A 249,082-nucleotide genomic window follows, 5' to 3' on the forward strand; every position below is an offset into this window, starting at 1 on the left:
GATCTTTGGGTCAAAGAGTATGGACATTTTAGTCACTTTTTTTTTTTAATTCCAATTTGTTTTCGAGAGTGCTTAGAGCAATCGCAGCTCCAAGCTGTGTTAATATACTGATGGTGTATTAACTCTCCTGTCTTTCCACAGTCCCTTGAACATTGACTATTTATACCTTCTGTCATCTTTTGCCAATTTGTTGGGTAAAACATCAGAGTTGTTTTGATTTACATTTTTCTTATTAGACTTGAAGAGCAAATCTTTTATATGGTTTGTTAATAGTTTGCATTTCTTTGAGAACTGTCTGTTCATATCCTTTGGTCACCTATCTATTAGGAAATTGTTCTTGGTCTTATAATTGTGATAATGCTGTACATATCTTGTATATCAGATCTTTATCAAAATATTTTTCATAATGGACAGTGCCCTTTCTTATCCTAGTTGCATTGATTTTGTTCATGCAAAATCTTTTTGGTTTCATGTTGATAAATTCTTCCCTATCATTTGTTTGAGGATTCCCCCCCCCTTACCATAGGTGTAAAAAACAAACAAAAAACCCTCTATTCATTTTTCTCCAATTTATTTTCTATACTGTGACTTTTTACATTTGAATTGAGTTATCCATTTGGTACTTATTATATGATATGTAGTATAAACCTTTCTTTTTGCCAACTACTTTCTAGTTTTTATACAAGTTTTGGTTGCAAAAAGTATCCTTTAAATAGTTTATGTTGTCAAGTTGTCTACATTGGTGTGGCCCAACCATAAGCAATGAATATCCTTGTTGTTATTTGTCTTTATTTCTTTAAAGAGTATTTTATAATTTTACTTATATAAATCATGGTTGTGTCTTGGTAAATAGACTCAGATATTTTATATATATTGTAGTTATTTTAAGGATATTTTACTACCATTTCCTCCTGGTTTTGTTCTTGGTATATAGATGTGCTGATAGTATTGTCAATTGGTTTATTTCTTGCTATTTTACTAAAGCTATTAGCTCAGTCTCTTAGCTGACTCTCTTGGGTTTTCTAACTATATCATTACATCACTTGAAATTAGTAATAATTTTGTATCCTCTTTGCTGGTTTTTATAACTTTCATGTGACCCTAAATTCTTAAAGGTTCTCAGAACAGAGGATAAGTTCTAGAAGGCTCTATCAAACTGGAATGATTTTGATTATTGGCTCAGTAAGGGACTGTGAATCTGTTGTCTGAGGATTAGCTTAACTAAATTTAGAAAGGTTCATTTATCATTCAAAGGTTAATTACCAGATGATTTTTTTCTTTATTTTTGACCACAAAATCGCATGAAGATCATTTACTTCCATTTACTAGGCATTGGGGGGGGGGGTGAAGCATGTCTAGACTCTGCATCAGTAGAGGGAGTGACCACAGATGAAATGATGAAATCATACATTTTATAAAGTATATATGTCATCTCCCCAACTAGACTATAAGCTCTCAGAGAGTTCATATCTTATTCTTCTTTGTATACCCCACAACACCTAGCCTTATCTTGCCCCACCCATGACAGCCATTTGGTAAATGTTGCTTAGATAACCAGATAACCAGAAACAGGTGTTGCTTCCAAGTCCTTTAAGCTCATTCAGATTCAACTAATCTGAAAGGAAGCATGAGAGGAAAAGAACACAATCAACTTTGGATCCTACATTTACTTGTACACATTAGAAAGGCTTCCCATGCTCCAGGAAGCTTTATTGCAAAGTATATCTCCTAGACCAAAGCTGCTTCTTCTTTTTTTTGTGGGGCAATGAGGGTTAAGTGACTTGCCCAGGGTCACACAGCTACTGTGTCAAGTGTCTGAGGTAGAATTCGAACTCGGGTCCTCCTGAACCCAGAGCCAGTACTTTATCCACTGTGCCACCTAGCTGCCCCTCAACCAAAGCTTCTTAAACTGTGGTTTGCGATTCCATATGGGGTCCTGTAATTAGATGTGGGGGGTCGTGAAAAATTTGGCAACAGTAAAGGGTTATGTATACCTATTTTATATACCTAATACTCAGAGTCATGTAAAAATTTCTCAGGCAAAAAGGGGTCACGAGTGGAAAAAGTTTAAGAAGCCCTGTCCTAGAAGAAGGAAGATGGCCCAATGCCAGGGTACACTTTCTACATTTGCTCACATCTAATCTTCTATTGAAGGCTCATAGCTCTGATTTGACTTCTGTGATCATTTTCACTTTAACTTCCACCTCTCCCTGTCCCCCTTTCCTTGTACTTCTTGGAAGTCTACATGTAGCCAAGTGTATCAGAGCTCTTCTGAAATTTTCTAACCAATACTCTAGAACCAAAAGGGCTTTTCATGAGTGATTATTAATATTATGACCAGATGGTTTAAAAGCATACTGGTTCATCTACCTAGGGAGTCTAGTTACTTGGGTGACTTTCTCTGTGTGTCTGTGTTTGTGTTTGCCAAGGTGATATTTATCCCTAGGGCAAGGTTCATGGATCCCACTTCACTTTAAACCACCTAAGGACTTAGGTACAGGAAACACCAAAAAGTAGGTGATGAGGATTCAGCAATGGCTGTGTCTATTTGACAGTACCTCCTGATACCTATTCTCTCAGGCATACCTGGGTCAGAGGTCATGAGACCACTTTGGGCCACTGGGGGCCTTATCTAAGGACAGGGAAGAAAATGTATATATTTACAAGCTTTGGGGGAAGAGAGATTCACTTCACAGTCCCAGTGACCAAGGGTGTTTGCAAACTGGGATTGGTAATTAGTCTAGAGGTATGTGGAAGAAATATGTGTCCTTGGAGTTCTGGTGTGAATGCAAAAGAAACCTTCTTACCTTTTGAGAAAGCCTTAATATAGTAGATGGTCCAACTACTGTGAGGAGTACTGTATTTATGATGCAATTATGAACTTTCTGGGTCAAGTGCCTGCAGATCGTGTGCATGTTTCTATTTTGGGTGCTCTCCTGCAATGCACACAGCTGTTCTCAGGCTTTTCCACGACAGTACGATCCTGTTAGGATTAGAAAAATCTAACTGGGACACAATGACCAAGAAGAGGCCAAGTCTCAGGACCTCCATTTTTGGTGATGATTTCCCCATCACCTGAGGTCTAGACATTGCCTCTTCCATGCCAAACTTCCTTAACATTGGTAGCAATTATCATGGAGTCACAGATTGAAATCTAGAAGGGCTCTCAGAGGTTATTTAGTCCCACTCCTTCATTTTACAGATGAAGAAATAGAGTCCCAGAGAGGGGAAGTGGCCTGCCTTGAGTCACATAGGGAGCAGAGTTAGGGTTTGAACCCAGTCCTCTGACTCCAAAGCTTGTGTTCTTTGTACTGCTTCATGATACTGATCTGTGGATTCTGAGGGTGGGCTCCTCAGGACCAGACTGTCTAATGATTTAAAGGCATCTCACTGCCAAGAAATTCTCAAAGTGGGAATCAAAATCTTGAAATCAAATGAAGAAATCAAAGAAAAGGCATCGCCTCATGACAGTGGCCACGAGCTTTCCCCAAGGACAGAGCAGCATGGTGTAGGTTAGGACAAAGAACACTGCATTTGGAGTCAGATGTGGGCTCTGCCTTTATATTCCATTGGTGACCTTGGACAAGTCTCTTCCCCGTGCTGGACCTCACTTTGCTCCTTCATAGAATGGGGGGGGGGGATAGACTAGATAGTTCTTAAGGGTCTTTCTGGCTTTAAATCCTATGATTGGTGTGCTAACTACCCCTGCCTTGTGCGTGTTTGATGATCCCAACAATTTTGTCCACTGTGAAAATGAGACTGCTGCTTCCCTAAGCCCAGGCTGATCAGCTGTATCCTGAGCCCTCTTGTGTTTAAGATTCTGAGCTGTAATGGTCATGAGTGCATCTCAATTCCTCCACAGACAGATTTTTTTTTGGCCACGTACTGCCTGGAGTGCTGAGTTTCTAGAACCAGAAGAAAGTGTTTGTTCTGAAAGTTTGTTCTTTGGAATTTCACTTCAGCAGTCTTACTAAGTGTGTGTGTGTGTGTGTGTGTGTGTGTGTGTGTGTGTGTGTATAGATCTATAGAGCCCCCAGCAGGTGTCTGGGTCATGATGTCCTAATTTTGTTCTCAGGCACTTCTGTAAACTCTGGCTGGTAACACAGCCCAGTACAGACAAACCATGCTCAACACCACGACCTTGGAGGAGTGCCTCAGGTAAAGAGCATTTGCCTCCTGAGGGCCACATTTAGCTTATAGCAGCCCAGCTCCTAGAACTCAGCACAGCCTAGGAATGCAAAGTTGCTTCTTGCCCAGTGATAGAAATAGGGAGGAGGTTGTTGTTGTTACTATTGTCGTTGTTGTTTGTCCTTCATTCTCAAAGAGGACCGAGACATTCAGGTGATGTCATTACTTGCTGTGAATTGGATTTAAGTGAAGGAGAGGTGTGCAAAGTCCTCAACCTCACTCTCTCCTCCAGAGCCATCTGGGTCCAGTGGCAAGATCTACATCAGGACGACTGGAGACGGCCCCGAATGTGTGAGGCAATTGGGGTTAAGTGACTTGCCCAGGGTCACACAGCTAGTAAGTGTCTGAGGTGGGATTCAAACTCAGGTCCTCCCAACTTCAGGGCCAGTGCTCTATCCACTGGGCCACCTAATTGCCCCAGGGAGGATGTAAGAATTGTTTGTAGAGGCAGTGTATTATTACTAGAGAGGGCCCTGGACTTTGGAGTTGGAATACTTGGGTTCCTTTGCTGACTCTGTCATTTACTTGGTCTGTAACCTTGGATAAATCCAGTCTTTAGTTTCTTCCCCCCACCCCAACCTCCGTGCTAAAAGGAGAGGATTAGATTCGATGGTCCCTAAGGTCCCTTCGACTTCCAGCATTTCTTGCTTGTGTGGCTGCTGGTATGTGGGATGGAGTAGACAGGACTCATGCTTTAGATGTGGGTTAGGCCTCCAAGGAAGCCTCCTCCTCTGGGAGTCTCTGAATCCCTCCCCCTCCCACCATCCTATGCAAATGACTTCACTTTCTGCAGCCAATAATTCCCATGTCTGTCATAGGTCACTAAGCCATCAGACAACATGTGCATTCCATAGTGTCGGCTGTTCTGCACCCAGCTGACCTGTTAAAGGGTGATGAGAACATGCTTTTCTAATGGTATTCAGCTGCTATTAGTGAAGCCCTTTACTCACAGCAACCCCAGAAGGTAAGGAGTGCAGGTCTCACTGGCCCCACTTCGTAAAAGGAGAAACAGTGGCTTTGGAGAGAAAGGAAGCAATTGCCCAGCATCCCCCAGCAGAGAGATGAATCCAGGTCTCTCCCAACTCCAGTGATTTATTCATTATGCCCCACAGTTTCTTGGCTTCCATCCCTGAGCTAGAGCAGTAGAGTAGTAAGCAGTGGGGTGAGGGGGTGGGGGGAAGGGGAGACAGCAGGCTTTGGGATGACCTAAGCAAGGTCTGAAAACTGGGCCCGGCCCACCACACAATAAACACACAACTTGCTTGTCACAGAAGAAATCCCCCTAGGCCACAGAGAGCAGTTATCCTGGCATGAAAATATGTGCATTTACAGGAAATCTGATTTGGAAGTATCCATCTTTACAACTCCCTACAATGGGGCAGCCCACCCACGGACTGAGCTCTGGAAGGAAGTATAGTCACCCCCATTTTCTAGGAGAAGGGGGTAGATTGGGGGAATGTGGGCACAGATGGTCAAATGACTGGTCCAAGGACTCTCAGCAGGGTTCCTGCAAAGGCAGGCTAAGGATGCTGCGTAAGCTTCTGAATCTCAGGCCAAGAGAGCTTTCGTTTGAGCCAGCTGCCTCTCAGACTGTACAAGTGAAAGCTACAGGGGCAAGGCAGAACTTTAAAAAAAACTAATTTAGAAAGTTATTTCCTTTTGTTTTCAAGGGAAAGCAGAATTTACACGGTTTCAGTTTTAAGTAGCAGCAACAGTAAGTGCTTTCATTCTGAGCTACAAATGGGGGTGGCTGCATTAGAATTCTATTGCTTTGGGCCTAGCTCCTGCTCCCCCACCCCCCCACCCCCCAAAAAAATTTTCTTGGAGAAGGGACCGTTTAGGCGAAATATTTGTCAGGATAGTCACAAATTCTCTCCAGTGGAGATGTGGTGACTCTGTCTACACACCTGACTCAGAAGAAAATGGCTCCATTCCATTGGATTAAGTAGGTCAGGCCGAATCCTTAGCCTGGTTTCTGGTCTGAGCTTGGCCACTAAGTTATATGGCTCTGTCTCCCCCCAGTGCCCCCCAGTGTCTCCATGTTCAAACTAGGGATCTTGTGGTTTCTCTTTGGCCTGTTTACTAGAGACATATTGGCAACTGGGAGTTGAGAGTTCGAGGTTCTAAACTCAGTTCTAACTTTACCCTGGGCAAGTCCCCTTTCTTCTCTGGCTAGCCTCAGTTTCCTTATTTTAAAAATGAGGAATTATAATTGTATAAGTAATGTGGCAGACCAAAGAACACTGGGCTTGGAGACTGGATCAGAGAGCAAATTTTAGCCCTGTCACTGACTACTTCTGAAGGAAGCCATTTAACTTTTCCTGGCCTCAGTTGTCTCATCTATAAAATGAGAAGCTTGGACTGGATCATCTCCAAGGCCCCTTCAAGTAGGAAATTTATGATTCTATGCTCACTAAAGTCGCTGAAATCCTGTGATTTAAAGAGATGCTGTGGATCCCGGGTGAGCCCTGTTTCATACTGCTTCCGGGATGGTAGCCATGATCATATTGTTTGCAAGTGCCCCAGGACCGCAGCATTTCCCCCTCTCTTTGTCATCCTGCAGGTGGGCTCTTGGGTTGGCTTTTACACAGCAAGGTTCCTTCCAAGTGGGAGTCTGAAGTCGTCCTCTCCTAGCGAGGTGAGCTCAGCTCTCTGTGATGGGGCAGAGTTCGGCCTAGAAACCCACCTACTTAGCTCCAAAGGCTATTTACTGTGGCCTTGGGGTGCCAGAGAAAACAGCAGAAATTATAGCCCCCTCCCTTTTTTTAGCATCCCTCGGGACCCCCAGAAAAAGAGTTGAAAATACTCTTGCTGCTATGTTCGCCCATCAAGTAAGCATGTGCGGTTTGTTCTGCATTTAGAACGATGACCTTGGACCAACCTGCATAAGCTACCTCCATGGAGCTATCTGCCAAACAACTGAACCGATTTCAGATGAAACCTCTCCAAACAGCAAAGTAGATAATTGGTATTTGTCCTTTAAGCCCCTTTAAGCTAAGTATCTTTAAAAATCATAGATTCTCAGCTGGAGGAGAACAATTGAGCTCATCTGCCCTTTGCAGGAACCCCTTCTACAGTAGATGGGCTGCTCAAACACTTCTGGTGTCAGGGACCTCACTACCTTGGGAACTGGCCTGCATCATTGTTAGCTAGTTTTGATTTTTAGAAAGTCTTTCATTATATGGAGTTCCAATCTGCTTCCCTAGAACTTCTTTCCTCTCTCAAAATGTCTACTGTCTTTCCCACATTCTAGCCCTTTAAATAACTAAAAACAGTTGGGAGTCTCCTAGGTCAGACATATCATTTCCTTCAGCCAATCCACATAGGATACCTCACCATACTGGTCACTTTCTTCTGGACGAAATCCAGGTAGTTGGTCAATGTCCTTCTGAGAATGTGGGCTCCAGAACCTAATGTCCCTAGATGTGGGCTAACCTGTTCCTTCCCTAATCTGGGATGTGCTACTTCTGTTCATTCAACCTAAGCCTGCATTCGCGTTTTCTTGCCTACCACATCGCACTGAGTCATCCTGAGCTTTAGTCCTCTCAAACTCTGAGTATAGAACATCACAGCTATCCCTGTTGAGTCTGGCATCCAACATATTACAAGAGGCAATGAATATGTCATAGTGGTTAGAAAGCCAGCCTCAAAGCCAGGGATATTTGGTTTCAGGCCCTACCTCTGACCCCAATCCTGGGCAGATCATTGAACCTCTCATGCTCTAGGCCAATGGTGTCAAACTCAAATAGAAATGAGGCCATTGAATGATACATGAGGATCCCATTGGGAATGGATTGACTTAGAAAACTACATATTAACATTATCTATGTTTTATTGCACTTTCATTTATTTTGTTAAATATTTCCCAATGAGATCCCTGCTCTAGGCAACTCTGTAAGTTGCAGAGAAGGTACCAACCTACACTGGTAGAGTTTCCTTACCCTATGCCAGTGAAATAAGGGATAGAGTCCCTATCCTAACATTGTTAGCTACCCCTCTGACCTTATGGCATCAGTAAATCTGATAGGCATACTGTCATGTATGTCTTCATTCAGGCCATTGACCAAAAATGTTGATTTGGCTAGGTCTGAGGACAGAGCCCTGTGGCATGCCACTAGAGATCTCACATTACTACTCAGTAATCAGTAGTCTTTTAGTCCATTCAGTCAGTCAACTAAAAATCCACCTATTTTATTATCTTCTCAGTTCACATTTCTCTTATCTTGCTCACAATAGTAATGTGAGAAACAGTATATTTAGATTTCAGCAAGATATTTGGCAATATCTTTTGGCATTTCCCTCTAATAATTCAATTTTTATAAAAAAAAGGATATGAGGCTATTTTGGCATTACTTCCTCAAATTCAATCAATCGAATTCCACATTTATTAAGCATCTATACAAAACAGAACATAGTTCTTGTTCTCTGGGAGAATCTAATGCATTTTTTTTCTGAGGGAAAATGTGCTGGCTTACATGTATCACTGCTTCCCTTTCAAAGTGCACATAGAGCATCAATTCAATAATTCATTCTAGAAAAGTCTGCTGATCTACTTCTCTGGTTTTCAGAATCTACCTTCCTCTCCAGCCCCACCCCTACCCCCATACTTTCTGTAAATTATATTTGTTAATCACCAGCTTTCTCCTGTTTTCAGTAATTCCTCAGAAATTACTGACACTGTTCAGCAGACAAATCCGCAGATTCTTCAGATGTAATTTCTCCAAGCCAGGAGAGGTGAACCCAGTTAAAGCAGCAAGAGTTCCCCTGTTATTACCTTATCTCAAGTTTCACAGAATCCCAGAGTTGCAAGGGCCCTCAGAAACCATATAGTCCAATCTGAACAGGAACCAACTACCACCTACGACATCCCCAACGAGTGGTCATATGACCTACTTGAAGACCTCCAAAGATAAGGAACTCACTGTCTCTCAAGTCACCCCAGTTCATTTTGGGACAACTCAGATTGTTAGGATCATGAATCAGAGGATGAAAGCTCACAAGTACCTAGTCCAATGTCCTCATTTAACAGGTGAGGAAACTGAGGCCCAGAGAGAATGATTTATCCAAGGGTACATAGGTAGGATGAGGCAGAACTGGGATTTTAAGCCACATCCTCTGACTCCAAATCAAGGATTCTTTCCACATACTGTGCTACCTCTCTATATGTTTTTCCTCACCTTGTGACAAATTCTGCCTTTGATCCCTCTTAATCATACCTGTTCTACTCTTTCCTAGTGGAAGATTATTTCTCTTGATAAGAGGAAAGAGAAGCAGAAATCACCATATAGTAGCTTTGCACCTTTCTAGAAGGAAAATTTTGCAGCAGATAAGTCTCTTTTGAATTGGCATCCTGTGAAAAAATAAATAAATAATTTTTAAAACAACAATAAAAACCAAACAAACAAATGAATTGGCATCATGTGAGCCAGTTGAAATGCTCTGTATGTTCCCTAGGAGTTCTGGATAATTGAGGCGGATTCGAAAAAGACTTCTGAATAGCTGCTGAGAGGAAGTGAGTTGAGGTTCCTGTTAGTAAGATATCCAAACTTCGGCCCTTTTTCTCTTACACAGACAAAGATTTTGGCAACGGTCATGTCGTAACTGTAAGGAAGTGCCATATAAGGCCTACCCCCAAAAGAGGAACTTCCTTCAGTTCACCGCGACCTTCCGTGATGTCATCCTAAACACTTTCCATGTGTCCATACAGAAGGAGAATTCTGAATACATGCAAAGCCTTTGTTCGTTTGTTTGTTTGTTTGATTGATTTTTGTTCTCCCCACGGAAAACCAAATTCCATTCTGGTTTCTTGGTTTTGCTTTTAATGAAGCAGCCCCATTTTCGTGACAGCCTCTTTGGCTGAAGACAGCAAAAATAAATAAATAAATAAGTAGATAAGATGAAGGTGGCTGCTAAGCTCCACAGACATATACATCTATTGTATAGTGTATGATACATCTTAGAGATGTCAGGGGGCTTTTGGAGTCCAAGCCTTTGTCCGTGACATAATGTCAGCAGGTTTTGTTTTAAGACAGGCTGCTATTCAGAACTGCAAACCTGGATAAATGCAAAGACCATGTAGTTTAGAATAGAATGAGCCCTGAATTTAGAGTCACAGGCCCTAGGGTGCTCATGAGCTCTGCTATTGACAAGCTGGATGACCTTGAACAATTCATTTCCTCTCTCTGGGCCTCAGTATCCTCCTCTGTAACATTGGGACTTTGGACTAAATAAGGGATTCTTAAGCCAGGGCCAGTGAACTTGTTTTGAAAATAGATTTGGATAACTGTATTTCAATAGAATTGGTTTGCTTTGTAATCCTGTGGATTTTATTTCATACATTTACCACCATTATTCAGAAAGGGGATCCATAGGCTTCCCCAGCCTGCCATGGGGAACCATGCCACACACAAAAAAAGTTAAGAACCTTTGCAATAGCAAGTCTCTAATGTATTTTATAGCTCAAAATCCTATAATCCTGTGATAAATTGGGGGGTCAGGGAAGAGAGATTATTCACATTACGAAGAATTTAGCATGTACCTTGTACTCTTGACACTGTTCTGTATGCATGTAATGTCATCCTTCCTTCTCTTTGTTCAATTCTGCTCGTCTTTTAAAGCCTAACTCAATCAATCATCAGCATCTTCATCTATATAGTGCTTGAAGATTTGCAAAGGACTTTACAAATATCATCTTATTTGATCCTCATAACGGCCCTGGGAGGTGGGTGCCATTATTATCCACCTTTCACAGATGAGGAAATTGAGGCAGAGGTGAAGTGTTTTGCCCAGGATCACACAAGCTAGTAAGTGTCTGCTGCTGGATTTGTACATGGATCCTTCTGACTTCAGATCCAGCACTCCATCCACTGCAGCGCCCCCTAGCTGCCTCCTCAATGAAGCCTTCTCTGATCTTTCTACCTTTCTTACCCAGGTCAGTAGCAGTGCCTTGGAATTTCACAAAGAACTTTGGTTTTTCTTTCTCTAATTCACATATTCTGTCACAATGTGCTTTATAGTTCTCTTCATTTGTGTCCTAGCACTCTCTTTAACTGTAAGCTTCACAAGAGCCCACATGTATGGTATAGTGCACACAGTAGACATTTAAAGAATCTGGGACGTTCCTACTGCCTTTGGACTGTAATTTAACTTAAAAAACCAGGATTCAAAATGTATAAAATATCTGACAATTTGCTTTTTACATACACTACTATCTCATTTACAGGCATTATCGCCATTATACAGATAAGGAAACTGAGGTGCAGAGATATCCAGTGATCTGCCCATGATCACGCAACTAAAAAGTGTCCATCAGTAAGCATTTATTAAGCACTTACTATGTGCCAGGCGCTGTGCTAAATGCTGGGAATAGAAAGAGAAGGAAAAATGGACCCTGTCTTTAAGTTGCTTACATTGAATGAGTGAGAAAACATGTCTAGAAATAAGTATATATACATGCTACATTCAGAATAGAGGAAAGGTTACCTTTGAAGGGAATGGGGAAGGGAAGGGAGGAGAAGGGAAGGTACTTGGAGCTGGGAGGACCAGAAAAGGTGTCTTGTAGAAAGTAGCAGGTGAGCTAGGTTATAAACCTGAGGTTCTGAGGGAATAGGGCCTGGGACAGGTCAGGCTTTCTTTGAGGGAAAAAGAGTTTTGAGGGCAGTTGGAAAAAGTCTGGAAGGGTACCACAGTGGGGGTGGAGGCTCCTCTGGACAAGCTAAGGACATTGAGTTCCCTGTGGGAGGCAAAGGGAGGAGAAGGTGCTGGAAGGGGACAAATTTTGGCTACTTCACAATTTTCCTGAGGGCATCCTGTCCTCTTGTTTCCATATATGGTAGTAAAATTAGCAACATGGTTGAAATATTCCATCCTTGAAAAAAAGAGCACCATGCTGTTGTCTCTTATGGAATATTATCCCAGCTGAGCATCTCTGGTCAGTGGCATGCTGGATAGCTGCAGAGTTGGAATGAATGGTCTGTGTATATTTAGTTGGCTGGCTCTTTCAGGCAAGAGACTAAACACAGAATATGTTTTTCAAAGAGAATCTACTGAAGAAATCATGTGAAGGGTTGACCATCTTGCCCCTTCCACCTCTCCGACTTGATGGGTTCTTGTTGTGTACATATGCCAAGGGCGTTGTGGTCCACTGTCAGTGTCTAGGGAGCTCCTGTTAATGGGACTCCATGGATGGGGGTAAACCCAGATCAGTTCTGCAGCAACGAAGTACTGTCTTGTGAAAGTCTGTTCAGCTCTTCCCTTGTCTTTTAATGCCTGAAACAATGATCCCCTTGGGAATGGGGAACTGATACCCCACTCCAGTTTTTCAAGAAATAAATATCAAGAGCTGGATATCATTCAGACCAGTTTGCAAGGGACTTAGTAACTATTTTGAGGGGGCCACTGAGAATTTTCATGGCTTGTGGTTATTGATTCCCTCTATGGGAGCATAGATTTTAAAGCTAGAAGGGACCTTAAAGGCTACTTAGTTGAGCCCCCCCCCATTTTCAGGTAAGGAAACTGAGGCTCAGAAGGTTTAAGTTACTTGCCCATGGTCACACAACTAGTGAGCATCAGAGGCAGAATCGGAGCCCAGATCTTCCTGACTCCAAGGCCAGTACCCTGTCCACTTTCCCACACTGCCCCTTGCCCAAAGCTACCATGCATGGCAGGTGTATGATGATGATAGCGCTCATTTCTGTAGAGTGTTATCTCATTTGATCCTCACATAGTAGGTAGCACAAGTATTATTATCCCCATACTACAGATGACGAAGCTGAGGTTTGGAAAGGTGAAATGACTTGCCATGGCATCATAACCAGTAAGCTATAGAACTGGGATTCTGCTCTGGGCCTCCTGGCCCCAGTTCTACTGCTTTTTCTACTACATTACACATATTTCAAGGGCATCATGGCAACTACACAAGCTGTATACCTTTTAGCCTCTTTAATCTCTTAAAATTCTATGTCTCCTTAAGGGAGCCCAGAAATCATGTAGTCCAACCTCCCCATCCAATGAAAGAATTCCCTATGTCACCCTTGGCCTCATGAGCACCATGTTCTAACCACTGAACAAAAGATAATAGGTGTATACCTTGTGTAGTTACCCTGATACCCTCAAAATATGAAAAGAACCAGAAGAAGGCCTCTAGTACTAAAGACCTAAAGAAGCATCACATGGGATCAGATGGCATGAAGGGGCTGTGATCAGCACCAGTGGAGTAGTTGCCCACACTGGTGAGGACACAGATCCACTGGTGTACAATTAACTAAGTACAGGGAGAAATAGAAAAGAAATGGAAGGGGCAGCTAGGTGGCGCAGTGGATAGAGCACCGGCCCTGGAGTCAGGAGGACCTGAGTTCAAATCCGGCCTCAGTCACTTAACACTTACTAGATGTGTGACCCTGGGCAAGTCACTTAACCCCAATTGCCTCACTAAAAAAAAAGAAAAAAGAAAGGAAATGGAAGAGAGGGTCCCTGCCTTCCAGAATTTTACAGTGTAGTAGAAGAACTAGAGTCCTTCCCTACCCCCCATGAAAATGACTAGAGGACTCCTTCCAAGAAGCATATAAAATGAAGTATAGAAAAGTATAGGCATATACTAGAGAAATGAAAAAAGTGAGCTTAGCTTTCAAAGGGCACCAAGGGATTTGGTATAGGTACCATACCTAGGGAGCTGCCAGCACCCATATTTGAATTTCCCAAGTGTGTATTTTGTTCTCGGATTTCCTGATCCTAGCAGTACAGGGGCAGTTGTTGTGGGGCGATGAGGCCTATTCATTGAACTCCTAAAAATTCTGTCCCCACTCTTATCTGCTTTGTCATCCTTCCTCCCCCCACCCCTCACCCCAAGATCCACAGTGGTGCCCACAGTGTATCTGAGTGTGCATTAAGGGCTTTTCTGAGAGATGAATGGGCTTATGAGGAATCAGCAGATTGTTGGCAGCTGGGGAGAAGTTAATGGCTACAGTGCAAACTGCTTTGGGATTTCCCTTCGCTGGGGTTGCTACTGGCCTGATCCACTGTGGCGCGTGTGATGCAAAAGCTTTTGGAGATAACCAAGAGGTTCCTGAGCACAAAGTGAGATGCCGCACAGGAGGCAGAGCGGTGAGCTCAGTGTGAGCAGCTTAACTGACCCACCCCTTCCCTGGTTTGTTTGCTCAGCTCCAGGCATTATCTTTGGATTAGGTAATGGAAGGGAAGCACGTTGATGCTGCTCGCCGACATTGGCATCCCTATATGCCAGCGGTCCCCTAGTTTCCTTGTAGCTTGGGCTGGTATCTAATGCAGAATGTTTGATGTCTAGGAGAACCCTGGCAATGCCATTTGATTAAAACTAAGTCCTTTGTTTCAAGGCCTCTGAAAGGCTAGAATCCATTCTGGGGCTGTGTTTATCCCCTTGGTCTATTGTAATGGCTGGTAGGTAATTCAAAAGCCTAGGAGAAATCATCCCTAGTTCCTAAAAGGCCTTGGAATTTTGCTAAAAGGAGAAGTATCTGGTACATGAAAAAAGAAGCAAAAGCCTTCCCTCCTTGAGCATGCACCGGAGCCTTCCATTCATGCTCCCATCTATCCTTTGTATGGCCCGCCATTCCTGACACTCTTCTGCCTTGCTCATGACTACAGGTCCACATTTGATGGGGAGGAGGTTGTTGACAGAGAGCATTGATTTCCCTTGTATATGGTAGGCACTTTCTTTTTTTTTTTGGGGGGGGGGTGAGGCAATTGGGGTTAAGTGACTTGCCCAGGGTCACACAGCTAGTAAGTGTCAAGTGTCTGAGGCCGGATTTGAACTCGGGTACTCCTGAATCCAGGGCTGGTGCTTTATCCACTGCACCATCTAGCTGCCCCTATGGTAGGCACTTTCATTGTTAGTTGTATGAAGGGGTTGTGATACTATTATAACAGGGATGGGGTAGGTATGAATGGAGCCAATCTGAGAAGCTCAGTAAGTTCATTGCTTTGTGAAGAACACAGTCAGAGACTTTAAAAGCAAAGGGACTTTTGGGTTTCGAGTTTGGGGAAGGTAGGGCCAGAAGGATTTTTGGTGCCTCTTGGGATATGAAATAGACCCTAGCTGAGGGACCACAAAAAGATGCTTGCATCCTGTTAAGATGACAGGTGCCCATAGAGAGCCTTTAGCCCAAACTCATCCTATAGAAGATGAAAAAGAGAGGCCTGGAGAGGAAAAGAGACTGGCTCAGATCCATCTAGTGAATCAGTAGCAAAGCCAGGAATCCAAGGAAGGTCTCATTTAGGGCCTTTCCCACTTTGAAAATACAGAGACTGACACTGATTCAGACTTGTTCCCTGCATATGGGTCATCTGTTGGTCCTTCCCCTCAGCTTCTGCCGTACGGATATTGGACACTTAGATGCAGACATTTGCAGAGGCCTCTGCTTCTCCACACTCAGTCTGGTGACAGGAGCACTCCTGGCCAAGTTGTTCCTTTTCCATAACTGGGGCTCTGAGGCAGAAAGGTCGAAGGGCAGGGAGCAGGGAGAGGTAGCTGGAAAGCCACAGTGCTGCTCTCAGGAAGTTCAGGGCATTTGTGTCTGCCAGAATAAAGTTTCAGCCTTCTTCCCAGCCGCCTTTAATTATGGAGGGGTCAGAAGAGGAAATAGACCATCTTAGAGGGGCTCAGAATGGAAGCAATATGCTTTATTCTGTAGTCTCTAAACTACCTCTTCTACTATGACAGGCTTTGGCAGTCTTGCTGCCAAGCCAATAACTGGGGTTGGTAGTTTTCCAGGCCAGAACTTGGCACTCGAGGCCAACACGTGTTCTCGTTACATAAGCGTGTGGCCATTAAAATAGTGCACGGGTTGGAGATGAATTGTTGTTTTTAAAGGAATTTTGCTTCAAAAGTCCATCTGGCGAATGATGATGGTGCATTAGATGAACAGTTTTGTTGGTGTGTCCTATTGGCAAAGGAAAATGTCCACTGCCAGTGTTGAATTGGAACCTTTGCATCATGCCTTCCCAAGGGGTCCTTTGATTTCTGGGATTTTGAAATTGAATGTCATTTTTTTTTAGTGAGGCAATTGGGGTTAAGTGACTTGCCCAGGGTCACATAGCTAGTAAGTGTTAAGTGTCTGAGGCTGGATTTGAACTCAGGTACTCCTGACTCCAGGGCCGGTGCTCTATCCACTGCGCCATCTAGCTGCCCCTTGAATGTCATTTAAACCAACCCTTCAACAGGTTCTTTGATATGGGAAAATCTCTGCTACCAGCCCAGACCCCTATTAGCCATTTTATCTGGTACATTAGGGCCCGTGGAAAGAACAGTTAGATGATGATGCAACAAGAGCTTCCATATTCAATCAATTCAATGCATGGGCAATCCCAGTGTAAGTCTTCTCAAGGCTGAAAGTACACTACCAGAACTCAGGTTGTTCAGCAATCTATCTCCAACCCACCTTCCCCTCCTTGTTTCCTAATACTCCCTTCCCCATACTTTGCATTTCAGGCAAGCTGGACTCCTAGCTGGTCCCCAAACTCATTAATTCACCTCCTGACTTTGTGCACAATTTTCCCCATGTCTGGCATGTCTTCTCATCTCTGCCTCCTGTAAAGCTACACTAAAGTGCTTCTCTGAATGTCCTTTCCTGATTTCCTCTCCCCTCCCCAAGTTGCTAGTTCTCTTTTCTTCCTCAAATTACCTGAGTGTTAGAATTATCGGTGTATGTTATATCCCCACAGTGGGATGTAATAAGTTTTATTCTTTTAGCCCTGCCTTCACTGAAGACACTTCCGTTAGCATACTTTGCCTTTCTTCCTTTCCAGTCTTAGAGAAAGTGATTTTCTCTCCTCTTGAAAATGGACACTTGACCTCTATACTGAACCCTATTTCTTCTCTACTTCTCTTGGAAGTTACTCCCATAATTAGGAAATTCGTTCTCTCCCTCACCAAGGGCTTCAACCCTTCTAAGGTCAACTTTGCCCAAGTCTTCCCTCTATTTCAAATAAAATAAGCACCACTATAGCCAAAACCAAACCCTACCAAAAACCAGTTTTGATTGACCTTGCCTACCCCTTCTAGCCATTCTCCTCTTTGCCTGCAAAATTTGGAATTAATACTGCGCCTGTTATGGTGAATGCAGCCCCACATGACTCCCTTTCCTGTTCCCTGGGTTTCTGCCTCCTTTCCACCTGTTCCCTTCCGAACCTTCAATGCAACTCAGCAGATACTTATTCAGCACCTATGGTGTGCAAGGCTCCATGCTAGGCCCTTATGAGACAGAACCAAAACAGACTCTGCACAATGAGGAGGTGGGGAAGGGGGAGAGGGAGGGGAGGTGGGATAGATGTTCATAAATAAGTAAATATAAAGCAAAACAGAGTGATTTCCAGAGAAGAAGAGGTCTTATAACACCTAGATTATGGTACAAGGCCTTGTGCTTTGAATGAAGCCATAGATTTTAAGGGGGGGTGGTAACCTCCTAAAGCCTGGCTCCAGTGACCTTTTCTCAGTCCTCATCTCCTTCGGCCTCTCTGCATAATTGGAACCTATGAAATGTCCATTCTTGATACTCTCTCCTCCCTTGGTTTCTGTGACATTGCCCATTTCAGAAGCTCCTCCTACCTCTCAGAACGGGGTCTCTATTTCTCTCCTCCTGCCTTCTAACTAGGGGTATCTCAGAAGCTTCTGTCCCTCACTCCTCTCTCCACCTTCATCCCCTTTGAGTAGAAAGGCAACGACCTGAAATAGCTGGAAATCGGTACCTTCGGCACCAGAAACAGAATCCATTACCCCCCAAAAAGAAAAGACCAGATTTGACCAAACTCTGGCCAGGTGCTCATTAGATGTTGAGTGGATGTCCCTTGACATTTCTAGTGCTTTTAACAAAAAACACTTTCCTTTTTCTTCCTTACCAAATTCGTACCCATAAAAGAACATTTCCACTGGATTTTATTTTTAACTTGGAACTATATTTTTACTGTCTGGTTATAATCCCCTCCTCATTAGGCAAACCACTTTACTGAACATAAAACCTCATTTGAATGAGTCAGTTTCTTACTGTGTCGGAAGCTTCTCTCTTTCTCCCATTTTCCCATGAGTCTGTGCTTTGATTCAGCTAACATTTATTCAGCACCTAACTACCTCAGGGCCAGACCTCCCACCCCCTGGCCTATGGCAAAGTTTGTACCTGTCCCACTGCTGTGAATATAGGATGACATGGTGGATGAGAGTTCCCTCTCCAGGTGCCTTTCAGAAAAAGTCAGTTGGCGTGTTTTGAGTTGCTCCATTTTCCAGATGGCCACAGCTCTGCTGCTACTTGAGGCCAATGGAACCAAGGAACAAATCCAGGCTTCCTACCAACTTTAGTGCCATGTCTCCTAAGCCACATCACCTTCTAGTTGATGAGGTCACTGGATTGAGTGAGCCTTTGTCATGGAAAGCTCCCTCTTGGTAACAAAAGGAAGGCCTGGAAAGGGGTATCTGACTTGATCCGAACCAGAAAGATTACAGTGGTGACCTGAAACCTGGAAGGTAGAGACCAGGCATGCAAGGATCACTCAAAGGATATTTAGCTATCTGAAACAAGAGGGATTCAAATTGTCCCTCCTGTCCCCAGAGGGCAAAATTGAGAGAAATGGGTAGAAGTCACTCAATTTTCCTAGGTCTCAGTTTGCTTGTCTGTAAAATGGTTGGGGCGGGGAGAGATTCCAGTTGTACTAAATGCCCTCTGGGCTCTGAGGTCTCTTCTACCTCTAGATCCATGATCATAATTTTTAAAAATTCGAAGGAAGAGATTAGACAGAATGCAAGGGAAAATATCCTAACAATCACTTCTCTTCAAAAGTGTCATTGATTACATGAGGAGATGGTTGGTTCCTCCCATTGGAGATCCTTGAGAAGAGGCTGTGACCACTCATTGAAGATACTGAACTGAGGCACAGAGAGGTTAAGTTATTTAACCAGGAAGAATTTGAACCTAGATCTTGACTCCAAGCCCAGAGTGTCCCAGGGTAGGTGAAAAAGACCTGGAACCAATGATCCCTATCCCACATTGCCTGCTAAAGGTGGAAAGGAAGATATTCTCTGTGGCACAGCCCCTAGTTTCTTAAACTGTGAGTCGCGATACCTTATGGAGTCTCATAACTGAATGTGGTGGTGACGGGGAGCTAAAAATCCGACAACAGTAAAAGGTTGTGCCTATTTTATATATCCAGGATCTCATAAAAAATTTCTCTGGTGAAAAGGGGTCTCAAGTGGAAAAAAGTTTAAGGAGCCCTGGCCTAGGTGAGCTCAGCCATTCCTTCCTAACCTGTCAATCTGTGGCTCCTCCTGTGTCACCCCCGGGACATTCCAGTTAACAAGGTGAGAGAGGAGTTGGGAGAAAGACAGGTAGATTAAAAACAAATCAAGGAAGCTTGGAGTCTTCTCTACTAATTACAAGCCCCATTGTCTTTATGAAGCACGAGGCTCATACTTTATTAAAAGGCTGGGGCTCAGTGAGTATATTCTAAGTGTTGCTTGTTCTGACAACAGCCATATGCTGGAGCTTTGCTATCACACAGCTGGCTGTAGCCTGGGAATTCAGTCTGATATGGGTCCAACTTGGCTCGCCTCCAAAAGGGTTTAGTTACCAGAAATACCAGCAGGACTTGATCCTAGCACAGTCTCACCTGGTCCTGTGGCCTAAAGCGCTGTGGTAGGTTTGTTACTGGGCCTCCCCTGGAAACATAGTAGTGACTAGGAGAAAAGAAATTAGCCTCCAAAGAAAGGATGTCTGCAAATTACTATCTCCCTACCTCTCTATTGCCCAAGAGAGAAGTGATGGTGTCTCCTGATTGGCTGTAGAAAAGGTTCCATGGGGTATTGAAATTAATGGACTATAAAAACCAACAAGCTCTTCCATAAATGTAAGCTATTATTATCATAAAATGATACTGAGGAGATAAAAGGCAGGGAAAGTGAGGCAATTGGAAAGCTGAGTTCTAAGCGGGAATGGAGGAACCTGAAGTCAGTTACTCACAGACCATACTTGATTCTCTCACTCAACTAAAAGGCCACAGACCTTCCATTTCTTTTGGAATTTGGTTAAATAATAACTCATCCTAATAATCCCTTTCTTCTCCCTGTATAGTGCTTACCGTTCATGATCTCATTTCATCTGATGAGGTAGGCATTCTCTCCATTTTACAGACATTGCAGACAGTTATCTGACTGAGGTTTTAAGAGGTTAGACGCCATTGTTAAGAGGTAGTTTGTCCAGAGGAAAGGGAGCAGCAGTTCGATGAAGAGACTCAAAACTGAGCCATGTGAGGGTGGACTTAAAGGAACTGGAAATACTTCACTTAAAGAAATGAAGAGTTAGGGATGGGGGTGGCTAATGGTACAGCCGTATTTCAATATTCAAATGCTCAGTTGTCATGAGCCTAAGGCTTAGCCTTGTTCTCCTTGGCCCTAGAGAGCACACCTTGGGGCAGTGGGGGAAAGCTGCAGAGATAGAGATTTTGGCTCAACCTCTGGAGTGATTCTCTAACAATTAAATCAGGCCAAAAATAAGATGGGTTTTTTTGCAAGGAAGTAGTGAATTCCCTGTCACTGGAGGTAGTAGGATGATGTAGAGGGGATTCATAGGTTGAACTGGATGACCTCTGAGTTACCCTTCCAGCACTGCCATTCTGGTATCTGTGACTCCCAAATCCATTGTTCTTTCTGCTAAGTCAGATTACTTCATTAAACTTGAGCTGTGACATAGCAGATCTCACCGTCATTCAGGATTTGCTCGACTGAAGTCATATGATTTTCCTGAACTATCCCAATTCCACACAATCCAGGTCAGGTGGGCCTGAGACCATGATGGGAAAGCTTGGCTTTTATTCTTATTAGGAAGTACATTTCAGGAACCGCAGCCAAATCAACGCACTTTATATTCTAGGTGGAAAATGTGATTGCTAGAAGTTTTCTGATGACTAATGGAGGCATACATCTGTAGAACAAAGTTCCAGCTGGTAGGAAGAGATGGAGGGGGAGGGGATAGTAGTAAATAGCATCCTACACACTCTCTCTCTCTCTCTCTCTCTCTCTCTCTCTCTCTCTCTCTCCCCCCTTGCTCCCCCTCCCTCCCTCCTAAATCCAGATGCAGTTGTGAAATCCAAACCCTGCTGGAAAACATGTCCCTTGGTTCCAAAACCCTGATTGACAGAGAGGGTGAGCTGTGGAGAAGTCAGTATGTGCCCTTGAGGGCCTCCCTGGACCTGGCCAAAGTTCATCCCATTCAGAAGTGGCATTCTGATGAGGAAGAGGCATTAGGCCACCAGACCCTAACCAATGCCCAAACAAATTGTCTCCCACTTTCCTTCCTGAAAGGCTATGGATTTGTACTCCCTTCAGGGGGGTGCCCATTTCCAGTGGTAGAGCTTAAGGCTTATACCACGGAAGGTTTTCTCCACATGAAGTTATGGGAGGAGAAATCTGAAGGAAGAGTCAGTAAGTGAGTCAATAAGCTTTTATTAAGTACCTACTATGTTGCCAGGCAGTGTGCAAAGTGCTTAGGATACAAAATGAGGCAAAAGAGAGTCCCTGCCCTCATGGAAGTCACAATCTAGGTTAGGGCTCTTTGGTTCATCTTATTTTGTCTAATGTTAATGTCATCTGAGTCTCACCAGCCCTGTGAACTAGGACTACAAGTTTTATTGTGTCCATTTTAAGGATGTCAAAAAGAAAAGTAAGAAAGGTCACTAGACCAGGTACAAAGTAAAGAGTCCTAGGTTTGGAAGAGTTGGGTTCAAATCCTTCCTTTGACACTTACTATGCTTATGAGGCTGGGTAAGTCAATCCACTGCCACAGGGTCTCAGTTTCCTGTGGGGTTTGGACTAGAAGGGTTATTAAACCATAAGGATGCCTGCAGGTGCCTATTGACTTAGAAAAACCACATATTAACATCCCCTGTGTTTAATTGCATTTTTATTGATTTTGTGAACTATTTCCCAATTACATTTTAATCTGGTTACAGCTGCACTCAGGAGTGTGGCCAACAGACATCTGAGCCATTGACACACCTGGACTAGATGAACTGAGGTCCCTTTTAGGTTTAAATCTATGACCCTATAGGAGGGGACTTACTCTCAAAGGGGCCAGCCTTTGGGAACTGCTGCAGCTTCCCTCAAATTAACTGTTGAATGCAGAGCCTTTTCTTTCCATCACCCGGCTGGATTAAAGGAAAGCCTGGCTTTTATTCTAGAGCTAGAATGTCTCTCTGTTAAATTGCCCACCCACCTCCTCAGGCCAATTTCTTCTGTCTTTTGGCCCCTGTTAGCAAAATCTCCTTCTCCTACTTCCTCACTCACCTGCCCTGCTTATTGTTTTGTTTATTCCTCCCAGCAGATGGTTAGGGGTTGCGAAAGAGAGCAGGTGGTATCCTCATGCTGGGTCCCACCCATAGGTCTTCATTCATCTAGTCTCTTGATTGGGGGGGTAGGGAAAGGTGTGGGGAGGGGGGCATTACATGAGGAAGGTTTTGTGCCCCTCAACTGTCTGCTCTTTTCCACTATTTTCAGATGGTTAAGCAGTCTGTGCTGTCAGGAGAGGTGAAAGGGAGGGTCAGTGGGACTTTCTGACTGAAAGTGTCTAACTCGGATTCGACTCTTTATTTCACATACCTAAACTCACTTCTTTAATTTAATAGCCTCTCTGTAGTTTGCTGACACAAACCTAGAATGGAACAGTATGTTGCAACGCTCAGGCCTGTTGAAACAGTTAATCGAGAGCAGGTTTGAGGTTGTTTTTTTTTTTTTGTACCAACTCTAGGCCCCTTTGATTGACATATGGGTAGACAAAAATTGATTGATTGGCAGGTTTTGAATTACGGCAGCTCTCAAATAACCAACTCGAAAAGTGTATCACTACTTCTCGTACTGCACCAGAGTTTGGGAGCTGAGAATTAGCTGCTTCATTGTTGGGAATGTCCTCTAGTACCTCAGTGTTAGAGGCTAATGTTTCATTCCATATAGCACTGGGGGATAGAGATAGCATTTGGTGACGATTTCCACTTGCCTTCCTTTCTTCAGCTAAGGCAGTAAGTCCTCTCCAGGGGACAGGACTAGCTCACCCTGAAATTTAACTGGGCAATAATCATACCTTGGAATAATGATATGGATTTGCTCTGTGTGTGTGCTCGCTCTGTGTTGTGGGGTGGGGCACAAGATTTAGGTCTCAGTAATAACCTCCATCATCATCAATTCTGCTATATTTAGGAGCTAGTGAGGTTTGCGAGAGTCAAACATCTTATCTGAGGATCAGGTTAGATCGTCAAACCCAGGGGGTATGTTCTTGTAGGAGAATAATAATTCTTGTAGCTAGCATTTATATATATACATATTAATATATATAAATACATATACATATATTAATATATTAATACATCTATAGTGCCTTAAGGATTAAGAGGTACTCTACACAGGATTGTCAGAAAAGCCCTGTGAGGTAGGTATGTATGTTATTATCACCATGTTAAAGATGAGAAGACAGACGTTAAAGAGAACAATGGAATCTATTTCTCCCTCTTGTAATCCTAAAGGAGTAAGGGAATCTCTTAGACTTATGGTTCTTTGAGTTGGAAGGAATCTTAGAAACTGTCTAACCTGCTACCTTCGCCCCTGACCCTTTATTTTATGGAGGAAGAAGGAAGTGAAGTCCGGAGAATGGATTATAGGCACTTAGATCATAGACTGTGAGATAGACTGGGCCTTAGAGATCAGGTATTACAATCCTGCTAGTTTGTGGGTGGAGTGGCTTGTCTTTGTTTTGTTTACTGGGGATATGTGTGCCCCCCATTTTGCAAAGTGAGGGGAAGAAGCTTTAGGGCCATAGCCAAGTAAGATGTAGAAGGGACTTTGGAAATCCTGAAGGCCACCAGCAAATTAAACCAGTGCTTCTTTATGGTCTTGGTGATATTGTCCGTCATCTTGGGAAGAATTAGGAGTAGCTTTTCTTTCTTTCACAGATCTCTCAGGTCTGTGAAACTCTGACCAAGAGAATGAACTGCCTTCTCCCCAATACTCGCTCTCCCTGCCCAGTCGAAATCACTCAGGCACAGGTCAGATGGAGAGGCTCCTCGTCAAACCCTTTCTTCTGATGCTTTGTAGAGAACCAGACATTGACTGAAGATAACTCATCCCCTCAGTACAGTGTCAGCTTTCTGTGAATTACAGAGGTCTCCTGACCCTATCCCAGGGAAGACACATCTTGTTTTTTTGGTATAACGAGTCTTCTTTCTCTCTCTGAGCCTGGACAGGCCCAGGGCACTGATCCAATATGGTAGAGCACAAAAAATACAGTATTCTGCCTAACACCTAGTGCCTTCCCTGGGATAGAATCATGAGTGGTCTTCATCTAGGTGATATGGTGGCTAGAGCTCTGGACCTGGAGTCAGGAAGACCCAAATTCAAATCTGGCTTTGGATACTCACGGGCTGTATGACTCTGAACAAGTCACTTTCCGTCTCTTAGCCTCTGTTTATTCATCTGTAAAATGAGAATAATAATAATAGCCCCTACCAGCCAGGGTTGTGGTGAGGATCAAATGAGTCGATAAAGTACTTTGCAAAGCTTAAAGCACTATGTAAATGCTATCATAGACATCATCCCTATTGAGGTCTAGAGAACCAGACAGGAAGCAGGAAGGGGCCTCAGAACGAAGTCAGTCTACACCTTGTCTGTGTGGAGTGGTCCTACAGCCACTGTACGGCATCCAGTTCCAATTTAGGAGTGCTCGAAATATTAGCTGAAATCAGACTCCCTCGAACTTCTGCCTACTTTTGCCCTCTGGAGACAAACAGAACCCATCTGACCTCCTCTTCCACAAGACAGCCCTTCAGATGCTCCAAGGCTGATGCCACACCCTCCTTAAGTCTCCTCTTCCCAGGCTCTTCAAGTAGATCCCATAGGGCCCTCTCCATTTGCTGCTCGTCTTCCTCTGGGCACTCTGTAGCCTAAAAGCTGAGACCCAGGCTTGTATACAAACACTCCAGATGTGGGCTGACCAGAACAAAGTACAGTGGAACCATGACCTTCCACGTTCTAGACACTCCACTTCTATTCAAATTGTTCTTCAGTGGCAAGGAACAGATGGAGGAAAGCTCCAGGAGCTTGGTCTGGCCAGGCCGCTGACAGTGGCAGGCAGGGTTGCTAGCTGTTCTCTTCCAAGGGACAGATGGGGGGAAGCCCTGGGCTCCTAAAGTTCCTAGAACTCCTTAAGTCGGAAATTCATGGTCCCTGAGCTCAGAGTTAAGGTCTTATGTGCCCAGCCCAAACCACCCTTCAGTACCTACAGCAGAGATGGCAAAAGATAGAAGGGTGTAGTGGAAATGAGCACTGGGCTATGAATTGGAGACCTGTGTTTCAGTTCTCGCTTTACTACTAACTCCTTGTGGTGGTGGTGGTGGTGTTCGGTTGTTTCAGTTGTGTCTGACTTTGTGACCCCATTTGGAATTTTCTTGGCAAAGACACTGGAGTGGTTTTGCCATTTCCTTCTCTACCTCATTTTACAGATGAGGGAAATGAGGTGATCGGGATGAAGTAACTTGCCCAAGGTCACACAGCTAGTCTGAGGCCAGATTTGAACTCAGGTCCTCCATGGCCAGTGCACTTTTAGGGCCACCCAGCTGCCCCTAACTTCCTGTGTAACCTCAAGCAAATGACTTCTCCTCTGAGGGCCACAAGTTCCTCCTCTGTAAAATGAAGCAGGTGGGCTAGATGCATTTTCTTGTCCCTCCCACCTCTAGAATGGTCTCCTTCTGTGGTTCTTCTTAGAAAGTCAGAAAGGATGTTATCATTAAACAGGCTGGATCTGGGAGTCCCGGGCCACTCTTGGCTGGGTCAATCCTCCCAACTGGTGTGGCTACAGAAAGGTTCAAAGCATTTCTGGAAATCTGTCGCTTGGAATGGAAAGTTGCCAGATTGGGGTTTGCTCCTTTCGTGACTGCTTTTGACGGTGCTGCTTGAAACCCTTGGGGCTGATGTGCAGATAGCTCTCCTCGAAGCTTGTCTAAGCCACAAACACTCAAGTATGGATGGCTGAGTGCAGCAAACACTTCGCCTCTGGCAAATGCTGACCACTTTGGGTTGACAGTGTGTGGTATTTTTAAAAACGAGGCAATCAAGAGCAGCAGTAAACCTTGGGTCAGTTTAGTTAAACCCTTGCTCCTTGCTTCCCTCCTCTTCCTTTTTGCAGTAAGAAGAGGAGCTCATGCCATCATAGTGCCTCAAGGTTCACAAAGCACTTTACCCACAACAACCCAGAGAGGGAGGTAATAATAATTAGTTGACGTTTTTATTGCTCCTTGAAGGTTTACATATATTATCTCATTGGAGTCTCAAAGCAACTACATAGATAGAGATATCTCTGTATAGAATAGTGACGCTGTCTGGGCCACACCTGCTATAATCATGGCAGGAAGAAAGGTGGGGGAGAGAAAGAGAAAAAGAGAGAGAGAGAGAGGGAGGAAGGGAGGGAGGAAGGAAGGAAAGAGAGAGAGAGAGAAAGCTTGGACAGACAGATTGGCCTGCAACTCGGGCTCAGAATTAAACAGGAGGAGGAAAGCAGGTTGAATTGTCTTAGGGATATTACAAAGCTCTCCCAGGCTTCTCCAGGAAACGAGTGCCTATCTTGATCCTACCAGCATTGTATGGCACCAGTCATAGAATACTACAGTCTCTGAAGATTTGGAATTGAGTGTTACACAGATGGCAACATAAAGGTACATGGTGGGTGGAAGCAGGCTGCACCATATAACCAATGAGAAACTTTCAAGAAGAATCAGAGTGAGAGATGTCATAAGGGAAATAATGTACTGGGACAGGGGAGGGGAAGACTAGTCACATGGCAAGATTGAAGGATAACCTGTGGATGGCCCTTCTGCTCCACCAGTACCTTTGCAATGACAATAAATACAGCCAGGAAACTACCCCCACCTCCATCCCCACCCCACCCCCACTCCCATTCAGTACATCACAGACTTAAGGGAAGAAATGGGCAAGAGTTGTGTGGGATACACACACACACACACACACACACACACACACACACGGTCAGATTGGGATCCGAATTATTGGCGGCAGCGTCAGTGGGCGCAGGTCAGTGAGACTATTTTAGCACAGCTGAATTTCCTAAGGAATAACCGAGAGGATGATCTTTAGGAGGGGGAGTCCAAATCGACCACTTGATGAGCTATGCTGTAGGATTGTTGACTCATTGGCACTCATAGGGCCTTCCTAGCAGGGTTAGAATCTTCCTTTCCTAGGACCCCGTTGCATAGGTTAGTCGGTGAGTCATGGCCCTTCTTACGAGTCAGTCAGCATCTAGGATTCTCTGCCATTCTCAACTCTCATTTCTTGAAATGTAGGGACATCCTGCTTCTGTGGCATAGAGGGGTTTTTCTTTGCGGTGCTGAACTCCACTGTGTAAATCATGTTTATAATCATGTATGTGTTTCTATGCTTACACAGACCACGGTTCTCATCCAAATGTGCCGCTAACTACAATATAGATGTTTTCTTGAAACCCATTTCTTCAATCTTTAATAATAATAATAAAATCAACATCAATTCGAATAGAATCCCTAGGATCTCCCTGCCCACCCCCTCAAGGGGACCCTAAGCTGCAGGATCTGGGAGGTCCTGCTGTTATTCAAGCCACATGACAGGGTAGCCCCCCCAAAAAAAAACCCCACCCTAAAGTGATCTGGCTTGCATGAAGAGAGGCAGAGTGTCCAGAACTCAAGAGGGGATGGTCCTGCTGTCCTCTGTTCTGCTCAGATCACAGCTGGTGCATTCCGTTCAGTTCTGGGAGCCACATTCTAGGAAGGCTATTGATAAACTGGAGTACATCCAAAGGACATCTAGCAGGTTGATAACTATCTCCAAATACTTGAAAGGCTGTCATGTGGAAGAGGGATTAGGCTCGTTCTGTTTGGCCCCAGAGTAGAGAACTAGGGGCAACGTGGGGGGAATCTAGAGAGAGGTACAGTTCGTACTAAATGGCCTTTGAGGTCCCATCCACTGTGCTTCTGTTGTCATCAGCAGCCCGCACTTAGTGTCCCCAGACTGCTGCCTGAGAATCCTTTGCGGGGAGGGATGATCCACCAAAGGGGAGAAGAAGAAAGAAGAGGACTGCCCCTCAGATTCTTACCCTCTGTAAATAATTACCAGCTAGCCTGAGGATGACTGACAGCTCAGTCAGTCAGTGCCATTGATGGAAACAGGGAAAGGGAAGGGTCTCCCTCTCCCTGTAATGTCATGTTGCCCAGGTTGAGTACAAAATCCCTACAACATGGCCCTGATCATGGCCCTTTATCATTTCTCCCCATCCCCCTCCTCTTGATTTGGACTATTTTCTAAGAAAACTCTTGCTTCCAAAGAATTTGGAAGAAGATATACTAGCTGATGAATATCAGGTGTTTACATACTTGGTAAATTGCGGAAGTGGGAAGGGAGAATCATTTTTCTTTTTGAAATTAATTTCATTGACATCTTCTGCTTTTCTATCTCCTTCCTTTATCAGTACATCCCTCCCCCTCTCCCACTCAGAAAGCCATCCCTTATAACAAAGAATAAAAAAGAAAGAGGAAAAAAGCAGTTCAGCAAAACTAATCCACACATCAATCAAGCAGGACAAGTATATGCAGTGTTCCATAGCCATAGTCATCCTCCCCCCCCCATACACACCCCCTGCAAAGAAGGGAAGGAAGTGCAGAGAATGATTTTCAATAGCCCCAAAATGAAGTGCTGACTTCACTGTTATTGGCCATTGTGAAGGAGGTTAAATTTGCCTAGCAAGCAAGCCAGGCCATGTTAGTGAGCCTGAGCCCCTAAGCATGCTGTGCTGGCCACTCGCAAAAGAGGTTACAGCGATAGAGATCTGAATTGAGGTTCTCTTTTACTACATGAGCTATTTCTTAAGGGGGAAATCGTGCTTAAGAAAATCCAATATACTAAAATATAAACTTGTCAACTAGATAAAATCGGCAATGGTTTCTCCACACAACAAAAAGATTCTTTGTTTTACGTAAGGCACTACCACAAGGTTCTGTGAACTGTGTTGGAGGTACTGTCTCTTTGTAGGGGTTTTCAGTGAAGGGTCCAAAGTAACATAAAGACATGGGTTCATGTGGTCTCATCTGAGGAAGAAATGAGGCCCAGAGAAGTCCATGTAAGTGGATTCTAAAGAGCACTAGATTTGGAGTGTGTTCTTTCCACTTAGGACCATGATGCCCTAGGAGTTCTACCCTCTAGTGGAGGCCTCTGAAATCCACCAGGAGAGGAGCTGTGATTGGCTCTGTGTAATGCCAAGTAAATATAGTACTGGCACTGGGAATTCATTCCCAGTGGGGCCTTTGAGCCATCCCTCTAAGTAGGGTTGCGTATGGGGTGTGGAGCCCTAAAGAAGGCTCCTCTTCCCTGATCCAAAAAAAAACCGCACAAAATCACAACAAAAAACCACCTCTCTACCTATTAGGCTGATTCTGACTTTCCATCATAAGCTTTGTGGTTTTTTTTTAATTAAAATACAAAAATTCCTGAAAGATATAGCTGAAACTGGGGGTGGGGAGGGGGTAGAACATAAAGAACAGGAACCGGAAGCCTGGGACAAAGCACTTCACAATTTGGATAGGTCTTGTCCTGCTTCTCAGTGCCTGAAGTAAAGTGCATCTGTTGTATAGAGCAGAGTGTTTCTTTAATTATTATTGCCTCTGTCATCCTATTCCTCACCCAGAAGAAAACACAGACAGCTTTTGCAAGGGTTTTGGGAGAGATTTTTTTTTTCAGTATACCTCAAAGCTTAGGAAGTTAAAAATGAAATGTTCATAATTTATGTCTGGTAGATTTCTTTGGAAAGAACAATGTAAACAATTGGGAATTTTTCCCTTCTTTGCCAGCATTGTGAACTGGGCCTGTGCATTAGTGATCCAGACCACCTCCAAGAAATCTTTGCCTTTTCTTTCATTCTATGACTAAAACAGCAAACGAGTTCCCATATTGTCATATTTTCAAAGTGGGATAGAAATAATGTTGAGTTCAAAGCTGAACTTGGCCCAGATCAAAAGGCCTGTCTTTGTTCCCTAATAATTTGAGGGGAGGGAGAACTATCACATGCTCCGCAATGAATTTTAATGATTGTTTATCAAGTCATATGAGATCACATTGGTAGCTTTGTCTACTCTGCTCTTGCTTTTGCGAATGAATTTGTACTTCTACAGTGCGTAGTCAATTGATGTTGATAGGAAGTCATTCATTTCCAAATAATACTAGTTGACATAATTGTCCCCCTTCTGTTCCCCCCCCCAAAAAAAAGCAGTATGTGTTAGAGTACTAGACTGGGAGTCAGGAAACTGGGTTTGAATTCTGGCTCTGCCATTTACTTTACCATGTAACCTTTGGTAGGTCACCACTCCTCTCTGGACCTTAGTTTCCATCTCTGTAATGTGAGGGAGTTGGACAATCATCAAACATCTGTTAAGTACTTACTATGTGCAGGCACTACACTGAGTGCTGGGGTTACAAAGAAAAAGCTCTTAGCTCACATTCTAATGGGGAAAACAGTATGTGTACATATAGGTGGATTCCAAATACAAATATGGGTGGTGTTTGTGCTGAGATACAGAGGGGAACGCATTCCATCACGGAGGTGGGAAATGTGGTGTCAGGTATGAGGAACAAGAAGTAGGGTGATATGTCTAGATTGTAGGATTTGAATCCAGGTCCTCTGACCCAAATTCAGGGTTCTTACCACTGAATCATCTTTGTTCCTATGCCACCTGGAGACAGCTCTAATTGCTAGGAAGTTTTTCCTTTACATTAAACCCAAATCTATCCATCTGTAATGTCTACCCATGGCCTGTGGACCACTTCTCAGGATGAAGTTTTTGTTTTCTGTTTTTTAAATCATTGAAGGAAATACTAAATTCCAGCTAGAGGTTAGTGAAAATAAAGATGTCTTTTTTCCCATCCAAATTCATTGCCCCCCCCTGAAATCTATCCACAGGCCCCCAAGAACCCCTGGCCTAGAAGTACCCAGGAATGGTTGATTAAGGACCTGCCAAAAACAACAGATGGAGTTTAGTTGACCCAGAATCCCATAGTGCTGATTTTGGAAGTCAAAGCAGAACAGTGAGGAGTTTGCAGCAGTTACAAACACATGGCCTAAAATGGCAAGTGTCTTTGTGAAATTCTCAGCCCCATTCTTGTCAGAACCACTCAAGGGCCATGTCAAGGTACCTGCTTTGGCCTTTGAGGACCTTCAAATGGGGCTGGGAAGACTGGAGAAAAGAACCTGACCAACCTCTGGAAAAGACAGCACAAGAACATCATGGATTATAAATGAGTCACAGATCATGTGACAGCAGAGAAGGAAACACTGAAGCAAACCATTTTTTTTAAATTAGGGAGAAAAAAATGTATCTGGATAATTGGTCTACTGGCTTATCCACTGCTTAGCTTGAAAGTCTGGAACTAAGAGAGTTGGGTTTTCTTTTCTTTTTCTTTTCCCCCTTCTCTCTTTCTTGGCTTTCTCCAGGATCCTCCTTTACTAAGTCTTGTTTAAAGCTGGTTGGCATTCGAACTGTACTGCTCTGTAGGCTCCATGTTTTATGACTGGCATTTGCAAACCTTCGCCATAAAATCGGAAATAACACATTCGCCTCTCACGGATTTGTAAGTACAGTCAAAGGAGCCTTCAAAAGCAAGCCTGAGAAAGGCTAAGCACCACACTATATCCTGGAACTTCAGCCGCTCTAGGGCCTCTGTTGAAGCCCCCAGGGACAGTCAGGTTACCCTAGATCCTTGGCTAGAACGCCCTCAAAAGAAATGAATCATCCTTTTTTTGCCCCAATATCTGGAGTATTCCAAGCCTCAGTGTTTGGAACCCACAGTTGAGAAGGATCTCATGTCAGAGAGTGTACCTGCTGAATTTCCTCCAGGCTGCTAGGAATGGAAACACCAGCCCTAAGACACTCTTGCTGAAGGCTACAAGGGCTCCTCTTCCTTGTCAACTGGGGACCCAAATGGCACCCAGAATTTGTATTAAAGGGAGCAAATGAGGAGTTGCTGCTGCAGACTGTCACTTTAGCTTCCTCCATCAAAGTCATGAGCCACCTGTTTGTTTATTTGAGGGTCCTCTCACTGTTAGAAAGGCCTGGGGCAGTTCTTCCTGGGTTCTAGGTTGGATTCTCTTGTTCCAGAGCAGGTTCCATGCCCTGGGGTGGAGAGTGAGAGAGAACTATAGATAGTAGTCATTTGCACCCCATAGGCCTGCTTCTTGCTCCCATTCCATTGCCCCTTCCCCAACTTAGCAGCGTCTATCTTCATGGTTCTGAGGCTCCAGAAGCATTTGCTTGTGAGACTGGCCTGGTCTTCTCTGCCTTCAGTGAAAGCTCTTTATTCTAGAACTCTGCACAGATCAGCCACCCTCTCTCCTCCTGCTAGTTGGCAGTACTTCCCACAGAGAACTTGGAGATGTTTCAGACCCCTTTGTCCTGGATTGGCAATCTCTTCTGTGAAAGCTTACTATCCTTTAGAGGTGTTGCAGGTTTAGGGAAAACCCTAAGGAGCCGTTTCTGGAATGAAACCAAATGCTGCCTCTCCTAGGGGTGTGAGTGTGTGTGTGTGTGTGTGTGTGTGTGTGTGTGTGTGTGTTTAAAATGGAGAAACATACTTCTCCTTGAAGCTGTGAGAAGAGCTGGAAATAAGGAGGCTAGAACTTCCTGACCTGAGATCTAGACACAGCTGCTTGTGAACTACTACGCCTGGGAACTCTCCATGTTTAAGTCAGTCAGTCAGTCAATAAACATTTATTAAGTGGACAGGTGATCATTTAGAACTCCAAGCCCAAATTAGACACACAAGGAGGACTGCTGCCTGCCTTCTCTATTGTTTGCAAGTGTACCGTATCCATGCTGCGAGCTCAGCTTTAAATATAAGCTAGTCAGAAAAGAAGAATGTCTAAGCATTGGGGATCATTGGGTCAACCTCACATTTCCTTGTAAGACTGCCAAAGTTATCTAAAGATATGTTAAAGAGGAAACATATCTATTCCAAGCCCTCCTAACCCCTGGGTATTCAGATCCATTTCAAATTCTCTCCCTTCCTTTCATCTCTTGATTAATTAAGACCCAGGTAGTAGACCCCCCCTCCCCTCCCCTCATTGTCCCTATGGCTGTAGTGTGAATCCCATTGATATACAGGGTGTGGTCATTAAAATGATAGCCACAGAAAATTGTATTTAAAAAGGTCTGGCCTGTCATGAGGAAAGAAGCCAGTGAAAGAACCATTGTTTCCAGGGAGCATTTTTCAAGAGGTCTGGATTAATAATTCTCTCATTCAGATGGACTGAGTTACTAATGTCTTCATTTTCTTTTAAAATCCAAGGGCTTTTATAGCATATTCATCTAGGCACCCCCCAGATTAAAGATTTTACCCGTCATTTGGTATTTGCCAAAGATTCACTTCAATGACAAGCATGTGTTGAGTACCTACTATATGTCAGGCATTGGCGATACAAAGAAAAGCTGATTAACCCTTGCTGTCAAGGGCTTTACATTCTAATGGTGTGTTGGGGGTTGGGGGGGGGGTAGGTGTCAGAATTACTGTATAGGGATAAGGAAATACAGGAGAATTTGAGGAGGGGAAACATGCTAGCAGTTGGAAGAGTTGGGGGTGAGAAGGGGAGCTCAGGAAAAGGAGATGTTCCCTGAGATGATAGATGATAAAAAGGAGGAGATGAGGCCTGAGCCGCTTCTTAAAGGAAGCCAAGAATTTTAAGAGGATGAGGTGAGTAGGAAGTACATGCCAGGCATGGAGGCCAGTCTGAGCAAAAGCACTGAGCTGAGGTAGGAGATGGAGTGTGATCAAGGAAGCATCTTTGAAGGAGACGGTTTGAAAGCTTAATGTCCGTATTGATATGTCACTTTAAAAAAAAAATTGGAAAATGTGTAGCTTGGAAGATCATTTCAGACATACTGGCTCTGAGGAATCAAAAAATATCTTAGATTTTTCCTACTTCGCTCTTAAATGTCTGGCTTTGGCAACAAATCATCCAATTGATGATTTCTGCCTCATTTCATTGCACTCTCCTATTAATTGGGCAAAGAAGACCTTTTGCATAACTATTTGGCATGCTTAATGTATAAGGAACTCAATGCCTGATTTGAAATGTAATAAAACTGTTTCAAAGAAGAAGAGACAAAGAAATTAGTTGAGAAAATATTAGCCAGCTTTGGCATCTGCTTGTTTTCATCGGAATAGGTCTGTTTTACCTTTAAGGTCTCATTTTGGCAGCTGGCTTCTGTTGGGAGAGCTCTGTTTCACTAATTTCCTTTGCTGTTCTGATGTGCCAAATACTTATTATCTTTTTCTTTCAGTCGCAGGGATCCATTAAGAGGAAACTGGAAGGAGATAACTTTCCCGACAGCAGTTCATTTGATGACCTTTACCCTCATGACATTAAGAGACCTTGCCTTGATGATGTTACTCTCTCTATGGGACAAAGTACCAACCCGAGTAGCTCATGTTCTGACATACAGATGTCGCCATTTCCTCTGGATCATAACTCCTCATCCATTGGTATGGCTGACCATTCAGTCTTACTTGAAAATAACCAGATGAATGACAATGACATTGGCTCTTCCTTCACCATGCCATCGAATACGGAAGTTGGACAGAAAGGGCCAATGGGTGCACCAGACAGCATGGTTCATTATGAAGAGAAAGGAAACAGTCTGCAGACTGTGGATCAGGAGCTTCAAGATCTCCTGGAAGAGCTAACCAAAATGCCAGATCCTTCTCCTAATGATCTGGACCTTGAAAATCTCTTGGGGAGCAAGGCAGAAGAGCCCCTTGGCATAGTTCATACACCGCCAGCCTTGAGGAGCACTCCTAAACCTTCTCCTCAGACACCTCACTTGGAGAACCATGTCACAAGCAAGGAGTTTTCTCCTAGCTGCAGTCAGACAGTGACAAGCGGGTCACCTCAGATGCGACCCTCCTCTGCGGGAGCAAGCTATCCAGTTCGTCCTCCCAACAAACCTACCACCTCCCCCGTTTCTTCGACAGCCCAGACAAAGTGCCAGCCCCGGAATATGCTAACTGGCTCCTTACCCACCTTGTCTGGTCCTCACTGGCATCATGCCCACCAACTGAAGGCCCTGGCAGCCAGCAAGCAAGTATCTTCGACAAAACAGCAAATGCCGGCATCCAGCTGGTCCACCATGGCTTCTCCACCATACCCACCAGGGTCATCACCACACCAACAACCGTACAGCCCTCAGAACATCATGGTGTCTGGCATATCATCCACCAGTTTGCCAGGGAGCAACCTCCAGACCTCTCCCACTGCCTTGCTTTCCAATTTGTCTGTGAGTGGCAACTCTACTGCGGGGACCTCTGGGCCTTTTGGTTCCGAGATGCTGTCTAGTCCCATTCTCGCTCAGCAACAGCAGCAGTTCAGTCCTCCCAATGTCATGCTTTCCAACCTAACCTCCACTGCCATCCCTACGACCAGTATCAAGAGTCCTTCGAGCAGCCTGGTTTCGAGCATGGCCACCACCAACCCATCCTCACCATATCGACCAGACAAGCTCTCCAGCCCGGCTCTGCATCAGCAGTCCTTCAGTCCACAGGGTGCTCTGATCTCAAATGTCAGTAACCCTGCAGGCCTGCAGCAGCAGCCACCACCTCCACCACCGCCGCAGCCACAGCCGCAGCCACCACAGCCGCCGCAGCCACAGAACCCACTCTATAAGACCATAACCAACAATCCATCGAAAAATCTCAATGTGATCCTGCAGCAAGCTTCTGGTAGCTTGCAATCTGGGCTCGTGAGTGAGGGCCCTGGAAGTCAGGAGCCGTTTTCCTTTGGAAACACCAAGCCCCTGTCCCACTTCACTTCTGAGGCGGGCCCCCCGAAGGTGGCATCCATGGCTGCAAGCTCAGGGCAGCCATCCCTGCTCCACTACCTGCAGCAGCCTCCACAGGCTCAGCAGGTGCAGGCCCAGCAGCCCAACAATACCCAGTTTTTGCTACAGCAGATGATGCAGCAACCGCAGAGGACCCAGCGACATATGTCACCTGCCTCTTTGCCTTCTCAGCCTAGACAGGTGAGAGCATCTTGGGTTGGCTTTTGTTGATTTGCTGCTGAGTTGGGAAAATGTTGGATTCTATTGTGGCCTAATTATGGAGGGCACATCTAGGCATCATGACCCCAAGATCAGGCTCGATATGGGGGAAAGTCTATTGGTGGCAGCCAATTATATGTGTATGACTAGTTTATGGTGTTAATGAGGTCAAGGTTACCGATTTGAGCCCCATTCATGTAAGGCGGGCAACTTCCCAAATGAGTGTAATTTGGTGTCTCCTCCCAGCCGTTGACTGTATCTCTAGCTAGCAGGTGCTTTTGGCCACAAGGGAACTAAGCGCAAGAACACCGTTGATTCAGCACAACCTAATAGCACCATAAGAAAAAAAAATTATCTCCTACTTATTATGCAAAGGATATGATTATTTACTTTATTTAAACTTTGCCTCTACTGCTGCTACTCCTAGGGTTCTCTTCAACCAGAAGTTGCTTAGTTATAAATTGGGTTCAATTCCTCAACAAGCTTTTATGAAGCTCCTACTATGTGCCAAGAACCATGCTAGGTGCTAGGGATGCAGAAACAACAATGAAATCATCCCTACCCTCAAGAAGCTTTCATTCTATAAGGGGAAACAACATTTTAGGAGATATGAAATATACACCAAGTAAATAATACAAGTTCATTTTTCCTCATACTGGTGGGGAACAAAACCCTAGTAGTTGGTAGGGGTAGGGGGGAATTAGGAAAGGCCTCCTGTAGGGGATGGGACTTGAGCTGAGCTTTAAAGGAAGCTGGAAATGTTAAGGGTCAGAGGTGAGGAGGGCATGTATTCCATGCATGAGGACTAGCTGGTGCAGAGGTATGGAGACAGGAAACAGAATGTCATATGTGGAGCCAGCAAGTCAATTTGGCTAGATTATAAGAGTGTGTGATGGAGAGGGATGTGTCCAGCTTAGAAAAACTCAGGAGGCCCAAAGATCCTAACAGGATCCCTGCTTTCGTTAGGGCTGGGTATTCCCTCCACCAACCCATATTGCAAGCCCTCTTGCCCTTTAATATGTGATCTTTCCGGATCATGGGGGCCCTGCATATGTATTACTCAGGGACAGCTAGGTGACACAGTGGATAAAGCACTGGCCCTGGAGTCAGGAGGATGTGAGTTCAAATCTAGCCTCAGACACTTGACACTTACTAGCTGTGTGACCCTGGGCAAGTCACTTACATTGCCCTGCAAAAAAAAAAGTATTGCTCAGTGTCCAACCAGATGGTGATGAGGGAGCCCCTGTACACTTAGCTGGGCCAGTTGTAGGACAACAGGCACATGATTGATTACCAACACTGTCTCAGAAGCCTCTCTGGCTCGGTAGGCCGGCAAGAACTTAGACTTCCCTGATGTAGCCTTCAGGAATTCTGGGTCCTCCTAACTTTGCCAAGGGGACTCCAGAAGAAAATGTTGCCAGAAACTCCCCCTGGCTCTTTCTCACTGCTTTGTCACTTTGGTGGACCACTCATTGTCACCTCTAACCAGAGATCTATTCAAGAGAGGACCTGTCAAGTGAAGCCCTGTGAAAGGAAGGTCAGTTGAGTCAGGTCTACCCTTGGATTTAATTTCTCCGTGGGGCCTTTCATTATATGTTGTGACTCTCTCAGTTCCTGCTTCCTTTTGCAGATGCCTCTTAGAGGGGGTGATCCATGGAGGCCTTGTTTGCATGGAAGCAGTTGCAGGTGTTCTTCTGCAGGGGGACTACTGTGTCCTTCTGTGATTCGATTTAAATGCATAAAATGCAATAAAGAGGATCACATTGAAATGCAGTTATCAAAAAAATTCAGGTTCACCCTCGACTCTAGATTAAGAGCCCTGGGCTAGTTCAAAGCCTTCATTTTGTAGAAGAGAAAACTGAGGCCCAGGAAGGTCACACACAGTGGCAGAGCCAAAGTTCTAGGCCAGGTCCTCTTACTTCCAAGTCCAGTCTCCTCCCCACTTTACTAGGATGCTCTCCTCCTCCCCGTGTCTTTATTTACTTCAGTAGAGCAAGGAGTATTGTTCTCCACCAAAACAGATAGATCCTGGCCTCTCTTATTTTTGGTGGGGCAACGAGGGTTAAGTGACTTGCCCAAGGTCACACAGCTAGTAAGCGTCAAGTGTCTGAGGGCAGATTTGAACTCAGATCCTCCTGAATCCAGGGCCAGTGCTTTATCCAGTGCGCCCCCTCCCCCAAATCCTAGCCTCTCTTTAATCTAGCAGCTAGTCATCATGGGTTTTTTGTGTCAACAGATTTATCATCCTGTGACCAAATTCTCCAAAAGTTAGCTAAGTTTGAAAGCCTGCCTGTGCATGAGAGGTGCCCTGAAGTAGAGGTGGCTGCATCCAGGGCCAGTGGGTTCTCACTCACTGACGGTCTTCAGGCCCAGGATGAATGATGACTTGTCAGGAATTCCTGCTTAGCTAGAGGTTGGAATAAATGACTTCTGAGGTCTCTTCCAGCTCTGAGGTTCCATGTGAATACAGGATTCTGTGAGGATGGGTTGGGAGTGTCCTCTTCATAACAGAAGGACTAGGTCCTCCCCTCTCCCTCCAAGGGTATGACTTGCCCACCTCCATCTCAGATCAAGGTAAGCCACCACATCCCGATTAGACCTCATTGCTCTTTTTTACATGGGGAGGACAGCGTGGGGGAGCAGATAATTGCTGTCTCTATTGTGTGTTGTATAGAGTTGTATGAGGTGGCCAATTCAGAACCCAACCCAAGGAGCATTTCTTTGGTGCTTTTTCTGTGCCACTAGTCTCCCCTACTGCAGGCCCTTGAGGCTCTTCCCATATTCCCTTATTTATCTCCTTAATAAATGCTTGTCGACTGACTGACTTATTACCTCCTTTTCCCTCCATTACTACCTCTCTACTGAGAATATTATCCTTCTAGTCAAAAAGTACCGGGGCAGTTAGATGGTACAGTGGATAGAGCACCAGCCCTGGAGTCAGGAGGTCCTGATTTCAAATCTGGCCTCAGACACTTAACACTTACTAGCTGTGTGACCCTAGGCAAGTCACTTAACCCCAGTTGCCTCACCAAAAAAAAAAAGTACGAAGAAAGATTCCTGCCACGGCATGTCAACACTTCCTGTTAACTGACCAGACTTCTACATTAGGCCATTTCCCCATGTAATTTCTGAGGCTTCAATACTTGGTCATGGCAGCTTTTCCAAAGGGAGGGGGGGGGAAGGGGGTAGGGGGAGAAGGGAGACAGAGAGAGGAGGAAACACAGAAACAGAGACAGAAAGACATAGAGAGAGACACACAGAGAGGAAGGGAGTGGGAGGGAGGGAGGGAGGGAGAGAGAGAGAGAGAGAGAGAGAGAGAGAGAGAGAGAGAGAGAGAGAGAGAGAGAAAGAGATACATAGAGACATAGATATATGGAGAGAGAGAGAGGGAGGGAGGGAGGGAGGGAGAGAGAGAGAGAGAGAGAGAGAGAGAGAGAGAGAGAGAACAAACTAGCACCAGCGAGAGCATATTTGAGGCAAATTGGGAGAAATGGTTAAGATAAGTGTAATTGAGGCATGATTATAGATGTTGCATGTTTCTCATTGTCAGTCAGATAAATCTCAGTGTTTCATTGATTTTACAAGCCCAAACTTACAGAACAGTCATTACACACTAAAGGGCCTTCCCTCTCAGGCTATTACAACTCCTTAAGCTACCTGTGAGTGGCAGGAGCTCTTGAAAAGTTGAACATTTGTTTAAAATCTGTACCATCATTTCTAAGAGCAAATTCTGAATGGAAAATAGAAAGCAAATCCCTAGGAAGGAACAGTTCAACAGAAATGAAAATTCCAGCTGTGTACAGTAGTCCATCTTTCTCTATAGAATGAGGACATCGGGTCTTAAGGGAATTTCACTTTCTCATCAGGTGACTGATTTAAATGAAGTCACTCCAAAAAATAAGTCAAAGCCATTCACGCCTGTGCTTAAGGGGGAAAGAAAAATAGGAGCTCTAGATTAGTGCTTTCCAACCTGTGAGGAGTTGTCAGATCATCCTTGTTTGTCTGACTCTTATGAAACCCACCCTCTGGCCCCCCTGGGTGCTGAAGTCATATATTCATTTTTTTTAAATCAAGCTGAAAAAAAATCGAACTGAAATTCGATTTGTTTTGAGGCTTTTATGACACCCCTTTCTCTACCACCTCAGCTCCCTGGAGGACTGGAGACACCCCAGGGTGTTGCAAAAGCAGGATTAAGAAACACCACCTTGAAAAAAAAAAAAGAAACCCCACCTTGGATTTTGCACATGGTAACCAGTGATTAAGAGCTACATTTGCTCAAAGAAAAAAACACAGAGGCCCAAAAGGAAATGAATGCTATCCTAAAGAATGTGTGTGTGTGTGTGTGTGTGTGTGTATATGCCTGCATTCATAAAAATGTGGATTTAAGTATGTTGTGGAATACCTCCATTCCTTTCTCCTCCAGAGTGAGAGAAAGGTGGGGTTTGTTATAAAGAAGAAATATGGGTAGTGGCCAGTTGCAAAAAGAACCCTAAAGGATGAAATCTGACCTTTAAAGACCAGAAGAAGAATATGGGTAGGGGTCTAGTTGCTTTGTAATGCACCCAAGGGTGGAGCATTTTGGTATTTTAAGTGGTGTGAAGACTAGGAGAAGCCAAGTAAAATCCTCTTAGAATGGTGACGTGGGGGTGATACAACTTTCTATCTTCGAGAACTAATTCATTGTATCCCTTTCAGTTAGTCAGTCACCCAAATCTTGTGTTGACCAGATAGCTGGTAATTCTGAAGACCCTCTGGTCTTCACCTTCCCCCAAACTCTTTCTTATAAAGGGAGCATTGGCAGCCATTCATGAGAGCACAGTCTGTATTGTGGGATATGGTCAAGGGTCTTAGTGTTAATATCACCTCCAGGAATGTACATTGTGAAGACAGATGTCAAAAGGGGATTATAGCTAATGATGATTTACCTGTACACTGTATTTTTTATTTGAGAGGAAGCAGGGAAGGCCAAGCAATAATTTAAAACCTGGAACTCTTTTTTTGGATTCCCTAAGCATTGGAAATAGTTTGGCGGGATACAGTAAAAATTCCTCCGGGCCACCTGTTATTTCAAAGCTTCCAGTAAACACCATTCTCCTGGCTGGGTGCACCCCCGCTGACACCTAACACGATTGGCAGTGCTCATGGTCAGGAAAAATAAGCATAGGAAGGAGAAATCCTGTCCCTCACTGCTTCTTTCAACTGAAAAGGAAGTTGGGCACAAGCAGTCACAAATTTGGCCCAGCTGGTTTTGCTTCTGCACCCATGGTGGGAATTCTGAAGGGGGAGGAGGTGAAAGTTCAAGAAGGGGTCTGTGTTTCAAATGTGAAAGATAATGAAGGTAGGCACTGTCCTTTTAGCTGCCGCTGTCTTCCTCACCAAAATTAACCTGGTGTCTATTTTTTAATATACCTGTATATGCCCGCATTGTCTTCCCTACCTAAATTATAAACTCTTCGAGTGTAGGAGGAGCTGCCCTTCTGCCCCAAAGTGTAATTGTTTGATAAACGTCCATTGATTAATCCAGATTGGCTGACGGCTGAAGAGGAGATTGCTAATAGGTAACAAGGAAAGAAAACCTTAGAAAAGTCATTTCCCCTCTCTGGGCCTCAGTTTCTCTGTTTGTAAAATTAAAAGATTGGACTAGAAGGCAGCTGTAGACTTTTTCTAACTTCAGTCGGATCTGAGATCCTTTCCTGACTCTGTGAAAGGGCTCCTTTTAAGTCAGAGGGGAAAGTTTTCCTAAGGCCATCTGTCAAATTGCCAGTCAGTTCAATAAATATAAAAAATAAAATCTAGGCAGCTAGGTGGCACAGTGGATAAAGCCCCGGCCCTGGATTCAGGAGGACCTGAGTTCAAATATGGCCTCAGACACTTGACACTTACTAGCTGTGTGACCCTGGGCGAGTCACTTAACCCTCATTGCCCCGCAAAAAAAAATAAATAAATAAAATAAAATCCAGTCACATTCATGTAGACCAAGTCACTGGTTGGTTGACTGAGGTTTAGTTAACTAATTGATTGATTGATTGATTGATTGATTGATTAGTTGATTACATAATGTTTAATTTTCAAATGATGGTTGGGGCATTCCTTAGACCCAGCCTAAGTTGGGAGAGCCAAATGGGTCTTTTGGAGTCTCCTAAAACTCATGAGATTTATTTTCTCCCTGAAGGGAATTATAAGGGAAACCCACGTTTCTTTTTGTTCCCATTGTCTTGGTTTGGGCTTCACTTGCTTAGCAGACTATCAGCTTGAATTAATGTCATCTTAATTAACATTACAAATTGACTTTTCTAACCCTCACACCATGACCTCCCACTGAAGAGAAAAATGATAAAAATAGCTTACTTAATATGAAGAGAATCCCCTTTTCTTAGTTCATTCTTGACTGGAAGAAGTCAATCTGTGCAGACCCCACACAGGCTTTTCTGTTCTCAAAAGTGCTGGATTTGAAAACTAGCAAAGTTAGCCCCCCATCGAGGCATCAGACCAGTTTGAGGAGACCCTGGGAATGCTCTCTCTGCCTCTCTGTGTTTCTCTGTGTCTTTGTGTGTGTTTATTTTTAATGGGAGTAAGAAAAAATGGAGTTTTTAAAAAATTTACCTTCTAATTCCCTAGAGAAAAAAAGCAGATTTGATTTCAAAGGCTAATGGTGATAATAGCGTAATGTCAGAGCTGAGACCTTTGAGGGAATGGAAGAGGAGTGTGCTTTTGAAGGCAGAGCAGCAAGCCCTTCAGCTAATTAAGTGCCTTTCTCCCAGAATAAAGGATGCTAGTGAGGGATCTGCCTTGGAAAAAAGCACTAAGGCTGAGCCTGGGTTTTGACCTCTACATAGCTTGCCTTACAGATGTGAAAACATCTTCCCCAGTGACTGCTTTTTTATATTTATATTTACACTAATTTTTTTCATCCTCCTCACTGTTTTACATTAGGTGATTTGGTAGGGATGGGGGAGGGATTACTCAATTAATAATGATGATGACAACTAGTATTTCTCTAGTGTTTACTATGTGCCTGGCACTGTGCTAAGCACTTTACAAATATCCCATTGGATCATTTGATGCTTTGGAAACTCAGAGGCAAGTGCTTCAGGGCTGAAAAAAATATGTTAGCTCTCCTGAATTGTCAGGAAATGTAGCTCTGCAGACTGTGGGACTTGGGAAATTCAGTCTTTGAAAAGACTAGTTTGACTAAGAATCTGATATCTTATTTTTTCATTTAGCATTTTTTTCTTTTTTTTGGCTATCAGACAGACATCAGTGATCCTGTACTTCAAAGCCATCGCACTTTTTCAAGTGAGAATTTAAAATGGGTCTGGAAGTCAAATGCTAACCTTTTAAACCTCAACCTTTTTGTCCAAAAAGAATAAGGTGAAGTGCTGAAATCTGAAGTCATTTCACATTGTATGTGTACACACTTTTGGAGTTGTCATCATCCCTTATGCTAAAGGTGAAAATGTGAATAGAAAAGCCAGCCTTACTCACAGTGGGAAAGTCAGAGAGCTAATGGGATAATCTAAGCAGAGACCTTGAGAAAAAGCCAGAAGCAACATGGTCATAGAACCCAAGTTTGCCTTGCAGCTCTGATGCTGTCTTAGCTCCCCAGGTCTCAGTTTCCCCATGGGTGAGATGTGGATAATAATACTTCACTATTAACTGTTATGAGGAAGGAGCTTAGTAAACCTTAAAGGTCTAAAGCTATGCGAGATTTTATTAAACACCTATTGGTGGAGAGTTTTTATTTCATTTTTTTTTTTTGATGAGCAAGTTTTAATGAACTTGGTAAAACATCAACTAAAATCCAACCATTTTCTGAAAACTCCTCTTAGCTTCTTTGGGTTTCTTGAAGACCAATAATAAAATTTATTTAAGTTGGGGGAAAGGGGGAAAGGAGGGGTGCAAAATTAGGCCTTTCATAATAATGTACATATTTCCATTTAAAAAAATAAACTGACTAAAAAGATTTTTAAAAGGGGGAAAAATCTGTTTTCAGATTGCAAGGATGGACAACAGAAGAATGGGAAATGGTCTAGCAGCTACAGAACTGACTTCAGAGTCAGGAAGGCTTGAGTTCAAATTCCCCCTCTGACACATATTAGCAGTGGGTCCCGAGCCAAGTACTCTCTCAGTACCTCCAGGAAACTCTAAGACTATTGGTTGTAGAAAAGGGGCCAGTAGTTTTTCCTTGTAAGGTCTGTCCCCCCCCATCCTCTACTCCATTCCAACTAGCATTTTCATATGAACATGTACATACATATATGGATATTCTTCCACATGCACCCCTATGTAAGTAATTTGTAGCACTTTACCAATGATGATGACTTCAGGAAGTGGCAACTGTGATTATTTATATTTATAGATATGTATAGGTATATATAATGTTATATATACAATATATACATACATTTTATACACACACACACACACACACACTGTAAAAGGAGGTGGGTCAGTCATGTCGTGGAGTGAGAGAGAGGAATAACAGATGGGCAGCTAGAATGCTGGGCTGGTCTCCATGAAATATTCAAAGAGCCAGAGGAAGCCCTCTAGCATGCTGGTTAGATCCATTATGGAGAATTTACAAAAGAACATAGACAAGAGTTGCGCAAGATGAAAAGGCATGGATGGTTTGCTCTCTGTACCCATGGAAGGAGTGTCCATGTCAATGAAATGCCAAAGCCATTGAAACTTGGAGCCCTGGTGTTCTCAGTGAATGAGTGGGGGAGGTGGAGGGAGGTTAATTTGTAACTGCAGCAAATTTAAAAGTTCAGTGCCAATAAGCAGGTCTTGTCGATGTCGATTTAGCAAAGCCTGAAATGTTTAGAGGATGGAGTGAGAGCCAGTGATAACACTACAGGCTCCTCTAACCTCAAGTGTCATTTAGGAACATTGGAAGTCACTCTCAGTCTGTGGCCACCCAGACTCTGATTGTGTTTCTGAAAGTCACAACCAAGATATGACAGACAAGAGAGTATGATCTCAAATTCAAGAATTCAGAAACAGAATTGGTAAAACAAAAGAAAGCAAGAATCCTTTCAGCTTTCTTCATTTCATGCCATTGAGCAATATATATTCATTTGGGGGCAGCTAGGTGGTGCAGTGGATAGAGCACCGGCCCTGGATTCAGGAGGATCCGAGTTCAAATCCGGCCTCAGACACTTTACACACTTACTAGCTGTGTGACCCTAGGCAAGTCACTTAACCCCAATTGCCTCACCAATATATATATATATATATTCATTTGAACCCTTCTTACACCTATTCAGGTTGTCGACCTATACCACCTCTCAGAGTGACAAGTTCCCTCAGCTGATTTCCCAATTGTGTCATGGAATAAATACTTTCATTTATCCTACTGTGAATTCTTTTCATTTTGAAGGGGGGAAGCAGAGAGTGAAATAGACTCCTCGAATTTTAGAACCAGAAAGGAGGCTAGAGATGATCAGATTAGTCAGTCAACAAGCATGTCTTAAATGCTTACTGTCTAGCAGTAAGCATTTATTAAGTGCATACCAGGCAGCAGTGCTGCAGCAGTGGATAGAGAGCTGGCCGTGGAGTCAGAAAGACATATCTTCCTGAGTTCAAATCTGGCCTCAGACCCTAGTTATGTGACCCTAAGTAAGTCATTTCAACCTGTTTGCCTCAGTTTCCTCCTCTGTAAAAAAAACACTCTAGTATCTTTGCCAAGAAAACCCCAGATGGGGTCATGAAGAGTCAGACATGACTGAAAAATGACTGAATAATAAGTAACTGCCACTATATTCTTGGCTCTGTGCTAAGTGCTGGAGCTACAAAGGAAAACAAAAACAGTCCCTGCCTAAAGGAGCTCACAGACTAAAAAGAAAGACAACATGTAAATAAATAAGGACATACAACCAAAAAAAAAATAAGGACATACAAGATAGATGGAAGATCATAGAGTTTAGAGCTGGAAAGGTCACCCAGTCTACCCTCTCCGCAATTTACAGATTAGAAAATTGAGGTCCAGATGGAGGAAAGGAATTTTTCCCAGGGTCACACAGCTAGTTTACAGCAGAGCCAAGACTAGAACCCAGATCTTCTGACTCCTAGGCCAGTGACCTTTCCACCATATCACTATGGCTTAGTGTTCAAATTTCTTTAATAGAAGACCTTCCTCTTTCTGATGCAAATTAGAAACAACATCCTATGTTTGCCTGGGTCTTTATTTTATTTTTTTTTTGTTTGCCCACAATGAGGTATGCTTTTTTTTTTTTTTTTGCACACCAAGAGGATAGATCATGTCATTTCCCCACATCAAAAGCTGTGAGATTTTTTTTTAAGCTGAAAGCAGTATAGAACCAACAAGGGACTTCCCCAGCCAGGGCTTTCTCTGTGGCTAGGCATGCTCACAGATGCCAGTATTTTCTGTATATTACTTGAAATGCGCCAAAAGAACACAACCCTTCTTCCCCTCTTAATTCAGTTCAATCCAACTACTAGAAGCAAGGCACGGAGGATAAAAAAGCCAAACAAAAACCCATCCTTGCCCTCAAGAAGCTTATCTTCTACTGGAAAGCCACTTTTCTGCTGCTATTTTGTGTATTATCTTCCCATTTTACCAAAGGCTTTCAGTGCAAATTTCCTTTTTGAGAACCATATAGAGGCTGAAAATACATTTTTTGAAAATGAAAGGAATTGAGGTACAGAATTTCAAACCTAAATTTAGTCTTGTCTACAATGGCAAAGTAAAGTAAAAAACTGAGAAAATTATCTCTAATACCCTGGAAACACCCTGGATTTAAATGCTAGCTCCGGGCAGTTAGGTGGCGCAGTGGATAAAGCACAGACCCTGGAGTCAGGAGGACCTGAGTTAAAATCCAGCCTCAGACACTTGACACTTACTGGCTGTGTGACCTTGGGAAAGTCATTGCCCAACCCAAAACCAGAACCAAAACCAAGCAAAAAAATAAATGCTAGCTCCAACATTTAATAGTTCTGTGACTATGGGCATGTCTCCATCTCTCTGAGCTTTTTATTTTCTTCATCTGTAAAATGGGGGTAATAATACTTATATGGGCAACCTTCTGCGATTGTTGTGAGAAAAATGTCTTATAAATGTAAGATGGTCATTCATCATCATCATTATTATTATCTGGATCAGTAAGGCTTAACCATTACTATTGAGGAGCTCAGAGCCTGAATCGTCCTGACTTTCATCTTAGCCCAAACTTCATCTATCCAACAAATGTTAGACTGACTTGCCCATTCTGCTTTTTTTTTTGGTGGAGACATAAATGGGAAATCCAATAGAAAGGTCTAGGTTATGTTTTCTCATCCCTAATATGCCACAGTTCTTTTTTCACCTATTCCTAAGTGGAGGGACCTAGTAGAAAGGAAGGGACACATACTCCATCATCTGCAACTCTTGGAGAGTTGAGTAAATATCATGAGTACAGGCAGTCAATTCCTTTAGTGAAACTGAGGGTACTACTGAGTTCACAAAACCAGCTAATTCAGAAGGCCAAGAGACAAAGCACTGCTCCTTGTTGATCATTTTGCTAATGATAATGACCAGGTAGCTAAACCGTAGCACCAGCTACTCCTGAATGGGAATAAGTGATTTACTCTAGGGCCCTTAACCATTCTTTAGCAACCCTTTCAAAGATAAACTGTGAAACATGGGAAAAGAAAGAGGGCTCAAACATAGCTTTCTAGTTTCTGTCCCTCACAAAAATTGTTTTAATCACTCCTTAATCTCTTTCTAATTAACAATATTTTGTTTTCATATATGAAAGTGAAGAAGAGACTTGCTACCTTGGATTTTTTTAAGTCAGAGACAAGGGTTATTAATACAGATAAAATTATTGTATTACGGGGACCCTTGGAGTTTTCTTTAATTTATCATTTTTAGGCTTCAGTGAAAATGCATGACATGGATTACTGTACATTTTTAATACCTAGAAATAACTTTCCTGGTAAAAAAAAATGAACTCAATTTCTTTTTCTTTCTGGTCATTTTGGAGAAATTTCTCTGTGTGGGTGGGGGAACAAAGCAGTGACTGTAAACAGGAACTGATATTGTCTCAGTGTCTGTTTCATAGTTCTCTAGTGCATGAGGATGATTCACAGTTTACTGATTCACACAAGAGCTGGCCAAACGGTGCTAGGGAGCTGGGGAAAGTGGGGCCTTGGGGAGCCAATGTGCTTGCAGCAACAATGACCAAGAGTAAAGGTAGAGAATTGCAGCCACAAATAAGGAATAATCCCCAGGGCCTTAGCTTTGAACATGAGAGAGTCGATGCCAGATTCTCTTCAGATAGCGATGGCTACCTTCCACCAACTGATTGTGCAGACTTTCCATTTCAGTACCTTAGGGGTTTTTATTTTAAGTGCCCTACCCTAATCATTGATAGAAATTCACATTCAGAATGCAGTCAGTCCTTGAATCTTAGAAGGAAATCATGTTCTCCTATGGACAATCAGAACTCTGATCATCTGTGAAAATCCAGGCTGGAAGGACAAAACACTTCCTGTCCAGTAGGTGTTGTGAGATGGCTTCCCTAGCCCAGCCTTTGGCTCCCCTCTTGTGATGGACAAAGTAGCCTTGGTTTCAGAGAAGGAACTAAAACTCTATTCATCACCTTTACTCAGCTCTCCTCTCATTCAACTTTATTCCTTCCTTCTACTCATCATTCTCTTTATGAAAGCAATAGGAATAGCAGGGCTCATAGCTGCCCCTCAAAAAGAAAACCAGGACCTCTGTCTGCCATTTATGAGTACAACAGTGATCCAAAGACCCTTTTGGAATTGCCAACCACACTTTGAGGACTTTTTTCCATTTCCAGAAAGATTAGTGTACGCTACCCTGGGATAACACGGAGCAAATCAGCAGCAACATGTCAATCCCCCAAGTTTGCTTTTAACTCTCATATTTCCTTCTGACTAGGCTGATGTCAAACTCCCAGGTTTTGAAGGCTAGATGGTAAGCATATGTCACTTCCCCATAAAGTGTAAAATATAACGGGAGAACATTTTACTGTAAATGTATTTTAATAAGCTAACAAGAACCGAGATGTTGGTTGAAAGCAACAATTCCCAAACTAACTACTGCAGAACCACACTTTTGGGCTTGAAAAGCTTTTGACAGAACCTAGAAATGTTAGTTGGGGGACCTGAAATTCTAGACTAGCTCTTAAGACGAAGGGTTGGGGAAATTTGGGTATAAAATAAAGAGAATTAAGCCCATTTTCTACCCCCTCCCAATTACTACCCAGTAAATATTTTGATAGATAATTTCCTGCTTAGTATTTTAGGGGGGCAAACATTGACATCACCAGGGTGTTCTTGGAGTCTTTTTGCATCACATGGAAGACAGTGTGAGAAACTGGTTCATGCCTGCTGGTGGGCACTGATTTTCACATATTTAGGGCTTTTCCTTGTAGGTGTTTGTTTTCTGCTTTGCTGGTAGCTGCTCCGTTAGAAGCTCCATTTAGGTTTTGCTATGGAAATGTGCCATTTGGCAGCATAAGTACCTCCCAACCCCCCAGAGATAGCCCATTGATTGCAATAAGGAGCAGAATGAGGTTGCAAAGTGCAGCTCTGGGCAGTGGCTTTGGCTCTGGGCTCAGTGCACGTTGGAATTAAGCCGTCTGGACTGTATTGTTCCTTCTGGCTGACTAGGCAGTTGGGCTCTCTCTACCCCTAGCATCACCTGTGGTAGTGCTCAAGGGAGAGCAGTAACTGAGCACTAGCTTGCGCTGAAGCCCCGAATGACAGACAGTGTGGCCTCCAGGACTCCAGAGCCTGAGTGGCATCAGGCTGTTCTGGCATTTGGACAATCCTCTGGGGACTTGTTAGAGCTAGATTGGCATTGGCATGTATGTGTTCTAGGAGAGCACTGGCCTGGGGACGCCAAACTGGATCTGTTAGCAGCTCAACCACAGGAAAAGAGTACCTGGAGTAAAATGACTCTCTTGGCCTTTGCACATTGGGTCCATCCATTGCCTTGCTCTCTTTGGAGGCAGTGCTAGATCAGGGCTGGCAAAGCAGAAAGAGATCTCTTCTATGTTTCTAGTCTTATCCTGTAATGGCTCTTAGAGACTTTTGCTTTCTGCTTATAATGATGACTTTCACAAATCAAATGTTGAGCTGCCCTTGGAGTTCTTGAGTGATGTTCACATTTAGGAATCGGATGCCATTAATTGCTTCTATGAGACTAGCTCTGCAACATCTTCTATATATGAATTCCATCTGGGGTTTGGGGGTTTTGTTTGTTTGGTTTTTGCTTCACCCCAAACCACAAAATACGTATTCGAGCCCATATAGCATCTTAACAGGCCAGAATAGATGATTTGTTGCTCAAATGTACATAGTATTCCATTAATGCACAACGGGTGACTTCAAGATGAGAGGGAACAGGGACATTAGGATTTTGTTATGTCTTGACTGAACACGTTTGCTGGTGTGTGGTAGAGGGACATGTTGAGCTTTGTTTTCTTTTTTTTTCTTTTTCTTTTTTCCTTTTTAATCTTTATTTACTTATTTATTTATTTGTTTTTAGATTCCTCTTCAAAGGAACTAGCCTGTCAGTAAGGAACACTGCAATACTGAAGCATGGGCAGAGCTTCAAAGTACAAATTCTTAAACATTATGATCTTTCTTAATGATCCCCTAACTCTCTGGGTAACTTGAAATGAATCCCTTGCCCTATCTGTACCTCAGTGTCCTAAAATGAGGGAGCTGGTTAGATGACATCAAAGGTCCTGGCCTTAAACACTAATATTCTATGAGCCTTACTGAAATCTGTTTCCATGTGACAGCCCTTCAAATACTTGGAGACATCTAATACACCCTACCTAAATCTTCTTTTCTCCAAACTAAACTTGCCCCATTTCTTCAATGGATCCTCATAGGTGGCATGATCCCAAAGCTTTTTTAGTTACTTTTACATACTTTTGAATTACTTTGAGTTACTTTTGGTTATTCTCTAGCTTATTGCTATCTTTCCTAAGATGTGGCAACAAGAAATCCTCCAGCTGTGGTCTGACCAAGGCAGGGGACAGTGAAACCAACACTTCCCTAGTCCTGGCTACTCAGCCTCTCTCAATGTGGCCTAAGTCTGAATTAGCTTCCTTGGTTCCCAGATCATACTGTTCACTCATATTGACCCTTAAACCTCCAAGTCTTTTTTCAGATGATCTGCTATCTAGCCAAGCCTTCCCCACCTCATACTTATGTGGTTGCCCTTTGGAACCCAAGTGTCAGATTTTACATTGATCCCTATTGGGTTTAATCATGTGATATTTGGCCTGATGTTTTAGGTTGTGAAGAAATCTTTTGATCTTGCTGTCCCAAGTTGTAGCTATCCTATGCTTATGTCATCTGAATATTTGATAAGCATGCTATCTACCTTATCTAAGTGATTGTTAACAATTTTAAACAGCACAGGGCCAAACATAGATACTTGGGGCATTCCAATGTAGACCTCATAAAACCCTAAATGCCTACTTTTAGGGGTCTGATCATTCACCCAGTTCCAAATACACCTAACTGGCCTTTCATGAGGCTCATATCTCTCCATCTTGTACATGAATAGCATGAGAGTTTGCGAAATGCTTTGCTAAACTCTAGATAAATAAGGGAAGGCTTATGGGCTGGGGTTGGGGAAGGGTTTTAATATCTGGAAATGAGTGTGATGTAAAACCAAAAGGCATCAACAAATTTTTTTTTAAATACATGAAATCTTGGTAAACTATTTCTAATGAATTTCCCTGCTATCCCAATTAGTAACCCTTCAAAAAGAGAAGAAATGAAGTTAATCTGTAATTGGATAAGGCTACATGAAGCCATGTTGGTTCTCTGTGATCACCATTTTCTTTTCTAGATGTTCACTAAACATTCCTTTAATAACACTTTAGAATTTTGCAAGGAATTGACATCAAGCTCACTAGTGTATAATTTGCAGATGTCACTTTCTACCCCCTTTTTTTCCAAAAATTCACAGCAATATTTGTCCTTCTCCAATCCTTGTCTCCTGTTTTCCACTATCTTGTAAAAATCACTAATAGTGGTACCACAATGATAATCCACCACTGCATTTAGCCCCCTAGGATGTTGTTGGCCTGTGCTTGCTGATTTTGATCTCATTATTAAGGGGGCCTGGGTATTCTTTTACTATCTCCCTACTTATCTTGTGTTTCACCTCCATATTAGCCATTTTTTTCTGTCCTTTCCAGGCAAAGATCATGCCTAAGGGACATCGTGTTCTCTGAGAGCTTAAGGGAGTGTTGGTAGAAAAGACAGATGCACAGTTAAATGTAATACACAGTAATATATGATTAAGCCCATTAGTGAGGGGAAAGATCCAAAGGACAGGATCCTGGGGCTGGGGGTGGGAGGTAGGGGTGCTAAGGAAAGGTTCCCTTAAAGAGGTAGCATTTGAGTTGCCCTCTCAAGAGGATGTAGCAATTCAACAGGTGAGGAAGGGCAAAGATGACATCCCAAACAGAGAAAAGAACAGAAAACAGAAGCCCAGAGTGAGAAAGTATGGTTCATGGCTCCTGATGCCTTACTCTTCCCATTTTAACAGGGCTTTCTTGGAGACAAGGCCTTAAGCCAAGGAAAAAGATTTTGGGGTAGACAGGAAGGCCTTATATCCATCCGTCCATCAGTGACTACTGACCCTGTCTGGAAGCATTAACTTCTCAAACTTTTTATGGCTGAATCTTCTTTGCCTTCTGGTCTTGGAAGCAAAAGCTATTCTTTAGTAAAATCTTCCCAAGCATTTTTAAAAAGAAAAGAAATGACCTTTCAGAGATGTATGTTATATCTCAAATCTGTCAAAGATCAGGAAATGCCTCTCTGTGTCTCTAGTCTCACCCAAATTGTTCTCTTGATTCTCTCTCTTTTCTCACCTTAATTGATCCTTTAATTACCTGATTGTAACTCCCTTCAGTAGAGGTTCTAATACATCCAAAAGATGTTTGTCACCCTAGACAAAATGACAGGTTATAACTATCCTGACTTTTTTGCCCTTAAGGATAATTCTTAGAGGTTTTTTTTTTAAAGCAAAACAAAACACTTGTGACTCTGGAAGGCCCTTCCTAGGACAGTAGGTTAGGAGCAGAAAGGCAGGCATAGGCTACTGATTGGTCGTGGCCTTTGGTTGTGATAGAGAGATTATTAAGAGGTCTCTGTTGTACTTCATGTAACCCAAGAGCATTAGTAAAAAAATTTTTTAAATATGGAATTACAGTAATTCCAGCTATTAAGGGCATGAAAAACTGAGTGACCTTCTATTGATGCTCAGTTCATTTTTAACCCAGTGGTCCTCTTCTGGAAGGGTTAAGATTTGCATTCCAAGCATCTGAAGTCAGTTGACAGAGCTATACCAGCAACAAGAAGTCTGTGTGCACAGGCCTACTCAGACTTCCCATTTCAACAGGCCTCTCTCTTCCTTAAGTGAGCAAGAGAAGTCAACAACGATTCATGACTGGGGTAAAGAAGGGAAATGACAGAGAGGAAAACGACATACATATCTGGTCCAGGAAATATAAAGTAACCACAGTAAAGCTCAAACTATAATGAATTAATTCATCAGGCTGTGAAAAGAATGCTTAATGGAAGTCCCCTAGAGACCTCCTTTTGTATTGTTTGTTGGGAAAGGTGTTTAATGAGATCATTTCTGCTCTATGTAGTATACAATTTTTTTTTCTAGGAGAAGAAAGTGGCAGCCAACTATATTTTCCTTTGGAAATTGTGGCTGGGAAGCAAAGACACAACTAGGGTGAGGTGACTTTTCTTCAGGGTGCTAACATCTAAGAGAATGTATATTTACTATTTACTCCCTAGGGAGAATGTACTTTCCCCCTGCAGCAATTCAGAGGCCATTGTCCCCATGTGTCATGATCCTCTGCCTCCTTACACTATGTAGCATGAATTCACTCATTTGCCTGCCCCTTTTGCCCCACCCCAGTGTCTCATCATTGTGATAGGCTTTCCCTGACAACCCCCGTGAGGGAACAGGCTGAATGGCCATCCTTTCTTCCACCACTACTAAATTCATAGTTATACTGTTGTCCAGGCCATGTCCCACCCTCTTCCTGTGTTTTTCCCTGGGTAAAAGAATTCCTAGTTACAGCCCTGTTAGGAAGGGTGCTTTTCACCTGTCAGGTGAGGTAGGCAGCAAAATAAGCCCTTTCCCATATCCCTGGCAGACAATCGCCAAAACAGACACCTGTCAGAATTCTCTATGACTCTGACTATTAAAGCAAAATCAGACGTTATAAGCTTGGAGCTATCTCTCATCCTTTAACCTTTTATCATTCCACCCACTCTTGGAGAGGGCAGGGTTTGTATGGTCCCTCCCTGCTTTCTCTTGGTGTCCCTATAACCATCCCAGTTCTAGGGAAATCAGCCTTGTGATTTGGAAGAATTTGAAATGACATGAACTCAATTGCAGGTAGTAACTTCTGCCCCAGCTATCTAAAGCTCATTAGTGGGGTGGGAGCTGGGGGATGGGGTTGTAAAATGAAAAGGTTATTTAAAGAGTAGGTGAAAAATTCAGGCCTTTCATTATACTAGTTTGGGCTAATTTAGAATGTGTCTCTCTATTAGATATGGATGAATGTTCTCTAAACGTTATAGAATGCCAGGGCTGAATGAGACCTAAAGGGTCATCCAATCCAACCCTCTCATTCTAGAGGAAGAACCTGAGGTCCAAAGAGGGTCAATAATCTCCCCTAAGTCACACAGCTAATAAATGGCAGAGCTGGAACACAAACCCAGTTAGAGTTAAGTGACTTGCCCAGGGTCACACGGCTAGTACGTGTGAAGTGTCCGAGGCTGGATTTGAACTCAGGTCCTCCTGACACCAGGGCAACACCACCTAGCTGCCCCCAACTCAAGTTTCTTTGATTCCTAATACAAAGTTCTATCCACTATACCATACTGTTTATATGTTCTAAACTCTTAGCCCAATTCTAACCACTGTATATTTTAAAAGACAGGAGCCCTGATTGTAGTTCTATATGCGGGGTGTGACATTTTGCCACATTTCCTCTGTCAGTTCAGGAGCAAAAATTACCCATTCACTCACCACACATATGTACAGTCACCATTTCACCCTTTTTTGGCCCTATTCATATGTGTTTTTCAAAAAATACAACCCTTTTAGGGGGAGATCCAGGTAGGAAGGAAGTTGTATAGGGCAAATTGGGCAAATTAAATGAGATCATGTGATGTCATTGGGCTTAGGGGCAGTAGAAAAAATGGCCAAGCATTTGGGAACAACTAAGATTGATTTATTTAAGAAATATTTGATGTCCACTTATTTTCATATAGATTGAATATGGAAAATATAACATTTTCAGAAAGGCAGCATGGCATAGTGGATAATAGTTATGAAGAATATGAATAGTTAGCAAATATTTATCTGACACTTTAAGATTTACAAAGTCCTTTACATATGTTCTCTTGTATGGTTCTCACAACAACCCTGTGAAGTAGGTGCTATTATTATCCCCATTTTACAGGTGAAGAAACTGAGGCTGAAAGGCATTAAGTGCTTGCCCAGGGTCCCCCAGCTAAGAAGTATCTGAGGCAGAATTTGAACCCAGGTGTTCCTGACTCCCAGTCACCTATGCCCCCTAACTTCCTGCACAGAGAGCTGGTCTCCAAGCCTGGGAGACCTGGCTTCATGTCTTACTTCTGACACATACTGGTTGGGTCAGTATTCGCCCTAGGCCTCTTAACCTCTAGGCCAGGGCTTCTTAAACTTTTTTCCACTTGCAATCCCTTTTTACCAGAGAAATTTTTATATGATCCTGGGTATATAGGGATATAAAATAGGTATACAGAACCTTTTCCTGTTGCCAAATTTTTGTGTCCCCACATTCATTTATATGACCCTAGATGGGGTTACCACCCTCAGTTTAAGAAGCTAGGGTCTGGGGCAGCTAGGTGGCGCAGTGGATAGAGCACTGGCCCTGGAGTCAGGAGTACCTAAGTTCAAATCCGACCTCAGACACTTAACACTTACTAGCTGTATGACCTTGGGCAAGTCACTTTAACCCCAATTGCCTCACCAAAAAAAAATTTAAAAAAGCTAGGGTCTAGACGACTCTTTGAGGCTATTTAAGGGGCAAAAAAGGTACTGACCAATATTCACAGAGATGGGTGCCTCATTTGAGAATTCCCTACACCAATGGAATTGGGACTATCCTAACATATTTACATATTTCATAATACACTTTAGAGAAGAGGGCAGCTAGGTGGCACAGTGGATAAAGCACCAGCCCTAGATTCAGGAGGACCTGAGTTCAAATCTGGCCTCAGACACTTGACACTTACTAGCTGTGTGACCCTGGGCAAGTCATTTAACCCTCATTGCCCCACAAAAAAATATATATATACTCTAGAGAATATGTAGCCTATAAAAGAAAGTTTGAGATGGGCCAGCAGTCAGTGGTACAAAATTCTTTTCACCAGTCCACAGGTATCTGGGGGAGGGGAGGCAGGAGAGTGTGGAGAATTCTCACCTCCTCTTTGGAGAGTAGAGACAAGCTCTCATCTCTCTTTTTCTGGAGCAGGTCAGTATGTTCATCTGGCCCTTACTTCTATCCGCTCCTCCTCAGCTCCTATCCCCAACCAAGATGCCCCCAAACAACTCAGATACAATGTTAGTGAACCCAAATAGGACCAAGAGGGAATTCTCTGGGACTATCTGAACATAGTACATCACATATGCATATATACATAGATACATACGTACATACATACACATGCATGTACACATACGCGCGTACATGCATAGATAGATACATACAAACGTGGTGCCAGAAGAACATGAAGTGGATTTTGGATTGGCTAAAATGGATTTGGGTGATTGGGAGAGTTTCATGAATGGGTGAATAGGTGCATAGGGAGAACAGATGACAGGCATAGACTCTGCCCCAGGCTATGTTCTCTAATGATCTAGATGGCACTAGCTTAAGTGGTAACTGGAGCTGGGGGTGGAGAGAGAGGTGGAGATTAGAGGGGAGAGAGAAAGAGAATAAGCAGTGCTGTTCTGCGCTCAAGGATACCTAAACAGGGTAATCTAATCTACCTGGCCTGCTGGCTTAATGGATATGGGGCACCCCTGCTAAATCAGGGATTATGAATTGGAGTCCAACACAGGGCATAATAGTGGATTTCCAAGAGACAGCACAATACAGGCAAAAAGCCCTAAGACGGGAATCGGGAGAACCAGGTTCTTCTCCCAGCGTAGCCTCTACCTCACTGTGTGACTTGGGACAAGTTAGTCACCATCTCTGAGCTTCCCTTTCTTCATCTATAAAATAAATTGCTTGAACTAGGTGATCTCTAAGGTCCATTTAAAGGTTTTAAATAAAATTAAAATTCTGGGAGGGTAAACTGAGGACTAGGAAGTGGGGGAGATTGTGGGGCCAGAATCTGATAGAACCCAAAGGGAAGGAAGAAGGATGGCCAAAGGGGCGATTAGGAGAGGAGAAGAAGGGAAGGAAACACACTGTCATCCGGCAGTGGAAATACCAACTTTATTCTTTGTCTGAATTTCAGCCTGTGGAGTAAGAGGGCAGGTTGAAGATTCTGAGCTGTGGAAAGATTGCCATTCCTGACCAGAACATAGAGAGTAAACAAAGAGCAGCTGTGCTCACCGGGGCTAGCAACCAAATCCCAAGTCACATAAATAGAGAAATCGGTGCTTGGTCCTGCAACCTTGGCACAGCCTTAATCCTGTCCGACAGGAGTCCCTCCTGGAAAAGCAGTTGATTTGTAGCAGAAAATGGAAAAAAAATGATGCTTAGATGCCAAAAGACCATTTTCTCCACTAAAGTTTTGATGATTTCATTTCAACTTGGGCTGTCCTTTTGAAATAGCATCTCATTTTCCACTTGTGTGACTTCCACTTATTCTAAAGGAAATCTTGTGTCTCTCATTTGATCAATTTCCCTGAATATGGCAGTTGAATGTCTCCCTAGGAACATTCATTTAGAGATACAGTGCAGCAGTGGGTCAGGAATGTTTCATCTGCTCAGTAGGGGCAAGAAAACTGTCATTGAAGCTTCACAGTTCTCAATCTGGAAATATTTTACCATTTGGACCAAGTTAGGGAAATAGGCTTGAAAGGTGAGAGACAGAGATAGAGACAGAGGAGAGGAGAGGAGAGGAGAGGAGAGGAGAGGAGAGGAGAGGAGAGGAGAGGAGAGGAGAGGAGAGGAGAGGAGAGGAGAGGAGAGGAGAGGAGAGGAGAGGAGAGGAGAGGAGAGGAGAGGAGAGGAGAGGAGAGGAGAGGAGAGGAGAGGAGAGGAGAGGAGAGGAGAGGAGAGGAGAGGAGAGGAGAGGAGAGGAGAGGAGAGGAGAGGAGAGGAAGACCTTCAGAATTTCTTCCCTTTTCCAAAAGTGGCACTAAGCCTAAGAAATCATCATCACCTCTGACCTTCAGATAGACCAGCTAACCCAAGAGCAACATTGGTCATACCATAAAAACACCCTCTAATAGGCCAATCCATTTGTCTTGTTTAAAAAGGCATTGGGGCGGGCGGGGGGGGGGCAGCTAGGTAGTGCAGTGGATAGAGCACCGGCCCTGGAGTCAGGAGGACCTGAGTTCAAATCCGGCCTCAGACACTTAACACTTACTAGCTGTGTGACCCTGGGAAAGTCACTTAACCCCAATTGCCTAACTAAAACAAAACAAAACAAAACAAAAAAGGCATTGTGGGGAGGGGGCATTAAACTGGTTTATCCATTCATTTAACAAATGGTTATTTAGTGACTTCTTTTTTTTGGCAAGGCAATTGGGGTTAAGTGACTTGCCCAGGGTCACACAGCTAGTAAGTGTTAAGTGTCTGAGGCCGGATTTGAACTCAGGTCCTCCTGACTCCAGGGCTGGTGCTCTATCCACTGTACCACCTAGCTGCCCCTATTGAGTGACTTCTATGTGCCTACCACTGTGGTTGGTGCTGTGCAGAGTACAAAAATAACAAAGATATAGTTTCTGTCCTTGAGGCGTTTACAATCTAGTTCCTTATTTATTAGGATACATTTTCAGATTGAATCCTATTTACTTTTTGATTTATAAAATAGCAGGTTTTTTTCCTACCTTTTTATGTTAATAGCTGTGGGGAGGGAGAAAGGAGGGATGGTGTTTTCCAGACCAACTAAATAACAAGTTACCAGTTCAATATAATTCTTTGATTCAAACCTAATTCTGAGAAATGTCTAAGCCATTTAGCACTTGATTCCAGACTATATGTGATTTAATAATCTTTGATGGGCAAAGAGTTATGTTCCGGATATTTATACTTTAGGGGAAAATACCTGACTCTTCGATTTGATTAAATAGAAAGCAATTTATCAGGGAAACCAAAATATAATATTTGGCCAACTTGGAAAATATTTCATTTCGAAAGCTAAAGACTAGTTGGCTCCCAGTCTCCTCATGATATATGGAGACTAAAAGGTTTACAAAAATATAGAGCTAGACTTCTCTTTGGAGTGCCTTGTTAGGGTTTTCACTGCCTGTTGTTGGTAAATCGTGGGATTCTTCTTTTTTTTTTTCTTTCTTTTTAAAAATATTTACTTATTTAGATTTTTCTCAGTTACATGTAAAGATATTTTTTGAGTTCCAAATTTTTCTCCCACCCTCCCTTTTCTCCCCGCTCCTGAAGCCAGTAAGCAATTTGATATAGGTTATACATTACAGTAATGTTAAATATATTTCCACATTAATCAGAACAAAAGGAAAAAACTGCAAGAAAATAACAAGAACAATAACAAAAATGCAACAACAAAAGTGAAAATAGTATGCTTTGGTCTACATTAAGACTCCCTAGTTCTTTCTCTGAATGTGGAGAGCATTTTCCACCCTAAGTCTTTTGGCATTGTCTTGGATCATTGCATTGCTGAGAAGAGCCAAGTCCATCACAGTTAGGGATTCTTCTTTCCTGTCTGGGTCATCCCTTTAGTCTACTGGGGGAGGAGGCTGGTGGAGCAAGGACAGCATAGTCATTTTTCCATGCACTGAGAGAGTGGAGAAATTGACTGATTTGCTCAAGTCCTCCTAAAATATAAGCTACACACACCATCAACTCTTTTTTTGGGGGGGGGCGGGGCAGTGAGGGTTAAGTGACTTGCCCAGGGTCACATTGCTAGGAAGTGTCAAGTATCTGAGGCTGAATTTGAACTCAGGTCCTCCTGAAACCAGGGCCAGTGGTTTATCCATTGTGCTACCTAGCTGCCCCTACCATTAACTTTTTCAGCCATGAGGATGCCAGTTAGCATCCAGGCACTTAAATTTCTTAAGTACTAGCCTGAAAGACTGAGCTACTTCCAAAAGTAGCCAGGGCATGTCTTAGATACTAGAAGAAGTTGACCCATAGCAAGTTTGTGGGTAATAAAGGAAAAAATGAGGCTTGACCAAAGGCCCTTGGATTGAGAAAATGGCCTCTACCTTGTACCAAAGAATTAAGGAAGGAGATGGTAATGATACCCCAATCAGAAACCAAGGTAAATCTCTTTCCATGATGTTCTGCCTCATGGTGTTCTCAGAGAGAGATGGATGGGGGGTGAGGGGAGAACCTTTGATATCCTGGGTCTTCCAAGAGGATAGATGAGTTGAGTAGCTTGAAAGTATTGTAATGAGGCATTACTAAATGCCCCTTTTCCTCAGGAGACAGTCCATAAAGACACCTTTGTACATTTTTCCTATGTCTAGAGACAGTTTTGAATGTATATCACGACTCCTTAATTCTCTTCCTCCTTCCCTTTATCTGGTACAATGAAAAGATCAATGGTTTTGGAGTTAGAAGATCCAGGTTCAAGTCACACTTCTGCCACTTCAGATCCCTAGATTGCATGCAGTTTCTTCATCTCTATAATGAGGGGGTTGGACTAAAATGGCCTCAGAGGTCCCTTTCAGCTTCTGATCTTAAGAGTTCACCTTCCCATTGTTGAGCCCTCATTTTCCTTCTCTCTCTCTCTCTCTCTCTCTCTCTTCCTAGCTCCCTTCTCTCCTTCTCTTCCTCTCTCCCTCCCTCCATCTTTTTGCCTCTCTCCCTCCTCATATTCATACTTCTACCCCACCACACTGTACATAGTGCCTTTCTTTACTTTGTGTCCCCTCTTCTTGACTCTGTCTGCTTTCTACCTTTCTGTACTTGGTCCTCTCTTTTTCTCTTTCCTCCCTCTTTAATCGTTCTTCTTTTCATCTTCTTCATTGTCACCATCTTCTTTTTCTTCGTCCTTTTCTGCTTCTGCTTCTCCTCCTCTTCTCCTCTCCTCCCTTCCCCCTGTCTCTCTGTCTCTGTCTCTTCTTTTCTCTCCTACTTCCCTCCCTAGTTACTTCTCTTGAGAGTTCTGTATTATGGTTGGTCATCAGAGAAAGCTAAAAGTGGCTGAAGCCAGTGAAACTTAAGTGCCCTAGAGCCAGTGTAGTGACAGTGGATGACTTCAAACTTATTAATGCCCACTTGCCTCTTGTCACAGACTGAAATAGCCATATGTTGGTTAGAGAAGACGAGACCAATCTATAACCCGTTAAATAATTCCTAACATGAGAGTGGATATCAACCTTTCACAAAGCAGATCAGTAACCATGGAGCCATCGTTCCCTTTGACTCTCTGGACCATACCCAATGCGGGAAAGCTACAGCAATATCATCCTGTGGGCTTATACTGTAAGCTACTTGAGTGTGATCTAAGGAAAGTTACCTGTTCCTAGGCCGAGCAGACAGAAGAGCAAGGATTGGGCCTTAAGCTCTGAGCGGGGCCTCAAATGAGGCCCACTCAAACTCCCACTGTTCATTTCCAGGACAAGAGCCACTGAATGGTCTCACCAGGCTTAGGGCCAATATTGCACAAAAGCTTAATTTTCCTCTCATTTGCATAAATTTACTGAATTGTTTGAAAAAAATCAACTGATACCCACCCTTCCTTGTTATTTTGTTTTTGTATCTCCTGTGATTTTTGTTATGCTTCTGGGCCTCAAAAGCTACAGGCTAAGATTTCAGCCACTCAAATCTTAATTCTTATCTACTGATAAGAGCAGCAAAGGAGATAACATTTAAAAGAGAAAGATTCTGTCAGTTCACTGGAAGTGGGAAAAGGCTAAAGGAAGAAGCAGAATTTGGGGATGTTTCATTTCTCCAGAGGACTGGGCAATGGAGTCTGGAAGACCAAAGTTCAAATCTGGCCTCAGACACTTACTATCAGGGTGGCCCTGAGCAGGTCACTTAGCCTTAGTTTCCTTATCTGAAAAATACCTCCCAGGGTTGTAGTGAGGATCAAATGAGATCACTGTAAAGCACTTAGTACAGTGCCTGGTATGTGGTGAGTGCTAGAAAAATGATACCTACTGTCATTAGTTATTGTTGTTATTATTATTATCACCATCATCATCTTGGAAGTTCAGCTGGAAAAAGAGATTAGTAAAGTATTGACACATGTGCCTAACCTCCCCATTCACTGTACGAATTTATCTTTGTACATCCATGGTGCTATTGACATTCTCAGAATCTCTGTTTGGGTCTGAATCCTGTAAAAGCCTGACACCGACAGAGAGAATTGGGGATGAAGAGTGGACTCCCGGAACAAGGGCTGATTCCTCTGGATGAACATCATAGAATTACAGAATAGCTGAGCCTCCTACAAGGAGCCTTAGAGATCATCTTGTCTAAGCCAGTCATTTCACAGAGAAGGAAATAGGCCCAGATAGGTAAATAATAATAATACTGACAGCTAATGTTTATATAGATCCATTTTGTACATGTGATCTCCATTGAACTGTACAACCAGTCCCTTCGGTAGGTACTACAGGTATAATGCCCCCACTTTACAGATGAGGAAACTGAGGCTCCAAAAAGTTAAGTGACTTGTTTCCATGGTCCTACAGCTAGTAAATGACAGACAGCAGGATTCCGATTCATGTCTTTATGATGCTAAGACCTGTACTGTCCCCACTGTTCCACTTTGCCCCTTCAAAGTCACAGAAGTAGGTAAGGAGTGGAACTGAGATCCAGTGTCTCATTTTACAAGAGGAGGAAACTGAATCCCAGAGAGAGCAAGAGACCTGTTTGAGATTGCACAAGTGGCAGAGTTGGGCCAGTTTCATTACTTGCTGGGTCATGATTTGTCTTGATTCATGGGTCCCTAGGTTCCAATTGTCCAAGGTCCTCTGTGACCTCAGGCTCGTCTCTTAACCTCTTTGGATCTCATTGCCCTGCTTTGGAAAACAAGGGACTCAGGCTAATTTATCCTGAGATCTCTGAGCTTTTAGATCATAGATTTACAGGTGGAATAGATCTCAAAGTCCACTGGGTATAGCCTTATTCTTTAACCTAGAGAATTCAAGCAGCATAGCCAAAGATCTCACGATAGCAAGTGACAGAACTGGGCCTCTCACTGCCTCACCTCTAGCATCCCATGAGCTCTTCAGTGTCTAAAAGTTGAAAAAAAGATCCAAACTACTCTTCCCTCCAGAAGTCAGAGCAATTTTTGGTACCATTCTCTTGGAATTTAATGAATGAATGTGGACTTTACCTGTAACTTTTATTAAAATATCCTTGGCCAGAGGGGCATCTTCTATAGCAGTAATTGGGGGCCGGGGGCATCTAGGTAATGCTGCCATGGATAGAGTGCCAGGCCTGGAATCAGAAAGACCTAAGTTCAAATCCAGCTTCACTCAGTAGCTGTGTGACCCTGGGCAAATCACTTCACTCTCTTTGCCTTGCTTTTCTCATCTGTAAAATGAACTGGAAAAGGAAATGGCAAACCACTCCAGAATCTTTGCTCAGATGGGGTCACAAAGAGTTGTATGACTGAACAGCACATTGGGTGGGACGTCTAGAGTTTTTATTCTGTTTTGTAGGACACTGTGGTCCTCCAGGTGTGTGTTAATGCTGGTGTGTGTGTGTGTGTGTGTGTGTGTGTGTGTGTGTGTGTGTGTGGTGGAGATGGGGGGTGGCAAGGTAGAGGTGAAACACTTGACCTGTTAATGTACTATAAGTCAAATAAAGCTACCAGGCACTTCTGGGCCACAATCTGAAAGTTATCTACAAATAAAGCTGATTAATTGCTTTTAATTGTCTTTTGCCGGTGGTTAAATAAGATTCTCCTTAAGAGGTAGAACTATCCATATATGTATATATGTATGTATGTATGTATGTATGAATGAATGAATGAATGTATGGGTTTTAAATAAACCCAAAGTAGTATAAAATAAATGATTTTAAATTAGCAAGGAGATTTATGGGAGGAAAGCATAAAGGAAGAGCAGGGGTGAAAAGCAGCATTTCATGCTTGTGTCCCACGTTACCTTGCTCCAAGGACAAATCAGAGCTTGATGAAATGAAGCTCCAGATGGCTAGTGATCTCAAATCTGTAATAATGAAATGACAAAGAAAAAATGAGCCATACACAGTTTATAAATAGTTGGAAGACTGAGGATAGATGTTTTGTGAGTCCGTTGCATTGACTTGGTAAGAAAATTGTAGTCCTTTTTGGGTGGGTCAGCATATCCAAGTGCTGTCTTTTCAAATGAGAAGGAGTCCAGGAAAGGCTGTCTCCATTATCCCATTTTGAAGAGTTTGTAATTTGACCATAAAAATTCATCTAGAGCTCTTGCTTTTTACCAACTTGCCTCTTGCTTTTTTTTTAACCTGCTAGTTTGAAGAGTGACTATTTTCAAGCTAGTTTGGACTATAGTTCAAGAATAACAATGGCTATGACTACATACATAACATCCAGCTGTAAAGTTTAAAAAATCAGTCCCAAACCAAGATAATCATAATCATAATGATCACCAGTACCTGAAGGTTTGCAAAGCGCTTTACAAATATCTCATTTGAGCCTCACAACAACCCTAGGAAGTAGGTGTTGTTGTTGTTGTTATTATTATTATTATTATCCACATTCTGCAGTTGAGGAAACTGAGGCAGTCAGTAGTTTAGTGACTTGCCCAGGATCACGTAACCTGCATCTGAGGCCAAATTTTAACCCAGGTCTTCTTGACTCCAGGCCCAGTGCTACCCTGTGGTAGCTGGGGTTTGCTTGGCAAAGATAGTGGAGTAGTTCACCTCTTCCTTCTCCAGTTCATTTTACAGATGAGGAAACTGAGGCAAATAGGGTTAAATGATTTGCCCAGGGTCACACAGCTAGGAAGTGTCTGACTGCTGGATTTGAACTGAGGAAGAGGAGTCTTCCTTACATCAATCCCAGCTCTTTATCCACTGCAGCACCATCTAGCTGCCAAGCTCCCTTTTGGTGCCCCAGAATCCCCAAATCAGAGTTAGCCAATTATTCACCCGTACTTGACCGAGAATTCCAACTCTAGACCTCTACTACAGTTAAGTCTTGAATTTTCTCTTTATTCCTTGGATTATCCAGGGCATATTTACTTCTCATTTCATATGGAAAGACTTAGTTTTTCTTTCTGCTCATGGTTGGAGAAGGGTTTTCACTCATACGTATCTGCTCTTTCAGAGAGGTGGTACACTATTCTAAATTTCTATGTCATTGTAATCATCTGATCCCGATTTTCAAAGTCTTCATCCATACTCACATCTAGTATCAGCTGAGGAATTGACACAAAAACACTTGGGTAGCATGCTTAAGACAAGCACAAACTTCTCCCCTCCCTTCTAAATAGGAGAAGATAGGTTACTACACCAAATATGCAGGACCCTGGAGATTTGCCAAGTTATGATGAGGAATTGGGCACTGACATATTCGGCCCTATGATTTCCTGACAACCTCTCTTTGTAAAACTTAGAGTAGGCTGAGGTTCAGTAAGGTTAAGGGACTCACCTATGGTCATAAAGTTATAAGTGAAACAGATGGCATTAGGACCAAGGTCTCCTTGACTTCAGGTGATGTCCTGTACCCACTATACTGTACTGACTTTCACTGGACTATGTATATGAAACAATGCACCAGTTTAAGGAAGAAGCTGATGTAGGTGACTACATCACTTTTCCAATGTAGTCAAACAGACTTCTCAAAAATAATTAACAAAAAATCTATTAATTAATTTACCAATTATTATTAATAATATTATTAATTATCTATTAATAAAAAATCTATGAATTAGAAAGATAGCTAGATTTGGAGTCCGAGGACCTGGATTCAAATTCTGACTCTGCCCCTGACTACCTGTATGATGTTGGACAAATCACTTAAGTTTTCTATGCTACAGTTTCCTCACCTATAAAATGAGTGGATTGGACATCTAAAGTCCCCCCCCCGCCCCAAATCCATGATCCCATGACTAATGAGTTATTTGATTTCAGTCAAATATTTTCAAGTAACTGATCATTTGGCCAAATTCAACTATTGTTAGTTCTGCACCCCAAACCAGTCTGTGTGCATAGATAGACACAACACCCAAGCAGTCAGTCTATTCAGTCAAGTCAGTGACAAAAGAAATCCAAACAATTTCCTGGCTAAGCAACTGACTTATTTCATAGTTGCTTTCCTCATCAATTGATGGTTGTATTCCATAAAGTGAGTCGGAAAGTTGTGGGGCTCGGTGATCTCTTTCCAGACATATGCGCTATACTTAGAACTTCACTGGCAAATCAGTTGGTGCTGTGATCCTTGTTAGGACAAAACCTAGCATAACAGATTACTTGAGTCAAAGGGTATTTGATACAAATGAGAAATGTATCATGTTGCTAGAGCCAAGGCAGCCTAGTTAAGATAGGCTGAAAGGCCACCAGCCAAAACCATATTGAAGAAGAATGCAATTTAAGATTATCCCCAAATTTATGGGTCACCTGCCCTCCTGTCAGCCCCAAACTCTCACATTAAGGGTTGGAATCCCAGGACGGTGGAAACAGCCAACATGTGCTTTAGTGGAAGATTTGAAGCAGACCATGGACTTACAGCTTTAGCGTATGAAATATAGCTGTGTACCAAATGTCCGCATCTGTTTTCAGAGAAAATGGATGCATTATAAGTGATAGTGATCAGAGAACAGTGACTCCAATGAAGAAGAGTCATAGGCCCGCACCCTTTAATGGCAGGCCTGTTTGCAGGCAGCCTTTGTGTGAGAACAAGCAGTGCTTTCCACTCAGAGGCTAGCGATTTGGGGGGGCTTCTTTTCTCTGTGTGCTCTCCATCTGCTTACCCTTCAGGAAAATAACCCTAAACAAAGCAGGCGGCAGGGCATTCTTCAAGGGAAGATAGTCTGTTACCAGCCCTGCCCTGCCCTCAGAAACCACTGCAAGAAGAAGAGTCATAACAATAACGACAATAACACTAATAATAATAGCTAACAGGGAGCATTTGAAGGTTTGCAAAATGCTTTCTAGGTGTTCTTTCCTATGAACTTAGTGTTAAGTGAATATCATTGAAATGAAGAAATCCCAGAATCTCTAGAGGTAGCCATCTAGTGCAATATGTCCTGCTCAAGGACTCCAACTGCAAGCCCCGCCTACTCTGAGGAGGTTCTAGCTTTCATCAAAGATTCTTTTCTTCATCACTTTCCAAATGACCTCAAGATCACCTGCTGTAATGTAGAGAAGCAGTGGCCTGGGTGAACCAGAATGCTGATTGCTCTCCAAATCATTTCTCCTTGACTCTGGAAGATGTTTTGGTATCCCCGTTTGAGTAAGGGGCTCATGCCCTGGGAACTTCCAGTACTTGAAATCAAACAATGAAATGATGTTCTAAGAAGACACTAGAACACAGCCCAACTGGTCCCACCTTGGCCTCTACTTCCCACTCGGTTGCTGGGTCTAGACTCCATTGCCTGGCAGACTGTTAGAGCACTACCAGAGGAAAGCAGAGCTGGTTGGGGGAGGGAGGTAATTAGCTTGCTGATTCACATCTTTCCCCTGGGGCTGGGAGGTCATTATTTCAGTTTTCAAAGAGCCTCCCTTCTAGCTCCTACTAGACTTGAGTAAACAAAAATTCTGTTAATGTTAACTGAGCTCCCATTTAAATAGACTAGGTGACAGTGTCAGTCCAGCTTTGCAGAGAAGATTCCCAAATATTTATAAACCCAGACAGATAATTCAGAGTTGACTAAGCTCAGTAAGTTGTTTTCTTTCTTTTCAGACCCAGGAAAGCCTTCTCCCAAGCTGCTTGGTACCAGCCTTCTTACAATTGGCCACTGAGAGCTATTCCCAGTGGTGAATGTCGCTACTGTGGAGACACTTTTATGGCTTAAAACCCTTTTTGGAGAGGATGGGCTGAGTCAGAGCCACCATTAAGCACTGGTGGGCTATAGCCTAAAGAAATCACAGGGTCTCCAGGGTACCTGAGGCGAGGGAAGAGTCCCCCTTGGGCATATATTTCGGAACTAGGTGGCAGATTCCCTTGGGCATGTCCTTACCTGGCAGAACATTAGGGATCTCAAAGAGAGGCTCCAGCAGAGTAGAATACCTGGGAGCTGTTACCCTTGCTAGTGCTGGCTTTTGAGCACTCTACCTTTTGATCAAGTCAATGCATCAGAGACTTAATCCTCTATTGGGCAACTCTCCTAACACTGGGGTAGTGGGGGAGGGGGGAGAGCAAGGAGACAGACTGTTGAGCTTTACCAGCTATTGCCTCTTGGAACAGAAAAGAAACCCCCTGAAAAGATGATTGTACATAGATTTTTCGCAGTTACATCATTTCAAAGACTTATTTTTTAAAGAATTTCTGATTATACTCAGGTTGTCAAGTGGCTTTCCCTTTGTTTTTCCCTCTCTGTATCACTTGTTTGACTCGTCTCTCTGACTTAAAGAAATCTTGTGACAAATCCTTTTTCTAAAGTGAAGAATCCTTTTGTGATGTAGTCATCACCCCTTCCCTTACTCCCACCCTCCTACGTCTATTTAGGTCCTTTTTGGCAGGAACAAGTCTACGATCCTCTTTGAGCTGCTATTATTATTATCATCCCTAATAATAGCAACTACTACTCACATTTCTGTCATCCTTTAAGATTTATGAAGCACTGTCCTCATAGAAGTCATGTGAAGTAGGTGGTACAAGTATTATTATCCTATTTGGAGACTGAGGCTTAGAGAGATAAAGTGATTTCTCCACAGTCACAGAGCTGGCAAGTGTCAGAGTCAAGACTGGAATCCAGGACAGGGCCTCCAACCACTCTACCACATTACCGCTCTGTTGAAATATACAAAGCTTCGAACTTAACCAAAGAAAGGGTTTGCTGAAATATGGGGGCAAGGTCCACACCTGCACTATTTCAGTAGCACCAGAGCAATCTTCTATTCACTTTCCAGGTTGGTATGGCGATCCTGGACTTGCTTCCATTCAGATTAGTAGGTTAAGATCGGTGTTATTTGTCTTCCATTCTCAAAGAGGGCCAGAAACATCATGTGAATTCGATTTAAGTGAGGCCACCAAGCTGTACCTCATCCTCACTCTCTCCTCCAGTCTTTGAAGTTCAGCGGCAAATGATGATCCATTATGCCCCCTTTTGTCTCGATTCTGACCTATGCCTATGCTTCATAAGAGAAGAATTTAACTTCAAACTTGAATGACTTCTGAAAAATACCATGCACTCCTCAGTGACTGACAACATTCAAATCAGTCCTTCCTTTGAAGCCCAGAATCAAAGTTGTAAGCGTCTTTGGATGACTTCGAGTGCAGCCTATACACCAGCGTAAATCCCTCCTCTTTTCCTCTTCAAGTGTTCAGTCCTTACCTTGGGGAACCTGTGATTTCTCTAGCCCATAGCCCATAAATAGTCAGTCCTTATAAAGAGGAGTCTGGTCATATTATACTAAGGAGAAAACCTACTCCATCACCTTCCCTTAGCACCGAGTCGTCCCTAGGTTCCCCAAGACTGTGCCAGTGGAGTACAGTGCGGAAGATCCTACCATGCCAAAAAAGCACTGTGTCAGGTTCACTTAAGTATTTTGTCCTGGATTCCTATCTGTATGTTCTGAGCAGAAATCTAAACACTACTGACTTCTGAATTGCAGGAATCTTCTTGGGAGTTTGACAGTATCCATAAGGTCCTGAAGGTTGATTTGGTAACATGACTTACTCTTGTGTGTTTATTCATGACGTGAGGCTTTCAAAAGTAAAAAAAAAAAAAAAAAAAAACCAAAACAACCCAATTAGCTGGTGGTATAGTGGAAAGCATGTCGGATTTGGAGTGCTGGAGAGGCCCTGGGTTCAGACAAGTTACTTCCCCTCTCTGGGCCTCAGTTTCTCCATCTGTAAAATGAGAGGGTAAAATCTATGCACTCTGTAGAAGTGAAAAATAAAGATGGAAATTCTTTCCATATATCCAGTAGGACAGTAGCTTGATTTATCAGAGGAGTACCTTTCAAAAAACAAATCCATTCTGCCATTAGTGGAAAACTTCCTGCAAAAATTTTCCCAGATTCTACTCTAAGCCAGATCCTCCACATGTGCTAGTTGATGACATCCAGATAGATTTCGTTTCCTAATTAAAAAAAAAACACAAACAAACAACCCAGAGGCTTAAAAATCCACATTTACAGGAGAACCACATCGAGGGCTGGAGAGAGCAGTTGTTGGCATTACAAAATCATTCATTACAAGGTCCCCTTACCATCTAAATGTTTACCTACAGATTCTTTACTAGAGTAAATAACTTGGAGTCTGAGATTCAGCAGCAGCTCCAAAAACTCCACCAAAGCCTTCATAAACCTGATTTTGATCCTTTCTCCTACCCCCACTCCCCACGGGTGGTACATCCTCTCTCTATATATCCGTACCCTTCAAGGCCCCTTTGTCCTCTTGTTCTATTCATAGATCACAGGATATCAAGTTGATAGATGTCATCTTGGAAGACAAGGCTCAGAAATCGGTAGTGATTTAACCAGCATCACACATTAAATATCAGAGGCAGAATTTGAACTCAAGGTCTTTGACCCCAAATCTAGGGCTTTTTCTGTCACACAATCCTGCTCCCTTCACTTTTGCTCCTTATCATAGGATCCTCAACTTAGTGCTGAAAGGGACCCAAAGTCATTTGCAGATGAGGAAACTGAGTCCCGAAAAGGGAAAGTGGCTTGTTTGTGGTCACATAGGTAGTAAAGTGAAATATGACAATCAAGATCTAGACCCAGGTCATCAGGTTCCCAAGCCAACAATGAGCTATGTATGTTTTGTTTTTTTTATCGAAACAGTGAAGGCTGTAATCCCATGGACTGTACAGTATGGTAGAAAGAGCCTTGGTGTTAGGCTGAGAAAGACCTAGGCTGTCCCAATTATAGCTGTAGGACCTTGGGAACATAATTTCCTTGTCTCTTATTAATGACTGCACTTTGACTGAAACGCATTCATATTAAGCCTATGCTTCATCCACCAAGGACATGTTAAGCTCTTTGTAGTTAATCAAGGAGAACAAACATTGGTTAAACCACTGTATACAGAGCAGAGATTTACAGTAGCCCTCACCCTAGTAGGAATGAAAGGCCCACACCCAAGGACTTTTCAGGCTTCAGTTAAGTAGGTGGGAAGTCTGGGATAGAGACAAAGGGACTCCCTGATATCCCACTATGCTGCAGTCAGCCCTAGACAAACCTAACTTGAGACTTCCAAAGGGCTAAGTCTGAGGGGCCAGGCAGGGAGGCTATCTGGAAGAGTGATTTTTCTTTAATTGTAGCACATGATACCGATGACATGCACTTGGATATTTTTTTAAATGTTAACTATTTTAGTTTCATTTTGAATTTGACAGACACTGACCAACATGAACATTCCATCTGCAAAGAATAGAAAAAGAGGATCATGTATGAAACCATGACTCTGATACACATAGCTTCTTGGTTTGTTGTTTTTTTAAGTATCGACTAAATTTAGCACAGTAGTACCACTGCCTGCCCTGTTTGTTTGTCATGCTCTTAGAAAACTGAGAACTGAATTGGTATCAAAATTCCTCCCTCTGAACCCCTAAATAAAATCCCTTTGGGGGTTCTTTGTCTCTTTTCCCCAAAGAATCCCTTAGTAGAGATAATCCTGATTTGATAACTTCTATGTGGAAAGAACATTGTCAATCCTTTCCTTGACCATGATGCCTTTGTCTTATGTGACAATCACCTACTGAATAGTCTGCTGAAGTATTTCTGAAACTGAGACCACTTGTCTGGCCAGCACATTGGAGAGGGGATTCCTGGTCGTGTCTGGATTAGAATTGAAGGGCTCTGAGATCCCCACCAACTCAGGGATTCTGGGATTCTGAGACCTTATGGTCCTATCTTTAGTTCCTTAAAAGCTTTGTGGAGAAAGTACAGGGTTACAATATACATCAGATGTCACTATCTCTATGCCTGTTGGTTTGATTTTTGTCTAGGAATTTTCGTTCTTCTCCAAACTGGGCTTCTTGCTATTTTGTACAAATTTACATCCCTCAATCTCATCTAGAAATGCCCACTTCATTGCACTCCCCCATAGATGTAGGAACATCCATGGTTTTTAGGGACTTTGATTTTATAGGTCACCTGTGCAGATGGTATTTTCCTGTCCATTTCAATAGGAAAATCAAAAGGTGTACAGTTTCAAATGTGGGTTGCTTTGGTTTGACCACAGACAATAAAGGGATGTATTTTTGTTTGTTTGTTTGTTTCTTGTAGAACAAAGAAAAGAACAATCTCGAGGCTCATTAACCTTTGTTACAGATAGCGGAGTTTTCTGGGCTACATCAGAGAACTATTCTTAGTATTGACACTTACAGGGTGTTTTCTCCTGGAAAAGAATTCAGTAGTTCCCACTAGTGGTGGTTAAAAAAACCCAACACCTCATTTCTCTTTCTGTTTCTGTGTCTGTCTCTGTGCATTTCTGTGTCTCTCTTTTTTTTTCCTTTTGGCTTGGTCTAATCATGTTTTACAAAAATAAGAGATTTTGCATTCATTCCTTGTCTTCCCACAGAAGCTATTTCATTCTAATTCTCCTCAAGGTAAGGATTGTTTTCTCTAGTGGATAATGAGAAGTACAAGTTCTCCCCGAAATGGAGAAATCCTCTCTAGGCATTGGCTGGTGAGTTGTACTGAGCCATCCCTACTGATGGTCCTTCCCCACAACAACAATTAGTCTCTTTGCCTGGTGAAGTGGTTGGATTAATAATGAAATTTCTCCTCCTTGGCAATAATAACATGATGGGAAAACACATGATTTTCCAGGGGAAGTTTAGACAATCTTAAAATTGGGCGAACAGATTAGTGAGGGAGACATTAATGTTATGACTTGCTAATGCAATAGCCCTGAGCTAAGCATCAACACGATTGTCCTTGCCTCAAACTCATTTGCTTCAGTAAGCACAGACAGTTTGCACACTGCAAGACAAGTTAGGGAAAAATTGAAGTGATGGCAGAGATGTGGGTGGTACATTTTCTTTATTGCCAAACTTCCTAACAAAATTGTCTACACCCACTGTCTCTACTTCCTTACCACTCATTCTCCCCTCAGCCCCATCCCACCCCCACTTTGCTGAAACCTCTCTCAAAGGTCAGCCTCAGAGACCTCCCCTGGGAGCTTATACCTCACTGTGCACTTCTCCCATACACTTAGTATCATATAATTCTGTGCCTGTCTTACTCCTTAACTATAAGGTTTGTGAGGTTAGAGACTGGGCCTCACATAAACTTTATATCTACTTTGGGACCTAGCACAGTGCTCTTAAGTGATTGATGAATGTTTGGTCTAATTACATTCCAGAGTATTTTCTATATACAGGGTATCCCAAAAGTCTCAATGCAGCTTTAAGCTATTAATGCTTAAAGCTATTTACGTCTAAAATTGCACTGGGACTTTTGGGACACCCGGTATTACAAGGCTTATCACATCTTTGATCTCCTCAAACTCAACTCATATCCAAAATAGAACTCATAAGGGCAGGGATTTGCACAGAGTGGCAATATAATAGTGTTTTGCACATAGTAGGTGGCTTATAATGGTAGGCTGTAGGCTGAATGACTGAATTAATGAATGAATAAACTCCCTTTCACCGCCCATGTCTAACTAATCGCCAAAGGGTTTGAGGCTGAAAGCAGGAAATTTATCCCTATTTTCTATGTTAATAGAGATCAGGAGTGAAAAGAACAAGGAAAAGTCAAATAGAATAATTCTCAACACCATCCCAAGTCTTGCCCTCCTACACAAAAGAGTAAAATCTCCCACAGAGTTTCATGCCAGTTGAGAAGGTTCTTAGTGCCTTTTCCCAAAGCAAGTCCATGGAAGACACACTTCTGGAGGAAAGGGAGGGTTTAACCTTTGGTATTATCCATAGCTAGGAGACATCTCCTGCCTGAGTCCTCAGGGCTCCATTTCCCAGCATCTTTGTTGTTGAGAGCCTGCTGCTCTCTTTCCTCTCCCTCTAGAGTAGCCACCTACCAAAACTAGCCCCATTGCACTGCAGCCTTACTGTGGTTTTCGAAATGTATTGTCATTCAGAGTGAGACCACCCTGGCCAACATGCCTCAGAGCTAGTCAACATATCTTCAGCTGTTAGTCTCTTGGCCTCACCCAGTTGGCACACAAAAGAAGCACTCAGGAAATTTTAAGACTTCCAGACTGGCCCTATTCAATTAAAGGTCCCCAGATCTTGCTCCTAGAAAAGTGAAAGTGACTGAATGTTCTTTGCCACTTTACTAGAAGAAACACTGAAAGAGGAGGGACAAAATGTGGCAGCCTTCATCAGCACATCTGTCCTTATGGCAAAACCCCTGTCCACCTAACACCTAGAAAACAATGGTGACAATGCTGGTGATTGCTTTGGGTTTTAGGGAGACATCTTTGGACAAACTTGTTTTTAGACATTTCTCTCATCCACTGTGCCATCCTATAACTCAGTGCTTAACTAAGGAGCATTGGGTCATTTTGATGACTTTCATAATTACTTTTATTTTTTTAAATCCTCCAATAACTTGGGTAATCTCTTGTATTGAAGCAAAAAACTAGAGTATCCCGCTACTAAGCAGCAACTCTTAGCCACCATTTCCTTCTGGTCACTAAAAACATTGGTCATTTCCTGTTTTCTCTGTTTTCACATGCTTCTAATTCTCAGTGTCAAAAGGCTGCAACTCTTTTCTCTGGGCTTCTCTTTGATAACATTGATTCAGAAACAAAGGATGGGGGGCCTCCATTTGGAAAACAAAGGAAGCATGGTCTCGGGAAGAATGCTGGAGAGAATGTGCATGGTTCTTTCTGCCAATGATAACAAACCCTAATAATGGGAAAGTTGGATATGAAAGCACGAATAGGAATCTGAGTGTGATGCTCGCTTTGGCTGCTGAATATACCCTCCAGAGGCAATGTGGCATGGTGGGAAAAGTGTTGGACTAAGTGTCCGCTAACTAGCTGCTACTTTCAGCTCTGTTGCTAATTAGCATTATGGCTTTTGGCAAGTCATCTCCTCCCACCTCAGTTTCCCCATCTGTAATAAAAGAGGTTTTAAGTAGAAGACTCCCTAAGGTCCCTTAAACTTTAATTTTCTGTTTCTTTTCTTCATATCTGAGTTAAAGGGAGAGTTTTTCCTCTGATTCCCTTCTTTCAGCTTTGAATCAACCAGGTGTTCACTGTAACACTCAGATGTTGTTGGGCAGCTAGGTGGCACAGTGGATAAAGCACCAGCCCTGGATTCAGGAGGACCTGAGTTCAAATTTGGCCTCAGACAATTGACACTAGCTGTGTGACCCTGGACACGGCACTTAACACTCATTTCCCCACAAAAGAAAAAGAAAAAAGATAACACTCAGATGTTGTGAAGTGAATAGTGCTGGGAAATGGTACTCAGCATCAGCTATTCAAAATTGATGAAGATGCTGAAAACTTGGCAATCCATGGTGTGGGGTGTATGTGTATTGTCAGTGCTACTGTGACTCGGGAATTTCTCTATGGTTGGGCTAGCTGTTTTATTCTTTTGAGCTACACACACTTCGATTTGTTCACCTCTTTTGATATAAGCCTTCCAGGGTCACACTTAAGAGTACTGAACTTGGAATCAGGAAGGCCAGTTCAAATCCTATCTCAGATACTTACTACCTGTGTTAGCTGTGTGACCCAGGACAAATGACAACCTCTCTGAGCCTGTTTCCTCATCTGAAAAGTGAGAGTAATAATAATATCTCCCTCAGAGAGTTCTTCTGAGGATCACACAAGGTAAATGCATTTAAAACACTCTGTAAACATTAAGGCATTATATGAATGTCAGTGGTTATTTATTATTTGTGTCATGTATACCATAGAGTAAGGTGACTGCTCTTATTTCATCCGTTCTCGTAGGGCAGTCTTTCCTTCCTCTCCCTGTCCTTAGATCATTTTTCTCTTTATCCTTCAGTAGAGATTTTCCGCCCCCACTGTTTTCTCTTTGGTCAGGTTTGCTAGACAGAACTGTGACTATGGCAAAATGATTAGGACTTTGGTTTCATCTGAGCTATGTCTGGAGACTAGCTCAGAAAAGAAGGGAAGCAGTATCTTTGAGTCCCTCCAAAGAACTACTCTCCTTTATCCTTAAAGCCTTGATGAAATCAGGTACCAGTTCAAACAGAACCTCTCAGTTCCCCATGGTCTGTTGATCAATACACCCGTTCCATCCCCATGCTCTGAAAGGTCCATTGGAGGGTGTAGTGGGACATAAGACAGGAAGTGGGCTGAGGTTGGGACAGAAAGGAAAAGCCACTGCTCATTAAAATGGTTTCTTTTGTAATCTTCCCTGTACAATTTTGTTCTTTCTACTTTCTTGGCAGGATGGGAATCCCGGCATTGCTGCCAGACTTCAGGAAGCAGGCTCTCTTCAGAGTGCAGCCAGCTCCATTCCAGCAGCCACTCCGGCCACAGTGAATGGATGCATGAGGAACCATTTGCTCAAGCAGCAGATCCTGCGCCGGCAGCATATCATGCAGGTTTGATTCACAGGGCTTCCATGGGCAAAGTGTGCTCGAGTAGTTTGACAGGTTTTCTTTGGTTCATGGGAGTTGAGTTTCTTCTTTGAGTGGAGGGGGTTGGAAGGACAGGTATGGATTGGTCTTAGAACATTTAACATTGCATCTCAGGTTGTCACTTGTCCATGTAGATCCCAGAAACTGCTCTCACATCCTACTGGTACTCCAATTAGCAGGCTTCCACGGTGGAGGGAAGTAGTATAGAACTCAGTGGTGGAGGGGGCAGCTACATGGTGCTGTAGATAAAGCACCTGCCCTGGATTCAGGAGGGCCTGAGTTTAAATCAGACACTTAATACTTACTAGCTGTGTGACCCTGGGCAAGTCACTTAACCCTCATTGCCCTGCAAAAACAAACAAACAAACAAAAAAGAACTCAGTGATGGAGCTACAAATGTTTCTGACAGACTAGCTAGCCAGAGATTTTATGGGAGACTTCTATGCCCCTTTGGCCAACCTACAGCTGGCTCCTGTGTTTTGTAGCAACTTCTTGCCTTTCCGGCCCTGCTCTGTCCCTCCCTCTGTCAATTCTGAGATGCTTCAGGATTGTGTACTACAACAATTGCCTAGTCACCCTTTCCATTCTTGCTCTTCCACTGAAAGAAATCAAGTTCCCTGTCTCACCTCCCCGCAGGTTTGATGCGAAAAACAGATTTCTCTCTAGTTAAACGAGGAGAATGATTGACAATGAGAGCTCAGCTACTTAGGGTATCAAACTATTTATTCATGGATGAATGCATGATGACCTTAGAGGTCAACTAGATGAACCTAGTCTTCTCATATGTAGGAATCTCCTCCGTAGTTTTCCTTGACAAGTGGTCAGGCAGTCATTCCTTGAACACTTCCAAACTCACAAGACAGTCGTGTTCTGTTGTTGAATAGTTCTAATGCTCACTGATGTTGAACTGAATGCGCCTCCCGATATTCATTCAACAAGCCTTTATCGAATGTCTACTTTGTGTCCAGCATTGTGCCAGATATTTTGGCAATATAAAATAAATGTAAAAACCAACCTCTGCCATTCAGGAGCTTTTGAGCTGTGGTAACAAGACACACATAGGAATTTAATCCAGTCAATCATTAATCAAGTCGATGGCCAACCCTTTCATTTTATAGGTGAAGAAACTGAGGTGCAAGGAAGAGAATGGATTTTTTTTCAGGGCAATGAGGATTAAGTGACTTGCCCAGGGTCACACATCTAATAAGTGTCAAGTGTCTGAGTCAGATTTGAACTCAGGTCATCCTGAATCCAGGGTAGGAGCTTCATCAGCAGTGCCACCTAGCTGCTCCAATAAAAGATAACTTGAGGTCTCTTAGAATACTTTTGGGGGATCTTGTAGGAGGTAGCATCCAATTTGAACCTTGAAGGAAGCAAAAGATATTAAGATAATATAACTAAACAACCTAAAGCAATATAGGAGCAAGTGCCAAAAAGAGGGACCCTGATATTAAGGGTTCTAGGAATTCTGGAACGGGGTTCTATCCTAGAAGCATTCACTCAGTGACCTACCAGGGGAGCTACATTCCTTTAAACTCGGAGAGGAAGCAGTAGTGTCCTGGTTTGGGGAAAGAGGAGGCAATGTGGACAGTCTTGCATCCTGGGAATCTGCCTGGCCTGGAAATGGTACCACCCTGGCTCTCATCTCAAATGGGAAGACTGACGTGGAAATCAGGTCCAAAGTTGAGCTTAATCCTTCCTTTCCCTGAATTTTGACTCACTGATGCTATTTCTAAGAAGCATTCATAAGATAAAAGAATGGAAACAAGCTTGCTTTCTTCCTTGCTCAGTAAGACAAGCTGCATTGAAAACCTATGGTTCCAATGGAAGATGGAAGACAGAAGGGTATCAATGTCCAATTGAAGCCTGTTGATATTGAGGGAAAGGACCATTTCCTTGTATCTCTAGTGGTGCCTCGAATTGCATTGTATTGAATTGGACAAAGTAGATGGCTTCAAGTACAAGTCTTTGGTTTTGACTTGTCATTTTACCTTTACGAAATCTATGTTTGGGTATCGATGTGCCCATTCATTCTCCCATACACAGATGGTGTCATAGGCTTCCCTCATTTAGCACTTGCCAGATACTATTCTTCATTGGTGTTTTTAATAATGCTAACGTAATATGTCTTTTCATTTTCTATTTAGCAGGAAAAGCAGAGACCAAATGTCATGGCAGTGCCATCTGACCAGCGGACTTCCTTTCTCTGCCAACAGATGAGTCAGTTTTCAAGTAAGGAGCTAATCTCACTCTTAGTCAAACTTTAGAGGGGACATGAGGTCTAGAAACCAGAAAGGCCTTTCGTGAAATATTCATAGTTGGAGTCTTCCATCCTTAAAGCTCAACATGTGGTATAGCCATTTGCTTATGGACCAAGTGGTATCCCAATTGAAAGAAAGGTTTTCCAAAATGAAAACTTCCTATTTAGTGCATGTGAGAAATAAAAATAAATCCATCTCTTAAAGACTAACAGGACTAAAGGTCCTGAGTATGGTAGCACATGCAAATAGTGCCCACAGCTGAGATGGAGGCTGGTGGATTGCTTGGGCTCAGGAGTTCTGAGCTGCAATAGGACTAAAGTCAATTGATGGTCCACACTAAGTGTGGCACCAGTATGGTGAGCCCTCTAGAGCAGAAGTTCTCCAGACTGCCTAAGGAGAGGCAAAACAGCCCAGGGCAGAAAAATGGAGCAGGTTAAAGCTTCTATGTTGATCAGTATTGGGATTTGGCCTGTGTCCTTCCTTCCAGGGTGAGATAGGAGACCCAGTCTCAAAAATAGTTGGATGGATGGATGGATGGGTGGGCAGACAGACAGATATTAGGCAAAGGTCTAACTAGCTATCATTCTGAGAGTAAATTCAAAGTACCAAAGTAAAAAACAGATGTAGGGGTGGGAAGGCAAAGATCTGATTCGTGACTGCTTTCTCCTAACTTGCCTGTACCTTGTGGGTCAAGTGATGCCTGGTTTTTTTCCTTTCCCAGCACTTCCCCACTTCCATTTTCCTCCTCCTCCTCCTCCCACACTGCACCTGGTACAACTTTCCTACCCACCCCACCCCTGTCATGCCACTAGAGTCATAGTTCTAGAGCAAGAATGTCTCATTTACCGTGTTCCTTTCTTTGAGCAGCCATGCCACAGCAAATGCCTTCTGACTGTGGTCAGTCCATGCCGACTCCCTCACCAAATCCCCGCAGGATGTCATCCACACCTGGGATCCTTCAGAACACCCTGAACCCTGGAATCAGTTCAACTACGGGGAACCAGAGCACAGGGGGAATGGTCATGATCCCCCAGACCCCGGGGAAACAACAGGGAATTTTTCCCTCTGCCTCTGACTTTAATGTCACCATGCGACAGAACGTAACTTCAGCTAGTCTGAGCTCTGCCAGCCAGACGGTTCACAGCAGTCATTCAGCAGTCAAGCCTGGAATGACCCTGACTGGGTTCACTCCCAGCTCCTTAGCAAACCAATCTGCAAGCCCTCACCAGTTACGGCAGCCCACTATGGCCCGAATTTCCAACATGTATCCCAATTCCTCCCCCCAGGCGTGGATCTCCACAGTGGCCTCGCGAATGCCTAGTCAGGGCCAAATTGACACCAGCATTCAGCAGTTCTCTACCAACCCTCTTTTCTCCAAACAAAATGTGAGATCCAATCTAACAGGTCAACAATTTTCACCTCAGTCAGTGATACCCCCCAATCAGATTGCCCCTGGAGTCAGGCAGATCCCCAAAGTGAGCGTAGGCCAGTCCGCTCAAAGCATCAACCTGCTTACCACTCAGAGTTTGAGACAGAGTCTAACCCGGACCCCATTGCCAGCTATGAATGTCATGAAACCCATACCCCAAAGCGTGTCCAGTTTCAACCCAATCAGCCCAGCCCAAGGCATCGAGCCACCGAGCTACCCAGTCACTAGCCAGGCGTCTGGGACTTTCAGCAGGATGGGTGCTTCAGCAGAGCTGCCACAGTATGATTTTGGCCCACAGCAGAACGACTCCATGTTGCCAGACAGCTGCAGTGAGACAGACTTCATCGATTCCCTCATGAAAAGCAGCAGCAACAATGATGAAGAGTGGCTGAACAACTTGAGAATGATCGACGACATCTTAGGGCAGCACACTCAAAGTTCTGGTCACGTTTAACTCTCCACGAGGTCCCCAGATTTAATCCCATCCTTCCCCGGCTGGGGGGGTGGGGTAGGGGAAAACAAAACAGAAAAACACAGACCCACTACACACACACACACACACACACCCCAAAACAAACAAACAAAAAAACCAACCATACAGGCACACACCCAAAGCTAGTTTTTGTCCATTATTGAGTTGGAGCCAATACTTTACCTGTGACAAAGTTAAATATTGGCCATTTTTCAAGTGACTGTATATATCCAAATTTTGTAAATGGTGTTTTCTTAAGCATTCAGTCTAGAAGTATTTATACTTCTCTTTGTGACAGTTTGTAAATAAATCTCTGGCTTACGTATTGTTTTATTATAGAAGTTTTGCTTGTTACACCTTGTTACAAATATGCAAATCATTTTGTTAGTTTCCGTAATACTGTGTATTACCGCTTGAAACACGCGTGCGTTTGATATAATGTAAGACAAACTAGGGGTGTTAGGCAAAATGAGCAAGTGCCAAATGGAAGACCAGGAATATGATGAATGCCTTGGGACTTCTTGTCTCCTTCCCATTTCTCTTTGATGCCTCTGATGAGCATGCTAAGTGTCTAGCATGGAGATGGGCTAAGCAGTCACCTCCTCCATCACAAGAAATACTGACAATCGGAAGGAATATTTTAAGCCCCGGAGGGCGAGCCCCCAACGCCCAACCTCCCCTTGCTAGTCTCCTGGAGAAGCTCGCCTTGCTCTGAATGATGACCTTGGAGAGACTGCAAAGCATCCTGACCATTCTCATTCAGACTGGAAGAAAGGCTGCCTCCGGTCTCGGCACCCCTAGCGTGTATATCTGTAGTGTACAGGTGATTTGTTCCTGGTTATAAGGCCTTTCAATATGTGTTTGAATGTAAGACTTGGAGTTCAAGAGAAGAGTCTATTGCTATGAAGAGTTCATTTGGGATTTGTCTCTCTGATGGTTTCTGTCTGCAGCTACAGTCATGTATATTTAAGTGTCTGTTTATAGAAGAGCCACTGTATTGTAAATGCCTTAAAACGTTCATGCTTTGTGGAGTCCTATTTTAATAGTCACATCCTACTTCAGCCATACATTTGTAATATAGCATCAGCTTGGAGCACAGGATGGTTTTTCCTTCATGCCATAATAAACCGCCAGGAGAGAACTGCATATTTGTGTTCGCTTTGTTCATTGGCTCTGGGTCCGCCAGCGTCTCCTACTCTTTCCGGGGCTACTTGCTGCTGCTTTGGGGCTCACATGTATCTCCTGATGTGCAGAGAGAGAAAGGAAGAATTTCCCCCAGAGGCCACAGCTTGAATCCATTGGTGACCAACTTCTACCACCTTAGAGCATTAGGCTTGCCCCAGAGAGATTTCAAACAGTCCAATAATTCAGCACGCTTTCAGTTCCTACACTGATACAATAGGGCATTATGTCTAACCGGGACAGTGGTTCTCTGTTCCTCTCTTTTCTGCCTCTAGGTAAATTCTCGCAAGTTACTTTAGACCTTTTCTTTGTGGTTCACACCTAGGAGTTCATTAGTGTTAGGCAGCTCCCAGTGTGGGAACTCCTTCCACCGATGTAGAGCAGCAACTCCTCAGGCTTGGAGCTAGAATTTATAAGATGTTAGAGCTGGGAGAGCCCTTAGAATTCCTTGATTCTAGTCCCGTAACTTTACATAGAGGGAAACCGAGACCCATAGTAATGAGGTAATTTTGTCAAAGGTTGTAAATGCCATATAGAGGCAGAACTGAAGCTAGATTGTGGATCTCTGGTCCTATGTTGGAGCATTTATAGGCACGGGCACATGAACACAAGTCTGCTTGGTGTTTATTCTACAAGGTGGAGCCATTCTCTGTAGAGATTTTATTCTGTAACATATCGAAAAGATGACCCATTCAGAGATCACTAACGTTTCAATGGGAAAAACCACTGAAAGACAAAAGGAGGATCACCCTTCAATCCCTAGGTAGGCAAGCCTTTGAAAAGTGATAGCATGTGGCAATTCTCCTCTTCCCCAAACAGCCCTTCAATGGAGATTCTTTGGAATAATGAGTCTCTGCTACTTAATCAAGACATTTAAAAGAACAGCTAAGAAACTAAAGATGCTTAGTCTTTCTCACTCACACTCTTTTTTTTTTTGGTGGCAGGACAATGAGGGTTAAGTGACTTGCCCAAGGTCACACAGCTAGTAAGTGTCAAGTGTCTGAGGGCAGATTTGAACTCAGGTCCTCCTGAATCCAGGGCCGGTGTTTTATCCACTGCACCACCTAGCTGCCCCCATCACTCACACTCTTAATGTCCCAAACAGAGCACCCAGATCAATGCAAGGGGATGGGAGTGGGGGAGGGTGGGGAGTAGAAAGGTGTTGAAACAAGGGAAACCAGAGAAGTAGCTGAGATTCAATCACTTCTCCTCTCACAGCTACTGGGCCCATCCTTCTGGTTCATCAGTTAAACAATGTGTCCAATCTTCCAAGGTGGGTAGGGGAGGTAAAGGAAGGGAGCCCCAGTGATATCTTCTGTGGCCTGCCAACTGAAGCTGTTTGGAAGACAAAGCAAGAGAGTCAGTTGGTCACTCCAGCCCCTGGATCACTGGCATATACTTCAAGCAACAGCAAAGGCCGCACTAGCTGCTTCAGTTTTCTTTCTTTACACTCGGGGTTCAATAAAAGCAAACTAAGCAGAGCATGGAAAACATGAAGCGCCATTACATTGGAGGGAGAAAAGTAGTTTGACATTGCTTGGCATAAATTTGCAAACCAAGGGAAAGATGGATGCAGAGCAAGGGAGATAGAAAGATCCAATAAGGTTTTGGTGCCAGCTTAGAGTCTAGTTAGGGAGAAGTGAACACGTTTTAAAAAAAAAAAACACCACCAAACTAATACAAAATGCGCACATTTGATCCTCAGCCCTGAATAGCATCATTAGTTCTACTTTACCTGTTCCTGTTTGCAGAATGAGGGAGGAAGTCACAAAATCAAGCTGATTTCTCCCATTGGTAATTTACACTGAAGACTCTCAGCTGGGCCCTCGCTGCTACTTAGCAATACTCTACTCCTATCGATTCCCTTTTCCATTCCCCCTTAAGAGCCCCTAACACTCCCAGCAGATCATGTGACCACTTAGTGAGAAGACACGGGAGGGGCACTGAAACATGCATTCCACCTCTACATCTTTCCTGAGTAACGTGGCTCCCTGAGCCCTTGCCTCCAACCTCCTCCAGCACCTGGCTCAAGCCAAGTAAGAGAACTTAGTGGACAGAACGCTGGATTTGGCGTCAGTAGACCTGGGGTTGATTTTGGTCCTTGTTCCTACACTGCTTTCTAGCTGGATCATGATGAGCAAGTTTTTTAACTTGTGTGGACTTTGGTTTCCTCATTTGTCAAATGCGGGGGCGGGGGGGGGGGGCGGGGGGGGGGGGAGGGTTAGACCCGATGACCTCTTGGATTTCTTCAGGCTCTAAATCCCATGTTCCAATCATCCCTCTCTCATGAATTTCTAATCTGTCCCTCTCTCTACTGGTTCCTTCTCATCTACTTAGTGTCTCCCCGACCCGAGGAAAAAAGCTTGTCCTTGATCTTCCTACTTCATCCAACTATTGTCCTACCTCTTGTCTACACTATACGCTTCCACTTCATCATCACCCACTTTCTCCTTAACCCATTTTAACGTGGTTTCCAGCCTTAGCACTCTCTCTGTTTATCTAGAGCTGTATCTCTATGTCATGCCCTGATGTCTCTCTCCTTAGCGACAAACCTTCAGGGCATCTTTAATCGGATGACTTACCAGTACCTCAAACTCAAGATGTCCAAAATCAAACTTACTCTTCTTTCTTCAAAAACATGCTCCTCCTCCTGAATGTTTGAAACCTGGGTAATATCTTTTCGATTCAATTCAACAAGAATTAAGCACCTGCTGTATGCACAGTGTTTCGTTGTTCAGATGTCTTTCAGTCATGTCCAACTCTGACTCCCCACTTGGGGTTTTCTTGGCAAAGAAACTGGAGAGGTTGGCCATTTCCTTCTCCAGCACATTTTACAGATGAGGAAACTGAGGCAAACAGGGTGAAGTGACTTGCCCAGGGCCACACAGCTAGCAAGTGTCTGTGGCCAGATTTGAACTCAGAAGATGAGTCTTCCTGACCCCAGGCTTGGTATTCTATTGCTGCAGCGCCACCTAGCTGCTTACATTCTACTGAGAGTATACATTAAACATATAAATACATGTACTATACTCTGAAGATGGAGAGACCACTAAAATCGGGGGGAGGGGGGTGCAGTCAAGAAAGGCTTCTAAGGTTTCTAAGCGGTGGGGAGAAGAGAAGACATTCAAAGTATTCAGGATAGCCCATGTCAAGGCACAGAGGTAGGCCATGGCCAGTTTAGTGGGAACAAGAAAGTGAGTGAAAGGGAGTCTGGGAAAGAAAGTCAAAGCCAGTCTCTTCGCTCTCCTTCACTTCACATGACGATAGCCTGCCAGCCAGCTCTGCCAGCTCTGCCAGCTCCACCCCTCCTCCCTATTCCTGCTGCAAACACCTTCTTTTCCATCTGCCGAGGTTATTGTAAGAACTAATTGTAATAAATGCCTAAAGTTTTCTGGCCTCCACTCTTTCCCTTCTTGCCATTCACCCTCTAAAATGACACTCATAGAATCTCAGAATTGGAAGGGAGTCCAGCTGCCATCTAATCCAATTTATGCCTGAGCAAGAGTACCTTCTATGACATCACCAGCAAGTGGATGGTGGGAGGGAAGGTGCCAAGGCATAAAGATGAAAACTGAAAGAGAAGGGAGGACTGTGGGAGTAAACTCCAGGAGAACCATAAGGATCCGAGGTCTAGAACTGTAAGGGACATGAGAAATCATCTAGTCCACCCCCCTCGTTTTATAAAGGAGGAAAGTGAGGTTAAGTGACTTGGTCAAATATTGAACCCAGGTCCTCTGATTCCCAATCCCATGTTCTTACCGTTGTACCAAGCTGAAACAGGACGGGGTGAGGTCAAGAGTATAAGTGGAGGGCTTAGCTTTGGGAAAGAGAAGGTGCACCTCTTTATCTAAGACTGGAGTAAAGAAGGATAGAAATGCTCTTAGGGAGGAGGGAAAAGGTAATAGAGGAGATCTGACAAGAGAGTAGAAGGTTTGGAATAGCTGCCCTGGAGAGTTTGGTAGTCAATGGGGGAAGGATAAAGTAATGACTGTATAGTGATGAAGGCCCAGTTGGGATTCAATCTCTAGTTGCAGTGAACCCAGTCGGTACAGTTACATGGGGTCAAGACTGAAAGGCAGGGAGGGAGGTCAGAGTAGGGATGATGGATTGGGAGAACAGGGAGGACTGGATGGAGGTCGTGATGAGGACAAAGAACAGGTTTAAGAAGAGTGAATCCAAAGGAGAGATTGAAGAATAGCAGGAGGTTGTGTTGGGGGAGAGGAATTTCAGAGCTCTGGAGCAAGGAAATGAAATGATTCTGGGTGGTGGTCAGATCACTAGTAAATGGCTGAAGTAAAAGGAAGCTACAGGGTGGTTGAAGAAGAAGCCTGGGGGTTCAGGGGGACATTGACATGTATGTTGAGGTGTACAAATATGAAGGCAGAGGTTGGAATGGAGAGGAATCGTGAGCCAGATACCAAACTCTGAGAAAGGAGGGAAAATGATCAGGAAGACAATAGATTACTGACAAGGAGTAGGATCAGATAATAAGAGATGGATGGAGTTAATCTTGAAGAAAGCTAGGCTTCTGATAGCCCAAGAAAATTAAAAGTGTGAAGTGATTTAGGATAAAGGAGAGTTGGTAAACAAGAGAGTGAAGATTTCAGAGGGGATAATAGAATGGAAGGATATAAAAGGATATGAATTGGGGACAGGTAAGGCTGAAGGGATGAAATTATGGGGAGCAATGGAATGGGGGAAGGATTTTGGGCTCATGGACTCTGAAATATAGGGATTAAGAGAGCGGGAGATGGGAACTTGTCCACCGTAGGTTGAAGAATGATTAAGAGGGGGCTTCTATCCTTACTGCCCCTGAGCCCCAGAGGGTGGGGATCTCTTAGAGTTCTGACACTTCAGAGCAGGAGAGAGTATAAGACAGTGAGGGACAATGTCTTTGGGGCCTTGGCTCAATTCATATTCTGCACCCATGCCATCTTGGAATGAGTCACAACCAAGACACATCCTACTCATGATGCAGGCACTCCGCTGCCTCCTGAGTCCCCAGAAGGAAAGGGTCCCTGAAGTATCTTCATTGTGCTGAGGCCCAGATCTTCAGACAGCTTAGAGGAGATATTATGCTGCCCCAGATACCTAAATGAAGTACAAACTCTTTCTTGAATTACAGTTCCACATTGTCAACTGCCAACTGCACATCTCTACCCAGATGTCCCATAACTTTCCCAAAGCCAACATGTCCAAAAGAGAATGCATTACCTTTTCCCTAACCCTACCCCTCCACCAAACTTCCCTGTTCCTCTCAAGGGTGCCACCATCTTCCTCAAACTCAGAGTCATCTTTGATTATAACCTCTCCATCATCCCTCAGATCCAATCGATGGCCAGATCTTATTGATTCTCCTTCTACAATTCCTCTTGCATCCATTTCCTCAATACTCACAAGGCCCCCCTCATATTTCACCAGGACTATTTTGATTGCCTTCTAATTTGATCTCCACACTTCAATCTCTCTTCTTCAATCTGTCCTCCACAGAGCTGCCAAAATAACCTTCCTATGGCCTGAGTCTGACCCTATCACTTCATCATTTCAAAGACTCCCCATTGCCTCAAAGATAAGATACAAACAGCGTGGTAGTTAAAGGCTTACTTTATTTCGTTTCTGTTATATAAAATTTTTATTTTCTGATTCTGTTTTCTCTGACAAAGACAATGACCTTTGGACCAGAAAGGATAGGGGCAAACATGATTACTAGGGAGTTGATACCAAGTGAGGAAATTGGAGATCACTTAGCTGTCCTTGGTGAGCTCAAATCACCTGGTCCTGATGAATGACATCTTTGGGTATGGGAAGAAGTGGTGGATGTGACAGCTCAGCCACCACTGGCAATCTTTGAAAGGCAGTGGGGAGAAAAGACATTTCCTAGAGGAAACAGCACTTAAGTTGAGTCTATTAATAAAGGAGATGTTAGGGATCGAGGTTTGGCACAAGGGTGGGCGGGACAGTTACAGAAGATGACCAAATAGTCCAGTTTGGGAACTGGAAGGAAGTAGTATAAGGGGAGAATGGAAATGAATGCTAGCACCAGACAGTTGAGGGCCTTGAATGCCAAGCTAAGGAGTTTCTATTTTAATTGACACATAGGAAATTCCTAATAAACACTTTTAATCACATTTATGTTTTCAGTTTTACAAAGTGCTTTCCAAGAGGAGAAGACTTTATGATCAAACAAGAGATAGAGAATATTATGAAATGCAAAATGGATCGTTTTGATTACACTAAATTAAAAAGGTTTTGTACAAACAGAAACAATGCAGCCAAGATTAGAAGGAAAGCATAAAGCTGGGAAACAATTTTTACAGCCAGTGTTTCTGATAAAGGCCTCATTTACAACATTTATAGAGAACTAAATCAAATTTACAAGAATACAAGTCATTCCCCAATTGAGAAATGGTCAAAGGATATGAACAGGCAGTTTTCAGATGCAGAAATCAAAGCTATCTATTGCCATATGAAAAAAAATGCTCTAAATCACTAATGGTTAGAGAAATGCAAATTAAAGCAACTCTGAGGTACCTACTACTTCACACCTATCAGATTGGCTAATATGACAAAAAAGGAAAATAATAAATGTTGGAGTATATGTGGAAAAATTGGAACACTAATGCATTGTTGTTGGAGTTGTGAACGGATCCAAGCATTCTGGAGCGCAATTTGGAACTATGTTCAAAGGGGTATGGGGCTGTGCATATCCTTTGACCCAGTAATGCCACTACTAGGTCTGTATCCCAAAGAGATCATAAATAAGGGGAAAGGATTCACATGTACAAAAATATTTATAGCAGCTCTCTTTGTGGTGGCAAAGAATTGGAAATTAAGGTGATATCTGTCAATTGGGGATTGGCTGAACAAGTTATGGTATATGCATGTAATGGAATACTATTGTGCTGTAAGAAATGATGAGCAGGAGGAGTTCAGAAAAACCTGGAAAGACTTAAGTGGACTGATGCTGAGTGAAGTGAGCAGAACCAGGAGAACATTGTACACAGTAACACAAACACTGTGTGATGATCAACTGTGATAGACTTAGCTCTTCTCAGCAATACAAAGATCCAAGACAATTCCGAAGGAAAATGCTCTCCACATCCAGAAGAAAGAACTGTGGAATCTGAATGCAGATTGAATCATACTATTTCTACTTTGGGGATTTCTTTTTTGCTTTTTTGAGGTTTTTCTCTTTTGTTTTGATTCTTTCACAACATGACTAATGTGGAAATATGTTTAATGTGATTGTGTGTATATATGTATACATATATATGTATATATGTATACATATATATGTATATATAAAACCTATATTAGATTGCTTTCTATCTTGAGCAGGGCGCAGGGAAGGGAGAGAGGGAGAAAAAATGGAACTCAAAATCTTATAAACACAAAATGTTGCAAACTGTCTTTACATGTAACTGGAAAAAATAAAATACTATTAAGATTGAAACCAAAAAAAAAGTGTGTTCCTCACAATAACCCTCAGACACTCCTTGCAAGCACTATCATCCCCATTCTAGATGGAGGAAAACTAAGGCCTAGAGCTTGATTTGCTCAGCTAATATCAGAGCAAGGATAACAGGGAGCCAATGGAGAGTTTTTGAGCAGTGGAATTGCACAGTAATGTGAGAAACCAGCCTCACAGCAGTATGAAGGCTAAACCTGAGGGGATGGAGACCCCTTGGGAGGCAGATAGGAAGGTCTGCCAGGACCATGGTGGTAAAAATGGATGGGGGTGGGTGGATAATAATTGTCCCTGACATTTCTACAATGCTTTAAGGCTTACAAAATGCTTTCCACACATTCTTTATGTTACATTTGAGCCTTGAAACAACCCTGGGAGGTAGGCACTATGAGTATTATTATCCCCATTTTACAGATCAAGAGACTGTGACCCAGGTTATTTGCACAAGTTTTTTCAGCTAGGAAAGCAGGAGCCAGGATTTAACCCACAAGTTTTCCTGACTTCAGGTCCAACTTTTTTTTTTGTGAGGGGCAATGAGGGTTAAGTGACTTGCCCAGGGTCGCATAGCTAATAAGTGTCAAGTGTTTGAAGCTGGACTTGAACTTAGGTCCTCCTGAATCCAGGGCCGGTGTTTTATCCACTACACCACCTAGCTACCCTCAGGTTCAACTTTTTTTTTGCAGGGCAATGAGGGTTAAGTGACTTGCCCAGGGTCACACAGCTAGTAAGTTTCAAGTGTCCGAGGTCACATTTGAACTCAGGTCCTCCTGAATCTAGGGCCAGTATTTTATCCACAGCGCCACCTAGCTGCCCCCCCCACCCAGTTCAACTTTTTATCCCCCTATTCAACACAAGATCATCACACTGTCCTCCTCAAGGAGAGACATGACAAAGGAAGAATCAGTTGCAACTGACCCAATTGGACATGAAGAGGAAGGGATAGGGAAGAGCAAGGGATAACAGTAAGGTTTCCATTGTCAGGCAGGAGGTGAATGATGGTGTTATTGACAAGAGAAGCCAATTTGGAAGGGGAGGGTGATAAAAATTCAATTTTGGACTTGTTAAATTTGAGACCCATGGGACAGGCAGGTAGTGATATGCAGTAGGGAGCTGGAAAAGTGGATCTCCAACTCAAAAGAGAGGGTTAAGGCTAAACATCCAGGTGTGCCAATTAGTCACAGATAGGGAACAGGTGAAACCTGTGGGAGTAAAGGAGCTTACTAACCAAGAGATTATAAATAGAGAAGAGTGGTGAGGCTAGAACTCAGTGGAGCCAAAACATTAAGAAATTGGGGGAAGAAATGGTGTGGGTGCACAGAGAGGAGGAGGCAGAGAGACAGAGGGAGAGATAGTTGAGAGAGACAAGAAGATGGGGGGAGATGGGGAGGGAGGGGGGAGAGGTATTTTGGAAGTTGAGAGGAGATAATAACAAAAAGGGAATGATCAATATCATAGAGGGCTGAGTTAAGGCCATTGGATTTGGCAACAAGGAGGTCATTGACCTTTGACAAAGGAGTTTCAGTGCCCTGGTGGGAACAAAAGTTGGCTTATCATAATAATAGCTAACATTTATATAGTACCAACTATGTGCCATATACTGTGCTAAGTGTGATAGATTTTTCTCATGAGTTCTATTATCCCCATTTTATAGATGGGGAAACTGAGGCAGCCAGTGGTGAAGTAACTTGCCCAAAGTCATACAACAAGTATCTAAGGCCACATTTTAACTCGCGTCTTCCTTATTCCAGGTTTCATATTCTTGCCACTGAGCCACCTAGCTGCCCATGAAGGAGTCCAAAATGGACAGCCTAGATCTCAATGAAATAGGGGATGAGTTATCTGCTTTAAGTGGAGGTAGTGGAGGTGGGATTAATTGCTTCAGGAACAGGGAAGAAGTTGGAAGCAGCCATGACATGGAATGATATAAAGAATCAATAAATGTTGCTGAGGAACAGCATGGACCTCAATCTACAGTGGGTATTTTCTTTTTTTCTTTTTTCTGTTTTTAAATTTTTATTATTTTCCAGTTACATGTAAAGATGGTTTTCAACATTTGTTTTTATAAGATTTCTAGTTCCAAATTTTTCTCCTTCCCTCCCCCCCTTCCCTCCCCCCTCCCCAAGACAGAAAGCCATCTGATACAGGTTATATGTGTACAATCACATTAAACATATTTCTGCATTAATCATGTCGTGAAAGAATAATTGGAACAAAAAGGAAAAACCTCAAAAACCAAAACCAAAACAAAAGTAGAAACAGTATGGTTCAATCTGCATTCAGAATCCATAGTTCTTTTTTCTGGATGTGAAGAACATTTTCCATCACGAGTCCTTTGGAATTGTCTTGGATCACTGTATTGCTGAGAAGAGCTAAGTCTATCACAGTTGCTGTTATACAGTGGGTATTTTCAAGACAATTTTCAGACTTGGTCCGGCAACATTCAGCAGCCTGGGAACAGAAGCAGAGAAATCAGATAGTGGGAAGCACCTTGAATTGAAAGTTAGTAGGGCAGCTATGGTGGAGGGTCAAGCAGGGGGGAAGAGATTCTAGGCTGGTGGTTAATGAACTCCTGAAGGGGCTAATGGGAGTTACGCCTGGAAAGGAAGTAAGTGAAAACAGAGCACGAAGAAGAAACTGAAAGAATGGCAGAAGGTCTCAGGCCCAGCTTTTAGGATTGATAGAAGGAGCTGAGGACCTGTGAGGTCAGAGTGTTACAAGCACCATCACCTTGAATACTGATGTCCCCAGGAATGATTGGAGGGGGTAGAGGTGAAGGTGAGGGTGAGCATGAGCATGGGCATGGGGGAGGGGAAGAGAGGGAGTTGGGTTCTAAAGCTGACAGCAAGGAGGATAGGGAGAAGATTTCTGAGTTGCACAAGAGGAAAAAAGAGTATTCAGAGAAAGTGGTAGAGAATTTTCTGGATGCATTAGTGAGATAGCTATAGACCGGTCCTCCTGGAACTCTGAGTCACTCCCTCTCCTCTCTCCCCCATAGCATCTAATCTTTAAAACCTGGGAATTTTCTGAGATCCAAAATGAATTTTGAAGGAAGATGATATATCATGGGGTCATAGATTTAGGGCTGAAACGTTTGAGTCCAATCCCCTTGTTTTACAAACGAGGACATTGAGGCACAGTGATTTGCCCAGGGCTAGGTAGCTAGTAAGTTTCAGGTAGGACCTGAACCCAGGTCTTCCTAACTCCAAGACCTGTATCCTACTGGCTAGTCATTATGCTCTTGTTTGTTCCATGGTGGGGGTGGCATGGTTGTCTCTGTCCTTTACGAAAAGCTCTTTGAGAGCTGAACGGAGGATGGTTTCAGATAGTGCTTTACAGTTTACAAACTACTTGATACATGAGTCACTTGAGCCTCATTAAAAATCCCAGGGAGGGAGGTGCTACATCTTCCATTATCCCCATTTTACAGATGAGCACACCAAGGTGCAGAGAAGTGAGATGACTTACCCAGGGTGACATAGCTGAGAAGTGTCTGAGGTAAGATTTGAACCCACATCTTTCCATCTCCAAAGCCAGCTCTCCAGTCATTATGCCATACTATTTCTGAAACTTAATGTCTCCAAGCTTCAGTTTCTTCCTTTGTAAAGTGGTAATGATAATACTTGTACTACTTATGTCACAGGACACTTGTAAGGAAATCCCTTTGCAAACCTTGTTCTTCTTGACTTGTGCATGAAGTGGATTTCAGGGAGGTGGAGCTGTGCGAAGTCCTCACAAGCCTAAAAGTCCTATGGAGGGAGAGAGGTGTGTTAGTTCACAGTTTTTTACCTTCTCTGGAGTTCCTGGTGCCTGATAGAGAGAGCTGAAGAGGTTGGGGAGGTCCCGGGCACCAGAGAATATGTCTAGTCCTCCATTTTGGGGGAAGAAGAGGAGGGTGTCACACTAAGGCAGGTGAGAAATGGCCAGAGGTCACCTGCTTCTTCACCAGCTCTCCTTCTATTCTTTTGCCTTACCTTTACCAACAAGTCAATAATGGGACAGCTGGAGTTCCAATGGGGGGGGGGAGAATATTTTGCCTGCAAAATGACACAGTCTAAGCAATGAAAGTGTGTTTTCTACACGCTCCTTTGCACACAAATGTAAGAGGGGTCAAATTATGAATCATCAAATTCGAAACTTAGAAGGGTTCTTGGGGATCCCCTAGACCACCCCCCTCATTTTATAGAGTATTTCAATACAGATTTCTTAAGTACCTAGTACATAGGGGTCAGACACTGAGTCCATTGCACTGGGGGAGAGAACCTTGGGAAACAATACACAAAGAAGCAGAAAATAAATACAAAGTTCATATAAAGCATCAACAACTAACAACTGAGAGGAAAGGCCTCCAGGTCGAGGTGAAGGAGAGCAGGCCAGACATGCGGCTCAGCCTGTGCAAAGGAAGAAAGGTGAGAAATGGAATATTGTGCATGGGAACTAGAGAGCAAATGATTTATCTGACATGTAGAATGCATGAAGCCTTGAGAAAGAGCTTGCAGCCAGATAGTGAAGGGCTTGAAATGCCAAATAAAGGAGCTTTTCTTTTATCACAGAGGTACTAGGCAGCCACTGAAGCTTGTTGAACAAGGTAGTGACACAGACCTTAGCAATATCAAATTGTCAACTGTGTAGAAGATGAATTAGAGAGGGGAGAATCTGGATACAGGAAGGTCCATTAAGACATAGCTCACAAAAAGCAAACTCCAACACGACTGATGTATGTCTTGGTATGAATGCCAAAAAATTATAGTCTGTGGTAAGAGAGGTGTTTGTGTGCTTTGTAATGTGAAGCACATGACTAGAAAAGCTCCTAGCAAATTCATTTAGACCTATTCAAAGACTCCATATAAACTGTAGAGGGCAGCGTATGACAAGGGAGCAAAAATAAACATGAACATAAATGAGAAATGTTTAGGCTCCCTAATCAAAGCTCACTTGTCCCTTGTCTGGCTTCTGTTTTAATTACACAGAGGCATTGATACAAGTTTAAAATGCAACAATAAGTAAAAGTTGGGCCCTAGAACAGTTGGTATTTTCTATTTGCCATTTTCTACCTTGGATCTGGAAAGAGAGAGAACTCCAACCTTTACTAGTGACATAGTCCATGGGCATCATAACCCTTCACCTTTCTGAGCCTCAGTTACCTTATTTGTAAAATAAAAATACCAGTGAAAATGCCCATATCGCCTACCCCATAATGCTGTTGAGCAGCTCAAATAAGCACACATGTTTCAAATGCCATAAAACATCGGTTCTTAGTGTAATTTCAGCAAGCAATATCAGCTACCTTAAATTATTATTATTACTGAAAGGGGAACTTGATCCTTCAGGAATTTTGCTCTTAGAGCTTTACTTAGACAGCAAAAATCTGTCATTTCCCAGATGCCATCAACATGCAAGGCTTCAAAATTACTGCTAGAAGCAAGGGGTGATTGGTACTAGGACTAGTAGGGACATGGTCTTGAAATGAGCAAATCCATAGAGACAAGAAAGTCACCAGGCCTAAAGAAAGCATCCCCACCTGTTGCTGCCCCCCCACATGTCCCCAAATGACCATTTTGGGGATGTGTTCTTGTAGAAAACAATGAGGAGAAACTCTGAGGTGAAACGGCCCACAGGAGTCTGTTCCCAGCTCTCTACAACATAACCCAACAAGCAGACCTGTAGTCTCACATGAAGACGTCCAGTGATAGGGAAGCCACCACTTCCCATGGCAGCTCATTCCATTTTAAGATATCTCTAACTATTAGGGAGCTTACGTCCTAATTCTTCCTTCCCTAGGCCAAGGAAGACAAGGCTGACTGATCCTTCTTCTGTTACCACAATCAGGGAGACTGTAGGGAGGCCGAGCAAGGGCACCAGCCTTCCTCATCCGCTCAGCTTGCCTAAAGCCAGTCTGTCTCAAACAGCCTAGCCAAGACTTCTGGGGTAGTTTTTCTAAACTTCTCTTCCTAGTATAGAGCTTCCTGTGTGGTCAGAAAGGAAAGTAAAGGAGCCAGGTGAAATCTCTGAGGCAGAGCAGGCCAGCTCTGGGGTGTCTGGTTACCTGGCTAGCTCTCCTTCCATCTCTTTGTCTGGGTCAGATTTCCCTGTGCTCTGTGTCTCTGGAGAGAATCACAAGCATTAGGCCCTCCTGGAAAGGGCTGTGGGTCTTGAAGGCATGGCCTACAACAAAGGGCTTGGCCAGTTATCATTGGATCACGAGGTCAGCAGCTACCGTGCCATCAGTTGCTGCCATCTGAAAGGCTCTTTCAAATTTGGAAAACATCGAATATTCATTATCTGGTTTTACCCTCCCGCAATCCTGGGAGGTAGATGCTAGTTATTTTCATGTGACATTTAACCACCAGAGGGCAATGCTGTCCAGTTATCTGATCCTATTCAATTAAAAAGTGCTGGAAATTTCAGGCTGGTCGCTGTAGTTAGGTACCCACCAATCTCTTCATGGCTCTCAGAGTGGTAGCTCTCTCCACTCTCTAGCTCCATCCCTTGGGGGAGTGGCCACCCCTGTCTTTTAAGTCCAGGGGTGTTGTGGGGAGAGTAATCTGGGCTCATGGTATCCCCAACTATGGGGTGGAGGAATTTCCCTGGAATTCTGTCACAAAAGCGTGCCCTAATGGAGTTAATCACACAAACACAACAGAACTGTAACCACAGAAGGAAAAGAAAGGAAGAAAAAGCCAACAGAGGAGAACGAGAAGGAAATTAGACAAGCAATGAGAACCAAGGGAAAGCTATGTCACATTTACTCTATATATCCAAAGAGCCCCCTTACTGACTGGGTGCCCAAAGTCCTCCAGGAAACTCCCAATCCTTTTAGTCCATGGGCAAAATCCCAGTAGTTCCAGTCCCTATTGTCTGTAAGGAAGCCCCAAGAAAATCCAGGCATTTGAAGAGCTGATAGTTTGGGGACTTAAATTTGGATCCTTCTCTCCTGTTGCTGTAGAGAGTAGACAGCATTAGCTACTCAGTTCTGGGCCCAGCCACGGAGGTTTTCTGGGTATCCTCAGACATCGTTCTGCTGTTTCGGTTGACCTCTCCTTTTGTCAGTAAGTATAGGGGATTCAGGTCTCCCTGGTCTATGACCAGCCAAGGTCTCTCAGTGCTATCTACCTACTGGAGGGCAAGGGAGAAGGCACCCAGACAACCTCTTTCTCTATCTTTGGTCCTTCCTAAATTCTTCTTTTTAGTCTTGTCCTAGGTCATTGCCACCCCAAGCCCATCCCAATTCCTCTACTCTTTAGCTCTCTGACCCTTTCTGGGTGTCTTGGCAGCCAAAGCTTTGTGGGTGCACCCACCTTCAGCTTTCTCTGAATCTTTATGGACCAGGCTCATCATCTAGATATAGAAGAGGCAACTGAGGCTCACATAGGTTAATTGACTCGCCCATGGCAATCAAACTAATAAAGGTCAAAGGTGGGATATGAACACAGGTTTCTCCTGACTCCAAGGCCATCTCTCTTTCAACTGGCCCATGCTCCCAATCCCAAAAAAGGAGTAATTTGCATAATATTTTAACAGTTGTCAAGCATCTTACCTTTGAACATTTGAATGTTAAAACAACCCCAAGATCTGTTTTTCAAATGAGACAACTTGGATTCAGAAAAATTAAATGGTCTGTTTGCCCCTTCCCTGTTCCCTTAATTGGACCTATCCCAGAGGTCAGAGTACCCTTTTAATCTGAGACTGGGGAAATCTGACATAGCTCTTCACATATTTGGAGGTGCTAGAACACTGGGCCTGGAGTCACAAAGACCTGAATTCAAATCTGGCCTCAGATGCTTATTAGCTGTGTGACCCTGAGCAAGTCACTTCATCTTGTTTGCCTCAGTTTCCGCATCTGTAAAATAAGCTGGAGAAGGTAATAGCAAACCACTCTAGTATATCTGCCAAGAAGACCCCAAATGGGGTCAAGAAGAGTTAGATATGACTGAAAAATGCCTGAACAACAAAAAAGCTATAATAACTGTTTGTTAAATTGAATTAAATCATGCCTGTCTTACTCCCAGGATTCTCTTCTCCAGAATAAATATCCCAAGTTCTCTCGGCTGTCCTCATGTGGTATCTAGTCTGAGATTCCCTTCCCATTCTATATCAACTCTCCTCTTAAAAAACTTTAGTTTGTCCTTCTTATACCATGAGGCAGCTAGACAGCATAATGGCTAGGGTACTAGATTCAGAGTCAGCAAGACCAGGGTTCAAATCTCACCTCTGACATTTACTAGCTATGTGACCCTAGGGCTAAGTCACTTAACCACTCTGAATTTGTTTCCCCATCTTTATTTTGGCTTTTTTTTTGGCTTTTTTTGTTCCTCATCTTTAAAAAGAGGGGCTAATAATGACCATAGTGCCTGCCTCAGGTCTGTGCAACCCAAAAGATAGTGTATACAAAGCGTCTTGGCAAAATTTAGGGCGTTATATAAAGAGCTGTTGTTATCTTTATTATTAAAATGTGATACCCACAACAAAAACAGTTTTCCAGATGTGGTCTGATCCAGGGAAGTCAACAAGGGAGAGGGAGGCTGGTTTTAGAGTTGAAGGACTTGGGTTCAAATCCTGCTTCTACCTTTGGGATCTTAGGCAAAGGTATTTAACTTTCCAGGCCTCCAGTTTCCTCATGTGTAAAATGAAGTGACGTCCAGCTCCAGGGCAGAAGTCTTGTATGGTGGCATAGGATTGTCATTCATTAGATAAGTTATAGCAGACTTTTACTGCATGGAACCATGATGTATCAGAGGAATTGATTGAGAATCATAGACTCTTGGATACAGAGAAGACCTCAGAGGTCATCTCGTCCAGCCTTCTGGCTCATACAGGAATCCTTCCTATAGCATCCCCATCAGATAACTGGCTAGTATCTACTTGAAAATTCCAAATGAGGAAGAAGTACTACCTACAGACTCACCCACTTCCATTGTTGAATAGCACAAATATTTGCAAGTTCTTCCTTATATAAAACCAAAATCTGCCTTCCTGGAAATAGTGTGTTGTAGGACCATGTCACTTTTCAAATATTTTTCTGGAATACATGCCCTAACTTCTGTCTTTTTGCATGGATCCTTTTAAAATACAAACTTGTCCAAAGAGCTCCCTCTGTGGCCACATCTGGCTTTTTAGGTGTCTCCTCCTTTCCTTCCTCCTGGGATTGAGCATATTGCACCATCAGAATTTCAAGTTTTAGGGCCTCTCATGCCTCTTTAGTATTATTACCCTTTGGAGACACATTAGCTCAGGAAATTATGCCTATTCTCTCTGAGCCTCAGCTTTAATTGTAAAACAAGGCTAATAATACCTACTATTGGGCAGGGAGGTGGCAGAGTGGACAGTGTGCCTGGCCTGGAGTCAGGAGGACCTGAGTTCAATTCTGGACTCAGACACTTACTAGCTGTGTGACCCTGGGCAAGTCACTTAATCCTGATTGCCTCCAAAAAAAGAAAGCAAGGAAGGGAGGGATGGAGGAAAGAAGGAAGGAAGGAAGGAAAGAAAGAAGAAAGGAGGGAGGAAGGAAGGAAGGAAGGAAGGAAGGAAGGAAGGAAGGAAGGAAGGAAGGAAGGAAGGAAGGAAGGAAGGAAGGAAGGAAGGAAGGAAGGAACTCTGATATTTTTATTTACCTACCTTTTCTCATAAGAATGTGTCCTATTCAACCTGATATAAAGTTAGCTCTGAGGGAACTCCATGTTCTTGCTATTGGTTGTTCAGGCAGCAAGCAAAAGAAAGAAACTTTAAGTCTTAGTCTTCTCACTTATGAGAAATTTTGTTATTTCCAAAAATTCTCTTGTATTATTACAAATATGGAGGAATAATTCCCAAGTTTGGCTACATAGATACTACTATCCTCTTACTCTCCACTTAAAAAGGCCAAAAGTGAAGGAAATTACAGTGGGTGAGAACTCATTGCTATCTTTGCCCTTCCCGAGTAGGAAGTGTCTTATTGTGGGTCAATCTAGCCCTCCTTCTTACAGATGAAGAAACTGAGGTTCAGATGGGGAAGGGACATAGCCAAGGTCACACAGCTAAGCTGTGTTAGAAAGAGGGCTAGGCCCCAGGCTTCCTGACACCTAGTTCAATATTCTTGCCACTGTACCATACTTTCCTCTTTCTATAGCTAAGGTCAGAAAAGAAATAAGTCACAGGAAGCTGAATTTGAGTCTAGCTCAAGGAGAGATATAGTGTGAGAAGGTCAGTCCCTTAGCTTTCACACTGATTCCATGAGATGCACAAGAAACATTTTTGTTTAAAAAAAAAATGAAGATGGAATCTAGCCACTATGTGCCCTTAAAAACAAAGTATACTGTGCCTCAAGACTTTGGTCCTAATCAGAACAGCCTGTTCTTGCTCTGTTTATCCACCCTATTGGGCTGTCGTCACTAGGTCTGCCTATGTTAGTCTATCAGGAATGCTATCAGTGATGGGGGATTTGATTCCCAGCCCTCTGCTCCTCAGGCCATTGTGTGAATACCATCCCTTGGGTCCTTCGGGAGGACAGACCCGGATATCCATGAGACAGGGTCAAGGTCTTACTGTTCTCCACCCCCACCCCCTGCCAAGATGGCTTGGACTCAGGCATGCACATAGGAAGGAGCCCACGCTTGGGGTTATGACCCTGGCCTCTCACAGCCAAAGCTATCCTGGCCTCTACCTGTTGGATAGCTATGGAAAGTGACATTTCTGGAGAGGCTTTGTAGTATGATGCAGAGCAATGGCCCAATAGGCATGAAAGAGAGATTTGACTTTGAATCTTTGTTCTGCCTCTTGCTAGTCTTGTGTTCTCAGACAAGTCAAGAGATTTCATAAGTCTTAAAAAGGAAAGTGCTAGGGGTAGCTAGGTGGTGCAGTGAATAAAGCACTGGGCTTAGATTCAGGAGGACCTGAGTTCAAAACCATCCTCAGACACTTGATACTTAACTAGCTGTGTGACCCTGGGCAAGTCACTTAACCCTCATTGCCCCACAAAAAAAGGAAAGTGCTTCTGAAATCTTACAGCATAGAGAAATGAGAGCCATTATTCGACTTGTAGCTTTGGAAGTTGAAGCTTCTGATCGCAGGATGCTGATGGTCCTTTTGATGATGGCCTTTGCTCAAGCCTTGCTCCATTCAGAGTAGGCCCTAGAGAGCCAGTCTTTTCTATTTGCTAATGGAAAAACCTACTTACAGAGGCAGTTGATCCCTACCTTTGTCCTAGCTCCTCCCCTGATTGGGTGGAAATCAGATATCTGTCCTCTTAGGCCCAGCAGAGAGACAGCACCAGCCAATCAAAGAATGATGAATTTGGGGGAGAAGGTTCTTTGAGCCTACCTGTCTGTTAGCTTGTAAGCTCCCTGAGGTTTAGAACAGACCCTACTCTATACAGATAATTCCTAATTAACAGAGGATCCAGTTTTCAAAGGTCACTTCTAAATTAGTTGTTTGTTACCCAGTAAGATATAGGATCAAAGGATAGGAGTAGGCAGTTTTCAAAGGAGGAAATCTAAGCCATCAACATTCTCCAAATCATGATTAGAGAAATGCAAACGAAAGCAACTCTCAGGTTCCAACTCACACCCATCATATCATCAAAGATGACACCCCCCCCCTCCCCAAAAAGGAAAATTACAGATTTGGAAGGGTTGTGGGAAAACAGGCACACTGATGCATTATTAGCAGAACTGTGAATTGATTCTGCCATCTCTGGAAAGCAGTTTAGAACTATGTCCCAAAAGTTCCTAAACTATGCCTCCAGTTACTAGGTCTACATCCTCAAAGAAATCAAAGAAAGAGGAAAAGAACCCAACCCATATGTACAAAAATATTTCTAGGAACTCTTTTTTTGTTTGTTTGTTTGTTTTGGGGGGGGGAGCAATGGGGGTTAAGTGACTTGCCCAGGGTCACACAGCTAGTAAGTGTTAAGTGTCTGAGGCTAGATTTGAACTCAGGTACTCCTGAATCAGGGCGCCACCTAGCCGCCCCCAGGAGCTCTTTTCATAGTGTCAAAGAACTCAAAACCAATAGAGTACCTACCCCTCCAATAGGGAATGGCTAAACAAATCAGAGTATATGAACATAATGGAGCCTGGCTTGGAATGGGAACAGGGCAGGTCAGAAAGGAATGGTCCATGGTGATTCCTATCAGGAGAAAGACCCATGAACTGGTCTAGCCATGGCTTCCGTGACCAGAGCAAGAGTTCTTAACCTGGGGTCTGGGAACTTGTTTTCTTAAATATTTCAAAAATTATATAATTGCCTTCTATGTATTTTACTTTATGCATTTACGAGGAGTGTTCTAAGAAAGAGTTCCTAGGCTTCACCAGGGGTCTGGGGCACAAAAAGGGTAAGAACCCTCTCAGACTCGAGGCATCTTGCTGGGAGCTGCCTTGGGGTGGACAAGCATGCGTTCTGTTTTTCTCAGCTTCTCCCAGGGCCTTGAGTTTGTCCTGCCTGAGTGAAGGGAACTGCCTACCTGCTCCACCCAGTTTTCTTTCCTGTTTGAGCAAAGAGCAGGCCTGTCTGAGGTGCACCATTCTCAGGTGCTTATCTTATATTTTCCAGGACACTTGGGGCAATTGGAGTTCTGATTTAGTGATGTTTTCCTACCTTTACACCTCTTTCTAATGGCCTGCCACACAGCCCTACACCTCCAGGACAATTTCTACCTTTGAAAATGGAGCTTTGGAAAGCCCAGTGCTTCTGGGACCCATCCCCTCACGTACTCAGAGGCTTAGAATTCTCACATAATGTGTCCTTCATTGCTTTGGCCAGAGAGTGAGCAGTTGCTACCCCTACACGACAGAAACCTTGAAATCATAAGATTTGGAACTGGAAGGATCTTTAGAGCTCATTTAGTCTACCCCCTTACTTTGACAGAGTGGGAAACTGAGGCACAGAGGAGGGGAAGGGACTTACCCAAGGTCCCACAGATAGCAAGTGACAGAGCCAGAATTCAAACCTAGGTCTTCTGATTCCAAACACAGTGCTCTTACCACTCAGCTGTTAGGTGAAACAATGGTTAGAGTACTGGGCCCAGAGTCAGGAAGACTCATCTTCTCAAGTTCAAATCTAGCCTCAGACATTTACTAGCTATGTTGCCCTAGGCAAGTCACTTCACCCTATTTGCCTCAGTTTCCTCATCTGTAAAATGAGCTGGAGGAGGAAATGGTAAACCACTCTAATATCTTTTCCAAGAAAATCCCAAAGGATCATGCAAAGTGGAAAACAAGCGACAAGCTCTTTCCACTATAGTTTCAATGTGAGTCAAGGTCAACATTGAACTGGTTTTTTAAAAATGTAATGTTAGTGTTAAGTTTAGAGTGTATAAGTAGGACAGTGTTTTATGTCGATGGATTCATGTCTTGGATATAGCTAGGGAGAGAAAGGAAATGTCAAAGCTAGGGGAAAAGAACTAGGGAGATGGTTCAAGATAATAACAATAGGGGCAACTAGGTGGTGCAGTGGATAGAGTACCAGCCCTGGAGTCAGGGGGACCTGAGTTCAAATCCATCTCGGACATTTACTGGCTGTGTGACCCTGGGCAAGTCACTTAACTCTAATTGCCTCAAAACAACAACAAAAACAAATAAAGACAATAACAATAGTTCAGTGTCACAGAGTCACTGGAGCTGGTATTGGTTTCTCCCCTCAAAGCAGATGCTCAATTGGAGCTATTGCCAAGAAATACCTATCAGTGCCAACTCCCTGGCACCCTCTGATCTGAGAGGGCCTGACAGACCACTTTGCTTCTGAAGATCACATTACCCACAAATCTTTCCTGCAACTTTGCACATTCCCTTATCAGAGACCCTAGTGCCAAGGCATCCTGCTGATCCCAGCATTCAGATCAGCTCTCCACATAGCAGATGTCAGCCTGGCTCCCTGGTGCAGTGGAGACTTCAGGCCATGCTTGCCCTTTAAGAAAAGAAAAGCAATTTTCACATGCACCTGTTCCAGTCTTTCTGAACAGTCGTGTTAACCCATCCCACATCTTCCTCTTATTGTGCATTTTTCATGAAAGATTCAGAGACGCACGCCAGATTAAAATGTGATGGGGAAATATTTAAGAAAATAAACAAAAATACACTAAAAATAGGTTTAACATTAATTTGTGGTTTTCTAAGCCAATATGTGGCCCACAGGGATCTTTGTGTATGGTTTAATGGCCCCAGTTTCTGTCCGAGTTTGACACCACTGTTCTAAACAATACCCATACTCAAGTTCTAAGTTCCCCACATTGGGTTAGGCTTTTACTTTACAACGTTTTTCAGGAGACCTGTTTTGACTCCTGGGATGTAAAAAGCCTTTTGGAGAAACTATGGGGGTATTAGGAGGAGGTGAGACTAGTTAGCCTGGAGAAGAAAAGGCTTAGGGAAGATATGACCGCTCTCTTCAAGTATCTGAATGCCTAGCACCTGGAAAAGGGAATAGGCTTGTTCTGAAGTGTGATCATCTAGTCCTTCCTTCAAAACCTCCAGTAACATGAGGCTGCTTTATTTCAGGGATGGATGGACTCCCCCTAGGAATGGGGATAGACTAGGGGGATTCTAAAGTAATTCCCAGCTCCTTTCCAATTGGGAGGTCTAATCTATGGATCTCAATTTTACTGAAGGAAAATGGGAAGGACTGTCACCTAGAAGAGGGATTAGACATGTTCCCTTATGGCCCACAGGACAAAAAGATGAACAATGGCTGAGAAGTTGAGGAAGGCAGATGTCAATGCAATAGTGGCTCTACTACTTTTTTACGGCAGTGAATTTTATTCAAGGAAACTAAGGAACTTTTTTTTGGGGGGGGGTCAAACCTCACAAGACTTTTTAGTATCTCAAGAAGAAACCTCCTAGCCAAATGAGGTGAAAACTCCCTTAATAGAGAATTTTAGAATAGGAGAAACATAATCCTGTCTGAAGAAATTTATAGACTTCTGAACAGAGTCTGAGTGATTTTAGGACTTTAATAGGATTTGTCGGATCTCAGAGCTGGAAGGGACATTAGGGCTCTTCTGGTTCAACCCAACTTGGCCGAGGTAAACACTAGAGCCAGAATCTGAACTCCATGCTTCCAGTACCCTTCCCACTATGCTGCTCTATCCTTCAGGAACACCTGGGAGAAGTAGCTTTAGCTGAGAATTGGATCTGTGCTTCCCACACGGTGGGCAAAAATATCACCTTCGAATCAAAAGAGCCTCTTTCTTTGACCCCACCCCACCCCCACCCTGCAGAAAAGATACGGAGTAGGAGAAGCTGTGTGATTCCCCCTCACAGTGAAGCCTTGTTTGGTCTCGAAGTTTATCCGGCTCAATTAACTCTGCTTATTTTCATTGAGTGCTTCTTGGGTATTAAGTTGTCCTGAATCCATTTATGTCCTATGTCTGGGACTACTCTTCATAGGTTGTAGGTTATGAGAAAAACAAAAACAAAGGCCTCAACCCCTGCCTGTAAAACACACTGCCAACTCAAAAAGAGGAGAATGGCAAAGGAGTGGCATCTCCAACATAGAGATGAGAGGCCCCCATAATTGTCATATTGGAACCCTATATTTGATGACCAGCAAAACTGCAACAGAGTCACTGCCTGTCAATTAACCTCCACAGAGAGAGGACTTCTCTTTTGGGGCAGTGAGGGAGGATGTAGTTCTTTTGAATCCATATATTTTGGGGCCAATTTTGTTAAGTTAGGAAGGATAGGCAAGCCATTTGCTCCTGGCCAGTAGTTGTTTTACCCTAGTTGTGTTTTATAAGGCTTCCAAAAGTCCTCTTTCCATACTTAGGGAGTACATTTCAATTCCCAAAAAGGGTGGCAAAGAATGCATATCAGAGGAAGAATGGATAGGATCCCCTAGGTTAAAATGCTTCAGGGGAGTCAGCTCAGAAAGGAAGGCTAGGGATTTTTTAATACAGCAACCACTCACAGGCTCATTACTGATTGGTACTGAAGCTTTAACCTCTTTCAGTTTTTGAACCCAGTCCAGTTTGACCTTCCTTAGGCAGCCTGGTAGCCCTCCACTCCTGACAGTTGTACCAGACTTGGTATGGACACTGGATCAACTTTAGCCCTACTGCAGCTCAGAACTCCTGCACTAGCTTCCTCCAGTAGCAAGCAGGGCCACAGGCATGTACCACTACATCTGGCAAGAAAACTAAGAAGATAAAAAGATATAATTTTGATGACAGAGAAGGGGAGTTATCTAAAAAGACCAATGTGGATGCATAGGGAGCTCACCAACCAATGAAGACTTTTAAAAAGATTTATATATAAAAGATGAAATTGAGCAGGAAACAAGATGAGTATAAAACTATGGCATGGTCCTTGAAAAATACTGTCAGGTATGCTAAGGCCCAAAATGAGTTGAGGCTAGTGAAGAAAGTCAAGGAAAACAAATGGGAGGGCTTTTATTTTGTATTTATATTGAATCAGAAGTGGAGGCTCAAATAAGAGATACTACTACTGTTCAGGGATGGACAGGATAGTGAGGAATAACTACACAGAGAAAAGCTGTTCAATTATTATACTGTTAGTTTTCTCTGACAAGGGAAATGACCTTTGTACTAGAAAGGGTAGAACAAAAATAGATAAAAGGGAGTTGGTACCCAAGATAAGTATGGAAATTATGTGAAAGCACTTAGATGGCCTTGAAGAAGTCAAGTCACCTAGCCCAGATGGACAAAATCCTCAGGTCCTGAAACAACTGACAAGTGTGATTGTTAATACATTTACAGTTATATTCAATAGATCATGTTGAATGGGAGGGGCATCACAGGACTAAAGAAGGCCAAACGCTATACCAATTTCCAAAAAAGGGAAGAGATGGAAGCTTTGTACTATAGGACCATGAAATCGACTTTGATTCTTGGCAAAATTATAGAACATCAGATTAAAGTTAGAGTCTTCTTAAACAAATGGTTAGTAGACATCTAGAAAAGGGAGCAGTGAGCAAAAAGACCCAGAAGAAATTTTATTAGAACCTGTTAGATCCGGTCAAACCAAGACTTAGCTTATCTTCTTTTTTGACAGGGTTACAGAGTCAGCAGCGTAATGCTAAAGCTTTGGTCAGCCTAGATTATTATTTATAAAGCATTTTGTCAAGTATCTCATGCTATTGTGGAAAAGGTAGAGGAATGTGGGCCATACAAAGTACAACAAGATGGCTAAACTCATTCGTGAATGGTTCAATGTCATCTTTTTAAAAATTTAAATGTAGAGGGGTAGCTAGGTGGAGCAGTGGATAAAGCACCAGCCCTGGATTCAGGAGTACCTGAGTTCAAATATGGCCTTAGACACTTGACACTTACTAGCTATGTGACCCTGGGAAAGTCACTTAACCCCCATCATTGCCCCGCAAAAAAAAAAAAATTTAAATGTGTATATTTTTTGTTTTCCATTCCAAATTCTCTCCCTCCCCCCATCTTCTCCCCCACTCATTAAGAAGGCAAGAAATATAATACCTGTTATACATATGAAGTCATGCAAAGCACTCAGTGTCAAATTTGAGAGAGGTCACCAGTGAAATGCCCCAGGAATTGTGCTTGACCCTATTTTATTATAAACTACTTGGATAAAGACAGATGTAGCATGCTGGTCATATATGCAGATGACACCAAACTGGGAGGGATGGCTAACATGCTGGATCACGGAGACAGTATCCCAATAGATCTTGACTGACTTCTGACTGAATCCAGGAAAATGAAATTAATAGGAACAAATAGAAAGTCTTACATTGGGATTCAAAAACATCAGAATCACAAGTATAATATGGGAGAGATATGGCTAAATAGCAAAATGAATGGAAAAGATCTGGGGGTTTTAGTAACCTTCAAGCTCAATATGAATCCTCCACGTGATGTTGTAGCCTCCAAAGTGATTAAATCTTGGGCTACATTAAGAGAAGCCTAGCAATAAGGAGACAACAGGTTCTCAGTGTTCTGTCCTAGTCAGACCTCACCTGTAGCATCGTGTGCATTTCTGGCCAACGCAGTCTGAGAAAAGATATGATAAGCTATAGTGCTTCCAGAGGAGGGCAAGCAGAATGGTGAAGATCCTTGAATCTATGCCTTAAGATCTGTGGATGAAATTGGGGCTGCTTAGCCCGGGAGAAGAGAAAATCAGAGGGCCAATTATATACCCAGATGTGTATATTGCATTTGCATGTATGTATGAAGGAAATAGCAAACCATTCCAGTTATCTTTGCCAAGAAACCTCGAAAGGGGTCGCAAAGACTTGGACATGATTTTTTAAATTACTAAATAGCAAAACAAAAATAAAGTAAATTGGTATGCATTTATTAAGAGCTCACTATGTGCCAGTAACTGTGCTAAGCATAGCAACATGGTCTTGCCCTCAAGGAGTTTACATTCTAATGGGGGAAGATACCACATAAAGAAGAGTTGGAAATGGGGGAGGCAGAGTCCAAGGTTCCCGTGAGAGAAAGATGGAGATGATGGACAGAGTTCAGGCAGAATGTCATAGAGTCAAGGTAGTGGTGTGGAGGCTATTTCCAGGAAAGATAAGATAAAGGCTCACAGGATGGCTGTCTTCCAGTACCTGAAAGACGAGTGAAGGAAGGATTAGAGAGTTAAGCAAGTTAGCCAGTTAAGACTTGTCTAGAGCACTGGACTTGGAATCAGAAAGACCTGAGTTCAAATCCGGATTTAGACACTTACTTACCTGTGTGACCCTAAGCAAGTCACTTGAACCTCTGCCTCAGTTTTCTCATCTATGAAATGGGGATAATAATAGCACCTACCCACCCAGGGTTTTTGTAAGGATCGAATGAGATAGTATTTGTAAAGCACTTCAAAAACCTAAAGTGCTATGTAAATGATAGCTAATGTTATTATTATTGCTATTAATAACTTCCTAACAATAGAAATTATCCAAAAGAGAAAAGGGGTATCTTTGGAAGTAGTGGATTCTCAGCCACTGGAGGTCTTTAAACAAGGTCTGGCTGGCCATTTTATAGAGATTCTCTTACAGATATGGATTGGAGCATATGCCTACTCACATCTCTTCCAACTCTGAGTTTCTATCCTTTGGAAGCTTAGATCAATGAGAACCAAAACCCTCCAAATGTACAAAAAAGGAAAATTAACTACAAAGGAGCTTCTAAGGCATGAAAGAGAGAGACACAGTTGGTGGGCAGAATCTCAGTACTGATAACAATACTGTGTATTTCTTAGTATCTTCCTCACTGGATCTGATGGGACCACTGATTGGTCAAAAACCACGGCGCTGAACAGCACCCACCAAGGACTGCTGCTCTCTCTGGCTTTCCAGTGATCTAATGCTATGGAAATTACGGTAGGACTGTAGTATTTTTCTCTTTTTGTCCAGGAATATAATGATTTTCCTGCTGAAATCAGGAGCTGGTGAATTGAATTTAATCAGAGGCTATAGTACATGAAGGGGAATAGTCTGAAAGAGGGCCAGGAAGGTAAGTTGGGAGCCAGATTGTGGAATACCTTGAATGCAAGCTCTAGTCAAGTGCCATTCCACTTATAAATAGAAGATTGCCCTTGACCAGTTTCCACCTCGGTGGAAATGATTCTCCAACTATCAATTTCTCTCTTTAACTTGTGTTCATATCCAAGGATCAGACATTTTAATTGCCACTCAAAATAACTTGCTCAATTACCAAAATGTTCATGTAAAATAACGACAAGCATACAGTTCTTTGCAACTTAACACTTGCTAAATTCCTCCTGCGTTCAAAGTGTTGTGCTAGGCACTACAGCTATAGAGACAAAAAATGCCATAGTCCCTCCGAGCTTACAGAAATGCTAATAGTTCACATTGCTAAAGCACTTAAGGTATACAAAGTTCTTTCCTCACAATAAGGCCAAAATGAAATAACTTTAAGATAGACTTTTAAGGTTGGTGTCAAGAAGACCTGGGTTTGAATCTTACCTCTGATGCTATGTGACCCTGGGTGACCTCTGTGTGCCTTGGACAACCCACTAGGCTTTATCTACTATGTCATGGACTGATTTCAAATTTGCGATCTTTGTCTTTCTCGCAACAACATAGAGGGAAGAAAACAGTACATGTACTGTTATTCTCATTTTACAAATGAGGAAAATGAGGCCTACAGAAAGTTAAGTATTAGAGCTAGAATTGACCTCATATTTTCATTCTACCATCCTAGGGGAAAGAGACATACACAAATGACTATAATACAAGCTAGGTCATTAAAAGTTAGAGTAAAGGGAGGAATCACTTCTAACTGGGACAGTCAGGGAAGACTTCACCAAGGTGTCGAAGGGAGTCCATTTCAGATTTGGACAATGCATTCAAATGCATGGAAGCAGAAAAGACGAGGATGAAATTAGGAGATGGTGGATTTTATTTAATCAGAGTAAAGAGTACACAAAGGGGAGTAGTCTGAAAGAGGGGCAGGAAACTAAGCTGGGAGCCAGATTCTGAAATACCCGGAAGAGTAGTTGCTTGATGTTCAAGGTATTCCATGATTTGGCTCCCAACCTATTTGTTTTTTTGTTTGTTCGTTAGTTGTTGGGTTTTTTTGCTTTTTTAAGCAATGTGAAGACACAGAAGATGCCAGAGCAGATTATTTTAGCAGCTGTGTGAGGGATGTGTTGCAAAGAGCAAAGACAAAACGCCCTTGGCTCTTAGGAGGCTATTAGCAATATAATCCAAGAAAATCAAATGGATTTCTTTGATTTCATAATCATTCATTTTAGAAATATCTGCTGAAAAGCACCTTTCCCTTCCCAATATAATAGAGCTTTCTACAAGTTGCCTGTATTCCACTGTGATGAAACCACGAAAACATCTCTTGTTGACTTTTGGGGGTTTTCCTAAGTGTGGTGCTACTGGATATTGGATTGAGTTTCTAATCAAGGGACTCGCTGCTAGGAATGTAAATAAATAAATAAGTCGGTCAAAAAAGTTTGAAAATATGGCTGAAAGGAATTAAATGGAGGAAAGCTGGACTCTGAAGAACCCCCAGGAAACATTCTGTTAACATGCAGAAGCAGCAGTAAAAGTCGGGTTCTGAGTGGTAAAGACTGAAGCAAACAAGGGGATGCACATTTCCAAGGCATGCTCATCAAAATAAGAGCTGCCTTACAATGTAGCAAGGAGGCCTCTCATGATTCAACACTCCCCTAAAATCCCTATGTCTGAACAGAACCTACCTGGACCTGCCTCTGCCACTTTGCTGCCACGGTCAGGGAAGTAGGATAGCTGAGCTATGGGGATGTTGTTGTTGTCCCATAGGTTTTCAGTCATGTCTCACTCTTGGTGACCCCATCTGGTGTTTTCTTGGCAGAAACCACTGAAGTGGTTTGTAATTTCTTTCTCTAGCTCATTTTACATATGAGGAAACTGAGGCAAAGAGGGTGAAGTGACTTGTCCAGGGTCACACAGCTAATAAATGTCTGAGACCAGATTTGGACTCAGGAAGGAGAGTCTTCCTGACTCCAGGCCTGATGTTCAACCCACTGTGCCACCCAACTGTACCCCCCATTTCTGCTGCTCTACCCATTGCACCCCCCCCCACCCCTGCCACTTTATCCACTGTACCACTAATAGCTATGGGGACAGTAAGGCAGTAACTGCTGCCAATAGTCTTAATGAGAGCAATCGGCCCTCCCCTACTCTAAAACTGTCTATGGCAGGGGTTCTTAACCTGGGGTTAATGTGCTGATGATTTTGAAATATATTTATCTAGCCTTGACCTCTCTGCTGATTTCCAGTCTCACATTTCCAACTATTTATTGAACATTTTGAACTGGATGTCCAAGAAGGCAGTAATAGAAAAGTAAGGAAGACAGGAGGGTTTGGGGGAGGAGAGCGTGAATTCAGTTTGGGATAGGTCTTCTTGTGTCATCCTTGACCCCTCACTCTCTCTGACCCTCCATATTCAATCTCTTGCCAAGGCCTGTTGACTTTACCTTCATCACTTCACTCTTGTACTATTGTAAGAGGCTGCTGGTTGGTCTCCCTGCCTCAAGTCTCTCCCCAATCCAGTCCATCCTCCTCCACCCAGCTGCCAAAGTAATCTTAAGCACAGGTCTAATCATGACACCCTGCTGATGGACTTTATACTCCAGTAGCTCTACATCACCTCCAGGACCAAACAAATCAGTTCTAGTGTCTTCCCTTGGTCGTTTCCTATTTATCCTGTATATAACTTGTTTGTATATATCTGTTTACATGTTGTCTCCCCTATTAGATTGGAAGTTTCATGGAGGGCAGGGGTTGTCTTTCGCCTCTCTTTGTATTCCTCATTCTTAGCACAATGCCTGGCACACAATGGGTGTGTTTATTGTTTATTGACTGATAGAAAATCCTCTGACATTCAAGGCCCTTCATAACCTGCCCTTCCCTACCTTTCTAGTTTTGTTATAACTTACAACCCCACCCCTCCATGTATCCTCCAGTGCCACTGGTCTACTTACTGTCCCTCCCATGAGAAACTCTCTCTCTTAACTCCAGACATTTTCACTGGCTGTCCCATGTTCCTGGAACACTCTCGGTCTTGATTTCTGTGTCCCAGCTAAAATCCTTCCTCCTGCAGGAAACCCTTCCCACCCCACTTATTTTCAATGTCTTTCCTCTGTTGATAAACTCCAAGGTACTGTCTATCTTGTTTGTCTATAGTTGTTTGCACACTCTCTCGACTATGGGACTGGGAGCTCCTCGATGGCAGGAATTGTCTTTTCCCTTTTTTGAACTGCCAGTGCTCAGCAGAGTGCTAGGTACACAGTAGGTGCTTAATGAATGTTTATTGATTGACTAACTGCCTACCAAAGGGTCGATGACAAGACAAAGGTCTCAAGGCAATAAATAAAAGTGAGGAGTGGTTTGGACTCTGCTATTCATATGCCCATCCTTATACTATGAACATATAGCTGAGTGGAGACAAGGAAGGAGAGCAGGAGAGCTGGGGGAGAAGTCTTTTCACAAAGGTCGTGAGTGAGGCCTTAGGGAGTCTGGTTACCTGGACAGGTATAGGTAGGTGGTTTAGCAGATGGAACTGGGGGGCCTGGAATCAGGAAGACCTGAGTTCAAATCTGACCTCAGACACTTATTAGCTATGTGGCCCTAGGCAAGTCAATTTAACCTCAGTTTGCCTCATTTCCTCATCTGTAAAATGGGGATAATAATACACCCACTTTTCAGGATTGTTGTGAGCATCAAACAAGATCAAAATTGTAAAAAACTCAGCACGATGCCTGGCATCTAGTGAGCACTCTATAAATGTCAGCTGTTCTTTCTTTATTTATGGGTTTCTTTATGGGTCTGTACTTGTTTTCCCCACTTTGTATGGGTCTCTGGGGAGAGTCTCATACACTGGGAATGATCTTGCAAGCTTCTTGTCTTAAAATACCCAGAATATTTTTTAAAAACAATTAATTCTGATACTATATAAACTATTTGGGAAAATAGCTGGAGTCCTACAAAAGTTATTTTATGACATAAATATGGTACTGATACTTAAACCAAGAAAAACAAAAACAGAGAAAGAAAACTATAGCCCAATTTCCCTAACGAATATTGATGCAAACATTTTAATTAAAATACTAGCAAGGAGATTACAGCAATATATCACAAAGATCATATACTATGCCCAGGTGGGATTTATAGCAGGAATGCAGGGCTGGTTCAATATTAGGAAAACTATCAGCACAATTGACCATATCAATGACAAACCAACAAAAATCAAATGATCATCTCAATGGATGCAGAAAAACCTTTTGACAAAATACAACATTCATTCATATTCAGAACATTAGAAAGCATAGGAATAAACGGAGCTTTCCTTAAAATGATCAGTATTATCTATCTAAAACCAAAAGCCAGTATTAACTGTAATGGGGATAAGACAGAGGCTCTCCCAATAAGATCAGGGGTGAAGCAAGGATACCCATTATTACCTCTATTATTCAATATTGTACTAGATATACTAGCTATAGCAATAAAAGAAGAAAAAGAAATTGAAGGAATAGAATAGGCAATAATAAAACAAAATTTTCACTCTTTGCAGATGATATGATGGTATACTTAGAGAATCCTAAAAAATGAATAATTAATAAATAAAATAATTAACAACTTTAGCAAAGTTGCAGGATATAAAAATAAGTCCACGTATATCATCAGCATTTCTATATATTACCAACAAAGTCCAGCCAGAAGAGACAGAGAAATTCCATTTAAAATAACTATAGACAATATAAAATACTTGGAAGTCTACCTGCCAAGACAAACCCAGTAACCATATGAACACAATTACAAAACACTTTTCACACAAAGTCATCTAAACAATTGGAAAAATATAAGTTGCTCATGGGTAGGCCAAGCCAATATTAATAAAAATGACAATTCTACCTAAATTAATCTACTTATTCAGTGTCATAGCAATCACACTATCAAAAATTATTTTATAGAACTATTCTCAGCAATACAATAATCCAAGACAACTCGAATGACTTATAATGAAAAATGCTATCCATTCCCAGAGAAAAAAACTGGTGGTGTCTGAATACAGACTAAAGCATAATTTTTTTTTACTTTAAAAAAAATGATGAGCAGGATGCTTTCAGAAAAATGTAGGAAGACTTACAGGAACTAATGCAAAGTGAAATGAGCAAAACCAGGAAAACAGTGTACACGGTACCGGCAATATTGTATGATGATCAACTGTGAATAACTTAGGTATTCTCAGCAATACAATGATCCAAGACAATTCCAAAAAACTCATGATGAAAAATGCTACCCACCTCCAGAGAAAGTACTGATGGAGTCTGAATGCAAATAGAAGCATACTTTTTAAACTTGCTTTATTTTTCTTTTGTTTTCTTGTCTGTTTTCTTTTGCAACGTGGCTAACATGGAAATATGTTTTGTATGACTGCACATATATAATGTATATCAAATTGCTTGCCTTCTCGAGGAAAAGGAGGGACAGAGAGAATTTGGAACTCAAAATTGTAAAAAACAAATGTTAAAAATTGTTTTTCTGAGGCGGAACTAAGATAGCAGAGTAAAGAAGGACTCAGCCATGATCTCCCAGATTTCCCTCCAAACAACTCTAAAATAATGCCTCAAATCAAATTCTAGGGTGGCAAAAAGAACAAAAGGTCAGGTGAAACAATTTTCCATCCCAAGACAACTTAAGAGATTGACAGTAAAGGACTGCCTCGCTGGAAATAGGCCTTGGGAGCAGCTGCATTGGTAGCAGCAGTAGCAGTTTCTGACCCTCTCAATCCATAGTTGGGGGGCAGGAGTGGACAACAGGTTGGAAGGATATTGCAGGGTCCCCTTTACTGGCACTAGGTTCAGAACCCTGTTGCATTGCCCATATGCAGTTCTGGGTCACAGTCCAGAGTGAAAAAGAACAATAGCACTTGTTTCCACAGGGGAACAGGGACCTGGTTGGTTCCAGGGTAGAGAGGAGTGCTTGTGATCACTCAGAGTAGAGACCCTAGTCTCAATTCTTTTCTTATATAATAAGTATTTTTATTTAAAGTTTTGAGCTCCAAATTCTATCCTTCCCCTCTCCAAGGCAGTAAGCAATCAGATATAGGTTAAACATTTGCAATTATGTAAAACATTATCATATTAGTCATTTTTTACAAGAAAACTTGAATAAAAGAAAAAAATGAAAGAAATAAAGTGAAAAATAGCATGTTTCAGTCTGTTCAATCAATATCAGCTCTTTCTTTGGAGGTAGATAGTATGCTTCATCATTAGTCCTTTGGGATTGTCTTGGATATTGATAAGAATAGTTAAGTCATTCACAGTTCTTTATCAAACAATATTGCTATCAGTATACACAAAGTTCTCCTGGTTCTTGTTCACTTCACTAGACATCAGTTCATAGAAGTCTTTCCAGACCTTTCTGAAATCATCCTGCTTGTCATTTCTTATAGCACAATAATATTTCATCACAATCATGTACCACAGTTTGTTCAGCCATTCTCCAGTTGATGGGCACTCCTTTGATTTCCAAATCTTAGCCACCACAAAAAAGCTGCTATAAATATTTTATACAAATAGGTCTTTTTCTCTTTTGGGGGATGTCTTTGGAATATAAACCTAGCAGTGGTATTGCTGGATGAAAGGGTATGCACAGTTCTATAGCCCTTTAGGCATAGTTCCCAATTGCTCTCCAAGATGGTTGGATCAGTTCACAATGCCACTCTCGTAGGTGTGAGGTGGTACCTCAGAGTTGTTTTAATTTGCATTTCTCTGATCAATAGTGATTTAGAGCATTTTTTCATATGACTATAGATAGCTTTAATTTCTTTGTCTGAAAACTGCCTGTTCATATCCTTTGCCTAGTCTCAATTTCAAGAGAGGGGAGTACTACAATTGTGTCTGCAGGAGAGAAAGGGACCTGATCGCAGTCCCAGGAAGACTGGTGGCTACAGGGGAACAAGGTCCCTTCCTGGTTAAAGAACAGCACACAGGCCAGAAGAACAGTGACCACACCTCTCCCTAGATCACACCACCTTGGAAGCACTGAAAATCCATAGACTCCCAGAGCTAGCTCTGAAAACAGCATTAAGAATGGCCTGAAGCTTAGGATTGTGCCCCCTCCATCCCAGAAACAGAACCCAACTTTAAGATAAAGTTAAAAATCAAGGAATAGGCTAGAGGGGGCAGCTAGGTGGCGCAGTAGATAGAGCATCGGCCCTGGATTCAGGAGGACCTGAGTTCAAATCTGGCCTCAGACACTTGACACTTACTAGCTGTGTGACCCTGGGCAAGTCACTTAACCCCAGTTGCCTCACAAAAAAAAAGAAATAGGCTAGAAAAAATGAGCAAACAACAAAAAGAATCTGAACATAAGTTAATATGGCAACAGAGAAGATCAAGACACAAACCCAAAAGACAACAATGTCAGAGCAACTATAAGCAAAGCATTAAAGAAAAATGTGAATTAGATACAAGAAGGATAAGTTTTCCTGGAAGAGCTCAAAAAGGATTTTAAAAATTAAATAAGAGAGAAGAAAAATTGGGAAAAGAAATAAGAGTAATGCAAGAAAATTATGAAAAGAGAGTCAATGGCTTGGTAAAAAAAAAAGGCACAATAAATATTGAAGAAAATAACACCTTAAAAACTAGAACTGACCAAATGACAAAAGGGGCACAAAAATCCACTGAAAAGAACACCTTAAAAAGCAAAATAGACCAAATAGGAAAAGTGGTATAAAAATTCACTGATGAAATGAACTTCTTAAGGAGGAAAATTATTCAAATAGAAAAAGAGATACAAAAACTCACTGAAGAAAATAATTCCTTAAAAATTAGATTTGGGCAAGAAACAATAAAATCAAATCAAAATAATGAAAAAGAGAAGAAAATGTGAAATATTGGAAAAACAACTGACCTGGAAAATAGATCAAGGAGAAATAATTGACACTTACTAGCTGTGTGACCCTGGGCAAGTCACTTAACCCTCATTGCCCCACAAAAAAAAAAAATGGAAAGAATCTATTGATCACCTCCTGAAAGAGATACCAGAATGAAAACTCCCAGGAATTTTATAGCCAAATTCCAGCTCCCAGGTCGAGTAGAAACTATTGCAAGCAGCTAGAAAGAAATCATTCACATATCATGGAGGCACAGTCAGGATCACACAAGATTTAGCTGCTTCTACTTTAGAGGATCAGAGGGCTTGGAGTATTATATTCCAGAATGCAAAGAAGCTAGGATTACAACTAAGAATAACCTAGCCAGCAAAACTGAGTATATATAATCAGTCGGGGGAAAATGGATATTTAATGAAATAGAGGACTTTCAAGCATTCCTGATGAAAAGAGCAGAGCCGAATAGAAAATCTGACTTACATTTTTATATGGGAACTTGATAGTTGCAATTCCTAAGTACTTTGTAATTATTAGGGCAGTTAGAAGGAGTATATACTGGAAGAGGGCATGGGTATGAGTTGACTTTGATGGGACGATATTCAAAAAACTAAAATTAAGGGGTTAGAAAGCAGGATGCACTAGGAGAAAGGGAAAGGGAGAGGTAAGATGGGGCAAGTTATCTCACAAAGAGAGACACAAAAGGAAGAGCTTTTACAGTGGAGGAGAAGATGGGGGGTGGGTAGCACTTGAACCTTATTCTCATCATAATTGGCTCAAAGAGGGAATAACTTACACCTCTATTGGATATGGAAATCTGTCTTACCCTACAGGAAAGTAGGAAGGAAAGGGAATAAGAGAAGGGGAAAGGAGTTGATAGAAGGGAGGGTGGATTAAGGTATGTGGTAATTGGAAGCAAAACAGACTTTTGAGGAAGGACAAAGTAAAGAGAGAGAGAAGGATAAACAGGAGAAAATAAGAGGGAGGGAAATGCACAGTTAATAATCATAATTGTGAATGTGAGCGGGATGAACCTGCCCATTAAAAAAAGTGGATAGCAGAATGGATTAAAAATCAGAATCCAACAATATGTTGTTTATAAGAAATACACTTGAGGGACAGCTAGGTGGCACAGTGGATAGAGCACTGGCCCTGGATTCAGGAGAACCTGAGTTCAAATCCAGCCTCAGACACTTGACACTTACTAGCTGTGTGACCCTGGGCAAGTCACTTAACCCCAATTGCCCCACCAAAAAAAAGGAAAGAAAAAAGAAATACAGTTGAAATAGACATACACAGTAAAAATAAGGGGCTGGAGAAGAATCTATTATGCTTTAGCTGAGATAAGAAAAAAGCAGCAGTAGCAATCATGACTCAGACAAAGCAAAAGCAAAAAAGAGATAATTAAAAGAAGTAAGCAGGAAACATATATATATATATATATATATATATATTTATTTATTTATTTATTTATTTATTTATTTATTTTTGCTAAAAAGTACCATAGACAATGAAGTGATATCAATACTCAAAGGCATAGCATCTAAATTCTTAAAGGAAAAGTTAAATGAGTTACTGGAGGAAATAAACAATAAAACTATATTAGTGGGGGACCTCAACTTTCCCCTCTCAGAACTAGATAAATCTAACCAAAAATAAATAAGAAAGAAGCTAAGGTGATGAGTACAATTTTAGAAAAGGTAGATATGATAGAACTCTGGAGAAAATTGAATGGGAATAGAAAGAAATACACCTTTTCTCAGCTATACATGACACCTTCACAAAAATTGGCCATGTATTTAGGGCATAAAAACCTCATAAGCAAAACCAGAAAAAGCAGAAATATTAAATGCATCCTTTTCAGACCACAATGCAATAAAAATTATATTCAATAAAGAGCTATGGAAACACAATTAGATTAATTGGAATTAACTGGAATATAATTAATTGGAAACTAATCCTAAAGAATGAGTGGGTCAAAGAATAAATCATAGAAATAATCAATAATTTCATTAGAGAAAATGAGAGCAATGAGATAACATACCAAATTTTTGGGATGCAGCCAGAGTAGTACTTAGGGGAAATTTTATATCTCTAAATACATCAATAAAATAAAGAGCAGATCAATGAACAGGGCATACAACTAAAAAACTAGAAAAAGAACAAATTAAAATCTCCAATTAAACACAAAATTGGAAATCCTGAAAATCAGAGGAGAGATTTATAAAACTGAAAGTAAGAAAACCATTGAACTAATAAATAAAAGGAGGAGCTGGTTTTATGAAAAACCCAATAAAGTAAAATAAGCAGAACCAGGAGAACATTGCACACAGCAACAGCAATATTTAAAACACTATTAAAAACACCAGAAAGCATAGGAATAAATGCAGCTTTCTTTACCATTCTTAGTTTTTTGGGTCTGTGTTTTCTTTTGCAACATGGCTAATATGGAAATATATTTTGCATGACTGCAGATGTATAATCTATATCAAATTGCTTGCCTTCTCAAGGATGGGAAGGGAAGGGAATTTGGAACTCATTTAACATTTGTTTTTTAAAGACAAATGTTACAATATTTTGGTTACGTATAATTGAGAAAAATGTAAAATAACTTTTTACATGTAATTGAGAAAAAAATAAAATAAAATAAAAAAGAAATAACATTTGGCAGACCAGCAAAACAAAACAAAATACCCAGAATACACCAAAGGGCTAAGTGTTAATGACTCTCTGACAGTTGGTGACAGCTATGTCCTTGACAAGACCTTATGAGTTATTTTCTATTCGCTCTGATGTGCCTATATCATGGAACCCTGGCAGGCAATGGTTGGGGCTGTACCTACTTCCCTGCACCAAATGGGTGTTTATCTGAATCATGAAAATGCGTCAATACCATTATCAGGCCAGGCAATGGGTTATCCCACTGGACATCAACTCCAGGTGCTATTTGCAGAAGAAATACAATCATCCCTTCTTCCTTCAGCTTCAACCCAGATACCTAGGGGTATGCTCAGACCTTCTTGGGGCTGGGGCAAGATTATATTCCTTAGTCTCCTCCAGCCCACCCAATTCCAGCCACCATTTAAAATGTTTAAATAATTACCTATTAAATTAAATACCTATTCCCTCCCCTTTTCAGTAGGACACTCACCATACCTTCCTCGTGGGCCAGTTCTAAGATTTTCATCATCCCCATCCACTGAGCCCACTTACATACTGAATGCATCCCCTGTAGTGGAGAGAGGGTTGTTTTAATTGTTAGGAAGACCTGGATTGAAGTCTTGTTTCTGTCACACAGAAAACCTTGCCGAAGTTGCTTAAATTCTCAGCACTCCAGGAAAATCTCTATAAAGTGCCATAATTTAATGACAAGTTGGAGACCTGCATCAGTGGAGGGAATTTCCCACATTTACGAAATCATGGGTCTGGACCCCCCCAAAAAGAAAAGAAAATACATGTACTACCAAATGCAGGGCTAGCATGAGAAAGGCAGTTTCTAAGCCTTGGAGCATTATACAAATGGAAGCTGCCTTGGTGGTGCTGGTAGTTATTATTCTGTCTCTCTCCATCCCCAACCCCAAAGGACACCTGCTCCCCCAGACATCCCGATGCTTTTTAAAGGCATGTAGACTGGAGCAGAGCAATACCCCACCCCCAGCAATTCCTCCCAATGCCCAGCATTCAATCCTGCCACCACTTGGAATGAGGCTGGATTTTTTATTAGCATGGGTAATCTATCCTGTCTGGAAGGAAATTCCAAAAAGAGAATTGCTAAGCCTCCCTCCTCACTGACCTTTAATAAGCATGTGACATAACTAGCCTGTTTCACTGGAGGCTCTCATAGCACCTTTTACAAGGTTTGCCTTAGTGATCATTTTATTCTTCAAAAAGTACAAGGGAAGAAGAGGGAGAAAATCCTGTTCTAGATTTTATTCTTATCCATTAAGGCAGAACTGGTTGCTGGCGTAGAAATGATGCTTGGAGTTTGTGATAGTGAGATCCAGGCATAGTTACGCATTTATTCTCGATTTGGGGAGAGGAGATTTCAAAGGGTTCCAAGGATGGATAGGATCCCGTGGACTAAAATTCTCTGGGAAAAGAGAGAAATGTGGATATGGAGAGCTCATTAACCAAAGAAATCTGCATGGGATGCTATCAAGACCAGGTAACAGAGAATGAATGAGTGGGGCATGGTCTCATAACAGTGTCAGGAGGGCTTATGGCCAGAATGAGCTGAGGCTGTTGACAAAGGAGATAAGGACAGCAAAAAGGGAGGATTTGGTCACGTTGGAAAAAAGGAAAAGGACTTTTGCTTGGAGCTGCTGGTACATTGATAACTGACAACTGGTAGAGATGACCAAACTGGCCAGTGCTTACTTTGCTTCTGTTTTCTTGGCCAAGGAGACCTTTGTACTGGAAATGACAGGACAAAAAGGACTAACTGGGAGTTGATACCCACTAATAAGAAAGGAAATAGTTATGGAGCATCTAGCTGCTCTTAATGAATTCAAGTCACCTGGCCCAGATGAACTATATACTTGGGTACAGAAAAAACAGGCAGATGCCCAGCATGTGGTAAATACTTAATACACATTTATTGACAGTAAAGAGATGGTTGAGGAACATCTACAAATGGAAGTGATTACAAAGTGATTACAAAGAGTCATCAAGAACAGGTCATTACAGACTAAACTTCTTTTCTTTTTTTGACAGGACTGCCAAACTCATGGGTGGGAGAAATACAATAGACATAGGTTTTGGCAAAGATTTTTGTAAGCTATTTTGTGGAGAAAATAAAGAGATGTGGGCTGACCTATAATTCACCTAGACTGATTCAGAACTGGTTGGATGGCAGGTCTCAAAGAATAGTGTTTGAGGGGGCATCTAGGTGGTGCAGTGGATAAAGCACTGGCCCTGGATTCAGGAGGACCTGAGTTCAAATCCGGCCTCAGACACTTGACACTTACTAGCTGTGTGACCCTGGGCAAGTCACTTAACCCTCACTGCCTTGCCCCCCAAAAATAATGTTTGAATGTTCTTGTAACAGAAGGTCTCCAGTGGAGTACCACAGGGGTCAGTTCTTGGCTCCACCCCATTTAACATCTTCATTAATGGTTGTATAAAGGTACAGATGACACAGTCATCATATTTCAAGGTGATACAGAGCTGGGAGGCACAGTTAACATACTGGATGCCCCCGTCAGAAACCAAAAAAAGATTCTGACAAGCTAGAAACAGAGGCATGTATACAGGATATGGCAGGTATGCCCAGTATCTTTCTGATGTCTCAAGGCAATGCTATTCTGTCTCATTTTTAAAGTCAAGTTTAGTTGTTAATTTTTAAAATTAAGTTTATGTTTTAGGGGTTTGGGGTTTATCTGATAAATAAAAATAACATCTTCTGTATTTAATAAAATAAATGTTTGCCTTAAAAAAATAAGTTGGTAAGTACATTCCCTAATGAAATGTTATATATACCTATGGTGAGAGCATTGGGCTGAATCTACTAAGATGAAATTCTATAAGGATAAAGGTACTTGGGTACAAAAAAATCAACTTTACAAGTAGAAGATGGAAAAGGCCTGCCTAGAAAAGACTGTCTGAAAAAAGATCTGGAGGGCTTAGTGAACCAAAAGTTTAATATGAGTCAGTAATGTCATGTGGCAGCCCCCAAAAGCTAAAGAAATATTAAGCCAAAAAAGCTAAAGAAATATTAAGACACACCTGGCTTCCTGGAATCAGGAGGTTCCTCTGTATTTTGCTCTTGTCAGACCTCATCTTGGGTACTGTATTCAGTTCTGAGCACCATAGTTCAAGAAGGACACTGTTAAGCTAATATGCAGAGAAGGGTAACCCGGATGACAAAGGGCCTTGAATCCATGAATACTGGCTGAAGAAATTTGGGATGCTTAACTCAGAAAAGAGAATATTCACATAGTTCAAAGGCTGTCATATGGAAGATAGATTAGACTTGTTTTGTTTGGCCTCAGTGGGGAGCATCAGAAACAATGGGTAGAAGTTGCAAAGAGGAAAGTTTAAGCTTGATGCCAGGAAAAAACTTTTAATTAGACCTGCCCCCAAACAGAATGGGCTATTGCCTTGAGAGGTGGTAAGTTCCCCTCTTAAGCAGCTAGCTGGTGCAATGGAGAGAACAGTAGGCCTAGAGCTGGGAAGGCATCGTTCAAATCTGACCTCAGACACTTAGTAGCTGTGTGACCCTGGGCAAGTCACAATCTCTGTCTGCCTCAGTTTCCTCATGGTGATAATAGTAGCATAGTTCCTGGCACTTAGTAGGTGCTTAATAAATGCTTCTTCCTTTCCCCTCTTTGGAAGTCTTCAAGGAGAGGATGAATATGTTGTAGATGCTTTTTAGTATGGATTAGATTAGATGGTAACTAAAGTCCCTTCCACAGAAGGATTCTATAGAAAGGAAGTCTTTCTCCCCAGACTGTTAGTATACATAGGGAGCCTTCTGATTTAAACATAACATGGCTCTTTGTACTGAGAGATGATATTGACAATGGAGTGAGCTGGGCTTTCGTGTGTGGTGGCAGCCAGCTGGGTGGTTAACATAGCAACAGGTATGTCTGGTGGAGTCCACGTATGCTGTAACCAGAGCAGCCCATACATGTCAGTATTATGACAGAGCATTCACTGTGGTTACTGATGGGGCTGGAAGCATCCTAACTTCTAATGGAATGAATTCTTTTTATGTTGTTGTTGTTTTTAATTTTTTCTCAAGTACATGTAAACAAAAATGTTGAACATTCTTTTTTAAAAATATTTGGAGTTCCAGGGGGCAGCTAGGTGGTGCAGTGGATAGAGCACTGGCCCTGGAGTCAGGAGGACCTGAGTTCAAATGCAGCCTCAGACACTTAACACTTACTAGCTGTGTGACCCTAGGCAAGTCATTTAACCCCAATTGCCTCACCAAAAAACCCAAAACAAAACAAAACAAAACAAAATTTGGAGTTCCAAATTGTCTCCCTCCATCCCTCCTTGAAAAGGCAAGCAATTTGATAGAGATTATACTTGTGCAGACATGCATAACATTTCCATATTAGCCATGTTGCAAAAAGAAAAAAGACCAAAAAATCCAAGAAAAATAAAAAAAGTTTAAGAGAAAGTCTGCTTCAGTCTGCATTCAGACTCCATCAGTTCTTTCTCTGGAGATAGCATTTTTTCATCAAAAGTCCTTCAAGAATTGTCTTAGATCATTGTGTTGCTGAGAATAGCTAAGTCATTCACAGTTGACCATTGTACAATATTGCCAGTACAGTGTACACTGTTCTCCTGATTCTGTTCACTTCACTTCATATCAGTTTGTGCAAGTATTCCCAGGATCCTCCTGCTCATCATTTCATACAGCATAGTAGTATTCCATCACAATCTTATACCACAACTTGTTCAGCCATTCCCCAATCGATGGACATCTCCTCAATGTCCAGTTCTTTGCCACCACTAAAAGAACTGCTAGAAATATTTTTGTACAAGTAGGTCCTTTGCCCTTTTCTTTGACCTCTTTAGGATATAGACCTAGTAGTGGTATTGCTGAATCAAAGGGTATACACAGTTTAATAGCCCTTTGGGCATAGTTCCAAATTGTACTCCAGAATGGTTGGATCAGTTCACAACTCCACTAACAGTGTACTAGTGTGCCTATTTTCCCACATCCCCGCCAACATCTGTCATTTTTGTTTTCTGTCATGTTAGCCAATCTGAAAGGTAAGGTGGTACCTGAGAATTGTTTTAATTTGCATTTATCTAATCAATAGTGATTTAGAGAATTTTTTCCATATGACTATAGATAGCTTTGGTTTCTTCTTCTGAAAACCGCCCAACAGAATGAATTTTTTTCTAATCATAAAAGTATTTTATTATTTTCTAGTTACATGTAGAGATAGTTTTCAACATTTGTTTTCCTAAGATTTCTAGTTTCAAATTTTTCTCCCTCCCTCCCCCCTCCCCAAGACAGCAAGCAATCTGATATAGGTTATATATGTACAATCACATTAAACATATCTCTGTGCTGTGAAAGAAGAATCAGAGCAAAAGGGAAAAACCTCAGAAAAAGTAGAAATAGTATGGTTCAGTCTGCATCTAGCTTCCATAGTTCTTTTTTTTTCTGAATTTGGAGAGGATTTTCCATCATGAGCCCTTTGGAACTAACAGAATGAATTCTAACTGATAAAGGCTAGGGTCATTACCTAGAGCCATAATCAGGAATCTTGGCACCTGGGGCAAATTCAGTTGTGGGTTAGGGCCGTGGTGACAATAGAAAAGATATTCTGACTCTGCATAAAGTGATGCTGGGAGATGAAGGCAGCTCATCTCCTGAAGGGTCTAGACTGAAACCTCAGAGGCATTGGGAGGGTAAGTGGAGGCCCGAGAGAGGGGCACCACAACCAATAGACTCTAGGAATGAAGGTCCTAGGTGTGGCTGTGCCATGTAGGGTATAGGTTGGCAGAGAAATGCAAAGTGAGGTAGAGAGACAATGGTTGCCCCACCCGGACTGAATGCTGGCACACTGGAGCAAAGCATCCTATGCTAACTGGTCTACCTAACTCCTAGCCTGAGGCTCTTTCTACTACTTACTCCAGGTTCCCTCAAATGACTGATAATAGCAAAAGACTAAGAGAGAGAAGCTGGCCCAGATTCTTGAGGGAGAGAGAATGGCTGGGGGGGGGGGGGAACGACAGAGACTCAGAGACAGAGACACAGAGACTCAGAGACAGAAACACAGAGACATAGAGAGACAGAGAAACAGAGAAGGACAGAGAGATTAAAGCAAGCATTTTCAGGGAAGCTTTCCAGGAGCTATTATCATATCATATCATATTCCATTCACTATGTAGCAAAGTCAACTTTTTACTGGGTCACAGGGAACCAACCAGTGTCTGTCTCAGGGTGATAAAGAGGACCCTTGGTCTCTCTGGCACAGATCTTCTAAGCATATAAGCTGCTATCTTTTCCTACTTAGAGACTGTAGGAATGCAGTCATGAACTTTGACCTTGACTTCCTACATGGGTGTGCCTCAGCCACCCTAAGCCGACTCATCTTGGTCTCTACTGAAGAGCCCAGTTCAATCAACCTCTACTCTTGCCCTGTTGCCTAATAAACAAATAAACTTGAACGAAATGAGCTTCTTACCTCCTGCCTCTTCCCTAGGAAGTCAGCCTGTATGTGAGCCCACAGTGGCAAGTGTGGTTTTGGATTTCTGTGGCCCCAGGCAGGGAGGTCCTCACTGGTCCTATGTGATCCTGGCAGGGCCAGCCTGAACTTCTGTTTTCAGAGTCCAGGATACTTCCCTAAGCACCAGATCACTCCTGGGACTGGCTTCACTTAGTTCATGGATGCTCTAAATCAGAGGCATCAAACTCACAGGGCCAGAAGAATGAGTAGAATAACTGCAAGAGGGTCAGTTGGTCAATGGCATGATCAACTCATGGACACTGGCCAGCCACCTGAGTGATGAATAGCTTTGTGGCAGGCTGAACAGGATGAACATGCAGGCCAAGTCCTCATTATACTTGGCCAAAGGCTTCCAAGCACAGGTCTGTCCAAGGGAGATGTTGTTGGGAGGCCCAAATTCAGCCCTGGCCCCCTCCAGGCTCAGCTAGGGTAGGGAGGGTGGGCATGAGCACGAGAGAACCTTCAGGCAGACACAGCAGGCTGGGACCCCAGTGCTCCTCCTGCAGCTCCTGTTTGTGAAGGACCTGGAATCTGTGGCCAACTGTCTGCTGGACAAGTCCCAGGCCCTCTGTGTCCAGTTCCTTCAGAATCATCAGGTCAGCATTCAGGCTATTGTGTCCTCAGAATAAATGGGAAGCTCCAGGGCTCCCACAGGCCCACCCCTTGCACTGGGTACATGGGAGAGTGCTCCCAGGCACACTGACCCTCTTCTACTGACTGATGCTCTTGGGGAAAAGGAGGAAAACCAGTTCCTGGGAAGAGGTTTCATGTCAAGTTGCTTCCGGATTTTGTTGGCCTCCTCCAAGCTCTTCTTGTGCAGGTCACTCTCAATGTCTGTGGAGGAGTCCGTAGTGCTCAGCTCACAGGAGAGCTCAGGAGGATGGTTCTCAGAACCCTATCTCGAAGGAGCAGCTGTGATCTCCTCACCCGCAGTCAAGACTCTTCTTTGCTAACAGTCTAGTTGTTCAGCTTCTGCATGTTGAGGAGCATCATCTGTAATGCCCAGGTCAGGGCCACAGCAGAGTTTCTCTACCAGCCACAAGACCCTCAGGCAGGGCAGATCCTTCAGGGAGAAGAGCTAGGCCAGGCTGGGGAGGCTTTGTCCATTGATAAAGGTCACTCAGGTTCAGGCAGTGGCTCACAGGCTCCAGGATGGAGACACTGGTGACACTGAGTGTGATCGCTTTGATTCTGGGCAAGTGTCATCAGATGGAAATATCAGTAAGGTGGCCCTGAGGGCTCAGTGGGTGAGCTTGGGAACAAGTGACAGACCCCTGCTAGACCACAGCTGCTCAGGGAGACATACTATATTGATGTCATTAGGAAGTGTTTAAAAAAATAAAGATATAATACAACAAAGATAACATTAATTTGTGGTTTTCTATGTCAGTATGCGGCCTGGGATCCATTTCTGGTTTTTTGGTTTTTTGTTTTTGTTTTTGTTTTTAATGTATAAGGTATTTTATTTTTTCCGTTACATGTAAAGATAGTTCTCAACTTTTGTTTATACAAGCTTTACAATTTCAGATTTTTCTCCCTCCCTCCCCTCCCTCCCCTCCCTCCCCCCTCCCCTAGACAGCAGGTAATCTGATATAGGTTATGTCTATATATCTCTGTACATATAGATATAGATATAGATATATACACATACATATATATACACATAATAACATTAATCCTATTTCTGCATTAATCCTGTTACAAGAGAAAAAATCAGAGCAGTGATGCAAAACCTCAAAATAGAAAAAACATTTCTGTTTGTTTGGTAGGACTGCTCTACAGTAGTGGGGGGTTCAAACTATATATAGTACTGCGACACCCCCACTTCACCCCCAAAGTAGCCCTGGAAAACCAAGCTTGTTTCTGAAGGGTCCTCTCTGGTCCTAGAAAACTGTATACTAAAGGAAGACACAAAGCTGAAGTAGAAGACCAGCTGTTAGAGGGGGAAAGTGAGACCCTGATCACTTGTTTACCCTTGGATGTATAAAAAAAATTATTATTCATAACTATATCTAACCTGGAAAAATGATATAATTTTGGACTTATGAAAAATCATAGGTTTAGAAAAATTATAATTGGGCTGCAAGTCCTGCCGCGGTCACCATTCAAATGTGAGAATATTTTAAATGACTAGGACTAATTTGAGGCTAAAGCTGACTGGAGGACTAATCTGGGGTTGTTGACTCACTGGCTATCTGACTGCTATTCACTTAGCATGGGCCGTTTCTAAAGTTCCACCACACTGCTCCACTTCCAAATTGATAAGCTAAAGATTAAGAAGCCTCTTAGCTAAATAATCAAAGCAGAGTTTATTTATGAGATACTATTGAAAATTAAGAATACAGGGAAATAAAAGGTACAACCTGACTGCATTGCAGTGCGTCTCTTTCCACTCTGTCTCTTTCCCACCTGCTGGGCCTAGAACTTTTTTTAATACAATAAGGGCCTTAGCCGCCTCTCGCCTTAGGGCACTCAGGTACTTTCTTCTAATTCCTCTTAATCTTCACTTTCTCCAACCTGTACCCTGTGCTGACCACTTCTGTGCTCTCTGCTGCCTCCTGTTCAGTCTGTCTTCCTCAGCAAGGAAAATCTTAGCACATGTAGTCAAACCTTCCATCTTTTGTTATCTACTGAAACCCTTGTGTCCGAAACTCCATAACAAGAAAGATCCAGCACAATTTGGGGGTTTTACTCACTCTTTCACACTGTCTTGGCTTCACAGGCCTCACCCAGAAAACCTAGATAAATGCATGTGTGCTACATCCCTGAGACCATCTCCCCACATGAATGAATTCCCAGGCACAGTCAGATTCTTCCTCCTTTGCTTCCTGGCTGCTCCCGACAAGCATTTCAAGGTGTCACTCCCAGCAGGTATCATCAGGTTTTGTTGTGTTTATTTGGGGTCACAGGTTTGGGGGGGGCGGTGTTCTCTTGCAAATTTTTCCATGATGTTATTTCATTAAATACATTTGCTTTGAACTAATTGTATCTTCCGGCTGACTTGAGAAGAAGTAAACACAACCTTGAACCTGGGAAGCTTATTTTTGGAGTCCCAGGTTCTATAGCAGAATGTGTAAAGGACAGTAAAGCAACTAGGTGGTGCAGTGGATAGAGTGTTGGATCTGGATTTAGGAAGGTCTGAGTTAAAATCCGACCTCAAACTGTGTGACCCTGAATTCTGTGACCTTGGGCAAGTCACTTACCCTCTGTTTGCCTCAGTTTCTTCCACTATAAAATGGAGATAATAACAGCACCTGCCTCCCAGGGTTGTTGTGAGGATTAAAGGAATCTTCATAAAGTGCTTAGCACTTTACCTTTCCAGTCTTATTTCAAATTAGGGGAAAGAAAGGAAAGGTAGGTTGTAGCCTGGGTGGAGAGGAGAGGCTAAAGAGTTTTTTGTTTATCCGAGAAGCAACAGGCCCACTGAAGAAGACTCTTGAGCAGGGAATTGGCATAATCAGACCGGTGTCTTTGAACACTGAGTTTGATAGCTATGTGGAAAATGTATTAGAGAGGCAAGAGACTGGAAGCAAGGAAACTAAATGAGAAACTATTGCAATAGTCCAGGAGACAGGGCTGCTTAGTCAGCACTCTGTCTAACTGTAGATGATAATTTGGGCACTGACCCTTTTTCAGTAATATTTTCCCATGATCGTTTTATATTGAATCCTCTCTTGTGTTCTGCTGTGTACATGTCAATATTTTTTCCCTTGTCTTGTTTTGTATTTAAGTTTAAAATTTTTTCCCCAGTGTCAATGGCTAGTCTGTACAGTTCACTAAGGAAGCCCTGTAATGTTCTAGGGCTTAATATAATCCGAACAGTAGCATCTGAAGGGCCTGGTCATCTGGAGGGAATTTTTCTTCCATTTGGATTCCGTGAAGGACACTTTCCATGACACTGAGGAATAACTTAGGTGAATATGTCTTCTTTTTCTAAACCTCATTTGATATTAATACTCAGAGGATCATTGAGCAAAGTTATCTCCATGATGACATTTGTCATAGCATCTAAAATTCATTTGGCATCCCCAAAATAGGAAGTGTATTTATATAACTTGATTCTCCACTCTGAATCCAAGAGAATGCTACAACATACCTTTCTAGGCATTGAAGAGAAAAGAGCCTCTCTTTTTCATCTTTTAGTAACATAAGCACAACAGCTGTCTCAACTGAGCAGCTGTTTACCAGAGGACTTTGCCCTCTGCCAGGCACACACACACTCTTTAAAGCCTGTTAAAAGCAGGGCAGAGGGTAACCAGTCCCCGTTCTAGGATCAACAGTCAGATTCCAGTGTGTCACTTCCCCCCTGAGTCTTGCCTGACCACTTAGATTATACTTTCCCCAGGGCTCTCCTGTGAGGTCTGAGTCTCTGGTCCCTGACCCCTATTTCTGTGTTTGGATTCCCAAACAGCCTGTGCCCTTTTGACCAATCTACACTTCTAACAATGACTGCAGACTTCTGCATACTCAGACTTCACATCTTGCCTTTTTTTCTCTGATTTGATTGGATGCTGGCCTAGCTTCATTCTCTGGGATTCATAGCAACTGTGTGATCTCATTTATAGTTACAGGAACTCCTAGTTGTGATGTTTTTTATCTCATCCAGATGCCTGGAATGCACTACCTCCTTACCTCAGACTCCTGGAATCTCTGGTTTCCTACAAGTTTTAGTTCAAGCATCACCTACTACAGGAGTCCTTTCCTGGTCCCCTCCCCGCAGCAGGCTTCCACTCCAAGGATACATTGCATTTGATTTGTCTAGGTCTTTTTTTATATCCATAAAATCAGGTTGTCTCTCCAGTTGGAATGTAAGCTACTTGAGGTCCCAACCTGTCTTGGTATCCCTGGTGTTTAGTACAGTGCCTGGTGAGTAGTAGGCCCTTAATGTTTATTGGTGGATGAACAGATGGATGGATCTGTCACCCTCTCTGCTAAGCCCCTCTTTGCCAGCTCTGTCCCATTGCCGTCCATATTGTAATACTCATAAGGGCTTCCAGGAATGGGGATTATTAACCTCACCCTTTGGATAAATGCCACCACCCACTGGTTTGGTTTTACTCCAGAAGAAATTGACTAAAATTAAAATGAGAACCATCTTACCCATCATCACCACTTTTCAAGGCTTCATGTCTGGCCTAGCAACAGGACTGGCTGTTGATAGTAGTCGTGTGTCCATGCTTGCTGTGGAAGTAGAATGGATGGCATTTTCTCTTTTTCCCCTCCTACTTTCTACTTACTTTCACTGCCCTCCCATCTTCTCCTTTCCCCCACCTCGAAAGAAATTATGGAGAAAGGGCTTCCCTTCCAATGATTACACAGCTAATATGTATTCTTGGTAGGATTTGAATCCAGGTCTTCCTGACTTCAAATCTGGCTGGCCATGCCCTATTATCAATTGTCATATTATCATGGTGGGATTTTAGTGCAGTGTTGTGGAAATAACTATGGCCTGGGGGAGGAGGGAGCTGAAGGCATAACTACACCAATAACTAACTAGCTATATGACTTTAAGCAAAGTACTTCCTCATTCTGCTCCTCAGTTGGACTAAGATCCCATCCAGTTCAGACATTCTATGGTAATGAGCCCATACAGAGGAACTAAGACAGATAAGAGGAAGACATAGCAACTTGCCTATGTAAGTGTGTCAGGTAAATTCTAGTACATTTGATTGCAACTTTAAACTGCTCGAGTACACCTAATGGAAGTCTGAAAGTTACCTAAAATGGGCCGTTGCTCACAACTTAAACAAAATTAAAGGGGACACAGAAGCGTTGCTACCTTCTACCTCTCAAGAGAGTACAAGAAAAGTCGACTACCTCTAACCATGAAGAGCCTTAATGTGGCGGCCAGGTGGGTAACCTGTAGAATCATTGTATTAGGCAGTGACGTTTCTTTTTTCTTTTTCTTTTTTCTTTATCTCACCTTTATACATCTTCTTTCCAGTTTAAATGGTCTGGAAGGTCATTTGCCGCGAAGACCCTAAGAGGAAAATTTCTATTGTGGGTTTTCCTCTGTGCAACGAAAGGAGGAACTATCTCAAAGAAATCCTGGCGTTCTGAACTACATTTCCCAGAAGAGCCCGTTCTGCCTCTAGTGCAGTTGAGAAAGTGAAGAGAAGTTACTCCCTCCCGCTACATTGTACACTACAACTCCCAGCAGGTCCTGGGGCTTCCCGGGCCCTCCATGACTGAAGAGGTTTCCCAAAAGCCATCGGGGCAATTTTCCCGGCCAATCATGTAAGAGAAGAGAGACCGGGACAAGGAGGAGACCCTTTCCTGTACCCTTGATTCTGTTCCACCCAGCACCCGCCTCCCCCCCCTTCCCCCCTCCGCCCCCCGCTGATCACGTGACAGCCCCCCCCCCCCCTCCAGCCCGTGGGAGGAGAGGAGAGGAGAGGGAGGGGAGGAGAGGAAGGCTGGCGGGGTGGGGAAAGGGAGGAGGAAAGGGAAGGGGGTCGTGAGGGGGCGGAGTGCGGCCCCTGGCGCTGAGCAGCCTTGGCAACAGCAGTGGTGGCGGTGGCCGGGACCGAGGTGCGTCAGGCAGCTGGGGCAGCCTTGGCTCCAGCCCGGGAGGCGAGGACACTCCTTTCTGTGGAGTTGAAGGAGGAGGCGGCAGCGGATCCCCGAGCTTCCTCAGCCTGACTCCTCGGCCTCCCTGCCAACAGGCCCCACCTGCCCCTTTCGGGACCCACGGACGGACGGACGGACGGACACACGCACGGGCAGCCTAACGCCAAGGTGCGGAACGCTCGCTGTCAGGCCCAGGCCGGGGGTGAGCGGACTAGCTGGGCGCCCACGTGCTTCACCCCTTCTTTCTCCCCTCTTAACCTTCCTTCTCTCTTTTTCTCCTCTCTCCTGTCGCCCTCCGTCTTCCCTCCTTTTCTCCATTTCTTCCCCCTCTTTAACCTGCTTCTTTCTCTCCTTTTCCATAATTCTTTCTCTCCTTGCTTTCTTCCCCCTTTTCCATTCCTTTCCCTCTTTCCCCCATTCCTTTTCCCGTCGTTCTCCCCTTCTTGTCCCCCTTCTTTCCCTAGTTTCTCCCTTATTTTACTTCCCCCCTTTTCTTTTCCTCATTCTTCTCTTTCCCATCTTTTTCTCCTATTCTCCTTCTCCTTTCACTTCTTTTCCTCTCTCTTTTCCCTTCGAGCTCCTCTAACCCCCTTCCCCTTATCCTCTCTACACCTGTCCAACGTTCCTCCTAGCCAGTGTCCCTAGAAAAGGGAAAGAAGGACTTTTATAGAGCTTAGAGGAGTAAGATATGAGGGAGTAGGTCAGGCTTTTGGTTTGTAGCTTTCTTGGTCAGTCATTGTGGGATCGGTTTACGGTGGTGTGGGGATCAGCACAACTTCTCTAACCTGTTGCTTTCCTGCTCAGACCCGTTTACTTTGGGCTATCTGTATCGTGGACGGGGAAAAGGAAACCACTTTTTCATCTTGTGGAAAGGCTTTAGCATTTAGGCAAGATTGTCGAGAAAGTTGGCCCTGAAATTCCACAAACTGAAGTATTCTAAAAAGGGAAGCTAGACATTGGCTACTGCCGTTTGTCTTTGCCTTTAATATCCCGGCTGAAAAATGTTTAAGGTTCGTTCTAATTTCCTTTTGAAGATGCTCATTCTATGGTGTCCCGGGAAGAGCCTTGGATTTAAAGTCCAAAGACCTCCTTTGGAATCCTGGCTTTACTATTTTTTATTTTTGGTGAGGCAGTTGGGGTTAAGTGACTTGCCCAGGGTCACACAGCTAGAAAGTGTCAAGTGTCTGAGGCCGCATTTGAACTCAGGTCCTCCTGAATCCAGGGCCAGTGCTTTATCCACAACACCACCTAGCTGCCCCACTGGCTTTATTATTTAATTCTCTCTGTGAGTCCCAGTTTCTTCAAACATAAAATGAGGGGTCTTGGACTGAATGATCCTGAAGGCTCCTTCCTTCTAGCTCTAAATTTCATGATGCTGAAATATTTATGGAGCGTACATATTTTGCCAGATAATACACACAAAGCCAGTCACCTCTCCTCTAGAAGTTAAAACGCTTCAAATCTATATGGAGAAACCTTTTTCTTCTACTTAAAATTGGGAAACTTGCGCTTAACCTACCTACTAATAAGAGAACAGCTTTTGAGTAAGTGTGAGTTTCTGCCTTACTTTGAGAGAATGACTTGTCATTGAAATTGTTGAGGGGAGATTTGAGAGAGAACTTTTAAGAATGATTGCTATCTCCTTACCCCTCCTTACCCCAGTTAAACTTTGATTTGCAGCCAGAAGTATACAATAACAAGGATAATGTGGATTGCTCGTCTTTAATTTGCTGTGTGCTCAGGAAATCCAAACTATTTTAATATGTCCTAAGCAAACCTGATTAGAAAGATCCAAAGTTGGAAGGGACATTAGATGTCATCTTGTCCAAAATTAACATGATATCCTCAGCAATTGGTCATCTACCTTTTGTTTGAAGACCTTCAGTGAGGGGACATTTCCTACCTCTTGAGTCAGCCCATTCCACTTTTGCATAGTTCTGATTATTAAGAAGTTTCTCTTTATGCGTTGTTCCAGGATCCAGCTCTGCAAATTTTCTCCCCTTGCTCCTAGTTCTGCCCTCATTGGTCAAGAAAAATTGGTCTTACCCTTCCAGAGGATGGCTATCTTGTTCCCCCTAAGCATTCTCTGGGCTAAATATCTGTTGTTTCTTCAACCAGTTTTTATACGGTATGCCCATGAGGCCCTTCACTATTCCTGTTGCCCATCTCTGGATGCTCTCTGGCTTTCTAAAATGTGGTACCTCTAACTGAATGCAGTACTCTAGCTGTATGGGACTATGAGATAGCATAGTGAGACCTTCCTAGGCTTGGATTACTATCCCTTCCCTAATGTAGCTTCCGTTCTTGGTGACTTTTTTTATTTCATTGTTGTATAAATGTGTTGAGAAGCACTATAGCATAGTGAATAAAGGGTCAGCTTTGGAGTCAGTATTTGGATCTGATGCTGAAAGAACAGTCAGCAAGCATTTATTAAGCGCTTCCTACTAGCACTTACTGGAAATCCAAAGACAAAAGTGAAACAGTCCCTGCCTTCAAGGAACGGATATACATGCATATACACACATACATATATACACGCAAACATACACACACATACACATACATGGTGCAGCTCGGTGCTACAGTGGATAGAGTGCTGGGCCTGGAGTCAAGAAGACCTGAGTTCAAATGCAGCCTCAGACATACTAGCTGTGTGACCCTGAGCAAGTCACTTCACCCTGTTTGTCTCAGTTTCTTCATCTGTAAAATGAACTGGAGAAGGAAATGGCAAACCACTCCAGTGTCTTTGCCAAGAAAACCCCATATGGACTCACCAAGAGTCAGACAAAACTGAAATAACTGAACAACAACATACACATACTTATGTATGTGTTCATACAGAATACACACAAAATGAATACAAAGTAGTTTTGGAGGGGTTGTATATAGTAGCAGCTTGGGGGGTCGGAAGGGCGTCATGAAGGTGCTTGAATTGAATCTTAAAGAAAACTAGAAGGTGTCAGGTGGTGAATTCTTGGTGTGAGAGACAGCCTATGTAAAGGTGTGGTGGGGATGAGAGGTTTGGTGGTGTGTGTGTGTGTGTGTGTGTGTGTGTGTGTGTGTGTGGAACAGCGAGTAGATTCATATGACTGGATCAAAGAGCAAAAGGAGGGAAATGAAACATAAAAGTAGGAAGGAGCTGAGGCTGAATTGTACAGATCTTTAACTGTCAAGCAGAGAACTTTATATCTGATTCTTGAAACAATAAGTAACCATTGGAGTTTGTCAAGGGGGTGGGGTTTGACCCTGTAGAAAATCACTTCCTTTTTTTTATTTGGTGGGGCAGTGACTTGCCCAGGGTCACACAGCTAGTCAGTGTCAAGTGTCTGAAGCTGGATTTGAACTCAGGTCCTCCTGAATCCAGGGCCCGTGCTTTATCCACTTCACCATCTAGCTGCCCCCCCCCCTGCCCCCGCCCAGAAATTCACTTAAGGTGGAAGATGGATTGAAGTGGAGAGGGGCTTGAGGCAAGGAGAGCAATTAGAAGGCTGTGGCAGTAATCTAGGTGAGATGAGGGCCTGAATTTAGGCAGTGATTATGTGAGTAAAGAGAAGGGGATGGATTCAAGAGAGGTTATAGAGAAACAAGATTTGGCAAGTGATTGAGGATGACACTAACATAAAACTGGATAAAGATGCTGATGCCTTTGACATTAATGGGGAAGTTTGGAAGAGGGGTAGGTTTGGAGGGAAGATAATGAGTTTTGTCTTATATGTATTGAACTTGAGATGCCTATAGGATATCCAATTGGAAAATATTTTAGGAGGAAATTGTCGATGCAGGCTTGGAACTTTGAAGAGAGATTAAGTAGGGCTGGATATAGTGATGTCTCCCAAAACCCTAAAGAAAAGAGATCGTCTAGAAGAGGGCGGTCAGTGGTGTCAGAGGTTGAAGAGAGGTCAAGGAGAATCATAATTGAGGAAAGACCATTAGATTTGGCCATTGGGAGATCATTGGTAACTTTGGAGAGAAAAGGTTTGGTGAAATGATGAGGTTAGAAGCCAGATTACAGGGAGTCAAGAAAGAGGAAGTGGAGGCACCATGTGTGTACAGCTTTTTCAAGTTTAGCTGAGAAAAAGAATAGAGATACAAGATGATAGGAGGGAATCTAGTGAGGATTTTTTGAGGATAGGAGAGACTTGAATATGTTTCTAAGCTTCCTGGAAGGAACCAATAGATAAAGATGGAATATCAGAGAGAGGGAATGAGAGTGGGGGCAGTTTACTGGAGAAGAAGAGGGGATAGAATCAAGGGTGAATGTAGAGTTGACCATATTGAGAAGGACTGCCTCTTTGAGACTGGGGTAGGAGGCAATAGTAGGGTCATTATCTCAAGGGTTGTGAGGAGAAGGGGAGAAGAGCCTAGCAAAGAATATGCCAGGAAGCATCCTGTTGGAGCCTTGAGGAATGAAGGGAAAGCTGGAAACGCGTGTGGAGAGTGTGACGGAAAATCGTCGTTTCAGTTGTAACTTACTCTATGTGACCCCATTTGAGATTTTCTTGGCAGAGATACTGGAGTGTTTGCCATTTCTTTCTCCAGCTTATTTTACAGATGAGGAAACTGAGGCAAACCGGGTGAAGTGACTTGCCTACGGTCACATAGCTAGTAAGCGGCTGAGGCTGGATTTGAACTCAGGTCTTTTGACTCCAGGCCTGGCTCTCTATCCATTACAGCATCTGCTAGCTGCCTGGAAAATCAGTTAAAGAGAAATAAAAGGTTACTTTCTTCAGTGAGGACTCAGTTGAGATCAGATAACATAAATTTGTAGTGGATCTAGTCAGCACAGCTGCAGGACTTTCTCAGGCTCCATCTAACAGCACACACTAGCTGTCAGTTAACCTCTTAGTGCCCCCAAACAGCTCTTTAAGTCTGTAAGTCACAGAGAATTCCCAATCTGTTTCAGCAGATGAAGTTTCTACACTGACAAAATCACAAGTTAACTTTTTGCTTTACCCCATGATGCTGCCATTTCTGAAACCATTTTGGGGACTGCTTTCAGAACCAGTTTGAGCCACTCAAGGAAAGTTCTTGGCCCCAAATTATTTTACTGAGACTAAACACATACTTTGTTCACCAGTCTTGGTTCCCAATGATGTTAGGATCATAGACTTAGTGCTGGAAGGAACCCAAAAAGCCTTCTAGTCCAACATCTTCATTTTACAGATAAAGAAACTGAGGACTGGGAAGTTAAATGATTTATCCAAAGTTACACAGATAAGTGACAGAGCTAGAATTTGAACCGAGATCCCCTGATTCCAAATGCAGCATCTTTTCCACTATCCCATGTTGGCTCTGACTTTTGAGTTTTGTCAAAAACCAAATTCACTGTCAGGGGGTAAAGATTTAGATTTGCAACTATTGGGAAGAGATTCAAGAGATTATGCTATACTTCATAGACTTTGAGGAGTTACAGGGATATTTTTGAGCCATGTCATAACATTAGAATAAGTTGTCCTATGGTGACTGCTTAAAAAGAACAAAGATCATTTGGACGTGCAAGTTGTAGAGAGTAGCATAAAATATTATCAAAGAGTTGTATGGCCACTAGAAGAAGGAAGCCTGATCGATCAAAGCATGACAGATGGACAGAGAAGGAAATGGATGCAAGAGATGAGAAAGAAACAGAATTTGGCAAGTGATGCCTGTGTGAGGAAGGTGAGGAGGGAGGATGACACTGAAGTTATGAAAACTGGGTAACAAGAAGGATGGTAATGTCCTTGACATTCATAGGGAAGTTTGGAAGAAGAGGAAGTTTTGAGAGTCTGTGCACATAGTACAATGGAAAGGGCATGGGACTTGGAGTCAGAGGACCTAGGTTCAAATCCCAGATCTCCCACTTAGTGCCTATGTGACCTTGGAGAAGTCACTTAGCCTCTCTGAGCCTCAGTTTCTTCATTTGTAAAAAGAAAAGGTTGGCCTAGACTTCTAAGGTCCTTCCTGTTCTTAGCCTGTGAACCATAGGAAGGCCTTTTGTAAGATTTAAAGAGACATCGACAAGAATCAAGGAAGATGAGAAGGCAGGGATAGGGTATGAGTTCTACCAGTAGAGTAGAATACATACGTCAATGAAATAATGGATAAAGAGACTTTTTTAAAAAAGATCAATCTTATTATTTGGCATTCATTCATGCCTCAAATACCATATCAAATTATTTGCTGTTTGGAATTATTGGTGCTGTTGTTGGATTTTGGCAAATAGCCAAATTGGAATGGAAATCTACCGAATCCAAAGGATTTCTTTAGTCCTGATTTCCCACACATAACTGATTGTATCCCATGCATTTCATCAGTTTTACTTATTCATATCTTAAGAAAGTAATAGTTTTAAAAATATCTAAATAGAGAATCTTGAAATCAGCCATCTTTGATTCACAAAAATCTATCTAGGGTTCACCATCATTAGTTCAAATCCATTCTCTTGTAAACCAGAGATGTCAAACACCCCATTGCAACCTACAACACTTCCTAGTGCCCATTGTAGTCTGAACCAGATTAAAATGTATTTAATGAAATAAAAATACAGTAGAGCATAGATAATGCTGATATGTGGTTTTTTAAGTCAATGTATGGCACTCAGGGATTATGTAGGATTTTACACCCCTGTTTCTATTTCAGTTTGACACTGTTCTTGTAAACGAACTCTAAGTTAGGCACAGATCCTTTTGGAGCAAGGATTTTAGCATTTCAGGCTTAGAAGGACCTTAGAGACCATGGAGGCCAAGCCTACCACTTCATAGATAAGAAAGCTGAGACCAGGCCGGTCACATATGTCATAAATAGTAGAACTGGGATTCAGACTCAGATTATTTTCTTACAAATTTTGTACTCTTTCCAATTCATCATGCTCAAACTTGCTTTTCTTATCTGGGTTTACCAATCAGCAAATATTTATTTAAGAGCCCACTCTGTGTCAGGCACTAGGGTTAAAAATAAAAGCAGTAAAATAATCCCTACTCTCAAGGAGCTTATGTTCTAGCAGGGTTGACAACAAGTACATATGTAAGTATAGAGAGAATATAGAGAGTGCTGATAAATTCAAGGTAGTTAAATATATGTTACTGGGGGTGGGGCATCAAGAAAGGTTTTGTGTAGAAGGTAGTACTTAGACTGTGTCTTGAAGGAAAAGAGAAATACTAGGCAAGGGTTGAGTTGGGAGTTAATTTCAGACATGGGAAATGGCCAGAGCAAAGGCACAGACAAAGGTGACGTATGGGAGAAACAAATATGGGAGGGGAAGTAATAGTACAGTGAAGCTGAAAAGACAGGTTGGGAGTAGGTGATGAAGGGCTTTAAAATTAAGCCAAACAGAGGAGTTTACATTTCAACTTAGAGGCGATAGGGAGCCACTGGAGTTAATTGAATTAAGGGAGTGACATGATCTGATCTGTGTTTAAGGAAGATCACTTTTTAGCAGCTTTGTGAGGATGTACTGAAATATGGAGAGACTTGAAGCAGGAAGACCAGTTAGAAGGTTGCAGGAATCTGAGAGAGTCTGGACTAAGATGATATATAGTGTTAAGAAGTGTTATCAGATATGTGAGATAATGTGGAAGTAGAAATTCTAAGATCTGGCAACTGATGGAATATGTGAGGAGAGTGAGGAGTTGAATTTATGAACCTGTGAGGCTGGAAGAATGATGGCAGCTTCAGCAGAAATAGGGAAATTTAGAAGAGACATAGGGTTGTGGGGAAAGACAATGATTTCTGTTTGGGGCCCTTTGAGTTTGATACCTTCAGGACATCCCATTGGAAATGGTCAATAAGAAGTTGGAGATGGGACCCTGAAGCTCAAGGGAGAAATGAGAGCTGATTCGATAGGTCTGGAAGTAGCCTTAAAAGAGATGGTCCACCCATGGGAGCTGATGAAGTCACCAGACAATGTAGAGAGAGAAGAGGGACCAGGACAGAATCTTAGAGAATACCCAGCTAGAGGTATGATATAGATGATGAACCAACCAAGGAAACTGAGGAAAGGAAAGACAGGAAGAGAATAGAAGAACCCAGAGAAGAGAGTATCCAGAAGAAAAGAGTGCTTAACAGTGTCAAATATGGCAGAGACGTCAAGAATGATGAGGACTGACTCAAAAAGGCCATCAGATCTGACAGTTAAGAGTCATTGACAACTTTAAGCTTGGAAGCTGTCATCTGAGCTGGGCCACCATGTTTGTTTGAGGTGGGGCTGTCAGAAATTTATCTTTGAAGGATACCAGTTTATTTTTAGGGATTTTGAAAATCATAATTGAGTTCCAGAGCACTCAGCTTATCCAGAATGAGGGTAGTGTTGCTGGCTTCAAAAAACAACATAGGTATACCTTCTTCATTTATCAGTTCCTTCCTCCTTCCCACTTCCAATGCTTTATTATTTTTTTTTTAGTGAGGCAGTTGGAGTTAAGTGACTTGCCCAGGGTCACACAGCTAGTAAGTGTCAAATGTCCGAGATCGGATTTGAACTCAGGTCCTTCTGAATCCAGGGCCGGTACTTCCAATGCTTTAAAGTAAATATTGCCTTTTTAAAAAACTTGGTGAAATGATGTAGACTATAAGCATTTTCAGATGGTTTTTGAACAGAAATGAAAGAGGGAAGTCTAGCAAGATACTGTCTCAAATAAGTCACTGAAAGAACATGTGATTACAGCCCTAATGGATTCTTAAACGACCAGAAACAGGAAATTTTCACTGAGGACTAAGGATTTCAGAGACTACAAATTCAAGTTATTTCTGAATCTGAGGTGACTTTCTCAAAAGTTCATCAAAAATAGCAAAACAATAATGGGAGCCTTTGATTCTTATGGTAATTCTTAAGTAATCATTTCTCCCCAACCCTGCCCCTTTTTCTAATTCTTTTTTTAAAATAGGTTTTAATTGATACCTTTCGTTTTTATATCGGTAATTTCTGATATAAAAAAGTTTCCACATCCTTTAGCCTAAGACATGACTCCTTTGTAACAAAGACAAAAGTTAAATATAAACAACTAGTATGTTGAGCATTTATTTGACTTTGTCTGCAGACATTTTACCCCATGTAGCCTTTACTCTCCTGCATTTATGCTGAAAGGAGTTATGTTTCATTATCTATCATCTCTTGGTCTTAAATATTTATGTCAATTTTCTATATATCAGACTTATATCAGAGATATTTGATACAAAGATTTTTTCCTCCATCTAATGGTTTCTCTTGTTCTGTCTGCATTGATTTTATTTGTGCAAGATATTTTAATGTTATGTAATTGAAATAGTCTATTTTGGCTTCTCCAATCATCTCCATCCCTTGTATGGTTATGAATTCTTCCCCTGACTATAGCTATGAAGTATATTTCCTTCATCATCTTTAATTTTTTAAAATGATATATCTTTTTATATTCAGTTTGCATATTTATTCAGAGATTATTGGGGGATGTAGCATAAGATGCTAAACTGTCAAACCGATTCTCAGTTTTCCCAACAGTTGTTGTCAGATAGGGAGTCCTTCCTCTGGTAATTTATGTTTCTGTATTTATCAGACACTGGGCTATTGTTTTTAATTGCTTCTGCTTCTTGCTTTTCTAGTCTGTTTCACCAATCTATTTTTCTGGTTGTTGTTTTTTTTTTAACTAGAACCAAAGCTTTTTTGATGATTACTGCTTCAAAATATAGCTTGAGGTTTGGTCATGCTGTGTTCCTTTTGTTCCCACTTCTAAAAATTATTCTCCTTAAAATTAAAGACCTTTTGTTCCTCAAAATGTATTTTGTTATTTTGTCCAGTTCTACAAAGTAACCCTTTGGTGGTTTGGTATAGCACTAAATCTATAAATTAATTTAGGTAGTATCAACATTTTTCTTACATTGGCAAGGCCCAATCATGAGCACTTAATATCTCTCCAGTCATGTAAGTCTTTATTCTAAAAAGTGTTTTATAGTTTAATTTCTATAAGTCCTTAGTACAGTGACTAACATATAGTAAGCACTTCAATAAATGTTACCATTCTTCCATTTATCCTGTGTTCTGGTGGGGGCATTTTTTTTGGTCCAAACATGATTTTATCAGTAGAAATGTAGAAATGTCCTGTCCTTTTGGTGATCGACAACTCCATAATTGATCATGCTACTTGTTTGGGAGATTACCTCTGAACCATAAGACTAGTTTCTATCCACTTTACCAGGATGTCTCTGACTTAATAAGTTAGCTCTCAGATTATCTTATACATTTTGTAGTTGTTTTGAATGCTATTTCTCTTAGCATTTCCTCTAGGTTTTTGTTACTCCTACATAGAAATATCAGTGATTCTTGTGACTTTATTCTGTATCCTGTTACTTTACTGAAGCCATAATCTTCTCATTTATTTTCTTCACTGAGTCACTTGGGTTTTCTAAGTAAACCATATGCATTTGCATATGAGATAGTTTGGTCTCCTGTTTGCTGCTGTTCATACCTCCAATCTTCTCCTCTGGTTTGATTGCTCTGGCTAGCATTTTTAAAAACACTCCCTCCCCCCAATTAACAAGCATTTATTTCAGGGGCAGCTAGGTGGCTCAGTGGATAAAGCACCTGCCCTGGATTCAGGAGTACCTGAGTTCAAATCCGGCCTCAGACACTTGACACTTACTAGCTGTGTGACCCTGGGCAAGTCACTTAACCCCCATTGCCCAACCAAAAAAAACAAAACAAAACAAAAAACAAGCATTTATTTCAACTCTCCACAATTGAAAACAGAAAAACCAAAACCTTCGTAACACAAATAACTTATAGTTAAGCAAAATTCTTGAATTGGCCATGTCCAAAACTGTAGGTCTCGTTCTTCATATTGAGTCTATCATCTCTCTATCAGGGGGTACATAGCATGCTTCTGGAATCATGGTTGATCATTTCATTGATGAGATTTCTTAAGTCTTTCAAAGTTGCTTGTCTTTACAGTGTTGTCATTGTATAAATTGTTCTCCTAGTTTTGCTCACTGAACTCTGTATCTATTCATACAAGTCTTCCTAGGTTTCTCTAAAAACATTTCTTTCATCATTTCTTATGGCAAGTATTTCCTTACATTTATGTGCCATAATTTGTTCAACCATTCCCCATTTGATGGGCACCCCTTTAGTTTTCTATTCTTTGCAATTACAAAAAGAGCTGTGATATTTTTGTACATGTGGATCCTTTTCCTTCTTTCTTTGATCTCTCTGGAATATAAGCATAGTGGTGTTATTTCTGGGTCAAAAGTCACATGTTAGTGACTTTGGGAACATAATTCCAAATTGCTTTCCAGAATGGCTGAACCAATTAACAAACAGCTTCACCAACAGTGCAATAATGTACCTGTTTTCCTCTAGTTTTTCCAATATTGTCATTTTCCTTTTTTGCCCTCTTTGCCAATATGATGGGTATGATCTGGTTATCATTTTAGAACAGTGTCAGATAATAGTGGGGAGAAAGGGTATCCTTGATTTATCCCTGTTTGTATTGGAGAAGCTTCCATTGTTTCACCATTGCCAGCATATATTGTTAGCTCTTGGCTTTAGTTTTAGGCTGTTAGTCCTCTTAATGAAGGGTCTTTTCACGTCTATGTTTTTGGGAGTTTTAACATAAATGAATCCTGTAATTTGCTACACTATTTTTTTTATGTGGTCCTTTATTTATGAGCTTCTCTGTTCATAATCCTATTTGTGTAGAAAATCAAGCACTGATTTTTCTACAAAATTGTGTGTGTGTGCTGTTTGGTGTTTACCAGCTCAATTCTTTTTCCTTCAGTGATAACCAGTCTTCTTATAACTTTTGCAAATCATTGAGGCTTGATTGACTTTTCCTATAAACTTTCCTGTAGTTATTTCATAGTGCTCAGTGCCTAGGAAGAAATATTTCCTTCTCCCAACCTATACATCATCATGAATCAAATCAGGGCCTGCTACTTCCATGAAGTTTTGCCTGAACCCTAGACTTTTGAGTTGAAGGTGATCTGTCTTTGCATTTCTAGTCATACTTTATTGAGATCTTTTCCTAGTACTCATCTCACTCTCCCCTGTATCAGCAATCATTTCCATGTTCAGTTGCCCATAACCTCAGAAAAGGGTGTTTGTTTTAAATTGAGGAAAGGGTTGGAATGTGGGGGTGGAGGGGGCAGGGAAGACACCAATGATTTCAGCTGGGTAGAGAACCTTTGTAATGTCAGTCTGTAACTTAATGTCTTAGTTGCCAAAACACCAATGCTCTGGCAGTCTACCGGGTTACCTTGGGCTTGATGATGTAAATACTTGTTGAAGTGAATTACCCAGAGCTTTCTATACGGATGCCTTACCTACAACCCTCATTGGTAGCATTCAGCTACGTTTGTCCCCAACAAAATTGACTATACCTTTAGGCCACTGTTGTATTTGCTGCTATAGGCCAAAGGTAAATTTTGTCGGCTTTTGTCTCTTTTTTTGGTCTCATGGCCAGGGTATATGATGTGCCAGGACAGTGAAAATAGCTCTTCAGACCTAGCAACTCTAGCAGTTATACGGCTGTCTCAAATTAGAGAAATCTTTTGGAGTGTGTTTTTTTCCTTAAAAGTGAGCATTGTTAAAGTTTCCCATCTTTATTTGTTTTAACTCAGTATTATTCACAGGCGTTCACTGCTGCTTCCATCTTAGTAGCCAGGGCTGGTAAATGGGGCTATTTCTTGGTTTCTGGATCTCTGGTACAGCTTCCTCTATGGGAAGAATTCCAGTCCAGCAAGCATTTATAGTCTTGAGCAAACTACAGGACCTCCCTGGTCCTAAGTGTTCTCATCTGTGAAATAGGGGTGGTGGGCTAGATGATCTCCGGTATTTATTGTTATGTGCAAGGCATTATGGTTGGTGCTTGACATATGTGGGCAAAAGGAAAAACCATAAGCTCGCAAAGCAATTTCTATTCTACCTAAGGGATGTGATAGAAGAGTAGGGTAGCTGGCCTTGTTTCCAGGTTTGCTCTAGATGAATATGAGGGACTTATTGGTCTCTCTTATTTGGCTGATGTAGTGCTTTAAAGGATGGCAAAGTATTTTATATCCATTATCTCCTTTGATTCTCACACTCTTAGATGCTTTGTTATCTCCATTTTGCAGATAAAGAAGCTGGGGTTCCAAGCTCTTTCGACTTGCCTAGGGACACACAACTAGTAAGTCTCAGAGGCAAGATTTGAATCTTTTTGCTGTTACTGTGCTCCCAGACCCTTCACCAATCCTTCCATCATGGGCAATGTCACCACGCCCTTTTATTGCTTCTTTGACCTGAACAGGTGTCCATTGGTGCACTTTTCCATTTCTCATTCTCATTGTGCGTGTTCCTCAACAGTGGTACTGTGAGCATGAGAAATTCAGGGTAGCAGGCAGATCCAGCCCTCTTCCTTAATATATATCACCAGCATGAAGAAATCTTGGTTTCTATGTTGGAGAACTTACTGCTTCGTACCTACTTGGAGATCCTTTCACTTTTTTGTTCTCATGGGCTCATGCTAATCTGACCAAATACTTTCCCCCTGGAGTAAGGGTAGACTGAGCAGGGTTTAAGGGAATTTCTTGTACTTGAGGTTGGTACTGGTTTCCTTTCTGCTGATGGAAGTGTTTGTTGCCTTGGGTGCCTTATTCTTCTGACTCTTCTCTGATCCCTCTTGAGATCCCATAGGTTGATCTCAGCTTTACCTGCTGCAGTACTGTAATGAGGAAATAGCTTTGTTAAACAGGACTCTTTGTAATCGTATGGTGTGTCTCTGTGTGCAGAGGCAGCAAAATGGGGCATGGGGCAGAGTTCTTCAAATGTTTTTAATCCAGCACCCCATTAGTAAAAAACTTCTGAACATAATCCCACAATAGATATGTAATAGTAGTACACATCGGTAGCATATTAATATAGTACTACATTTATATAATTTATACAACTTATAAATTATATACATGTATTACTAATATATTATATACATTATGAAACATACACAAAAATAGAAATGAAAAAGAATGAGATGAAGATTAAAAATTATTTTTTAAACAGTTTCTTTCACTAATGATAAAAATCTTCATTTTACTAATGGTACAAAAATGGTTTTGTTCTAACTATATGATATAATTAATAATATTTTATAGTGAAAACAATGTGATTGACTACAAATCATTATTTTGTTAAAATCCTTATGTCCTGGGGCAATAAGGTGACCTTGTAAATAATCGTTAATAATTGATTATTAAGTTTTATCAACACAGACAAGCAGATGAATTTTTTTAAAGATGCTTTCATTGAAAGACATGCAATGCAACAATCATAAGTCATTGCCATAACAACTTTTCAGCAGGAGTCATATTTCTTTGTATGTCACTGAACACAATCCAACAAAAACAAGCAGGAGCAAATGGCCTCTGATTTCAACTGAGCATTCCGTTTTCAATATACATGGTTCTCCTAATAGATAGCAGCACACCTTAATTTAGTTTCCTAATCCAGGTTCTGGTAGCTATTAATGACTGACGGCAACATTCTCCTTCCTTTTTTAATGAGTTTAGTGCTTGGCTCATAGTCTTTCTCTTTCACCTAATACCTTTCCTCATCTAAGGGTGCATGTTGACGTTCCCCCAAGTCTCCCAGTTACCCAGTTTCTTCATCTTTTTAACTCCTATGACTCATTCTTCCCCTCTGCCTCAGCTATGCACAGGGACAGTCATAGCCTCGATCTCGCTGTCAGCCATAAATGTCCCACTTCCACATTCAAGAACTTGGAATTGCCTCCCTCCTTCTAAAACTACCACTCCAAAGATCTCTAATCCCCTCATTGTTCAGTAGTATCCCTGGCCTTTACCCCTACTCTGGATACACTCTCCTCCCATCCCAGAAAAGCAGAGACAGTCCCTGCTGTCAAGGAGCTCACATTCTAACGGGAGAGATAACACATGTAGGTGGTTTCAGTTGTACGACAAATGGAAAAGTACTTTGGTTCTTAGGGTGCTGTGACAAAGCAGATGCCAGTGTGCTCTCTTTAGTGTCATTTTCACTGATCAAATCATATCTGTTTCTGATGTTGAACCATTTAGCAGAGCCAAGGCAGCTTGATGGTACAGTGGATAGAATGCTGGTCCTGGAGTCAGGAAGACTTCTAAATTCAAATCTGTACTGAGACACTAGCCATGTGACCCTGGGTAAATCACTGCCTCAATTTCCTCAGCTGTAAATTGGAGATGATAATAGTACCTACCTCCCAGGATTGTGGTGGGGATCAAATGAGATAATATTTATGAAGTGCTTAGCACAGTACTTGGCACACAGTAGGTACATAATGAATACTTGTTTTCTTATTCCCCCCGCCCCAAGCACTATGATGTTGAGAACTTTCTTTTTTTGGTCTTCAGTAGCTGTGGTTGCTGAGGAGGTGGGGACCATAGAATATGGGAAGGGGAATAATAACTAATAATAAGGCTGGAAAGGCAGTTTGGAGCCAGGTAGGTAAGTGCCTTAAAATCCAAATTGAAGAGTTTATATTTGATCCTGGAGGTCATAGGGACTTCCTAGACTTTACTGAACTGGTGGAGACAGGGGGTGCATGTGACAGGGTTCTGCCTTTGCTTTAGGAACATCAGTTTGGCAGCTGTGTAGGGGATGGAGGAGTGTGTGGAGAGACGTGAGACACAGACCCATTAAAAGAGGTCATTGTTCAAATCCGGCCTCAGACACTTAACACTTACTAGCTGTGTGACCCTGGGCAAGTCACTTAACCCCAATTGCCTCACTAAAACAACAACAACAACAACAACAACAACAAAAAAAAAAAGAGGTCATTGCCAGAATCACCAGGTGATCTGGGGGCAGAAGGTAGGGGAAGATCATAGTTAGGATTTTCCCAGTGGTATCTGTAGAGCTGTAACTGTGGATGACTGGTGGCATTTAACTTAGAACTACCCTAAAGAGCCAAAGCCCAGGACAGAAGGGGGAAGCTTAGGAACCTACATAGTGGAGGGAAGGGGTAGAGTTAGGGGAGTGTTAAGAGATAGTATGTAAAGAATAGATGTAGTAGTTAAGTCTCATCATTGGCTGTCATGGGCAAGGTGGGATGGGATGCCTCATCCCACCCTCCATTTGATCACATGCCACTTGGGGTCATGCCAGGTCCCCCACTTTGGAGGCTTCTGGCATGGTAGATAGAGTGCTAGATGTGGAGTTGAGAAGACCATGGTTCAAATCCTGATGCTGACACTTAGGATCTATGTGATTCTAGACAAGTCACTTAACTTCCTGTGCTACAGTTTCATCTTCAGTAAAATGGGGATATTAATACCTGTAGCACCTATCCCTCAGAGTTGTTACGAGGTTCAAATGAGACTAAATAAAACCATACTTAATGTGCAATGAAATTGTTGAGAAATTTTTTAAATTGTCACCATAACCTTATTACCATTTCTGGGTATGAATTTGAGCTTTATATAGTTGTAATTTTTAAAAACTTCTGTAATTCATCTAATTGCTTCTTTGAGGTTTCTAATTTTTTACTTCACTTTAAGAAAATATTTTTGATCTCTCAAGCCAGTTTTCATACTTGCTCAAAACATTGATTCAAATCAATTTGTTTCTAGGTAAGTGACATACTAACATTTTACTTTTAGGCATTTCTGAAACTGTGCTAGATTTACTCACATTTTCATTAGTGGAGAATAGTCTTTAAAATGAACATACTTTGGGGTAGCTAGGTGGTGAAGTGGATAAAGCACTGGCCCTGGATTCAGGAGGACCTGAGTTCAAATGCGACCTCAGACACTTGACACTTACTAGCTGTGTGACCCTGGGTAAGTCACTTAACCCCCGTTGCCTCACAAAACAAAACAAACAAAAATAAAATGAACATACTTTTCCCCTGTAAAATCAGACTTTGCTTAAAGAAAAACATACATAAGCCTGTTAGGTATTTGGTGTTCAATAATCCTGCTGTTATTTAATAGTTAATTAGTTTATTTTTAAGTATCTGCATACAGTCAACTTTTTGGTGCTAATGCCACCTCTGATAAAGTGAAACAGTGAGTCAGCAAAGAGTTATTGAACTATGCTTTGTGCTTAGTGCTGCCTTTGGGTCCTGGTTATGGGAAGTCCTTTACAAACTTCAAAATGTTCTATAAATGTCATTTCCATTTGCCATCATGGTTTACTTAGTATTGAGCCTGATGGATGAGATTAATAGCCTCGGAGGTTCAAAAGGGATCCTACAGGTTAACTAGTACAAGTACTGCTTAAATGCCCTCACTGATGGGCCTGCCCCTCTTGTTTGAACATTTCCACGGACTGGGGAGCTCTGATTGTCAGAAAGTTCGTTGGATTGAGCTGAAATTGTCTCCCTGTAATTTCTACCCATTGAGCCAAGTTTTCTTGGTTGGAGCTACACAGAGCATTGTTCTTTCATATGTGTTGGTTGAAATACACTGTCTCACCCCTTCTAAATCTCCTCTTGGTCATGTTACACCTTACTAGTCCCTTCAGTCGTTGCTCATGCTTTCCAGGTCCTTCACCGTCCCTTCTTTAGACACATTCTGCTTTGTCATCTGTTTTAGAACGAGATACCCAGAATTGAACAGAATATTGCAGGAGACTCACACGTGCGGTGCAGAGAGGTGTGCTAGCAGGAATCTGTAATGGGCCTATAAATCAGGGTTGTGTAACTTGCTCCAGCGGTATTCTTCGGCCAAAGTTCAGTGGCAAAAGTGGACAATATGCGTTAATTCCTCAGGGATAGGAAGGCATGGGATGAATGATCAATTCAGAGTGGGGTGAGAGTGTAGAGTTCTAGTCCAACCCTCTCATTTTTTTGCAATCTATACATTTTAAAGAGAGGTTTGAGGATTGGGAATAGAAAAGAGGGTTGAGAAACAAATTCTAGAATTACTGAATTTTTAGGGTTGGAAAAGACCTTAGAATATATAGGCTGAGCACGGAATTTGGAGTCAAAGGTCAGGGATCCCTGTCCTGCTTCTGCAGATCTCGAATTAGTCACTTCACTTCCCTGGCCCTCAGTTTCCTTATCTGTAAAAGGAGGGGGTTGGACTAGATTACCTCTAAAGCCCCTTCCAACTCTAAATCATGGTGCACCTCATCTTCCAACTCTGGCCTGCATGAGATTTTTTAGCAAGACATTTTTACCTAATTAGCTGCCACATGTGAACTAGTAGGCCAGTAGGGTCTAACCTCCCAAAATCCTGACTATGTGGCCAAATGTCTGGGACCACTTGGCTCCTTGACAGCTGCAATTGAAATTAATGGGATTTGAACAGATTAGTGATTTGAAGAGTGAAACCTTGACCAGGTAGGAGGGAGAACAGTACAGAGCTGGGGAAGGACAGTGAGGGAAAAATTGTGGGTTAGTTGAGTTTTTGGCAGCCTTAAATCATGCTTTGTAGGTGCTTTCTACTCTTAGTGTTGTTGGTCCTGGAACCCAGCCTGAAATCTTTCTATCTGGCAGGACAGTGTTGTCTCAGTCAAACTGACTGAGACAAAGGCCCTTTTGTCCTATGTCTGTGTATTTCACCTACTAGTTTTAGAGCCTTCCTGTACACAACCAATGAGAAAGCCCTTGGAAACACACACATTTAAATCACTACTTGAATTAGCATCACTTTTTGCATAGTATGTCTCCTGTGGACCCTGAGAGAGAATGATTGCTTTAAGTATAAATGTAACTTGTTTCTCCATGAAAAATCTCCTTAAGGAGTATATATTCCCTTGGTGGATGCAACATATAAAACAGATAAAATACTATTTTGATGATAATGCTGAAATGGTAGTGGCCCCAAAATTTTTAGCTACCTTTTTCATGTGAAATTGTTTTTCTACTTATTAGATTTCTCTTTTATTGAGAAGTGTTTATTTTTTTTACTTGATATGCACGTCATCTATGTGGAAGAATAACGGTGAATGTTTTAGTATTTGCTTTTATTTTTTATTCTTTTCTTCTTAGTTTTAAAAATCTTCAGATCAGAAAATACTTATTTCAATATGATTATAATCATTCCTCTAAGTTTTCTTTGTTTCATGTTGTTTAGCCATACTATGAAACTTATTTAATATAAACAGGAGACTCTCACATGCCCCTTCCATATATAGTCAAAGTGTATTCAAGCTTTCTTGCCGTAAATTTAAACACACACACACAAAACACAATTGTACCACATTTGGCTCTTTCAAAAGTATTCATCACTTCTCTGTGATAGTTTGTGAAACCTTTTTTTTTGTAATTAACAGTATTTTAATTAGTTATTCCCCAATATTTAGGACTTGAACTAAATAAAACCATACTTAATGTGCAATGAAATTGTTGAGAAATTTTTTAAATTGTCACCATAACCTTATTACCATTTCTGGATATGAATTTGACCTTTATATAGTTGTAATTTTTAAAAACTTCTGTAATTCATCTAATTGCTTCTTTGAGGTTTCTAATTTTTTACTTCACTTTAAGAAAATATTTTTGATCTCTCAAGCCAGTTTTCATACTTGCTCAAAACATTGATTCAAATCAATTTGTTTCTAGGTAAGTGACATATTAACATTTAATTTTAGGCATTTCTGAAACTGTGCTAGATTTACTTGCATTTTTGTTGGTGGAGAATAGTCTTTAAAATGAGCATAGTTTTCCCTGTAAAATCAGACTTTGCTTAAAGAAAAACATACATAAGCCTGTTAGGTATTTGGTGTTCAATAATCCTGCTGTTATCTAATAGTTAATTAGTTTATTTTTAAGTATCTGCATACAGTCAATTTTTTGGTGCTAATGCCACCTCTGATAAAGTGAAACAGTAAGTCAGCAAAGAGTTATTGAACTATGCTTTGTGCTTATTAGTGCTGCCTTTGGGTCCTGGTTAGCCGCTGTTCATTTCATTGTCAGGTAAGAGGGAAGTTGGCATTACGTAGATGGGAACCAACAAAGCCATTCAGAGGCTGGAGCTGTTTTAAAGAGGGTGGTAGAAAACTGTGGCAGGCTGTGCCGCCCTTGCCTCTAGCTGCCCAGAAGGGTTTGGGGACTAATGGGGGACACTGGCTCTTCTGCTGTAGGTGGCTTGTTGACAGTACAGTCAAGTTGTTTTTGAAAATGATTGTTCTTTTAACCCTTCCCTCACTGACAATCTTTTTAACACTAAATAATTTAAAGTCAAGTATTTTTTCATTCCCAAAGATAATATTGGTATTGCTTAAGCTCTCTGGCTGGTCCTCTCAAGACTGAAAGGCTTTGAGTACAGGCCTGGTGATGGATTGTGTGTCTGGCATCTGAGGACCAGCCAAGTTAAGTTTGGAAAAGCTCATCACTGGAAAGTAAGCTGGGAAGAGATTTTGCTTTCAGCCACGGCAACTCCAGAAACTTTCTACTAAGTGTTTAGGAGCTACCATCTGAAATGGTGGAAGGTTTCTTTATAACAATGTACCTGGATCCTTCAGATGAGGATGGTGATGAAAGTGATAGGTAGCATTTTTATAGTGCAGAGGAAGTCAGCATGCTATAGCCCAGAGGCCAGTTCTAGCCCTCCAGCTGTTTTAAAAATACAATCAAACTTTATTTCAAAAATGTAAAAACCATTCTTAGTTCTTTGGCCATATGAAAACAGGCACCCACCAGAAGGGGGAGAAGGTGCTATAAATGTTCCAGTGCCTGATATAGTGAGTGCTTCAAGGTTTCTAAAACACTTGACGTGTCTCATCTCATTTTGTCCTCATAACGACCCTGTGAGAAGTATTTTACTTTAAGTCCCCTAGTACTTAACTGCCTATGGCTCGATGTTGTGGTGCTTACTAGAAATAGTGGCAGTGGAACCCCTGCCTTCAAGGAGCTAACATGGTACATACGCCTGTGAAACTGAGAGAAGAGTACAAATTGGTATTCCCAAGTAGTAGCAAGCATTCAAAAGTACAGTCTATGTGATGTGTTTAGGAAGTAGGAGTAGGGAGAGATTAATGTGGCCTGAAGTAGTTATGGGAAGCATCCTGGAAGAGGTAGGACCAAATGGGCCTTTTAAAGGATTGATAGGATTTAGATTAGCAGCTAGGTGGCACAGTAGATAGAGTTCTGAAATTCAAATCTGGCCTCAGACACTTACTAGCTGTGTGACCCTGGGCAAGTCACTTAACCCTGTTTGCTTCAGTTTCCTCATCTGTCAAATGAGCTGGAGAGGGAAATGGCAAATTGCTCAAGTATCTTTGCCAAGAAAACCCCAAATGGGGTCACTAAGAATCAAACACACAACTGAACAAGAACAACAGGAGACTGCCCCAACTTGAATGAGAGGCTTGTAGAGTAATGGGAGTTAAGAGCTAATAGGCAAGTTGTGGTCAAATCATGGAGAGTCCTCGAAGGCAGGCAGAGGAGTAAGCCACTGAAACCTTTTGAGGAAAAAGATGTGATGAAAGTAGTGACCAAATGAAAGTTATTGGGGAGTGGTGGGCTGCTGGAATTAAAAAATCAATCAGCAAGCTGCTTTAGTCATTTGTATAAGAGATGAAGGCTAGAATAGTGAGAAGGGACATATCCAAGGCATGCTGAAGGAAAGAAATGTTAAGAGTTAATGACTGAATATGAGAAATTAAAGAGAGGGAAGAAATCCTGTAGTCCAGGGGTTCCTAATGTGACTATGAACTTCACCACAAAATCTGTATTTCAGTATATTTGCTTTTTCTTTGGAATCCTCTGTGTGCTATTTTAGGCCACTAAAACCATTATGCTGAGAGTGTGTGCACAGGCTTCTGAGCCTCGGTTTATTCCTCAATTAAGTGAAGGCTTGGACTAGATGATCACTGAGGTTCCTTGTGAGATTAGGTGGTATCATTGTCTCTATTTCACACATGAGCAAACTGAGGCAGACAGGTGAAGTGACTTGCCCAGGGTCACAAGGCTAGTGAGTGTATGAGGCCAGTTGTGGATTCACATCTTCCTGACTCCAGGTGCAGTGGTCTGTGCCAGCAGCTGCTTCTCATGCATGGTGAGACTCAATTTGGTGACCCGTCAGGCCCCTTTTGACTGTGATTCTGTAAGTGGGTGACCATGGAAAGTAGATGTTGGGTTCATAATAAAAAATGGAAATGTAAAAAGCCTATAAAATAGCATAAGTTAAAAAGTGCTACTGCTGCTGTTGACATGGTGTTGTTCTTTTTTAAACTTTGCCTCTACATAGTTTTACATGTAAACGTTAAAATTAATTTTTCTGGAATATACAACTTTAGGGGGAAATTCAACAAAAAGTTTTCTGATGATCTAGAGTCAGTGATTTAATTTAGCAGACTTTTTATGTACTTCCTGGATGTAGGAGCTGTACGTGCCAAGTGATTGGCACATTGGCACAACTTGATCTTCTTGTTCTTATTTTAGACCTTTGTTCACTCTCAGATATTAAGTCCCACAGTGGTGAGTTGACTGATCCCACTTAAGTGTGTGTGGGTGTGTGGTGGGAGAGGGAGGAGGTGGTATCTTTGCAGGGTGGCTTTTGGATATTTGAAATTATTAACTGTCTTAGTTATATAGAAAATTATTAGTGCATGTAGAAAACTTCCTACTTTGCTTTTCTTGGGCCTTCCTACTTCCTCTTTGTATAATGGTACCATAGATAGGGGAGAAAATGCCATTCGGAGTTCATACTAATACTTTTGCCGTAAAACAGTCTTGAGGTTGGTAAGTTGGGTTCCAGGAGTCATACAACCTTGAGTTTTGAATATCTTAGGCTCATTAGGCAGGGTGACATTAGGGTGGCAGGTTCTGGTTCTGACCACAGTAGACTTGAAGACCTTGGGTTATATACTTTTTTTTTTTTTTTTTTTTTGCAGGGCAATGGAGGTTGTGACTTGCCCAGGGTCACACAGCTAGTAAGTGCTAAGTGTCTGAGGCCAGTTTTGAACTCAGGTACTCCTGAATCCAGGGCTGGTGCTTTATCCACTGCGCCACCTAGCCGCCCCCGGTTATAAACTCTTGTGGTGACTTTGAGCTCCATGCACTTGTTGTTTGTGGGTTTGAAAGTCTTAGCCTAGGAGCGTGTATTGCTAAGGCCCTTGTTCACCTCTGCTGGGGTATAGGCTTCAGTGTTAGTGGCCCAAATCTTCTTTAGTCCTTTTTTGTTATGCCTCTTGGGAATTTGGGGTTAACATCCTTCAGACATGCATATCTCTGTGACTTGGACTTCTTTTTATGTTTGCTTTTGCTTAATTTTTATTATTTTTCTAATTAATAAGTATTTTTCTTCCTTCTCCCCCCCCCCATTTTAACAACCAAAAAAAGAAAACCCAAATAACAAATATGCATACTCAAACAAAGAAAAATCCCTTATTGGCCATTCTGCATTTTGAATCACATCACCTCAGTCAGGAGGTGGGTACCATCACTGGTTCTCTGGAATGCTGGTTTGTCATTGTATTTCTTAGTCTTTCAAAGTCGTTTGCCTTTACAATGTGGTTGTCATTATAAAAATTGTTCTCTTGATTCTGTTCACATTGCATCAGTTCATACAGATCTGCCCAATTTTCTCTGAAACTGTCCATTTCATCATTTCTATTGTACAGTTCATTATATTCGTATACCATAATTCATTTGGCCTTTCCCCAAAAGCTGGACACCTCCTTTGCTTCCAGTTTTTTGCTACTATGAAAAGAGCCAGTATCTTTGTTTTCTTTGGGATAAATGCCTAGTAGTGGTATCATTGGGTCAAAGAGTATGCACAATTTAATGACTTTTGGAGCATAATTCCAAATTGTTTTTAGAGTGACTGGACACAGCTCTCCCAACCAGAAATATGTGTGCCTATTTTCGCACAGCCCCTCTAGCATTTGCCATTTTTGCCAATCTGATGAGTGTGAGATTGAGGCTAAGAGTTGCATTCTTTAATTTTCATTTCTCTAATTTCTATTGATTTAGAGCATTTTTCTTGTGTCTCTTGCTAGCTTGGATTTCTTCCTTCAAAAACTCCCCGTTCATATCATTTGACCATTTATCTAGTGGGAAATGACTCTTGTTCTTACAGATTTGGACTAGTTGCTTATATACTAAAATAATCAGATTGATGCTGGGTCTTTTTTTAATTGATCTTATTTATAGTTCATTGATTTTGTCCTGTAATTGTCTAAGTCATGGTTCTTTATCTCTGAACTTTAGTTCAGGAATTCAGCTGGCCCATAATGAGTTAAGTTTAGACATTCAGTTCTCCTGATCATCATTTTCCTATTGTTGTGTCAATCTCTTAAATCTCTTACCCTTGAAGGAGGCAGGTGGACACCAGGGATCTGGTCTAGGATCTTTGTACCATCCAACTATCCTTCAAGGATGTCTGGTTTGTTATGCAGAGAAGCCTGGTCCATTATCTCTAGCCTTGCAGGTGGACTCAAACAATGAACATTTCTTAGTCACAGGAGGGAAGGAAGGGATTGTTGCTAGCCCCTTATTCCCAATTCCCAACCAATCATATTGTCCCCCATGCCTCAGCTCTGTAACCAGTCATATTGGTTTTGCCATTCATGATGTTGAGCTCTTTTAACCAATCATAACTTGTGCCCTGCCTGTAAAGTCCTCTTCTTTGTTCTGTCCTCCCCAAAACTATAAAAGGGAGTCACCCCCCTTATAGGGGTCTTAGTTTTGCTGGGGAAGCTGAAATCCTATTTATCAATAAATTTCCTCTTTACTAATAAATTGATAATACTCAGAACTTTGTGCCTCAGTCCACCTCAGTTTTAACTATTATAGGACCTTGGATATGAGACCTTTATCAGATAAACTTGCTGCAAATATTTTCTTCCAGTTACCCATTTCCCTTCTAATTTTAACTGCATTGGTTTTGTTTGTACAAGTTTTTTTTTTAATTTATGTAATCAGATTTGTCCATTTTATCTCCTGTGATGCTCTCCGTCATAAACTCTTTCCCTTTCTGTAGATCAGAGAGGTAAATTCTTCCTTGCTCCTTGAATTTCCTTATGATGTCACCTTTTATAACTAAGTCATGTATCCATTTAGAGCTAATCTCGATATAGAATGTGAGATGTTTCACTTTGGTGTCTTGACACTGTTTCAGTCATTTGCGAGTGTAGTTCTTGAACTTTTGCAAGTACTTTGATAGAAATCAGTAGGGTACACATAGGCAGATGTTCCCACACCACACTGTACATATATAACCCAGTCCTATATCTTGAACAACTTTGTCATTGGTCACAAGCATTTCTGTGACTAAATTTGTCCAAGACCCTCAGCAATATAGGAAAAGTTTAAATAATCCAAAGCACATTACTTACTGCTTCAGAATCTTCTTGCTTTTGGCCAAAAGTAGTCGTGTCTAATAGAACTGGGATTTTCAAAATCAACCATAAAGATCAGTAAGAGACAAAATGGGAGTGAGTTTCTGAGTGTAAGAAAAGATCATAGGTTCGAGGTGAGTGCATAGAATCTGTCCCATGGGTCATGTCATCAGCCGAAAACCAAAGAAATCCCTCAGTTTTACAGATGACAAAGTGGAGGCCCAAAGACTTAAAATGCTTCGCCTGAGATTGCAGCTGAACCAATAGTACATCACAGTCTCTGTTTTTTCAACTTTTGTACATGACACAAAAGAAAGAGCTCTGCATTAGCAGTCAGAGGGTTCAAATCTGGCAGTATCACGCTAGCTGTGTGATATTCCATGAGTCGTAACTTCTCTGGGCTTGATTTTACATTTCATTTCTATTTCTCTGGGCTTCTTATAAAATGAAAGGGTTAGTTAGATTATCTCTGTGAGTCCATTCAGCTCTAAATATTTGATCCTGTGATATGGTCTGGCAGAGCTCTAGGTTTGGCCTTTTATTTTATTTTATTTTTAGGAAACCAGTATAATTAAATCTTAGTTTTTAATATGCATATTCGTTACGGACTTTATCTCTTCTCTTACTATTTTCAAGTAGATACTAGTTAAAGTTATCCCCAAGAAACTTCTGGCATACTTCTGGGTGCTTGGGGCCAAATTAACGGTAATAGATTAAGAAGTCCTCTGTTAGGAACTCTACAAGAACAGGTACACAGGATGAGTTTAATATTATCTGCTTTTGATCATGGTAATGAGCATGCTTTAGAAGAAGGTAGCTGGGAAGACTTGTTTCAGCTTTGGAAAAGGTGAAATGGACCATGTCAGGATTACTTTTGCTTATCCTAGTTGACAAAACTTTTGAAATGATTGCATCTAAAATCACCAACCTAGGTGATTATCGGATTCAGTGTGTTAATCAATGAGGTAGCCAGGGCCTACATGAGCAAGAGCTATTAGTTCTTGGGGAAAGAATAGACTAGAACCAAAGCTGTCTATGGTAGTTATAAACTTAGTCCTTGTAGTTTTGCAGTTGGACAGACATCGTTTTTTTTTTTAGTGAGGCAATTGGGGTTAGGTGACTTGCCCAGGGTCACACAGCTAGTAAGTGTTAAGTGTCTGAGGCCAGATTTGAACTCAGGTACTCCTGACTCCAGGGCCGGTGCTCTATCCACTGCGCCACCTAGCTGCCCCCTGGACAGACATCATTTTGACAGGATATAGACTAATGATGTTGTCTGTAGGTTAGAAGCATAATCTTATAATAAGGGAGATAGTACACTATTCTTTTCCATAGCTGGAGAATGTTCTTTTTCATTTAGAAACAATCTACTGTGATAGGTCAGAGAAAAATGTGTAAAATGAAACAATTTATCATTGTTAATTTTGATAGTTGGTATTTTGTTTTTTGAAAAAGCTAAAGGCCAGAAAAAAGTAGAAATAAATGAGTATTGACACATCATAAAATGTTTTCCAAAATGGTGGAAATATTAACACCTTTTCCCTGCTTTCCCTGCTTTCCCTGCTTTCCCAAATTACTTTTGTTGGGGAGAAAAAACATTAAAGCTTATTTTAAATTTGCTTGCCATCTTAGGTGGCTTAATAAATCTGAAAACGTTGTTTATACAGTGTCACAAAGTATTATGTAACTTAAGTGCTGCAAATCAGCATAAGCTCATACAGTTAATTATGGGTTAACTGTCATTTCAATTATAGAATGGAACTCTCATTTAATTGGCATTTTTTTCAAGGATAGAAACAGCAAGCTCAGGAAGAGACAGCTTCAGATATGACTTGAAATTCTTTGATGCTCAACAAAAAAGTTGAGACAAAAGAAAAAACTTTCAGAAATCACCTGGAGAGGTTTTACTTATTTTTCAAATTTCGTGCTATTCAAAGAGACTTTAGGTATAATAGTATTCTTGAATTTAGCATCCACTTCACTGTAAAGTGGAAAAACAAGGGGAAAGTACCTTTATGTTTGGCCACAAACAGTTCTCAAGGTAAAATAAAAACCTAGCGAATTAAAATTCAGTGCATGTGATTAAGAGAAATACAATTCCCCTTTGCCCATATAGGCATGCCTCTTTTACAGTTGTCCCAACCAAATCTTTTCACAATAACTCTATTAATATGTTACAATCAAGACCTCTTTAGTCCTTGAGCCAGCCCCAGGAGACCAGCCCAGCTCACCCCTGTTGATCAATTTGAGTCTTTGTTTTTCTCTTGTGTTATTAAATATTGCCAAGCAATGTTAGACACTTAGAAGGGCCAAGCCTTCCCTAGTAGTGGCCCTATTCACAATAAAGAGGCACCAACTTGATTATTGATTGTTTCCCCTTCTGGAACACAAGAAAGAAGAGAAAAATAATGAAGTTTTAAAAAGCTCTTAGCCCAACTTGTGCAAGTTCAAAGCCACTTCCATTGGTTACCCAACTCCTTTAGTCTCTTGAAGAAGAGAGGTCAGGGATTTGGCTACTAGAAAACTCCTCCCCCACTCCCCCTTCCTATTTTCCCATCCTCTAGCTCTGATCATTTACCTTTCCCTCTCTACATGTTGTACTAGAGCTCAGTACTTTCCTGTTGACCTGTTTCTCTAGGGAGATGGTTTTTACCTTCCTGAGCTGTGGACTAATTTTTTGTAGTTTTAGAGAAAAGAGAGGGACAGGAAAGAGAAGCTTTCATTTTCTCTCTTTCTCTTTCTCTTTCTCTTAGAGAAACAGAAGGGAGGAGGAGGGGGGATGAGAAGGGAGAGGAAGAGGAAAGGAAAGGGGGGAGAAGGGGAGGGAGAAACTGTTTTTTTCCAAAAACAAAGAAGGCAGAGTAAAAGAAAAAGCAAGAGAGTCTTTAAAAGGAGTAACTTGCTCTGTTTCTCTTAGCAAAAAGGAAAGTAACTTTAGAGAGAGAAAGAACAGAAAAAAATTTTCTCTGAGAAAAGCAGGAAAAAAGAGGAAAGAGAAGAACTCTTTTTTCAATCACAGAGAGAATGCAAAAGTTTAACTTTTCCTGTTTCTTTTAGAAAAAGAAAGAAAGGAAGAAAGAGAAAGAAAGAAGAGAAAAAAGTAGGGGAACAACTTAAGAAAAAGCTAGAAACCCTTTCATTTTTTGTTTCTCTAAGAGAAACTGAGAAAAGAGGAAAAGAGAAAGAAGGAATAAAGGAAAGGACAGGAAGAGGAATCGGGGAGGAATAGAATAAATTTCTCTTTATCTCCTCTTCCTCTTCTCATCGAAGCCTCTTCCTCTACTCATTTCTCTTTTCTCTTCCACATTTTGTACTTGGGCCCAGTCCTTTTCTGTTGCCTTGTTCCTCTTTTGAAATGGATTCCACCTTCCCTAGCTATGGACAAATTTTGGTAGTTGAGAAACAATGGCCAGATTCATGAGGGTTGTCATTTCTAGCCAGATCTTCAGCTAGAGGTTAGGAGATTCAAGAGAGAGTCCCTCTTCCCATGATGTCATGAGAGTCTTTGCTGCTTGTCTTCTTGCCAGCCTTTAACCCTCTTGACTACCTCAGGGACCCCTCTAATGACTTGGTTTGTCAGGTTTCCAAGCTGCAGGTCTGTTTGCATATCCAAGTAGCCTACCCTCATTATACTGTACTTCCAAGTCTGTAATGACCTATTTTAAGCTTTTATTTATGGTCTAAATTTTGGCTGTCTAATTTATCGATTATTTTTTTTTAATCAGTTCCTTGGTCAGGTCTTGATCAGACTTTCATATGTTGTTTGTTCGATCAATAAATGTAAGAAGCTTCTTTTCTGGTCTTTTGGGGACAGCAAAAATAGCTGTGGTGCAGCCAAGCTGTCTTTATTCTATCCCTGCATTTGAAAACATACAGTAGATGGAGCTGCTCCTCTCATGAGAACTGAACCAATACAATTGAAACTTGTTTTTTTTATTCTGTGATGCAGACTTTATTTAAAGGTCATATTGATCTAAAAAAAAAAAACAAAACCCAAAGCACAACTTAAAAAGTCATACTGGGGACAGCTAGGTGGCGCAGTGGATAAAGCACCGACCCTGGATTCAGGAGGACCTGAGTTCAAATCCAGCCTCAGACACTTGACGCTTACTAGCTGTGTGACTCTGGGCAAGTCACTTAACCCTCATTGCCCCACCAAAAAAAAAAGTCATACTGCATCCCTCCTAAAAATAAGTCCTCTGGCACTAACTAAATTGTGAGGAATGTATATATAAATTCTATAAAAGAATAGATTTTTTTCAAGGAAAAATTTATTAAATCATATTTTCCTGAGAAATTTAAACTGATTTAAATCAAACCCATTCTACTTTTAAAATCTTTTAACCTGAAGAATAAATATATCATATTAAATTCTTTGAAAATTTTATTGATCTATTTTACTTTTAATATTTCCTACATTTCCCAATATATCTATTCCCCCACTCCAAGAGAGCCATTCTTTATAATAGTTCAGCAAAACTCACCAACACACTGAAAAAGTCAGACATGTATACTGTTTCACACCCATAGTCCCCACCTCTGCAAAGAAAAGGAGGCGCTACTATTTCTTTTCTCTTCTTGGGAATCAATCTTAGTCATTGTAACTTTGTGACATTCAGTTATAATTAATTTGTTGTTTTTCCAATTTGCATTATTGTAGTCCTGTCTGTTGTTTTTCTAGTTTTCCTCATTTTGCTTTGTATCAGTTCATGTCTTCTGATACTTCTCTGTATCCAACATAGTCATAATTTCTTACAGTTCACTAATTTTTCATTACATTTCCGTTATACAAAGTACCACAACTTGTTTGACCATTCCCCACTTGTTGGGCACCTACTTTTCTTTCCATTTCTTTGGCACTACAAAAAGTGCTGCTGTATTTTGGTGTATATGGGGCCTTTCATTTTATCATGGACCTCCTCGGTGTATATACCTAGCAATGGGATCTCTGGGGGAAAAGCTATGGTTATTTTAGTCACATTCTTAGCATAATTCAAAATTGCTTTCCAGAATTTTTGGACCAATTCATGGTTCGCTAATGATATGTTAGTGTGTCTTTTTTTCTGCAATTATCCAACATTGATTCTTCCCTTCTTTTTTCAGCTGTGTTAATTTTCTGGATCTGAAGTGAAATCTTAGAGTTGTTTTGATTTGTTTTTTATTAGTGATTTGAAGCAATATGTTTACATCCTAATGGTTTGCAGTTCTTTCAAGATGCATATTAAACGCTTATTTCTTCTTTAATGCCCTAGTTATTTCACTATTCCATTGGTTTATAAAAATTAGGATATATGGTTTCAAGGCCTGATAAAAATGTTTCTCAGATACGTGTTTCAGATAGTACTTTACAGTACTGTACAACTGTGAGTAAAACACGGGCTTTTTGAGAATATGCTAAACAATATATGCTGTTTCTTTGGAAAAGAACACTTAGGAAGAGGTCACTGTAACAAAGTGGGGAAAGTTATTAGCTACAAGATTTAAGTATGCATAATCATGTAGTTATCTCTGGTGCTCAGAATTTGGGTGTCCTTTTTTCTCTTTCCTCGGCTTCCCACATCCAGTCAGTTACCTCTCCAATATGTCCAGCATTTGTCCCCCTCTTCTTTCCTGTTGTAGCTACTCAGGTGCTAGACCCTTAATTACCACTTGGTTGGACTCTTGGAAATAGCCTCCTAATAAGTTTTCCTTCCATTTTCTCCCCCCTTCAATCTATCTTTGCTGTTAGAGCTGCCAAGTTACTGTTCCATACAAAGAGATATGGTCAGGTCACTATTTTGCTAAAAACCCTTCAGTGAATCTGTAATGTCTACTGAGTAAAGTTTAGATTGTTTTACCTGGAGTTCAAAAGTCCTCCAAAATCTTTGACTGGCATTGTATCATGCTGTTCCCTTCCACGTGCTAGTAGTAGACTAGACTACTTGCCCTCCCTTACACTTTATGTGTTTTCCCATCTCCATGCTTTGCTCATTTTGTTCCCTTTGCCTGGAACATCCTTCCCACTCAGGCTGTTAAATTTTTACACATCCTTTAAGCCCAACTAAGCTTTTTTTTTTTTTAATGTATAAGGTATTTTATTTTTTCCGTTACATGTAAAGATAGTTCTCAACTTTTGTTTATACAAGCTTTCCAATTTCAGATTTTTCTCCCTCCCTCCCCCCTCCCCTAGACAGCAGGTAATCTGATATAGGTTATGTCTATATATCTCTATACATAGATATATAGATATCCAACTAAGCTTTTCAGGAAGACTCTCCTGATTCTTCTAGTCAAGGATGAGACACTCCACCATACATAGTACTTTGCTTATAATATAGTCATCTCAGGATCATAGATTCAGAGCAAGAAGGAAAAGTCAAACCATATATAAACCTATATATAAGGAAACTGAGGACCGTAGGTTAAGTACCCTAGCTTTAGTCACAGAAACACTAAGCAGTAGAGCTGAGATTTGAACTCAGGTCCTCTTGACTCTGTGTGGTGAACTCATATATTATTTGGGGCTGTATTGACTTCTGTATATGTCATCTCCTACTAGACTACAACTCCATAAGGGCAAGGACCTCATTTAAACATGATCTCTTTTTTTTCCCATCCCCATCCACTCCCCCCCCCCGCCCCACCCCGCCCCCGCCACCCCACACAATACTGTCTCTATATTCTGTGAGAGTTTAACAAATGTGTGTTGCATTGAATTGGAAAAGAAAGAATATTCCAATTCTAGTTATTATTTATACTTTGGTTCAATACATAAATTCACATGATACTTAAATGTTGTCTTTCTTGTCAAATCTTCCAGTATGGCTTCAGCACCCACACCTAAATATAACTCCCGCTCCCTGGAGAATGATTCTATTAGGAGGGTAAGTATAGCTTCTCTGCTTGTTTTTGTAGTGCGTTCATTAGTCAGTCACTTGTATTTTTCTTCTTTTATTATATTGAAATGAGACATCCTGGTATGGTAGAAAGAATGGGATTGAAGTCATAAAGACTCAGGTTTAAAACAGGTCTCTAACACATATTAACTGTTTGACCTTGGGCAAGTCTCTTAAACTCTCTGTGCCTCGGGCAACTCTCTAGGATGATTTGTCTACTAAATTATAGATAACTTTATTGATGGAAGGAACTCTCTAATCTGGTCATTGAAATCAGATCTTTCCCTATTTGTTTTTATACTGAAATCACATATGTTATATTTTATGAAGCCCTTTATACTTTTCAAAGCACTTTTCATTAACTGCTTAAACATTAATAAAAACCCTGTGAGGTAAGTAAGATAGGTACTTCAGCTCCCATTTTACAGATGAAGAAACTGAGACTCAGAAAAGGTTAAGTGATTTGCCAAAGATGGGTAGAGTGTTGGATCTTGAGTCTTAAGTTCAAATTTAACCTCAGGTATTTACTATCTAGGGCAGCTAGGTGATACCAGACCTGAAGTCAAGAAGATTCATCTTCCTGAGTTCAGATCTGGCCTCAGACACTTAGTAGCTGTGTGACCCTGGGCAAGTCACTTCACCCTTTTTGCCTCAGATTCCTCACCTGTGAAATGAGCTGGAGACCACTTCAGTATCTCTGCCAAGAAAACCCCAAATGGGGTCACCAAGAGTCAGAAACAACAGACTTATTAGCTGTATGACCCTGGGCAAGTCACTTAACCTCTGCCTACTTTAGTTTCCTCATGTGTAAAATGGGGACACTAATAGCACTTTGCAAACCTTGAAACTCTTTATTATGCTTGTTGTTCTAACAGTTGGGACTAGAACTCAACTCTTCAGACTCAGAATCTTTAAACAACATTATATGAGGTCAGTGCTAAATTCACACAGTAACCCAGGGAAACAAACTGTAATTCTTATATAGGGTTACTTGAATATCCTAAAATGGAGGTGTCAGATACTCCTGAGTGATTCCTGAACCAAATTAAATTGTAATTGTGAAATAGTTAACAAAATCCATAAAAATGTAATAAAACATAGATAACATTATGTTTTCAAACTAACTATTCAAGCTGTCAGACGTCCTTGGGATGCCCAGATTGAGGGCCCGTATTTGCATTTGAGTTTGACGCCACTGTCAGAAAATATAGGGTGTCCTGACACCTATCAGATTGGCTAAAATGACAAAAAAGGAAAATAATAAATGTTGGAGAAGCTGTGGGAAAATTGGAACATTAATTCATTGTTGGTGGAGCTGTGAACTGATCCAACCATTCTGGAGAACAATTTGGAATTATGCCCAAAGGGTGATAAAGCTGTGCATACCCTCTGACCCAGCAATACCACTTTTAGGTCTTTTTCCCAAAGAAATCATGGAAAGGGGAAAGGGACCCACATGTACAAAAATATTTATAGCTGCTCTTTTTGTGGTGGCAAGGAATTGGAAATTGAGGGGGTGCCCATCAATTGGGGAATGGCTGGACAAGTTGTGGTATATGAATACAATGGAATACTATTGTGCTGTAAGAAATGATGAGCAGGAGGAGTTCAGAGAAACCTGGAGGGTTTTACATGAGCTGATGATGAGTGAGATGAGCAGAACCAGAAGAACATTGTACACAGTATCATCAACATTGAGTGTTGATCTACTGTGATGGACTATATTCTTCTCACCAATGCAATGGTACAGAAGAGTTCCAGGGAACTCATGATAGAAGAGGATCTCCAAATCCAAGAAAAAAAAAGAACTGTGGAGTATAGATGCTGAATGAACCATACTATTTCTTTTGTTTTTGGTGCTGTTGTTTTATTTCTATTTTGAGGTTTTTCATCATTGCTCTGATTTTTTCTCTTATAACATGACTAATGCAGAAATAGGATTAATGTTATTATGTGTATATAGATATATCTATATGTATATGTATATAGATATATAGATATAACCTATATCAGATTACCTGCTGTCTAGGGGAGGGGGGAGGGAGGGGAGGGAGGGGGAAAATCTGAAATTGTAAAGCTCGTATGAACAAAAGTTGAGAACTATCTTTACATGTAACGGAAAAAATAAAATACCTTATATGTTAAAAAAAAAGAAAGAAAGAAAGAAAGAAAATATAGGGTGTCCCAAAAATCTTATTGCAGTTTAAAGCTTTTAATAGCTTAAAACTGCATTAGGACTTTTGGGACACCCTGTATATCCTGTTTTGTTCAGATACTAGTTTCTGTTATCCAGATGATTTTGGGAGAGGGGGTGTTGATCATTCATGCTTTCTCCTGCTGGCCCAGTAATTTGGTTTTCAGAAGGTCCACAGAGCAGTCATATTTCTCTGTCTGCTTCTTCTTAGTGAAATGAAGCATTAACCGCCAGTGTCAGTTTTTCCTCAGTTTCATGATTCAGGTCTTAATTTTCTTTGTGTGTATTGGGGGTGGGGGGAGACACCCGAATGCGCATCTCGAGTCTCATTCCTGGCTTGAAGCAATGTGTGATATTCTCCTCATTAAAATGTGCATTACAAGCTCACTCCAAACAAATGCAATTTAAATTTTTCTAAGGCTGGCCTGTAAACTTGCATCTAATCTGAAAGAAAACAGGTGGTCAGAGGAGCCTCTCTGAAATTCCCACTAAGGTATTTACGGCATTTACACATGAATTCCATGCAAATTGGAAAATGACAAAACCGAAGAGAGAAAGAAGTGAAAGACTTACATGAAAAGCACCAAAGAGCCCTCCTAAAGCTTGACTGTTTATTAGGTAGCTTCTTGTACTTCACAAGTCACTAGGGAAACTTGGGGAGGATTACCGCTAAAGCCTGAGGTCACAAGAGGCCTCTCCCCCCCCCCTTGCATCCATGTTATGTGAGTGTGCCAGGGCTAGACAAGCTATCTTGGCTTCTTATTCAATTACCTTTGGGAGAAATCATTTTAGCAAACTCTGAAACTTAATATATATTATGAGCTGGACCTGAGAGAAGGCTGATTTGTCATGCTGGTGAGTTGAGACCACACTGAAGCGACACTTTCCCTTGATCATAAACTATAAGATTACTCTGATGAATGTTACATATTGTATGCCGGAAACTTGCCAGAACACACTCGCCTGTTACACTTATGCTAACATTTTTCTGGGAATAATGGGAAATCAAGAACATTTTTAAAGTATTTTTAATGTTTGGCTTTTAACTCCTTTGTCAGAGGTGGAAATCAGGTTTTTATTGGCTTTGCAAAAGCCCCCATGCCTTTCATTTAAATAATTTATATAAGAAAACTGGCATCATTTAACTGGCAAAGGCATTTTTTTGGAAAAGTATTTCAATATTATTTTAAAAACAGATTGGCAATTGCATAGCAAGTGAATATGGATAGTAAACATTTCTTATGTTTTTTATTTGAATGAGATTCACTAATTTTATGCCATTATTAATGTTGGTTTTTTCCTTTTTTTCAAAAAGTGTATTTCTAGCTTAGTTTGTGTTTCTGAGATCTTGAACCTCTACAAGGCATTATACTTGTTTCTGATGCTTCTGTTTTATTTCAGAGCTCAAGAGATGGATTCACTCGAGACCTCTGTGAAGAAATTCCTCGACTTCCAGGAGAAACTAGAATTACGGGTGAGGATTGTTAGAAATTGATGAGTTGTCCAGAAATATCAGATGGCTCTGATCACTTAGGTCTTATTTTCTAAAGACTAAATTTAGACGAATAGGGCACTTTTATTCAAGGCTGTTATTTCTTTCATTGGCTCTTCGATGTTTTGCTATTTCAGGAGCTTTGTGTTTACCTTCATTTGTAATTGCTCTTTTTCTCTGCCAAAGATGGGATTGTTTAGTAAATTTGGTATTTATCTCTAGAATTTCCTTCTCAGAGCTAAAAACCATGTATATAGCAGGTCCAACATAATATTAAGTTATTCAGCCTTCAGATTTTAAAATATAATTTTTAAACTTAGAATAGTGAATATAGCTATATTAATTGTAAATACTGATTTACAAATGATTAAAATAACAATCTAATAACTTAGACATGATCTCTTATTAACCCTAAAATTAGAAAGTCCAGCAGCTAAGTAGCATTGGAAAACCCTGCTAGGTTTATAAGTTGACAAATTATATTTTGAAACTGTCCTGGTTGGAAATAATTTTCCAGATAAGATGTTGGTTATCATTAGTTTATTTTTTTCATGATAATTCAGCTTTAAAAGGATGCTACTGGAGCAGCTAGGTGGCGCAGCGGATAGAGCACTGGCCCTGGATTCAGGAGGACCTGAGTTCAAATCCAGCCTCAGACACTTAACACTTACTAGCTGTGTGACCCTGGGCAAGTCACTTAACCCCGATTGCCTCACCAAAAAAAAAAAAAAAAAAGAAAGAAAGAAAAAAAAGGATGCTACCTTCTTTGTATTGGTCACATCATTCGAATATGAGATTACAGGACTATCTATGAGCTTTATCTGAGCCAAGAACTGATACCATAGGGTTTCAATTCTTATAATATTCCTGTATCAGTTTCATACTCAATCCTATGACATCCTGTGTACTTACTAATTGTAGAAAGCTGTAGGAGGCATTTTTCCCTACTCAGAACTCTTTTGCTAGGGTACTTTTTCTTTATTTTTAAAAAGAAATACTGCTTTTGTTTTTTAATATTACTTGCTGTCCACTAATGCCACCCCCACCCCCATCTGTCTGATCAGAGATGATTTACTGTACTCCAAAGGACTTTTTTGTATCACATGTGCTAGGTTGTTCTGGTAACTTTTTTAACCCAGAAGCAGTAGTATGTTTCTAATTCTTAGTGTTCTACAAGAGAAGAGCCTTGTTGGAGGGAAAGCAAGGATACTGAGGCATAAATTCGAAATAATGTATCGTGTCTCATTGCAAAGCATGTTAAGTCAACAAGTCCAATCAATCTGTATTGGGTCTAGGCAGTCTGCTGAGAAACATTTTATAATATGCAGACAGTGTAGGAATTGTGTACTTACTCTTGAGGACATGTACTCATTCTCTTTTAAACCCAATACCACTCAGTACTGAAAACAAAACTCGTTAAGCATTGCTGGGGGGAGGGGACAGCAGTAATTGTGGACATGAAGTCTGAATTGCTTACCATACACGGTACTAATGAGGTCAAGGTTACACAATTGGGCCCTCTGTGGACCATTAACTTGGCACATTGGATAAGTGTTAGTCTGAGGCTGTAGGCCATACATGCAGAATCTCATGCTTGCAAGGTTGTATTTTTGACCCTAAAGGGAACTAGGTGGAAAGTGTGCAACTTGCCTTCTGGGAGAAAAGCACCACAAAATCTATATCTAACTCATTGTCCTTGTCCCAAGTAAAAGAATACACAACCATTAACACCATATATAGAAGGCAGGACCTTAATCTTGGTAAGACTTCAAGGTTGTCATTTAGGTTACTGAGAAGTAGTAGTTATTACTGGTTTTGTACTTGAGCAGAAAAAGGATATCAATTATAAAAAATGAAAAGTGGTTAAGTAATTCAAGTTATTCCATAAATACATTCAGCCTTCTAATTTGGTTTTTCCTTATGCTTCATCCTACCACAGACTCAGTCACTATCTTCTGTTGTCTTTTTAGTACTTAAATATTTGAGCTTAAACTTAACTGAACCTTTCTCTAGAGTCTTCAAGGGAAGAATGGATTAGGAACATTTGGCAGACTTCCTTTTCCTAGGTATCCATTAATTACCAGAAACCACCATTGTAATACTTGTGTGTCTTAAACCAGAATACTTAGATTCTTCCTTGCCTCAGGTGTCATGATCACTGTGGGAAAGCTCAGTGAGCCATTCCTTCTACCCTGGTTGTGTCACATACTGATTTACTCTAATGCTTTATACTTCCTTGGCATGATCATGTGAAAACATTGCCAGTGCTTACTTTAAACCTCTCTAGTTCTTACCTGGATCCTTTTTTTATTCCAATAGACAAAGAAGTAATTTATATATGTCCATTCAATGGTCCCATTAAAGGACGAGTTTACATCACCAATTATCGTTTGTATTTAAGAAGCTTGGAAACGGTAAGTAGACTATAATAGCTTAAAGATGACTATGAATGATTAAAGATTATAAACTGTCTTTAATTTTCTTTTCTCATTAAGTTCACTGTGGGTCAGATATGTATGCTACCCATTATATTGACTACTCAAGTAGCAATGACTGGATTTATATAAAACAGTATGGAACCTGAAACCTTTACATGTAGGGAATATCAGAAGACATTTTGATGTTCATAGGGGACATAGAGCAAAAAGTTTAGGATGACCTACAATAGTTCTTAACCTGGAGTCCATGAACTTGTTTTTAAATATTTTATTATTTGCCTTTGTATGTAATTTGTTTCTTTTGTAATCCTGTTTTATGCATTTATTTTATACATTTAAAAACATTATTCTGAAGAGTTCATAGGTTTTGTCATATAGCTAAAAGACCCCATGACACCAAAAAAGCTTAAGAGCCCCAATCTACAAGATGTCAACCCTACAAAACAATAAAGTTTGTGGCAGTTTTGAGGGCTTAATTGGATCTTCACCTTGCAATTTGTCTTCTTAAAAACACTATATGGGGACAGCTAGGTGGCGCAGTGGATAAAGCACCGGCCCTGGAGTCAGGAGGACGTGAGTTCAAATCCAGCCTCAGACACTTGACACTTACTAGCTGTGTGACCCTGGGCAAGTCACCTAACCCCAATTGCCTCACCCAAAAACAAACAAAAAAACCCCCACTATATAACCAGGATGACTGGTTTTAGCATAGTGTTTCCAATTTTTATTGTGCCATTGAAAATTTGTAAATTTCCCAATCTGCCATTGAATACCAGAGAAAATCTCATAGTCACTGCTGAAAATTGGTATGGTGGGAGGAGGTAAAGACCTTTAGGGAAAAATACATTTGGCCAATGATGGTAAAAGAAAAAAGAGGAAAAAAAGAGAGGAGAAGGGTGGTGGTCATTTTGACAGCACCTTGTAGATGTTATAGATTGCCTTGCCCAAAGCAAATGGAAGGCAGTAGGGATATAGTGATGGGAAATTACAGGGCAGAGCAGGGATGATGTGTGCCATCTTGTCAGGAGTGGTCCTAGCAGCAGGCTATGAATGAGAAGAGCAGCCAGAGCAGTGGGGAAATTCTGACCTGCTACTGACATGCTAGTTCTTCAGGACAACAGTAGCCTCTTTTTAAAGAAAATTTTAAAGTTTTCATTGTTTTTTGGTACATTATCCACAATTCTGAATATATCCCCCTTTCCCCTACCCAGTGAATGATCAGCCTTTGTAACAAGAATAAGGGGGGGGTGAAGCAATTTAAGAAAACGAACCCCTTTATCAACTAAATCTGACAGTATATGCAATATTCCACACCCATAGTCTCCTATCCCTGCAAAGAACAAAGGGAGGGCCACTTTTGATTTCTTCTTTGGGGACACATTTGGTCATTATTTCACAGCATTCAGTTTGGAGGTTTGTTTCTTCTTTTCATGTACATTGTTGTAGTTGTTTATATTGTATTCCTGGATCTGCTTACTTCACTTTACATTAGTTCATAGAAGTCCTCCCATGTTCCTCCAAATTCTTACATAGTCATTTCTTTTTTTTGTGAGGCAATGAGGGTTAAGTGACTTGCCCAGGGTCACACAGCTAGTAAGTGTCAAGTGTCTGAGGCTGGATTTGAACTCAGGTCCTCTTGAATCCAGAGTCAGTGCTTTATCCACTGTACCACCTAGCTGCCTCCATAGTCATTTTTTAAAGCACCATGACAATTCTATTCGATTCATTTATCACAATTTTGTCAGCCATTCCCCAGTTGAGGGGCATCTCCTTTGTTCTGATTCCTTCCTACCACAAAAAGTGCTGCTATAAATGTTTGAATATATGTGGGGCCTTTCTTTAAACCCTCTTCTTGGGGTATGTACCTAGCTAAGTGACATGGGGGTTCAAGGTTATGGCTTGGCTCTTTTTTCTTTATGTAAAGCTCATTGTCAGATTGTTGGCCAATATGGCTGCCCAAATGGAAGCAGACTGCCTACCACCCACCTACCTACTCCAGCAAAAACCTGAAATTTGCTGAATGACACCCACAAAATTCACTGAAAAACAACGGTAAGATTATTCTTCACCTAAAACTGCACAGAAAGTCAGCCAGAAGCCCAGTAAGGCCAGTGCCAGCACATGCAAACAAGCCTATAACTTCCCAAGTGCACCTAGGCCAGATAAAAGTGTAGCTTGCAGGGCTCTGTATCTGGAAGCAGCAAGAGTGGAAGACTCCCCCAAGAAAGCTCTAAGGTGGGGACTTTGGTAGCCTTGGGGAATGGCAGAGATCAGTGTGAGATGGTAATTCTCAAGACAGACCACATGCCCAGGGACACTCCAGTGGTCTTAGCATTCTGTCTTAAGACTCATAGTTGACGCTCAAGGCCTAATACTCTGAACCTGATATTCTGACTTCTAATTCCTGACCTCATGAATTAGAATTCAGTGTAGGAACCCAGGTCACCCAGAGTGAGCCCAAGAAGGGAGGATCACCTCCCCAAAAGCATAGCAGGAGGCAGAGCCTGTCCGTGGCACAAAGGTCCAGTTTAAGAACCAAGATGAGAAAGATGAATAAACCAAAGAAGATGCTAACATGTATTTTAAAAATTATTACAGATCTAGGTATTTCTTAGAAAGGAGAAAATATCTCTATGACTAAAAGCAAAGACTCAAAGAAAAAAATGGATTTTCTACAAGTACCACATGAATATTTAGAGAAAATAAAACAAAAGATAAATGAAATAAAACCTCTAGAAGAAAGAAATGTAAAGAGAATGAATAGAAGAGAAAGTGGTAAACCTTCTCCAAGTAATAGACTCCCTGAAAACTAGAATAGACCAAATAGAAATCAATGATTCCATGAAACAGCAAGAAATATTACAATATCAAAAGACTGCAAAAATGGAAGAAATATCATCTGATCTCAAAAATGACTAACCTGGAAAACAAATCAAGGAGGTATAATTTAAGAATTATTAGACTCGGTGGGCAGCTAGGTGGTACAGTAGATAAGGCATAGTCCCTGGATTCAGGAGGACCTGAATTCAAATCTGGCCTCAGACACTTGACACTTAATAGCTGTGTGACCCTGGGCGAGTCACTTAACCCTCATTGCCTCACCCCCCAAAAATTATTAGACTCCTTGAAAACTGTGCTGTTGTTGTTTTTTAATCTTAGAAGACTAGCAAAGATGGCAAAGCAGGATGAAGGAGTATGACTCAGCTTCCATCCCTTTTCCCCTACCCCAACCCCATCCCACTACAACAGTACTAATCAGGAAATGCATGAAAGAATTAACAAGAAGTCATTTTCCTGGCTTAGATGTATCAAGACAGAGTTCTATGGAGATTGGAGACTGGGTTTCTAGGAGGGTAGTTCTTTCCCTGTGCTGTAAGGCTCCATGCCCAAGAATAAAACTGGGGCCTGCAACTGTGCATTAAGGTAAGGAAGAGTATTGGGTCTATCATGGATGGGCAGGGAGTAGGAACAGCTGTCAATTGGCCACACTTTCACTTGTACCTTAGAGCTGGGTCACAGATGTTTTATCATTGAGGCAGTGACCTTCATCTAAGAATGGTGACCTGGCCAAGCAGCTGTCATGGCCGTGAGACTATGTATTGAGCAAGGAGTAGGAACAGAAGTGAGCAGCAGCTGGGTGGCTCTGATCCAGTCCCCAGCTCTGTCTGAAATATGCAGCTGAGTAACCAGTGCAGGGAGCTCAGACCAAAGGGAAATATGCAGTTCTGCTCTGCTCTATAGAGCCTTCCAATTAGCTGACAGAGGCTGGAATCAGGATATGCAGTCTATTGGAGCTCCAACCAGGGACAAGACCATAGCTATGCTTCCTAGACCAAAACCAAGATCAGGAGCTTGCAAAGCTAAGATCTGGGGAGCGATGTTCATATTTTGCCTTTCAATCAGACTGCTTTGGGTGCACTGAAAGCTTGCAGGCCACCAGTTTGAACTTATACTGATATCCATGAAGAACATAGCACTCCATACCCAGAGAATACAGCAGTAGGACCCAAGAGAATATAACACAGGACCAAATAGGGGCCAGATGCTCCTTCCAGAAGCATGCAGAGCCTGGCCATAACACAAAGTCCAAATCTGATATGTAAAACTGGAAAAAAATGCTTCCCACCATAAAGAGCTATTATGGTAACAGGGACTCCTAAGACATAAACTAAAAGAAGAGAATGACTCGCAAAACATCTGTAAACAGAGCCTCAAAACACAATTTGGCAACAAATTCAGTTAGTCTTCCCAGGAGAAATGAAGCAAGAGGTGTTTTTTAAGAGTTAAAAATGGTTTTATAAATTAAATCAGAATATTAGAGGATCAAGAACTAGAAAAGAATTGGAGGCTGTGGAGAAAAGACTTGGAAGGAGAATCAACAGCTTAGCTAGCACAAGAGGTACAAAATCTTGCCCAAACAACAGATTCCTTGAACACTAGAATAGTCAAATAAAATTGAAAGACTGAATAAAAATAGAAGAAATTTTAAGGTTTTATATGAAAAATAACTAAACTGTAAAACAGATCAAGGAGAGATAATGTTTAATCACTAGACTGCCTGAAAACCATGACCAAAAAAAGAGCCTGAACATGAGATTTCAAGAAATCTTGAAAGAAAATCGCCTACATCTATTGGAGTAAGAGGACAAAGTAAAGGTAGAAAGAATCTACTGGTCACTAAGAAACCCAAAAAGGAAAACTTAGCACAGTTCCTGGAACATAGTAAGTGCCTAATAAATGCTTGTTCACTTGAAAACAGAGGACTTCCAAGCATTTCTCCCAATTACTTTTTTTTTTTTTTGGTGAGACAATCGGGATTAAGTGACTTGCCCAGGGTCACACAGCTAGTAAGTGTTAAGTGTCTGAGGGCAGATTTGAACTCAGGTCCTCCTGAATCTAGGGCCAGTGCTTTATCCACTGCACCACCTAGCTGCCCCCTTCCAAGCATTTCTTTTTTTTAAGTATTTTATTATTTTCCAGTTACATGTAGAAATAGTTTTCAACATTTGTTTATATAAGATTTCCAATTTCAAATTTTTCTCCCTCTCCCCTCCCCTAGATAGCAGGTAATCTGATATAGGTTATATATACATAATAACATTAAACATATTTCTGCATTAGTCATGTTATAAGAGAAGAATCAGAGCAAAAAGGAAAAACCTCAAAACAGAAAACCAACAGCACCAAAAACAAAAGAAATAGTATGGTCCAATCAGCATCCATATTCCACAGTTCCTTTTTTTTTTCTGGATTTGGAGAGCCTTTTCCATCATGAGTCCTTTGGAACTTTCTTGTACCATTGGATTGGTGAGAAGAATCTAATCTATCACATTTGATCAACACGTAATGTTGATGATACTATGTATAATGTTCTTCTGGTTATGCTCATCTCACTCATCATCAGTTTATGCAAGTCCTTCCAGATTTCTCTGAACTCCTGCTCATCATTTCTTACAGCACAATAGGATTTGATTACATTCATATACCACAACTTGTTCAGCCATTCCCCAATTAATTGATGGACATCCCCTCAATTTCCAATTCCTTGCCACCACAAAAAGAGCAGCTATAAATATTTTTGTGCATGTGGGTCCTTTTTCCTTTTTTATGATCTCTTTGGGAAAAAAGACCCAAAAGTGGTATTGCTGGGTCAAAGGGTATGCACAGCTTTATAGCCCTTTGGGCATAATTCCAAATTGCTCTCCAGAATGGTTGGATCAGTTCACAGCTCCACCAACAATGCATTAGTGTTCCAATTTTTCCACAGTTTCTCCAACATTCATTATTTTCCTTTTTTGTCATATTAGCCGATCTGATATGTGTCAGGTGGTACCTCAGAGTTGTTTTAATTTGCATCTCTCTAATCAATAGTGATTGAGATCATTTTTTCATATGGCAATAGATATCTTGGATTTCTTCATCAGAAAACTGCCTGTTCATATCCTTTGACCATTTCTCAATTGGGGAATGAATGACTTGAATTCTTATAAATTTGGTTTAGTTCCCTATGTATTTTAGAAATGAGGCCTTCATCAGAAGTACTGGCCATAAAAATTGTTTCCCAGCTTTCTGCATCCCTTCTAATTTTGGATGCATTGCTTCTGTTTGTACAAAAACTTTTTAATTTAATGTAATCAAAATCATCCATTTTGCATTTCATAATATTCTCTATCTCCTGTTTGGTCATAAACTGCTCTCCTTTCCAAAGATCTGAAAGGTAGACTATTCCTTCTCCTAATTTACCTATGGTATCACCTCTTATGTCTAAATCATATACCCATTTTGACCTTATTTTAGTATAAGGTGTCAGATGTTGATCTATGCCTAGTTTCTGCCATACTATCTTCCAGTTTTCCCAGCAGTTTTTGTCAAATACTGAATTCCTATCCCAGAAGCTGGGATCTTTGGGTTTATCAAACAGTACATTACTAATGTCTTTTACTACTGTGTCTTCTGTGCCTAGCCTATTCCATTGGTCCTCCACTCCATTTCTTAGCCAGTACCAGATAGTTTTGATGACTGCCGCTTTATAGTAGAGCTCCATATTTGATACAGCTAACCCACCTTCCAGTGCATTTTTTTTCATTATTTCCCTTGATATTCTTGACTTTTTGTTTTTCCAGATGAATTTTGTTGTTATTTTTTCTAGCTCTATAAAATCATTTTTAGGTAGTCTAATTGGTATTGCACTGAATAAGTACATTAATTTAGGTAGAATTGTCATTTTTATTATATTAGCTCAGCCTATCCATGAGCAATTAATCTTTCCAGTTATTTAGATCTGATTTGATTTGTGTGAAAAGTGTTTTGTAATTGTGTTCATAGAGTTCCTGGATTTGTCTTGGCAAGTAGACTCCCAAGTATTTTATATTATCTACCCTTACTTTAAATGGAATTTCTTTCTCTATCTCTTGCTGCTGGATTTTGTTGGTCATGTATAGAAATGCTGATGATTTATGTGGATTTATTTTATATCCTGCTACTTTGCTTAAGTTGTTAATTGTTTCAAGTAATTTTTGAGTTGATTCTCTAAGTATACCATCATATCATCTGCAAAGAGTGATAGTTTTGTTTCCTCCTTACCTATTCTAATTCCTTTAATTCCTTTTTCTTCTCTGATTCCTAAAGCTAACATTTCTACTGCAATATTAAATAATAGAGGTGATAATGGACATCCCTGTTTCACCCCTGATCTTATTGGGAAGGCCTCTAGCTTATCTCCATTACATATAATACTTGCTGATGGTTTTAGGTAGATACTGCTTATTATTTTAAGGAAAGCTCTACATATTCCTAAGCTCTCTAGTGTTTTTATTAGGAATGGGTGCTGTATTTTGTCAAAAGCTTTCTCTGCATCTATTGAGATAATCATATGATTTTGGTTAGTTTTCTTATCGATGTGCTTGATTATGTTAATAGTTTTCCTGATGTTGAACCAGCCCTTCATTCCTAGTATAAATCCCACCTGGTCGTAGTGTATTATCCTGGTGATCACTTGCTGTAATCTTAATTTAAGATTTTAGCATCAATATTTATTAGGGAAATTGGTCTATAATTTTCTTTCTCTGTTTTTGCTCTGCCTGGTTTGGGTATCACCACCATTTTTGTGTCATAAAACAAATTTGGTAGAAGTCCTTCTTCACCTGTTTTTCCAAATAATTTGTATGATACTGGAATTAATTTAAATGTTTGGTAGAATTCACCTGTAAACCCATCTGGCCCTGGGGATTTTTTCTTAGGGAGTTCATTAATGGCTTGTTCAATTTCTTTTTCTGACATGGGCTTATTTAAGGATTTTGTTTCCTCTTCAGTTAACCTGGGCAGTTTATATTTTTGTAAATATTTATCCATTTCATTTAGATTGTTAAATTTATTGGCATACAGTTGGGAAAAATAGTTCCTAATTATTGCTTTAATTTCTACTTCATTGGTGGTAAGATCACCCCTTTCATTTTTGATACTGGTAATTTGGTTTTCTTCTTTCTTTTTTTTTTAATCAAATTAACCAGTGGTTTATCTATTTTATTGTTTTTTTCATAAAACCAGCTCTTAGTTTTATTGATTAATTCTATAGATTTCTTGCTTTTAATTTTATTAATTTTCCTTTAATTTTCAGGATTTCTAATTTAGTATTTAATTGGGGATTTCTAATTTGTTCTTTTTCTAGCTTTTTAAGTTGCATGCCCAATGCATTGATCTCCTCTTTCTTTTTTTTATTCATGTAAGCATTTAGAGCTATAAAATTTCCCCTAAACACTGCTTTGGCTGTATCCCATAGATTTTGGTATGTTGTCTCATTATTGTCATTCTCTTGGATAAAGTTATTGATTGTTTCTATGATTTGTTGTTTGACCCACTCATTCTTTAGAATGAAATTATTTCGTTTCCAATTGATTTTCAGTCTACCTTTCCATGGCTCTTTATTACATGTAATTTTTATTGTATCATTATCTGAGAAGGATGCATTTACTATTTCTGCCTTTCTACATTTGACTGTGATGTTTTTGTGTCCTAATACATGGTCAGTTTTTGAAAATGTGCCATGTACTGCTGAGAAAAAGGTATATTCCTTTCTATCCCCATTCAGTTTTCTCCAGACATCTATCATGTCTAACTTTTCTAGTATTCTATTCACCTCTTTCACTTCTTTCTTATTTATTTTGTGGCTAGATTTTTCTAATTCTGAGAGGGGAAGATTCAGATCCCCCACTAGTATAGTATTACTGTCTATTTCCTCTCATAACTCATTTAACTTCTCCCCTAAGAATTTAGTTGCAGGGCAACTAGGTGCCACAGTGGATAGAGCGCTGGCCCTGTATTCAGGAGGACCTGGGTTCATATCTGGCCTCAGACACTTGACCCTGGGCAAGTCACTTAACCCCAATTGCCTCATCAAAAAAAAAATTTGGTTGCTATACCACTTGGTGTATACATGTTTAATATTGATATTACTTCATTATCTATAGTACCTTTCAGCAAGATGTAGTTCCTTCCTTATCTCTTTTAATTATACCTATTTTTTCCTTTGCTTTGTCTGAGATAAGGATTGCTAGCCCTGCTTTTTTTACTTTAGCTGAAGCATAATATATTCTGCTCCAGCCTTTTACATTTACTCTGTGTGTATCTCTCTGCTTCAGATGCTGTAATCTCCTTGCTAATATCTTGCTAATATCTTATTTAAGATTTTAGCATCAATATTTATTAGGGAAATTGGTCTATAATTTCCTTTCTCCGTTTTTGCTCTTCTTTAGATGTATTTCTTGTAAACAGCATATTGTAGGATTCTGATTTTTAATCCACTATGCAATTCACTTCTGTTTTATGGCAGAGTTCATCCCATTCACAGTCACAGTTATTATTACTAGCTGGCTATTCCCCTCCATTCTATTTACCCCCTTTGTACTTTCCCCCCCTTTTACCCTATTCCTCCTCACCAATGTCTTGCTTCTTACCCCTGCCTCCCCCAATCTGTCCTCCCTTTTTATCACCCCCCTCCCTTTTCTTACCCTTTTCTCCCTTGCTTTTGCCCTCCCTTCTCAGTCCCCCCTTTCCCCTTACCCTTTTACTTCCCTAAAGAACAAGCTAAGTTACTTTATCCAAATGAATGTATATGTTATTCCCTCTTTGAATCAAATCTAGTGAGAGTAGGGTTGAAACAATGTTCACCCCTCCCTTCTTTCCCTCTATTGTAATAGTTTTTTTCACCTTTTCATATGATGTAATTCACCCCATTCCACCTCCCCTTTCCTCTTCTCCCCATAAACTCCTTTTTTAACCTCTTCATTTTCTTGATATCATCACATCAAAGACAGTTTATATTTATACCCTCTGTGTATAATCCTTCTGTCTGCCCAAATACATATGCAATTCTCAAGAGTTATAAGTATTACCTTCCCATGTAGAGATGTAAATAGTTTAACCTTATTGAGTAACTTTTCCCCCTGTTTACCTTTTTAAACTTCTCTTGAGTCTTGTATGTTAAGATCAAATTTTTTTTAAGGCATTGTTTTCTTCAGTGAGATTATGCACCTTTTTTTTCCATTTGGCCAGATGAATTTTTTAAGGAATTGTTTTCTACAGTCAATCATTGTGCTTCCTTTTCCAAGCTGCCAATTCTTTTTTCATAATTTTCTTGTGTTGTTTTCATTTCTCTCCCTATTTCTCTCGATTGATTTTTAAAATCCTTTTTGAGCTCTTCCAAGAAGGCTTTTTTTTTCTTGAGACCAATTCATCTTCCCTCTTGAGACTTCACATGTGGGCAGTTTAGGAGTACTGTCTTCATCTGAGTTTGTGTTTGCTTCTTCCCTGTCAATACAGAAGCTCTCAATGGTGAGAGCTCTTTTTTGTTTCTTACTCATACTGCATCTTTTTTTTTTTTTAAGTTGAGGTCTGCTCTGGGGGCACCAGGGTCCCTGTTTCAAGCTTCTTGTGCTGGGGTATAGGGGCTGTGTCACTGGCTTTCTACACCGAGGCCTCTATGATTTGTGGATTTCTCCCCGCCCTGGCCTTGCTGGCTGCACACTGGGATTGGTAGGCCTGGTCACACCTGTCCTATGGGTGGCCGTCCAGCTGGCAACCTGCCCTCCTGGCTTGTGCAGGTGGGTTTCGCCACTGTCCTGCGTCACCAGCTTGTTGAGCCAGGGTCCAGGGGCTTCAGTTGCTCTGCTGTGGCCCATAGCTTCCTGCTGATTGACCCGATCCCCTTGGCACTGCGCTGCCCTTTTGCCCAAGTGAGACCGACCTTTCCTGAAGTCTTCGAAATTATCTCTGCTTGGAAGACTATGTCTCTCTGTCTCTTTGTAGGTTCTGTAGTTTCAGAATCCGTCTAGAGGCTTGATTTAATGTTTTTTTTGAGGGAATAGAAGGAGAGCTCAGGCGATTTGCTGGCTACTCTCTGCCATCTTGGCTCCACCCCCCCCCCAGCATTTCTGATGAAAAGATTGGAGCTAAATAGAAAATTTGAAATGCACAGGAATCAAAAGAAAGATGACTAAAAAAAAAGCCTGGACACTGTATTTCAATAAAGCACCAGTGAAAGCTTTCCAGATCTATTAGAACCAGAGGACAAGGTAAGTGAAGATATAGAAAGAATCTACCTCCTGAAAAAACAAACAAACTCCAAAAGGAACAGTCCAGGATTAGCCAAGATCTGGCGCTCCCATATCAAATAAAAAATACTGCAGAACTCCAGAAAGATGTAGTTCAGGTACCAGAGAACCACAGTCAGAATCACACAAGACCTGGAAGCTTCTTTATAAACCAGGGTTCTTGGAATATGATATTCCAAAAGACAAAGCAGATAGGCTTACAACAAAAAACTACTTACTTGGCCTGCAAAGTTGAGTATATATATTCCTACAGGGGACAAAAACAGCTCTTTAATGGAATAAATAGCTCTCAAGCATTCCTAATGAAAAGACCAGAGCGGAGTGAAAACCTTGAAATGCAATTACAAGACTCAAGAGAAACCCAGAATGGTAATTGGAAAGGGCTATATGATAATATAGTACTAACATTCTAATGGGGGGAAGGAAGCAAGTGACCCTTCAGAACTTAAATGTCTTTAAAAAGGAAGGATATACCAAGAAGAAAATAGCTACAAATAAAGCAAGCTTCCTGATCCTGAATGGGAGATTTACAGGGGAAAGGGGGAGAAAGAACTAGAATCTAAGAGAGCTCTATAATTGCTTAAACAATTTGGAAATGATGGAAATATAATGGTAGATTATTATGCCATAAGAGACAATTTCAGAAAAACCTAGAGTGTGAACTGATGCAGAGTAAACAAAAGCAGGAGAACATTTTATACAAGGACAACATTGTAAAGAAAAATAGCTTTGAAAGACTCGAGATCTCTGATCAGTGCAATAACCAACCATGTCTCCAGAGGACCTGTGCTGAAGCATGTTACCCTTTTCCTGACAGAGAGGTGATGCTCTGAAGGTATAGAAAGAGACATACATTTTGGGACATTGCTACTGTGTGGATTTGTTTTGCTTTACTATGTTACAAGGTGGGTAGGTTTGGGAGAAAGGTCAGTAGCAACAGCGAGGTGGCTTTTTGAGGCTGGATATTTCAAGAGGCTTCCAAAGTGGTCAGATAGGACTGAAACAGCTAGGTAGCTCAGTGAATAGAGCACTGGGCCTGGAATCAGGAAGACCTGAGTTCAAATCTGGCCTCAGACACTTATTAGCTATGTGACCCTAGGCGAGTCACTTCAGCTCTGTTTGCCTAAATCCACTGGAGAAGGAAATGGCAAACCACTCCAGTATCCTTGCCAAGAAAACCCCATGAACAGTCTGGTCCATGGAGTCATAGAGTCTGATGCAAGCAAATGGCTGAACAAGAAGACTACAAACATACCTGGCCTTATTTCACACTTCTGTTGAAAGAGAACCACGCAAGGATGATGATTAAAGATATTGACATTTCTTAAAAATCCTGTATCTAGAAAGGTAGAGAATCAAGTAAGTTAGGGTGAGTTAAGAGCCTGGCAGAGTTCATTGTTTAAGCTTCTTTACTATACCAGTCCAAGTGTTCTGTATAAAAATTTTGATCTGGTAGCCATAACCCCAAGTTTCTGCAAGTATAAAAAGAAGCAGTTACTTGTAGCAAAGCTTAATGTAAAGAGAGCTGCCTAAATTGTCATATGGAAGGGAAAGCCATACAGTCACCATGGTATCTTTGCATTAATATGGTAATAAAGAGAAAGAGTTGTTGATTTTGCTGACACATTTGGAAATATTATAAATGTGCCACGGGGCTGTCAGCCCAATGGCATTTTGTGTAGTGGATCCCTGCATATTTCAGGTTCCACTGAAGGTGTGTGGAAATGATATGTAGAAAGAGAGCTCAGAATCTGTGCTGTTGGCTCTGATTAAGGGTAAGTTAACCAAAAAGGCCATTTCGTGAGATCTGGAATAGAGACCTCTCTTTCTACTCCTGACTGGACTTTTCTGGTAATCCCATACAACTGTCTACATTGTGACAGACAGGAAAGTAGGGCTAAATAATGGTGACTAGTTCTCACTTGGTGAAGGTAGTGAAGTATCCCTTCCTATTAGAGATCTAGCAAACTACCCACACACACACTTCTGGTCACCTATTAGTGACTCATTATAATTATATCCCAGGGAATTTCAGCAGCACTTGAGCATCTCTACATTTAAGCACCCACATTGCTTCCAGACTACATGTTCCCATAAGAGAAGTCTAGAATTTTGCCTTGGGTGGATCTGTGTGATCTTTAGTTGCCCAATGGGTACAGGCTTAGGCTGCCACCTAATTCAGGAGACATTCAGTGCAGCAGATAGGTTCCATCCTTTCACCCAGGGTTTATACACTACTTTAGGTGAAGAGCTAGTTCACACCATAGCATCAGGACCCCTCTGCTAGGGTATCAGTGGTCCTGGGATGGGGTCAGGTAAGGGACAGCAGCTGGGAAACACAGAGCTAATTCATTCCTCTGCCATCTCTGGGCTTATAGTAGACATACTGGAGATGGCTTTGGGATATTATTTTTATTTATTTATTTGTTTGTTTTTCTTTTTCTTTTTTTGTTTTTGTTTTTGCCAGGCAGTAAGGGTTAAGTGACGTGCCCAGGGTCACACAGCTAGTAAGTGTCAAGTATCTGAGGCCAGTACCCTATACACTGTACCACCTAGCTGCCTCTTGGGATATTATTTATAATATTGGGATAACTCCCAAAGCCTCTTTGAGATACATTAACAATAAACAATCCTAAAATTCCTGTATTCAACCATAATCAATTATTCTATCTCTCCCTTTTTCCTTTCTCCCTGCTGTCCTTTCTCCCTCCCCTCACAGTAAACTCCGGTAGCCCCCATTGCCTTTAGAATCAAATTTAAACTCCTCTGTTTGGCTTTAAAAGCCTTTTCCAACCTGCCTCTACTACTTCCCTTTTCAACCTTGTTATATATTACTCCCCTTCCTACTTCAGTCCAGCCAGATTGGCCTTGCTATTCCACATATAACATCCTATCTCCTTTTTCTGTGCCATTTTCACTGCCTGCACCCAGGCCTTGAATGTACTCCCTCCTCACCTCCACCTCTTAGAATCATCTCTTTCCTTCAAAAACACAGCTCAGATGCTACCTTCTACCTTAAGCCCCCTTCCTTTGCTACAAAATTCTCTTGTATATGCTTGTATACAGACAGTTTTTCTCTTCAGACAGCTAGAAAGCAAGGTCAGGGGTTGTTTCATTTTGGTCTTTTTATCATTAGTACTTATCATAGTGAAAAAATACACATGGTAGGTGCTCAGTAAATGCTTGTTGAAGGATTGATTGAGTAGGGCCTAGTGGCACAGATATTGTGGTTTTCTGGTCCAATGGTGCCATACCATTGACAAATTAAATCTAGTCTCGCTCCTAGCCCTCCTTGCAAAAATAAGATCCTTCTAGTTTGTTATGTGTTGAATATAATGGCATATGGTATTACATATATATATATATATAGAATTATATTACATGTGTAATGTAATATATTAATAGAATAATAGAAAGGTTTAATACCTGCTTACCACACAAAAGAACTTTACAAACTACAAGAGGTATAAAATATTACTTTAAAGGATAAAACAGGGCAACTAGGTGGCACAGTAGATAGAGCACCAACCCTGGATTCAGGAGGAACTGAGTTCAAATTTGGCCTCAGACACTTAACAATTACTAGCTGTGTGACCCTGGGCAAGTCACTTAACCCCAATTGCCTCACCAAAAAAAAAAAAAAGATAAAACAGAACTTGAAGGAAACGGGAGGAGTACATACTTTCAGGCACCAGAATTGGACACATTTTTTTAATATTTGGGTAGTCAATATGGCTGTAAACTTTCTAGCTGCTAGGACAAAGCAAACACATTTGGTTATAGAGTTTTTGTTTTCTGACAAAAGAACGGATGGATGTAAATTCGTTTACAGAGACAGAATTTTTCCTGGAACTAAAGTCAAACAGATTTATTGTTTGAGTTCTTATATAAAGGTTATTGAGTGGCATAGTGAGCAAATACCTTCAGCTGTAGTTTTATAAAAGATAAATAAATGCTATTCAACTGTTAGATTCTCTTATGACCTTGCCATACACATCGTCTTATTATATATAACTCAGCAAAAGGATTTGTCTAGGGGCTTGAAATGCATTGTTTGGCTTTCTGTTGATAAAAACAGGGATAAAACTTGGAAAAGCCAGGGCTAGAAAACAATAGTTAATGTGCCCATTGGACTGCAACTCTCACATATTAGATCTTGGAAAAGGTGCTGAATCGCATTGAACTGAGGATAAAATCCCCCAACTAGCTACAGTAGTGCTGATAATTTCGATCATTCATTACAGTGAGAGCCATGAATGTGGTAGCAGTCTGAGCTAGATTTGGGTTCTATCTCAGACCAACTCATATCAGTACCAATAAGTAGGCAGCACGATTGTCTCCTGGTAGATTCCTTATTTTGTTTTCAAGAAGTAGCTTTAAATCTCCTCAAAATCACCATTTCAATTCATTCTCCTTTTCTACTGAGTTTGGTTTCTGTTTTCACTTTCATTTTTATGAAAATGACGATCAGAAACCCTGGTGTCATACTTGACTTGTAGAAGTGTGTGGTGTACTCACTGGTTTTGCATGGAGCCTTGAGAGAAATGAATATGATAAGATTTGATCTCTGTTCTTCTTTGTTTTTATTTTTTTCCAGTTACATACATGTAAGTGTAGTTTTCAACATTCATTTTCATAAGATTTAGAGTTCCAAATTTTCTCCCTCCTTCCCTCCCTTTCCTCTCCCCTCCACAAGACAGCAACCAGGTTATATATGTACAATCCACAAGTGCTCTTTTTATCAGTTCTTTCTATGGGGGGTGGATAGTAAGCTTTGTCATTAGTCCCTTGGGATTGTCTTGGATCATTGCATTGCTGAAAGTAGATAAGTCAATCTCTATTGTTCTGTAATCATGACATAGTTATTATTCTCATGTAGTTTTATTTACCTCTGCTCAAAATTATATTCAATTGGGGCGGCTAGGTGGCACAGTGGATAGAGCACCGGCCCTGGAGTCAGGAGTACCTGAGTTCAAATCCGGCCTGAGACACTTAACACTTACTAGCTGTGTGACCCTGGGCAAGTCACTTAACCCCAATTGCCTCACTAAAAAAAAAAAAATTATATTCAATTCCTTAGTCATATTCATAGCATTTTAGTGCCAGAAAGAACCTTAGAGATCATTTAAATGTTTAATTAAATTTAGTCAGTTAACACTGTCAAGCAAAGGCAAAGATTTGGGGGGGGGGCAGGGCAATGGCATTGGTGGGGTTAAGTAACTTGCCCAGGGTCACACAGCTAGTAAGTATCAAGTGTCTGAGGCCGGATTTGAACTCAGGTACTCCTGAATCCAGGGCCAGCGCTTTATCCACTGCGCCACCTAGCTGCCCCGATATTTTTTTTTTTTATTTCTAGACCTTCTGATTTGTCTTTGTGAATTCATCTTGGCAGAACATAGCACATAATAGCATTTTTTGTACTGGTGGGCCAGTGGATAAACTGTTGTTGTAATTCCCAATACGTAGTACCCTTTCCTTTGGATAGGTACTAGGGCTCAGTTATGGAAGATAAACTATGCATGTCTAGGTTTAATCTCCAGAGCACAACATTATTAATTAGATCACTACTGTCTCTGGACCAGCATGGGGCTAGATCATAAAGCCACATACTAGACATTTGGGGAGTACGTATTTGCCATGTGAGCTCCTGCTTGCCTCTCTCAGAAAGGTTAGTGGCCAAGGCCACACCTAGCATGGCACTAAATGGAAAATAACAGCAGATTATTTTCAGCTAGTCCCCCTTTGAGTTCCCCACAATCTCCTTGGCTGCTTATGTTAAACATAGTTTTTTTTTATCATCACATCAAAGTTGATTTAATAACAATACCTTAACAGAGATACAGATCCCAAGAGTTAAAAGTATTATCCTCCCTCATAGGCACTTAAGCAATTTAACATCATTGAACAACTCACTCCCCCCCACACCCCTCTGTTTATGTCTTTATATTTTTCTAGAGTCTTGTATTTGGAGATCAAATTTTCTATTCAGTTCTGGTCTTTTTCTCAGGAAGCCTTGGAAGTCCCCTAATTCATTGAATGTCCATCTTTTCCTCTGAAAGAGAATGATCAGTTTTGCTGGGTAGTTGATCATGTGTTGTAATCCAAGCTCCTTTGCCTTCCTGAATATCATATTCCAAGCCCTGTGATCCTTTAATGTTGAAGCTTCCAGGTCCTGTGCAATCCTGACTGTGGCTCCATGATATTTAAATGGTTTCTTTCTGGCTGCTTGGAGCATTTTCTCCTTTACCTGATAATTCTGGAGTTTTGCTACAATATTCTTTGAAGTGTTCCTTTTGGGGTTTCTTTTAGGAGGTGATCAGTGAATTCTTTCAATGATGATTTTGTCCTCTGATTCTACAATTTCAGGGCAGTTCTCCTTGATAATTTCCTGGAATATGGTGTCTAGACTCTTTTCTCAATCGTGGCTTTCAGGTAGTCCAGTAATTCTCAGATTATCTCTCCTGGATTTATTTTCCAGGTCAGTTGTTTTTCCAATGAGGTATTTCACATTTTCTTCTTTTTTTTTCCAGTTTTTTTTTTTATTCCGCTCGTCAGATTCTTAGTGTCTCACGGAGTTATCAGCTTTCACCTGCTCAATTTTAATTTTTAAGGCCTTATTTTCCTCAGTAAGCTTTTGCACTTCTTTTTCCATTTGGCCAATTGTATTTTCTGTGTGTGTGAGGCAACTGGGGTTAAGTGACTTGCCCAGGGTCACACAGCTAGTAAGTATCAAGTGTCTGAGGCCAGATTTGAATTCAGGTACTCCTGAATCTAGGGCCGGTGCTCTATCCACTGCGCCACCTAGCTGCCCCGGCCAATTGTATTTTTTAAGGAATTGTTTTCCTCAGTCAATTTTTGTGATTCTTTTTTGCAGTGTAACTCTCATTTCTTTTTCCATTTTTTCTTCTACCTCTCTTATTTGGTTTACCTTAAACATAGTTTTTTAGGAACTTCACAAAAGATTGGCTGGCTTGACAATTGTCCAGCAATATTGACCACTTTGTTGGCTTCAGGGTGGGCCTTGCTTGAATGCTTTCTCTTCTTTGATCCATGTACATGGGCAGCCTCTGGAGGTTTGCTCTGGTTTGCAGCCCAACTCTTTCCCTCTGCCCTAGCGCCCATTAAAACACCTCTGCTCCATCTTCAGAGTCCTTTTTTCTGTTCTATTTTGGGTCAGTGCTACTCTGGTTTCTTTGGGTGATACAAAGGGCATCATGGTGTCTTCTTCTGTTTATGCTTTTTGTATTCTGACATAAATGTTGATGATGGAGTAGTGAATTTTCACTTAGCATGCAAGTATATTTTTCTTAAGGAGACATTTAGGAAGTTGAGGAATATGATTTAACATTTAGAAAATTTCACAGAACTCTATAATGCCAACATAGTGTAGATATCTTTACTGAAGCTGCCTGATGTTCTTCCAATTATTTGACAGTAGGTGAAAGTTTCTTTTTTCTTTTAAATAAGTTATTGGGTGACAACTCTCTCTTAAGGCAGTCAAATTCAAGTCATGTGGTGTTCTCTCCTTGCACTATGGTAACATCCAGAAAATGTTTCTTTACAAGTATAATCCAGAACATTGATGGAATCTTGGTAAAGCAGATCTGAATAAATAAGATCTTGATGTTTATTGTTATTGATTGCCTTACTCCTGAAACTCTTCTATTCCAGACTCCCAAATGCTTTGATTTCTAGACAATTATTAAAAGTTATGTTTCGATTTTATAAAGGAAAATATTGGTTTTTAATATTCATTCTTTGAACAGATATCTATTGGGTGCCCTACTATGAGTAAATGTTGCATAATTTACCTATTTAAAACTGGCTATTTAAAAGTTTTGCTTTGTGTCCAAAAAAGGTGATCAGTGTGCGAGGGGGAAAATGGATAATGCCCCAGTTTCATTAAAAATATATAGAGGCGGGGGCGGCTAGGTGGCGCAGTGGATAAAGCACCAGCCCTGGATTCAGGAGTTCCTGAGTTCAAATCCGGCCTCAGACACTTGACACTTACTAGCTATGTGACCCTGGGCAAGTCACTTAACCCCCATTGCCCTGCAAAAACAAAAAAACAACAACAAAAAAAAAATATATAGAGGCGGGGCAGCTAGATGGCATAGTGGATAGAGCACCGGCCCTGGATTCAGGAGTACCTGAGTTCAAATCTGGCCTCAGACACTTAGCACTTACTAGCTGTGTGACCCTGGGCAAGTCGCTTAACCCCAATTGCCTCACTAAATAAATAAATAAATAAATAAATTTAAAAATATATATAGAGAGAGGCACTGATTGCAAATAAGTCTTTAAAAATACAAGTCAGGGCGGCTAGGTGGCGCAGTGGATAAAGCACCGGCCCTGGATTCAGGAATACCTGAGTTCAAATCCGGCCTCAGACACTTGACACGTACTAGCTATGTGACCCTGGGCAAGTCACTTAACCCCCATTGCCCCTCAAAAACAAAAAAAAAACAAAAACAACAACAACAACAACAAAATACAAGTCATTAATCCTTGATTTTTTCCAAACAGGGTCTGCTATAGATGTTCACTTTCCAGCATTAATAGCTGCTGGCTTAAATATTTGCCTTCAGCATTGAATAAGTAAAGAAAAATATAGAAAGTGTGAACAAGGGTACAAAAATACAATTTAAGTAAAACATTCAAAGGTTGTAGAATAAGGCATCAAATTATAGATTAGATATAGAATGCAACATTTTTGAGGTAGAAGCAGTTATGGAATCCCATCTCTTTTTTTTCCAGATTTAGAACTGAGACCCACAGGTTAAATGGCCTGCTCATGATCACACATCTCGGAAAAAGCAGAGCATACCCAGGCTTTCAGTTTTCTCTTTTGAAAAATCAACAGTGGAGGAGGGGAATTGTGGGAAGTTGGTGGAATAAGGCAGGAAATTATCTGGCTCTTCCAAATTCTCCCCAAAATAACTTAAATAATGCCTCAAAGTAAATTTTAAAGTGGCATTAGTCCAGGTAAAGCAATCATCCAGCCTAAGACAACTTGAGAGGATGTTAGGAAAGATCTGACCTACAGGTCAGTGGTTTGGCTATGTCACTTCTGGAACTTTCACCCCAGTGACAGTGTTGGGGGTCACAGCTGGTTGGGGGGGGGGCTTTTACTGATTATGGACAGTGGCCCAGGCTTGTTGGCTGGACACAGTCTCAGGTCATGGTTGCAGTTGAGGAGCTAGCACAACCAGTACTGAGAGGGAAATTTATATCTCTAAATGCTTACATCAGTAAAATGGAAAAATAGCAAAACAGTGAATTGAGTCTGCAATTTTAAAAACTAGAAAAAGAATAAATTACAAATCCCCAATTAAACACAAAATTGGGAATCCTGAAAGTGGAAGGTGAGATCAATAAAATCGAATATAAGAAAAGCATTCAATTAATAAATCAAACAAGAAGATAGTTTTATTTTTTAAAAAATAACTGCCAAGATTAACAGAAGAAGAAATGGAATATCTAAATAAACCTATTTTAGAAAAAAAATTGAACAGGTTATAAATGAGCTTCCTAAGAAAAAAGCATCAAGAATAGATGGATTTACAAGTGAATTCTGCCAGACATTTAAAGATCAACTAATTCCAATATTAAATAAATTATTTGGGCTAATAGGCAAAGGAGTCCTACCAAATTCCTTTTATGAAATAAATATGGTGCTGATAACCTAAACCAGGAAGAGCAAAAACAAAGAGAAAATTATAGACGAATTTCCCTAATGAATATTGACACAGAAATCCTAAATAAAAATACTAGCTAGGAAACTACAGCAATATATCATAAGGATTATACATTGTGACCAACTGGGATTTTTATCAGAAATCCAAAGCTGGTTGAATATAAGAAAAACTGGTAACAATTGATTATATCAATTACAAAAGCAACAACAATCATGATTTTATTAATAGATATAAAAAAGCATTTGACAAAATACACTTATTCCTATTAAAAACACTTGAAGGCATAGGTATGAATGGATTTTTCCTTAAAATGATAAGAAGCATCTACCTAAAACCATCATCAAGCATCATCTATAATGGGGATAAGTTAGAAGTGTTCCCAATAAGGTCAGGAGTGAAACAAGGATGACCATTATCACAAATATTGTTCAGTATTCTACTAGAAATGCTAGTAATGACTATAAGAGAAGAAAAAGAAATTGAAGGAATCAGAATGTAAAATAAGGAAATAAAACTGTCTCTTTGCAAATTACATGATGGTATACTTGGAAAATCCTAGAGGTTCAACTAAAAAAGTAGTTGAAACAATGAATAATTTTAGCAAAGTAGCAGGATATAAAATAAACCCACATAAATCATCAACATTTCTTTATATCATCAACAAAGCTTTGCATGAAGAGATAGAGATATTTCATCCAAAATAACTATAGACATTATGAAATACCTGGGAGTACACCTGCCAAGACAAACCCAGGAACTGTATCAGCACAATTATAAAACATTTTTTTATAAAGTCAGTTTTAAATAATTGGAGAAATATTACTTGGTCATAGGTGGATATAGCCAATTTAAAATGACATTTCTACCTTGTACTTCTGTTGTACTTATATAGTGTCATCCCAATTAAACTACCAAAAAATTATTTTATTGAGCTAGAAACAAAAACAACAAAATTCATTTGGAAGAACAAAAGGTCAAGAATGTCAAAGGAATTAATGAAAAAAATATAAAGAAAGGTTTAGAAGTACCAGTTCTTAAACTGTATTATGAGGCGATAATTATCAAAACTATCTGGTACTGGCTAAGAAATAAAATGATGGAGCAGTGTAATAGAGTAAATATAGGATACATTTTAGTAAATTACTACTTTTGTTTGATAAACATGAAGATCTAAGCTTTTGGGATAAGAATTCACTATTTGGTAAAAATTGCTGAGAAAACAGGAAAGCAGGTCTGGCAGAAACTAGGTATAGGCGAATATCTTATACCACTTACCAAGAGAAGGTCAAAATAGATACATGACCTAGACATAAAGGGAGATTTAAGTAAATTAGAAGAGCATGGAACTTATTACTTATCAGATTTATGCATAGGAGAAGAATTTACAAATAAACAAGGGTTAGAGAGCATTGGGAGATGTAAAATGGATAATTTTTATTACATTACATAAAACCAATGTAACCAAGATTAGAGGGAAAGCAGAAAATTGGGGGGAAATTTTTTATAAACAGTTTCTCAGATAAAGGCCTGATTCCTGGACTATATAGAAAACTGAGTCAAATTTATAAAAATATGAATCATTCCCCAATTGATAAATGGTCAAAGGATATGAACAGGCAGTTTTTGGAAGAAGAAATCAAAGCTATATATAGTCATATGAAAAAAATTCTAAATCATTGACTAGAGAAACACAAATTAAGACTACTTTGAGATACCATCTCACACCTCTCCTATTAGCTAAAATGATAAAAGGGGAGAATAACAAATATTGAAGGGGATGTAGAAAAATTGGGACAATAATACACTGTGAACTGATCCAACCATTTTGGAGAGAAATCTGCAATTATGCCCAAAGCATTATAAAACTGTATACCCTTTGACCCAGAGATTCCAGTACTAGACATATATCCCAATTAGGTCATTGATAAGAAGAAAGTTCTCATATACACCAAAACATTTACACCAGCACTTTTTGTGGTAGCAAAAAACAAAACAAAACAAAAAAATACATGCCCATTGATGTGGAATGACTAAACAGATTGTGGTATATGAATCAAGTATTGTTATGCTGTTAAGAAATGATGAAGGGGCAGCTAGGTGATGCAGTGGATAAAGCACCGGCTCTGGATTCAGGAAGACCTGAGTTCAAATCTGGCCTCAGACACTTGACACTAGCTGTGTGACCCTGGGCAAGTCACTTAACCCCCATTGCCCCACAAAAAACCCAAAAAAACAAATTTAAAAAAAAGAAATGATGAAAATGAAGCTATTGAGTCTGTTTCCCAAAGTGATAAGGAAAAGGGGAAAGAACCTATATGTTCTAAAATATTTGTAGCTGCTCTCTTTGTGATGGGGAAAAACTGGAAATTGAGGGGATGCCCATCGATTTGGGAATGGTTGAATAAGTTGTGGTATGTTATTGTAATGGAATACTACTGTGCTGTAAGAAGTGAGGAGCAGGTTGGTTTTAGCAAAACATGGAAAGACTTGTAGGAAATGCAGTGAAATGAGCAAAACAAAGAGAACATTATATACAGTAATAGCAATATTGTTCAAAGAGTAATTGTGAATGACTAAGCTATTCTGAGTAATGTGAACCATCAGCTCTGAAGGACATTGCTATCTACTTCCAGAGAAAGAACTGATGTATAGACATATATATTGTGTGGTTCTCCATATACACATACACACATATATACATATATATCTATACACATACATACACATATACATATATGTATACACACATATATCTATATCTATCTATCTATAAAAGAGGCAGCTGGGTGACACAGTGGGTAGAGCACCGGCCCTGACGTTGGGAGAATCTGAGTTCAAATATGACCTCAGACACTTACTAGCTGTGTGACCTTGGGCAAATCACTTAACCCCAAGTTCCTTAAACATCCGGAGTCATCTTCAGTGATCCTAATATCTATCTCGCCACTGGACCCAGATGGCTCTGGAGGAGAGCGAGGAGGGTGACCTTGCACAGCCCTCCCTCACTTCAATTCAATTTACTGCAAGTCATGACATCACCCTCATATCATGATACCCTTCAAGAACAAAGGACAAATAACATCTCTATAGAAAAGAAAAGAAATCACCAGTTTAAATAAACCAGACGGGCTTCCAAAAATCTGTTCCGTGTGGGGTTTTAGACTTTGGAGGACTGTTTTTAGAGATTTGGGCATGTAAGCCTATTTTAATCCTTGCTGTTTACGTATGTTGTATTGTGTCACACTTTTATCTATAAGGTTTTAAAATTTCAAGGTAAGAAATTCTCCGGTATATTGCCTGTGAAATTTTGATAGATTCATGATTTGTTTGGGGGTAGGAGGATGGGATTTCATTATGTGATTTCCTTGATGTAGGAAATGGTCTCTCTCTGTCAATGCAGATCAACAACTAATTTATCCCATGGAGTTATAAAGAGTTGCCTGGGGCCTAGGTGCAGTTGACTTCTTGATTTTTAACAAAAATATTTACTTTTGCATTTGTGTCTCTTAGGATTCTGCAGCATTACTTGACATTCCTCTGGGTGTCATTGCAAGAGTTGAAAAAATGGGAGGAGCTTCAAGCAGAGGAGAGAATTCCTATGGACTAGACATTACTTGCAAAGTAAGATATTTAATACTTTCATTATGAAGCAAGGAATAAATGTTATCAAACAAACAAAATCTTTAGAAATTGAAACACATATATCAGCCTAAGATTTTGAAAATGTTGCTCCATTCAAATGGTCATCTTCTTCCTTAATTGTATCATACATTCTCAACATGTAATTTTCCCAGACTGTCAAGAGCAACAGTTTACATAAGACATGTACCTGTCTTGGTTGCCAAATGTGAAAGGGAATGAAATTGTCTTTCTGGTTAGTACTATTAGCACAAGAGTAAGCAAACCCGATTTGTTTGGTTTTGGAGGGGGTAGCGGAGGCACTGGGGAGAGCAGGGTATTGTTTTTCCAGAGGCCTTTTCCAGGTAGTCTCCCCAACAATGTGTCATCAGAGGTTTTGTATTTTAGAAGAGCAGGAGGAAATAAATAGAACATGTTTTAATCAAATAGAGAGAACATCGATTTTTGGATCTCCATGTGGTTAGGGAATAAAGTAGTGGTTTAACATGGAACAAGTCTTTGCCTTCTTTACTTCCAAAGAAGACAATAAAGTTAACTGCCTTTTTAATCAGTGAGATTTGTCCTTCTGGTAACAGGAAATCAAACAAAATCCCCTCTGAAAATAAAGCTTGCCTTTGATGTATTTTATATTAGAAATGTGCCGGATATAGAATAATTATATCATAGAATCTTAGAGCTGGAGAGAAGATATCTCATTCAACCTTCTCATGTTACAGATGAGGCACCTGAGGCCTGGAAGAGTCAAGGGACTTAGCAAAGATCAAAGATAGAACTAACAACTAGAACCCAGATCGCCCAACTCCCCGGCCTGTGATTGCACATAGTGAACATAAATCCCAGTGTGGGGGTTTTCCCTCCATTTCATTAAGGACTAATTGCCAGCTCCTATATGGAGACCGAAGAAAGTTAGGGATCCTGTCCAGAGCAAAAACATGTCCAATTGGTTTTGTCCTATTTCTCTTATGACTGTTAGCTACCACCTGCAACCTTGATCTGCTTCTTAAATCAGCTCGATATCCTCTGATACTTAAGTGACTTGATTAGCTAGAACATGAAGAGTAATGATTCGTCCTTATTGGGGGAAAATGTTGCTCCAATTCCTTCTTTTTCATTGTATTTGGAAGTCTGTTAACGGACAAGCTTGCATCTCTGATTCAAGCTGAGCTTGGGTGAGCAAAAGAAACTTTTAAGAGTTTAATTTGAGGTCTCAGTTGATTCAGTACATTGGGAGCATTTTTGCATCCTTAGCGTCAGTATAGTTCAAAAAGCCATGCCCCAAGCTCTTACCAATGGTTTTTCTTGGGAACTTATAGGATTCTATTTTATTAGTCTTCTCAGAGAGACACTTCAGTTCTTCTTATCATATTCAGAGGAAGGTGATTATTAAATCGGTTTTGCTGGTAACTCTGTTACCAGAGTAACAGTGATTGGACCATTCATTGAAATCATTAACACTGGAAAATAATTGTTAATAAAATAATCTAGAAATTGATCAGATTTTTAGATGAGTAGTTATGTATAATTGTTGGGAAGTTCTTTTTTGCCTTATAGATATTAGGAAACAAGTTTGTCGACACTTTAAAAACTGAAATGCTTCCATTTAGAGTGCTGGAGCCACCCAAGACCCTTCAGCCTTAGAAGTGCTTATATAATCAACCATTACAGTTGCGGCTGTTGACAAAAATCTAGCTTTGAAAAAGTGCATTTCTTCCTCCATTTGGCTGGTGCTTTGATTTATGGATAAACAACCTAGTATTCTGATTTTCCAACTATGCTTTAAGGCAATACTTCTATAGCTCATTATGAAGTGAATAATTCAGCTGAAATTGACAGAATTTGTATTTAAGCAGTCCTGCTCATTTAAAGATAGAATTATATAGAATAATAGAACTGAAAGTATTGTGTGTAGAAATTCATCTGTATAACTTCATCACTTTTGAATCATTTTCTTCTTGCTATGTGTATTTTGTGGGAATATTTGTTGATCCTTTGCTTAAAAATGAAAAGTCATGAAGATTTCAAGCTAAGTTGTTTGCCTGAACAGAGTTAGGCATCCTGGCTCTCATATATCTATTCCAGCACAAAACCTGAGAATTGATTGTATAATGATCAAGAAATCCAGTGAAAAATTTTAGTAAATTACTTTATCCACTCCAGAGCTGCACAAAAAGTTAGCCAAAACTCCATGGGAGTTAGAAAACAAGGCCTGCAAGAAAATCCAGTCCAGCCTGCAGAGTCAGGGCAGAAGCCTCATGTTGTAACTAGAGATACCAGAGACACCTGTATCCATAGGAAGAATGATCAGAGAGTTCTCATAAGAAAACCCAAAGCTGATCAGATACCCAAAGAATAGACTTTAGAAGCAACAGGACCAGTCTGGACCAGATTCTGACACCCCTAGCATTCTATCCCAAGATGCCATAAGAGCCCTCCAAACCCAGTGCTTTGAACTTTAGAAATCCAGAGAGGTCTAAAACCTCTTAGCACCAGGAGATGGAGGTCAGTGCAGGAACCCAAGTTACCCATGTTAGGACCAAGCAAGACCAACCACTCCATCCAAAAGCACAGTAGGGAGTAGAACCTGGCCTTGGCACAAAACCACAGTTTAGGAACTAAGGCCAGAGATATGAATAAACAAGGTACCAACCACTATAAAGAATTACTACAGAAGTAGAAATACCTAAAAATCCAACCAGAAGGTTGAATGACTGTACAATAACTGCAAACAGAGGTGTAAAGGAAAAAAAAGATTTTCTACAAGGACTACGTGAATATCTGGAAGAAATTATTCTAGAGATAAAAAAATAAACTAAAAGCTCTAGAGGAAATAACTGAAAGAAGAACAAATACCTTAGAACAAGAAGTGGTAAACCTTACCCAAAATTTGGATGCCCTAGAACTTACAATAGATCAAATATAACCCAGTGACACTATGAAAATATAAGCTTCTTGCTATCAAAAATAGCTAACCTGGGGGCAGCTAGGTGGCACAGTGGATAGAGCACCGGCCCTGGAGTCAGGAGTACCTGAGTTCAAATCTGGCCTCAGACACTTAACACTTACTAGCTGTGTGACCCTGGGCAAGTCACTTAACCCCAATTGCCTCACTAAAAAAAAAAAAAAAAAAAAAAAAAAAAAGCTAACCTGGAAAGCAGGCATAGGAGGTCACTTCAGAACCACCAAGACTCCCTGAAAACCATGATTTTTTAAAACCTAGACACTGTATTTTAAGATATCATAAATGAAAACTGCCCGACCTATTAGAACCAGAAGGCACAGTGAAGATAGTATGAACCAATCACCTCCTTAAAGAAACCCTGAAAGGAGAAGTCCTAAGAATAGCCAAGATCCAGAGCTCCCACATCAAAGGAAAAGTTACTACAAGCATCCAGAAAGAAGCAGCTCAAGTTCCAAAGAATCACACTCAGTATCACACAAAACCTAGCAGCTTCTTCTTAAACCAGAGGAGATCCTGAAATACAGTATTCCAAAAGGCAAAAGAGAAGGGCTTACAACCAAGAATAACTTGCCATGCAAAGCTGAGTATACTCTCCTACAAGGGAAAAAAGTGAATCCTTAATGGAATAAAAGACTTTGAAGCATTCCTAATGAAAAGACCAGGGCTGAATAAGAACTTTGAAATGCAAACACAAAAGTCAAGATAAATCTATAATGGCAGGCATTTATTTGCGCAATTGGAAGGGGGCTTTACAATGAGGAAGTGCTAAAAATTTTTTTTATTAATTGTTTTTTGGGGAAGGGCAATGAGGGTTAAGTAACTTGCCCAGGGTCACACAGCTAGTAAGCGTCAAGTGTCTGAGGCCAGATTTGAACTTGGGTCCTCCTGAATCCAGGGCCGGTGCTTTATCCACAACACCACCTAGCTGCCCCTAACATTCTATTAAGAGGAGCAGCAAGGTATCCCTTTAATATCTTAGTTCTAGTAATTAGAGCTAGTAATCCCAGCAGTGGTGGAACCATTACAAATCAGTGCAAATACCCTTTCTTCCTACTATTATTTGACATTGTTCTAAAATATTAACTACATGACACCCATGAGATTAGCAAAGAGGACCAAAAGAGCAAATGACAAATGTTGGAGAGATTACTGGAGAACTGGCACATTATTGCCCCATTGGTGAAGCTATGATTTGATCCAGCCATAACAATTTGAAACTGTGCCTCAAAAGTTAATTAACTGTGTATACCATTAGACCCTCCTACTAAGCTTCTGTCCCAAAGGGATCACATGAAAAGGAAAAGGACTCGTATGTATGTATGTATGTGTGTATATGTGTGTATACACAAATATTTATAGTAGCACTTTTTTACAGCAAAGAACTTGGAAACTAAGGAGGTTTTCCTTACTTGAGGAGTGGTCTAGGTATGTAATGGAATAATATGCAATGTAAGAAATTATGTAAGAGGTGATTTCAGAGAATCCTAGGAAAACTTATATGAACTAATATGGAACCAGAAGAAGAGTTTCTTCAATAACAACACTGTAAAGAAAAACAATTTTGAAGGATTTTATTCTCATCAAAATGAGGACCAGCCATGATTAAGGGTAATATCTGATGAAGGTTCTCCTCACAGAAGGATAATGGACCTAAGATACTGGCCATTATATGATCTGATTTTGCCCGAGTATGCATTTGTTTTTATTCAGTTTTATTTTCAGATCCACATTCTCTCCATCCTACCTACTTTTTCTCTCCCCTTGTTCCCTTCCCCATTAAAAAAGCAAGAAAAGCAAAACCCCTGTTAAAATTGTGTCTTGTTAAGCAAAAGAAATCCCTGCATTGACTAGATCCAAAAATAAAGTCTCAGTCTGCATACTGAGTCTATCACCTCTTTATTAGGAGATAGGTAACATGCTTCATCATGAGTCCTTTAGAATATTATTTGGTCATTGTATTGATCAGAGTTCTTAAGTCTTTCATAACTTTTTCTTTACAACACTATTGTAATATTATTGTATTGAGTACTATTGTATAAATTGTTCTCCTGGTATACTCACTTCATCCTATGTCAGTTCATGTAAGTCTTTCCAGGTTTCTCTAAAACCATCCCCCTCATAATTTCTTAGAACACAGTAGTAATTCCTTCACATTCTTGTACCTTAACTTATTCAGCCATTCTTCATTTGATGGTCAACTCCTCAATTTCCAATTATTTGCCACCAAAAATAGCTCCTACTAGTATTTTTGACCTTGTGGGTCATTTTCCTCTTCTTCTGATCTCTTTGGGGATATAGACTTAGTAGTGCTATTTCTGGGTCAAAGAATATGCACAAATTAATAACCTTGAGGGCATAGTTCTAAATAGCTTTCCAGAATGGCTGGATCAGTTTACAGTTCCACCAATAGTGATTAATATACCCTTTTTCCACAACCTATCCAGCATTTGTCATGTTCCTTTTTTGTCAACTTTGCCAATCTAATGAGTATGAGGTGGAACCTCAGAGTTGTTTTAATTTTCATTTCTCTAAATATTAGTGATTTAGAGCGTTTTTCCTTATGGTTATTGATAGCTTGGGTATCTTCTTCTGAAAACTGCCTATTCTTATCCTTTGACCATTTATTTATCAATTGGGAAATGACTTTTATTCTCATAAATTTGAAACCATTCCCTATATATCTTAATCCATTCCCTGTATATTCTTTTTTTAATTAAACTTTATTTTATCTTCAAAGATCACCCTTCTTTCCCTTCCACTTCCCTTCCCCATCTCCCTCCCTCCCACTGAGAAAGCAAGAAAAACAAAACCCTTGTTGCCAACATGTGTAATCAAGCAATACAAACTTTCTCATTGGCCATAACTTTTAAAAAGTCTCAGTCTGTGTTCTGTCCATTACTTCTCTATCAAGAGTTAAGTATAAGTAGCATGACTTACTGGCTGTGTGACCTTGAGCAAGTCACTTAACCCTCATTGCCCCACCCCCAAAAATAATTTCAGGGGAAGTATAAGTAGCATGTTTCATCATGAGTTCCCCAGAACTGTCATTGGTCATTACATTGATCAGAGTTCCTAGGTTTTCTTTTTATATATAATAGTTTTAAGTAGCGAAGATCTAACTTCTCACCCTCTCACCCCTAACCCCATACCCCCATTGAAAATAGAAGAAAAACAACCCATTACACTCATGAATAGTCAGTGAAAACGAATTTCCACTTCGACCATGATTGCCTTTATATTCTTATAAGATCTTTATAAGGCTTTATTCAGAGAACTCATCAATGAGAACTTTTTCAGAGAAACTTGCTAAAAAAAATTCCCCATTTACCATCTTCTCTTCTAATTTTATATAGTCTTTTTTTTTTTTGGTGAGGCAATTGGGGTTAAGTGACTTGCCCAGGGTCACACAGCTAGTAAGTGTCAAGTGTCTGAGGCCAAATTTGAACTTAGGTCCTCCTGAATCCAAGGCCAGTGCTTTATCCACTGTGCCACCTAACTGCCCCTTTTCTTCTAATTTTAGCTGCATTGGTTTTGTTTGTGAAAAAAAATAATTTTATTCATCAGAATTGTCCATTTTACCTCCCGAAATCCTCTTATGATCCAAATGATCCTCTCACCGATCCGTAAATTTAAGAGGTATTTTCTTCCTTGCTCCTAATTTGTTTATGATGTCACCCTTTATGTTTGTTATATACATATTTGGAGCTTTTCTTGATATATACAGTGTGAGATATTGATCTGTACCTAGTTTCTGCTAGACTGCTTTCTAATTTCTCAATAGGTTTTGTCAAATAGTGAATTCTTACCCCAGTCGCTAAGATGTTTGGGTTTATCATACAATGGACTATTGTTCTCATTCTTTTATGTGTTCCTAACCTAGTCCACTGAGCTACATATCTGTTACCCAGTACCAAATTGTTTTTATGACTGCTTTGTAGTATAGTTTGAATTTGGTACTGCTAGGCCCCCTTCCTTTCTACTTTTTTTCCATTAATTTTCTTAATATTCTTGACCTTTTTTCACTTGAGATAATTTCTGTTACTATTTTTCAGCTCTATAAAATAACCCTTTAGTTGTTTGATTAGTATGGCACTAAATAAGTAAATTAATTGAGGTATTATTGTCATTTTTTTAAAATGATGTTTCCTGCAAATTAAAACAACTCTGAGGTACCACCTCACAACTATCAGAGTGGCTAATATGACAAAAAAGGAAAATGTTGGATGTTGGAGGGGTGTGGGAAAACTGAGATTTTAATCCACTGTTGGTGAACTGATCCAACCATTCTGGAGAGCAATTAGGAGCTATTCCCAAGGGCTATCAAACTGTGCATATCCTTTGCTCCAGCAATACCACTACTAAGTTTACATCCCAAAGGCATGCAAAAAAAGGACCTATTTGTACAAAAATGTTTATAGCAGCTCTTTTTGTGGTGGCTAAGAATTGGAAATCAAAGGAATGCCCATCAATTGGGGAATGGCTAAGCAAGCTGTGGTATATGATGGTGATGGAATATTATTGTTCTATAAGAAATGACAAGCAGGATGATTTCAGAAAAGGCTGGAAAGACTTGTATGAACTGATGTGTAGTGAAGTGAGCAGGACCAGGAGAACGTTGTGCACAGAGACAGCAATATTGTTTGATGAAGAACTGTGAATGACTTAACTATTCTCAGCAATACAGTGATCCAAGACAATCCCAAAGGACTAATGATGGAGCGTACTATCCACCTCTAGAGAAAGAACTGATATTGATTGAACACAGATGGAAGCATGCTATTTTTCACTTTCTTTTTTTATTCAAGTCTTCTTATACAAAATGACTAGTATGGAAATGTTTTATGTAATTGCACATGTATAACCTATATCTGACTGCTTACCACCTGGGGGGCGAAGGGAGGGAGAGAGAGAATTTGGAACTCAAAACTTTAAATAAAAATTTATTTTAAAAATAAAATAAAATTATATTTCCTTGGTCTACCCATGACCAATTAATCATTCTCTAATTATTTAGATCTGTCTTTATTTGTGTAAAGAGTATTTTTGTAATTGTGTTCATACAGGTCCAGTGTGTGTCTTAGCAGGTAGACTCCCAAGTATTTTATTCATTCTGCAGTTGTTTTAAACAGAATTTCTCTCTTTATTCTCTTCCTACTAGATTTTCTTGTTAGTATACAGAAATGTTGATGACGTCTGTAGGTTTATCTTATATCCTGCAACTGTGCTGAAGTTGTTAATTATTTAATTTAGTTTTTTGGTTGAGTTGAGTGTCCTCTAAGGAAACCATCTGCCAAAAAGGGTCATTTTGTTTCCTTTTTGTCAATGCTTTTACCTTCATTGTTTTTTTATATTATGCGATAGCTAACATTTTTAGCACTATATTAAATAGTAATGGAATGGAAATTGTTCTCTCTCCAATCTTAGTGGAAAGGCCTCTCGTTTATTTCCAGTACAGATTATGCTGACTCTTGGTTTTAGCTGGATACTCCTTATCATGTTTTATTCCCATCCTTTCTAGTGTTTTGGACAAGAACAGATATGGTATCTTGTCAAAAGCCTTTTGTGCATCTGTTTACAAAATCATATAATTTTTTTGTTGTTCTTATTTTTAATATGATCAGTTATGTTTATAGTTTTCCTAATATCAAACTAACCATTGCATTCCTGGTCATAGTATATAATCTTTGTGATCCCCTTGCTAATATTTTATTTAAAATTTTTTCATCGATGTTTATTAGAGATATTGGTCTAGAATATTCTTGTTTCTTTATAACTAGGAGGTAGGGCTTTAAGGGGGAGAGGGGCTAACAATGGTTATTTCCTCCCTCCCTCCCCCACCCAAAAGAACCATTAAGACATTTTTAATTACAGAAGAGAACAAGAAGCATAGATATCAGGATATCTTTGAAAGTACCATGCTGAATTATATGCTTTAAAAAAAACCAACAAGCTATATGGAGTACAGTTTCAGGTGCAATTGTCTTTTATGTTCTCCTTGATATATAGAAATGCTCACTTTTTATGTTCAAAGTTTTAAAATGTTTATTTTTTAAATGAGGGGTTATTTGGTTATAAGGTTATTTGAGTTATTTGATGTTAGAATGCCTTGAGAAGAACAAAATACTGTACAAGTGCTTTATAGGAACATTCAGTGATGTTACTAATCTCATAATTCTAAGTTGTCATCTATCTTCAAGTTAAATTTGAGTAATAGTAATTCTTATCCATGTGAAAAGTACAGCATGGCCTCCCTACTGGGAGCAAAGATAAAGAGGCTCAAAGAATGTCTCTCCACTATCTAGATTATCAGGGAGAATTAAATGTTCCTTTGCAAAGGGGATGAAGGGCTTCAGTGTAAAAACAAAAAAGAAATAGGATCTGAAGAGGCAGAGGGGAATCCTCTCCAATGTCAGGAAGTTGGAGAGTGGAAGAATGGATCACAGAGTGGAAAGGAGAGAAGGACTGCTAAGCTCGCAGAGCAAAACAATGACTAGGAGACTGTTCCTGAACATGAGAGAACTGGACCCACAGAACGTGAAGCAGCTGCAGGTGCTTGTCCATCAAGGAATGTTAATGTGGGGGGGGGGGCAGGCAGCATGATATACTGGAAAGAGTCAAGGGATTTGGGTTTGAATCCCGATTCTGCGACTTATCAGCTATGTGACCTTGAGCAAGTCAGTCTCTCTGGCCTCGTTTTTATCATCTATAAAATGAGACAGTTGGACTGGATGACCTCTAATGTCCCTTTTAGCTTTCAGTCTACGATACTGTGATAGGTGACATTAGGTGAGAGATTGTCCAGTATGGGTCAGAGGAAGAAACAGACAAGCCTTGGTGCTTAGTGACTCCTTGACAACAGCAGCCGAGAGCTCCACTCTTCTCCTGGAGTGTGCGCCCAGAACGTGACAGAGAACCTCCCAAGACTTGTCAGACCTGATGACGACTCCCACTTGTTGGGTGTAGGGAGAAACAATAATGCCAAAAGGGATCAAGAAAGCATCGCTGATACTTGTCTTTTAATCACTGATGCTGCTACCGATTGAAGAAAAATGATTCAAAAGAGCAGCAGATTTGGGCTGTGAACAAGTTTTTTAAAAATATGATACCTGAAAACATACAGAAATAATGCAGAAAAGGGCCTAACAAGGAGGGCCAGGGCGTTGGATGTATTTGCCTGGGATTTTAAGTATACTCTACTATACTATAATCATAGAAACTGAAAAGCAAGGGCAGAAGATAAGTAATAGATAGATCGATCAATTGATCCTTCAAAGAAAATGCCATAGAAAGTAGCTACAGTATAGGAAGATTAGCAGTAGATAACCCCCAATAGCATTAAAGGATAAAACCCATAGCCTCAGATTTCTGTTTTGTAAAATGTACGAAGTATTGCTAAAAGCATGAGTTAGAGCTCCTAACTCAGGAAAGCAAGTTTGACCTCAGATCTTCTAATTCCAAATCTGTCATTCCTTCCACTGTACAAAGAGGAAGTGGCAGTATAGGGTTGTGGTTTAAGAATACACAGTCACTGATAAAATTCAGGAACATTGAGGTAAAGATCAAGGGAGTCAGAAAAAGAAGCAATGTTGGCATCAAAGTATATTATAGACCATCTAACCAGAAGACATGGACAAGGGTTAAAGCAAAAAGGACAGAAGCCTAGGAGGGAGTCCTGATCTAGTAGTGATGTGGGTGAGCTGTCAATTAGCCATGTATCTTAAGTCTCTTTCCTTAGTTAAGAAGGACTAGAGCTAGCACCATTCAAACCCAGGTCTTTCTGACTCTAATTGAAGCCCTCTAGCCACTATGGGGTTCTGCCTCTCATTACACCACCCTGCCTTTCTTCCCCTGAGAAAAAAGGAGGGAATAAGAAGGAGGAGGCACAGAGAGAGGAAATTGGGCCTTCATTCCGACATCTTTTACACTTTAGAAGAGTAGATTTCAGAAGGGTAAGGAGAGAGAGGGGGAAAGAGACTAGAGGGAGGGAAATAAAAGTATGGATTCAAATTCTCCAGAGGAAGTAAGTCCAGGGACATGGGAAACTCAAGAAAGGAAATTCTGGAGATAGTAAAAGAAATACTTCTGAATGGGAGGGAGAGGAGGAGGGGTGGTCTAAAGAGACTACCGTGTTAATGCAAGGGGAATTCCAACCATATGAAATTGTGAAAAGCTGCAAAAGATGAAAGTAAAGTCAGGTAATAGAGGCCAGCTCCCTCCAAAAGCATACACGCTCTAAAACAAGTGTCAGGAACACTGACTCTCAGAAGAAATTGAGGCTGATGACAAAAACAAAACAGCAGAGGGTTTGAAGTTTTTTATAGTTATCACAAGGAAAAGAGCTGTTTCTTGGAGTGGATGGGACACTGCTAGCAGGCTCTTGAGGGAAGACAGAGCTGCCCAAGAGAATCAGCTTTCCATTGGAAAGGAAGGAGCACAAAGGGATAACACTGAGTAAGAAGATAGATAGTACAAGAGGCCCAAGCTCAGTCATTCAGCGTCTTTTAAGTCAGCACCGGTCTTGTGCCCCACACCACACCAAATGCTGGAGATTCAGAGACAAAAGCTCACATTGTAATGGGGGAGACAAGATGTACTTCTAGAGATCTGTTATGTATAAGAAACGAACAGGAGCAGCTAGGTGGCACAGTGGATAGAGCACCGGCCCTGGAGTCAGGAGGATCTGAGTTCAAATGCGGCCTCAGACACTTAACACTTACTAGCTGTGTGACCCTAGGCAAGTCACTTAACCCCAATTGCCTCACCAAAAAAAAAAAAGAAGAAGAAGAAGAAGAAAAGAAATGAACAGAGTAGATGGCATAACCTCTGGGGGAACAAGGAAATACTTCCTTGCAAAAGGTGGCATTTGAGCTAAGTTTTGAAGGAAACCAGACATTTGAAGAACTGCAAGTGAGGAGGGAGGGCATGTTAATGCACGTTAGGCGTATCAGACAGCCAGTGCCAAGACACCGCATCCAGAGATGGAGAAGCAACAAGTGGAGTTCGTGATTGAAGCAGGCTCGTGGCAGAGGACTTGAGGAACAATCAGACCAGGCTAGAACTCTAGGCTAGATAGGCCTTTTCTTAACTTTCTGAACTCCACATGAATACCTGGTATGCTTTAATGAATGCTTAATGCCCAAAGACTGGTGCTAAAGCTTCTAATTTAAGGCGACCACACATTAGATTTTTTGGACAACACAATTTAGATTTTAAACCTCCCAGTTGGGCCATTTGGGCTGGGCCAAAGAGTAGTGTGTAAGAGCCCTAGAAAGGTAGGAAGGTAGCAACTTGTGAAGTGGTTGAAACTCTAAGCCCTGGGATTGCTATTTGATCCTAGGGGCAATAATAAGGAATGACTGAGGTTTATCGAGTGGAAGGGTGATATGATCAGACCTGCATTTTAGGGAGATCACTGGCAGCAGTATGAAGGAGAGATTGGGGAAGGAAGACTGTAACTAGAGGCTAGACTGCTGAATCCAGGTGAGAGGTCACATGATGGTCTGAAATAAGGTGGTGGCTGTGTGAATGGAGTGAGGGGGATATAACCAAGAGATGTTACGGAGGAAGAAATGACAAGATTGGGCAGGTAGTCGCAAGTGTGCTATGAATGAGAGTGAGGCATCAAGAATGAAAACATTTTGAACCTGGGTGAGTGAAAGAATGAGTGATTTATAAAAAGAATTTCTCTACCTATTGGCTTGCCCCTCAAAATGACAATTCTGTATTACTATACAACTTGGAGATTAATTGTAGGAATCGTTGCTGATATTCTATTTAAAGCAAATTTTCTTGTTTACTAAGATTCACTAGATTGTCTACAGGTTATTGTCTTTTTTTAAAAAACCAAAAACATGTTCATTGATATTGTGGGACCCTTTAATGTTATTTAGTTTAGAGACCTATCAAAGTAAGATTGTCTATTGAAAATACATTTCTTGAATGAAATTCTAAGGTACAGTTCAGTTCTTCTAAGCATAATTATGGCAAAGGAGTATTGGAAGAAAATGGCATATTTTTAAAGATGTTTAAAAAGGTCATATATTTTTTTTTGGTGAGGCAATTGGGGTTAAGTGACTTGCCCAAGGTCACACAGCTAGTAAGTATTAAGTGTCTGAGGCCGGATTTGAACTCAGGTACTCCTGACTCCAGGGCCAGTGCTTTATCCACTGCACCATCTAGCTGCCCCAAAAAGGTCATATATTGTAAGATGTATTTGATGACATTACTATCTAGTCTTTTTTAAAAGTAAAAATAAATGATTCCTAATTAACCTAGGAATAAATTATTTTATTTACAATGAAGAATCATAAACTGTTTAAATTTTAAAAATTAAAATGCAATCACTGGAGAAAAAAAAGAAGAAATCACCTAGTCCAACCCCCACCTCATGGTCTAGGGAAGTTAAGGGCCTTGCCCAGGGTCTCATGGCTAGTTAGTGGCAGAGCCCAGTTGGCCCCAGGTCTTCTGATTTCGAGTCCAGCCCTTCTGCTTCACCAAGTCGCCTGCCCCACTAAAATTCAGTAATTCCATAAGATTCAAAAGACAAGGGATTTTAAACTTGGAACTTTTGCCTTCTCTTTAAAGGTGCTTTTTTGTGGATAAACTCCATTGAGAAGGTGGTCTCCTCTCCTTTTCCTCTCACTCTCTTAACTTTCTGCAGTCTGGCTTCTAAACTCATCATTCAACTCAAACCTCTTAGGTGTTAAATCTAATGACTTTTTCCCAGTGTTCATCCTTCTTAACCACTGTGTAATTGTTGCCACTGTTGATGACCCTTTTCCTTACTATTCTTTTCTCTAGGTTTTTGTGACACTAATCTCCCCTTCTCAGTCTTTTGCTCCTTCTGTCTTTTTTTGCTGGATCTTTATCCAGATCATATCCGCTAACCGTAGGTGACCCCCAGGGTTCTCTTGTGGACCCTCTTCTCTTGTCCCGCTATACTCTTTCACTTGGTGATCTCATCAGTACCCATGGATTCAACTGTCATCTCTAGACAGATAATTCTCAGATCTGTTTGTCTAACCCTACTCTTTTTCCTGACCTCCAGCCTCCTATCTACAACTGGACATCTCAAACTAAATGTTTTGTAGGCTTCTTAAACTCAACTTGTCCAATGCTGAATTCATTATCTTTCCCCAAAGACCTTTCCCCCTTTTTAACCTCCCTGTTATCGTTCAAGCTACTACCATCCTCCCAGTCACTCAGTCTCACAATCTAGGTGTCTGTCATCCTCTACTCCTCACTCTCACCCTCCATATCTGATCAGTTGCCAAGTTCTGCTGTGTTTCTGCCTTCTTAACATCCGTCTCTCACATGTGCTTCCTCTCCTCTGACACTGCCATCACCCTGGTGCAGGTACTCATCACCTCATGCCTGAACTATTGCAATAGCCTGCTGATCTCTCTGCCTCAAGTCCCTCCCCACTCTAGTCAGTCCAAATGGATCTTCTTAAAGTGCAGATCTGACCATGTGGCACACACCCTCACCCCCAACTCCAATTCAGTCAGCTCCATGGCTCTCTGTTGCCACCAGGATCAAATATCACATCCTCTCCCTACCTTCCCCATCGTCTTACACATTACACCTCCCCACCTCAGCCACTCTCTTCCAAATATAGGCAATGATACAGTGACACAGGCCTCCTTGATGTTCCTTGCACATGACATTCTGTCTCTGGACTTGGGGCATTTTCGTTGGTTATCCTCCACGCCTAGAACTCACTTCATCATTTCCACCTCCTGGCTTTCCTGGAAATGTTCAAGTCTAAGCTGCAGTCCTACAAAAAGCCTTTCCTGGGCTTCCTTAAGACTCTCTCAATTTACCCTGTCTATATCCTGCTTGTACATACTTGTTTGCATGTTACCTCCCCAAGAGACTCAGAGCTTCTTGAGACCTGAGCCTGTTTCTTTGCCTTCCTTTCCAAGTACTTAGAACAATGCCTGGCACATTTTTGTTGTTGTTCAGTTGTTTCAGTGACGGCTGACTCTTAGTTTGACCCTGTTTGGGCACTTGGCAGTGATACTAGAGTGGTTTACCATTTCCTTCTTCAGCTCATTTTACAGATGAGGAAACTGAGGCCAACAGGGTCAAGTGACTTGCCCAGGGTCACAGCCAGTAAGTGTTTGAGGCCGGATTTGAATTTCGGTCTTCCTGATTCCAGGCCCTGCACACTATTCACTGGGCCAACTATCTGATCGCCTGGCACATAGATGATGCTTAATAAATGTTTATTTACAATACTATATCAACAAACATTCTTTGACTTACTTATAATCTAATTGTCTTTTTGAGATTCATTCAACTAAAGAGTTTTAAATTAATCTGAATATTTCTACTTAGTATGACTGTATCTGAGGATGTAGTGATAATTTTTTTAAATCTTCCCTTTAGGATATGAGAAATCTGAGGTTTGCTTTGAAGCAGGAAGGTCACAGCAGAAGAGACATATTTGAAATTCTCACAAAATATGCCTTTCCACGGTCACATGGTTTGGTAAGCTAATGTTTTTCCCCTCAAGTTGTAGAGTGTCTGTGTTCCAAAATTTTATTTCTATCTTGTTTCATTCAACAAGCATTTATTTGAATAAATTAATGAATGAATAAGTAAATAAATGAACCAAACATTTATGAAGGGCCTAGTATGTCTGGGCACTATGGTAAGTGCTGGGGGTACAAAGGCACAAAAAAATGAATAGTCTCTGCCCTGAGTGAGCTAACATTCTGTTGGGGAAAACATCTTATGCACAAAGAAGTAAATACAAAATTAACACAAAATCATTTCCTGAGGCTACTGCCTCTTAGCTCAAGATAGCCCTCATATAGAAGATGGTGCTTGAACTGAGCCTTGAGATTAGGGAAGGGGAGAGTGACAGGCACAGGGGAGAGCCATTACAAAGGCATAGAGATAGGAGATAGAATGTAGTACAAAAACCAACAATGAAGCCAGTTTGAATGAAGCAGAGAATGTATAAGCGAGAGTAGTTAGTGCAGTAAACCTAGAAAAATAGGTTGGAACCAGGTTGGCAAGATGTGGAAATGCCAAGCAAAGTAACTTGCATCTTATTCTCAAATTAGCAGGGAAACATTGAAGATGTCCTTGGAACAGGAGCGTGGCACAGATAGACCTGTGCCTTAGCAAAGTTGGTTTGGGCAGCTGTGTAGAGGCTGGACAAGTGAGAGGAGTGACTGGGGCCAGGGAGAAAGGAGAAGAGAGAAGGGTCTCCACTAACCTGGTGGCCAAATGGTTGGAGAGAAAAAACCAGATGTGTAAGATGTTTTGGAGATTGAATCAACAAAACGTGGCAACTAATTGTATGTAACTGGTGAAGTGAGCTCGGACAATTGAGCATGAGTCCAGGGTTGTAAACCACATTGATGAGAATGATGGTGGTACCATCAACACAATTAGGTAATTTAGGAAGGGGATGAGTTTGAGGAGAAAGAAAATAAATTCTGTCTTGGCCATGCCGAGTTAGAGATACCCACATTGGCTTAAAGATTTCTAACAAGCAGATGGTGAGGCAGGATCGTCGTTCAGGAGAGAGACAAAGGCTGAACATGTGGATCTGGGAATTATCTGCATAGAGATTATCAGTGAACCATAGGACCTTATGAGATCACCAAGAGAATGGATTTAGAACGAAGAGGGGCCAGAACAGAGCCCTGAAGTACACCTTACACATAAGGGCTGGGGCAAGCATGATGATCTAGCAAAGGAAAATAAGGGCAGGACAGATGCAAGAGTAGAACCAGGGGAAAATGCCCCAGTACCTCCCTTCCCCCCCAAAAAAAAAAGCAGAGAGGAGAGTGTGTCCAGGAAGAAGGAATAGTCAGCAGTTCTGGATGCTTCAGAGGGGCCAAAAAGGATGAGAGCTGAGAAGTAATTGGATCTGTTAATGAAGAGATCTTTGGCGACCTTGGGGAGAGTGGGTCTATTTGTGCAGTAATACTCTGGGAACTTGGTAGGTGTTGAAGCCCGGAGGCAGATTTCAGGGGGTTGAGGAGTGAAAAGAGAGGCAGTGGAGGCAATGAGTAAAGAAAGCTCTTTCCAGGAGAACGGCAGTGAAAGGGAAAAGAGAGGAAGGGACAGTTCTTTACGTTGGATCAGAAGTACATGTTAGCCTGGCACAGGTTTTCCTTGAACACATTTCTTCTAGCCCTAGTTTCTCGATAGAACCCTCCAGTATACTCACTCTTTTTTTTTCTTTTTTGGTGAGGCAATTGGGGTTAAGTGACTTGCCCAGGGTGACACAGCTAGTAAGTGTTAAGTGTCTGAGGCAAGATTTGAACTCAGGTCCTCCTGACTCCAGGGCCAGTGCTGCACCACCTAGCTGCCCATAGTATACTCACTCTTAAGAGAAGATAGTATACCTTTATTCTGAGTGTAGTGAAAATATACTGAATATTTACGGTGTTACTACCCAAACTCAAAATGATGATGAAAAAGCTGCTTTGGAAGACCTCATCTTTCCATAACTATCTTGTGAAGCATTTTTGCACGAAAGATACAAATCAAAAGAATACAAATCAAAATCCCCATTTCCATGTTTCACTGACCATCTTGGCTACCAATGTACATGGCTGTATTTTCAGGATTGTATTTTAATTCTATGTTAAGCTTTTATTACAAAGTTCTTGGCCTTAAAAAATAAATATATCATCTTAAGAGGCTTGGTATATCTTGCATGATTTTAAATCAAGCTCTTACATTCAAAAATTTCTGCAATTATCACCTATTAAAATGATTCATTTTACAACAGTTCCATTTATATGCACCATTTTCAATACAAACCTTCTGCCTAAAGTGAGATATGATTGTGGCCTTAGAAATATTTAAAAATTGAGAAACAGGTTATATAGCAAGTGAGAGAGGTAGAGCTAAGGGCCCAACAAATCTGTGGAGACTGCTAGAGTTTATTTGAAGCCCGGGTTAGACTTGCTCAGGTTACACTTGCTTTTGGACCCACAGAAATAGCGTCTGGAAATATGAAAAAGATCCATTACAAGTCAAGTCATGAATTGAATGGATTATGGGTGTTTTTCTTCTTCTGAACCACCCTCTGGCCCCTCCTGTTTCCCGTTGCAGGCAAACGTTGAGTCTGTTCACTCTGTGGCTTGAACTTGGAACTAAGCTTTATTTACCTTCCACTTAGAATGGTCTACAAAAGAGCAGTTTGGATGTGCTCTAAGTAAATTCACTGGCCTGATCTCATTTCTTAATTTGGTCCCATTCTAAAGAAAGTTTTAGGGAATACTGCATATTTTCCAAATAACATTTATTGGTTTGCTTTCATTTTCTTTTTTCTTAATGTGATTTTGAATTCTTGTAAATAAGATTACCATAAAAATGTTTTATTTTTATTAAATGTGAAATCCTTTGCATTTCATGTCTTTTTAAATGTAATTTCATATCAACATGTTTTGTGATCAAAAAGGGGAAGTTTTCATCTCTGGGCCCCATTTTCCTCTTCTCTCAAAGTGAGGAAATCGGGCAAGACGACCTCTAAGATTCCCTCTAGCCCAAAATCTATCTGATCCATTACATAACACGATAAAATGTAGTGAAATGCTTTGGAAATAATTAGGTCACCTTAAATCTCTATAGTTCTTTTAGCAAGTGTGGCTTTTTGTATAGTTTCTTCAGCAAAGTGTTTGAGATTATAAATGAACTATTTGGCTGCTGAACCAAGGGAGAGAAAATAGCACTCTGCTGGGAATCCAGAAATCTGGGTTCTGGTCCTAGCTCTGCCACTGACAAGCCATATAACATTGGGGCAAGTCATTGGATCATTTCCTTTACTGTAGCAAGGGGAAATCTTGTGCCCGTTTTGTAAGGTTATTAAAGAGGCATATTGGAGTGCTTTGAACTTTTTCGGTTTTGGTTTTGGGGTTTGGGGGGGGGTTTGTTTGTTTTTTGGCGGAGCAATGAGGGTTAAGTGACTTGCCCAGGGTCACATAGCTCATAAGTGTCAAGTGTCTGAGACTGGATTTAAACTCAGGTCCTCCTGAATCCAGGGCCAGTGCTTTATCCACTGCACCACCTTGCTGCCCCCACCTTTGAGCTTTTTCAAAGAAAAGTGCTGTTCTATAAAGTTGCTTAGTCTTAGCGATACAGCCAGGAGCATGTTTTGACAAAGTCTTAATTGAAAAACTTGTAGGATGTAAAAGCATAGAGCATAATAAAAAATGTATCTTAATTTGAAACATGCAAAATATTGAAAAAGAGTTACAATAATCAGAATTTCTTGGGGTCATTTCTTTCTGTTGTCATTCTCTCATTTTGGTAAATGCTTTGTTTAAATTTGTCTTCCTCTAGTTTCCATTTGGTTTCCCCTTATGGCTTTAGACATTTTGGTGGAAGTTGCTTAGCTTTACAAAACTTTCTAGATAATTTTCTAAGTTTTCATCTAAGCTCTATCAGTGAAGCTGGTTTAGAATTTCCCCTACTCCACAAAAGTTTTCTTCCACCTTAACTTGATGTGGAAGTGACATTCTGGCAGAGTAGTCTCCCACGGGTTCTACAAACTAGAAAAGCTTCTAGTTGAGGCCCAGAAGTGGACTGTATGTCTGTTGCCTGAGGACAAACCTGGTTAAATTCGGAGGGGCTCAGCACCAAGTGATGAGCTTTTATAAAATAGTTTCATGAGTTGTGTTTTTAAAAAGAAATCTGCTAAGGCCTTGGTTTGGGGAGGGGCTGTAGTCTGCTCACTAGAGGAAGTATCTTCTGCTGATGAAGTTATGGATCCTAAGAGTTAGGTTAATAGAGGTCACAATTTTTAAAAGACTTTTCAATTGATGATTGATCAGTTAGTAGACTTGCCAGCTTCAGTTTTGAGAGAACAGCAACTTATTTTAAATATTTTTGCTGTGGAAACCAAAAACCTTCTTCTGAATAATGGCTTGGTGAATCAGGAAAAGGACAGAATCAATTAATAAGTAAAACCTTTCTGGACAAGACTCAACATTATTTGTAGGTGTTTTTTAATGCTTTTACTGCTACTCTTCCCCCCCCCTCCCCCAGCTACTGTTGTTCATTTCTCCTAGTTTAAATTTGGTAAGCCTGGTTTTTTTAAAAAGCCACTTAGATTGCTTGAACATTGCATGTCTGAAAGTGTGTAGAAATTTGAGGGAAAAAATTTTTATATTACAGGATATATTATTAAGACATTTCTACTTCCCCTGCTTTAGACATTAAATGATTTTCCTTTGTCTTTCCCTAGCCATTATTTGCTTTTTTAAATGAAGAAAAGTTTCCTGAAAATGGGTGGATGGTATATAATCCAATTGAAGAATATAGAAGACAGGTAAGTTGATAAGTACTCTTTCATTGTTCTGATATAGCACATTACCAAAAAAAATTAGTAAGCTAAAATAAAAATGCACATTGTGATGATATAAAGTTTGTCACTCTCTTTGGAAAGCAATAATAGCCCAGCATCCTTCTGAATGGTAGCAGAACAGTATTATCCAAATTGTAGACAACATAAAACATACTATTCAGTTTATTCTACAGTTACTCTTACCTTAAAACCAGCATATTCCCACAGCCATAGTTACCACTTCACTGGGGATCATATTGATTCCATTTCTTAACTTTCCTCCCTCCATCATTGAGGAAGGTCTTTGTTTTGTGCATAAAATATAAGCCACTATTGTAGATGAGTCTTTCACACTTAGCTACTTTATATCTTATATTTTATTTCTACAGTAAAGGCTTTAGTTTGAGAGTCTACCTTTTCTCTCTGTACACTAGTAGTTGGTGGCTAATAGAGACCTTTTCCATAGAAACTTGGCAGAGTTAAATAAATGATCTGAAAGCGCATTATCATTAATACTAACAATAAGCTCAAACGTTTCAATGGTGCTCTAAGCACATTGATGTTTGTTAGTTTCACAAACCTTACAACAACTCTCTGAGCTTAGAATTTGGAGCTGAGTATAGGTTACTAAAAGGTATTATCATCCCTATTTTTTTTTTTACAGCTGATGAAACAGACTAGGAGAGGGCAGCATCCTGGTGCAGTAGAAAGAGTATGAGGCTTAGAGTCAGAGGGTGTGGGTTTGAATCCATCTTCATCTCTTGTCAGCTGGGTCCCCTTAGTCAAGGAACTGCTCCTCCTTGTGCCTCATTGCCCTAATTTGCAAAATGGGGTACTTGAACTGGATGGACTTTAAAGGCCCCTTCCAGCTTAAATCTACAAGCTTATGAGCATAGACGAAGGAAAAGGAAAGTGGCATTCCCCCACTTGTATCTGGAATCAGAGGTGAGATTTGAACTGAGATCTCTCCTAACTCCATGTCCAACCCTCTTTTCACAACTCCCTGGTGCCTCAAAGGTTATCAAGAGAGAGCAAATGTAGGGGCAGCTAGGTGGCATTGCAGCGGATAAAGCACCAGCCCTGGATTCAGGAGGACCTGAATTCAGATCCAGCCTCAGACACTTGACACTTACCAGCTGTGTGACCCTGGGCAAGTCATTTAACCCTCATTGCCCTGCCAAAAAAAAAGAGAGAGAGTGAATGTCAGGACTCAGACCCAGGGTTGAAGGTTGCCTTCAATACTTACTTAGTTAAGTGACTGTGAGGAAAGGTCTTTTCACCTCGGAGCCTCAATTTTTTTTAATTTGTAAAAGGAGAATACTACTATTTCTAACAGCCTACTCCAGAGGATTGTTGTGGGGAAATTGCTTTGTAGACTTTTATGTGTCAGAGAAATGTGAGTTATCATTTAAGTTAATAGCCTCTTACACTTGTATATGTTTTTAGATGAGAAATTAGTTACCGTAGAATCCAAACCTGATACTAATGTGGGGAACAAGACCTGCATCCACATAGTCCTTCAGAGTTTTAGTAAAGAGAGGAGGTTTAAGATATCCAGCTGTAAAGAAGGGGCATGATTTTGACCTTTCATATAACCAGATCTGGGATAGCTAGAGCAAGGACTATCTCATCAAAGCTTTCTACTTTTGCTAATTGTGACTATATAATTTTTAAAAACCATTTGGAGTTGGAGGATCAGTTTCAAGAATCAAACCCACATGTTTTGTATTTGTGCTTTTTTACTGGTTACAATCTTCTGAAATGAAAAGTTGGTCTGTCTAAAGGAAATTCTAGACCTGAGAACCTTAGGAGAACTCATTTGTATTCCTTTGTCGGTTGTTTTCTACAGTTTGGACACTGGATCATCACTTGGTTTGTCATCAGATCTGTTGTGCTGGAATTTTGTGTTTGAGTGTGAAGTTCTGAAAAGAGTCTCTGTGAGGCTTTTGTTTATTTATTAGATTCCATAAAGGAATTCAGTTTCGAATTGAGTTGTGCAGTGATTTGTTACATCACTCACAATTTCTGCCTCTACTAGATATATTTGAAGTCGAAGAGAAAACTTAACTCAGACATGTAGAGCATGTGGACCATTTTGACTTTATTTTTAAAGTGTTAATTGCCCAAACGTAAGATTTTTTTCACTTGGAACAAAACAGTGCGAGTTTCCAAGATTGTATGTGAATATGTATGTGCATATATGAACTGGCAAAGGGGTTTTGTATCGGACAGCTATTCTATTCAGTCTTTTGGTTTTCTTATTCTCTTCTGGACTAAGGAGCGTCCAGACTCAGCTCCTACTTGGGCCTCTAGGTCCAGACCTAAGGAAAAGGCATGGCTTCTAGCCCCCCAAAAACAAATGCACTCACTAACTCTTGTGGTGGTATAGCAATAAATGAAGGAAGGGGGGGGGAATAGTTCAGCCCCCTCTAGAATCTGTCTAGATTTGATGCCTAAATTTATCTGGGTTGTTATAGGAAGGGAGTACTTTAGGTATCATATTGCTACATTTATAGTCTATTTAGTTTGGAAGTGAGTACAACCACAGACTGTAATCAATCCCAAATAACTTTAAGACTCATAGATAGGTGGCAAAATGAGTCTCCCCAAAGGAGTTTCCCTGTATACTTTTCTTGATAGATTTACCCCAGAAATTTAGAATAGACTGGAAAATCCATACCCTTTTGGAAGGAGAGGCAAATTGCTGATTCTCATCTCTACCCTCAAATTGAACACAAGGCTTCCATTTGGTGGGGAAAGGAAAATATGAGTTTCATTGCTATTATTTAGTCTTAAAGTTAATGTTATCTGTATTATGTAAGTAGTAAATAGTAATTTAATACGAACAAAGAGGCCTCAAATTCAAGAGGATCTCTGTAACTAGGAGGCTGAGTATGTGAACCATAAGTTTTTGTCTCATGTCCTTAAATTTTCTAATTGTCGTTTTTGTAGCTTATCTATGATAAATTGGTAGGCTATCGCCACCATGTGGTCAGTGCTAAGTACAGAACTAAAACACCAAAGGACCAGAATAGTCATAGAAGTGAACTGTGGCTTTGAAGTTAAATTACTTGTGAAATTAAATCAAATATAAAATTATGGAATCTGTTCTTATTATTTGTTTGAAGGGATTGCCCAATGGCCAGTGGAGAGTATCTTTTGTCAATAAACGCTTTGAAATGTGCGAAACTTATCCTTCCATTCTGGTGGTACCATATCATTCCACAGATGATGATCTCAGGAGAGTTGCAACTTTTAGATCTCGTAATAGAATTCCGGTGAGTCTACCTTAACAGCAGTTATCACAAAATAACTTTTACTAACTCTTTGAGTCATTCTTTATTCTGAGGAATGAAGTTTAATTCCATAAAACATCTATGCTTGTGATGTAAATGAGCTTGAATTTTGGCAAAATTTATTATATTATATTTTGAAACCTTACAAGTTCTAACCCTACTAATTTGAAACTTGTGATCATTTAAATGTGTGGGATTACATATTTTCTGCTCTAACATATGCTCTCTGTATGATCCTGGGTAAGTTACTCAAGCTCTCAGACAACACTCTGGGATTATGAGTTACAACATAATTGTTGGTCTTTATTGGTAAAAGGAACTTGTGTTCATCAATGAAATCACAAATCCAAACCAAAAGAAAATTCTATTTTGTAGCACTTGAGAATTGATTTTAACCTATACTGATCCTTATTACCTTACTAGCTGCTTTTAAATATAAGCAGGGGCAGATTAGAGCTAGGGTGGAGAAGGTTCCTTCTGGTATACTTTATTTTTCCTGCAAAACATTTATTAGAAACCTAAAGTGAATATGGCAACAAAATAGCAAGGGGGAAGGGACAGGAGAACAAGGAAGGGGGAACTGGGCAGTTAAGAAAGAGGCAATGTTATAAAACATCAACTAATCGTTGATTCTGACACGTGAAGACATATTTGAGTACAATTTTAAAAACAACAACATTTTATTAAAGTGTAAGTGTAAGTATAAAGGCCCTGACCACTCTACAGCTTGCTAATGCTAAAAAAACCACTTCATGAACATGTTGAAATTGTCGTATTGATTCCAAGGTTCCCCTTATCAGCAAAGAGATGTGCTATTTCTGTATCAAAAACAAAGCAGTTGCTGCTCAAGATGACGGCAGCCACCCCATCATGGATGGAACAGGGCTTGGCTTCCCAGATCAGTCTCCACTCGTTGCCATTCAGTTCCAGTTTATAAGCAAAGTTCTGTGCTTGCTTCCGAGTCCCAATGAGCCACAGGATGGCAAAAAACTGTTGGTGGCCCTCTTGTTTCTTCAGCACCAGCATGAAGCAATGGCTGAAGCAGGACTGCATCATCACCCAATTGACGGCCCCTGGCAAATTAATGTCTGTAGCAAAAAAACATGACATCTTCCCCTTAAAGGGTAGCGATGTTCTTGTGAGCATGCATGAAGTGGTACATAACAGCTTCCAGTGAGCCCTGCCATTTACAAGAGGCACCAGGGCAAGGATAGGAGTATGGATGAGATTCACAGATATCTTCATGTTCTGGCTTCTCCATATGGGGAAGATTCAAAAAACATTCCCTGGTGGCATACTATGAGGATTTGCCTTTTGCTTTTTCAGATGAGCTTTTTCCTGTTTTCTTGTTTGATATATTTTGAAGGCCTTTTCTGAGAGTGAGAGAGAGCTTCCTTTTTTCAGGGTCAAGCTCTCCTTTTTCCCTTGATCTATCACAGAAATTACAGAATTTGAACATTGGAAAGAACCTCACCAGCTATCTACTTCAAACCATATTGAAAAGGGAATCTCTATTAAAATATACCAAATAAATGGCCATCCAGCCTCTGATGAAAAACCTCCAAGAAGGGGGAATTTGCCACCTCTTAAGGCAGTTCATTCTACTTTTGGACAGCTGTCATTATTAGAAAGGTTTAGTGTGTGTTTGGGTTTTTTTTTCTGACCTCACGCCAAAATTTGTCTCTTTGCATCTTTTGTGTCACGTAGACTCAATAATCTTTACCATCCCAGGTGCCTCCTTCCTCCATACTCTCCATCTTTTTTTTTTCTTTTTTTTTTCATACTCTCCATCTTTTCAATGATTTTCTTAAATTTCAGTTCTGGAGCCCAGAATTGAATACAGTACCCAAAACGAGGCCTGACAAAACACAAGAATGTTGTGGGATTATCACCTACTTATTGTTAGAAGTTATGCCTCTCTTAATGTACCCCAAGATCACCTTAGCTTTTTTGACTGCCATATCACACTGCTAACTCACTAAAAAACCTCACGTCATTTTCAGAGTAACTTCTGTCTGACCGTGCCTCCCCTATCATATACTTGTGAGTTTGATTTTTTTAGATTCGAGTGATAAGACTTTACCTTTATCTCTCTTAAACTTCATTCATTAGATTCAGCCCAATGTTCTAGTCTCTCAAGATCTTTTTGGCCCCTCCTTCATCTAATATGTTAGCTCTGAGTTTATGTCAATTGCAGATTTGATGAGTATGCCATTTATAACTAAATTCATCAATAAAAATGTGAACCCAGTTCCCTGGGGTCCTCCCTGGAAACCCTCTGTCATATCGACATTGACCCGTTCACAAGTACTCTTTGAATCTGACCATCCAACCAGTTCTGACTCCATATGCTTGGTATTCTCATCTAATCCACATCTCTCCATCTTTCTTTTTTAATAGCTTTTTAAAATTTTTTTCCAAATGTATGTAAAAACAACTTTAAGCATTCATTTTCACAAAATTTTTACTTCAAAATTTTTCTCCATCCCCTCTTCTAAAACAGTAAGCCATTTCAAACTTGTTATATGTGTACAGTCATCTCCATCTTCTTTATAAGAATAGTGTGAGATACTTTAACAAAAGCTTTATTTAAGTGTAGCCAAACTATATCCATAACATTTTTTTCATCTACTAGTTTTGTGATGCTTCCTCCCCCCCAAAAAAACCCCACAGAACTAAGGTTACTCTGGTACAATCCATTCTTGATGAGAATACCGTACAAGCTCTTTGTTGTTTTGTTTTCCATATGAAGTCATTCAAAGCTATGAAGGAGGAGGAGGAAGAAAAAAATATGCTTCATTCTAAATTCAGAGGCCTTCAGTTCTCTGTCAAGTTGGATGGCTAGCATTTTTCATCAGGAGAACTTTGGAATTGTTGTAGCATAGCCAAGAATAGCTGCATCTTTCACAGTCAGCCATCATTCCCCTAGTTCTGCTCACTTCACTTTGCATCAAATGATGCAAGTCTTCTCAGGTTTTGTCTGAAACCCTCCCCTTCATTGTTTCTTAAAGCACAATAGACCATTCTATTCATAGACCACAACTTGTTCAGCCATTCCCCAGGGGATGAGCATCTCCTCAGTTTCCAATTCTTTGCCACCACAAAGAGAGCTGCTAGAAATAAGTTTGAACATATGGGTCATCCTTTTCCTTTTTTTTTTTTTTAATTTTTTGGGATATAGACCTAGTAACAGCATTGTTCTGGGTCAAAGGGTATGCACAGTTTTATAGCCCTTTGGGTATCATTCCAAATTATTTTCCAGAATGTTTGGACTAGTTCCTAGTTCCTCCAATAGGTGTATTAGTGTCCCTATTTTCCCACATCCCCTCCAGCCATGCTGGCTTTTTGTAATCATTGCTTCCTTTTCCAGATACTCAACAGCCATCTCTAGAATTTTCCCAGGAATTAAAGTCAAGTTCACTGTCCCACAGTTTGCACACTCTTATCTCTTGGCTTTTTTGAAAATTGGATTAGCCTTTGCCCTCCCTTATTCTTGCAGTACCCCCTCCTGCTTTCCATGATATTTCGGATATTGACAGTGGCCAGTTGGGTTGACCCCTGGGGAGCAATTTTTTTATCATAAAAGGTTTGTTGATACTCTGAGATGTACTGTGTACATGATATTTTTACTGTGCAAACATTTTGGAATATTTCTCCCTTTGCAAATGTCCAGGTCTTATCAGTCAGAGAAATCTATTCTGAGATTGGTAGCTTTTTCAAAAGGAAGACTTAAGAAATTAAGAGTTCTTTAAGCCTTCTGTTAATATCAGAGTCCAGCATTTCATGTGCATCAAAGAATGTTTATAAAATATAATTATGGAATGTAGACCTAATGTGAATTATTTCTTAAATTAACTTGTATTTCTTGGTATCTGTTCATATCTTAATCAACAATCATTTATAACTGCCTACTCTGCTAGTACCTAGCTCTGAGCATGGTGTTAGGTGCTGGGAATAGAAAGAGAAAAGCAAAACAATCCCCAGGGAGCTTAGATTCTAACAGAGCTATATAGGAATGTACAAAATATATAGCTGGGGCAGCTAGGTAGTGCAGTGGATAAAGCACTGGCCCTGGATTCAGGAGGACCTGAGTTCAAATCCAGCCTTAGACACTTGATACTTACTAGCTGTGTGACCCTGGGCAAGTCACTTAACCCTCATTGTCCTGCAAAAAGAAAAGAAAGAAATATATAGCTATATAGGAATGTACAAAACATATACAAAAAAGTTATAAGGGAAGATGGCAGTAGTAGCCTGGAGGACTAGAAAGGCCTCATGTAGAAATGTCATTTGAGCTGAGTCTTGAAGAGAAACAGGTATTCCAAAAGGAAGAGATAAGGATGGGGAGCATTAAAGGCATTGGGGACAGCCAGTGCAAAGTCATGGAGACAGCAGATGAGGTATTGTATATGAGGAACAATAATATCAGTATGGCTGAACCATAGGTTATAGAGAGGGAAGTAATATTAGAAGGCTGGAAAAGTAGAAAGAGATCAGGTTATGAAGAATTTTAAATGCCACACTGAAGAGTTGATATCTGATCCTAGAGGTAATAGGAAACTACTGGAGTATATTAAATTGGGGGCTGGTATGGGCAGAGCTTCATTTTAGGGAAGTCACTTTGGCAACTGTGCAGAGGATAGATTGGAATAGAGAGAAAGTTGAGACAGGGAGACCAAATAGAAGACTCTTGCTTAGAGCAGGTAAGATTTAATAAGGGCCTGAGCTAGGATAGCAGTTATATAAGTAGAGAGAAGGGGATGCAGGCAAGAGAAGTTGTGAAGATTAAAATATCATGATGTGGCAATTGGATTTGTATGGTGAAAAAAGAGTAAGGAGCCAAGGACTGTACCAAAGTTTGAACCAGGGTGACCAGGATCATGGGGCCCTCAACAGAAATGGGAAGTTTGGAAGAGGGGTTGGTTTCAGGAAGAAAAATTGGTTCTTTTCTGAACCAGTTGAAGTTGACATGTCCATGGGACATTGTTGGTATTGCCCAACTGGAGTGTAGGGGAGAAACAAGGCTGGATATATAGATGCTGGAGTCATCTGTGTTGAAGTGATAATTGAACCCAGATGAGTTCATGAGGTTAACAAGTGAGAGGGTGTGGAAAGAAAAGAGGGCCTGGGACAGAGCCTTGCTGTGCATCCATAGTTAGTGAGTATGCCATGCATGAAGATCCAGGAATGGAGACTAAGAAAAAGTGGTAGAAATGTTAGGTGGGAGGAGATCCAAGAATGGCCTAAAACCCCAGAGAGGGCAGTGTAGCCAAGAAGAGCCTGTGGGCAGCAGTGTCAAAAGCTGCAAGATGGGGATTGTTTGCAGAGAGGAGATGCAGTTCAGTAAGCAGATTAGAAGCCAGACTGTAGAAGGGAGTGATGGGAGAGGAAGTGGAGGTGATGAACATAGCCAGCTTTTTCCTAGGAGTTTGGCCGAGAAAGGAAGACGGATGTATATACAGATGCATGTCTCCACACATATATACAAACTCACACATACATATGGAAAGGATGACAGGGAGGGGTTTTTTAGTACGAAGAAGAATTGGCCACGTTTGTCTGTAATAAAGAGCCAGTAGATAAGAGATCGAAGCCAAGGCAGACAGAGGAAATGACTGTGGGAGCAAATTACTGCTGCCAGAGCATGCACACAGCCTTAGGCAGATGGCAGGAGGGCTTGAGTGGGTGTGCAGGTGAAACGGGGCCTGGTGGGAGCTTTTCTTCTCTCTGTCTCCCCAGTGCTGAGTACAGTGCCTGGCACTGAGAAGGCACTGTTTAAAAAATCTAGTTGACTGACTGGCATCTGGGGCCAGCTCCTAGACAGTAAATATGGTGCTCTGGTTTGCACGTGTTTAGCTCTGACAGTCTAATTCATTTTGTTCTTCTCAACCTTGTCACTCCACCTGACTCTATTGCCAGGGTGTACCATTAGTCGCAAAGGTGCATAGGGTATAGCCATGACTCTCACTAGAAAAACAGAACATTCTCTATTAATGGGATTTGCTTGTACATCTTACTATGTGAAAGATAGCATCCATTGTACCAGAAAGTTCTTCACTTGCCTTTGTCTCTGTCAGCCAAGCCTTTCTCTGAAGGTTTTCTTCTTAGTGAGGCTTTATCACAGAGCGCTCAGAAGAAACTCCCTGACTTCATCCTTGTGGAGCCGTGATGTTTGTTGCCCTTTCTCAATGGATTGCCATCATTGGAAACTTAGGTTTGCTGATGGAACTCAAGTCAGAGACCTTCCTCATCTCCTTTTGTTGGATGTGCTGAAAAGTGCTGATACCTTCCTAAGGATAACTTGGGAGCTGAAGCTTTGTAGTTTTCTTTCAACTCAGACTTCTTGACAGTACAAACCAATGTGTGTACCTTTAATTATGGGCCTAACAATATTAATTCTAGGAATCATTCAATATTTGATTTTTAACTACATTTTTAAAGTGCCCTCCTAAAAAGAAAAAGGAAGCAGAAAGGGAAATTAGAATTATGGTATGAGAAAATCAGATCACGAATAGAATACATAATGACACTTCATTTATGAAGAAATAAGCTATTCCACATAAATGATTTATTCTTTTTAAGTGTGGAATTTTTTTTTACTATTTTGTTGCAGATATTTCCAAAACATATACAACTTCCTTGCCTCATTGTTATGAACACAAAATATTGTATTAGTGTAATACAATTCTGTCCTCAGAAGATACTGATGTGTATTGGCCGCCTGTTTGCCCTTACACTAAGTTGCCCGAGACTGCTGTGCATGCTTTTAAAATTATTTTTCCTTCTTTTTAAATAATTTTTCTGTCCCTTCCTTCCCTGTCAGATGTTCCTTCTTGCTGCTGACAGCAGCCTACTTCAAAGACTTTCCCATAGTCGTCTCCTATCCTCCAATTTCCTGCTTCTAATCTGATAAGGATTGGGAAATGAAATCACTCTTGTTTATTAGTGTTGTGTCTCAAATGAGAGGGAAGAAGCTCCTTGGGAGGAAGGAGCCTGCATGAACATGAGCACGAGCGAGTGTACACACACACACACACACACACACACACACACACACACACACACACACACACACACACACACACACACACCACCACCACCACCACCACCCTCTAATTCCCCCCCACACTCCCTGCCCCAACTTCCTTTTGGGCCCTTAGCAGTATTCTGAGTGCTCATTAGCCACTGGTGACTTCCAGAGTTTACATAGAAAATAATTTTTAAAAATACTTCTTTGGTAAGTCTTTACCTGTAAGGCAGCTTCAAAGGTATAATAAAAAATAATGTCTTTTTAAGTGATGAAATCTATTTTTAGTCATCATAATTCAGCCTAATCATACAGTACAGTATTTTCAGAAGTGTTCCCTGTTGCCAAGGGAGGGAAGGGCCATAAAAATCACTTGTAAATAATAATAATTTTCACCTGATTGATATGCTTTCCTTCCCAGTGGTACACATTTTATTGTTGTGCTTCTCAGTGGCTGACAGTTTCTGAACTCAACCTAGGTATTGTCCTGGATTCATCCTGAAAATAAGAATGTCATCATGCGCTGCAGTCAGCCTCTTGTTGGCATGGGCGGCAAAAGGAATAAAGATGATGAAAAGTATCTTGATATTATCAGAGAGGCTAATGGACAGATTTCCAAACTTGCCATCTTTGATGCAAGACCCAGTGTAAATGCAGTAGCCAACAAGGTAAGCATGCTTAGCTAATAATGTTACTGGAATTGGATTGTTCTGAAAAAGAAAGTATTTTATCAGTGTTGGGTTCTGGGGTGTTTTGTATTAATTAAAATGATTAGAGTTGATGGACTTCATTAGCCAGAGCTGGAAAACATCCTAGTCCTCCTAGAATCCTAGATCTCAAGCTGGAAGGAAACAAAGGCCACAGTCCATTCTTCTCATTGAGCTGAGGAAACCGAGGCTCCAGAGAGGTTCAGATCATTTTGTCAAGCCAAGGAAATGGAGCGTCAAAGAGGAGAAGTGAAAGTCAGTATTGAAACAGAAAGAACACTTGGGTTCATTGAACAGGAAAGTTTTGGCCACAAGATGGATTTTGGTAAAAGTAGTTTCGTGTGATGTGTTATAGCATAGTCTAACCATTTCAGTGACAGCACATTCAAAGACAACTGGCCGTGTACTTCAGGACATGTGGCTACGCTACCGTTGGGACAGTTTACAGAGTTAATGAAAGCTATCGAAATAATCAAATGATTATAAATCCCAATCTCCCAGACCTCCATTTGGTGCATGTGTGTGTGTGTGTGTGCATGATAGTATCTCAGTCATCTGGCCCATTTGAAGATATGTGTGCTTGTATTTGAAGTGGTTTTGACACAAACCTTATAAAATCTAACACTTTTATGTTGTCTTTTGTGGAGGCTCCTGAAAAGAATTGAACATTTTCTTGATGGCCAATGAGGAATGTCCATTATTGCTTGTATTGGGCACCCTCAGGACCCACTGAGATGTGAAAAGCTGTTTGCCACCTACACTAAGTGGCTCCAGGTTGCGTGGTGGTGGTGGGTTTTTTTTTTTAATTTCTTGTGTCTACCCTTGATAGTTTTGTCTGGGGGGGGGTCTCCCCCCACTCTGATATCTATCGAGTTGTCAGCTGTAATTTCTTACTGCTTTCCTTCTTATAATGCACTTGTCCTAGTCTTGTGGGCTAAGAAGAGACACAGGTACAATTGTTAAGCTTGTCTCTGGAATGAGTCAATGGGCCACAAGGACACTGGCTTTGGGTGCTCAGAGAATTTTTTTTCCTTCCTGGCTCTTGTCTGTCTTCTGGATGGCCAGGATTGCTAGACAAGTTGCCTAGGGATAAGTGAAGTGTCACTCTGCATATGTATCTCTGTTTGTCAGAGGATAATAATGCATATGGCAACCACCTTGCCAGGCTTGTTAGAATGTAATAGGATTCCAAGCACTGGATCTGGAGTGAGAGGTACCTGGGTTTGACCTCTAGAGTTCTGTCTCTTACCTGTGTGACCTTGGGCAAGTCGTTTAACCTTGCTGGGTCTCACTTCCCTCATCGGTAAAATGAAGGAGTTAACTTCCAGAGTGTCATTCACCTCTAAGTCTATGATCCTGTGACAGTGTCTGGAATGAAACAAAGGACTCTGAAAACCTTCAGGTGCTCCTATAAGTGTCAGCTCTTGCTCATTAATCACATACCGTGAGATGTTTGATCCTATGTGATTTCCCCTCAGCGTGCTTCTCGCTACCTGTTTGTGCCATTGGTGATTCAGTACAAACCCAATCCAATTTAAAAGTGAGATCCCTACAGCTGGAAGAGAAGCCTGAGATGCCTTTCCAAGCCAAACATGGGCTTATTTTTGGATTGGCCTCAGTTCCATAATACAGACCTTCTGTTCCTTTCTATCAGGATTTGTAACACAGTTAATGGCATATATACAATGATACTTTATTTCCATGGAAATCTTTTGTTATGCAGGTATTTAAAACATCATGTCAGGTATTCAAAAGGTAGCTGTGTACTTTAAAAACCATGTTTGAACTTGTAGAACACTTCAGTCATATCTCCATCCAAATTCAATTCCATCTGCATCTGTACTTAGTAAAATAGTGTCACTTTCAGTAAATGCTGCACTAGTAGAGCTGTGGGTGACTGTATTTATTTATTTATTGGTTATAAAAGTATTTTATTATTTTCCAGTTACATGTAGAGATAGTTTTCAACATTTGTTTTTATAAGATTTCTAGTTTCAGATTTTTCTCCTTCCCCAAGATAGCAAGTAATCTGATATAGGTTATATATGTATAGTCACATTAAACATCTTTCTGCATTAGTCTTTCTGTGAAAGAAGAATCAGAGCCAAAAGAAAAAACCTCAAAAAAGAAAAACAACAGCACCAAAAACAAAAGAAATAGTGTGGTTCAATCTGCATCCATATTCCACAGTTCTTTCTTTTTCTGGATTTGGAGAGCCTTTTCCATCATGAGTCCTTTGGAACCATTGTATTGCTGAGAAGAGTCAAGTCTATCACAGTTAATCAACACAAAATGTTGATGATACTGTGTACAATGTTCTCCTGGTTCTGCTCATCTCACTCATCATCACTTCATGCAAGTCTTTCCAGGTTTCTCTGAAATCTGCTTGCTCATCGTTTCTTACAGCACAATAGTATTCCATTACATGGTGACTGTATTTATTGAGCTACAGTATCTGAAGTCAAAGGACTTGGGTTCAAGTCCTGACCCTGATACTCAATACCTCGATGAGTTTAATATACCTGTGACGTGAAGGACCCAACTTCTCATCACTCCCCTGGCTGCACTACTTTGGGATTCCTCTGAGTCTTCCACAATGCCCCACCATTGGGGACCTTCCCCAGCAGCACCCCCCCAACCCCCAACTTGGCCTCCAGGTTTTCAGCTTCCTTTTGTGTCTTGTCTTCTTCCGTTATATTGTAAGCTCCTTGAGCCCAAGGACGGTCTTTTTTTTCTTTCAGATTTCTATCCCTGGTGCTTAGCTTGTTGTAGACACTTAATATTTGTTAACTGACTTTGGTTGGCAGCACCACCACCTGCCCACAACATCATCACCACATCCTTCACTCTCATCTCCTTAAATCGTACCCTTCAAATGTCCTACTCCAGATCTACCTTCCCCTTCCACTGTGCTCTCTAGAATGCCTGCTCCATAATTAACAAGCCTGTTTTCATTTGAAACCTTTTCCTTTCTCATTTCTCCATCTTCTGGCACTTACTTAGACCTGGCTTCCACCTGTTGAGGAAAAAGGTGACCATCCCTGGCTACCCTCTCTAATACTAGTTGTACTTTCATATCTTCAACTCACTGGTTATAATGGGGAGTCAGAATATTCCTTGCTCCTCCCCATTGCCACTTTCAAAGAAAACTTCCTTCTACCACCATCATTCAGTACCATCTCCTTTGATGTTCATTCAATTCAAATTTATCCAGTCAAGATTCTGGATGTTCAGTGCCTGGCTTGGAGTCTTTCTCTCCTTTCCCCCTCCCTCCTTATGGCTACTGACTGCATCATTTCCCTCTCAGGGTTAGAAATAGACAGGAAAGGGAACCTTCATGTGACATCTGTTATATGACTGTCCTTTTCCAATCAGATGTTTTCTTGGCACTGCCCTCTTGCTCACTCTTTTAATGGGCAGCTTCGAGTTGGCGTGTACTTTCCTTCTTTTCTAGCCTTTGGTGCAGATGATTGTGTTCCTTCAAAGTTCTTAAGCCTCTTTCCTAGTGTGCCAAAACACAAACCACAGCTCTCTTTAAACAGACCGGCACTAGGGTTTCCACACATAAAGCAGTGTTTGTTATCACAGTGGCAGGATGATCCAGTGCTAGAGCTAGGTGGAACCGATTTTAAAATGAGAGGCTGTAGTAATTACCAGACAGCTTTCCTCTTTCCCTCTCCCCTCCCAAGTATTTAATGCTGACCAAAAGATGACTTAAGCTACATTGTTAAAAAATCATTTGGAATATAAAGTCAAGCGTATTTATTTCTCCCTCAGTGTGGCAGAGTGTATTCCCTTTCCATGATTAACTCACTTTCCTGCCCCTAGTTTTAGAACTGGGAATTTGCATAGAATGTGGAAATTTCAAGCCCTGACCCACTTACTTCAAGTCAGTTGTGAGAGCTTGTGATTATAAAGTACTTTGAAAATATTGCAAGCAGAACTAGAACATTGTACACAGTAACAGCAACATTGTGTGATGAGTAACTGTGATAGATAGACTTAGCTCTTCTTAGCAATGCAGTGATCCAAGACGATGCCAAAAGATTCATGATGGAAAATGCTGTCCACATCCAAAGAAAGAACTGTGGAATCTGAATGCAGATCAAAGCATACTATTTTCACTTTATTTGTTGGGGTTTTTTGTTTTCCTTTTTTTCTGTCTTGTGGTTTTCTCTTTTGTTCTCATTCTCTCACAACATGACTAATGTGGAAATATGTTTAACATGATTGTACATATATAACCTACATCAGATTGCTGTCTTGGGAAGAGAGGGAGAGAATAAAAATTGGAACTCAGAGTCTTACAAAAGTGAATGCTGAAAACTATCTTTGCATGTAATTAAGGAAAAAATACTATTAAGTGGGGAAAGAAGAAAATATTGCATTTTGTTTTCTTTGTTAGGCGACAGGAGGAGGATATGAAAGCGATGATGTCTATCATAATGCAGAAATTTTCTTCCTGGATATTCACAATATTCATGTCATGAGAGAATCCTTAAGAAAACTGAAGGATATAGTTTATCCTAATGTAGAAGAATCTCACTGGCTATCAAGCCTGGAATCAACTCATTGGTTAGAACATGTCAAGGTAAGTCCACTTTAAAATTAAAATCAAGGGCTTTTTAACTTACATTGTCAACTAATTTGTGAAATGTATATATTTGAATTTGTTATTGCTGTTCATTTATTGAAGACAGCCTAGTATGTTACTGAATTGGCAGTACATGTTAATCCTGGAACCTGTCTGCCTTATCAGTACTTTCTGGAAGTAGGACACATGGTGTAAATAAAGGAAGATGTCCCAGTGGATCTGGACTCAGGTGTTACTTTAATTGGGACTCCCCCCTCCATTCTAATGAAACTCATTATGCTTTTAGGGTACCAGGAAACTTATTATACATTCCCTACTATATTATGCTTGTATTGTTTCTTTAAAAATACTCCCTCTAGCCTGGGATCATGATATTTGATAGGAAGGGAAGAAAATTTCCAAGAAGGAAGGAACTAACGAGATTCAGTGATTGGAGGTAGGGAGATAAGGAAAGGGAGGAAAGAGTTAAGACTAGATGGAGGGGTAGCTAGGTGGTGCAGTGGATAAAGCACCAGCCCTGGATTCAGGAGGACCTGAGTTCAAATCTGGCCTCAGACACTTGACACTTAATAGCTGTGTGACCCTGGGCAAGTCACTTAACCCTCACTGCCCTGCCCCCTCAAAAAAGACTAGATGGTAAGAATGGTAAAACCTCATTAACAACAGTTTGATTTTGTAATTGGCTTTTGGCTTTTCCTTGAATGGTACTAGATTAGTGATTACCATGGTAATATGTCAAAGAATAATACAGGAGCTTGTGACATGACCGTTAGAATTTTGAGAGTTCCTTGCCATAAAACTATAAAAATGGCCAACTGTAGTGATAACACACATCTGGATGGACTAACTCAAAGGCTTTCCCGACAAGCTGCATGTTATTGCCTGGGCAGTGTGAGTTTTTCACCCACTTTGCTCCATTGCATATAGTTCAACCTGTCTTTTCCAGTCACTGAAGTGAGGCTTTTGTCCTGTTGTGGTTCTGGGGCTCCATATGACTAGTACAGTGTCATCTGTATATAGCACCCCGTTGAGAGGGAGTCCTTCTGTTTGATCTCTGGGCTACATATGTTCATGCCACTGGTGACTGACTATCTTTGGGGAGCAAACCTTTATTCTAATGAGTCTGGTTTTTTCAGCTCAAAGGACAAGAAACTCAGTGGGATCTTATATTCCCGATACTCTGTAGTCAGTTGTGTGCCTTTCCTGCAAAGGTGTGGCTTACTGTGGACAATCCTCTGTGAAAGGCCTGCCTGTCTTCTCCTCGAATTCATGGACAGACTATTGATGGAGCTTCTGAAGACATGAGAAATCGGCGGTTGCTGGGATTTTCTCAGTCACCCTTTTTGTGCAGCCCTCACCTCTTCGATGTTGAAGCTCCAGCACTGCTTGATGTGCTTTTGAAATTGTCTCTCCTTGAGCAGAGACGTTCTCTGCAGATTTTGCTGTCCTCCCTCCAGAAAAAAAATGCCCCGTAGATCTGTCCTGCTTCTTTTCTCTTCCCAGTGTGATGGAACTTGGGTGCTGCTTTAGACCAAGTTCTCATTTCTCCTCACTCTTTTTTTCACTATTCCTTCTCATGATCTTACTCATATCAATAAATGCATCCACGTAAGCAAATTCATTAGAAATTTGTCTGTTTCTGGAATGAGTTTATGTTGGAGAAAACCAGCTGATTCTATATGTCCAGATCTTCCATGCATAGAAATCTCTCTGTTCCAGAAATAAGCTTTTTTTTAAAACCGAGGTTTTGCTGATATTTAAAATAAATTTTAATCACAGCAAGTTTTTCATCATCTCAATTATCAGCATTTTTAAAGTGTGGGTTTTTTTTGTTTGTTTAACAGTTTGTCTTGACAGGAGCTATTCAGGTTGCAGATAAAGTGGCCTCTGGAAGAAGCTCAGTGTTGGTGCATTGCAGTGATGGATGGGATCGAACAGCACAACTCACATCTCTGGCCATGTTAATGTTAGACAGCTACTACCGGACCATTATAGGGTTTGAAGTATTGATACAAAAAGAGTGGATAAGCTTTGGACACAAATTTGCATCGGTAATTTTTTTTCTTTTTTCTTTTTTTTGTGGGGCAATGGGGGTTAAGTGACTTGACCAGGGTCACACAGCCAGTAAGTGTGAAATGTCTGAGGCCGGATTCAAACTCACGTACTCCTGAATCCAGGGCCAGTGCTTTATCCACTGCGCCACCTAGCTGCCCTGGTAATTTTTTAAAAAGCCAAATCTGTCCTATTAGAGTTTAATATTATAGGCATCTGTGATGGAAAAACTAGCTGTTTGAAGCATGTGTTTCCTTTACCTGTGGAATATTATAATTTTACAAATTATGAAACTTTACTTTGCAGCTGCAAACATTTAAGTGCCTGTTATTATTAAGACCCTGTACTAAGTTGTTTTTAATCATCTTATATAAACTTTGACACTTCATCCAAATCCCATAGGGGACCAAAAATTAATTGGAAAGAAAGTAGTGAAGAAATATGTTTGTTTGGTGTTTTTTTTTTTAATTTTTAAGGACAGAGGCTCATTCCTTTGGCCATGATCATAGGGTTATATATCTTGTTCTGGAAGAGATTTTAGAGACCATCTGATCCAACTTCCTCATTTTGTAGATGAAAAAACTGAGGCCAGAGGCAGGATTTGAACTCTGACCTTGTGATTCCTTATTGAGGGCTCTTTTCACTGACCATGATGACTGTCTGGTTCAAAGTTGTACCTCCTAATGATTGGTACTTTGGTAACTGTGAAAACCTCCTGAGCTCTTTTCAGTTTTCTGTATTTCTAAACCATTTCTGTTAAATTGCTTGTTCTTTTTTATCTACAAGTGTCCATAGCCCATCTAGATCCAGGTAAAAATAATAGGTAGAGATCTTTCTTGTAATAACTCAAAATAGTTATAATGATATTGCAGAGTATCCAGATTTTAATTTCTCATATAGAGGAGTACACACATTGAATTCCTAGCATTTCAAAAGCCTGGGCCTCTTGCCTTTTTCTGCGTTGTGCACTGATTTGTAAGCCTCCACTGTCATCCTTCTCCAATCCTTCATCATCGTGTAGAAGCATCGCACAACATCTGCTGTAGCAACCAGACTATCTGTACCAGCATTGGGCCAGACTGCAGACCAGGCTGGGGGTGGGTTTCGGTCAAAGCAACTCTTGAATATTGTCTTCTAAGTGATGGCGGACTTTGGGAGTCACATCAGCAAAGAGAGTAGCTATAACAATGAAATCAGAAATTCTAGAAGTGTTAAAGTCTATAGTACCTCTGAAAAGAAGTCAGGTGCTACTTAAAGTAAGGAAAGCAAATTAGTGTGCAAACTTGCTGCCTTGAAGTTTGAATCAAATACCTTTCCTTGTTTTATTTCAGAGAATAGGTCATGGAGAGAAAAATTATGCTGACACCGACCGCTCTCCCATTTTTCTCCAGTTCATGGATTGTGTATGGCAGATGTCTAAACAGGTAAGCTGAAGAATGTGTTTCATTTTATAGATAAATTTAAACACATTGTTACTCAAACACATAAAGTATCATAAAGTACAAGATTATGTGAGATACTCTATAAATGCTATAGGAGTTCAGAGAAGAGAAAAGTCAATTTGAACTAAAAAAACTACAGAACATCTTCTGGCGTGAGGAGGGTAGGACTGGAGCTGTGTCACTGAAGGATGGATGGGATCTCAATAGGCCAAAAGGAGGGAGTAGAGCATGACAGGCAAGGGGGAAGTGAAGGGCTGTGGTCCAAATGCTATATAAAGAACAGTTGGAGGGGGCAGCTAGGTGGTGCAGTGGATAAAGCACTGGCCCTGGATTCAGGAGGACCTGAGTTCAAATCCAGCCTCAGATACTTGACACTTACTAGCTGTGTGACCCTGGGCAAGTCACTTAACCCCAATTCCCTCACAAAAACAAACAAACAAAAACAGTCCCTGTCCTTCAGGAGCTCACCAAAACTGCAAGTGATTTTCTTGCATTCTCTCTCAATATAAATGCTCGTTTTATAATTTATCTTTTTTTGTTTGTTTGTTTTGGCTGGGCAGTGAGGGTTAAGTGACTTGGCCAGGGTCACACAGCTAGTAAGTGTCAAGTGTCTGAAGCTGGATTTGAACTCAGCTCCTCTTGAATCCAATGCCAGTGCTTTATCCACTGCAGCACTATTCTAGCTGACCCCATAATGTATCATTTTTAAAGTTACTTCAGAGACCAATATTTTAATTTTTTTTCTGTTCTGTGTGTGTGTATTTGTGTCTGTGTTCTGCCAGTTTCCTACAGCTTTTGAATTCAACGAACAATTCTTGATCACCGTTTTGGATAATCTCTACAGTTGTCGCTTTGGTACTTTCTTATTCAACAGTGAATACGCTCGAGAAAAAGAGGTGGGTAGATTCCAATTCCATGTGGCAAACATTTAGTTATAAAAAAAATTGGCGGGGTGGGCAGGGCAATGAGCATGTCGAAAGCACTAGCAGTTGGAAAAACCCAAACCAAAAATCCTCATGCCTTCCCTCTGTTAACTAGCTCCTATTTATCCTGTCTGTAGCTTCTGTGTACATAGCTCCTGGCAGGCTGGCTCCCCCTCACACTCTGACCTCATAGTGTGCAAGGACTGGCTTTTGCCTTTCTTTGCATCCATACCACTCCTTACAGTCCCTGGCACACAGTGGACACTTAATAAATATTTATTGACTGACTGTCCATTAACTGCAATAATAAAATATATGGTCTCTCATAGCTGCCCCAGAAATAATTTTATATTTTGTATTTTGGTTCTCTAAGCTCTCTTTTTCTCTCGTTTATCACTAGTATTTGGCAGAAGCTATAAACTTGGAAAAATTGACTGTTTTATAAGATAACAAACATCTAGATTTTTAAAATGAACATTCAGTCATCTCTTTGGCATTTCCAGATCACCTGGACGTTGGTTCTGTGTTGATAAACCATCCAGGCAGTTAAATGAGGCCTTCCCTTTTTACTCAGATTCAGACTAAGATGAAAACCTCATTGTCTTCACAAAAGTAAAAATAAATTATCTGCTGTGAAGACTTTCAAATGAAGAGATAGCTGTTTGCTCACTTGGAATAAATTGATCAGTCCATATGCGAAATACATTTTTGGTTCATAGGGTCACCTGACCACTCAGTGTTGTGATGCTGTTTCCTCTTTCTTAAGCCCCCCAAAAAGAATTCTCACCCAAAATGGTGATGGACTTCCCATTGAGCCTGGACCAGTGGGCAAAGCACTGGGCTTGGAGTCAGAGGAACTTGACTGAGATCTAAGCTCAGTTGCTTGACCCTGCACAAGTCATCTAACCCTCATATGTCAAATGAGGGAGTTGCATTCAATGATGAATAATAATAATAACAATGGCAATGACAATAACAACAACAACAGTAATAATAATTATTAATAATAATATCTTGTATTTGTAGAGTGCTTTAAAGTTTGTCAGGTATTTAACCTGTGCTAATTTAGTTGATCCCCACAGCAAGCCTTTGAAGTAGGTCCTATTCTCATTCCCATTTTATAGATAGAGAAACTGGAGTTTAGAGAGATTAAGAAACTTGCCCATGGTCTAATAATAATAATGCCAATAATAACAACTAACTAACAGTGATGCAGTGCTGACTATGTGCTAGGCACTGGGCTATGCGCTTTACAAATATTATCTCATTCGATCCTCAGAACAACAATGCTGGGAGATTAAGTGCTATTATTATACTTTACAGATGAGGAAACTGAGGCAAACAGGTTCAATCACTTGCCATGGGTCACACAGCTAGTAAGCATCAGAGGCAGGATTTGAACCCAGCTCTTCCTGATTTCAAATCCTGCACTCTTATCCGTATGGCCATGCTGCCTCTCTCAGGTCCCTTCTACCTCTAGTTTTATGTCCCCATGATCCTTGCTAGCTGTTATTAAGAGTAGTCCAGATGGATTGTCCCTCTAGAGGCAAACACAGCCTAAGATGATGCTTACCTGTTTGTCTTGTGTGTCTCTATTTTCACCCAAGCTTTCTTATTTTCTTCTTTCTACAGAAAGTTATGATGAAAACTCTTTCTTTGTGGTCAATGATAAACAGCGATAAAGGAAAGTACACAAACCCTTTTTACACTAAGGAGCTGAACCGAGCTTTATACCCAGTTGCTAGCATGCGTCATTTGGAACTCTGGGTGAATTATTACATTAGATGGAACACAAGGATGAGGCAACAAGTAAGTGAAATTAAATGATGACCAAGACAGCGCTGTTTTAGACTTCAGTAATTCTTTTCCCTCTTACATCATGCTGGTGGCAGTGTTTTTGAATACCATGAGAAGAACTACCAAGCCCAAAAGAGGCACTTGGAAATGAGGTTTTGTTTGCTGAAAAGTTTATTTAGACCAGTAACTAAGATCAATTTAAAAACCAACATAGACACTATATCTTATAAACTTCCTACCATCTATGGAAGTTTGGAAGTTTCTGAATTGTGTTGGTCCAGGAACTTCCTTTACCATCAGAAAGTTGTCAGCTATCGCGTAAACAATATTACACTCTCCTCTACATCGATTTACCGTGCCTTAGAGGCCAACTCTCCAAACAAGAAAATAGATGATTCCCTTTCCCCATTCAGGTCTTGCTATATTTTCTAGGCTACTAGCATGGGAATGATCTCTTTTTATTGAGGGCCTTAACTCCAAAGTAAGGATAACAAGTCTTCTTTGGCCACTTACCAACCAGAAATAAAAGCCATGTGTGGGGGCTTTTTGTTTCATTTTGTTTAGTAAAAAGCCCTGCATCTCATTTTGAGTCCATGGAGCCTTCCATTTACTGAACAGCCTGGTATCCCTTCACTTAGCTATTTGTTCTGAGCATTACAAGTATTCAGTATTCTTGTGCTTAAGTCTTTCCCTGAAGGTTTGGTGGGAAGATTGAGGAACATGCTGTATCCAACAGATCAACCTTTACAATTTGGCCTTTGGGGAGATGGGAATTTGGGGGCACCAGCAGATTCCCTTTTCTGTGTCCTGTCTCCTGTCTTGTTTATACCATTCAGGCAGCTGGGAAGATGCCAGTCAGGGTACTCTCTTCTCTCATTGGGGTGTTGCCAGTTGCAAGCTGGCACTTGTGTTTTAAGGTCTCTGATGCTTGCATGAAAAAGACTCCTGCTGCTTAGCCATGTGTATTCTTTTGGGAAGCATGAGATTCCCAGACCTGAGAACACTGGCTGGCTGAATCTGTGGTTTCAGAAGCACTCTCAGAGAATTTACTTTAGCAAGAGTTTCAGTGTTTCCTATAGCAAGTAAAGAAGTAAACACTCTTCCGGGGCTACTGATTTTTTTTACTGCAATTACAGAAAATGTTTTCTTCAACAATACCCCATAGCTACAGCGCTACACTTCTCTTGTAAAATGTGGCTTCTCTATGTTTATTTTGACCTTTTTGCCACTGGCAATTAGAAGTAATAGGTCAGTGCTTTCTGTAGAGATGGTCGGCTTCCTTTTCATTTGGGCAATAGGAGGTCTCCTTGCAAATCAGAGGAATTAACAGCAATTCATTTGTGAGTAGATAAAGGGAGAAATGATAAATGAAGAATTGCATTTGAAAACCTATCTTGAAAGGGAGAGTAGAATCCATTTCTCTTCTGTTCACATAAGCTTAGAGTAATTGAAGACTTGAGGATATAATTGAGCTTGGATGGATAGCAAAGTCCTTTCTTGAGCAGATTTTCATTTGGAAGACAACAGAGGAATAAAAGAAGTCAATTGTCTGGATGATTTACCCCATCGGGGTGCGTGCTCATTTCTTTACTTCCAGGAGCTCTGCGCTTTTTTCTTAGGATTTGTTGAGAGAAAAAGACCTTAAAATTGAACATAAGTGAATGCGGCACAATTCTGCACTGCACTTAGGGATTAGTCAGGAAGCCAAGGAGTCAGCAGCTGTGCTGATCTAGCTGGTAAACAGACATTGATGGAGCACCTGAAGGGTGTGTGGCGTGTGGGCACCACACGGTGTTTAAGTGGAGAAAAGAAGGAATCTGGTCTAAGCAGAAACTCCAGTGTGGGATTCTCAAAGTATTGGGGTGTGGGAACCACTGCAGCATGGCCAGCGGCTCTTCAGTGCATCAGCTTCTCTCTCCCCAACCCCCCAAAACAAAGAAAAACAAAAAACCTCGGGCAGCATTCACCAGAAGACTAATGGTGCTTTTGATGGAGTGCCAGTGAAGTTTTTTCAGTATCCTCATTAACTAGAAGCAGAATATCCCCAATGGAATCGAAAGTAGCCATTTTGTCCTATTAGGAGCATCAGCCCCTGGCCCCTCACCAGCCACTCACCTTTAGCTTGCCAGTGATTCTTACACTGTCTTTGGAGGACAACTGCTTTGGTTGCAACTGTTTGTGTTCTTGATTCAGGGTGGACATGGTCAGGTCCTGATTAGGTTAAGAAAAAAAGACAAAACATTCTGGCAGATAGTAGCAAGCTGAACAACTTGGGATTGAATCGTGTTTAATTATTTTCAAAATGTCATTACACTACAGCAGTCCTGGAAAGATGAAAAGGAAAACAAAGAGAAGTTTGCTTTTTTGAGACCTTGTGTACTCTTAATAGCATTGCTAGCTGCCTGGTGGACCTACATATTTGTGCAGTTACCTGCTGGCTGAACTGCCACCTGATCTTATAATCAGTATCTTCAGAATTTGCAGTTAATGGGGAAAAACGGAGATTGAGAAATGGAATTTTGCTCTTTGATTATCTTTGCTGAAATAGATCAATTTCAAGGTTTCAAGGAAAATTCAGTTAATCGAGTGGCATTTTGCAATATGGTCAAAGTAAAGGATGCCCCTTTTGTGTGTGTGTGTCTCTCCAGCAGCCAAACCCAGTGGAGCAGCGTTACATGGAACTCTTGGCTTTACGGGATGAATATGTGAAGAGGCTGGAAGAAATGAAAATGACCAACTCCGCCAAGCTTGCCGGCTCCTCGGCTTCCTCTGCAGCCACCTCCCAAATGATGCCCCACGTTCAAACTCCCTTTTAAAGGGAGAACCCCGCGCTAGTTTAGATCTCCGGTCCTAAAAGAGGAATTTTTGAATGCTTCCGATTTGCACATTTTTCTGGAGGTTTTGTTTTTGTTTTTCTTTTTTCTCTGTTTTTCTTTGTTTTGGTTTGGTTTTTTTGCATCCACATAAAGCTTGAACTAGCGCAGTCCTAACCTCTTAAACATGTGCCTTTCATAGTCCACCATCGGAGGGAGATGCAGTTTCCTTGCAGCCATCAGAATACTAGGAAGGGTTTTGAGAAAAATGTAATGCAATTAGTTTTTTTAAGTGTTTTTATTAATATAACTGTAGTTTACATCTTAAATGCTATGGATACAATCTACTTTATGTATTTAAACGAAGCATCAGTGTTTGGAATTAGGGGTTAAAAAGTTAGGAGTAGATTTTTTTCCGAGTTTATTCTAACAGCTTACGTTACTTTACATTGTCTAAAATGCAAACAGATATAAAAGATGCTAGTGTTAATGCCAATATAAAAATCAAACTTGCTTAGTGTAGGTCTCCAGACGTAAGATGTTTTAAATAATGGCCAAATTCTTTACCATTGCAAATGATGCATTTAGAAAAAGTCATAGGTGAGAGTTTTTCCTCATTTGGGAAATGAAATTTTGTCTCAGACATATTTAAACTCACCACATGGCAAACTTGTGGAAGAATGTGGAAAAGAGTTGCACAGTCTGGGCAATCATGGATGTGTCAGGAACTGCATTGTCGCAAGGAACACTCATGTCAATGCAGCCACAGGTCCATTTCAGCATATTTAAGAGAGGTTTATTTTTCCAAGAAAACATCTTTCTGGTAGGCCTCAGATTACATATGATAAAAACACTTATAAGCTTTCCAAGCATTTTCTAAATATTTTCTGTTCAAGAAGTTGTCTAAAATAGGGACTGGTTTTCAATTTGGGACAAAATCTTGTTATAGCCTCATTGTCAATGTCACCGCTGTGCTGCTCTTGTCAATATTTTCTGAAAATCTGTGCCTGGCCAGAGCAGCCTGCATAGGTACCAAAGTTGGATTGAGCATCTCCTGTTGGTTTTTGCTGCGTTATAAATCTAAGGTGACTCTCTGTGGGTACATTTCATCTGAGGGTGTGTGTCCTTCTTGAGGGGATTGTGAGAAGTTTCCGTTTAAATGGTTTTTCCAATTATGACAAAAAACTGATTCTGCAACCTCTTACTTGAAGCATTTGGCGATTTTGCTTTTTTTCGGATATGCCTTTCAGTGCTATTAAATACACCTTAAGCACAAACCCCTCTCTTTACTATTTGAACTAATTCATATGGTAAACCTATTTTGGGAATCATTAGGCTATTCAGATAATTCAATACGTTTTACAGTAATTTGTAAAGAACTATTTATAGCTGATGTGATTATATTTTCAAGTAGTTATCTGAGCAAGGAGAAACTTATCTTTGTAAATTATTGTATAGGCTGTAGCTGTGTGGGTCTACCAAATAAGCCATCCAGAGTACAGTGGTGTCATATACACATTATGTAAGTATAGAAATGACTTGCGACATGATCATACTTTTATTTTTAAACACTGTAACACTGTAAATAGTTCATGCATTGCATTTTAACCACACGTTTTAGTCCCATAAAAATTAAGCATAATAATAGCTTAATAGACTTTTGGGATGTGTTATAAAAACTTTTTCACTGCAATAATAATTGAACACCTGCTATGATCAATGTATTGTACTAAAAAAATTGCACTATATTTTCAGGGAAATAACTATTTGTATTATGTTCTAAATTCCCAGGATTTCTACCTATAATTTCCTCTTTCTATGTTTTGTATGCTTTTCATTGTATTTCAGTAGCAGTGTTCTAAGGTTCTTCAAAAGCTCTCTAAGTATTAGTTAATGGGCATTTAAGTAAGTGCATTAATTCAGTGAGCAAGGAGACTCAAATATATGTTTTCTGCTTGGAGCGACTTATACACATATAACTTTATAATACAGATTTGAAAGCATAATTGCCTTTACTCTGGATTTTGGTTTTTAAAGTTCTGTGATGGAGATACAGAGCAAAGCTTCATGGGGAAGAGAGCAGTTGATAGTATGGGAGAAATTATAAATCTGAATATGATTTTTTACGTAGTCAACATTTTATGAGAATAAACTCAACTTGGGTGAAACTCATAAGGCAGGAGTTGCACATAGTGGTCTTGAAGTTTCATGACATTAGGCAGATCCCCTTCAAACAGCCAGAGGCCAGATGAGATTGTATCCTCTCTTTTGATGGAGTAAGTAATTCATTCCGAGACTGCCTGGAAAAACTTGTTCAGTTGGATCATGCATCAGAAAACAAAAATGTAATGGGATAAATTTCCATTTGTCTTTAAAGTGAAATTGGCTATCATTAAATAAAAGGCTATGAAAATACTTTTAATGTTCTGTGTTCTTTTAAAACTACGAGGACCTCCATATATGACCTTGAGTGGCAGCATGGTTTTGTATGCATCCATGAGGCTCCTTTTGTTAGTATAATACATTATTTCTCTGTGCTTATTTTAAACTACTTCTGTCTGGATTTTCTTATTTCAACTTTTTTTGTTTCACCATTGTAAATGATGTACATTCCTTGGATTAATTCTCTGTAATCCAACATATTGATTTCTTTGCTGTATCTTTTAATAAGACAAGTATCACTACTCAACAATAAGAGGAATAGCCACATAAACCCTAATTTTATAAAATTCGCTTATATTTTTAAAGGCAGTACTTAAATCCAGCAGGATTTTGTGGAATCTCAAATCTAATACCTTTCTTTCCTTTTTTATAAAAGTATTCAAGAAGGAGCAAGTGTGGTGTAGTGAAGAGAGAGCTAGATTTAGTAGAGTCAGTGATGTGGGTTCAGGTCCCTACTCTGCCACTTATTATGTGATTTGGGGAAAGCTTCCACTCACTCATCTCTAAAATGGGAAGTTTGGATGCAGTGGCCTGTAAAGTCCTTTCTATCCCTAAAACCGATGGAACTTTACCAATTTCCCTCTTTCAGTATTTACAATTTGGGGTAAGTGTCTTTACTTTCTGTATCTTTTATTCATTATTGGTACTCTCTAAGCCTATTGATGGCAGGAGTTCTCTCACTATCGGGTGTTCCCTATGCCACTGAAATAAAGATCCAGACTCCCTTCCCTCCTCGAGAAGGCATCATAGAAACATCATGGGATTTAGAGTTGGAAGAGTCTTCTATGCCAGCTCCCTCGTCCAGATGTATAGAAATGTATAGATATACCGAGTCCCAGAGATGTTATGCAGTTCAGAAAATAGAAAGTAGTAAAAGGGGGATTGGAACCCAGATCCTTTGACTTTTGAAATCCACTGTTCTTTCCACATAGAGATATCCTTCTCCTCTACCCACCACACCCAAACCCCAATTTCAAATGTTATCTGTTTATTGAACATTTTCTAGACTAAGAATTTTATTTGATCATCTATAAAACATGAAAAAGAAGTATTCAACTTTTATTTTTAAGTGTTGTATAATTTTAAAACACATTGTGACAAGTTATTTTAGTTTGATGGTATGACAGGTTTTTCCATGTAGAAATGAGATCCTTTCCTGCTTACAGACTTATCTTTCTGTGGCTCCTTTCTCTATATCATTCTGCTTGGCGATACAGACACCTATATTCTGATGTCAGGCAAAAGTGGTCCTGTGGAAAGAAAAGATTGCTAAATTATGAGAATATAATTTATATATACATCAAAGTAGTGAAATTAGGAAGTGGGTTGCAAAGAGTTTGGACCAAAGAAAAGAGTCAAAATTCTGTCTGAAATTGGGTACCTTAAAATACATAATAATGAATGCTTAGCATATTGAGTGGAAAGTGACTATAAGATTGAAGATTTCTTCCACTGACTTTTTTCAAGTTTGAAGCAGCATGGTGCAGTGGAGAGGTAGCAGGACTTAGAGTCCCAAGCCCTGGCTGAATCCTGCCTCAGGTTCTTCTTTGGAGAAGCCCCTTAATCTCTCTGGGCTCCAGTGACCTCCTCTGTAAAATAAGGTGGTTGGACTGAATAGCCTCCAAAGGTCCCCTCCAGTTCTGAATGACTCTGTAATCGATATTGTTAATGCTTCTGTGGGAGTCCTTCCTCTGTTTTGTATCCAGACGTCCATATCGCTTTATTCGGGTGGGGGCTTCGCTGTCTGTCAGTTTCTTCTTATGACAGTGATGATACCATGAAATATAAAAGACTTAAGAGGAAATGCAAGAATAATATTAAAGAGCAGTAATAAATTAATAGGTTCTTGTCTTAGGCCCATTACTCTTTGAATTCTATCCCAAAAAATGAGGAGAAGATGGATAATAACAGCAATAGCTAACAGTTATATAGGATATTAGCATTTGCAAAACACTTTATGTACCTTATTTTGATCCTGACCACTCTGTGAGATGGGTGCCATAATCATCTCCCTTTTAAAGATGAGGAAACTGAGGCTTGGAGCTGGAATCCCAGCCTTCTCAATTCTAAGGCTAGGCTCCTAGGAGCACTGCACAGAGATGATTCATAACTATTCCTTAACTTGATCCTGTCAGGCTGTTAATTTTGATTATTCATGCGGTACAACAATTTTGCCACAAGATGGTGCTTGCCTCAATGGAAGTTGTTTAGGTTGCCGTGTAAGGAATGGGCAGACAGGAACAGGGTTTCCTTGTCTTCATTTACATAATCTAAGGAATTGATTTTTAAATCTCAAAACCCATAGCAGTTTGGGGGTGGGGATATAATAAATCTATGTATTTAATTTTCTTTTACAGGGTTGTTTTTGTTGTGGTTTTTTTAACCTTTAATTTAACTTATTACAAAGTTGTTTAATTGAAGGTTTATCTTTCTTCCTGGAGCAGGGGTTTCTAACCTGGGGTTTAGAGCCTTCCTAAACTGGTGCCCAAAGCTGAACACTCTTCCATATGTGGTCTGAGTACGCCATGATATATTGGGACTATCGCTTCCCATGGCATGGATCGTATGCCTCTCAACAATAAGCATGAAATGCCTACTGTGTTCAGGCATTTTGTTATTAGGTATTGGGCAAAGGAAAAAATAAAACAATCCCTGACCTCAGTAAGTTCGCATTTTAGCAGGAGCATATGACATGTAAAGAATCAACGGGAAGTATTGTTAAGAGGGAGAAGGCACTAGTCATATAGAAATGGGGAAGGCATGATGCCAGGAGATGATACCTGAATTGAGCACAGGGACAAGGATCTGTAATTTCTTGGTAATTGGGTGTTACTTCGCATATGAAAGGCGGATCACATCTAAGAGTTAGGAAACAAAAATTCATCACTCACTGAGACCAAACTGGCAGCAAGTTCACTAATTGTCAGGACCTGCCAGGGCTTATACTTCATGGCCTTTGGGAGCCCAGGATTACCTCCAAGCCACAAGGCATGTGGGCTCCAACAAAAGACAAAATGGCTACAAGGCACCTCCGAGTAGAAGACTCCCTAGCATCTTGCCACTGGTAACTTTCTATGGTAGCATCCTATGGGATCCGGAATTTCTCCCTTTCTGATCATGGCCTTGGGAACCCTTTTGCTTCTTGCCTAATCCCTCTCATGTGTAGTATCTTCACAGCAGCTAGGTGGCGCAGTGGAGAGAGCACTGACCGTGAAGTTGGGAGGACCTGAGTTCAAATCTCACCTCAGACACTTACTAGCTGTGTGACCCTGGGCATGTCACTTAACCCCAATTGCCTCAGACATCTGGGGCCATCTTCAGTCGTCCTGATGTATATCTTGCCACTGGACCCAGATGGCTCAGGAGGAGAGAGTGAGGTTGGTGACCTGGCACAGCCCTCCCTCACTTCAATTCAATTTCTGCAAGTCATGACCTCACCTCGATGTCGATAATGAAGGACAAACATCAACAAGAAGTATCGTCACAATATAGCCATTTATTAGGCAAAAGCTGTTAGGACAGCTAGCTGGTACAGTAGGTAGAGTACACCAGGCCTGGAATCAGGAAGACCGGAGTTCAAATTTGACCTCAGACTCTAGCTATGTGACAGTCATTTACCCTCCACCTGCATAAAACTTGAGAAGAAAATGGCAGACCACTCCAGTATCTTTGCCAAGAAAATCTCATGGATTTAAATGCTATAAGAGATGACACTGGAAGATATGTCCCTTAGGTCAGAAGGACCTGGTATGCTATGGTCCACGGGGTCATGAAGAGTCGGACATGACTGAACAACAAAGTATGTATAGATACAGGTATCAAAGTAGGCAAATGGGAAACATAGTCTCATTTAATTGAGCCTGACTCCCACACTGATTAGACTTTTACAGTTGCCTCCAGTTTCACTTCCTCTTTCTACCTGTGCTACTATTACCAGTCTACATGACTTATTAAGGGCATATTAAAGATCTTTCTTGATTAGGGGGGTATAGGTCAGAGGAAGGAGACAGCACCCTATTGCCACCATACCAGAGGTGGGGAGTGGAAGGGCATGTAAAGGGGTGGGGGTGACTGTGGCACAAAGAGAAAAACACACCAAAAACAGCTATCCCCATAAAAAAAATTTAATGCAAAAGAAATACAGAGGGGCAGCTAGGTGGTGCAGTAGATAGAGCACCGGCCCTGGAGTCAGGAGTACCTGAGTTCAAATCCGGCCTCAGACACTTAACACTTACTAGCTGTGTGACCCTGGACAAGTCACTTAACCCAATTGCCTCACTAAAAAAAATAATAATAAAAAAAATTTTAAAAGAAAAGAAATACAGAAAATAACTTCCCCTAAGTTTTCCCCATTCTTCTAAGCCATTCTAAATGCAGCAAACATAATTTTATGAGTAAAGGAAATTATCACAAATATTTATTGGGTGTCCCTTGTGTTTTTGTTTTTTGTTTTTGATTTTTTTCTTTTGAGGGGCAATGGGGGTTAAGTGACTTGCCCAGGGTCACACAGCTAGTAAGTGTCAAGTGTCTGAGGCCGGATTTGAACTCAGGTCCTCCTGAATCCAGAGCCGGTGATTTATCCACTGCGCCACCTAGCCGCCCCCAGTCCCTTATGTTTTAAGGGCAGAAGAGCACTGTGGTATAGTTTGGCAGTGTTAAACTCAAATAGAAGCAGGGCCCCTAAGTACATAAGGATCCCTTTGGACCTCATATTGACTCAGTTTTTAAATGTTATATATATATATATTGTATTCTGTTTTTATTTCTTTTGTTAAAAATTTCCCAATTACATTTTAATATGATTCTGGCTAACAGTGTTGCACCTGACATGTTTGACATTTCATAGTTGATAGGGGGCAAGCCTGGGGTCAGGGAGATCTACATTTAAGTCCTGTCTCAGACACACACTATGTGACCCTGGGTCAGTCAGCAACCACTTATTAAGCCCTTACTATGTGCCAGCCACTGTACTAAGCACTAGGGATACAAAGAAAAGCAAAAGACAGTCCTTGTTCTCTAGAGCTGTAGGTATATTAGAGCAGGGCTTCTTAAACTTTGGCCACTTGTGAGCTCTTTTTGCCTAAGAAATTTTTACAAGACCCTGGGTAAATAAGTATATAAAATAGGTATACAGAACCTTTTACTGTTGCCAAATTTTTTGCGACCCCCACATTCAGTTACCTGATCCCATATGGGGTCATGACCCACAGTTTAAGAAGCTAGGATCTAGAGACTTACAGTCTAATGGGGGAGATAACATGCAAACATCTGTAAACAAACTGAAGGATACGTTGGAGATAATCAACTGAGAGAAGGTACTCACATTAAGAGTGGTCAGGATGTAATGGAATATTATTGTGCTATAAGAAACGATGAACAGGCAGATTTCAGAGAAACCTGGACGGACTTGCATGAACTGATGCTAAGTGAAATGAGCAGAACCAGGGGAACATTGTACACAGTAACAGCAACATTGTGTAAGGATCAACTGTGATAGACTTAACTCTTCTCAGCAATACAGTGATCCAAGGTAATTCTAAAGGACTCATGATAGAAAATGCTTTCTCTCCACATCCAGAAAAAAGAATCCATTGAACCATACTGTTTCTACTTTTTTTCTTTTTTGAGGTTTTTCCCTTTTGTTCTGATTCTTCTTTTACAGCATGACTAATGCAGAAAAAAGTTATCAAGAAAGGTTTCTTGTAGAAGATGGGGATTTTAGCAGGAACTTGAAGGAAGCCAGGAGGCAAAGCATTCCAGGCATGGGGGACAGGCAGTAAAGATGCCCAGAGTTCAGAGATGGAGCTTCTTGTGCAAGAAACAGCAAGGAGGCCAGTGTCGGTCAATTGCAGAGTATGTGGGGAGAGGTCAGGGAGGTGGAGATATGAGTTCAATTTTGTTCATGTCTAATTTAACAGGTCTATAGGAATTTGAGGTGTCCAGGAGACAGTTGGAAATGAAGGACTGGAGGTCAGGAGAGAGGTCTGGACTAGATAAATCAATTTAAGAATCACCAGCATAGAGATGATACTTCAGTCCATGGAAGCTGATGAAATCATCAGAAG

The 249,082-nt window shown here is 40.9% G+C and overlaps 2 protein-coding genes and 2 pseudogenes across 5 annotated transcripts in view; 2 read left to right on the top strand and 2 right to left on the bottom strand.

The window, feature by feature from the left end:
- The window catches only part of MAMLD1 (mastermind like domain containing 1), a 660,207-nt gene extending 577,758 nt beyond the window's left edge, over positions 1–82,449 (top strand). For all 3 annotated transcript variants that reach the window (XM_043974332.1, XM_043974331.1, XM_043974333.1), the window contains 4 exons: positions 34,552–36,285; positions 76,950–77,105; positions 79,289–79,373; positions 80,270–82,449. In XM_043974332.1, the coding sequence (XP_043830267.1) occupies positions 34,552–36,285; positions 76,950–77,105; positions 79,289–79,373; positions 80,270–81,285 (2,991 nt within the window). In that variant the 3' untranslated portion in view covers positions 81,286–82,449. The remainder of the gene's footprint in view (positions 1–34,551; positions 36,286–76,949; positions 77,106–79,288; positions 79,374–80,269) is intronic.
- A 44,385-nt stretch (positions 82,450–126,834) lies between these two features.
- On the bottom strand, positions 126,835–131,407 carry LOC122733968 (annotated as a pseudogene).
- A 1,486-nt stretch (positions 131,408–132,893) lies between these two features.
- Positions 132,894–242,990, top strand: MTM1 (myotubularin 1). 2 transcript variants are annotated; one of them, XM_043974301.1, is made up of 15 exons: positions 132,894–133,208; positions 165,004–165,067; positions 168,675–168,747; positions 171,085–171,179; positions 195,520–195,630; positions 210,998–211,099; positions 215,826–215,909; positions 219,053–219,202; positions 226,727–226,915; positions 231,360–231,545; positions 233,393–233,599; positions 234,932–235,024; positions 235,825–235,938; positions 237,598–237,774; positions 240,411–242,990. In XM_043974301.1, the coding sequence occupies exons 2-15, from the start codon at positions 165,005–165,007 to the stop codon at positions 240,576–240,578; spliced, it is 1,812 nt and encodes a 603-aa protein (XP_043830236.1). In that variant the 5' UTR covers positions 132,894–133,208; position 165,004; the 3' UTR covers positions 240,579–242,990. The 2 variants fall into 2 exon arrangements, with proteins under 2 accessions (XP_043830236.1, XP_043830235.1); XM_043974300.1 differs by having other exon boundaries at positions 132,894–133,174.
- On the bottom strand, positions 219,971–224,204 carry LOC122733498 (annotated as a pseudogene).
- Positions 242,991–249,082: the final 6,092 nt, after the last annotated feature.

The sequence above is a fragment of the Dromiciops gliroides genome, chromosome X (assembly GCF_019393635.1).
Source record: "Dromiciops gliroides isolate mDroGli1 chromosome X, mDroGli1.pri, whole genome shotgun sequence".
Lineage (NCBI taxonomy): Eukaryota > Metazoa > Chordata > Mammalia > Microbiotheria > Microbiotheriidae > Dromiciops > Dromiciops gliroides.

What these genes read in the sequence shown, in the direction of transcription:
- MTM1 (XM_043974301.1), top strand. Translation starts at nt 165,005, where the DNA reads ATGGCTTCAGCACCCACACCTAAATATAACTCCCGCTCCCTGGAGAAT. An exon ending in AGAATGATTCTATTAGGAGG is followed by an intron (nt 165,068 to 168,674) that starts GTAAGTATAGCT and finishes GTTTTATTTCAG; the next exon opens with AGCTCAAGAGATGGATTCAC. An exon ending in GACTAGACATTACTTGCAAA is followed by an intron (nt 195,631 to 210,997) that starts GTAAGATATTTA and finishes TCTTCCCTTTAG; the next exon opens with GATATGAGAAATCTGAGGTT.